The 235,353-nt window shown below is 41.5% G+C and overlaps 9 protein-coding genes across 17 annotated transcripts; 3 read left to right on the forward strand and 6 right to left on the reverse strand.

The window, feature by feature from the left end:
- Positions 1-4,882: 4,882 nt before the first annotated feature.
- On the forward strand, positions 4,883-26,847 carry adam28 (ADAM metallopeptidase domain 28). 3 transcript variants are annotated; one of them, XM_080765473.1, is made up of 23 exons: positions 4,883-5,012; positions 5,267-5,448; positions 8,898-8,986; positions 9,179-9,255; positions 9,542-9,620; positions 9,828-9,904; positions 10,342-10,525; positions 10,855-10,917; positions 11,302-11,373; positions 12,167-12,336; positions 13,376-13,457; positions 14,780-14,913; positions 15,207-15,384; positions 16,146-16,235; positions 17,054-17,249; positions 18,180-18,285; positions 19,304-19,463; positions 20,146-20,226; positions 20,489-20,576; positions 20,828-20,927; positions 24,081-24,168; positions 25,276-25,371; positions 26,252-26,847. In XM_080765473.1, the coding sequence occupies exons 2-23, from the start codon at positions 5,391-5,393 to the stop codon at positions 26,282-26,284; spliced, it is 2,301 nt and encodes a 766-aa protein (XP_080621599.1). In that variant the 5' UTR covers positions 4,883-5,012; positions 5,267-5,390; the 3' UTR covers positions 26,285-26,847. The 3 variants fall into 3 exon arrangements, with proteins under 3 accessions (XP_080621599.1, XP_080621601.1, XP_080621600.1); XM_080765475.1 differs by having other exon boundaries at positions 4,884-5,012; positions 8,898-9,062; XM_080765474.1 differs by having other exon boundaries at positions 4,903-5,012; positions 5,284-5,448.
- A 1,487-nt stretch (positions 26,848-28,334) lies between these two features.
- On the reverse strand, positions 28,335-66,720 carry ppp3cca (protein phosphatase 3, catalytic subunit, gamma isozyme, a). Of its 3 annotated transcripts, XM_080766552.1 has the most exons (14): positions 66,026-66,720; positions 60,843-61,040; positions 54,620-54,744; positions 47,069-47,180; positions 44,625-44,770; positions 43,045-43,184; positions 39,602-39,679; positions 39,398-39,492; positions 38,990-39,115; positions 38,605-38,682; positions 38,199-38,283; positions 36,437-36,534; positions 34,249-34,269; positions 28,335-32,125 (listed from the first exon to the last, which is right to left on the reverse strand). In XM_080766552.1, the coding sequence occupies exons 1-14, from the start codon at positions 66,084-66,086 to the stop codon at positions 31,965-31,967; spliced, it is 1,524 nt and encodes a 507-aa protein (XP_080622678.1). In that variant the 5' UTR covers positions 66,087-66,720; the 3' UTR covers positions 28,335-31,964. The 3 variants fall into 3 exon arrangements, with proteins under 3 accessions (XP_080622678.1, XP_080622680.1, XP_080622679.1); XM_080766554.1 differs by lacking the exon at positions 60,843-61,040; XM_080766553.1 differs by lacking the exon at positions 34,249-34,269.
- Positions 66,721-67,520: 800 nt separating this feature from the next.
- On the reverse strand, positions 67,521-86,499 carry vps37ba (VPS37B subunit of ESCRT-I a). Of its 2 annotated transcripts, none has more exons than XM_080766344.1 (4): positions 86,335-86,499; positions 79,463-79,634; positions 72,946-73,028; positions 67,521-70,561 (listed from the first exon to the last, which is right to left on the reverse strand). In XM_080766344.1, the coding sequence occupies exons 1-4, from the start codon at positions 86,437-86,439 to the stop codon at positions 70,058-70,060; spliced, it is 864 nt and encodes a 287-aa protein (XP_080622470.1). In that variant the 5' UTR covers positions 86,440-86,499; the 3' UTR covers positions 67,521-70,057. The 2 variants fall into 2 exon arrangements, with proteins under 2 accessions (XP_080622470.1, XP_080622471.1); XM_080766345.1 differs by lacking the exon at positions 86,335-86,499 and adding an exon at positions 82,612-82,696.
- Positions 86,500-87,704: 1,205 nt separating this feature from the next.
- Positions 87,705-99,911, reverse strand: abcb9 (ATP-binding cassette, sub-family B (MDR/TAP), member 9). 3 transcript variants are annotated; one of them, XM_080766069.1, is made up of 12 exons: positions 98,921-99,911; positions 98,098-98,212; positions 97,813-97,943; positions 96,914-96,951; positions 96,746-96,766; positions 96,234-96,431; positions 95,731-95,859; positions 95,373-95,561; positions 93,656-93,829; positions 92,337-92,496; positions 91,339-91,475; positions 87,705-88,943 (listed from the first exon to the last, which is right to left on the reverse strand). In XM_080766069.1, the coding sequence occupies exons 1-12, from the start codon at positions 99,609-99,611 to the stop codon at positions 88,623-88,625; spliced, it is 2,304 nt and encodes a 767-aa protein (XP_080622195.1). In that variant the 5' UTR covers positions 99,612-99,911; the 3' UTR covers positions 87,705-88,622. The 3 variants fall into 3 exon arrangements, with proteins under 3 accessions (XP_080622195.1, XP_080622196.1, XP_080622194.1); XM_080766070.1 differs by lacking the exon at positions 96,746-96,766; XM_080766068.1 differs by having other exon boundaries at positions 96,746-96,951.
- Positions 99,912-101,473: 1,562 nt separating this feature from the next.
- On the reverse strand, positions 101,474-107,723 carry LOC308316626 (gypsy retrotransposon integrase-like protein 1). The gene is made up of 8 exons (XM_080765321.1): positions 107,439-107,723; positions 105,841-106,034; positions 105,637-105,748; positions 105,231-105,369; positions 105,084-105,138; positions 104,423-104,683; positions 103,911-104,033; positions 101,474-103,807 (listed from the first exon to the last, which is right to left on the reverse strand). Exons 1-8 carry the CDS (start codon positions 107,605-107,607, stop codon positions 103,550-103,552), a joined length of 1,311 nt encoding a protein of 436 aa, XP_080621447.1. The 5' UTR covers positions 107,608-107,723; the 3' UTR covers positions 101,474-103,549.
- A 322-nt stretch (positions 107,724-108,045) lies between these two features.
- On the forward strand, positions 108,046-111,674 carry ogfod2 (2-oxoglutarate and iron-dependent oxygenase domain containing 2). Its single transcript, XM_080765268.1, has 7 exons — positions 108,046-108,179; positions 108,336-108,392; positions 108,647-108,757; positions 109,127-109,226; positions 109,337-109,461; positions 109,683-109,940; positions 110,359-111,674. The coding sequence occupies exons 1-7, from the start codon at positions 108,048-108,050 to the stop codon at positions 110,614-110,616; spliced, it is 1,041 nt and encodes a 346-aa protein (XP_080621394.1). The 5' UTR covers positions 108,046-108,047; the 3' UTR covers positions 110,617-111,674.
- A 3,699-nt stretch (positions 111,675-115,373) lies between these two features.
- Positions 115,374-138,213, reverse strand: slc4a5a (solute carrier family 4 member 5a). The gene is made up of 20 exons (XM_080765155.1): positions 138,146-138,213; positions 137,554-137,714; positions 136,480-136,629; positions 134,116-134,171; positions 129,264-129,421; positions 129,077-129,164; positions 127,991-128,145; positions 127,606-127,728; positions 126,002-126,176; positions 124,909-125,042; positions 122,289-122,604; positions 121,345-121,536; positions 120,739-120,852; positions 119,663-119,824; positions 118,412-118,590; positions 118,012-118,084; positions 117,329-117,426; positions 116,763-116,955; positions 115,588-115,752; positions 115,374-115,409 (listed from the first exon to the last, which is right to left on the reverse strand). Exons 1-20 carry the CDS (start codon positions 138,196-138,198, stop codon positions 115,401-115,403), a joined length of 2,754 nt encoding a protein of 917 aa, XP_080621281.1. The 5' UTR covers positions 138,199-138,213; the 3' UTR covers positions 115,374-115,400.
- A 16,393-nt stretch (positions 138,214-154,606) lies between these two features.
- Positions 154,607-171,772, reverse strand: LOC308316817 (tetraspanin-15). 2 transcript variants are annotated; one of them, XM_080765605.1, is made up of 8 exons: positions 171,482-171,772; positions 165,783-165,968; positions 164,681-164,755; positions 163,772-163,867; positions 160,727-160,843; positions 157,520-157,570; positions 156,450-156,575; positions 154,607-155,959 (listed from the first exon to the last, which is right to left on the reverse strand). In XM_080765605.1, exons 1-8 carry the CDS (start codon positions 171,566-171,568, stop codon positions 155,621-155,623), a joined length of 1,077 nt encoding a protein of 358 aa, XP_080621731.1. In that variant the 5' UTR covers positions 171,569-171,772; the 3' UTR covers positions 154,607-155,620. The 2 variants fall into 2 exon arrangements, with proteins under 2 accessions (XP_080621731.1, XP_080621730.1); XM_080765604.1 differs by having other exon boundaries at positions 157,517-157,570.
- A 5,016-nt stretch (positions 171,773-176,788) lies between these two features.
- tacr1a (tachykinin receptor 1a) lies at positions 176,789-203,841 on the forward strand. Its single transcript, XM_080766066.1, has 5 exons — positions 176,789-177,492; positions 187,921-188,106; positions 199,481-199,631; positions 200,039-200,235; positions 202,306-203,841. Exons 1-5 carry the CDS (start codon positions 177,089-177,091, stop codon positions 202,691-202,693), a joined length of 1,326 nt encoding a protein of 441 aa, XP_080622192.1. The 5' UTR covers positions 176,789-177,088; the 3' UTR covers positions 202,694-203,841.
- Positions 203,842-235,353: the final 31,512 nt, after the last annotated feature.

Below are 235,353 nucleotides of genomic sequence, written 5' to 3' on the forward strand. Positions count from 1 at the left end.
TTTTTATTTTTGTATTAGGTGCTATAGCACCTAATAAAAGGCTCAAAATGTCTGTGTTGCTACAGTGTCCTCTCCTCCAAGTGTCCTTGTTCCTGTGATGCACCGGACCAGCCGTTCCAGGCTTGAGGTGCGTTGGTATAGACTCCCTTTGTTCACATGTTTTAATACTTTCAATAAACAAATTAAAATCATGACTGCTTTTCCTTCCTTCCCTTTACAATATATATATAATTCAATCAAACACTGGTGCAATATGTGTGCAAAATAAGCATAAATGTGCAAAGTATAAGTAACGGAGGACCTCTTCGTTACAAAGACAAAAGATTCACTTGGCTTATCTTCAGTTGCTGTTGGAATACAGTAACTGACAATGACAACTAGAGAACTCGGCATATACTCAAGGTTGCCTGTGGCAGCGCTCAAACTCAATGGGGGCATCTATAAACAAACAGAATAATATAAATGTGTACAAATCTATGTGATTTACTAACCATAGAGCCAAACATCTTTGTTTAAACTGGCTTACGGGGTTTCAGATTTTTCTTTTACTGAATGTAATAACCAGCAGGTGTCCTATAACTCCACTCATCTTCTCCACGCTACATGTGTCAGTACTGTATATCAGTTAAGTCTGTGGACCATCGTTTGAGAAACAGTATAAGACATGGGATGCATTCCATAACAAGTGTTACGAAAGCACTAATCTTAGCCCATATCCCAAATAAGGTATCACTCCAGCTCTTAGTGAGGTCAGTTGGAATACAATGAATTTAGTTTAAATTATAATTTAATTATATTATAATTATGACATATATTTGTACCAATATATTAATTGGCCAATTAATAAGAAATAGGCCACAGTGGTCACATTCATAGACGACTTTCCCATAGCATTTTGGATGTACAATGCACAGTATGGGGCTTTGATGCTACATCAAGGGGTAAAATAACTGGGGATTATAAATATAATATACCCCAGGATACCTCCAAAAGGATCATTCAGAGGCTGTCTCAGCAATGTCTTTACCACAAGGGCCAAATTAGCCATTGGGCCGGTGGGGCCGCAGCCCAGGGACCCTTCAGGGAAACTGGACTACACGGTACTGGGTTTGAGACCCTAGCACGCTATGGGGCCCCCAAAAATATTGACCCTGTGGCCCTAGTGGGGATTAATCCGTCCCTGTTTGTTTACCACTGGCATATACATTGAAAGGCAGTCAGACGCCTACTGTATGTATAGGCCGTGTGTGTGTGTGTGTGTGTGTGTGTGTGTGTGTGTGTGTGTGTGTGTGTGTGTGTGTGCGTGTGTGTGTGTGTGTGTGTGTGTGTGTGTGCGTGCGTGCGTGTGTGTGACTGCCTGTCAGTGGGGAGTGTTGGCTGATGAATGAATAGCAACATCCTAATACATCCTAATTATGACAGGCAATTCCTGCTGTCAAAATAAGACACCCCCAGTCAAAAGACTGGGGGGACACTCATGCTTTCCAAGGTGTGATTTGGGGTCCTAAGGGGGCAGTGTTGGCTGGGAGGAGGACGACTAAGGCCCTATACGTCCTCTCTGGGGGGAGATTTGGGGTACACACACACACACACACACACACACACACACACACACACACACACACACACCTATGCTGATTGTCTCCACCAGGCCGAAGGCATGGGAGAGAGTATGTTTTGCACTCCGTCCGTCTGTGTGTGTCCGTGTGTCTGTCTGTCTGTCTGTCTGTCTGTCTGTCTGTCTGTCCGTCCGTTACCAGCTAATCTCTGGCACTGTTAAGTAGCATGTGACATGTCAAACTAGGGGGTTTTCATGATGCTGAATCCATTCCAAGCATTCATTTTGCATGGAAATACTCCTTGGGCTAAATTCGGCCATAGCACTTTCCCTAATGTGTCCAAATGTGCTGACCTCATCACATTTGTAATGACGGCTATGGGCATTTTTAGACAAAGGAGTGTTTTTTGTGCAAAACTAATGCTTGCAATGGATTCAGAATCATGAAAAACCCCTAGTTTGACAAGTCACATGCTACTTTTTTTTTCTTTCATTTTGTTTCATAAAAAAAGTATTTCATATCCTAATGTTTGTAATAATTTATCTGTTCAATAAAAACATATTTGACAAAAAAGAAAAGACATGTGTTTTGCCTAAATCGGCCTCATGGTGGCGCTATAAGACATAATATATTGGTTGTTAATGGTACCCCAACTTTCAGCAGCTGAAAGTTTCCCAAGGGAGTGGGGTTGGAACAAATTTATATGTTATAGTAGACACCTTTATGAACACATTTGTGAGCTAGTGGTAAGATTTTTTTGTTGCAGATTTGACACACATTTTGTTAATTAACTAACAAGCACATGATAGTGTCAGGCATCAGGCATAACTAAACAATCTATGCAAGCAAAGACTGAAGAACTAGGCAGTGCCAGTGGCTATATGGAAAGCCAAATAGGAAAAGGTGAATCATACACACCCAACTGCCATATTTTGCTAAATTGAATGCAGTGATTTATTCACATGTTATCGCTACTTAAAATCGGTTAATATTATTTAAAAATATATATCGGTGGGCAGGCCTACCTAGGCCCACCTGTGGATACGCCCATGCTCTGGCAGAGCCTGTGATTGAACTATGGGAACCGGCTGCTCTACCAGCCACTCTACCCTGGACCTGAGCCACTGCTGCCACTATCGCTTGAGACCTCACTTTGGTAAGTGCTACAAAAATTATGTGGAGTTTGGAGCATGCCGTGTAGGAGCTCTTTAAGTTTTAGTGTGTACATATTCCTATCTGATCCGATATGGGTGAGAAATAGCCTGATAAACCACCCCAGTCGTGGGAATCATGTGATTTCCACAGAGTTGGCTCTGTGAGACCAGAATGTACTGTCGCATCTTGAGGTGCAGTTCTACTTGACTGCTTAAACCCTCAATTCTTGAGGAGTGGCAGGACTGGCAGGCTCCAGCACCTGTCGGAGTGGCAGGCCACAGCACCTGCCGAAGTGGCAGGCCACAGCACCTGTCGGAGTGGCAGGCCACAGCACCTGGTGGAGTGGCAGGCCACAGCACCTGGTGGAGTGGCAGGCCACAGCACCTGGAGGAGTGGCAGGCCACAGCACCTGCCGAAGTGGCAGGCCACAGCACCTGGTGGAGTGGCAGGCCACAGCACCTGGTGGAGTGGCAGGCCACAGCACCTGGAGGAGTGGCAGGCCACAGCACCTGCCGAAGTGGCAGGCCACAGCACCTGGTGGAGTGGCAGGCCACAGCACCTGTCGGAGTGGCAGGCCACAGCACCTGGTGGAGTGGCAGGCCACAGCACCTGTCGGAGTGGCAGGCCACAGCACCTGGTGGAGTGGCAGGCCACAGCACCTGGTGGAGTGGCAGGCCACAGCACCTGGTGGAGTGGCAGGCCACAGCACCTGCCGAAGTGGCAGGCCACAGCACCTGGTGGAGTGGCAAGTGGCAAGTGACAATACTGCATGACCACAATCACAATAACCAGTAAGACACACTGAGGGCGAGGTCACGTGCACGCATCCGCCTGGGTGACGGCAGACTGCTGGGCGAGCGCTGGCACTTTGGCATGGGGGGTCAGATCAACATATGGAATGAATTATGTACTGGCCATATATGGAGTGTGACTTGAGTGTACCGGATTTGATGAGATCAGATCAACATATAGAATGCATAACAGGTCAGCTCCATATACAGTATGGAGATCTAAGGGTGGCAGCGGAGGCAGTGTCTTGAGTGTACAGGGTTTGATGAGGTCTGCCATTGTTATTTCTCAATCATGATAATCATAGGCTCTCATCATCATAGTTTAATAGCACAAGGGATAGTTACATCAGATAGCCTACTGTATATTGGTAAATCACGGTAAACAGCAATTTCAGAACATCACAAAACTGAAATAGGAACCTAAATTATTCAAAAGAAATGTTGCAATTTTCTAGTCTGCTAATATACCAAGATAGAATCTCAACAGTCATCTTTTTCTTGCGGTTTTTTTTCTTACATAACACGTGGATGATTTTACTGTGTGTGTGAGAGAGAAAGAGATACAGTACATAGATGTTGTCCAACACTTACCCATGAATAACACAACACAACAAACAGCTGTGATGCATTTAGTTTTTCCCATGTGTAATAAAGATATCTAATCTAGTTCTTTTAAGAACTTCAACTGCTGGTGCTACTCCATTGAAAAATGTATTGTGGGAGTCATTAATACCCCCACAGATAGCATGGCGGGAGCTCAGCGCCCACATCATTTGAACCCGCCTGCATGTAACTCTAGCCGTACATACAGTATAATGTAATGCATGGACACGCACGTGCACACACACACACACACACACACACACACACACACACACACACACACACACACACACACACACACACACACACACACACACACACACACACACACACACACACACACACACACACACACACACACACACACACACACACACACACACACACACACACACACACACACTCCTAGTACATTATTCCACCGAATAGCCACTGATCCACCCAGGACCAGAGAAAGCTACGACAGTACTGGATCGCTAGATGGGTCAAGACAGGACACAGCACACATTTCACCCCATGTCCTGAAATGTCCTGGCCCGGCCACTGACAGGGCCTGTACATTGGCCTGATTGTCTTCTGACTAGACTTTCTCTGTGCTTTGGGCTGTAGTCCAAGCATGCACTCAGTGGGTGAGTGAGGTAGGGAGGGGAGGATGAGAGAATGAGCAAGCATCAAAACTGCTGAGGATGAGGCCGAGTTCTTTTTGACATGGATCGGGAATTGTCAGAGCCCGTTCTAAATCTGTGCGACAATAGTGTGACCAGTGACCGAGGTGTTGTGTGAAACTCCTGAATGAGTAAAGAAACCGTGAGTCAAACTGCTGACTCATGGGTTTATTGCATAGCAGACAGGAAGAAGGAGAAGAAGGAGAAGTAAATACAAGACATTTCTTTTGAGTAACAAGGTAGGAACAGATTACTTGATATATTTAGCTGTAAAAATCCATAACTATCTGTTGCTTGCACTCTGTCCTCTTGCTACTCAAATTACACAATGTTTTAAACGGCTGTCTAAAAGTGCATTTTCTACAGTATAGCCACTGCCAAAGCTCTGGGCGGAAGCAAAATAAATACATAGCTGAATTAGCCTGTATCGGATAAATAGTGGGCGTGCTGCAGCCTGTCATGTGAAGTTGTATGCATACTCTTTGTCATTGAGGAAGTTGACTGTGACAGGCTGAGGACGACCAGCAAAGGTGTGGCCTTGCCCGGACGAAACTACAGGTAGACAGCCATACAGCCAAGGCTCAGACACTCTCTTACAGTCAGTCTGCACTCTGACAATGACACGTACGCTCCTATTGTGGATCCCAATGCTAGTAACCTTACTCAAGCCTTCAGGTAAGTCACTGGATACTCTTTGGCTACACTCAACACAATGACTAATTCATAACTAAACAGTTTACAGGTAGCCATGTTCTCTGCGGTTTCTTTAGTGCAACCATGTTCACATGCGTTTATGTTATTTTATATGGATTGGCTGGAAAGAGACATTTAGGGAGAAAAGGACCATGTTAAGCTATTATTATTATTATTATTATTATTATGATTATGTTATTATTATTATTTTTCTTAATTTAATCCAACCAATTACAATAATGACAACACAAACATATAACACATGACATGACAGGTCAAAATACAAATGAGAATAAATGTGACATACAGTACATTCATATTTCCATTATAGAGTATACCTCTAATATAAATTATACTGTGCTGGTGGTACGTGGTGATGATGATGATGATTATTATTTCCTGTCTGTGTAAAATATGACAAGAGGAGGAAATCAGTTAATGTGACTCAAGGGACTATTCACACTGCTAAAAACCAAAGTATGTGGAATTCTGTTGCAGGCAGACGTTAACACTAAATCTTTTTAAAGTTTTGTGATTGCCCAATGTGCCTGACATGAGACAAATGACGGTGATAAATGAAGGTGAGAGAAGGCAGATCATGTGCATGTTGAACATGGCATGTTCAACATGCACATGATCTGCCTTCTCTCACCTTGTCAGTGTCATTATAGTATACACAGCTGGTTGTCCCAATTAAGGAATCATAAAAATATTGTCAGTACACTGATTATTCCTTCCGTAATTGTGGTAACCCATGAAATTGTAAGTCATTCTTGGCAGGAAAGTCTCAAAGGTTAAAGTGAAATGCAGATAGGCCTATATATGCTTTGTTATGAGAGGGGTTCATGGGTAACATATAGCTCTTCCCTCTTAATTGCCCCTGTGGTTTGGGGGTTTCATTTACACTTTACATATTTAGTTAATGGTCTTATTCAGTCCAGTCCAAATATGCACTAATATGCAGTGAAACTACCGTAAGTGTGAACAGTAGCAGCTTAGGACTCAGACACTTTAACAGGACACATGACCGAACAAGGGATATTTCCACCATTCCTATTGGGCTGTAATAAAAAAAGAAACTTTGCTGCATTCCGAAGCACGCATGCATCTACTCTTGAAGCTGAACTTTGAAACATAACAAAGCCACACCTCCTCCTATTTGCAGTATAGTACAGTAGTAGGTTCCACCATGTACCAGGCAGAAAGGTGAGCTATAGGGGGCTAGCAAAACATCCAGTACATTTCCACGGCATTGCCACAGTCATTAATGTACACAGAGATGATTTTGCAAACGTTTAGGTTTCATAACATCATGTGAAGATGTCACAATTTCGAACCGATCCTAATGTGGTTTCTGAAGACATCCAAGCACACAGATTACCACCCACGGTTACAAAATGTAGAGGAATTCTAGCCCATAAACCTCCCCTGGAGGGAAATTCAGGCATAATAGCACCAAATGCAGAGTGAAACATATCGGAGGTACAGGAAGGTATGAGTAAAGCTGAACCAATCATTATGGTGCCCTTAATTGCATTACATCCTGAAATCAATGTGACAAAAAAGTGTGCAGGACAACTTGCAACAAGCAAGTCATCTCATGTACTACCTCCCCTCTAAATGTTTAAGATGCAAATGTCCCTGACACAACAAGGCATCCAACTGTGTTGCAAAAAGACAAAGAGCAGTTTGACTACATCAGCAGCGTGGAGTAACACTGAAGAATTATTTCAAAGGTTATTTCCTGTCACGCCAAAAAGAACTGTAGGCAGTTTTGGCACAGAAATGGATCGTGCATTACTTGTTAGTCTAGATATAATTATTCACTGATATGAATCCTGCTCATATTCAGAGACATGGAAATTTGCTACTTCCGTTTGTAGGGCAACATTTATAGCCTGTAACTGCTTATCTTGAAGCTGATAAAAAGCAGTCACAATGCAACACAAATCCCTGTGTTCCTTAAACTGTAGATAGATCATTTATTTCTAATAAAACATCAAATAAAAACTGTCCATAACTAAGCTTCATTCACATCTGTGTTGTTGGTGTACACACAGTGCACTGCAATGTGTTATGGATTGCTGGGCATGGACAATGGAAAAGGACGTAATTATAGGCGTGGTTGCCTCAGGGTTTGTGGGGCACCCAGGTGAAAAGCCCCAGAGGTACATAGTTTACCAGGATTTTTTTTGCCTAAAGAATGGTGTTAACATTATGGGAAAGGTTGAAGGTCAAATGTACATGAAGAGGAGATTTACAAAATAACATATCCATGAATGATTCCCACATTCATTTAGCCTGTTAAAAATCTATTGAATATGATGAATATGGATAAGATAAGGTACACAGGCTGACACAGTTAGAACATGCAAACTGTGGTAACTTCATAGAAAGAGTAATCGGCGTAGAGTTATTTACAATCAGTCCTGTACATACAATGTCTCTGTTAGGAGCTGTCAAGACCCCAGGGGGTCACGGGACAGTTCTAATCTTGATGAAATCTGCAATCCAACAGCTGTGTGTTCAGGGAGCTTCCTGCTCTGTTCTCTAGCCTACAATGTATTTGTGATTGAATCAGTTAGACCTGTTAATAATATATTACATTCTACCTTTGTGACATTATGTGTTAAATAAGGTTCTGCATACTTTATAATATAGTATTGATATTTAGTTAGTCCTATTGATATAAACCGTATAGTCACTGTGCCACATGAGCTACATGCCAGATGTCCCGCCTACCTCTTACAGGCAGATCCGGTGAAAGCAACAATCTGATTGGCTCCCATAGAGAGGAGGCAGTCTGTTTGAATCCGGAGGGGGGACTTTGTGAATATATGGCAATGTTTGGGACCACTGTTTGTGTTCACATAGATTGGCTACTATGATGTGACTCCATCTGGGGGCACGGGGCCTTCAGCCCGTGCCTCTGCCTTGTTGTACTGAGTGAATCCTGACAATAAAGCTGGATTCGTAAGACTGCAACCTGCCTGCCTACCTCCGTTCCTTCTCACTCATTCAACCATCGCTGCTACAAGACAAGGGTCATTTGACACAAAATATACATCAGGATACTGTCTATTAAAATTCTAAGGACTCCTGTAACATTGTCTAATTGCCTTGTCTTGTCTGTATATGTGTTAAAGGCAGTGCAACAAATAAAGTAATGCATAACAGTGTTCAATCTTGAATTGTGGAAATTAATCTTAAAATGTGGATATGACATCTTGTCTGTAGCCTAAACCTTATAATAACATAATAATAATAATAATAATAATAATAATAATAATAATAATAATAATAATAATAATAATAATAATAATAATATAAGACCACTATGGTCATGATGACTTTGTGGCTTCAGGTGATAGCATTCTTTCTTAACAAATTCCTCTCTTCTCTGCATATGTGTCTTCATTATCTCCCTACAGTTAGTATTGTTCCTGAGCTTGAGGGGGTTACAAACTATGAGTTGGTTCGTCCAATCAGACTGCACACAGTGCAAAGGAGAGATGCAGAGGTAAAATAAAAGATGTCACACAGTAAAGCAGTCATGCTTTGCCTCAATAATACCACTGTCCGCCTGTCTGGTTGAGGTTGGTTGCCTGGATTTCTGTCTAGCTTTCTAGACTAAACTTCCTGACCAATTTATTTTAATGCTGAATCAGCATTGCTGATCTTGTAATAGTTACTTGTTATGTTTCCCCCTCAGTCCTCCAGGCCAGAAAATATGAAATATGCCATGAACGTGGACGGCAAAGACATTGAGATGCATCTGGAGAAAAATAGGTAAATCACAACTCTACTGTAGTTTGTGTAATCCTTTCTACTGTGCATGTCTGTCTGTCTGTCTGTCTGTCTGGCACAAAAACCCACATCCTACACATTATGTCAGGCTAGTTCTTCTCACATATAACTGTTTCAAAGGAAAGGCGTCACACTCACAGCTCGTAGCCACAATTAAATAAATATAGGTTAAATCAAATGTCAACTTCTTAAGAATTTTCTTTAGAACTTAGATTACAGACTGGCATGACGTGACCATTCTGTCCATTTCTGTTTTTCTAATTCTCAGACAATTACTTGGTGAAGACTACAGTGAAACGTATTACCAGAAAGACAACATACCAGTCACCACAACTCCTACTGACATTGTAAGTGGCCTGGTACTTCCAAGGACATTAAAAAGCCACTATAGTCTTGCCATACAGTAAAACAAATCTAAAAGTTTACTCTCTATGAGATAGAATGGAACCTTAAATGTCCATGATGGTAGAAGTATGGATTGTTCCAAGTGAGAGACCTGTCCAATCAAATGAATCCATAAAAGGATATCATTCACTAATCATGTTCTCTTTTAGGATCACTGCTACTATCATGGCAAGATTGTGAACGATAGTGAATCAACAGTCAGCATCAGCACCTGTGATGGACTCAGGTGGGTCCCCACACATACAGCATATTTCTCTACAACGTGCAACATACACCTTATTTTAAATAATAGATAATACAATTCAGTTCAATTCATTATTGCTTATTATGTCTCATAGTCACATAGGTGAGGACGGACGGACATTGCTGTTCCACTCAAAAAAGGCACAAGCGCTACAACTTCACTTGTTAAGGACCCCGTGAACCTCCATCTGAAAATATGTTGTGTCAGGGACCCCCATACAAGATTTGTGTAGTTAAAATGCTTTAAAAAACATAACACAAAATAGGCCTACAAGCTCACAGCGTGTCATGATGGGACGTGTTGTAAGCTAGATGGTTACTAGGGTTAAATTGGTTAAAGTGATGTGGATAGCATATTATATTTTTTTGCTGAGGAACCCCTGGAATCCCCTCAATGCTATACAATATCTTATATTTCAGGGGCTACTTCAAAACAGCAGCGCAACGCTACCTGATTGAGCCGTTGTCTGGCGAGGACACGGGAGACCATGCGGTAATGAAATATGATGACCAAAGCTCCAAGCCCATGGTGTGTGGTGTCACCAACACCAGCTGGAGTGACGAGTTTGAGCCCCCGACAGGCCGCAGCCGCTCACGATTCGGGGTAAAAACTTCAGCGCTACTTTACATAATTACATCCTTATTTAAATGTATTTGTGTATTTATTTAATTGACTTTTATTTAATGAATTTATCTGTTTCTTGTTTATTTACATTTTTAACTAATTAGTGTATTTACTTACAGTAATATACAATATAGTCTAACTTTATAGGTATTGTTTTAATTCTTTACTTTGAATTGAATTGAATGAATCTCAAAATTGTATTATATTATTACTATAATTACTACTAGTACTATAGTAGTATCATTAATGCCTGATATCACAGGACTATTAAAACATGACTTTTCCTGTTGTATTTGTTCTTCTGCTAGGGTCCCTCTATGATCCAGAAGCAGAAATACATTGAGCTCTACCTAGTTGCTGATAACCGTGAGGTAAGAGAAGAAGCTTCATGTTACCAACCCACGCTATCAGCATGGGCCAGGCTGTATGGCATGATTGTTATCAGTCCTGAGTCAGACAGAGATGCAAATTATAATTTTTTATCCTGTTTGCCACACCAGATGGATGGGGTTTAGCAACACATTGTTTCATGTGCCAGTTTAAAAAACTGACTCTGATTGCATAATCTTGTAGAAACTCATTGCGCATCCTGTGGCAAACCACAGGATGCGCAACCTCCTAGCCTTAATAAGTAGACCAGCTATCAGCTAAATCATAAATGTCTAAAGAATCAAACAGTTGGCCGGTGACGGCGGTGAGTAAGACATATGAAACAGGACATGAGCTCACTCTAACATATTGACTTTATGTTGCAGTACAATAAGCTACAGCGAGATGAAGCAGAACTCCGAAAGAGGATATTTGAAATAGTCAACTTTGTCAATATGGTGAGTTCATAAATAAAAAAAACACTGGGAATTTTTTCACAGAGCACAATCATACCCTGTACAGTAGTAGGACACGTTGTAACCCGCAAACTAATGTACGTCACTCAGAATGCTTTTGAGGAACCAGCTTTTTAGATTCGATTTGATATGAATGTGACTACACATTTCCAACAAACCTTGTAGTGTTTTTCGCATTTAGTTTGATGTTGTAGTCAGTAAAAAGTCAAGGATAGTTTGAGTAATAATGAGTATTTTTGTGTTGCATCCATTTCATAGCCATAGTTCTACCAAAGGTTGTACTAATCTAGGTCTGAGAACTCACTGTATAAAAAGGTTTGCAAAGTTTGTGAGAGCACAGGTGAGGCAAAAGTAGTAAGGGTGCAGAATGTGTATTATTATTAACTTTCAAAGGTCAAAGTAAACATTGGGTCCTAGACAGTGTGAAATTACAGTAGACAAAATGCATTAATGTTATCTTATGTACAGAAATGATTTTTTTTAAAGAAAGAAAAAAATATATATAATTTGATCTATCTCTCTCTGATGAACTCTGACTGGGTGATGGCCAGCAGTGGTGGCAAATATTGTGCCTTTTACTCCTCTACAATTATTTGACAACTTTAGTTACTAGTTACTTTATGTTTAGATTATTATCACAAAACATACATTAACCAATTCAGCCCTATATATTTCGGCATTTACACAGTATGATTATCTGCATTGCCGTATTGATACCTTTACTGATGTAAAAGATGTGAGTACTTTTTTCTCCCACCACTGGTGATGGCTGCAGGTGTACAAACCTCTGAACACGTTCATCGCCCTGGTGGGCCTGGAGGTGTGGTCTAGCAGGGACCAGATCAACGTTGTGCCCCCTTCTGGAGCCACGCTGGATGCTTTCAACAACTGGAGGAACAGCGATCTGGTGAAGAGGAAGAAGCATGACAACGCACATCTCATCAGGTCGGCCTAGTTTGAATATGACATTTCTCATGGATCCCATAAATTGTGGATGTAGACGACTCTCAACCTGTGGGCCGGGGGCCACCAGAAATTCCTCTGGCCATATCAAATTATTGGCTTTGTAAATGCGACAAAAACAGAAACATCTCCATGAATTCAAGGATTCATGTTGTGTATAATTGATAGAAACAATTTAAACAAGTCATTTTTTAGGATGAAATACTCCTTAAAGTGATAGTTCCATTGATCCAAGCCCAGAAACAAATCGATTGATTGATCATTAAAATAAACTTGCTCTGAATGCAGTTCAGTTGAAGGATAATTCAATCGCATTACAATACATGGGAGGCGGTGGGCATACAGACATTGGCAGGAGGTTGAACCTGTGAGCTTTCAGCTTCAGAGCAGTCTTTGCAGCTGATTGATTGATATCTTTATTGATCATGTAACCTACATCTGACCCAGCATAGTCAAAAGGACAATGCGAAAAAGCTTACAGCTTGTTTCCATTGCAATCCTTATTGTGTTGCAGTGCAAAGTCTCAGTGCAACACAAGCAGGACATGAACAATCAGGACATAAAAGGACATATTATGGGTATATATAACACTTTTGTTACATGGTATAATTATGGTCAAATGTACATGAAAAGGTATTATATTAATATTTCATCAACCAATAGAGGGTATGCGCATGCATAAAGTGAATGGCAGATCGAGTGGCAAATCGAGTGGCAAAGTGAGTGACAAAGTGAATTTAATGTTGTTTAAAGTAATTGAATTCTGTTTGGATGTATGGGCTGTCAAGGCCAGAAAGTCGTTTTTTGTCACTCAGTAGGCATTCCCGCATAACTTCCGGTTATGATGATGATGTCACGTGCATACCCTCTATACCAATGAAATCTGTGTTGGATATTTTATATATTATATTATATAGTATTATGCAAATTACTCCCTTATAGCGTACAGACCCTTGAGGCATTGAGGTATTTAGTACTTTCTACCAACAGTGGATAATATGTGTTTTCCATGTTCTTCCAGTGGTATTGACTTTGATGGACCAACAGTTGGACTTGCTTTTATTGGAACGCTCTGCTCAGGTCACTCATCAGGGATAATACAGGTACGTAAGAAACTCTAGGAAAACAGCAACAATTGTTACCGATATTTGAGTGATGTTACTTTGTCAGATATTGTGATATATTGTTTATTGATTTAATTGTGATTAGCTGTTCAGAAACAAATTAGATTACCTACTTAGATAAACTGTATGCTCTCTATAAACATCTTGACCATATTTAACCACAGTGGCATTGTAAATGAATTAATCTTCTCGCTCCAATAGCAATTCACTTGCCCATTGTCAACCTTGCTGTACATGGAATGTGTTAACTTCTTGGTAAACCTAAAATTAGTGTTAAAAAGAAAATCTAATAATGATCACAGCGTCTAAAGAGTTTGTATGGTCGAGTGTACAAAGTAGAGAATTTATGTTGATAGACTGGGGTTTGTACAATGTCTTCAGTTGCAACATTTGAAGTTTTAGAAATATTGTATGGTTAATTTAAGCTAAATCAGCATGCATCCTCAATGTGTTGTAATAAGAAGTATATATTAGTGATGGTGAGAAAATTCAAGACAGAAATGCAAGTCTACAGAAGTTCTACAGATGACAGGACAGATATAGAGCGTCGCAGTCCTGCCCCTACCAGGGACCAGGGACCAGGAAATGATTCCCCGTTCATTTTAAAAAAGTATTTATTTAAAGACCTTTTAAGCCTCATACAAAGGCAACTCGAGTTGTGACAAATCATGACAACAATTTTTCGGACCGAACAAATAATTAGAAAGAAGAAGAAAACGGCAGGTTACAACACTTTTTTTGTTGTTTTTCTTCTTTGTAATTATTTGTTCGGCCCAAAATGTTGTGTTTGTTGTCATGATTTGTCACAACTCCAGTTGGCTTTTTCCGTGGCGTAATAGTCTTTAAATAAATACTTTTTGAAATGTCTATGGGAAAATTTTATGAGGAATTCACTTCTGATCCTAGCGTCGCCATGAAAGGGGGCAGGACTGCGACGCTCTATAACTGAGCTGCCATGGCCCATGTCCACGGTCCACCCAAGCCTCCACCTGGTTCAATGCTCAATGTATCATTGGTGCTGCTGGTTCTATTTTCAGTCTGAACCCACAGGGGGACATATGTATCACACAGGCCTAGTTTATGAAAAATAACATACCACCAAACATTAATATATTGTCTTTTATAAACTGCCAATGTATGTTAACTGTGATTCCAACTAAAAAGTCATTATCACCTTCTGTGTCAACAACAATACCATTTTGTGGGCATACAAGATGAATCACAGTTTGTTTCTAATATCAGTTAGTTAAACTAGTTTTTGGCATGTAAGTCATTGACTAATGATTGGTTACTTTTTTCAGGACCACAACTCCAGGGCCATCGCCATAGGGGCGACGCTGGCCCATGAGATGGGCCATAACTTGGGTATGAACCATGACGACTCCAGTGGCTGTGCTTGTTCCGGAGACACTTGCATTATGGCGGCAGCACTGAGGTACTGTAGTAGGGAGAAACAAGACAAACGGCTCCATTTACATGATCTATGGCGAAAGGAGGAGCAAGGACTTCATCTCAAATGTTGCTAGTTAAATGGCATGGCAGATAGTAGTTACTTTCTTTTTTAGCAAGCACTTGGACCTACGTTTTTGCATAAGTAGAACACTGGCTCTTCCATGGTGCAGGGAATCAGATGCACCAAAGATCAGATTTTCTAAGCATTTACGAGACATTATAAACATTGTGACAACTTTGACAAATAACAAGAGCAGGGTTTTATCTTTTTCTTAGCTATGACATTCCTAGGTCCTTCAGTAGTTGTAGCAGTGCCAACTATGAGAAGTTTCTGAATTCACGGACCCCTGAGTGTGTTCTGGACAAGCCGGACTACAAAGAAGTTGTGGCTCCTCCGCGATGTGGGAATGGATTTCTGGAGACGGGAGAGGAGTGTGACTGTGGCACTCTGGAGGTAAACAGCTAATCTGAGCATTTAGGCATTCATTACTGTAGCTCCCAGCATGTTGTTTAAGATGTCTGTCTGCTCAGTCTTAACCATTTCTCGTGCCCAGAGGCCTCCTGGAAACGGCTATAAAGAATTCCTGACATGCACAAACACATCTCCACTATAACAAGCCTCTATACTGTATCTACTCTACAACATCACACACTGCAACTCAAACCTCCTGGTGTGAAGTTTGCAGGGTTAAATCACAATTATTAATTTGAAAATAAAGTTAAATTCAATGTAATTTAATTATTGATGCTGAATAAGAGGGAACATTAAGAATACAAGGGCCCTCAGCTGGGGCTATTCCCAAATGTAATCAAATGTGATCAGATGCATGCATTCCAGCCAGTCTGCCAGATACTCGCTGCAGCTGTTCAGACCTGTTACTGGAGTGATGACATTCCATTACAGTACCACAAGGACTTGGAACATACAATATATTTCTCTACTTAGCATTTGGAATATAAAACTGCAGCATCAATTTGGAAAGTGCAGTAGTTTTCTCCTAAATCTGAACAGTATCAAGAAATATTACTGGAATTGTTCAAGTAATTGACTTCAAGTTAAAATTATAGTTCACTTACAGAGGAGCATATTAGACAAGGGCATTAATGACTTGGGGACATGGTTTGTTATAGGAGATAACAGACTTGGTTATGTTCCACATTGTAGCATTATGAAAATAGCAAACTAATTATTGTTTTGGTTGTTCGTTCACTCAGGAGTGCAGTGACCCATGCTGCAATGCCACCAGCTGCACACTGACTGCAGGTTCACAGTGCGCTGTGGGAGAGTGCTGTGAAGACTGCAAGGTGAGAAATGCATAATATCTCTCTACTGGCCATATTAACACGGTGGCTAATTTGCTTCTGCGTTAGGGTGGGCATCAACACCCTCAAGCATCATGGCATAAGATGGTCCTTGTCCACCATGACCTTTTTAACCCTTTTTTAACACTGCTTTGACAACACTGTCCTCTAGTGGCGCTATTGTGTATTACACACTCAGGCCCCTTTTCCACCGGTTGGTTCCCAGTGGGAACCGGTTCAGTTCTTTTTGGTTTTTAGTCCATGAGCCAGAGCTCCAAAATTGAAACATTAATTATGAATTCAGTGGGCAAAACCATACCTATATTAGATTGTTATCACCATTAAATGTCCCCAATTGAGTACTTACACGAAGACAATGATTTATTGTATTACAAATTTTACATTTTTAAATATGCAAATGAGGCATTATGTAGGAAAATATGCAAAATAATCAAAAATATGAAAAAGCTACTACTGTGGAAGGGTTATCATGTATTAATTTACTTGTATTGATCCTATAAACAATTTAATATAGGGTATAGTTTGCCCACCAATTTTGGAGCTCTGGCTCATGGACTAAAAACCAAAAAGAACTGAACCGGTTCCCATTGGGAACCAACCGGTGGAAAAGGGGTCATAGTGTATAGAGTGAAGTTCAGTGAACAAAACGCTGAACGCTCTTAATGGAATGTATTTTTTTAATGACCAGAGTAGGCCTAGAGTCAAATTCATCACGAGGTTTAGTGTGATTTCTTTGGGGCATCATTTATGTAAAGAAGAGTAAAGACTTATCCCCGGCGTGGCTCCCAAACTTTCCTCAGATCCTAACCACGAGCAGCGAGTGTCGTAAGAAGCAGGATGACTGTGACCTGGCGGAGTACTGTAATGGAAGAGATGCTGACTGCCCTGAGGATGTCTTCGCTGTGAACGGCCTACCATGCGACGGCGGAATAGGCTACTGCCACAATGGCCAATGTCCACAGAGAGCTGACCAGTGTACCAGGATGTATGGGCCAGGTACGTATTCTCCTAGAGCTGGATACCTGCACAGATGAGCTCCTCGAATGTCTTCAAAGATTGTATTTTTTAGTACTTCGCCCCGGAATTTCGAAAAGTGAAGACGGCTCGCCCCAAGCCGTGGATAGCTTGCCCCCAAAGCGTGGATATCTCACCACACAGCACGGATATCTCGCCCCATGTTTATTTCATGTTTAATCTTATTTCTCATATTAGAACATTTAGAATCAATGTTGTTTGTCAAAGGAGAACATTTAGAACCAGTTTGCTGTTGTTGTTGGTCTAATGAAAATTATGCATGGATAATGAATGGCTCATGCTCATCCCCCTCCATTGTTCTGGAAATTCCATTCTGGAAAGGTATTCCATTCCTCCATTGTTACTGAAATTAGTTGTTGTTGTTGTTGTTGTTGTACTATTCTGCTATGTCTGCCTAAAAGTACAGTACTTGAAATTCGGCTCGTATTCTAGTATTCGGCTAACCTATGGCCATGACACGTAATAAATCAGTTATTTTCTACAAGTGACATACAAAAATTAGGCTAAATACAGCTGAGACACTGCAGACTAGAGCACTGCGTTTCCCAAACTCACGAGTAGGCTATATCCCTTTATTTTTTGTTTTTTAATAAATAAATTCAAAATAAATAAATTCCGTAAATTTGAAAACTAATGTTTCACAAGAATTAAAATATGCAATCTACAACCTCACAACGCAGTGTGAAGCAACGTGTTGTGAGCTTGTAGATCTGCTATCTTCACTAGTTTGGGTCCCGGGCAAATGTCTAATTTCTCTTTTGGGTCTCGAGCTTAGGAACCACTTGAAAGACAGCTGCTGTGGTTGTTTAGGATGGCATTGCCCTCTACTTCTTGTCTCGGCACAGCACAGCACTAAAGTAATGTTCTTCTCCTTGTTCTTCCTGACCACAGCTGCTATAGAGGGCAGTCGTCAGACGTGCTACAACGCCAACACCAGAGGTACCTACTATGCCTACTGCAGACGGACCGCAGACACATATATCCCCTGTCAGCCACAGTGAGTACCACCAACATGGCATGCTGTTAGAAAAGGGTATATTGGCAGTGGTTCTCAAACTTTTCAGGCCTTGTGAGGCGTTGGGAAATTGTAGATTGTCTATTTTCTTTCTTTTGTTATATTTGACAATTTGTTTGGTATAATTTATTGATTTGACACAGTAATGGTCTATTATTCTTTTGTTTTATTTTAGAGGTATTAAAATGTCCTACAATTGTCACTTTAGACATTACATACTGTACACTTATGTTTATACCGTTTACTGTTTAATAAGTTTATACTGTTTACCGTTGAGTGAGAAAGCAATATTGCACAATGCACATTAAGCAAATCGGTCCAGAGTTGACCCAGTTTGAGAACCACTGATTCAGAGAACCTTCAGTAGCTCCTCAAAATCATCAAGACCAGTAACTGTGATTGATAATTACGATTACAGTACATAGAAATAACTTTCTTCATACATGGAGTAGAGTAGACCTCAAACCTTTTCAAAAGCGTTTGTGGTCCACCCATCTGACCACTTGCTGTGTTAAAGGGATAGTTCAGATTTCTTTAACTTAAGCTGTATGAAATACTTGGCATTAAGTTCTGCTCTGATTTTGGTCAATATTAAGTAGTTCCGGTCATTTTGTGGGGGGCACTGGGGCCACGCAGTAAAAGTAAATTAATTCACACAACTAACGTCATTTGTATTGTTGACCTATTTCTAAAATATTAGCGCAACGTGTGTGTGTGTGTGTGTGTGTGTGTGTGTGTGTGTGTGTGTGCGTGTGTTATATTACCATTAACATATGAGTGCTTTGACAATTATTTGGGGGCCCACCTGCAATATCGTCGCCCCGGCCCACTTCGTCACCCCGGCCCACAGGTTGAGAACCTTTGGTGTAGAGTCTACACCAGAGCTAGGTCTACACTGTAGACCTAGCTAAGTGTAGCCTCGGTCCCAGCCTTACTCATATGTGAAGAGAAAAGCTCAGTGTGAATGCACTGACAAACCCCCTCCCCTTTTTCTTTGTAGAGATGTAATGTGCGGGAAGCTCTTCTGCTCCAAGGGCAATGATAATCCAAACTACGGCCGCATGGTTCGATTTGGTGAATGCAAGGCAGCTTTCTTCAATGAATACTCCAGCACTGACATTGGACAAGTGGACACTGGGAGCAAATGTGGAGATGGAAAGGTAACAGGATCACTTAGTTTCTTTGAGAGAAAAGCATCCTGGACTGAGGTCACAGGATTACACTTTCCGGGTGTGTCCGGCTGTTTGTGTCGATTAAATTGTCAGTGGAAAATGTTAACCTTTTTCTCCATTCACCAATCACATCGGACATGTCAGGTGGGAATTTCTTTAACCGATCACACTGCATTGGGCAGGTCAGGTTTCAGTCAAATAAACGAGTCCAATCAACAATCACACCACAACTAAAGAATGGGGTCATTTATAAACTTGGAGGTTTGGCAATCAATTGGCATTTGGCCCCTTCCTGTCTTAAAGCCCCCTCCAACCCCACCCACACCACCATACACACCATATCTTCCTTACCAAACAATTCCTACCTGAAAGCTCTTTATAGTGTGCATTACATTCACCCATTCATGTGCACATTCACACACCGACAGGAGAGGAAATCATGCTGCAAGTAACTAATCTGTTCATCAGAAGCTGTTAGGGGTTCAGTGTCTTGCTCAAGGACACTTCGACAGAGCCAGGGATCGAACTGAGAACCTTCCGTTTCCCAAGCAGCACTTTTGCCTACTGAGTCACTGCTGCCGCAAATGCTGAAAATGTAACTGGCTTGCAGCAAAATACAAACACATACATAACTAACCAGTCCAATACGTCATTTTTTCATCACTTCAAGGTATGCAGCAGTAATGAGTGTGTGGACCTTCAGACAGCATACAGAGCTATCAATTGCTCCGCCAAATGCCCAGGCCATGCTGTAAGTATACCTACAGTCTGACGACAATAACATTCTCACTTTAAAGTATTTAAATTACACAGGAATTTGAGGTCACCGATGAGAAATACACTGAGCACTATATAACGATAACTATAGCTATATCATCCACTGTATTTGTTGTAGTTGTTATTTTATTTTTAAGTGGTTTAACGTCATTACCATGTACCCATCCTTGCTGATAGTGGAATTTTTACTTTGCTCTCACACACTTATAATACACTATACACTTTTTGTTGCTCAGGTGTGTAATCACAAGAACCAGTGTCAGTGTGAGGCTGGCTGGTTGTCTCCTAACTGTGATTCAAAGGGTGGAAGCTATGTGATCAGAAGTAAGACCTACTTTCTTCACTCAAAAAGAATAGATGCTTATCTAGTTCAACAACTACTCTTGAATATATCCCTGCTATCTCTTTGGGCACCAAGTCCTCAATTTGTTCAAGGAAAGCTGCATAGTGGCAATTAGTTGAAAACTGTTAAATACTCAGTACTGTATTGTAGCAGCCTCCAGGTGCTTAAGTATGAAAACATAAATTAATAATTGTATGTACCTGACTGTAATGCATGGTCCTTGTTTGTGCAGACAGCATCATCGGTGGTGTTGTTGCACTGTTGCTTCTGGGTGCCATTGGCACAGTTGCAGGGATCCTATTGAAACGAAGACAATGTCCAGTGTTACCAATGTAAGTGAAAGTATCAGCCAGTAGGCTCACTCACTCACTGTACTGTCTGAAAGATACTGTGTTAGGCTAAATGAGTTGACTAGTGGCACCATACCAAATTGTCCCAAAGTACTTTAGCAAATAACTAAACTAACCTATTGAAAGCTATTCTGGTACATCAAACTATACATTTTAAGATTTAGCTAGGCATACCCCTTTATCATTGGTGCCATGTCATTCCGACCTCCCAATATTCTGACCTCCCATAATTCCGAAAAATGCAAATAATTAAGAACTCCCATAGGTCCAACATCCAGTTTTCTCGACCATATTAAACCATAATCCCGAAATGCCATTGTTCCAGCCCTGTCCATATTAAACCCATAATCCCGAAATCCCATTGTTCCAACCGTGCCCATTATGAGCCTCGCGCACGTGGTCACCGTGGACAAACGCTCACTCACAGACCGCAGACGAATGCCGTTCCAACCATTATTCCGACTTCCCAATATTTCAGCCTCCCGTAATTCCGAAAAATGCAAATAATTAAAGGCCTATTCATAGTCTGGATTTTCGGTGGTGAGGTGACCACCGCTCCGGTGGTGAGCTGACCACCGGAGCTGAAATAACGTTGAGCGGTGGTGAGTAAAAACAGAGAGAAGGGCTGGAGTGGTGGCGGTGGTTTGCTCTTCACCGCGGCTCGTGACGTCATGTTGTAGTTCGGTGGTCACCTAACCACCGAAAATCCAGACTATGTATGAGCCTTAAGAACTCCCATAGGTCCGACATCCCGTTTTCTCGACCATAAACCCATAATCCCGAAATGCCATTGTTCCAGCCCTGTCCATGTTAAACCCATAATCCCGAAATCCCATTTTTCCGACCGTGTCCGTGTGCAACTATGAGCCTCGCACACGCGGTCACCGTGGACAAACGCTCACTCACAGACCGCAGACGAATGCCGTTTGGATAAGTGTTTGATTTGATTCTGCTGCTGTTTTAACATTTATGTCCAATACATAAATGCTATCCCTAGACTAAGTGTTTGACTTTATTATGCTGCATGTTTTTACATTTCTGTCCAGCAATAAATATCATGCGTTGGTGCCATAGACTGAGAGCGATGAGACGCACAGGGGCTGCTGCAGAGCAGAAATGCGCACGGAGTGGACCGAATACTATCCCTTTTAGACTAAATGTTTCACTGTATTCTATTCTGTTTTTCTGCAATAAATAAACTATTTATTCGTGCGTTGTTGCACGATCGCACGCCACCGAGGCACTTTCTTTTTCAATATGGGTTATAGCTTAAACATCATAACCTGTAGCCTATTAATTTAAACATGAACAGGTCGCTGTCGTGTCGACAGAAAATAGGCTACGAATCTACGATACTAGCCTACGTAGGCCTACTAATTGTGCTATCCTCGCATGGAGGGCACCATTCATGCTATCCCTTTTAGATTAAATGTTTCACTGCAGTGAGCATTTCTATTTGAACCAAACGTTGTTGTTTTGTTAAAATAAAGAGAAGACGGGGTCATGACTCATGGGGAGCAAACATATCGTGCACGGACATTCCCTTTTATTCTTCATTTGATAATCTTTAGGTCCAGCACCATATCTAAAAACTATTCCTTTATTTCCAATGGAAACAATTCTTGGGTTTTAAATGCTCTTAGCAGACCAACACATATACTTTTTTCGGCAAAATATTAATATAGTATTCTTCTAGACCAATCAGTGAACGGGGTGATAGCTCCAGAGTGAAAAGACTTGTCTGATAGTAAAAACAGAGAGATGGGTTTGTGTCCGCGGTGACAGCTGATCATCACCGCGACTGACGTAATGGTGTAGTTTTCCAACCCTTTAAAAACTACACCGCGGTGATAACCTATCACCAAAAACTGGAGTATGTATGAGCCTTTAGAGTCAACCCTCAACTACTACACTCTCCAGTTGGCGTGTCAGCAGTGATTGGCCAAGTCACTGCCCCTCCTCCAGGCTTCCAGCTCTTAGACTTAGAGTATATATGAATAGAGAAGGCACCCGGAGGAAACCCTGAGGCGAAATGGACATAGTGGCCAAATTTGTCATTGCAGCTTGATTGCAGGAAATCAGAGCTGGCCACACCACAGTGACCACCACGCCCAGGGCACCCCCCCGTGGACCCGCCCACTGTCCTTTCTCTCCTGCCAGAACTAACAGGAAGCTCTCTCTGCCTTGTGTGTTCTTGGGGGATAGCAGGCACTGAGAGGTCTCTAGGACTACTATAAATAATCCACCTCTTTGTTAAATAAAAACACACACACACCCCCCAACCATGCACCACACACGTGTTGGGTCAACGTTATACATTATATATACATACACACACACACATATATATATTATATATATATATATATATGTGTGTAAACTGCGGCTTTATACGTCTTACCTTTTACGAAGTTGTTCGTAGTTGGATCGTTTACGGCCGTTCTGTGACCGCGGAGAGCAAAGGTCCGTTTCTCAATGGATTGGGCGATTTTCTGGACGGAAATGTAAAAACATGCAGCATAATAAAGTCAAACACTTAGTCTAGGGATAGCATTTATGTATTGGACATAAATGTTAAAACAGCAGCAGAATAAAATCAAACACTTATCCAAACGGCATTCGTCTGCAGTCTGTGAGTGAGCGTTTGTCCACGGTGACCACGTGTGCGAGGCTCATAGTTGGACACGGACACGGTCGGAAAAATGGGATTTCGGGATTATGGGTTTAACATGGACAGGGCTGGAACAATGGCATTTCGGGATTATGGGTTTATGGTCGAGAAAACGGGATGTCGGACCTATGGGAGTTCTTAAGGCTCATACATAGTCTGGATTTTCGGTGGTTAGGTGACCACCGAACTACAACATGACGTCACGAGCCGCGGTGAAGAGCAAACCACCGCCACCACTCCAGCCCTTCTCTCTGTTTTTACTCACCACCGCTCAACGTTATTTCAGCTCCGGTGGTCAGCTCACCACCGGAGCGGTGGTCACCTCACCACCGAAAATCCAGACTATGAATAGGCCTTTAATTATTTGCATTTTTCGGAATTACGGGAGGTTGAAATATTGGGAAGTCGGAATAATGGTTGGACACCTTATCGTTAATGATAAATCCGTCTCTCACATCCAACAGTGTACACACAAAGCAACATGCGGTGGATAACCCAGGCTTTTACCAACACCAGAGGCCAGTCATCAGCCACAGCACTGCAGCAGCACAGGTAAGGTGACTTTCATAATCACACATCCTACTATAAATGCGCCACGTCTCCGTGTGTCTGCGTGCGTGTGTGTGTACGGTTGTAATGCACACAACTCGAAAACCGTTTTCCCCACCGACTTCACAATCGACACACGCGTTCCACACCCCCATAGGGAGTGCAGTGCCCGGTATCCACAGTTCTCCAGAACCACCACAAAAGGCTCTGCTCAGGCTCTGCCAGTGGGCCTAATCACCTGTGCAATTCCCAGCCTCTGCCTCAGCCAATTGATTGCCATGGCAACCCCACACCTGCAAATTGATTACTTAACCAGTACACTTTTCAGTCAGTTTGCACCCTTCAGGCACAGGCACACAGACAGAGGCAGACAGACAGATACAGAGATCTCCATATACAGTATGGGCACAAAAGGGACACAGACAGATAAAACAGGTTCTATGACAAGTTGACAACGGGTATTATTAGGTTCCCAAGTTGCATCGTTCTCAAGTAGGCCGGTGGCCGACGGGACGTACAGGTCTAGTCACAGTCTAATGTGAACTCAAGTTAAATGTGTTATTTGCTGTGGTTCTCAAACATTTTAGCTCAAAACCCAAAAGAGAAATTTTAGCCAAACTAGTGAAAATAACCGATCGATGTGTACTTAAATACAAAATAGCCAATCTACATGCTATTTTCACTACTTCTTGAGTTTTCTTATTTAATTTATGCACTTTATTAGATTTATTTCGTTTTTAAATGTACCGTACCAAATTCTTTTAAAAATGTTCTTCTTTTGCAATAGTAAAGAACATGTCAAACTAAATACCGATATTTACACAAAAAATGGTTCTCTAGTCTTCTGACCCTACTTCCTACAGCATCCTCAGTGCATGTGCATTCAGTGATGATATGTGGTATACAGCATCCTCAGTGCATGTGCATTCAGTGATATGTGGTATACAGCATCCTCAGTGCATGTGCATTCAGTGATGATATGTGGTATACAGCATCCTCAGTGCATGTGCATTCAGTGATATGTGGTATAGAGCATCCTCAGTGCATGTGCATTCAGTATCCTCAGTGCATGTGCATTTAGTGATGACATGGCCTGTTATGAAATTTCAGAGCAATCTACATAAACCTAAAGGGCCCCCGCCCCCACCCCCTCCAGCAGGGAACAGGCCCAAGCCTCCTGCCCAGAACTACATGGCTGCACGTCAGGTAAACAGTGACACAGATTTATCAGTGGTGGACAAAGTTCTCAGCTCCAGTACTTGAGTCAAAGTATACATAGATACTCCTGGTCAAATAATACTCGGCTACAAGTATAAGTTGCTCAGACAAATGTATACTTGAGTTAAAATACTGGAGTTTATGCTTTTAAAACCAAATACTTTTTTGTTTATTTTTTGTATCGATGCATTGCTGTTTTGAAATGTAGACATTTTCCCCCAAATTGCCTTAGATCGGCTATTTTCTCTTTGAAATACTAGAAATGTAGTGGATTCAAAAGTAGTATTCAAACATGCAGTACTCAAGTAAATGTGCCTCGTTACTGTTCACTACTGAGTAACAGATTTTAGACTGACATACAGTACCTTCATGGAATTTAGCCGATGTTCTTATCCATGGCAACAGCGACAGTAGAAGGGGCTTCTGCTCGTAGTTCAACATCACAAGCAATCGGCAGTAGGGAACAAGGGTTGGCGCCCAGGATGCCAATAAGCAAACTGTGATCTTTGGATGGAGTGCAATCAGAATAAATGAGACAAGTGCAGAGATTTAGGTTTAGATAAATTAAGAGTACTTAATCACTGTATTACACATTTTACACTCAGTATTTAGTAATATATAACCTGAGTTACTACACATACTGTACGTATTACGTATACACACAGTATATTTCCCCAGCAGTGTCAGAGTGTAGGGCAAAATGTTGTCATTCTCCTGTTGAAGGTAGGGGAAAAGATAATGAGTTATCTCACTCCATTGTCAGAAAGGTTTCGTTATTTTGTTTGACACAATGCAATCTAATTTAAGATGGAAGCTTCAATCAACGATCCGGTTGTCAGATAGTTTAAACGTTTTCTTTTCTCTATAGGCTCTGAGACCGGTACCTCCACCAAAAGTATGATATCCAGTGGGAAACGAAGGGTAAATAAAGCTCTCAGCCTTATCCAACAGAAGCCTGCAGGCTAGCCAGAGAATGAAAAAGTTGAAACTTTTAATCACAATCAAGATTCCTGGGACATTTTCTCTTCATTCATGTCTAAAGCCTAATTTATGCTACGAAGTATGAATTGGGCGTGAAGTTCTGAGGAGTGCTTGTTTGTACCAATGATATGCAGACTGCAGGATGGGCAAACTAGAAAGGCTGGGCTTTACATTGTTACATGTGAGCCATGCACAGAGTTCTGCTTATTATGGGGCATCAAAAATGCCCTTTTTGGTACTGTAAGGTCATGAGTTTTGCTGGAAAAACTCTAGTCCTGAATATGAGCCATTTTTTGTATACTTTTTTATGTATTTATATTGCCATGCTACAGAATATTGCACTTGGACGAAATTGCATTTGCAAATGATACTTTGTCACAAATAACATTTCAATACTTTCCTATGATATGCGCCTAATCCTACAGACTCCTGTAATGCAAGCAGCATCTATCTCACACTGCAAGGAATAAATGCTCCAAAGTCTTTGCAATCGTCTCTCGGTTGGAAACCTCCTATGACAAAAACTGTTACTTTTCAGGATTCAAATAAAGAAAATAGCAAAGTAGCAGATCTACAATTGTAGTAACAATACATACTGTACAAAGCAGCAATATAGGTTTCACTGTTGAAATGATGCCGTCTTTTTTGTATTTTATTTTTTATATTGTTGTCATTTGCTTGAATTGTGTAAAGAATGGCCATACGTTGTCAGCAGGGCCAGATTTATTATTTGGCTAAAGTGGGCTACTTTGAAATGATTGCAATCCAATTCAAGTGATATTTATGTTTAGTTATTGTATATTTAGTTTTATTATGGTTAAAACATTGAGATCTTCTGCTCTGCTACATACATGTCTGTGCACTGCAGACAGTGCCTGTGTTGTGGTAGCTGTGGAAAGCCTTATCCAGTCTAAAGCCCACCATGCAGAGCGAATATTCCGTCTGACTCTCTTTTGGGGGGCAGGGTACCTCAGAATTAAACCAAAATACCCTGATTAGCAACCTATATAAAAGTTCTCAACTCTCTCAACAAGTTTAACTGAGGACCCCTTAAACCAGGCAATTCATCCCCAACTACTCTAGTGGTCCTGGCCATTGCCTAAGTAGATGATTAGCAGTTATGAATTCATGAAATAAGGCAGGTTGCAAAACACACAGAACACTGAATCAAATGTCTCCCCAACAGCACAAATTTATCAAAAATCATACGAATGCGTTATTAAAGCAATAAAAGAAAGTTTGATGCTTTACTAAATTTGCTCAAAAATATCCTTCAAACTTGAGCGACAAGTGAAACCCCAAAAGAGGGAAAAACAACATTTTGTTTTGTTTTATTTTATTATTTTCAAGTGATACATCTACGAAGAGAAAGTTTTCATGGCCTTGCATGTCCCTTTTTACAGCTATTCAGAAGATTTAGTAAATGAAAGATGTTCTTTACATTCTGCAAGATATGTATAGAACCTGACAAGAAATCATTATAGTGTTTGCTCACCCAATCAAGCCTTAGTTTTTGACTTACTTTGAACATCATTTCTATTAAATGTAAACCCCAAAACTAAAGAAAATGTCCCATGTTACCCGTCAATAGTCAGTGAGCTTGGAAATGGTATAGCATAAGGATACAAAAAATATTTCATCATCCAAATCTCTCCATGTGCTTGAATGAGACGTTGGACTTGGCTTCATGTCATACCGCACACGCACGCGCACACACACACACACACACACACACACACACACACACACACACACACACACACACACACACACACACACACACACACACACACACACACACACACACACACACACACACACACACACACGTCTTGACAGGTGTGGCCAAGGTGACATGGCACATGAGCTCAAATGCCTTTATAAAAAAGGGTAAATTCACAAGTGAATAGCAAATCTTAAAGCTTTTTTGTGTTTGTTTTCCTTTCTCAAAAGACAGAAGCAGACTTACAGACAGGTGTATCAAAGCACCAATTAAAAGTTGGTTGTATTTCCAAGTGAAAAATAACAATCATGTCTTAAAGGGTGTGGGAGTGTGGTCATTCAGAGTGGATGTTGTTCAGAACAGAACAGAACAGAAAAGAAAGAAAGAGAAAAATACCAGTAATGTATACGCAGTGATTGCTTAATGTCTCCAGTCTCGGTTTGATCACCCGTGTTACTAAATGAGTCAGCTGTGCCGAAAATGATTACAGTACTGTTTGGGGTTTTAATAGACAGCTGCTTGTACCATTTCATAACACCTCCATGGTGAATGACTCAGTCCATCCATATCTGGGTAATAATCAGGGTTATCAAATTGGTATTGCTGCTTGACAGCACCCATTTTGCTGAATTTCTAATAAATTTAGAAGCAATCCCCCATATTTTCACGTATGTGCAGTCATTATCAGAATCAAGAAAATAAAAACCCACAGCGCAATAGATGGTAGATGGTGACACTGCTGTAACGAAAAAAGGAAGCAACCCCGAAGCACACCCCTTGTTTAGTGTTTGACAAGTGACAATCAACTTCAAATCTTTGCTTGGGTGGAAACCTTGTACTATGTCCAAAATTGCTGTAGTTTGTGTCTAAATAATGTAGTTATTTAGTCACAGGCTCTTAATTTCATTTATAAAACCCACAGAAAGACTTTAAAAAACGTTTTTTTTTACCTGGCGTTGCCATTTTGGGTAAATTTTAAATGTTTTTCAAAAATAGCAGATCAGTCAATTTTTGCTACAGTTGAGACACTGCCATACTCTGAGGTATAAAATAGGGCAATAATCTAAAAAACAGACAGAATAAGACGAAATATGGAGAAACAAGGTTTCTGCCCAACAGCAACGATATCAAACCAAGTGCCAAAACGTAATGTTAAATACAATGAAATTACAAATTATACCATAGTAATAATGCAAATATATTTCAGTCCAATAGCAGCAGTAGTTAATCTGCATTAAGGGGGGAAATGACAATTTTTGTCCAAGAGGACTGTTGGTTGGGATGTTAGGCCATAATGTCCATGTGCAGTACTCAACCCCAAGATCAAGCCGTTGAGAAAATCACAACCAAGTGATTTTTGACCAGAGTTCTTGGAATAGGACATAAAGTATATCTGGCTGCTGTGCCATCAAATTACCACAGATACTGTATTAACTAGGGCTGCACAATACATTTATCTCTAAGCCATTTAAGCCCATATATCTATACACCATGTCTCTGTACGTGTGTACATCTGTAATCCATGTAACTCGAGAACTGTTCTGGGCATGAAAGATGGGCTACTCTGACACAGGTACAACGGGTATTGCATAGCCGGGTGGGTCATGGATCTCCAACTTCAATCGTCTAGTAATTCATAATTACAGTACTGGATCATCAGCAATTTTATATATATATATATATATATATATATGAAAGAAATAAAGAAACGCTATAGACTATAGAGGAAAGATCTCTGTCAAGTCTAATCCAACGCTTCACCGCCGATGAAGGAGATCTCAGTGGTCTTTTCAGTGGTTTATAACACATTGCTCTCTTCGCAAACATATGAATGGTTCTAGGTTGCCAAGCAACGGATACAACTGGAAATGAACCGGAAGTGAAAATCTCACCTGCCGTCCGCCTCCACATTATCAGATTTAGAAAAGTGTCTTTTTCTTTAACATCCGGTCCGCGTCTCGGGTCCCAAGGGGCCTTCAAAATAAGGGTTTCACTGAAAAACACTGGTGGTTTTCGAAGAATTAATGAATGAATACCTGGCAGTGAATGTGTTTTTAAACATACTGTAAGATGCAAATGTGCAATAACCCACCATCACCCTCAGACGGACACATACGTTTTCCATTCTAAACAATAAATGTGCAGCCCTAGTATTAACAGCACACTACAGCTACTAAATAGCAAGTACCAATGATGTTATGTCCCATCATTACAGCAGTTCAAAAGTTGTCAATCTAAGAAATGACAATGGGTGCAAATGTAAATGGACATTTTGCTTACAATGTTCTATGGAAGAGGTTCCCAAACCTTTCATATCAAGGACCCCCAAAATGACTAATTAGTCTGCGGAACCCCATTTGAAAGGATATGCCAGGGACGCCCATAAGAGAAGACTTTTACAACTCTAAGAGATTATCAACCAGTTTCATTTGAAGGACGCCCAGTTTGACATGCATTGGTCTACGGACCCCCATTTAATGACATTACTCTCTCTGGGACCCCCAATTTCAAACTCATAAGGGTCCATTTGGTTACAAACTATTATTTAGCTGGGGACCCCCTGGAACTCCCTCAAGGACCCCACTTTGGGAACCACTGTTCTATGGGAATGAGGGGCGGGGGCACTGATCAAAAACAGCACTCAGTGACTTTTCCCCCGGACGAGTTATAAATAAAACGATGACATAAAATTATTTGTGAAACTTTCTTGGGAGGTATAAAATAATCATTTCCAATACTTTTCTGAAATAATCTACTTCCCTTATATGTTGTTCCCCATTCAAAACATTTACATACTGTATATCTTTCAAATGACACACACACACACACACACACACACACACACACACACACACACAGTATAACCTTCCAAAAATCATCAGATCTCCTGACAAAAAGCATGCAAGATCTGAATGCCCCTTGAGGCAATGTTATTGGTACTTCCTATATACTTAGTTGACCAGAGTCCCACAGGGGTCCAAACAAGGCCCTGTTTATTTCCCTCTACACCACATCTTAAGACAAAAATAGCCGATACACAAGCTTACAACGTGTCACATAGCAATATGTTGCAAGCTTGTATATCTGCTATTTTCCCAGAATGTTCAATCTAGAATAGAGACACTAGGATTCCTGTGGTCAAAGCCTATATCATAATGTTCATCCCAGAATAGAGACACTATACTCATGTAGTTCATATTTGGTCCCTTACCAAGCACATAGAAGACAATAGAAATCCTAAAGCGTGATTTATACTTTAACTTTATACGATGGCGTTGCGTGCCAAAGATAGCAGAACTACAAGGTCACGATGCTTCACGTTGTGAGATTATAGGACTGTTATTTTTGCCATGCGACATCATAAGTCGGAGAATAAATTGCTTAATTAAGGGTATGTCTAAAGCACTGTATGATTAAATCAACTAAAATTAACAAAATATTCTTCCTTTGTCTCAATCCTTGACATTTATCTATAATTTATAGCTTCAGTGTACATAATACATTTGAATGATTGTGAAATGTATTCATTGTTTTCATTCAATACTTTGTAGCTATCACATACAATATATCTAATATAATCCATTTAATAAATAAAACGTTTTTGTTTTGTTTTTCTCGTTTTTTTCCTCCCTGCTCTCCTGTAACACCTTTGTCATTTTCCAGCAGGAAACACAGTTTCCTTGTTTTGTGCTGTGTTTTCTTTTTGAGGGGTCCAGTTTCTTTGCCTTTCCGAATGTAGGCGAACAGAAGACAGACAAAGAGATAGAAGGATTGACGAGTGAAAAGATATTCAGAGCCTGGGTAGGATGGGGGTTGAGTAGAAGTGGGGTGTGTGCATGTGCGTGCGTACATGCTACTGTACGTGTGTTCAGCACGCTTATCCATTGGTGCCATTCTTGTTGGGAGTGTTGGCGTTGATTGTGTTGCCGTCAGGCTGCTTTCCGTCCTTGCGGGGAGGCATTCTCTCATTTATCCTATCCAGGCCGCGTGCCTCCTCAAAGTTACGGATCTTCCTTGTGGGAGAGAATCCTTGGATGGCTGCAAGGCAGAAGAAATGTGGTGATGAAATGAGGAGCAACTGACAACAGTGTTGCTTCGTCAACATGGCTATTCCTTTTCATTATTAATGCACTGGCAACAAACATACGTTTACAACGTAAAAGTCTCAGTGCTAATTTAACACAGGGAGTGCAAAGAGTTAACTGAACACTGAGCATTGTACTAACACATTTCTTTAGGTTTAGCTTTCGATTTATACATCACAACTTAAACATTTCCCTGGAGAAAGATCCAATGATCCATTCCATGTTACAGCTGCACCTAAAACACACAAGACAGTGTCTGCATAGTGCAGAGAAGACCAGTGAACACAACACATGCACACTAGTGACACCTAGTGTCCAGACTTCAGTGGGGCAAGCTACGTCACAACACCTCACACCAAAGAGCACTTACGGTAAGGTTCCCACAGCCAAGAAAACATGTGCAAATAAGAAATAGACTGTAAGTGACCATTCAACACAAAAAAGTCATCAACAGTAACACAAGATAAAATGGAATAACCTAGGGTGAAGGTTTTAGATGGTAGATTTACAGCTAACACCAACAAGGAATGATAGCCAAAGGGTACTCTTGCACTACCAGGTATATGTGACAAATACACACTACTAGTGTGCATTCTCAAATGCATTCTGTTTTGACCAGATGAACCTTAGCGTCCCTAGGGCATGTTATAATGGCAAAAATAGCAGTTTAGCCATTTTTGGCAAAGAGAGAGAAAATGAGGGGACCAAGTACAGATCCTTGGGGGACCCTGGTCAATAACGTATGTACGGTTGAAGTGGTTAACTGGCAATCTGGCTCTGGTTACTACTATTAATATTTGATATTCATATCAAAGTAAACACGCTGTGCAGTGTCTGAGAAAAAGTTGTGTTGAAAAGCACTAGGTGTAACATGTCAACATAGGAGGGATGGGCGGAGACCAGAGAAGAGAAGACAGTGTAGCAACAGCCAAGCAGCATAACAGGATTAACCTCTGAAAATATCCTTGAGCGGGGAGGTCCCCAGCCTTATCTGAGCCAGGTCTTAGAAGGCTTTTCTGTGGTACACTTGGCTACACATCTCGAGCCCATGTGACCTCTGCCTACTGCTGCTTGTAAATAAGTGACTGTCACTGGCCTAATTCCCATTATATTAGGGACTGTTCGATATTCATAGGAAGGGGTCACAGGAGGTGGGTTCTTAAAAAGGGGATATAAATTTGAATCGACCAAATGGAAATTATGAAATGGATGTGATACAGAGATGGGACATTTAAATGGTTAACCGTGTACATGCATGCACTGGTAAACACTTGTTCTGTTGTTCAAGTGACCGTCAGCAACGTATTCACTCTGGGACATAAGGCATCTCCAGACATTGCAATAAAGCTGTGTAGTGCCAGGGTTCCATATGCACCACAGACATTAACTTTCTCCTGTAGGATGTATCCAATGTGTATCAAATATCCAACGTTTCTGGCTGGCACAAAATGTACAATATTAGAATAATTTTAATAACACATTTGGTAGAGCCCCTGCCCAACTGATATTTCGGTCTGGCAGATATATCAGCATAACTTGACTATTATGACAAACAAACAGGCATGTCATAATAGGCGAAAAAATACTAACAAATTAAACTTCACTGCAATGTGATGCGCTTCTAAATCAGCTATATTTAAAAAAGTTTAATTTAGGTGTATTTTATATTTACTTGTTCACTGTATAATTAAAGTTATATATTGAGGGTTAAATACTTAATTTAAATAAATTAACAAATGCTATAATCAAATTGATTAGAACTTAAGACATTGGTAGGTCGGGCTTTAATATGATCTGTTTGGCAAGAGTAGGAAAAAAGTTTTCATGTTTTCTAATTGCATGTCTGTATACAGTGTATGTAGTCATACATTTATTATAAAATGAATGTATGTCACTGATGATGCAAGAGCAGCCAATGGTTTTGCAGCACACCAATCTGTGACATAATTTAACACACACAAAAGGGTGACGCAAATAAAAGTAATGCAACAGTACATGGATACGTTAAGTAGGGTTGTCTTTTTAAAGGTTGCACATCACACACACAAGGGTTGACCTACAGAGAGACATGCGTACCTTCAGGCGCCTCAATGATGGCTATAGTATAGTACGAGTAGATGTGAGAGGAGGGGGGAAAGAAGTCGTCAAACGAAACCAGATAACAAATCAAACATGTCACATTACACAAGTGGTTCTCAAACATTTTCATGTCAAGGACCCCCAAATTGAAGTGCATTTGGCCGTGGACCCCCATAAGGCCATATGAAGACACTTTGACAGAGAAGATCTGTCAATATTTGTCAAAACCTCTCAAAAATAGTAGTTCTACAAGCTCACAATATGTTGTGATGCGACGTGTTGTGAGCTTGTAGACCAGCTTTTTTTCCTTTTTTTTAATAGCTAGAAAAGTTAGTGGGGCTTTAGAATTCTGTTGCTCCATTTGCAGGAGACCCCTTGGAACTCCTTCAAGGACCCCTGGGAGTCCCTGGACCACACTTTGAGAACTAGAGCATTAACACATACAGCTGACAGTATGATCACTATCAGGGAAAACAAAGCACATAAAAAGGTCAACACCCACAGCAGCACTGTAATAATGGTTGCAAAATGACCAGCCACAAGTCAAACTGTAGTATCGTTTGGCAAAGATTAATTTTGTTCTCCATGTGTATACATAATTCCACAAATCAACTATGTACATGCATATAACATGTATTTTGTTTTCTTACATCAGAGTAGAGTACATATTTTAATCAGTGGAAGAACAGCATACATGATAATCTCAAAAGGAAATATTATGATTGATTTATATAAATGATATTCTTCAACATTAAATCATATCATGGAGAAGTCATTATACCGAGTTCCAACATTAACCAAAGCTAGGAGTCACTAGGAGTGCGAGTGAACAGGCTGGTGGGTGGGAGGGAGAAAAAAGATAGAAACCCCTGTTGAAATAAGATGGCGTTGGTTTTAAAGTGTCAGGAGAGATGAGAGGGGATGTGGTAGAAGCACTGTGAAAGACACAGTAATAAACCGCTGTCATGGCCACTAACAAATGCACATTTGGACACCCACGCACAGTCATACAGTACAGTGGCAATGACTCATAATTAACGCACAGGCATGATCACACAAACACACCAAGAGGCCTGATCTAAAATAAGAAATCCACCATTTGACCACCACCTATTCTGGCAGAATAATCAACACCGCAAGCTGGGAGAATAAAATAATAAGTGAGAGTGTGTGTGCCATCTCATTTGTCAGAAAAATGTGTATACAGGTATGTGATAAATTAGTCTCTGCTCTGATAACAGCCTGCAGGGCAGGAAGTGTAGCAGCAGCCATCTTTCTACCTCAGTAGCAATTAAGTACTCATTTTCCGTGACACTTGGAAAAACAAACTGGAATGGGGCAACTAATCTTCCCTGCATTTAGAAACAAGGTTTTGCATTTTTGATAGATTGACACACACACACACACACACACACACACACACACACACACACACACACACACACACACACACACACACACACACACACTCTCTCTCTCTACAGTCAAGACAAAAACTAGTCACGGAGGACAAGGACATTATGAAGCGGCTGATTTATTCCCACCCATATGATTTTCAACTTGACTAGGTAATTTCTCTAAGAAGGGAGTATGAGAGCTTTGGAATGGACACAGATGGCATTTCTAACAAAAGGTCACCACATCACTCTCTCTCATGCCTCACCACGGCAAATCTACACCCCCAGCATGGTGTGCTGACAGGGTCCTTCGGTGGGTCGAGGCCACATTCTGACCTTTAGATCAGGGAGTAAAAGGCCCACTTCAAGTGAGAGGCACACGTCCCCAGGCCAGCCCACCTACAGCCGAGCCCAAAGGCTTTGTGGTGCTGTGGAGGAAGGTGGTAGGGAGGGTGGGCGGACCGTGTTGATCCAAAAGCAGGCAAATTCTCCTGCTGTGAGCGTGAGACCATTAATTTAGCACCCTTCAAAAAGGAGACTGACTGGTTCATCGCAGAGCAAAAGTAGAGCCAATATATGCATAAGGCTAGTCTACTACCACTGATGAATGGCATTTATCAACATCAAGTAAATGGAATTTACTCGTTAATATTATTTAGGCTAACCAATTATTACAGCCCACTTTTAATTTGGCTGGGCGACCTGGTCGGGTTTGGTTAGTGAGGGCAGACAAAATCAAGGAGGCTTGAAGAAAATACAAAACGTAGAGGAATGAAATGTCAACTTACCACTCTCTATGGTCTGTTTGCCCCCTGACAACACCCCCATAGGCAGGGTACCAGTGGGAGTTAATCCTTTGAGTGTTAACACACTCTCACTCTCTTCCCTGGAATAGGCACACACATAATAGTACACACTTCAGGCCTGTCATTTAACAGGACAGCAGCAGAGTAGCTTAGCAGTTTAGATATCATCTTATCCCCAACCTGCTCTGGATAAGAATGTGAACTAGACAAATTGCTACCACATGACCATGTCCCCTTTACCAATTCCATTTAATTTGAGGCTATTTATTATCTTGAAAACATGTGCAGCAAAGTTACCAAAAATTAAGAGCTGTGTGGTGAAATGTTGCTAGGGGACAGTTTCATGTGACTAGAATGAATAACTCCAATCATTTGCGAGAATGTCAATTATGTCAGTTATTTTTTTAAATTCCCATTAACTATTTACAAAGTACAAGCATTTTTACCATTTAGACAAACTCTCCCAAATAATTATGACATTTCAGTAATTGTTCTAAATGTATATTCCTGCTGTTTTACATACAGACAACCATAGTAGATTGGCCATGGACACACAGTAAGACACAGACAGTCTTTTGGCAGCTCAATCCCTAGGAGCCATGCCATGAACATAAACAAAACTGACCGCTCTCTCAAAATCCAGCCCACTTTTGTACAGTCTGACAGACTAGGGACAGCAGCATTTATCTGGAATAACGACTAATGGCATTATGCTTCCGAGCGTGCATCGTGACTCATGAGCTGCCAGCTCATAATCCTTTCATGGAGGCGCCATGTTTTCAAACACAACTTCATTGTTCAGAATGTGCACTCAAACTGACTCCTTTCAATTTAATTAACACTCTCCCTTAGCATCTTCTTCAGCCCCACACACCGTGTGTGTGTGTGCGCGTGTGTTCCATTTGGCTATTCAGACTTTCCTTTTATTCTCCAACAAAATCCTTTTTTCCCCGCAGTAGCATGCCTTCATGTTATACAGCTTGGTGTTAGGGCTGGGTGATATTATTGACTAATTAAATATCGCAATATTCTAGGAATGGACCCAAATCTCAGAGAGTTCGGATACTCACTTATATAGTATTTGATTTCGAACAGCCCCACCGCCACCTCCCCCTCCCCCCTTCACAGCCACATTAAGTCTGCACACAGTTAATGAGGATAGTACACTTTCAAATTTCCATGTTAACCTGCTGCCTGCTAGTGTGGGGATGACTGTGAGATATACTCCTCTCACCTCCATAAATTAAACAGAACAATGATTACTTAGGTTCCTTACGTTTTTACACTATGCCAAACCATAACGTCACCAAAACTATGCCTAAACCCAGCCAGAACCTCACAAAAACTATGGCTAGACTGATATTTAGGGATTACTATTGGTACTTTCAGAACATATTTCACACAAATGCACATTTTGAGAAAAATGATGATTAGTAATGTGGATGTCCATGACCAGATAGAAAGGTTCATTGTTCATAAGATCATATCATTATAATTGCAGACTTACAGTTGAAGTAATGCTTTCAGAATGATGGGAGTGATATAATAAGGAGTGATTAAGGAGTAGTCTTTTCAAAATGATGGGGGAGTGATAAGGAGTGATTAAGCACTAAAATGTGGTCGAGTGGAGTCCCTCAGCACTCTATGCTAATGTAGAGCCCGGTTAATTTGATCTGTTATGTTCAGCAAAAGCTTTCCCTGCAATACAGAGTTATTAGGAGTAGGAGTAGAGGCGATTCCAGACCTGAGGACGGAGAAGACTCGGGCCATCTTTCCGACGGCGCGGATCTTGTTCCGGATGACCTCCTTGCGCATAGCCGAGGTGCCTCCTGTAACCATGTAGTAAACCGCATGAACACCAAGACACGGTACACAGTAATATTCACCTCTGCTCTCAACAGTGACATTAATGCCATTACCTTTGCATTTACTGTAAAGCATTTCTGTCAGTCAATAATCCCTAGTGCAAGGGAGACCACCACTGCAATACATGTAAACTCTCATCTAGTTCATGCTAGTTACAGTAGACGGCTTTAAATGCTCCTGTTTGAAGCCTTTGGCTGTGATGCAGACAGTAGCATGTCTGCTTAGTGTGGTCAAAGGATGAACTTTGAGCTCCAGGGTTCTCTCTGTTGTGTCCTCAGCCTCACCTTCACAAAGGTCATCTCCCTCCGACATGAGCTCATCATCAGAGCAGATGTTCAACACGTTCACTAGCATCTCCGTCACTGTGGGTGCAGAGGGAGGACGCTTTATTATGAAGCATAAATTACATGAAAACATACAACTCCACCTTAGCCGCGTCAAATAAAATCCATTGCACATTTGAGAAAGGACGAACAATATATTTTGTAGAAAAAGGCTGAATAACACACAACACATAACAAGTACTCCCCAGATCCCCAGACATTCCCTGTCTGGATATTGCAGAAATTCTATCATGGGAACTAGGAACCCCTTGTCCATCACATTGTCCACTGTATGGGGAGAGAACAACAATAGGAGTACATCTAGTGCAGAGAGAATGAAACAAACCTTTTTCCCCAACAAAAGGCAGAGACCACGTAAAGACGTCCATGAAGTTGGGAAGCCAGTAAGGATGGGGAGAGCAGTTGAACTGTCGGATGTTCATCACGTTGTTCTCATATTTTAATACAGCAGCTAATGAGAGAGAGAGAAAGTTTATCCCAAGCTAACTTTTCCTATGTGGATGTATAACCTTTTATGACAGCAAATGCACAATTTGGATGGTTTTGTGAAGATATTTGATTTGTAAGTTGCAATGAAACACAGCTCTGTTTACACTTTTCTCTATTCCCATTTCATTGCACATATGTTTTGATATGTTTTCTCATGCCAATGAAGCCCATTTGAATCGAGAGAGAGAGAAAGAGAGAGAGAGAGAGAGAGAGAGAGAGAGAGAGAGAGAGAGCTAGCTCAAACCTTTGTTGTTGTAGACGTCTAAGTAATTTGGAGCAGAAAAGATTGTGATTAGTGAAGGGAAGCCTGTAGTCTGGCTCTTTCTGTACATCCGATACCTGTGCCACAAAGAAAACAATGACAATTAATTAATTAGACAACACCTGAAGATAAACTACTGTGATACACAGAGGTGCATTGTTACTTGTTAAATCCCTGCTGACCTACCCGGCGTCCTGCGCTTCATGGGCCCTTATTACCGACAGCAGGTTATTATTTACCAAAAAGTCGCACACCGCTGAGTAACTGTGACAGAGATGGACAGAGAAGTACAAAGAGAGAGAGAGAGACATCAGAATAAATTATTAGTAGACACATGTTAATGTCTATGACAATGCTTTGTTTGATACACCACAGTGGTTTGGCAGCAAAGGTTTCCTGACAGGCACAGAGAATTTCCAGATGCTGCAAAAACACAAGTTTCCCCTGAGTCAGCTGGCCATCAGACATGCAGAACCTCACATACTAATAAACAGCCTCAGAATAGCATTGCTTTACAATAGCAATAGTGATTATGACCTATTCCACAGAAGATGACACACAAAGAGAAAAAGTAAAACTGTGAGGTAAAAGCCATAAGTCTGTCGTTTACTGCCGTTTACATATAGGTTTGACTGATTGAACAGCATGACAATATATTAGCCGGACAATATTGGTCTCAATGCTCCACCACATGATGGCGGAAAAGAGAACAATGACATGCCCATCCCCATGCCCATTGTTTTTTTTGGTCACAGATTGTCCACACCACAGCTGTCTTACATTCCATGTGATCATGTTGATTGTTCCAGTGGGTTGTATAAAGATGCGTTTCTCTGTTTTCACATTTAGTCTGAGGAACTGCCTTGTGCTCGAAACGTCACAGTCACTTATGGTACAATAAAAGCATATGTCGCATTGGAGCCCTCAGTGCGCGAGCGTTTTCTCCATTTTATTCCCCACATGATAGCCCAACACGGCTATTTCCACAATGTTTATCTGTGGAACAGAGTCAAACTAAATTGAATGTCTCAACTCCTACATTCCAAGTGCTTGTCAGGGAGGGGGGTCCACAGTTCAAATATGATTATTTTGGAGGGGTCACAGCATGAGGAAACAAATGTTTACATTGCCAAAGCAAGCATCTCTGATTTGCCTACCGAACTCCCCCTTGTTTGACGCATGCAGAAGCTTGCCTCCCCTGTAATGACGTCCGAGATGGGGTACATAGCGCCAAGAGCGCCTAGAACAGCAGTCTCTTCCTGGTTTCTGACGCTAGTGCACAGCTTCAACTTGTAGCATTGAAGTTGAAGCGCACAAGCATCATTTCAATCCACCAGCTGTTTAAAAACCTGTAAGAGACACCTGATCTAGGCGGTATTTGACGCGACAAGTGTGCCTGCACCCCTACAGAGGCCGCAGAGCCTGAGGAGGCGTCTACCTTTTTATGTCTATGGTACAGCCAACCAGACAAGAGACTGTGGGGGTACAGCCAACCAGACAAGAGACTGTGAGGGTACAGCCAACCAGAGACAAGACTGTGGGGGTACAGCCAACCAGAAAAGAGACTGTACAGCCAACCAGACAAGAGACTGAGTGGGTACAGCCAACCAGACAGAGACTGTGAGGGTACAGCCAACCAGACAGAGACTGTGAGGGTACAGCCAACCAGACAGAGACTGTGAGGGTACAGCCAACCAGACAAGAGACTGAGTGGGTACAGCCAACCAGACAGAGACTGTGTGGGTACAGCCAACCAGACAGAGACTGAGGGGGTACAGCCAACCAGACAGACTGTGAGGGGGTACAGCCAACCAGACAGAGACTGTGAGTGGGTACAGCCAACCAGACAAAGACTGTGAGTGGGTACAGCCAAACAGACAGAGACTGAGGGGGTACAGCCAACCAGACAGAGACTGTGAGGGGGTACAGCCAACCAGACAGAGACTGTGAGGGGGTACAGCCAACCAGACAGAGACTGAGTGGGTACAGCCAACCAGACAGAGACTGTGAGGGGGTACAGCCAAACAGACAGAGGCTGAAGGGGTACAGCCAACCAGACAGAGACTGTGAGGGGGTACAGCCAACCAGGCAGACTGTGAGGGGGTACAGCCAACCAGACAAAGACTGTGAGTGTGTACAGCCAACCAGACAGAGACTGAGGGGGTACAGCCAACCAGACAGAGACTGTGAGGGGGTACAGCCAACCAGACAGAGGCTGTGAGGGGGTACAGCCAACCAGACAGAGACTGTGAGGGGGTACAGCCAACCAGACAGAGACTGTGAGGGGGTACAGCCAACCAGACAAAGACTGTGAATGTGTACAGCCAACCAGACAGAGACTGAGGGGGTACAGCCAACCAGACAGAGACTGTGAGGGGGTACAGCCAACCAGACAGAGGCTGTGAGGGGGTACAGCCAACCAGACAGAGACTGTGAGGGGGTACAGCCAACCAGACAGAGACTTTGTGGGTACAGCCAACCAGTCTGACTATAGCCTGGGCAGCATTCCATTTCGAGTTCATGATCCGGTCGGGAGCGGATGGTAACTTTCATCATGTTGTAGTCAATGATTTGTGGTCATCTGGCAGGAAACCACAAGGCGGGATCAGTACTATGAATGGGTACTTCTTATTCCGTATTGTGGTTTCCTGCCTGATGACTACAAAATAGTGACTACAACATGACGTAAATTACCATCCGCTCCAGACCGGTTCACACGGCGATTTTGGAACACAGATCGAGGTTAGTCTGACTAAAAGAGCTCAGAGAGAGGTCGGCTGAACTTGACGAGGCAATGGCTGGGCTATTCCTTCTGGCCCAGCCACGCCTCCTCAACCAGCCCACTGCTGATAGACTGTTCAGGAAATTAGCTAGCCACCTGCAACTGATTAGATCAACAGTAGTCTGAGATGGAACAGTTTCCTGACAATTAGCACATCAATGCATTGCACTGGATATGAGACTCAGCTCAATGAGTGCTGATTTTATTTATTAGTTTAATTCATTTACCGTTCTAATGTGCAAAGAATTATGGTTGTACCATGGTGAGAAAACATATCCTAACTGTGATTTTCTTGTAGAATTTTATATGAATTATGTAATTTCATTTCAGTTCAATTTTGTTGACACTCTTATTCAGAACACCAGAAAACTACTTTATATATACATACAACAGGGTTTCTCACCAAAAACAATAGAATTAGCAGCATCAAATGGCAACTTTTCTATAAATATTTTCTATATATAAAATGTAAAAGCCAGAAGGGTGAGCCAGAAGTAAGCTTCAATTCATATACTGTGTTTGAGAAAAATCTAGCAGTATTGTTTAGTGTATTGCAAAGTGGCTCACAACCTCAGCCTGATGGCCTCAAATGTCTAATATCTCCCCTGAGCCATAGGCAATTGCCTTTTGCCAATTGCTTAGTGGTCAAGACGTCGGATTTCCTCGCGGGAGACACAGGCTTGATTCCCAGGTGTTACATTTTTGCAACATCATTTGTGTGACAACCTGTCACCACTGTCTCTCCATTGAAAGATTACAGCTTTGTGATGCCTACATATTGAATTAGCTCTTTTGTTTTCCTTCTTTTTTTGACTAGCCTTTCTTGGTAGAATAAAAGCTCTGATACCTGAAAAAGTACGAGCAGCCTCTGACAGAGTTGTGGTTAAAGTGTTCGGATGTCTTTTCACTGCCGTAGTCCTCACCGGGGTCAGCCCAGATGAGATCACACATGGGCCCAAAGGCTGGAGGCTCTTTAAACCTGTCTAACTACAGGGAACAAAACACACAACACACAAACTTAATATGGACGTGCCATAGACCAGTAGTTCTCAAACATTTTAATGTGAAGGTTGCAGTTAACTATGGAATCGCGCATTTCCTGTCAGTTTGTGTGTTGGTCGGGCACGTGACATCATCAGGGATGGAGCATATGACATCACATGACATCATCAGGGATGGAGCACATGACATCACGTGACATCACGGATGGAGATCTCTGATGTCATCAATAGTAAGCCCATATATGGAGATCCCTGATGTCATCAATATTGGCCAGCAACTCGACATCTGATCTCAAACCTCAAATTCTTAGATTTTGACCGATACCTGTCCATTCAAACTCTAGACGGGCCTGCCCCAAAGTTATTAGTGCTGCCGTTCTCAACAGGCCCGAAAATTAAGATCTTACCCCCCATGCCAAAGCACCAGCGCTCGCCCAGCAGCCTGCTGTCACTCAGGCGGATGCGTGCATCGGCCCTTTAGGGCGAGGTCGCTTCTCGTCCTCAGGCGTCTTACTGGTTAAATTATTCAAACTTTTTTATAATTCAATTCAAGATTTTTCTGATACAAGCTGCCAAAATGAGTTTTCTCAGACGGGTGGCTGGCATCTCCCTTAGAGATAGGGTGAGAGGTTCAGTCACGTGGGAGAGACTGAGTAGAGTCGCTGCTTCTTAGCTTGGAAAGGAGCCAGCATATTTGGTTTTGTCATCTGGTTAGGATGCCTCTCGGGCGTCTCCCCAGGGAGGTCCTCGATGCACGTCCCGCTGGGGAAGATCAAGGATGAGTTGGAGGGTTTATATCTCCAATATCAGTGCCGAGGAGCACTTCTTTGATTCATATTTAATTTGATCACAGTTAAACAGGGGAAATGTTATCCCCTAGTTCAGAGGGTCCCAACCACCAGTACGCGGCCCGAGACATATACCACCGGTACGCGAAGCGGCCAGGAATTCAGTTTCTCGTCCGTGAATATAACCTTACAGCGGAGAAAAGTTGACTCTGTCGCAATACCAAGGATTCGCCAGTGATTTCAGGTCACTGTAGTTCACGAGCAGGGAGCTAGCCCCTTGTTTATAAACAGCTTTGAGTCCTTTCTACTTCCGTGTTGCATAAGCATAACAGTGACATCACTGTTGAATCCTTGGCATCTTAATCGTAGTCTTAGTTTCACATGCGTTCATGATGCTTCACAACAAGCTGTCCTATTTTGTCACGTTCCGATTTTGCGCTAATGAAATGCTGATGTGTACCTTTAGTGCAGAAAAAATGTTATTCGATTATACTCATGAGTAAAAAGCTACAAATCAATTACCTGCATTAATTCATCTAAATATTGTGCAGTGGTTTAAAATAAATATTGCAATATTGAAAAATATCAACATGTTTACTAGATTCATATGGTTGTATCAGAGTGGTTGTATCACATACTTTCCTAATGTCGTCAAGGCAGTTGATTTCTGGTGAAAGTCCGCCATGTACACACAGGAACTGTTGGTTGAGGAGGGCAGCGAGGGGCAAGCAATCGAAGGCCTCCATGCAGGCATCATACACCCGCTCTGAGTATTTGATTTTACCTGACATTAAAACAAACAGACATGTGGTAAACTTTGCTACTGGAAAAAGAGTGAGAGGACAAGGGCCCCCTCGTAATTGTGATGCTGTATCTCAATGGGACTAAACTGTACTATAAATAAAGGTCAAATACAAAATATTGTTGTTCTATGTTCCATCAAAGTGTCCTTCAGTAAGGCTCTAAAGCCTAAACCTTGATCTACTAACTCACTTTTGGAAATATACCAACAGCAACAACAAATAAAAACGGACAGTTTTATCTGCTCTCAGGTGTTGTCTTACTTGATGTTTTGCAGGCAATGATCAGCAAAGCTCTTTTGTTTGGGGCACGGCTTGCAATACTTTCATGAGCTGCAGTGTGACTTGCACAACGCTACAGGTGAGATTAAGGAAGGCAGGAAGTAATTTCCTTTTAAGGAGAAGCGAATCTATTGGCTCAGTATTCCTGGTATACCCTGGTTCGATCGAGACCAGACAATACAGGCCTCTGGTGTTAAGGCAAGTATCTTGACCACTGAAAGGGATCATATGCCCCTAAATGTTCAAGATACCGGCAATATTATTATTAATATTAGAATAAATTCAGAATGCTGATGTGATATATTACTTAGAGCTAGCAAGAGATTCTGAAATATAAATTAAGCGATCTGCTTAATGCAAACCATCTTTTATTTACCCAATTAGTTTAAGCACATGCTAATGAGTACTCGTATTATAAAGTAATTATGTTTAAGTATCTCTGTCATGCAGTGTCCTCCGCCTCCACCCTGAAAGGGAGGAGACATTTAGGACTGAAAGCTATTTGCAACTGACAAATTACATTCTGCGGTCTGCCAAAGTGTTTTGGTTTCTAGTATTTGCATACTAATAATGGTACCACACCTGTGTAGCTGATTATCATGGCTCTGATCAAAGCCTAATTTATGCCTGGGTGAAAAGAGAGATTCACATTAAAACATTTCTTCCAGTTGAAAATATGCATTTTTTTTAATTGAGCAAAACTTTTTCACCCAAGCATAAATTAAGCTTCACACTGATTTCTTGTTCTCCCTCTCAAACAAAGGCTCACACCAGCACACCATTTAGTTGAGGTGTTGTGCTGGGTTAGAAAAGATCATGAAGAAAAATAAAACCTGCAAATGTTTCGAGTCAATCGTGTCAAACTCACTCAAGATGTGTGGACCCCAGTCACCCCACCCACAGGTCATGTTAATGAGTGGAACACCACAATAGGATAATGAGGTAAAAATGGAGTGTTCAACATTTATATCCATAACACAACAGTGAAAAAAGCAATGGACAGCATGATTATTAAAATCTAGAGATTTAAATAATCAGGAAACTTAATATTGAGTCTAAAATATAAGTTTAAAAAAAATGAAAAACATGATGAGACCAAGGCACCCTTGTAGAAAAGTGAAAATAAAGTGGCTACTGCATTGCAAGACTAAGAGAGTTAAAAATGGTTATAGTTATAGAAAATGGATGTTTGGAAACTCCTTGTTTATTCCTTTGAGAGACGGTGTAAATCCAAAAGGATTCACACTGTAGCAGCAACTCCTCTTTGAGCATTTAACATGTTCAATCCCCTGATATCTAGAGAGGCCACATTCTGTTTAGTGGACATGAAGTACATTGCACTACAGTGTATTTTGGATCTTTGAATGCTGTATCTGTGTTCAGAAATGCACATCTTCAGCGCTTGGTTGGTTTTACCAACATTGCCTAAGCCAGCAGCTAGATCAAATTTGTGGTTGTACAAATGCCCTTAATTTTTTAATATTTCCCAGTGAGTGTATGTGGAAAAGTGTGGCTTTTGGGATGAAATTGCGCTGTAATTTTCATCAGAGATTCAAGTCAGATATGAAGATTCTGGCGTTTTAGAGAGGATATGCCTGCCTTTCTGTTTGAGATGTGTGTAAAACACCAGAAATATGACTATCTGTGCCTTAATACCTCAATGAATTTATTATTATTCTCTGTCATCTACTTCTGACTGATAAAATAAATAAATACTTCTAACAATTCAAATACCAGTTCCATTTTTTTAACTAATAAATGCTTTACCCAAGGTATTGTTTTTGGCTAATCCAACACATCAGAGCCAAACGAGTAATTATTCCTTCGAAAGGGCCCAGTTTTCCCAAAATTGAAGGAACCCTGACTTTAGCCAAGAGCAGTAGTTCTCAACTCAAGAGTCAACAATGCTTTTTCAATGCCATGCAAATGCTCTTCGCATGCATTTTGTGATTGTGTCCAGACAAACAAGGTTATAATTATAAAAGCCAAACTTCACTTACATTCCTGTTTGAACGTGAAGTACTCGGTTAGGTGCCGGCACTCGTGGTTCCCTCGCAGGAGAAACAGTGTAGTGGGGTGGTTGATCTTAAGCGACCAGAGGTAGAGCACACACTAAGAGAGGGAGGGGTGGAGGGGGATATAGGCAGAGAGAAGCACAAAACGATAGAATTATACAGAAACTGCATAAATAACCTGTGTTCAATTCATAAATCTACATAAATATTCCTATGTGCACATTAGAGGCTCAAACATCGAGGGCACAGGAAGAAAACAGTAGATTCTATCATAAATGATGCATCCCTGGTGAAGCTTTGAAGCCAGACCTAAATGTAATCTGGAGCCGTATTTAATGTGTGACGACAAGAACAGTATAAAAAAGCAGAGGAGGCATTTATAATCCAAATGAGCCCTGCTTCCTCTTCAGTCTCAGACGACAAGGCACTGCTCATTAGTCGCCACTTGCCGCCCTCGGCCCACTCTTTTACATTAACATGCATAAACCACACAGCCCAACACTAAGCCTGGAGAGCAGGATGCCCAAGTAACCGAAGCCAGCAGGTGTGCATTCACGTAAAAAAATATATTTTCTATTGTGTTCTGACCTTTATTATGTATATACTGTATATTTGCTTTCGAAATAATTAAGAAACTCTCTGGTTACCATTTCTAGGATACCGTAGGCTATGCGTTTGAGAAAAAATTAAAATAAAATAGAAAATCTTCACCGTTGCAATGGCCCAATCTCGGCTTGGGCATAAATACAATAGATTTGTTGTATAATTGGTGAGGAATGGCTGAATATCCATGTTCCATCATGATAATTCACCATGGGTTCTTTAAGGGAAGTGTGCAGGGTTTTTGGGGGAACAAGGAAGAGGTGCATGTGTGTGTGTGTGTGTGTGTGTGTGAGAGAAATGTGTTGTCAGAGTGAATTTCTAAAAGGGTTGTCCCAATACTTGATTCCGATTGGCTGGTTACCGTCACGTGACCGGTGTAAATTCCACCGATAACCCACTCCTTCAATCACTGGGGCTACTTGCCGAGCAAAACAAGGAAGTGATGTGGCTCGCTCTGGTGGAGCAAAGCGTAGCTACTTTTGTGAATTCAATCGTTTTATTATTAGGTTAATATTGCTATATGTTTGTAACCGTTTTAGAAAAGCAATAAGCCACTCGAGGCCCCAGCTTACCGGGTATTTTACACTGGCTGCCTATGCCCCCAGCCAGTGTAAAATACCCGGTAACCTGAGACCTCTCGTGGCTTATTGCTTAAGTATACACTATACAATGTGCAAAAAAAATTACACATAGTTCCGCGTGCCCAACATGAAGTTGAAATATTAATTCTTGCAATTTGTACAACCACCCAAAAATGACAAATAGCTCTATTAGTATATTTGTTAAAGGATGACTTCACCCATTTTCAACCAATCGTCATATACAGTACAGTAACTGGTCCTCTCTGGTGGTCATTATAAAATCTGTCTGTCTCACAGGAGGGCTGTGGACACTTCAGAAACAACTCAAGCCTACCAGTGACAATCACTGTTCGGCAGTTTATTTTTTTTCCAAACTAAATAATATTTATTTTATTTTATTAATGCACGAACAATGTGGCTTCCATTATAGCATGCCAACTTTCCAGGAATAGAACGCCTGCAGTTTCTATTAGCTTGGGTTCCTCGTCGATGATGTCACTGGTAGGTGGGTTTCAGAACTGTCCACAGCTCTCCTCTGAGAAACAGACGAGTAGACAAAAATGGTACCATATTATAATGAGCATTAGTCCTTAACTATTAGTCGTCCTTAAATATTACTGTATAATACTCTGAAATTATATTTTAAATAACTATCATAAACATAACACCTAATTTGACTGGACTGAAATCAGACCTGGAAACTCATGAGGGGTGATAAGGGCGTTTCAAAATGTGGTACTTGTAAAACTGTAATGAGACAATAGATTAGGTCCCATTGGGAGGTCTGGGACATGGACTGTTAATCCACCCAGGTTGAAATTTTGTTCCCTGCACGTCTTACTGCTCTCTGTACTTTGTGGAATTGTTTGAGCTGTGAAGTGCAGTTGAATCTGTAGAGGGGCTGTCGGCATGAATGGATCTCTTATGTGCGTAGGTGGTGAAGGGAACAGGAGTGCAAAGTGCCTGAGAGAGATGACATGGATTTTAATGAGAGAGCTCTCTTCTATCAAGTAGGCAGTCTGCACAAAGCCTGGAACGGGGGAGGCAGACAATGGTGCTGGCTCACTTCACTCCACCTCACGAAGCACAAACACACACAGATGGAGACAGATAGACACACAGACACAGACACCCACCCACTCACACTCTGCAAAGCATGTGGTTAGAGAGGGGTTGGAGCCAGGATAGGGGGTCAGTTCAGTGGAATACTCTCTTGGATCGCAAAGGGGTAAAGTAGGCAGTGACGGCCAGCAGAATTAAATGGATTGCTACATGAACTCAATTTAGATTCTGAAAAATGTCTGGCCTGAAAAAAGGTAATAGGCTGCTTTCAGAGGCTAAAGTCGATCTTCATGTTGCCTTGGTAACCACATCCTGAGATCCATCTTCCTATAGCCATGCTTTTGCGCTATTCAAGCCACTATGGCCTTCACACGACACAAGAGGGTTTCCATGGCTTAATTTCTTTTCAAACTCCACCTGAGGAAAAGTGAAGCTTGTATGGATGGTAAAAGATTCTGCTCGCTGGGGCTGGGCATCTTAATGGCCTGGAGGGCTGAGTTGTGTGCATGTGACGTTATGAGTTTATGTTCTATGCTCTTTAGAATCCCCTGTCACTGCCATCTAGCAATTCCCCAGCTGCATTATATTACACTAAATTATACAATCACCCGAATAGGCATGATGACTTCCTGTCCAGCCAAAACTTGTAGTGACTAAATTAGCGGGTGGGGCAGATGTATATATATATATATATATATATATACCACACATTTGATTATTTGATTCCTAGAATAAATCACTAAGAAACTAATCTGCAGCTCTATCCACTTTAGAGGATATGTAGAGGCAGAAAGCCTAAATCAACAAAATCAACAATAAAACAGCCAATTTGATATTTCTGTGAATTTTCTAGATCAGTAAACACTGAATGAAACAGATCACCATTTGAACGGAATAAACAGGATTCTAATTACATACAAAAGGATTCATGACCAACTCGCATCACATTACAAATCAGAACACACATACAGTAAAACTGTCTCTGCAAGTCACAGGTCCAACTCTGTATCCAAAATCCCAATCAAATGCAACGCTTTCCATACACTGCCATAATTCCTCCAACACTTTACAGTAGAACACCCCCACCCCTCCTACCATGCCCTAAATAATAATCTCGCTAATACAACAGAAACCCCACTCCATGGACAGAGCCACAGCTTTGGTACTTCTCTCAGCCCAAGCACGTTCAAATGACTCCCCATCTTCCACAACTACAGCTTCTATAGGCTTCTCTACAGCTTCTTCTAGAGGTTCTAAGCTTCTCATCCTGCCCACAAAATCTTCACCTTCTGTATAGTGAGCATACATTGCCTTATTGCACAATCCAGGAAGTGGCCTACTTCCTGAAGTGGTGACCGTCATAATCATCACCACTTTAGGCCCCTCCCCCTTTTTCTCCCCAACACAGATTGGACTGATTCATGGTACATTACAGTATGGTACATTACTGTACAGAATGGTATAGTAATGGTAATGGTTCTCAACGTTTGGTTCTCAACACACACACACACACACACACTTTGGGGACCCCCCAAAATAATTTGGTGACCCCCTGAGGGGTCGCGACCCACGGGTTGAGAACACCTGCAGTAAAGCACAGTACCGTATGGTACCGTACAGCATGGTACATCACAGTACAGTACAGTATACTACTGCAGAGTACAGTCTGGTAAAGTAAAGTACAGTACGGTGCAGTACAGTATGGTACAGTTAAATACAGTATTCTGAAAAAAGTTTAGTCTAAAGCCCTTGCTGTGCACACTGTACAGGCCTTCAACTCCCTGATTTCTTGAAACAGCATTAAAACCTCACTCACTCATCAATTCCTATTCTCTCTCTCCCTTTTCATCTGTGACATTTTACCTATCTCCATATAGTGTTAGTACTCGCATGAAAAACTTTCACACAGAGAAGCATGTGTGTATACAAACACAAACAAATATATACCATCAATTTGAGTGTTGTAATATTGTTGATGGGGAGGGCACCAAAACCCAACAATGGTGGTTTTGTTATTCTATATCTATCTAACATATAATTAACTAGAACTGCACTCTGCCGAGTGCATACTTGCTTGTTGCACACTAGTAGGCCATAAATTGCCTACTAGTGCGCAAGCAGAGCGCGCAAGTACTTTCGACCGCTACAAACCGCTACAAACTGTCAAATCTCAGTTTCTGCCTCTATGTATATGTCATTTGTAAGTTGATTAGCGGTATACTGTGGTTACTTTGCGCCCTATGCACCGTCCCAGCCTTTCCGATGCGTATGCACCGTCCCAGCAATGACTAATGACTAGACATAAGTATACATATACATTATACTATATAGAGTATGTAGTTGTAATTTGATTAGCAGTATACTGTGGTTACTTGGTGCCAAAAAGTGACAGCCGTCTTTTTCAACCGTTTTTATGTGTATGCAAATCTGTGCCTGGTTTGCTGGGACCAGATTACACATTACGTCATCGTTGAGAGCTGGGACCAGAGTACATGGTGTGTATATGTATGACTAGATCTCAGTGATGACGTAAGAGAAATGGTCATCTGTGTAATCAGGTCCCAGCAGACCAGGCACAGATTTACAAATTACAAATCACATTACAACTACATACTCTGTATGTATGTATGCAAGTCTGTGCCTGGTTTGCTGGGACCAGATACCACATTACGTCATCGTTGAGAGCTGGGACCAGAGTACATGGTGTGTATATGTATGTGTCTGTGATGACGTAATGTGGTTTGAAGAGACCAAGCGAAATTATTACTTGCGCGCTCTGCTTGCGCAAGTAATAAGTAAGTAATTAAGTCTGTCTGTATGAAGCAATGTCGCTGCTCCTCACTTGCTGCACCAATGGCTCTGAATTTCCACACAGGCATTGACCATTACATTATGGAGGTCTTAACAAGGCCCTTTTTTCAATGTAACCAATTTAACGCTGTTTATTACCGTCTTTCGCCACTCCATTTAACTCTAGCACAGAAGTTTTCCCCGTCATTGTGCATGCACGCCGTTGATGACACACATCCGGGTACATCGCGTTAAAGCAGTTGGTTGCCTATCGAATTCAGTTACCTCCCGTCGCCTCCATCAGCTGTTGTAATACGCATAGCTGCAGTAGTGTGACTGTTGGCAGTCGTCAGACTGGATGTAACTTGAATTAGTTCTATTAGTATGAGGCTTCTTCTACCACATCAAGAATGCGCAATGCGGGATGCTGATGTGTGCCACTAGTAGGTGGAAGCCCCCTACACGACCAAGAGTATTTATTGCCCAGACACTGTAGCTGATAAAGGGGCAACTAGGAAATCACAAAGCAAAAGAAAAAAGAAAAATGTGTTTTATTTTATTTTATATAATGTATCTCCCCTCCCCCCACCCTCTCCCATCACATTTTTTATTTAACTACATTGGAAAGGAAGTAGCATTACTTCTGACAGTGCAGAAACATAATTGCCTTCCTTGATGTATTAATGAGCATCAACGACCATCATCACCTGGGCACAGTCACACACAGCTCCCCTATACAGTGCTCTACTGAAAGTGACTCAGTCTCATTTCTCTCCAAAAGCACTTGAATATGATGGAAAGCTCACATTTCACATCACACACCATAATTCCCTAGCCCCCCTAAAAAAAGTTACCGGTATATATATATTCGCCACTGTAGCCTCTGTTCATATTGCACTGTTGCTGTGACCAAGGCTTATGATATGCCACTGCAATGTTCATTTATATAAACATGACTTTACATTGCGGTTACATGCAGATAGATGAAAACAGTGTGTACACAGTACACTACACACAAAAACAAGGTTTTCCCGTCCTAAATGGGTTAAACACATCTGTTGTATTAGTACTTTACTTATGTAACATTTATATTGCATTATGATGTGTTGATGAATAACTGATTTGAAGGACCTGTGTCTCGGTCTGGTAAACGTCTACACACACAAAAAGCACACACCATTATGTTCCTTTACGCTTACAAGGCTTATCTGCATGAATTTCCGTGACCCCAAAACAATGTTTTATTGCCAGATTGACCTATAAAATATCTGAGCATGCTCACAACCTACACAGGATAGCATACCCATTAACATAGTATACACAAATTAAATTATTTATGACCATATGGGAGATCTGCTGTGCAGCGCTCCTGGTTGAAGCAATCAGACTAGTTTCAGCACAGAGAGGGTCAGAGAGGGTCCAACAACAAAGAGAATCACCATCCAGACAGTACTGATGACTGTTATTGCAAAACATCCGTCTCTAGAGAGGGGGCTGCTGTAGTCTCTGTAGGACTTGGTTTGAAAGTATTGCTTACTACAAAGATAGTATCAGCTAAAGGCTGGACATGAGTTTTAAAATGATACCAGCAAATGGCAGCAACTGCTTGATTAAAAACGTGTTAGAATTCTGTACTGTTTCCATAGCATGTGTACATTGTGTAGTGATTGACAAAAAAAAAGAAACGTTGCTTCAATTATAGTTCAAGCCAGAGCCTCAGCTACTGCAAATTACGACCCTCTTGATGTCCTCACCGAAGACAAATCCAGACTTCAAAGAACATTGTACTGAATGCATACAACACGTGGAATCACACACAACAACGCGACTTAAATTGACCCAATAAAATAATCTTCTATTCAGTGATCCGTTTGGTAATGATAGCATCTTCTATTCAGTGATCCGTTTGGTAATGATGGTGATGTAAAAGCCCTATTTGGAATTGTCCGCCAGGGTACATCTTCCTCAATTTATCGTGTGCCTTAATTCTATTGACACACTGAGCATAGACATGGTAACGCCCCGATTGGCCTACCAACACTGCCCGTATTGACTGTCCTCCGAGACGTGAGGTTACTCCATGGTGGGAAAATAATACAAGAGAATGAAGAGAAAGAGAATGCAGCCTTGTAACTAACTTGTAAGTTTTATTTTTGTAAAAGAGCCAAACTAATATTGTTTATGCCGTTTGCTTTGATTGAATAACGTTGTACTATGATTTGATTTGGGTGTGAACTTCTAAACAAAGTGTTAGTGTTGATAATGGATGCCGTTGGCATGCCGTTTGCTCTCCCATTGGCCAGAGGAGGCAGACGAGGCAGCCAATCAGGCTAGGCCATCAGTATGACTAGGTCGTCAATAGGTCGTCTACATTTCATGAGATTTCATTAGTCAGGTTTCACCTCACAAAAAGTGACCGTTGGAATTCTCCTGCAAGGAACCTTATTAGTACAGATCTGGGCACACTGAATGAAACTTAGTGAAGAGAACAGTCACTCACCTCGATACTGAAGTAGCCTCGATCTACATAGTCACCGAGGAAGAGATACCGTGTGTTACTGGGCGACCCACCAACTTCAAAGAGCTTCATAAGGTCAAAGAACTGTCCATGGACATCACCACAAACTGTGGAAAGAGAAATAGTAGGTTTAACAGTCAAATAACAATGATACTAGCTATGGGGCCATAAATCATGCAATACATTGGTAAAAAACAACCAACTGCCAAATACTGCATGAGTATCATCCAACTTTGGTCATGAAATTGAAAGTGCACACTGCAGTGTCTTTCCATGTATTGATTTGGCTATGTGTAGTTTTGCTGATAGAGCATGGATAACTGCATGGACAACTTTACAATGATATTCAAAGCAGGGTTACTGAAGAATGCTAGTGAAGAAATGTGATTGCCATCACCTGCATTTAAATATGAATTGCAGTAGTACTCAGTCTCTGCTCTGATCCTGGGGACCCAGACGACTACTGGCTTTCATTTTAAGCCTTTAATAAAGGGATTAATATAGCAGTTAACTGCATGGTAGAATAAGACAACGTGCAGTCATCTGGGTCCCCAGGACCTCAGCTGTCAATCAGACATTTAGGGGAACTGACATTTTCTCTTTTCATAGGCTCTTCAGCATTCAGCGGTGGGACTTTGATTGTTCCGTTTAATTAAAAAGCCATAATATCTCTACCATTAAAACGGGTGCAGGCTTTAGTTCCGACATACTATTGATCCGAAACCTCAATCCTAACCTAACCCTAACCGCAAGCACGGGAGCAGCGCATGTCGGACCATCGCTTTTTCGCATCGCATCGCATGTCCCCCCGCTTCGGATCTTCGGTGTGTCGGAAAAGCGTGCGCACCCCATTAAAACAGCACCCATTCATGTAATAGAAACCAAGCAGACAAGTGCGAAGATGCCACTGCACTTCGACAAGTACCTGGATGCATTCCTCGCTTTCATTGAGCTAAGGGACTTAAGCCCTTACCACACCATGCAACTCCTTGGGTGTAAACGGTTGCAAGAGTTAACACTAAAACCGTTTCAACCCTTTGGTGTGGTTTGGGCCATTGAATTCCATGCGTTGAATCACTAGGGTCAACGTGCAACAAGACATATCACACCACAGGGACAACGCTAAAACCAGCTTTGGCTTTGGGCTTACGAAAGCATAAAATGTATAGTCTATAAGCATATGCCACAAGTTTATCCTGTCTGTTACTGTAATTTGTATTGTCCAACTAAAGCATATGTGTTCAACAGGGGGTTCGGGACCCCTAGGGGGCCCTCAGAGTTACTACAGGGGTGCCAGTACATTACGTCAACTACTTGAATGCTAGCATCCTTATTCTGGGGTAACATTTGCCAAAAACAGCAGATCTAAAAGCTCCAAGAGTATTGCACTGCAATGTGTTGGGCCATGGAATGAGCTTTTAGATCTGCTATTTTCAGCAAACATATTAATTGAGAGATATACATCATTGGAAACAAGCAAACAAAAAACTTGAATTTACACAACCCCCTGATGATGGTGCTAAGCCTATGAAGCTACGGTATTTATGAACCCAGGCCCAGCCGGGTCATACCAAAGACAAAAAAAAAAAAGGGACGCAGTGCCTCCCTGCTTGGCACTCAGCATCAAGGGTTGGATTGGGGGTAAGTCCCTGCGACATACTAGCGTCATGTCCAGGGGGTGTACTTGTACATCAAGCTGCCTCACGCTACAGAAACAGGACATAGGCTCCTGCCCTATGGGCCTCATGGCTTCGCAAGGCTTACTTACTTAATTGGCAACAACATTTTATACAACACATGTATAGGGGTCTCTACTTCATCTCTCTCTCTCTCAGCTAAGGGCCTGAAAAATATTGAAGACCCCTGGTCTAGAGAATATAGTATATTGTTGCTGTCAGGAGGAAACCACTTAGGCATAGGCATGGTAACACCCCGCCTGCCTGTTATTGGCCTACCGACACTGCCCGTCTTGACTGTCCTCCGAGGTGGATATAGCTATGCTGGATAGAGTGATGCGAGGTTACTACGTGGTGGGAAATAATACCCACTACTACTTACTACATAAGTAGTACGGTATGATACAAGATAACTATAACCTGTAAGTTTTATTTTTGTAGAAGAGGCAAACTAATATTGTTTATGACGTTTGCTTTGATGGAATAATTGATTGAACAGGCACGCCGTAATATGATTTGGGTGTGTTCTAAAATAAAGTGTTGATTGTGTAATTTGTTTGTATGTAAACTTGAAACATTATTGTACTAAAAAAGGGTCTATTTTCCCTTCATCTTTATCCTTTTTAGTGTAATAGTATTAGTTTACTATAATTACGATAACTACACACTTTATTTAGAACACACGCAAATCAAATCATAGTACAATGTACAATCAAAGCAAACGGCATAAACAATATTAGTTTGCCTCTTCTACAAAAATAAAACATACAAGTTAGTTACAAGGCTGCATTCTGTTTCTGTCGCGCTTGCCAAGCTGTCATTCTCTTGTATTATATATTTCTCAATCTCACCGCGGAGTAACCTTGCGTCTCGGAGGACAGTCAAGACGGCCAGTGTCGATAGGCCAATCACAGGCAGGCGGGGCGTTACCATGCCCAATTATGCTTGGACGCAAACAAGATTCACGCCTATTGAACACCCTTTACGTCTGTTGATTGATTTGATTGATTTAATATTTATTAATTATTGTATATTTATTAATTATTGTATTGCCGGCTAGCAGTTAGCATTTATGAAGTTCCCAGTGCCACCATACAAGTTTACTTTAAGAGTCGGAGTTTACCGCCCCCCACACACACTTTAGTATCATTGGCACAAGCACATACCGTTTACCTCTCGTCAGAAGCGTTCACATGGCGGGAGCGACGCAGTACAAAGCTTTTCTCGTGTCAGCAGATTGTGTTAACTCCATTGGACCCTCAAACTGTCTGCTAAAGCAACCAACTCCACCACCTCTCTCCCTCTCATGCAAGTAATTGACAATATATATATAGTCACAACACCAACTTTGATGAGGCAGTATTGCTTTGTTTTCAAAATATAAGGTTTTCTTAATTTCCTGAAAGTTTTACATTTTGGAGTGGTTTCTTCCCAACAGCAAAGATATGCAGAAATGTACTGTATTTGAAATCCTGTCTGTAAAAAGAAGGCAGGCCCTCTGGAGGGCCAGGTGCATGGGGTGATGTTTGCAGGCGCAGCAAACATCACCCGCTCCACTTAAGAGTACTTTTGAGCTGAGGGTGTTAGGGGTAAAAACTCTGTGGTGGTTGGAGATGACCCAGTCCATTCTGCCACTCAAGTGGTTATACACCAAATGACCAGCTGTCAGAAGATGCAAACAGTGGTGCATTGGAAAAGTGCCCAGTGTTGGCACAGGGTTTACTCTCTACACTCTGTCTTGTCAGGCTTGTCCTTTTAACCATGTCCTCTGAGGCCCCTTTTCCACCGGGGTTGAACCGGTTCGGTTCTTTCTTCCCGCTAAATATTGAACCAGTTCAGAGTGTTTCCACTGAAAATGAGTTGGTTCCGAACCATAAACGTTCGTTCCCAATGTGAACCACAAAACGGTGGTTCAGCTTTGTAATTGCACGCAGCGCTTTGTGAACCGAGACGATATAAGTGGGTGTGTCAGTAGGTTGGAACTTGTCAGTGGGTTGGAACTTGGGAGGTTCCAGAATCCAGCTGAGACTTGCGGGGCGTTATAATAACTTGTAACCTTGACATCACAACCTCGTGGATACTGTTTACATCGGTTTGTGTTGAGCAACACCCTCGGGGCGTCTGCGGGCATGACGGATCCTTCTCCTTTTCAACATTTTGTGTTTAGGTATAATAGCGCCACCAAATGAACCGGCCGTCAATCTGGTGGAAATGCAGCTGGTTCGCGACTGGTTCGCAAAAAGCACCAAGGTTCGGAAGGGCACTGGTTCTGAACCGAAGTTCTTTTGGTGGAAAAGGGGCCTGAGAGAGAAGAACCATTACAGATGACATACGTATGAGAGAGAGAAAGTGAGAATCAAATAGTTAAGCCTTCTGCAGGTATAAATCGCAAAAGGAACGCTCTAGCTTTGAAAATCAAAGACCTTGATTTCATTATTGCAGCAAAATAGATTTCAGTGGACAATCAAATGCATGCCATAGTGAGGTAACAAGGTGGCTACCATTCAAGAGGGTTTATTTGTCACTCACTCATACTGGTTGAAGCAGCTAAATGTTGTGTGGCATGCAGACTGTGCCAACAATTACAATAAGTAGATAAAACTAAGAATTAGAAGAACATGAGAGCACTACCAAACAAATCTGAATATGTAGAGTAATGGTATGTACAGTATGTGCATTTTAACTTAACCGCCAGAAACGAGGAACACGATGGTTTAAATTAGTACCCTAGCCCACCAAACCCGAGATTCTCGGGTTTCTATTGTTTAATGCATTTTTTGATCCGATCGTAATGCTAGCTGATGTTGCTACCCGCATCAATACATATTGGGACACTGGCTGCGGCCATTTTGAACATGCACGCGCATCCACTTCCAGTCTAAGCCCACCATTCACAGCTCTGTATCTCAGAAACGACATTGAGGAGGTCCGTTTCTGATGAATACAAGGGTTTTCAATGGGCTGTAGCAGGCGGGGTGACACTCGCGGTCGTCTTTTTCCACCAACGACCGACATGAGACCACACATAGCAGTTTGTCATTGAAACATGCGATTACGGATATTTGGCTCTTCAAAGTAAGTGTTACGTGCAATAAAACCTTGGCAATACGCTATCGAGGGATTAATTAATGCTGGCGCGAATTTAGTTAATATCCGTTTCCATGCCCAGGAAATGAACCTTCCGCAAAACCCAAATATGTTCTATATTCAGCACAGCCCATTGGAACCACCTCAAACTCACGGGTCCGCGTCAATATGCCGACGGTCCATTGGTCCGATCGACAACCTACCTCAAACCCTCACCCTAACCCTAACTTCCCCCGGGGCAGACACCTAAACCTAACCCCAACCCTCTCCCGACCCCCAGCGCACCTCGGACCAATACTCCTTCGGAGCAATGGTCCGTCGGATCATAGGGTGCTTCCCCAAACTCACATGCTATTCTCTGGGCACGTTCTTTCAATTAGACACTTAAATGTAGGTACAAATCTCAAATCTCTCTGCCAAATCTCTATCTCGATATCGATACAATATTACGTGTAGTGTATATGTGTAGCAACAATGAGAACTAAGAATTCATTTTATTTTACATTTCTGACGGGAAGAAAGTGTAAAAAGAACGACCTCTCATCCGCTGAAAAAACTTAAGAGAGGTGCTGGAGCCACAAAGGGAACATGAGAAAGGTCAGTAGACCGAAAGCTTGCTAAATAAATACATTGATTGTGTGCAGATTTGAGTGTGCGGAGCTTCCCTTAAATTTTTTCTGACGGGAAGAAAGTAAAATGCTTACTTAAAACGAATGTCAAAACGACGAATGGACAAAATCAGTCAAGCTTTTCATACGGAAGGCTTTAGGCAGCTTGCTACATTAAGGACATGTCAGACAACACCCAATAATACATTTTCCATGAAAGAGAAATGTAGGGGTAATTTATTTTCCTAGGCACTGGCTAAAACAAAGTACAGTATGCTGCCGGCTTTAGCAGTGGGCGAGCAGGGGGAATTTATATCGGCCATAATGTTGCCTTTTGCGATATTGATAGACATGTTTATATCGTGACAAGCAACTATACAATAACAATATATGTGACCAAATTTGACTGAGAGACTGCCATTGGATTTTTTTGAATTTTTGTTTTTTCATGTTATATGAAAGCAGGGAATCATAGCTTCAAATTGACATATTGGTTGTTCAGTTTGACCCACCAGTTTTGGAGATATGGCATATAGAGTAATGTCTTGCAGAAAACAGCGAGTTGAGAAAACGGGCTTGAAAGATTCACTTCTGTGGTCTCTAACATTACACCTAGCTACACGTTTAAGCATTTATTTCATATTTACATGTCGATTTCAGCTCTGACACTTATTTCAGACATGCTCTAGTCTAGTATGTGAAGAGTCTGCCTGTGGTATTAACTCATTTTGAATAAAATAAAATAAAAAAAAGGTTTTCTCCTCAGTCAAATCTAGTCACATGTGGTTCAGTCCTAGCCCTTTGCCAAGCTATCCCCAAGCTGCTAAACCCTACCTGTGATGGGAGCGTCCACCTCCAGCATGCACTTTTCCTGGCGGAGGATGTTGGCCCCATCATTGATTATCTTGAGGGCAACGTCTTCCTCTAGCCTGCCCTCCTTGACCAGGTGGTTACGGAGCACCTCTGGATTGGGCTTGCCATCCTCAAACAGCTCCTTTAAGGTAAGTTTTTGCTGGGGAGGGTATGGCACAGCTATGGGAAAAGAGGACATACACACAAACAGCTCACATTATTACGGATAACAACTCAATCATAATTCTCTCATTTCAACCATTCCTTTTCCTCCATTATAATTGAATTGGCGTGTGGGGGGTTGTGGGGTTTTTATACTGTTTATGCATGCTTATTTAAGTGACAGTGGACATCACAATATATACATCCATGTACAGCATGTTGGGGGGGGGGGGGGTCTGTACAGAGATGAGCAAAGAAACTGATCAAAGTGGAGCAAGTGGGTCGTGCCACTCCTACGATAAGCATGCCTGGTCTCATAGTAAGACACGATGCATCATGTCTTGAACTCCTGAGTCTAAGATCCCACACTTAATTCTGAACTCATAGGCTGGCATTCAAATGTATCTGTAATCCGCAAAGTCTGGTTGTTAGTTCCCATTTCAGTTATGTTTATATCACTATTCACAAGTCAATCAAGGGGTACAATTTGATCTCATGGTCAAATCAAGGTGAGTGATGGAGTGGTTGCGAGTGGAGAAGCAGGGAATCTCTGAGTGGGGAACAGCCTCGTGAGTGCGGACTGCAGGGCAGCATTTCCTCCTGCTCACAAGCTCTGCTCTGCACAGAGAGTGACACCAAAATTAAGTCGACGGGAGAGATGGAAGTAAATGGTGCTATAATGATGCCATGAGAGATCTTGACAAAAAAAAAGTGTTCTCAGTGCTCACCTCAATTGAAAACCCCCTACCATTAATGTCCTTCCATGTTACCCGTACCTCAAGAATCCTTTTAGAGACAAGCTACAAGAGGCTGCCATCTTAAAAACAATGAAGGAGTGTGATCAAAACACATGGTGACAGAATTAAACCATGCAGTGCTTTTATAATTCACAAGTTATACCACAAGACGAAGAGGTGAAAATTATATATGATAGGGCTTCTCTTTCCATCTCGTTTGGATCCATCAGCCATCAGATACCAGAGTGAAGACTAGTGCACTGCAGAGTGGATGGGATTATGGAGTGGATGGGGCGGGTTGGGTGGATGGGGTGGGTCTAAGCATACATTAATTGCGTTAACATTTTTCATCAAATTAACTCAGTTAACTCAGTTATTTTGACAGCCCTAATTTTCTGTCTGAACTACGTAGTTCATTCGTGAACTTGATAAATAAGGTTTTTTCACTATGCCTACTAAGTAGAAAAATAAAGGGAGGTATTTTTTTACCCATTGTGACCACAGCAGCAGGTGCAGTAAGCGAATAATGATGCTAAAGCAGCACTATGTATATTTTGTGTAATGAATAAAAATGTAACTTACACAATTGTTGTGGATTTTTTGTCTCCCTGCTCTTCTCTTGTACATTTAGATCAAGTCAAATCTCGACACAGGATCTGACACAAACTTGGTCAAAAGATGGTCAAGATACAATTTATCCCCTGAGCAAGCAGGCAGGGCTCTATTAGCTCAATGGTAAAAATGTCCACACTTGGGCAGGAAACGAGATTTAAATTCAGGGTAGAAGGGGAAAGTTACAGCTTTAGAACTACAGAAAACCCTTTATAACCGGGGAGGAAGTGTCAGTGAATCCAAGATAGTCTGGCCAGGCCAGGCTACTCAGATGCCAATGTGCTGGCAAGGTGGGTGGGGTTGCACTGTAGGCTGTAGCCTCACAGCAAGAGGGAAGTTTGGGCCTTTCTGGACATCATGTTCTCCCATGCGAGTTTTGTCCCACACCAAACAACATGCATGTTAGAGATATACCATGCCAGTGACTGGCCTTAGGGCCAGGGCCATTCACACCAACAATAATAACTATAAAATGTATTATTTTAAATACATTTTACTGTTGCAGTCTACTGGCTCACCTGCCAGTGAGGATCCCCCACCAAGAGGGGGACAGGTGCTTGCCCAGCAGTGACAAGGATCACCGTCCACACCCTGATTCACTCACAATAGATGCTTGGCAAGCTTGCTGCAATTGGATTTCAAAATTATTCTAACTAAAGTGGATAGCGGAGTCCACTCTAGTCTACATCACAAGATAACAAAAATAATATAACAGCACAGCAGTAGCGAACAATATCACAATATTGTTGGGAATAACTCTTTGGTGCAACAATGCTTTCAGTGCAACAGGAGATAAATGTTAGCATACTTAGTCAGTTTCACTAGCTTACTGCTCCTTCATTTTGTAGGGCAGCACAGATTGAGGCCTGACTTGCAATGGGAACCCAAAGCAACAGTTCCAACTTCCTCTGTGATCAGGACAAGCTGTCATGCACCGACTAGTTGTGGTATAAATAAAACAGTAAGGCGCTCCTGGGGCCTACGAGGCGAGGCTAGAGAAGTAGTGCAGTAAGCTGAGGTACGAGCCTTAAGAACAGATTAGGCAAAGCCTCTATTAGCAGGTTCAGGGGCCATTTACTTAAAAGCCTTGACACACTGGAAGGCAAGCACCAGCGCAGTAGAGTATATGATAAAACAGGCCTACCTTCTTCCAAAAAGACAGATGAAACGGAGAGAGAGAAAACATTAGGACAGCACATGAGTCAGAATGGAAGGAAACTCACCTTTAACCACAATGCACAGTGTAAGCATGGTTAGAGAATAATTTTCTCAGAAACAGAAACTATAGTTGGCATTTGTGAACTGTGTGTTTGGTATATAACTGAACTGGCCAGAGCAGTTTCGAGTCAGCTTTCGCTTGCATGAGCAAAGGCAAGGGCCAAGGCAGCAGATGTCTGGTCAAGCACAACATACAAAAACTGTTGCCACAAGCCTTGCTCAAATTGCACCTCAAATTGCACCTTGAATGAATTAATGAATTTAGTGTTAAAGGAAAAGAACACATCAGCAATTCCATGACACAACACACAATATAACAGAGGATAAAAACATGTGATCCTGTAGACAGACCAACATACAAAAAGCGATCCAAAGTAATCAAATTAAAGAGTAAAATTGGCCACAGCGACCCTAAAGCTTGGTCCACCGTGTCTAATAAGCATTAATGTTTGATGACTGCTCCTTAATGACAGACAAGCATCAGGGGCCAAAGCTGTGTGGCTGCACTGACACCCACGTTGCCTGTCTGGCATGACAACAAACACCCACAGAAACAAAGACAGTATTATCCATCAGGCTCCACGTTCACAGTAGTGATCTCTGGATCATGATATGAGCCGTTGTCTAGGATGTGTTCTCTTTTGCATCAAAGTCGACACAATGGGATAAGATTGAATTACAAAGATACAGATGGTGGTGGGGGTCGCTAGATGAATCATGATGAATTCCAATTGAGATTGCTCTAATTATCTTTGAATGCAGCCAATCACTCACCAGAAATGAACATCCAGGACCAGGCCCCAGGCTCATGGGTTGTCTTGTCTACTTGTCTCATCTCTGTCAGTCAATCATATGTTTTGTGTGGCAGCACCACACCACACATTTACCTTCTTGGTACCTCTTTCTTTTTTGTTGTTGTTTCTTATAGACACATCAGGAACGGAATGGATAACCTGACAGCCACCAGGTTCAATTAAAATCAAAAGCCATTGTCCGACCTGATCCAAGTCATTGTGAAATGATGTATGGCCAATGAGAAACCCATATTCATTGGCCATACATCATTTCACAATAGTGTGGCCAGGCCTTGACTTTCAGTTTTACAGAGCTGGGAGAGGACTTCAGCTCAGACCTTACAACTTACATGTATCTTAGCCCATCAAGACCGATTCTCCAAATGTCTTCTAAAATCAGTAGTTCTCACACTTCCAAGATTTTTTTTTTTTTTTTGCAGATGTACAAGCTTGCAGGGCTGCAAGCTGTGACCTTATATCTGCTATTTTTGAATAGCCAAAACGAAAATCTAAAAAGACACGGATGCTTTCCCGGTTTTAATGGGTTAAACTTGGCTAGATGGCCAGCTAGGTGGCGTTGGATGAGATAAAACACTTTTTTTAAAAGAGCTGTCACTCCTGTTTTTCTCTCTCTCATTGCCAAAGCAATAATCTGTCTCTCTCTGCTGGGCCTTGGGCACATCGCTTGGGAGATTCTTTCCACAATTAACTCACCCACTCCCTACTGGCACACAGTTAAGCATTCCAATTCCGTTCCAGGGCACATCTCTCACTTGTTTAGTCCTTGCTCGATGCTACTGGCCTTCTACAGGGGAGGACGATGATACTGTGTTGGCAACGGCATGGACAGTGAGGGTCCCTAGGGAGCAGGGTCAACCTTGGCGTGGCTGGACTGCCCCATCTTATCCTGGACAGTGGACACACTCACAGGAGATCCCTGTCTGTCTGTGAGTGCCTGTCTTGACTTGAGAGTAACAATAGTGGTAACAATAACCACGAATCACAGCAAGCAGCAGCGATGCTGACCCAACACAATGTTAAAAATCTGAGTAGATGATAGGAATTCCAGTCAGTTTTAAGGAATACAGGTACTGTCCTACAGGTCCACAGAAGTGCAGATGGTGGGTCAAAACAGAACAATAATTTACTTTGGTCTGGATTATATTGACACATTGCTCCAATATCATCCACTGTGTGAGAGTTGACAATATTACACTTTTTGATTTCCCCCAGATTCATTCACCTTTGTTCTCAAACACGCAGCATTTTCTCCTAATGACAGCAGTTTTGTCATCACATAAGCATCCCTTAACAGGCTTGACTGAAAGACAAACCATTAGGGGAAGCCCCGAGGGTTTATCTCTGTTGGAGTAATAACAGCTCAACCGCAGATTTAATGGCTCACTCTTCATAAATGAGTCAAATGACCAACTGCCACATTTCCGTAAAACGAACAGAATAAGCCTATTAAATCAAACACTACTTAACTGCTTATTTTTTTCCCAAATAAACAAGTTTAGTTCATGTTATCTCAAACGCCACAGGTAGTTTTTAATTAATATGCAAATCTAGCTAGTGGGCATGCAGTGTCAAGTCAAACTGGATGCTACTTGCTAGTGTGCACAAAATGTTCATTACTCACCTTTTATCAACCGCTCTGTGGTCGACTGTTTTTCTTGTTTGTCTTTGTCTTTCCCTGACATGTTGGCTTCGTCGGAAGACTAGATTTATATCAGAATATTGTTCAATGAGCTTGCTCGCTGGCTAGTGGCTAGCACATCAATTTGGCCGTCTATCCCGTCGCGGTCACCTGTCTTTTGAAATAACCAACAGTAAGGTTGGCCAACCAACGAGCAGCCTGCCGTTGGCTGGATCAACTATCAGGTTATCAACCTTGTTGCAACATTTACGTCGGTAACAATTAAGAACAAGGGGCCTCAAATCAATGAGGTGAAATTAAAAACGCGTACAAAAGAAGTGAAAAGGAGAAAAAAGAAAAACATTCCATAAATAAGATCCACCAATTTGCAGTGAGGTGGTTGCCAGGTGCATCAACCTGGATATTGACGGTGAGCAGCTAACGGTATAGCAGCTAATCCGATTTCTTACTCTTTCTCAGCTAGTTAGCCAGCTAGCGAAGAGGCTAGCAGGCTAACATTAGCAGTCAAATTGGGAGACAACCGCAACCGAATTCTGGCGTCTCATTTTCTATCTGCTGCTCAGTTACATGAAAAAATAAGAAACGCATCCAATTCCCCGATACCACTTGGTTTGCATGAATCGACACCTTCTCCTCCACTGTTAACAGACAGAGCGTCTTGACCGCATCCCCTCGGATTAAACTCTAATCTGACAGGAGGGGAAGCGCAGAGGCGGATTTCCTACAACATGGTGGAGCCGATGTGACGTAGCTATGGAAACGTAACACGTGTAGATGATTTGGGGTGCATTCAACATAAGTTAACACTCGTTTGTATGGACTATGGTATGTACTCACGTTGCTTGCAATGCAAAGCCACCTTCTCATCAGATGTGATAGCAATTTGATGCAATTGCCTGCTTCTCCGCAAATGTCTGTACATGAAGGAAATAAATCCACTTGTTGCTTTTTGTGGCTGTACATAACCCCACGACCACTAGGTGCCTCTCTTGTTTCACTTTAAAAGGATCCCTGGCTATAAAAGACAAACATTACACTTGCCCTCTACAACTAAAATAAAATAATAAAAACAACTTAAATATTTGTACTTATTTCATAAATAGAGAATCTTTCACTCAATATGTTGCACCACTCAAACGTAATACCTACTAAGGTTAATATGAGCATCAAAGCAATATTAAAAATACTTTTTATTAGCACGTGCATTCCATATTTTCCATAGGGCTAGACCACACATGGACATATGACATCAATTTGCGACAGGAGCAGCTCCTATTGAGTGAAAGATTCTCCATTTATGAAAGAAATAAAATATTTAAGGTGATTTTATTTTAGTCATAGAGTGCAAGTATAATGTTTGAATGTATATTTGTCTTATCAGCCAGGGATCCTTTTAAGAAAGCTTGTCGCCATAGATGTAAACAGTCATACATCAGCCATCTGAAGGTGCCCTCAATAAAAGGAGGAAAAGAGAAAATAAAACTACAAAAACGTAGGTTTTATTTATTGAATTTTGAAAATAGCCTTAACTCCACTTAAACATTCATTATACGTAAATTCCTACATTACACTGAAAATGTCACCAACCACATATAAAACCAGGAATACAGAGGTTCGACCTAGGTTCAGCTCAAAACCTAAACAAGTGTTGAAGGGGTATCTCCAAATTTAACATCGAGAGCAAAGGCCATGCACACAATAAGTGTTGTTAGTTGTTAGAAATGCTGGTTTATTGACATGGATAATTTTTACTTATGCAGGCTTGTATATATTTATGTATTTACTTGCCAACAAAGCAGTCTTTGCTCAGTCTGTGGTTCTCTTACGACAAGAATGGAAGAAAACCACAAGCACCAGTAGGCATACATCCTGACATCTAACTGGCACATGTTCTACAGCAGCACTCAACTCTGGCTTCCAGCCAAATGCAAATCCAGGCTTTCAGGACATGAAAAAAGTCAAACTTCAAAAGCTTTTTATAACTTCTGGCATCTTGTCAAATCAACTGCAGTGGGAAGGGAAAAGACCTAATGTTGAGTTACTGCCAGGAGGGAATGGGGGTGTATGAGGGATTGGAGTGTCCTCAATCTGGGTGGTGTGGAGGGAAGGGCATTAGTTTGCGGGAGCTGGGGGGGTGGTCTCCAGAGCCATCAGATCAAGTCAGCGTGCTGTATACACATGAACAGAGAGACCTGGATTATAGTCAGGATTCCTGTCCTCGACAGTGTGATCAACTTCAGTTTCAAGTGTAGGCACTCATGGCTCTTCAACAGTGCAGACAGTAGTCACAGAATAGTGATCTTTTCCCCCATATCGCACCAGTCAAATTTAAACTAGAACCACCCAAGCTAAGAGACTATTTACTATTTTTGTGAGATTTGACTGGCATCATGTATAGTTTACAAACGCTATTGAATAGGAATACCAGCCTGTTCCACTTTTATGGTGGCTTAATATGAAGATTATTAGCTCCACATTACTAATGTGGGGCCCATCAATATGACAATATGTTACAAACAATATCTACTTCACAAGCCGATATGATGGGAAAATAAAGTCTAATCAAATGTCACACTTGTATTTTATAAAAGGGATTATGGCAGAAAATAAGTGACATTGGAAAGTCTTTGGTGCAGAGCCATTATGATAGGAAAGGTAAAAGCTTGTTCAAAGAGATTTGTTGGCATAAATACCGGTATATCCCAGTTCGACGTTCAAGACAATGGACATCATAAAAGGAGTGTTTGCATTACAACAGGAACCTGTGACAAAACACCACAGAATACATGTACTAGAGTATATGGCTATACATCAAAGATCCTTCATTTTTAGGCAAGGCTCTGACGGATGGAATATACTTAGTTATGCGCCAGTATCAAGCACTGAAAATAGAAGATCTACTATATCACACATCACACTATGACGCATTGTGGCCTTATAGATCTGGTATTTTCTGTGAGCGTCATGGTGCGCAAGCAAGTATAACTCAACCTTAAGGCCTGTTCTTCTGTTGCGTATTTATTGGAGTGCTTCTACACCACTCCCCCCTCCTTCAACACCCAAGCTGTGCTTTCTTCTTCCATATCTGCCTTGAGATAAGGACCAGGAGCAATGTTTGGTCCTCTTGAATGAGGCAAAACTGCACACTCTTTAACTCGTCCAATAGAGGAGATGCTCTTCCAAAAGCCTTCGTGTACACAGAACAATGTTAATCAGTCTATCCTGGAAAAGCATTAATATAACCCCATTAGTACACTATTGTAATTGAATTTAAAATATTTCTATGTACCTTTTGGACCCCCCCCCCCCGTCACTCCTTCCAAAACAAAACAAAGAAAAAACACCACAGATGCAGTTTTGCCACAACATAATCTGGGAGATGATATTTGTTTTATCAAAACTGCACAGTAATTTAGGTCTCTTTGTTTGCATATATTTTACCAGTCAGTTACTAAGCTCCAACTGGAAAAATAAAATTCAACTCTTTTGAAGGACTGAAGTCTTCATTTGACAGCATAGTCACAGGAGCATGTATTGTACTGGTGAAAAGAGGGAGATGATAGACTGATATTGAGGGGCATGCACAGCCAAGGGCGCTGCCCAATGACAAAAGAAAGTGCTAAGAAGTTAATCTAGTGTGAGATGCCAAGTCCCAGGCCAGTGTTCCATTGACGGACACCTGGTTCACTACAGCCTATTGTTAGCCCCTTCCACCAAAGGGATTCAGGCCAGCAGAGTCAGACTGGGTCGAAGTCAGGTCCTTATGTTAGAAGATGGAGTATTTTGTGGCAAGAAATAAGGAACAAGAATCCAGAGAGATCTGATCTGTTTCACTGAACATGACCAGACCAGCCGGTGTTAAACGTCGGGCTCTCTTGTGTATTGCGTGACGTGCCATATTCCTTTGAAAAGCTGACACGTGGATGATAGTATCCAGGAGTTCCAGAGGTGTTCTGGTGGGTCTCAAGAGTCCACGATACGCGCTGCCTCCTCTGAACAGCCACCCGTTTCTTTTTACTGCATGATAAAGCCAGGCTGTGGAGCTATGCGTGGCGGGGGCCTTTGTGGCAGAGCAGGGGGGTACTGAGACAGGAATGGATTGGGATAGCCAGAACTGACGTTGGGGAACTGCTGTCCTGCTCTGGGAGGGATTGGTGGGTAAGGAGTAGCCGCGTAAAAGATTGGAGGCTGGGGCTCCGACGCTGAAGTTGTAGTAAATGGAGGTGGGCTTGGGACAGGCTGCGATGGAGGAAGCGGGGGTTTCCTCCGGGGATGAGGGATGGGAGAATTGCCACCACCGGATATCTCCGGGAGGAGGGGTAAAGGCCGGGAGATTGCGTCCTGCGGGCGGGCACTGCTAGAGGGAGGGGCCTGGGGGAGCCGCTGGCCTTTTAGCACCATCTCCTGCAGCTTTTCAATCTTCACCCGCCGCAAGTGGGCCAGATTCCTATTGCTCTGGTAGGCATCAATGAACGTGTCCAGGGTCACATCACCATCAAGGAAGGAGTCTGCCATGTTCTGTGGACAGAGATAGGGTGGAAAAGGATTTAGAAACAAATAAAGGAAGCAATTGTTTAAATACATTTACAGAAGTACTGCTTCGCAGTTGTATGCTTCTGCCAAAGAGTTGATGTTTACATTGTTGTCTGTCCAGAATCATAATTTGTATATACATTGTGTAGAGAAGAATACAAATGTCAAATGTGACCTTGCCCACTTGTAATCAGTTCATCTCTGAGTCCAAGTGGACGATTGATATCACGTTAACAAGGTTAGGACGGACAGACAGACTTTGGAACGAATCTTAGATTCTTAGCCAGTCGGAATGGAATGAAAAATGAAAAATCTGAACAATACATGTTCATCAGATGACTCAGATATGTTTACTCAAAGTCAACATGGAAGGAACAACCAGGAAGCTCTAACACGCTGTGAATAATGCAGGCCTCTGTAATACATCTAATTTAACATTTGTGGAGTTGGTCACCTGACCAAAAGCGGTTAACAAAACTGGTCGACATGTTCTGTTGCCCCAACACGGGCAGAAACAAGGCCTTTTAACCAGGCTACTTACACACACTACAACTCGCTTACAATTCGCAAACCTGGCAACACTGTTCCGTGTTCTCATAGGCCCTCCAGGCCCGCCCCCACAGCTACTTTTCAGTCTCACAATCGGCCATCTTGCTTTTTACTTCGATGCGCGAGTGGACATTTAATGCAAATACATTAATTATAGCTCCAGCAAGCAAACACAAACACCTCAACTCCATCTCATTGTGAATAAGAATTCCGAGGGGAAAAATAATTTTTGGAACGCCACTTTCACCCAGTATGAAGCTAAATGTGGAAGCCGTGTGTGTCACACCAACACTGGTGACCCAGAGAATCCTGTGCCGATTCTCAGGCATCTGGCCTGAGGCACTGCCTGCGAGTTGGCTCTGCGTGCGCTTTTTCCAACTCTCACTGATTTATCCAGCTCACACGTCAATCACAGTCAGCAGCTCTCAGCCTGCACACACACGCACGTCTGTCTTGCGCACACGCGCACACACACACACATACACACACACACACACACACAGAGACACACAGAATAGGCATGCAGGCTAAGGCGAGTGGCAATTTAATGCAAATAAATTATTTATAGGTCCAGCAAGCAAATCATGATGGTCTGTAGGTCACAATCACATTCCGATTTGAGGGGTTGTGTTTTGTATGACATTTTGGCCAGTAGTTTTATATCTATCTCAGCTTTTGCCTGATAGCACACATGCTAACAGTGCTGACCACAACGTTAGCAGCATTTGATGACAGCTTGCCATAGCAACGTACAGTGTGCGCAGACCTAACGTGAGCTTCTGGGACAGAAACTTGCGTTTTCATGACAGCAGCAGCTGCTGCACCCTGTGATAGATACTGTGCTAAAGATGCTAAAGCAACACAAAACAACATCCACACGCAAAACAAACCAGGGACCAGGGTTGCCACATATCGTGGATGTGAGAGTGAAACAAGCAACCAGGTCTATAAAAATGTTAATAGGCCAGTTCAAAGTAGGTAAATCAGAAATGGTCCGGAAATTAGTCTTAAAATAATCAATTATAGTGTTGACTGTCACACTTTGTTGTCTAATGTTGTTTCAGAGCAGTGGAACTCAAACATTTCCATGTCAAGGACTACCAATAGATAAACAAGTCCAAAGTAGCTTATAATGATCAGACTTGGCAACACTGTCTCTAGGTTGAACGTTCGACTTTACAAGCTCACACATATGAAATATGTTTTTTTGAATCTTCAAACTGAGACATATTTGATGATAATACTGTTAGCACAGTCATCATACTCCAAGAGCATACAAATGGAACCAAATGGACCCTGATTTTCCCAGAGAGCAAATGGTATCAAATGGGGGTCTGTGGCCTAATGCATTTCAAACTGGGGCTTCTTGCTATTATATTCTCTGCATATCTTATCAACTTGGGGTGAATATTTCACCACAATACTTTACTGAATATTTCACAAGAATATAACACAAGAGTCAAATGTACGGTCAAATGTAATCACAATATAGGCTACAGATGTACATATTTATGACACAGTAAAATGTCGAAAATTAGTGCTATCCCCCCCCCCCCACACACACACACACACACGACAGGCAAGGCTGTTGTTTGCATCGTTAGCAGGCAGCAGCTACCTTGCCACTGCTCTCTGTGACTGTAGTTGTTTCACCATGTTTGCGTATTTATGAGAAATAAAAAACACTTTCTGTTATTGCAACGACACTGGGATGAGCCCGGCGAAGCCGGGCGAAATTCTAGTAAACCACATTTCAGTCAGGTATGGGCTTACTGATGCCACATGTGACGTGCCGTGGAAGATGGCAGAACAGTTCTTACCTCTGTCTCTTCCTCTATTTTGGCTCCCTCTGCCTGCAGTAGAGCCAGCAAAATATCCAGGGAAGTGTTTCCTGACTTGTGGTCTGTGAAGGGACAAGACAGAAAATGTATACACATTTTATAACGGCCTAAATTACGAAGTATCTAATCCTACTTTCAGGACCACAATGGAAACAAGCCCCTAGGCCTAGGTCTATTTTTCAAGTGTACAAGTGTTGGTATCTGTGCATTACTTGATGATGCAAAGCTAGTTTGTCTGTACAGTTGCCATTGCTGGCATAGTAGTTAAGGTATAGTATCTGCTCTCAGAACAGAATTAATTCATCTAAAAGAAAAAAGGTCACTACTCTTCAACAGTGCACAGACAGTAGTCACAGAAGTAGTAATGGAATAGAAATGAACTTGTTTTACTTTAAAGAAACAGACAGACTAACGTAAAATCGGTTTAAGTCAAACCTTTACTTTATAATCACTTGCCAAGTGATTAATTTCATTATAGTCGTAAAGGTGTGTTTACCGTGTGCTTGTGAGGCCCCATTGAGTCAACTAGACCTGTACGTGCCCGTCGGCCACCGGCCTACTTGAGAACAATGCAACTTGGGAACCTAATAATACCCGTTGTCAACTTGTCATAGCACCCGTTTTAACTATTTGTCTGCGTCCCTTTTGTACCGATACTGTATATGGAGATCTCTGTATCTGTTTGTCTGCATGTGCCCGAAGAGTGCAAACTGACTGTGAAAAGTGTAGTGGTTAAGTACTCAATTTGCAGGTGTGGGGTTGCCATGGCAATCAATTGGCAGAGGCTGGGAATTGCACAGGTGAGGGGCCTTAGGCTGATTAGGCCCACTGGCAGAGCCTGAGCAGAGCCTTTTGTGGCTTGATACCGGGCACTGCACTCCCTGTGGGGGCGTGGAACGCGTGTCTGTATTTGGTTTTGTATTCCTAAGCAGCAATGGGCACACGCAAAAAAGAGAGAGATGGGGGACGGGAGAGGCAGAGGACAGAGTTGAGAAGTGAGAACATCTTGGTAGGGAACGTGACTGATGTTGATTGGACCAAGGCCCGATTTAGACTGCAGTCATATCAAGTCAAATCTGATTCAAATCAGATTTTGTTTCTCAAATCCGTTTGCAAGTGACCAGATCCGATCTGTGCGTTCAAACGGAATTTAACAACTCAACCCAAAGCCGCCCTGTGTCGTGTTGGAGATAGCTCTTGATAACAAACAGTCAGAATCAGCTTTTGTTGTGTTCGCTTATGTGCCAAAAGAGTGACTTTGAGAGCTGTTTGGCAATGTTTGGCTGTTTGACAATGGAAGTCAATGAGAGCCTATTTTTATTTCTAATATTTACTATTAAACTGCACAACGGAGCGAAATAATTCATGGAATGGACTAGTTTGCTCACAACAAGGTAAGAAAACAAACAAACTCTTTCTGAGGTCCACACATGCTACAGCAAATATATGTATTAACGCTGCTTAACCATTTTGACCAGCATTGAAAGTGTGACCAGGATCCTTACCTAGTAACCAATAACCAATGGTCAATAACATAGTATTGGCCAAGAACGGGCTTGGTGGGACTTAGCGAACAGCTAATTGGTCCTAGTGTAGTGATGGCAACTATCATTCATTTCTTTCCTGTGCACTAAAATGAGAAGTTCCAAAGAATCTGTTCACAGTTCAGTGCTTCAAGTTCCGCCATCATGTAGTTCAGTCCAATGACGAACGTCTCTCTTCAGCCCGTCAAAACGTAGCATTTTGCAACTGACTGAACCTTGCGTCACCAGTCTTTCCACACAAATGAACTATGCGAAGAATGATAACTTTGAGGAGGGACCGAGTACGTTCCTGCTCACCAAAATAATCGAATCACTTCAAACTAATTACTTGCAAATGACCCAACACTAGTCCAGCAGTGTGACAAGATTAGCTGTCCACAAGACACGTTGGCCTGGCGAAGATCTATTGTAGGCTGTGGGCTCTTGGCAGATTACCAGCCACTACTGGAGCCTTGTTGTATATTCAAATCAATCATCAGGACGACATTAACCAGAGGTCTCAGACTCAGTGCTGGACTTTCATAGTGCCAAACATTACTGATTGTAAATTGAATGGACCTACAAATGGCCCGAGACTCTACTTTTGGCATAATGCCTCTTTCCAGGGTAAATTTCTCTGCAAGTCCATATTGTATATGTCTCTCTCACACACTCTCTTCCATAAGGCTGTAACAAATAACAAGACAAGCCTCTACAAGCAAATCAGCAGCCGCCCTTCTCCACACAGAGCAGTGATTCTGTGGCTCAAAGCAAAGAGAATAAAGTCCCAGACTCCCAGCCCATCATGAGATGGCCATTTAGTAAATTAATCTACGTCATGCTCCACTGAGGAGAGGGGAGATTTGGCCTCCAAAACGGCATTTCTCTCCAGCAATCTCTCCAATGTTCTGTCTCCGACTGCCTTTCACTCTTTGTCTGTGTGATGTCTTATTGCTCTCTCCATCTGTGTTGGATTTCCTTTGCCTTGTTTTCTCAATTATTTTCTCTCCCTCTTCTCTAGGCCAGTCACCCCCCTCTCCCTCCCACCGGACACCATTGTTTCGCCCTCGCCTGCCCTGGTAGTACAATGACCCAGTGTGGGTACAGTCTTTGGGGGCAGGATGGTTGATGGTTATGGTGGGGGGGTGGGGCACAGTCTGCCCTGCCACCCCCCACAACTTCGGACTGTGAGAGAAGTTACTATGATGCATGGACTATTCATTGCCGGGGACTGGCATACTGTACTGTATGGGAGTCTTTCAAAGAGCCTTTATTGGCTCATAACCAGCTTTCAGTACAGGATGTCTTTACAACTTGGCTATGCACATGAATGTAATATGAACACATTTTAACAGGCCACAAAACTGAATAGGCATCTACTGTGTTGTACTCCAAAAGAATAATGAATAATCTAAATAATAATTCTAACAATGTCTGAATGTCTGTCTGTCTGAATATCTGAATGTCACTGACAGCGCGTTCTCACATCATTAACTGCACGAATCACTCCCACTTTTCACACAGGCATGGACCATAATTATATGGAGGTCTTAACGGAGCCCTTTTTCCCATTTGACACATTAATGATTAATAATCAATTTATTAGTGAATTAACCTCGCACCTCCGTCCCTTAGCGACACCTGCATCACAGGCCACCGTTATCACCGTTACCCCACTGGCATGCTTCCTCTAGCTACCGCTGCAACACAACAAAATGTGCCCTATACAATTTGGCGCCGCGTGTGTGTGTGTGTGTCTCCTAATAGACAGCACAGCCGTTTACCCCCGTTTGTCCGTCTGTGGTCTATCTCCGACCGAGCCACGCTATTAGCACACATCTCTCCATGCAAAAAAAATCTGCACGCTCCCAGAATCCAGCTAGGCTACATTTTACCGATTTTACCGATGTATTTCACTGTACAAATATTGTTTTTACATCACTCCAACCCCCTCAGGCCAGGAGGCGGTGTGTGTGTGTGTGTGTGTGTGTGTGTGTGTGTGTGTGTGTGTGTGTGTGTGTGCGCACGCACGGTAAACACTCCGCAAAACGTTAAATTTCTACTTCTACTAAAGAAAGAGGCAGCGATGGAGCCATAAGTCCATATCCATACATTCGGGGACATAAATTGCGCAAAATACTTTTAAACATGATAGCAGGCTGCTACATCGTCCTAGCTGTTGTGTGCTAAGCTACATCATCAACAATGACCAGGGTTGCCACATTGACTGAGAGGGAAACAAGCAACCAGGTCTATGAAAATGTTAACAGGCCAGATAAAGTCAGAAAATCCGAAAATACATCTAGAATAAGCAACAATATTGCTGACTGTCAAACATCATTTTCATGTCATGGACCACTAATATTCTATATATATATATTTGCTGTTCATATATTCAGAACGGGTAAGGACTAGTATTAATAACATATGAATGTGAAGGAATCTAAGTTGAGTGGCCCAGGCTTTTCATACTGGTTCAAATGGTTGAGATGAAGTGAACAGTTGTGTCTGCCATCTGCCAGCCACACTCTGCTCACAGCAAATTCACAACTAGGACAGTGAGCAGGGTGTGTGTGTGTGTGTGTGTGTGTGTGTGTGTGTGTGTGTGTGTGTGTGTCAGTAAAACTGGGTAACCTATATTTGACAAAAGCCATCAACAACTTCATAAGTCCGGTAGCTGGAGCCATGACAAACAATGGCAGATTGTTTGAATGCTGTTTTGAATTGGCTGCTTGGCAACCACTGCGTCAACCAAACTCATAAGTGTCACCGGTGCTTCATCTTACTCATACATGCTAGGGAATGCTGTAGATAGAACACTACAGAGCTATGTAAGTAAATGGTAAAACAACAGCCTCTCTGGCCCTGCTTTTCTGTGGTCCAAGCTGAATAAATCACCAACATCACTACAACATGAGCATCCTAACTATATGAAGAATAGAGTATGGACAGTACCCTGCCCTTTCTACTTGTTTTGTTGCTCTGCCAGGCATTTCCAAAATAATAGGGGTTAAAGTGGGGTGTCTTAACTGCTACATTGTCTCTGAGGACATGGGCATTTCTTATTTCACTGTAACCTAGACCTCTCCGTTTTCTTATGAGCAGTACTGTACTTCAGAGGAAATCTAATTCTGGAACCTGTTTAACACAGACTATCAGAGATCAGTTCTAGGGACTGTCTTCCTGCAGAAACACGACCCAGCGCCTCCATCACTATGACTACAGCTTATAACGGGAAACCAGGGAACTGGAGAAACAGGTTGGATACGTGTGTCACACAGTGGAGGAGCAAACAAACGACAGAGGGAAATTATTGCATAACAGCAGTATCCCATGACAGAATGAAACATTTCAAAAGCACAGACAGTGTGTAAACGTTGGCCTTTTGATGTCTGGTGAACTACTGACAGATAATCCGAGTTGTATTCCACCAAATGGAAGAGGAATTTGCCTTGTAATAATAGTATCGTTATATTAGGTGACTAAGGTCGCATTGTAAGTAAGTAAGTAAGGTCGCATTCTCACCTAATACTTCGGTAGACTCGAATGCGTATGGGCGGAGAAATGGGATTCTTGCTTATTTAATTGGCTACGGTTTGCCTTCACACTGTCATGATCCGCAGCAATTGGAAACGCAGCAGGGGGGACCTTTATCAATGTGTTCCATTCATAAACTAGCCTACACAGTGAAATGATAAATCTATGGTGATAAAATTATACTCATAACGTGCATATGTGTCGTGCCGTCTGGGACTGCCCCCCCCTCTCTCTCGCTCTCTCACTATAAGCACGCAGCCACGCACTGTTCTTTTGGGCATGGAGGCACAGCGCTGAGCGCACTGATATAACAGACAGCAGCGCAAAATGTTTACAAGTTTATCGAGATGAAAGTTCCTACTCCCCACTAGTCCCCACACAGTGACAGCACTCCATGTTTACGGCACGCACAGACAGAATATTCTGTAGGCTACTATTACACTGCACTGCAGTGTTTGTGTTTTCTTAAGCAATTGATTAATGTACTCGTCCTCATTTCGATCAGGGCTTCAGTCTCCACTCTCCTCATTCGACCACGTCTATCCACGGTAACGGGACATCTTTGCGCTGTGTAAAATATGCCTTCTCCGTCTCCAACTGTGTTCAGCTCCTCACCCGCCACATTGTTTGCTTCATTTCCTTTATTTGCTGCGGATTGCATTCACACCTGCACCGAATCGTAGTCAAGCGCGATTGGAAGCGAAGCGAAACCCCCGTTTTTGCTCGAAGTAAAATGCGGTTCTTTGCTGCGCATTAGGATTTGAAAGAGCCTTCACACCTGCCAAACGAAGCGCACTTTCTGAAAATGCGCAGCAGGATTCGTTTTAATCGAAGCAAAGCTCTCTGGTGAGAATGCGACCTTAGAGTGCAGCGTTATGTGAACAGCTGTGGCTCTTTGAGATGAAAACAAAAGACACGACAAACTAAGTAAACTGTTCCAAGCACAACATACAACATAAAGATAATAGTGTTAATACTGGATGTAATAAAAAAATACAAATAAAGTTGCCAATAGCTACAAACACTTTATACAAAATAAAGTTAGCAATAAATAATACTTGTAAAACTCCTTTACCACAGGGGAATGTGCAGAATATAGGGAGGGGGGATATGTTCTGACCTTGTTCAATCGTTTAACAAAGACCTAGGAGGTTGAAAGAAATGTGTAAAGTTTTTATGTTTGTCCAATTATGTGTGTGTTTACATGGTGGTTTGTCCTTTTGACATTTTCCAAATATTGTTTTGTAAGGCATTTTCTATGGAGACACTGGTAATTAGTCTGATTGAAATGTATACAACATTACAATTAGCTTTGCATCTAGAATTCAATGGAAGAGCACCAAGACAACCTATTCATTTAATTATTTATTATCCACTCACTCCTGAATGTTTTGCCTGCATAATACTTCAAGTTGAAATGTTCATTGGGTACATACCTAGGGTGGACTTGCGGAGCTGGTAGGCCTCAAATCTCTCTTGCAGACAGCCGTAGCACTTGGTGAGTTTGTCCTTCTTATGTTCGAGTCTGGGCTGCAGGGCCAGGTTCTCTTCAGCCAGGTTCCGGTTGCTAGCCAGAGTCATTTCCTTGGTCTGCTGGACCTCTTCCATCTAAAAGCACAGTGTACAGGCTTGTGATTGACTCTTGAGACGTGTGAACAGAAGATGTATCCCAACTATTGTGTTGTGTTGCCACAGCCCTTGACCAAGTTGCTGTAGAACCGCTTACAGTTTTGCCATTTTGATTGTACTGTCTCATGACAATAAAACAGGGTCTTGATACTCCATACCATTCGCTGGTAATAAAAAACAGCATATCATCATGAATGCAAAATCCTTATTATACCCATATTGGAACTACATATTCATTATGGGGCCTCTATACCAGTGGTTTCAGTTCAAAACCCAAACTAGTGAAAATAGCAGATCTGAAAGCATTGTGAGCTCGTAGATATATATTTTATCGTGACCGAAGGTCGCAGTTAACTATGGAATCGTGCATTTCCTGGTGCCCGGGTCACGTGACATCAGGGATGGAGAAGTTGAGACCCTGATGTCATAGTAAATTATTGGCCAACAGCAACAACTCTACATCTGACCTCAAACCCTTAGATCTCCATATACAGTATGGATATACGTCAGAACCTGACCCTTCTCCATCCATCCTTCCTCTTCGATGTCTCCCTTTTGACTTAGTCCATTGTAATTTCAAACTCTAGACGGGCCTGCCGAAAATTAATGCCTCTTTTAGACGGAGACCATCTCCAGATAAAACGTCCCGTTGCGTTCTAATTTTTATTTTTTATTGACCCTTTACACGAGAACGCACACTTTATGAAAACGCTATAATGTCGCTAGGTGGCGGTAACGAGCTGTCAAATGGACCAGTCACCCACGTACAAGAAGAAGAACCCCTTCTGCAACCCAGAGCCACCAGCAGGATGGTTATATATTTTATAATACATTAGGCTACAAAAACGCTGCCGTTTTCTATGAACACCATTCTCGTGTAAAGACCACCTAAGGAAAATTAAGGCCCGGCCTCACCTGGGCCCTCATCAAACCCTGTACCCTCAAGAGAATGTCCCCACTACCACTCTTACCACACGCCATATACTGTATGGAGATGACCTGTTCTGACATTCCAAATGTTGATCTGACCTCATCAAACCCTGTACACTCAAGAAAGACATGCTCCTTATGTGGCCAGTACAGAATTCATTCCATGTTGATCTGACCCCCCATGCCACAACGCCAGCGTTCGCCCAGCAGTCTGCCGTCAACAAGGCAGATGCTTGGGGCAAGGTTGCGTGCTTCTCGCCCTCAGGCGTCTTACTGGTTTATGGTCATTACATTTTTTCTTATTATTTATGAAATACCTTTGAAAAATGTTAGATTTGTTTTAATTGATGATTTTTTTAATATTTTGAAATAATACTTTTGGGGGATATTTACTCGCGACCCATAGAAATCGATCTGCGACCCAAACATGGGTCCCGACACACTGTTTGGGAAAGTCTTTGGGAAGCGGTTTTCACTTAGGGGCTGTTACACACCATTTCCCCCAGGAGCTTCCTCGTGTCAGCTGCAACCCAACTTCTGGCCGCTTGACGGCGACGATCTTATAATAAAAGAAATAGGCCAATATGTGTTTTAGGCCTCCGATATGGAGGAGGCCTGAAACACATTACAGAACCAGACAAAAGGAATAAAATCATAGAATCTACTATAATCACATCACAGCAGCATCCATTTGGAGTGGCTCTAAAGTTTTATTCCCCATTACTGCCATTCTTCAAATCTCACCTTCAGCAGCATCTGAGTGTAACTGGCCTTTCTTTGCGAATTATGCAAAAAAGGGTTATGCAACAGACTCAGAAATTCATGGAAGAAGTTTGTGGTAACTCACTGCAACCCTAAACTGCCCGAGCCAGAGTGATGTAGGCTCAGAGGAAGCTGTACCTCGCCAGGATGTTTCCTCATCTAAAAGTATATTAATTAACAATACTGGCCAACCCAAAGACAGCTGCCTGTGAGAGTATAGAAAGCTGGGGCCCTTTATCTGAGATATGATCCTTGTTTAAGTGGCTAAAGTTATAGAAGGAAAAACGCATAGTGCTTTGAAACGTCATGTTAAGATTCTCCTTTAAAATGTGTTTGTGCTCCATCTGTTATATTGTTGCCGTTCGGTAGAAACATTGTATGTTCAATCAAAACCGTTACTTTTCAGGATATGGAAAAAATAATATTATTATTAAATATTATTTAGCAACAAGCTTTGTTAAACTTTTAATTTGTAAATATTTGTAAAACCCACATAGACTTAACCATTTTCACTTTGCAAAATGTTCAGAAATAGCCAAAATAACAGACACAAGCTAGTAAATCTGCTATTTTCATCACTTTTGTGCAACAAGGCTATTCATTTACAAGAACAAAAACTGTTGAAAAATGGATAGAAGGGTTCTGCCCGACAGCAACAATATAATATGAATGGAATATGATTCCCTGATGTTTCCCCAGACCTCCCTAGTTTCTGGAACATCTGAACACTGTAATGTAGGTTTTTTTTCATGCATGTAGCACTAAGCAGCCAATGTGTGCATTCATAAGCCTTTTAACAAGACAACTAATGCCCTAACTGTTGACATTGTGTTAATTAATACAAATTAACACAATATACCTAATCTAATGTAGGCATACTGTATCGTACTGGGAAAATGAGGGGAGTCACTGGAAAAACAGTACAGCAATCTATTCTAAAGGCACTGAAAAAAGAATATAAACATATCTGCTGTGACTTCATTTATACGTTAAATTAAATATTCTGAATGGAATAGGTGGAAAAGGTCTAAAAATACCACTGTGTGATGTGGGTCTCTGTGATGATAGAATAGGCTTAGTCTAAAATAGAATAAAGAGGCCCTTGTGGGTTGGATTAAGTGGCCGTTGTTTGTGGGTTGGATTAAAAACAAGAAAACAACATTTGTGCAAGAGAGGCAGCTAAGTAGGTCTAATATCACTGTGTATAGCACCATCATATCCTGAAGTGTCCAGCTGTTGTACAACAAAAGCGGTTGATAATTACCCATCTTTACTGACTCCAGTCCACCGTTTGCATCCCCTGCCATAATGGAACTTAAACATGATGTTCCTTATCTGCTGGGGGCCCCGCTGTGAAGTGTTGCAACTGTAGGGTTAAAGTGTTGTGTATGTTTACTCAAAGTGTCTTGTCTCACTTTAACTTTGTCTAGCATATATGTACAGTTTAGCTTTATTTTTGTTTTGTGTGTGTGTTTTTTATATTTTAGTCATGACACCATGTTCATGACCAAAAACCTGTCAAGACAACAAGTCACACTTCCACGCAGCCTTCCCCTCTCCACAAGGAGGGGAAGTGCACTAAAGCATTATGGGCATTGTAGGAATTCAGCAATCTATTCAAACACAGACTTCATAATCTTTCTGGCCATAGGGTGCAAATTTCAAAATCTGCTACTGTTATCTATTACAAATAAAAATTAACATTGAGTGACTGCAGTTTCTTCTAGGGGTGGAAATGTTCAAAAACTAGGTCACCTTTGCATCATTACTTACTGTACCTTCTGCTCAATGGAAACTCTCTTGTCACATAGCTGGGTGTGTATACTGTAGGTAGGAGATAATGGCATACCACCACAGAATCGTTGTGTTCATCAAACTAAGACCTGTTTAGCCACCCACACTTGCCTCATGCACACAGTACACACAGACAACAAGCCACAACATCAACAACCTAAAATTATACAATAGTGTCAACAGTGACTGTAGTGTACAGCACTAAGTTATGACATCCATTTGAATGAAAACACTGGTGTTGTTCAGATTCATCACCCACACTATGGCTATGACGTCCGGTCTTAGACAAAACTACTAGTTTAATGAGTGCTACTGTATTGTATGGGCCTTCCTGGGGTCTACGAGTCCCACGTAACAGTTTCAGCGAGTATACCACAGGGAGCTCCCCCATGTTCCTGCTGTACAGTTAAGACGGCAGGTGCTTAAGTAGAGCAAAAAAAGATTGCAAAATACAGCGCAGGCAGTGGCACCACCCAATAAACGTACGGTTTCTCTTTGTGACGATGTAGTCTGGAAAGTCCTGGTTTCCTGGGTGCATGTAAACGTACTGCCTGCTGTATGTGCATGTGGTCAGAGTCCAATCAGTTATGAAACAACTTAAGACCTTGGGACAGCAGGCGATACAGAAGCAGAACTCCCTGATAAAATAGAAAATGACCAGTAGTCTTAGTTCCCAGTGCTGGAGCTGAAAATGCTGGTGGCCAAAGACAAATGGCACGTGTGCACGTTTTAATCCATCAGAACCAGGAAAGAATCTGGTAGATTTTAGTGTTGGCTATTCAAAAATAGCATATTTACAAGCTCATCTGCTATTTTCCCAACATTTAAAAAAAATCTTTAATGTGTTTGGGGAGCCCTTGGTACAAAAATGTTTGAGAACTACTTATTTTCGCGCATTTATTTTGTAGAACTAGTCTCAGGTCTTAATGGGTTAATACACTCCAGCTGCAAATGCATTCTCTCATGTCACTTGCTGTGAGTTACAAAACCAACTACCTTTGTTCCTGTGCAGTACTTTATGATAAAGCTTTCCCAGCTCCACCTCAAATTGAGGCGTTGCTCGGTCAATCTTCCACAGTGTGTCTTTGCTATAAACTTATGACTAACTTGAGTCAACAAGTACAGAGATTCAGCTATCAGGCCTGCAGGTCTTTGCACAAGGAAAATAAAACCGTGAACTTCGTGAACGTGAAGAGACACCAACAGGGACATGGACAAAAAACAAAGCTGATGATTCACTGATGGAACCAGCGGATTCATGCAAATCATTACCACAACATGTCTGTCGTACTTCTATTGATGTTTAAGTGTGTACCTGCCGCATTCCCTTGGGATCATCTTGTCAGGTACAACCATACAGAACAAGGTGAGGTGACTGAGGTCCCATATTTTAAGCATGTTTCGGAAATTCGGATGCTCTCATAACGAGTGAGTCACTGTAGATTGATTTAAACAGTAACAACTTAAGTAAATGTCTCTAGACCACCAGCACTACAACAGGACAGGTAATGAAGAATGCTACGGTAAAACAGCAATCTCAAACAAAACATACATGGTGATGGTTATTGTCCTGTTCCTTAAGGCCAGACTGCACCAATGCAACTAGTTGCAACTAAACCATTGCATGCAACTACTTGCAACCCTTACCCCCAATGGTAGTAGCCGCAATTTGCAACTCTAGATTTTGTTTTACAATGGGCTGAATCTAGAGTTGCAACACCCTCCATCCACTTCCTATTCATCTTTTTTGGTTTGTGATCTGCTTGTCTTAAATGACGTTAAACTCACCAACATTGAAGCTGCAGTCCAAGCTTGAATTATCCTCTTTCAATCTGCCGAGCTTGTTTTTCATAAAAATCCCCCGTAGTTATGAGATACTTTCTGCCCAAAATATTCCAAGAGTGACATTCCGAGCCGCCATTTTGTATTTTTTCAACATGCCGTAAAACAAGACGTGAGGGGGAGCGCTTGTTTAATAGAATCTTACCTGCGCAGGTAAGACACCCAAAGAAGAGGCCGACGCAGTGCGACGCCCCATCACGCACAGCCTTCTAGGAAGTGGATGGAAGGTGTTGCAACTCTAAATTCAGCCCATTGTAAAAAAAATCTAGAGTTTCAAATTGCGGCTACAATGGCAGTTGCAAGGAGTTGTATTGGTGTGGAGTCGACTGTCCTTAAAATTGTAGCGACGAGTTGGCAGTTGCATTGTTTGTGTGGCCTGGCCTTTAAATCAAGCAGAAGTGATAGGTTAAAAGAAATAGAAGCTCATGACAACATATGATATGAACACGGTCAGGTGCAGTGAAACAGAAAGTTTAGGGACAAGGATATCTGAATGAATGAATGCAATAATGTTATTTGCTACTTTGAGATCTGGATTTCCAGTTAATATTGATGGCAGAAATTTAAGGGAATGACTTTGCTTTCCTGGCAGAGTAGTACAGTCACTCCACCACTTGAGATCAGAAGGGCTGATAAGTGACAATTAAGCAACATTCGGTATTTTTAACTGAAGGGATGGAGAAGCTGGTGCATCTCAGGGAACAAACAGAAGAACAAATTCACCATGAAAGCTTTTTTGGATATGCGAGTATATACTCTTAACATGCCAAATATAAGACACAGCAAAGGCATTCTAATGACCTTAGGTAGTAATCTCCTCATGTGTGTGAATAACTGGCATTTATCAGGTGCAATAGTCTGTCGTCTGATAGTAGGCTAAAAAAAATAACCACCTGCAGTTCAGCGTTTTAAAGGTTTATAAAGTTCCAGACCTACCGCACAGAGCAGGACCTGTACCGATAACCTTTGCTAGAGTTTAAATAGTTTAAACAAAAAGCTGCAGACCAACAGTATGCAACACACTTCTATTTTATTAAGGATCTGTTCTGTACTCGCCTGTGAACTTGGGACACAACAATGTCGCAGCCGTACTGTCTGAATCTGTTATAACTTAAAAACAACGTTGCTGTGCGCTCCGTTCCAATTGAATTAAGTATAGTTTACAATTTCCCCGTTATAGCTTCCCCGCATTTTCTTTTAATTATTGTTATCACTTATACTTGGGTGGCGGATGACATAATTTCCCGGGAGCATGTTAGCAAAGCATAACAAAGGGTTCGGGAGGGGAGAGAAAGAAAAAACAGTGACCGAGAAGTCAGAGCTAGCCCACCAAAGCGTCGTCCTTGCTTACCTCTTCCAATTCCTGGACGATTTTGTTGAGTTTGTCGTCGTCCTCTAACAATTCGTTGAGCTGCGTCATCGTGTACGCGCTAAACTTGTCCGAAAAATTTGACATTTTTTAGCGATGTATGCTGTGTTTCTGTTTCGCCTCGACCCTGCTCCTCTTCTCACGCCTTCTTCCGTCTGACAGCTGACTTAGCTTCCTCTAACGGCCGGAAGCTGATTACAGGTCTACATTGGAGGAGGAGGGGACTCGCGACGCGTCACCAGCAGCTTTCTGCTGCAGCACCTGTGGAAAGCCTGGTCTTGGAACACGCGCGCGCGCGCACACACACACACACACACACACACACACACACACACACACACGCACACACAATTCTGTACTGGCCATATATGGAGCGTCTCTTGAGTGTACAGGGTTTGATGAGGTCAGATCAACATGGAATGTCAGAACAGGTCAGCTTAATATATGGAGATCTAACGCCAGGGCTCCACTGGGCGCGTCTGCGTCGCGTCAGCGTCACAGAATGTTCCCTTTTTAATCAATGAAGGGTGGCTCCACTGCCCGCGTTGTGCGTGCGTGCCGCGTGCGTGCGTCACCATTAAAATTGAACCGGTTCGTTTTTTGACGCACGCGTCGGAAGACGCAACGCGCCCAGTGGAGCCCTGGCGTAAGGGTAGCAGCAGGGGCAGTGTCTTGAGTATACAGGGTTTGATGAGGGCCCAGCTAGAGCCGGGCCTTAATTTTCGGGCCTGTTGAATGGACAGGTATCCGTCAAAAGGGAGACATCAAAGAGGAAGGACGGGTGGGGGTGGATCAACATATGAAATGTCAGAACAGGTGAGCTCCATACTGTATATGGAGATCTAAAGGCTTGAGGTTTGAGGTCAGATGTAGAGTTGCTGGCCGGCTCCATATATGCAGATCTAGGTGATGATCCAGTCTTCTCGATGTATGGCAATCCAGGGTTTGATGAGTGCCGTGATCTTACATGGAGAGTGGAGACGGCCATATATGGAGCGAGACATGTCATGAGGCATAACGGGCTGATGGCCATATATGGTGGCCGTGACCTGACGGATGGACAGACGGACAGGTTTTGCAGGTTTTCATATAGTAATCTTATAGTAAAGTTTTCAAATAAATGTAGTGGAGTAAAAGAACAATAATTGCCTCTGAGATGTAGTGGAGTAGAAGTAAAAGTATTGGAAATTGGAAATACTCCAGTAAAGTACAAATAGGCCTACCTCGAAATTATATACACTTATTATATAAAATACACTTGTATACACTTATTATATAAACATAATATATACACTTATTAAATGATAAACACTTTTATTCTTCAATATGTGTATGCAGCACCCCCCAAACCACAACCAAACAAAAGTCCTCCTTGACTAAGGCAAGATACCACAACCATGCTTACCAGAAAAGGCACAATTCCAGTTCTTACATGGCAAGAAATTATACATTTCAGGACCCTTAACTATTAAAAGTACATTTCTGTAAATCAGGTTTGACTTTGGTTTGAGCATCATCGTTACTACTGTAAAATTAAAGTGTCTTGTACAACAATGGCAACACCCAGTAGGCTGTACTGTACACCATATAGCATTTTCTTCTACCATTGAAAACAATGCTGAGGAACACCATTATGTTGAAACGCGTCCGTTGCTCTGTCTGGAGAGATAAATAAAACTACTTGTGAAAAGGACTTTTATTGTGTGCTGGCTGTTTTCTTAGTTTCATGATATTGTTGAGCCGTGCACATTGAGACGTTTGTTTAATCTGGAGTGTTGCAGGCATTCTGCTTTGCAGTGGTTTTCTACCATTGAAAATGCCACATACGTTTAGATTTTCTACATTGCGCAGAAGCCCATTACTAAAGGCCAGACCGCACTAAATAATGCAAGTAGTCGCCAACTCCTTGCAACAAAACCGTTTTAAGGCCATTGGGGATAATGGTTGCAAGTAGTTGTATGTTGCAAGGAGTTGCAGGGAGTTGGTGCATTGGTGTGGACTGGCCGCAACAGTCAACGCAATAATACAATTCCCTCAAGATTCTCTAAACGCAAAGAATAACAAATAGCAGCGCATATTGGTAATATTTTCTACAGTGCTAAGGTTTGTTCTGTTCCCATTGTTTGCCAAGCAGAGCACGTACTGCATTAACATCTTCTCAAGCATACAAGAAGAGAAAGACAGGATAGGCCTGGACTACTGCAGTTCATCAATGCATCATGCTTTTCATTCAGGGTCAGCAACCACAGGATATCTATCTTGTTTTTTCCTCAATAGCAAGCATTGCAATCAGACTCGCTGGCACTACTGCTGCTTTGTCTGCCCCGCTGCCTTCTATCCTCAAACATTTTAGGAGGGGGCTTTTCAACAGGATTGAGGACCTCAGCACCCGTCTCGATGCCCAGGACCTGCCTCTGCACCAGCTTGGAGTAAAGGCCTCCACTGGCCATGAGGTGACTGTGTGTCCCTTGCTCCACTATGTGTCCTCGGTCAATCACAATAATGTTGTCAGCCTTCTCCACGGTGCTCAATCGATGGGCAATCACTAGCACTGTATGTTTTCCAATTATGTTATTAAGAGCCTGTTGAACCTGGGAGAGGAAATGGGGGAGAAAAAAAACATGTTACAATTCAAATTGATGCAAAAACAAAAGCTAGTTTGTTTATTGGGAAACAACATTTCTGAACTTAGACCTTCATCAGGTTATCATGTAAAACAAGAGAGTGAGACCAAGGCTGCCCAGTGTCCAACCTATGGTCCAACCATACAGATTCAGATACAAACATCCTGAGAGTAATTGTAAAGAGATTGTACTTCATTTCCATCCTTTAAGTTCAATAAAAAAGGTTACTTGACAACCAAACCTGTGACCATGTAATGTATAGTCTAGTAGTCTAGTCTAGTGCACCTTGACAGTGTATCCTGGCTGTATTACTTGAAAGCAATACTGCACTAAATGCACAAGTTACTTTAGTTACAATTGCCCTATAAACCGCTGCTAAGATTCTATAGATTTGTTTTTGTATGTTTTATGCTTTGTTTCGTAGTGTAATCTTTGCTAAATATGGTGTATTTAAGTTGCATTCATATACATGTCCATTAATATGCAATGTCCCGTCCAAATAAACAAATGAAGAAATACATAATAGGCGTAATAATCAGGGCAAAATGCCGTAAACAAATACAACAATTCAACATTGTCTGGTAGGGGCTTCACAAAAATCTGTCCCTGAGGGAGGAGAAAAAAGGACAGGATCAAAATAAAGAAACACTATGTACTGTATAATCAATGAAAGCACAGTCTTCAAAGAAAAAAAGTTTAGGAATCCAAATACTGTTTTGTTTCTAACATGGCAGAGCTAATATTATCCACAGAACTGTTGATGGGAACAAAATGAAAACATTTGATGCTGATGATGATGATTGTGAACCATTTCTAAAAGGTAAGACTTTTCATGGAAATGAATCCCATTTTCTTCCTATGATATCTGTGTATTATTACATTATACAATGAAGCAAAAAAGTTTACAAGTTTTACAATTTACAAGTTTTGTCCAGGACTGTTTACCTAATGGGCTAACCAGGGCTTGAATTACCAGGCCCAAAGCGATAATAACAGAAAAAGGGAACTTGCGATGGAGATTGACAGAAAATTCTCGTCGGTTCGGTGTGTGCCTGCAAGCCAGATAAACAGCTTAGGCTGTTGTAATAATAATATCGGGATGAATTACTGTCAGGTTGGTACCAGTTTTCTGAATATGTCTTTGTCTTTTCTACTTAATTTATCCAACCAGATGAACTGTCTATCTATATCGAAACAGAAAAACATATATTCCAGGCAATAGCAGGCACTCAAAAACAGCATTCAGGAAGATCAGGAATACCGGTAGATATATATATATATTAAGCCTTTATTGTCTCTGCCTAAATCTATAACAATAATTTAAAAAAAGCTTGTGTATGTAGTAAAAGGGAAAGTTTTATTGTCTTCCACCTTCCATACAGTTATCTATTTAATTATGATTACTTATTTTTGTTTCTGGAATTGTATACCGTTATTTAATCATCTGACAGGCAGCATTCTCAGTCTACTTCTGAACCTAATTCCACTCTACTATTGCACCTACTGTATTATAGATCCATTACTTATAGTATACAGTAATATAAATATAGATTTCTATTGTGGCTAAAGGTTGGCAGGAAGTATTACTTCCATCTTGTGGACAAACAGTGCAACTGTAGGGACCATAGCTAAGCTATAGTATAACGCAAACCACAAAATAACTTTTAATGCAGCAAAAAAAAGGTTGTTAAAAGGTTCCAGCTCTACATTGTGATAGTAACAATTGCGGTAACACTTTATATTAAGGTCGTCTTTATAATGCATTATAGCACATTTATAATGCATAAGTCATTATAACACTCATTATAAATGTTTATAATCATGTATAACAACTTATAACCACCTTTATAACATATCATAATGCATTATTATGCTCAGTGGAACAGCACATTATAACTTAGGTGGTTATAAAGGCACATAGAGAAGTGCTGTAATGTCTGTCATAATGCATTATAACCATTGTGTTTATGAATTGGAAAAATGTATTACATAATGTAAACATCAATAATATGCTATAGCAGGACCTTGAGACCTTTAAGTAAAGTGGCAACATTCTTTAATGGTTATTAGCAGTTGTATCATTTTATAATACCCTATAGCTTGACTTTGAGACCTTTAAGTAAAGTGACAAAACTTTGTATAATATGCTATAGCAACAGAACAGAAAGCATTTTTGTTCAGCATAGAACCAGAAATGAATACTGTAGTGTACTAGTGTAGTGTATACTATGCATTATGTATAATGATTTATATGATATGAATCATTATTCAGTATCCTAAGGGAAAGTACAGTACAATAAAATACATACAATACAATATGCAGCTAATGTGTTTTCTTCAGTTACTGATGTAGTTCACTTACAATGTGTTCACTTTCTGCATCCAGGGCACTGGTGGCTTCATCCAGAATGAGAACACGTGGATTACGGATGAGCGCTCGTGCAATGGCTACCCTTTGCCTTTGGCCCCCTGAGAGCTGAGTTCCCTTCTCTCCCACACCTGACAGAAAGGTATACAGGAATAATGTGTTATTATGTTGATGAGGAAATAAATAAAATAATACACGTGTGAACTTTGAAGTGAGGGGCGCTAATATATTAAAGTCTAACTCATGTTGATTAGGTGATTCAATGGCTATGTAAAACAAACGGTGCCAACACAAACATTAAATGTAATGTTTGTGTTAGGTACAAGATTACGTACATTTTCCCTTCATTGTCAATGAAGGGGGGAAAAATATAAATAAATATATATACATTTGGTCTACTGCACAGCAAAACATAGTCTCCATGGCAACACCTAACTCAATTCCAGTCACTTCACTTTGACATGTTTTAAGAGAGGTGAATTCCTGTGAAATAATGAAAAAAAGCGGCTTGGACTCCTCATGCATAGAAGTATGCGGTCAGTCCGTTGCTCTCACCAGGTTGGCAGAGGGAGCCCATGATTACGTTATATAAATGACACTGGGTGAGAATATGCGCTGCAAAATCGTGGGATAAAAAAAGAAATAATAATAATAATAATAATGGACAGGAGGAAATAACCAGCCTTGATGCATCATATCCATAGCTGACTCTCATTGGCAGGTTTCTACCCCACAGTCCACCTGTGTTTTCGTTTAAACAGTACATTGATATTTACAATTAAAAATCCAGGAGACCCAGTGTCCCAGTGACCCATGTCTGTGAACCCCCTTACAATACAGAATGATTTGGGCCTCAAAATCAGGAAGGCCCCGCGATTGTCGGGAAAGGTGAGTCAAATCCAGAATTTGATCAATTATCATCTATTGTGGGCCCAGCTTAAATATACATTTTGTATAGAGACCCAATAAAAAATAATAAAGTTTTAAATTACCTGTCTCGTAACCTTTAGTGAGGTTTGTGATGAAGTCATGAGCATTTGCCTTTGTAGCAGCCTGTACCACAGTGTCCAAGGCAATGTTACTCAGGCCATACCTGATGTTCTGTTCAACTGTCCGTGCAAACAATACAGGCTCCTGACCCACCAAAGACACCTGCAACAACAGACACAGGGAATGATGGCTGGTGGCAGTATAAACAAGAAAGTAGTGCAAGTTAACTTCCAAAGGGATCACAGTGATGCAAATAGCCTGACCACACCAAAGGGTCGAGACGGTTTTAGCGTTGTCCCAGCGGCGTGATATGTCCTGTTGCACGTTCACGCACGTCGTCCCAAGTTGTCTCAAGTGATTCAACGCATGGAATTCAATGGCCCAAACCACACCAAAGGGTCACCATGCAACTCCTTGCAACCGTTTGGACCCAAGGAGTTGCGTGGTGACCCTTTGGTGTGGTTAGGGCTTTAGACTCACTAAATTGAGAAAGGACGCAATCATCTATCTCACCCTCCGGGGGTCCTAGGATGCAATAGTGTACTCAGTACTGTACTCTAATGTTTTTTTAGGACTCTGGGACCCATCTAAAAGACCACCCCTGGGTCCCAGGACCTATCCTAGTAAAACCACTCCCCCTGCTGGACAACATTTGCATTTTGCAATTAGGGAGAGTCTGGTGTCTCTCAGGTGTCTCCCAGTCCTAAACCTAACCCTAACCTTAACCCCAGTAAACGTAACTTGCCCGGGGGCGTGGTTATAAACACAACCCGTGTAGGAATTAGTATGTAGCCTCTCACGCAGAGACAATGTACTCCGGACCAAATCAGACCGGAGCGATATGCAGCTGTATGCGGCCGCTAGAGGCGGGATCAACGCGAGACTGATGACATATTGAAGCTGTGCCACAGTACAAATGTAAACACAACCTAACAAGACTACAACTCAAAAGCATTATGGAGATATCAGATTGTTGTCCGGTTCATCGTTTCTGCTTGAGAGAGCCCAGATGCCCATTACATTGAAAACCTATTTTCATCACTGGGATGATGGGATCACACCTATTATGTATTCTCTGAAATAAAGTGATGACTACCCTGCATGCTGTGGTCTTCATGGTTAACATTGTTAAGTCTGCACACGATGCTCAGTGTTTGTGACCGTATCCAAGTACCCTGATAACTGCCCTAACAGCTAACCTACAGGTACTACCCTACAGGTACTACACTAGTGTAAACTTGCCACAAGTTCACAGTGTGTTTGTACGTGCAGTATACAAAATAAATAATTGGGTACTTTTTACGATAGCATTTGTACTAACCATGGAGTGGAGGTAATCATGCTGGTATATTTGTACAGGCCTTCCATCCAGTAGCACCTGCCCTTGCTGGGGGGGGTAGAAGTTCTCAAGGAGGGCCACACATGAGCTCTTTCCACTGCCTGAGGGCCCGACCAGGGCTGTCACCTCTCCAGGACGCAATGTGAACGATACACCCTGCATCACATCATAAGTTAGTTAAAAATCACACCCGTGTTTGTGAAATGAGTGGCGCTCTTGTCATCGTACATTAATTTATGTTAGCGGACATTTGACATTGCTACATAAGGTACATAAGGTGTTTTATATATGACGTCATTTCTCCGTTCATTGTCAATGGCAAATCTTGAGACGTGTGGGGACAAAAGCTGTTTATAGGAGGGGCGCGGCCCTTAAAAATAAAAAAATCACACCTGTGTGAAGTGTGGGGCGCTCTTATCATCAGATTCATACATACATCATCTCATTCCGGCCAATGAGAATTTGCGTCCTCATCTTCAATGTTTGTGTTTAACACACACAAAAACTTTCCATTCATTGTCAATGGCATTTAATGTTTGTGTTAGAACAAAGTTTGTGTTTACACACACAGTAAAAGCTGGACATAGGAGGGGATAGCGCCCCTCAAAAATAAATTGTTTGTTCATGGTTAAAAGTCAATGTTAGGGTAATTCACCTTTTAGATTCACAATTTAATTAGTTCAAAATGTTTATGTGAGACTAAAGACTATAATTAGGTACATACAGTAGGTTTAAGGTTACGCAGTTAGGTACTCTATTACAGGCATAATATTGCATTGTTACAGTACCCAGAAAGTATACCAAATGAAAACTATAGGAAATTACTATTTAAACTTCAATTTAGATTTTAGCATCCTTGCTTCCTTCAGATTACTAACTCACATTTAGGGAAGTTGTATTTATACAACGTAGTTTCGGGAGAAGAGACCTCCTTCCGCTTGACCTTAACCACTCCTTCATTATCAACAACTCCTCCCTCCTCATCAACTCACCTGCCTTTCATTATCACCCAGCCAATCCCTGGTGCAATCACCACAGCATAAATACACCTGCAATCTCTCAACCAAGTTGTTTGTTCTGCTCCACGACAGACCAAACATGGGTTGTGAGTACTGCACTTGTAGATCGGCTATTTTCACTACTCTTCAAAATCGCCATCCACCACAACCTCCTCCTTCCGCCTCGATTCTCTAGGAATCCAGGGGGGGCAGTGACGGAGCAGAGACGACCAGCCGCTCATTCCGAGTATAGAGCAAAGATGACCGTCAGCTCCAGAGACTACGCCCCCACCCTGAGTCTCGCCCTACCTTGGGTTCCTCACTCCACTCCATGCATTCATCTCATTCTGTTTCAATAAACTGTTAATCTTGAGCGAAGGTGTGGTCTCTTACTAAGTGAATAGGGTTTAAATGGCTTTACCTGTGTGGAAACGCTGTAATTAACCATGGGCTAATTCCAACTATATATACCGGTAGTTGGAATATATGCCAGCTCAGTGGCCTTGAGGTTAGGGTGTTCCATCCCCCAGCCAGGTCATACCAAAGACTATAAAAATGGGACCCAGTGAATTGGGGGTAAATCCCTGTGACATACTAGTGTCATGTCCAGGGGGTGTACTTGTAGATCACAGCTGGAGGATGTACACAATTAATTCCAACTCAACAATTGAGCTCTAAAAAAGACCTCTCCAGCAACAAACCTTCAATATTTCAGTCTCAGGGCGTGTCGGATAGGCAAATGTCACGTCCTTGAACTCCACCAGGCCTTTACACGTGTCCGGAGCCTCTTGACCATCAAGTGGGTGTTTGGGATTTCTATCCAAATATTCAAAAACCTTCTCGGCTGCACCCACTCCCTGCATGAGGCCCGTGTAGACAGATGATATGCTCTGGAAGATATGTCAAGCAATATAGGGGACAAGAGGATCAGTTTAATTCATACAACTATTATTCATAAGTAAGTAAGTCAAAGAGGCTTAACTGCTCATCGTAAAGACCCTAAAGTAAGAAAGAAAGAAAGAAATTAAAGGGGACATGGACCTATAGCAAAAGGAATACCTCTAGACATTCTCCCATCTCCAGCTCATAGATGACAAAGGCTATCAAGGTCCCACCGCTCATCTGACCAGTCACCACTAGATGGCCACCATAATAGAGTATGGCAATTTGAAGAGCAAGTTCTGAGATCTGTTAAAACACAGGCACATATTATGAATATTCAAAATGTTACCTAAATCACATATAAATCAAATAACCAAATATTATTATAACTCTTAGATGTTTAAAAAATAATAAGAATTTTGCCATTAGAGAAAACTCTATCATGGCATGGGGCCCTTTTCCAGGCCCTAATATACTCCTAAAATAGGAGTTCCGGGCACAGAGCCATAGTTGCATGCAATGTTGGTAATCTAGGATTCATAGCTTATTCTACTGTTACAATGACTGCAAGCCACTCTGTAAAAGTATTACCTACGTGACAATGTAAAATGTACCTACACAACTAGACCACACATAGCAGGCATAGGCCAGGGCTAAGTGACAATGTAAAATGTACCTACACAACTAGACCACACATAGCAGGCATAGGCCAGGGCTTGCTTCTTGTTGAGCTGGAACATAACCATGAGCCTGTCATAGTAAGAATCTGCCTCCTCCTCTTCACTGGCAAAGCTCCGTACTGTTCTAATGCCTGAGATAGTCTCCTCAGCCACCTTGTTGGCCTCAGCCAGGGCTGTCTGTACTTCTTTAGTGAGCCCCTGGAAGAAAACATTTTTTGTTTAATGTAGGATCATTAAATGAGAGAAACTTACACTGACTTGGAGATTTGGAGGTTTTGGAAAGCAAAGATAATCCAACCCATTTAAAAACAAGCTATCTCCTAAAAAAACACACAATTTCCACTAGTTGTGTTGCTTCTTTCTTATTTGTTAAATTTTCATGACACTTTTAAACTCTGATCAGAAATGTTGTAAACTTCATTGTCTTTCATTATCTTTTGACCCTGTGCAGTGTGTGTCATATGTCATAAGTTCCCTGCAAAGTCCTAAGTGGTTCTGTTTCAGACACCTACCTTGTAGTATTCCCCATAGACCTTGGAGACAATGGCAATGAAAGGGAAGCCCATTACGGTGACCAGCGTGAGCCTCCAGGACAAGCCAAACATAAAAATAAAGAAGCCAACTCCCTTCACGACGCTTCTTAGGAAGATGTTGACGTTCTGGGAGATGAGGTCACTCACCTGGGTGGTGTCAGCAGTTAGACGAGATGTGATGTCACCTGTGGGAGATAGGAGGAGAAATAAAAGTGTTATTATGGCGTGGCAACCGACAATGAAAGCAAGGCACAGGATGAGGCTTCTTTTTTTTCACTTCATTTTTATTGAAGAAAAAACAGACAAGAAAAACAACAAACAAGACTATACGGGAAAGAAAAAAAGAAGACACAGACAAAAAGCAAAAAGACAAGGCTGCATTTTTCATATTACAAAATACATTCAATGAAATCCTATTGCAATATCGCTAGGCTGAGAGAAGAGATCCCACTTTTCCCATTTAGTAGTCTAAGTATGAATGTTAGTTTTTCCATAGCATACAGTTCCTCAATAATGTCCATCCATTGATCTTTCGTTGGTGGGTCCTGTTGGCACCAGCGTCGTGTGATCGCTTTTTTACTTGTTGCTAAGAAGATCTTGATTAAATATTTATCATGTATTAGAAACTCTTCAGGGATATATCCCAACAGTAGAAAAGAAACAGGTATCTTAAAACACAGAATGGTCTCTAAGGTGGAGTGGATATCCTGCCAGTATTTCTGAATGTTAGGACAAGTCCAGAATATATGAGCGTGGCCCGCCTCCTTGTGGCCACAGTCCAGCATGGCTGTTCTGTTTTCAATTGTCTTGACTTAGGATGAGGCTTCTTATAGTATCAAGTTGTCTATCAGTAAAGGAAATCAGGGAGATACAGTGATGAGAATTGTACTATGGATGGTCACACAAACATATAGAAGGATGGATAAATGAATGTACATATGAACAGAAGACAAATGGGTGGAAAGATTAAATCAATTGATTTGTGAATAAGTGAATAAAATGAGGGACAGACAGATAGTGATTAATGCCTACCATCACCTCATTACCTGTATGGTTAGCATCAAAGAACCCAATCTCCTGCTTCATCAGACATCTGAATAAATCGTTCCGGAGTTTCAGATTTAGTCTGGCAAACGTCAAAGAGAAGACTCCTCCACGCACCCCCATTGCAAGAGAACTAATAAGAGGCAAAATTATGTTGTAAAACATTCATACACAGTCAAAGCTCAAATATTAATTTAACGTTAAAAGTGTAAAAATTGACCTGGATTAGGACTGTTGCCAAATCAGATACGGATGAGATTTATGAAAGAAAATCCCCATATACTTACCTACATAAGGCTAGTACTGACAGTGTCACTAAGGGCTTGATGAAGTACTCCATTTTCTGGTGAACCACTATGCCATCTATGGCCTTGCCTGTGTAATAAGGTATGAAGGCCTCACCTATGATGTGATGAGAGACCATAACATTATAGCCAGATCATACAAATATTTTGGAAAAACTAACCATGAGTAGAACGCTATAGACTAAACACATTTGTGTTCATTTAGCTTTTAAGTGTAAAGAATCACACCTGTGTGAAGTGAGGGGCGCTCTCATCATAATACATCATCTCATGAACAACTGAATTGGTAATTGGTAGCTCCGATTTGCTCAATCTGGTAAGATGTATCATATTTTCCCTTCATTGTCAATGGCATTTAATGTTTGTGTTGCCACACATTTACGTCATATTTGAAGGACATATGACCTAATTTCTCCTTTCATTGTCAATGGCAAATGTGAGGACAAAAGCTGTAAAAATACACCCAAATGTATACCCTTTTATGCTTTTAACCACACATAGTGTGGTTAAAATCAATAAACACATTGATTAAGAAATCGTCAATTTAAGTGCTTGATTAATTGCTTTTCTAATTGAGATAAAATTATGTTTGATCTGAGGCATTGCAACCACATGTGCAATACTACAGTAATTACTGTATGACTTATTAGTAATGAGTCTTATACACACAGGTTAGTTCAAAACTAACTAACATGGTGACCTATTGCATATTTCTCATTCAACCCAGTGTTGTAAAGCTGTCTAATGAGTTACATCTATTGGCCCATTCAGTGGTCACACTCACACGTGAATGAATGATACTCACAAACAGCAGAGATCAGGAGGAAGAGGAAGGCCACAAACAGGAGGCCTTTATCATGGCTGCAATATTTCAGCAAGCGACCCAATGTGGCTCCTGAGTTAGTCTTCTCCTGCTTCCTTATCCTTCCTGACTTCCTCCTCCTCCCCCCACCACCCCCTCGTGTTTCTACCTCCACCTCTTCTTCAGTATCCTCGTGCTTGGTGGTCTCCACCAGACTCTCTGTGTCACTGCAGCACCCTCTTCCTTCCCCACCACTGTCAATGCCAGAGCTATCCTCCTTCCCCAAGAGCCACCAGGGCAACATCGTGCCCAGGGACGACCCACAGGTCCAGAAGAACAGGCAGAGAAACCAGGGCTGTTGGACCAAATCCTCCTGCTCAGTCAGCATCAGCAGCTTGACCATAGCGTAGGTGACGATGACCAGACAGATGAGGAGAATGACAGTAGATAGGTTGGACACCCTCCGTGGACCATCCTCCGTGTTCCACCCGACCCCAATGACAGCACCCAGGAGCAGGGAGGCTCGAACCAACACAGTCCCCCATATGTCCAACAACGATTTGAGAATGTTAAAGTTCTGGACATCCTCGGTGAATATGGTGACATTTGATACACGTGTATACAGGATTGTGGTAACAATAACATCCATGAGGATATACAGTAACGCGCAGCTTAAACCTAACTTGATACCCATTTTAAATTGTATATTTGTGGGGTAGCTGTTGTGGCTTTAATAACTTAAATAGGCTATACCGCTATAGCTTTAAACGAAGTAACCTAAATGTACAAGGTCTCGTTGTTGCACTCCTCCTACCGTATACAGACGTGTACGCTACTTGTCACTTGAAGTTGTCTCTCAGTCTCAGATCTCAAGAGTATCCAGAGATGGTCAAGTGACGTCGGGGCCGAGCGCATGAATGCCCTCTAAAAATAAACTTGATTCTAGTCGAGTGGATGTCATCCTTTATCCAGTTTAGTTCAGCAGTTCAGGTGCTGTAGTTACAGTAGAGGAGGTAGACGGAAGCGGCACAGTCGTCAGTGGCTCCTCCCACACTCAAAGCATGCATTGGGGGTGTGTTCAAAAGATACAGTGTTACCTACAGTAACAGTAACAACAGTCCTCCTCTACTGTGCGCGCGCGGTCAGTGCACTGCTATTCATTAAATAAAATATGTCACAAAAAGTAAAAAAGGCTATAATTAAAATAGCCTACTACTCACTGAAGTTATCATCTTACATGGTGAAAAGATGAGTTTAAAAAAAACCATTGTGTCATGGTTAAAAGATAATAACATACAGTAAGTTGACAAATGAATTCATCTGCTTTTCTAAACAGTTTTTTGATTGATTGATTGATATGTTTATTGACAGCGTTTACGTGTACAGAAAAATGCACATAGTTATACATCACTATCAAAAGGATAAGTCATAAATGCAAGAAAGCCAACGGCTTATTTACATTGCAGTCCCTTAGTTGAAAATGAAACACAACAATGAATGAGTATAATTATAATTATGTTATTATTATTATGTTGTTATTATTTATTATAATTTTGTTATTTTGTGCGTGTGTTTTTCTCGTGAGTGCGTATGTGTGCAACTGTTTTAAATCAACTCTGGGCTTGTATAGGCCTCTCACATAAATTCAGTTGTCATCTTACATGGTGAAAGGTTACATGATTAAATATAACAACATAACATAAGTTGACAAATTAATTCATGAAGTACCGGTACCGGTATATACATTTTTTATTGGATGATGTACGACGGCAAGAGCGCCCCTCACTTCACACAGGTGTGATTTCTGGCCATAGAGTGGAAATTTCAAAGTGTGTACGAGATAATTATTATCACAGAATAGCAAAGAGCACCAATTTGAAAACCTATTAACTGGAATGAGTTAATTAAATTTACATTTAGATTCCTGGTAATATAGTAATTAAGTATTACTTTTATACTGTATGACTAGATTCTGAATTGTTGCAATTATAACTACACATATCTCATATATGTCTGAATGGAGTATCCTAGCAGGGAATGTAAACAAGGACGATAAGGAGCCATCTGCATGAGTGTTTACTGGGAAAGGAGAACTGCTTAGCCAAAATACTGCATCTGGGTCATCTGATTATATTTGAATCCTTGGGGTAAACTCTTGGAACTCTGTATGTAGGTTTTACAAACACTGAGTTCCGTGTCAGACTTCCAGGACCATTACCTTCCAAGGCAACCGGACGCTGTCCATTTTCTTTCACTTTGGATATTTTCATTTTAATCGATTACTCTCTATACATTTCATACATTATTGTGATCTGCTGTATCAAATAAAGTTAGTTATTGTCCACTGAAGTGTCCACTGACTTTTGCATGCTGCATGCTATTGAATGCCTATCATAAAGGTTTTAAATGTTACACAAGAACAGTCATAAGTTAACTTTATAAACTGTGATAGAATAACAACATTCAAACATTAGTAAGTAGTATCTTATTAAACAACAAGTGATACAATGAATTCAACCTTTTTATTCAAAAGTATATACACCAGATGGAGTAAAATGCAGCAATTTTGCACTCCATATCAAACTTGTTAAACAATAAAAATTAAATAAAAGGTCTCCCCCAAGAGGTCATGCATTTGCCCGGCTCTCTTCCTCACATACTACTAGGCTGATCCTTGTCATATTCCTTGTGCTTGTTGACAGACCAGCTCAGTGGTCATGTGGTTAACTAGTGTCCACCCTGGATGCCAGGTTTCAATCCCAAATTGATTCATACCAAAGACTATAAGAATGGTACCCAACACTACCCAGGTAAACCATCCTGACAGGTCGCTTGAATTCACATTATCATGCATCTTCTACAGACCGGTCTGGCCCTAAGCGCTGGGCCAAAATGTGGCTGTTGAATACATACAGTAGGACTACAATAGAAACAGACCATTCCCCAGGACTTTGTCATCCTTTTTGCCCTAACCTTGTGCCATTTACATTTCCGACTAATAAAGTATTAAAATCAATCAATGTCAATCACAGTGGCCTGAGCGCAGACGCCGATTGGCTCTTCCACTTATTGGTTCCTACAAAACGCCCACCCAGTCTGCAGAAGACACATGATAATGTGAATCACGTGACCGGGATGGTTTACCAGGCTAACCCAAAGCCTCACTACTTGGCACACAGCATCAAGGGCTGGATTCAGGGTAAGTTCCTGCAGCATACTAGCATCATGTCCAAGGGCTGAATAACTTGTACATCAAGCTGCCTCACGTTACGGAAACAAGAGACAGGCTCCTGACCTATGGGCCAAACAGCTCAGTTGGTTCCCACGGTTACTTACTTAATGCTGAAACTGACAAAATTCTCAATATTTGTTAATTGTTGTGAATTAGTCATTGCAGAGCACACGTCTCTCGAGGCTATGTCCCACATGTCCCACAAGGCTATAAACCAGAAGCAGCCAATTCAAATTGCCTGTCCAGTGGTTGATTGGATCTATAGCACCAATTACAACTCCCCTGTCACTTTGGTTTAAAAAATGTACCAATACTGGCCAATCGCAGAAATGCAAATACGCTGGCACAAGCCGAATATTAATACCACCATTCAGTTATAGCTGTGTACATCCCATCAACCTACATGCCATTAAGTTTCATGTAAAATGTTTAACTTGTAAATGTCATGTCAATGACATTACAGAGCTTACTTTCTCTCGTTAAGTACTCACAAAACGAATGTGGGGCAGCGACAATCCGACACTTTCCAGCCTTTGATTTACTGGTGATGATATACAAATTATCAAATGATATACAAATTATCAAAGTATCAGATTTTGTGGATTACAGAGAAGTATGAATGACATAAATCAGAGAAAATTGAAGGTAGGTAGGTAGACAATGTGTGACAGGGAGGTAGACACTCTAGACAGTAGAGATGATGCCCTGTATGTCTGGTAATAAGATCCTGTGCTAGTATGTAGAGATTTCACTGGAAGCATACATTCCTGTTACTATACTGCCTCCTGGCTGTGGGAGGGGGACGACGACTAGTACAAATATTCCCTTTGCAAGGAAAAAAAAAACAGTCAACAACTCCAGTCAAAAAGCCAGCCTCTATTATAAACCATCTACTCGGACCATTCCCCCCAACAATTGCTATATTTTGATATACAGTATGTTAAACGTGAATGACTGTTCAGTTAAATAACATTAGTTAAATGTTTTCCTTTCAATCTGGATGCTACCTCTGTCTCATTAGTTGTTGCCATGTGATACATGTAGCAACATAGTTATTATTCTTTATTGTTTGAATAAAAATGTGCAGGTTTTCAGAAACCTAGGTTACCGTAGGTTTTAGTCGGCCTAAGGTCTAAATGGGTTAGCTAAATTAGCAGCACTTTTTTACTAGGAGTATAACAATTAGACTAGCATGGTCCTCTAAAAGATGAAATGCCAACATGACCAGGTTCTTGCATATTGTTAAGAAGATGGTAATAATCAAGCTCTTCCAGTATTAGGATGTCCATCATTCCACCTGGATTTCAGGCAGCTCATGAAGACATGTAGTGAGTAGTCATGTTCCATCAATGTAATTATAAATTGCTTTCCAACTCCCCGATTATTGATAGAATCAACCATCAATGGACATCAGACACTGGGAGAGGATATTCTAAGTCAGTATTTTTGTCATCTGAGCTCCTTGCCTTTGTAGCCAACACTGTCTCCACAGGAAAAGACAAGTAAAGACTCTCCTCCTTCAATTTTTTGGGGGAGGGTGACTCCCCAGATCCGAACATGGGATCTGCAATCTTAAAGGTCATGGAAGGCATGTTCCGTAACCTGCGCTTTGCATTTTTCTTCTCTTGCTTGTAGGCTGTGTTCATGTTGGCTAACACCTGTCAGTATGATACAAAATGAATACAAATTCAGTCTTACCATGTCACACACAAACCAACAGGGAAATACATTATGTAACACACTGTAGAACATATGATTTACCAGCTGCTTGACTGAGTTCTGTTGCTCCTGCATGACAGTCATATAAGGAGCAGCCTCTTCCTTTTCAGAGTATACACGTGTATCCTGCTCCTGGTCATCATAAATAAGGAGGCTAAGTTTTGGCTGTATTAGGGGGGGGGGGGGGAGAGAGAGTCTTGAAAAGTAATGTCACCATCAAACAAAAATTTAAAACTGCAATTACCAGTTTTCAAGAGCATAGACAGCCAACCCTATTTGCATGTTTAAAGAAAGGAACTATATATCATGCAACATGTATCACTTGTTGTTACAGCAGATATCAGATATCAAAGATGCATTAACATTGTGCTGTTATGTTATCGATTTTAAGTGGTACTCCCTACTATTGTCATATTATGAATTATTTTAAACTATATATTGTGTCTGAAACACTTGATGAATGTTACATAGAAACACTAAATATAAAGTTTGTATTGTTGTTATTATAAGAAGTGGTAGTATATGTAGCAGGAGTAGTGGCATACTGGAATTACCTCATCATGGAGTAAATTAGCCTGCCTGTTGAACATCAGGGAATAAGGGGTGAACTTGGTGGTGGGGTTGGTGGACGTTCTGAACAGAAACAACAAGGGTTCCAGGAAATCATCCCACTCTGCCTGTTTTTCTGTCACCATCTGGACTATGGCCTCCTTCAGTAGTACACTGGTACAGTCGTGGAGTGGGTTGAGCTGTGGCTGCTCCAAAGGAGACACTCTCTGCACCAGGCTCCACCTTTCACTCAGCAGCTTTGTCACCTGGAACGCACCCACAACAAGTCACAACACAAATTGTTGTAAATTATCAGTAGAATTGAAAACCAACAGTAGCGCGAGTTCCCAGGACTGTAGCTGAGAAGCACTGTACTAGACTATAACATTGGAAGGATCAGACCCTTCATTCTTTAGCCAGTTATCTCAAAGCTTGACCACTGTAACTTCCACCTTATTGGCCTCCTGTAGTCATGATCACTCCTGGTCTACAACCAATCAAAATGTTCACATCTCCCCCTTTCCTGCTCCTCTTCAGACTACCTCGCTGTCTAGATATCAATATCATTGTATCTTCTTGATGCTAGTTTACAAGCTTTCTATGGAGATATATCTTGGATTATTTGATTTTTATTCTCATGTTTTTGGAAATGCTACAAAATCTCACCTCATCACAGAAATCAATATTCTGTGTGCAAACTAGGGTTTTAGGTGCTCCGAACCTGGTTAAAGAGAAGAAAAAGCATTCCATTCAGCAGGGGTCAAAATTGTCGGTTTTGTACATCTGTTTAAGTTCTTGCATAGTATTTAATACCTGAATATGGACTTAGAAATGCATCTAGCAACAGAGAGAGCATCTGTCTTTGGAATAGGGAAGGCCTCCAGCCATTTACTAAAATAATCGATGATGATTACCACACTGGTGTTTTGTTGTTCGGTCTCCAGGAAGGGTCCTGGTGAAGACAAGACATAAAAGGGAAAAATGAAAACCAACAACAAACAAGTGCATCATCAAAAACAAGTTTTAATTAATTGTCAGCATTACAAGCCAGTATCATCAAAGCCATAGTTCATGAACAATACTCCCGTATGTGATGCTGAACGTATCAGGTAAAAAAAAAGTGGCAAAATGTGTGAAACTAGGAACTAATTAGAGAGCGCCTTAATCTAGGGAAGAAATTACAGGGTAGTCATCTATTGTAAACTCTTGAGGCACACACCTATTATGTCAACCCCAACAATATCCCAGGGTGCATTCACTTTAATAGGCCGAACAGTCCTTGCCAAGTTTTTGGTCCGCTCTGCGTGTTGACAGGTATCGCACACTTTAATCTGAAACAAGAATACGGTTCACATTATTGTTCACAATGGTTTCAACCTGCCAATCTCCCCCCACCCCCCCCCACATGGGAAGCCTCACAAACCCAGTCTACCACATCCTTGACGATGCCCAGCCAGTAGAACTTGCTCTGGATCCTGTGAACAGTCTTCTTCTGGCCTAGGTGATGGCCAATGTCATTGAAGTGGCTGTCGAGGAATATCTGCCTCTTCCTCTCAGACTCAATCACGACCTCTCGCTTCTCTTCTTTCTTCGGCCCCACATAGTACAACCTACCATCTTGGGTGAAAATGTATCATTAAGAATTGTATTGGCATAACAGTGTACACTGACTGTTTAAAATTGTTTCATAAAAAATCCACTGTAGACATGTTATGACTCTGAGTCACCAGTAAGACGCGCAAACGCGGGAAGCGAACGCAGCTCGTACATATTTAAGTTAAGTTATTTTTAAGTTAAGTTTTTAACTTAGCCATAACCATATAAGGAGTCCCCAAAGCAGCTATACGTCCAAATATGGAGTGTGTTGCATCAATCACAAACAAATCACTCAGCTCCATATATGGGCACAAAAGCGTGACACACAGACACACGGACACACAGACATGAGCTGCAAGGTCTCATTGCGAACGCAGTGAGCACTTACTATGAGACCTAGCAGATCATGTTCTACTTTCTGCTAAGAAATGCCGTTTATGAAAAACACTTGGATAGAAAGAGGATCATTGCTTTCCTTACAGCTGCAATGTTGGTGAGTTTAAGGTCGTTTAATACAAGCAGATCGGACTTTTCTGTCTGGATGAATGGTATTGTCAATGGCTGGTATCGCAAGTAACTCTAGATCATTCAACCCATTATAAAAAACCTAGTGCTGCAAATTAGGGATAGTTACCCTGGGTGATAATTAGCCCTGGAACATGACTGCCATGATGATTATCATGACAGTCATGACGTAACTTCACCCTATTTTTGGCACTCGCTGCATTTACAAGTTTTCCGTATATATAAACATTCAGATTTCAAATATAAAGTACTCACATTTTGTCCCACGGGTGTTAGCTAGTAGCAGCCCAAACGCTAGCACTGCTGCATTCCGCGTTCTTTAATAAAAAGCATTTTTGTCCGAGCGCCCCGGCTACTTTTTTCAAACGGGGTTCGTTTGGGAAATCCACAGTTGCACACCGGGAGCGCACTCGCCTATTAGTCTGTATTGGCAGGGCGGTCAGAGTACCTATATCGAACACACCGAGTGCCACCCTCCTCCCGACCGATAGGGGCGCGTAGTTGAAAGCCAATGGGAAAATAACAGCTCGGATAAAAATGCTTTTTATTAAACAACGCGGGATGCAGAAATTCTAATCGCTGGATCTGCTACTAACTAACACCCGTGAGACAAAATGTGAGTACTTTATATTTGAAATCTGAATGTTTATATATACGGAAAACTTGTAAATGCAGCAAGTGCCAAAAATAGGGTGAAGTTTCTGGCTAGGTGATAATTAGCTCTGGTCCATAGCTCTCTATAAATGCCGTCACATTTAGATGCAAGGGCAGCAAGAGCAGTATGGCTATTGGCTATATGGACCAAAGCTAGGTGATAATAATGAGTTTGATTTAATTTACACTTATCAGGATCTGGCGTGAGGACGTATACTAACACACTACTTGCCACTTCATACGCACCATCAATGACAAATTTTTGAGCATATCTTTTGAGGTTCTTCTTTCTTATAGGATTCATTGTCTGGGGATAGCATCCTTCTGCCACAAACGTGTAGATATCGCCCAGTCTATTTGAGCTGGACTCCACCACCTCCTCCTCTGCCACTTGCAACGATTCCGCACTCAACATCTCCGCTCTGAAAATGTGAATCCGATCTTCACAACTAAGCAATCTTATCAACTGCGATTAAAACATAACATTACTAAACTCGAACTCGTTTGAATGCAACGCAAGTTACGCAACACTAATAATACCGCTACTCTACAGCGAATTTGAGCGACAGTACGTCTTCTAAATGCTGAACCCGAAAACACTCCACGCATCTTATAGTTCCGCCATTACTTATTCTACTATCATAAATAATACCAATACATACATTGGAAAACATGTATTAGTTACCTGTAAATTCAGATGATGGATATATATCTAATATGTCTACAAAGGGTGGGGGTGGGGGGGCAGAAGAAGAAAGAAAACAGGATGGGGTTCCCGTCGGACACAAAACATTGTTGGATCATAATAAACCACTTGATTTCCGGTGTTCCGAGCTGACTAGTTTTCCTGTAGTTATGGAAGACGAGGAGGATAAACCTAGATTTTACACTTGTAGTTGTTTTACTACCGAAAATATTTTTCTCGAGGACTACAAGCTCCATGTTCGATTTGTATCTGAGCAACAGTTCAGGTCTGATTATGAAGAAGTGGGTAAACTATTTAACTTAACTGATATTAAATGAATGCATAATGATTTATTGTGTATTTGCATATACATCATAATACAACATATACATTTATTTTCTGCACAACTGAGTGATAGATAGGCTATATCTATTATGTTTATCACCTTCTCATTGCAGGTACTTATAAGGCTTGGCTGTTCAATAGATGCACAATTTGATGATGTCCTCAAAAAGGCAAGTTTTTTTATACGTATCAACAAATCTATTAACCATGTATGTGTTATTTTGTACTTCGTAGTAAAAATAACCAATCTACAAGCTCATAACACGTCACAGTCTATTTTTACTATTTTAGAATTTTGGGGGATCCTTTTGAAACTTTTTGACAATTATTATTACAAAAGCCCAAAATAGGGATTATTAATTTATTAGATAATTTATCATTGATATTTATTTATAATCGACTAAATCGATTTGATTTAACCCAGATTTCACAAGAAGTGGACAGGCGGAGGTTCCTTGGTGTGAAGTCTGCTGAGAGAGCTGCAGCTATAAGGAACATTTACCAGCCCCTCCATCCTCACATCTACCAGTTACAGGTAGATTTCAGACAAAGCAAAGTTATTTGTTTACCCAGGGAAGTGGACTAAGCTCGAGATTTTGTTTTGTTTTGTTTTGTTTAGTTTTTTAGTTTTAGTTTTTTCATAAATTAATGCACTTCATCATTTGACAGTGTCACAAAAAAGTAGTAAAAATAATAAAGGTTTAAAATCTCACAAAGCGTCCGGAATATTTAACCAATGATAAGTGTTAACAAAAGTATGTGACCAAATAACAACTACATTCAATCCATTGGAACACTGGTAAATGTGCGTACGTTTTTGATTATACAAGACAAGGTTTCTGTCCAAAAGCAACCATATCCATTGCTAGCAAGAAAAAACATCTAAATAATCACCTGTTTCCAGGAATCCTATCTCTCCCCGGAATTCAAACAGATTGTTGACTATTGTAGGAGAAATGAAGCCAGCAGAGATGGACTTCTTAGTCTGTTACAAATAGAGAAAGGTGAGTTGAGTTTTTTTCTTTCTTTCTTTTTCTTAATTGAAAAATATTGTTATCTTTATAATCATTTCAGTCACATAAAAAAAAAAGTAAATGTACCTATCTCTTTATAGCTCCAAGGGTGTATCGCTTCACTGTTTTCAAGAAAAGCTTCTGTGATGCACTGATAGAGGAGCTGGAGCACTTTGAGCATTCTTCAGCCCCTAAAGGAAGACCCAACACCATGAACAACTATGGGGTACATACGGGTAGTATATTCCACTGTAATTTGTCTTAACACTATTCTGAACAGTATAAGAAATGAAGGCATCACAGAACATTTTGTCTTAACGACTTAAACCTTATATATATATATTGTGAAATGTTCTGTTGTGACTTGCCCAGAATAGGGATGCTAGGGTTCATGTGGTTAATAGAGTGCCGTTGTAAGCTGTAATGTTTTTCTCGTCCTATATCTAGATCCTTCTCAATGAACTTGGGTTTGACCATGGCTTCATCAGCCCTCTCCGTGTGCATTATCTCCGTCCGATTACGTCCTTGCTCTTCCCAGACTGTGGAGGGGGTTTTCTGGACAGCCACAAGGCCTTTGTGGTGAAGTATGATATGCACGAAGACCTGGACCTTAGCTACCACTATGACAATGCAGAGGTCACACTCAATGCGTCTCTAGGGAAGGACTTCAGTGATGGCAACCTTTACTTTGGTGATATGAGAGAGGTGATAATTTCAATCCATTTATGTTTTGTAATAAATGTGCAGTGTTTCATTAACCTACACCTGGTCCTGCACAATTAAACCTTTCTTTTTATTATTATTTTATTTATACGTTTATTTAACAGGGACAATACATGTATGATACATGTAAACCCATGTATCGAGTTATAAAAACATTGTAGCAGCAAGTTATAAAAAGCATTGTATATGGCGGGTTTATAGCCGAAGCTAATTTGCGACCCCAGTCCCTGGTGGTTAGGCCATATATCTATCTACCTATACTAAAAACAATCGTTTACAAAAAATACATGCAGGTAACTCTAATCTAAAGTACAAAAGTACATAACATTCCTCAATTACACTACCTACGGTCCTGTAATATCACTGTAATACATCAGATGTTTGTTATTGCCTCCTGTAGGTGCCTCTGAGTGAGACTGAGTGCTCAGAGGTTGAACACAGGGTGACAGAGGGGCTCCTTCACAGGGGCCAGCACATGCATGGGGCCCTGCCAATCTCTTCTGGCCAGCGCTGGAACCTCATCATCTGGATGAGAGCCTCGCAGGAACGCAACAAACTCTGCCCAATGTGTAACAAACGGCCCATTCTGTTGGAAGGAGAGGGCTTTGCAGACGGTTTTACTAATGACTCAGGAACACCATCATGTGTCTTAACATGATGGTGTCACAGGTGTTTATGAGAGGCACCAACAATGAATGGATATTTGTACTTTGTTACTTTGTAACTGTTTTGGTCATGGATTAAGCAGCACCAGTTGTCATCCCAATGTGCTTATATAATGTTTGCACCAGTGCTGTACTGGTAAATGTACAGTATAATGTCAAAAGTTAATTTGAAAAATTGTATTTCATTTTTGTAAAATGCTTTATATATATATAAGAAGATTGGAAAATAATGCACAGCTGTGATTATTATTACAACCATACAGTCTTATGGTGAAATCAGGACATAACACAATTAATACAATACTCTCAGTAATGGTAGAATGAATATTATTTTAAGGATGAACAATCATGAAGACAAAATCATGTACACAACCTTTATATTATTCATAATTACAAAATTAACATGGCAATACAAGAATGTCCGAAGAATGTGCTTTTACGTGTGAAATTGTTAATTTAAATGTATTTGTAACACTCAGTTAAATAAACACTGAGGATAGTACAGTGTGTAGTATTCTGTAATAATGAGGGCTGTTTTGTGTATCTTTTTTCAAATGTATTCTTGAGTTCAACTTGTATAAGCCGGTCTGCTACATTCAATCCCAAAGTGATCCTTTTCAGCAACATCACAAAATCTTTGGTTGTTTCTTTTTCCCCAGCTGACTTGTTGACAGTTGGCCTGTCACAATTATTACATTATCGCCTAATCACAATTCTTTTTGAGATAATCACATTAAATGTATGTTTCCATGTTGAAAATGTTTCATATATAAAAATAAATAAATTGTGGAAATTGCAGCTCTACAAGCTCACAACAGATAATTACACTGTTGAAAGTATTAAGTTATTATATATGTCAGTTATTTCATATCTGACCTGTTGAATATTTGTTTACGAAGGCTAAAAGCTAAACAAAAATGTAATGTGTATTCATATGTTCCGATTTTTTTATGCCAAAAATGTAATTAAATAATTAATCTCTATTTGTACAAATTCGTCAACTAAAATGTCATGATTGTGACAGCCCTGGCTGAGAGTGCAAGCATGTAGAGTTACTACTACTATAGTCACAAAGCAAGAAGACCAGGGACCCACACTACAGTATAGTTCTCCTAACCAGGCTATATTTCTCCCACACACGCCATCACAGATTTAGCTTGTATTATTTTTTTACAATCTTCTTTTACACTAATGATTAACACTTCTGAAATCTGAATCTCATCTCAAATGATTCTGTACCCCCAACAATTCTATGGCCCTGAATCAGAACTGGAGGTTCGAGGACATACTCTCATTTAGTTTGATTTGGGAATTGCGTTCTAACTTGAGGTCAGCTGACACTGATTTCAAGTTTGATTCAGATTCAGAACTATTGCATTTCTGCAACATAATTAAATATGTAGTTACAATGTATACTGTATATATTATTAAATATATATGAATATATTACTCATATTCTTCCCCATACCTAATATCCTAGCCATTTCTGCTAAATCATACAAGTAAGTGTGTTACTTTTGTACAAGATTAATAGCAAGATAATGCTGATTTAATTTCAAGTAGGCCTACGTGTAATTCCCAACTCAATGAGGTGTCATTACACTTACTGCTGTCAGTCTAAACAGTGGCCTACTGTTTTTCTTTTTTCCAATTTTTTTGTAGGCTACAGTGATTGATTGCAGTCCCAGACAGTATAGTATATACACTATGTACTTGTGCGCGAGATCCAGCACCTCTCATACAGTACTTCCTTTACAGTGTCGTCTCGCTGCCATGACGTCGGCGATCGTCATGGTGATCGGTGTCCGAGTATGAATCCGAATCCATCTCAATCTTGACCTGGGGGATGGGGCAGGCCATCCCTGGGCCCATGGGCACTGCTGCAGTCGGAGAGGACGGGCAGGAGATCTTCAGGTGCAGAGTGATGCTGAGGAACGGGCAAGTCCAGTTATCATACACTACCATACTACATACGTACAGACCCACAGCCAAAATACACAGTCCACATCAACCACTTAAACCTTGGACTTGGTTGACCGTTGAGTCCCTCAGGGCTCTATGCCAGTCACTCGTGTATCTGTTAGTTCCAAACCATGCCTCTTTCAAAGCAATGCAGACATGATGGGCAGGTTTGAAGTCCTCTAAAAAAAATGACAGGCACATGAACAGTACAAACAATAGTAGAATAATTTCATAACATGGGGGCATAATTATGCTTTCAATATGATTATTCACGTTGATGTGCTAAAAGCTGGTCTTGGTGATGTCCATTATTCAACTGGAAAAATACAATAGAGCACGAACATCCACTAACTAAATACAAGATGCCAGGCCGAGTTTAATAATAGAAAAAATATAGGGTCCGCACACTGAAATAAGCTTCAAAGCTAAAAATAATTTATTAATTACAGTGGGCCATTATTCAACTTGTCCATGAAAATCATGGACTGAATGCTAAGCAGATATATTTACCTTAATCACATAATTTTGTGTCAAGTATCTTATGTCATACTTAGGCAGACATAAAGTGAATTTGCTGTGTGAATAAATGACACATGGAGAAAAGAAACAACCAAACCAGGACTTACACAGACTAAAACAATATAGTTCTAATAATATTGAACAAACACCCTAAAGTTCTGACCAAATACATATTACCGGTAAATACAAAATAGACTTGACTAGATCAATGCAGACAACACGTTTTATTAATCTATTTGAATTCCAGACATTTCTTCTAAACAAAAAGCCCCCACCATTGGTCTTGAAACAATAAGAAAATATACATCAAATTAATTTGAAATCACCACAGTTTAAAACCTTTTTCAAGCAGCCACTGCCTATCTTAATATTAAAACACATCATTAACTAATTGTATTGTAACTATGGTGACTTGATAACTCACAGATGACAGTAAAATTAGAAGCAAGGATAGCGAATTTACAGCACATCAGGTCACAGACATCTGCATTGCCTTAAAGTGCATGGAGAGGAGGGTAGAATATTATGGGATACAATACCTCAGCCCTAACATTACATCGGAGACATAATTGCCGTATGAGGTGTGTGTGTGTGTGTGTGGGGGGGGGGGGGGGGGCGTGTGTGCGTTAGTGTGGTTTGACAGTGACCAAACAAACAAAATGGGAATAGTCCAATTAAATAACACACAAATAAATGAACAAATTACATCAAACCGGAAGAATAACAATAAAAGCTCTCGTAGCCTGTAGCTTTTATTGAGAAAAATCGGTTTGAGGGAAAAGGAAGTCCCACCCTGTTGTTCCTGCCTGTCGACTACAAAACAATACTACAACATGACGTAACGATATCATCCGCTCCCGACAGGATCATATACCCTAAATGAAATGGTGCCCAGGCTACCTCATACTGGATTCTTCCTGTGTTCCTTCCTCTGCGTTCCTGGTGGTGTTATGCACTGTTTGCTCCCACCGCCACCCGCCACCCCAGCACCACCGGTGGGGTCTGCTATTCCTGTTCCCCATGGGGGGGTTGTTATTGTATATCTATCTCCCTGCTCTTAATGGTTAATGATGGTTGTAGAATTGTGCCGGGAGCAAAATGTAGCAGAGCCGAACGCCAAGATAAAATATTATATGCACACTTGTATTCTCATTCTATAATAAATATTTGTTCAATCTATTTATGAGTTATCTGACTGAACTGTGCATATTTTAACTGCTTGCTAGCATCTAATAAGTCTATAGCCAGCTGCCATTGCAATGCATATTGCCCCAGGCAGATTAAGTCTGGCCCCTCTCAATTTGGGAGGACTTCACGGACAAAATGGTGACGGCCAACCAGATTCGTCTGGAACGAGGACCCAGTATTCAAATATGGGGCGGGACATTGCGAAATAAATTCGAACACTGAGAGGGACAAGACTAATAATATCCACGTAGTGATATTAGTATCGCTACGTGAGGCCACAGTAGATCAGCCAGAGATGTAACTGTGGCAGGTGTCAATCAGACAGCTTTACCAATGTAGCAGAACTGTTTGTATTCATTGTAAAAAATAATACATTATTCAAAATTGAGCCAAACAGAGTAGTGTAACAAGTAATGTTCAAGTGGGTAGACCTGTGAGTGGTTTATATCATTGCTGTCGGGCAGAAACCTCGTATATCAATATTTCAATTTTCTCGCTGTACAACTGCAAAGTAAAAAATTAAAAAGTAGTGAAAATAGCAGATCTACAAACTCCCAAGCTTGTGGCGCTTGTAGATCGGCTATTTTCACTATTTATGTTATTTTTTAAATAGTAATACCATTTTAACGGTTTAGGACATTACTGACTCAATTGTTAACATGAAGGTGGAATGTATCTGAATCTGATGCATTCGTACGGTTTATATTCAATAATTGATGAATGGAATACATAGGACCACAATGGAAACAATCCCTTTTGTGTTACCCTTTTAGCATCATTGAATAATGATCGTACCGCTGTACTATTTTCAAACTGTTAATAAAGTATTCAATGTGTGTACCGTACTCAATCAATGAGACTACTACTACTTAGTGATGTACTGTATCGAGTGATGTTTGAGTGCAAGTGGCATTGTGTATAATTGAGTGCTTTAGTATACTGTGTATATCAAGGTGCATGTCTCAGCCCAGGCCGGCATTGAGCGGCCCATTCCGACTGGGCTGCATCGGGTTGGACCAGGTCTTTGTAGGGGATGTGTAGTTTGAGGACACAGTACCTGCGATCCGCTTCTGACTCTGAGGTGGGAGAACATGGCTTGGAGTAGGGATCATGGCACCTGTCCTACAGGATAAACACACACACACACACACACACACACACACACACACACACACACACACACACACACACACACACACACATACACACACACGCAAAAGACCAGATGTTATAAACATGTCATGATCCTTTACCACCAGCAGGAGGCAGCAGAAGCCTGCATTGTATTCCCTCACCTCATCATCGCTGTCATCATGCTTAGATTTCTTCTTGTCTTTCCCCTTCTTGTCATCATCTGTCTTCTTCTTATCCTTGTCTGGTAGGATGTCATCCAGCCAAGCCAAGTCATGCTGGGAGAAGACCATGTCGAGTGCCAGACGCACGCCCATCAGGCCCAGGATCTAAAAACAACACACAGCAGTTTCAGTGGCGGCTCTACAGGGGGCATTGAACCCCCCCCCAGATTGGACTTTGTGCCCCTACGGTCCAGATTAGTCAGTAGTACCCTACCCTATACCAATATTTTATAATCTTTTACAAATGTTAAATATATAAGTTCTTCATGATTATTATAAATATATACATTTTCAATTGAATAGTTAATATAAATAAAAGGTAATATGAAGAAGACATTATAATGCTGAACATAATTGTATTTGTTTGTTTGTTGTTAGTGTTGCTGCTGCCTACAGTAATTGTATAGCCTATACTTGTAGCCCTTTTCAATGCATCACTGTTTATAGGCGAGTATTTGTTATACATAGAGGGGTTTGAAAAACATAGTGCCCCCTTTGGAAAAAAAGTATGCCCACCTGCTGATTTGTGCCTGGTGCCGGCACTGAGCAGCTTGTTCTGATTAAATTGTGTGTGTGTGTGTGTGTGTGTGTGTGTGTGTGTGTGTGTGTGTGTGTGTGTGTGTGTGTGTGTGTGTGTGCTCGTGCGTGTGTGCTCGTGCGTGTGCTCGTGCGTGTGCTCGTGACTGTGTGTGTGTGTGTGTGTGTGTGTGTGTGTGTGTGTGTGCCTTCTCTAAATGTAATTGAGGCATGCCACAAGACCACTAAAACCCAAATGATAAAGAGCCCTTCAATTATGCATGGCTCACTGCGCTTTGGGGCATCAATAAAAGGTATACACAATAGACCTCAGAGAAATCGACCAAAGCATTACCAATTACCAATTTCTGGAAAGTACGATTGTTTATTTTGTATTTTTGTACATTAGATGTAGATGGTGTACATTGCATACAGTATTACTGTACATACAACATGTTGTACAACATTCAGTACATACAGTATACTGCATATTTTATGTATATATACACCATGTAAAACATCCAACTGTCTGCACTGTCATGCAACGGTGTCACTCGACAAAAATGACTGTTTTTCAAGCTTAACAACGCATTACGTACCATGACAGGGAAGAGGATGGCCAGAAATGTGGACTTGAGGATCCAGAGTACTGCCAGGCATATGATCTGGACCAGGGTGAAGAGATGAACCTTCCTAAGGGGGACGTGGCGCAGGTAGGAGAAGTCTGGCTGGTGTTTGGATGGCATCCAGAACAACTTCAACCTGTCCCAGAACTTTGGGATCGGAAAGGGACCAGGCAACCATTGGTGTTGGGAGAGAATACATCAGAAGAAGTTAGACCAAGTTAGAGCTGAATTGAATTTAGACCGGTTACCTACTTCAGCTACTTGATAATATGTAAATCTTCTTAAATGTAAATGCAAAACATGTGACTGGTGAAATGCAGAATGGCGCTAAACGCCTAAACTCCTGTTTCATCTACCTCAAAGGCCTCTCTGCATCAGCCGGTTTGACAAAGCGAGAAAGAGACTTGCTCACTGTCCCTATCACCTCACATCTCTCTTGCATTTTAAAAAAACACTGAACTACACCAATGACGTTAATTGTGCCTCCACAGCAGCTGTGTCTCTGAGAAAAGCTTTTGCAAGCAAAACAGCCAATGTACTACTTTGCTGATGATAAAGCATACCATACCTGGATGCCATTGAGTGAAGCCACGCCCATATAGAGAAAGACACCATACAGCACTGGCATTGGGATGTACTACAACACAACAAAGGAATGGAAATCAAATCAAATGATTTTACAGTTTGGATTTAGCATATTTGCATTTAGCATTAAAATCATATTTTATCTGAATTAGTTTTGTACAGTCGCATAGTACTATGGGCTCCTGTAGGGGTTCACATTTTCATGAAAAAACAGTGGTAGCCTACTACTCTATATGCAAGATAATTACAGCCGTATTTTCAGCTGACTCAGTAAGGGACAGACTAAGTGTATTTTGGCTGATGAAGTGATACCTTAACTTCTTATACCACAATTGTAATATAAGGACAAGTAACTTGTAATTTGGTATCTTGACAAAATATAACTGTCTGCTATTAGACTGGGTCCGCCCAGACATGTCAAAGTGTCCCTGAACAAGACACTTAATTGCTCCCTGGGTGTGAGGGGCTGTATTAAAGTGTCCACTGCTGATAGTTATGATGGGTAAATAAATGTAGAGAACATATCTCATATGTGCTATTGTACAGTGATGAAAATACCACAAATGAGTGGGGACTAAATAATAATAAGTATTATTAGAGATAGTGAATGCGGTATGTGATTTATATGTGTCCCTACCTGGAGTATGGGTGCCATGAAGATGGAGACTCCAGTCAGAACAAAAACCAAAATGCCTGTCATCCTCTGCTCTCTATGTATTGAAGAGAGAAAGAGAGAGTGTGTGTGTGTGTGTGTGTGTGTGTGTGTGTGTGTGTGTGTGTGTGTGTGTGTGTGCGTGCGTGCGTGCGTGCGTGCGTGCGTGCGTGCGTGCGTGCGTGCGTGCGTGCGTGCGTGCATACGTGTGAGAGAGTGAGAGAGAGAGAGAGAAACTCAGCATATAGACAGAGAAGGAGCATGTATTAAAACATTATTCGATTTAGAAAAGCTATCATTTAAACATTTTTCAAGTGCATCAAATATAGAGTTTAATTGTTGTCACATGAAAATGTCTACTTCTTGTTGTGTTCTGTTGACCGACCTGACCCCCAGGAACTGGGGCGCCTCTCCAGGGGCACTGGACTCGCTCTCCATCTTCAGAGAGTCAATGTGAGCGATGGAGATAACGGTGGCTGCTACGTACCAGGGCAAACCCATGAAGGAACAGGCTGCCATCAGAACCCCCACCCAGAGCAGATCCAAGTGGTAACCACAGCCTTTCTGCTCAGTGAAAGATTCATATCAAACAGTTTGATTGGTAATTTTCAACATCACTAGTTTACATTAAACAATGCACCATTTTAAAGAAAACCCCTACATCTTATGAGCTTCATGCAGTACTACTTTTCAACTAATAGGCGTCCACGTCCTACTTCACACCAGGGTCCACATTTCTCAATGGAAGGGGAGGCAGTGGCTCAGGGGTAGAGTGACTAGTTGGACCGTGAGGTTCCCAGTTCGATACTGGGATCCCCCAGAGTTAGTGTCAAAGTGTCCTCGAGCAAGACTCTGAAGTCTGAACCCCTAATTGCTCCCAATGTGCAGGTTGGTGCCTTGCATGGTTTCCTCTGCCATGGGTGTATGAATGTGTGTGTGAATGGCATGGGTGAATCTATGAAAAGCTTTGGATGAAAGCGCTATATAAATGCACCATTTACCATTTCCAACCACTGCAGATGCGATAATTATATTGTATTAATGTACTCAACCATGCAGATTGGTTAAAACAACATGCAATGAATTAAAACAAGTTCCAGATTGCAGCTTTAACATTCATTAGCAGTGGAAGCCCATGCAGAAACCGAGGACCACTTTCATCACTGGCATCATTTCACATGAGTAGTCACTGCCTGTCACCTGAGGGTGATGATCTCCTCTCTGCTATTATTACCCGATTATTACAAATAATTCTCCAGCAGCTATCTATTTGTATAGCTTGTTACTAGTGCTTCTTGGCATCCGGCACTGTGTTGTGCATAATTGCAGTCTTTGCGAAGGTTTTGTTTAAGTCCATGCACCAGTAGCATGACGTTGAAACAATACTAACAATGTGCCACAGTTACATAAACTCTCCATTGGGGATTTGCTGAACACATACTGTTAACTCCAAATGGTAATTTCTGGTGTTTTGTTTATCTTTTTGGCCAGTTTCAATAGGGATGCTTGTCATGAAGACTTAAATGCTCAGGTTTGTGGGCAAAGAAGTACACACCAGCTCATATAAAACGTTAATCTTAGATCACCTTGGGACACAAGTTGTCGTTATGTCATCAACACAGTACTACATCCTTACCTTGAGTTTGTTCTCTTTTCGGTTGACAATGACAGCACTGATCTGCTGGTCCATGAAGATGAGGATGGTGACTAGGAGGGCAGGGACAAAACTAGCCACATATACCCACCATGGGTTCTTACCAAACGGCATCACCAGCCAGCCACGGCCCGGCCGAGTCGGCTAGAGGGCATACAATAATAATGTTTTTTTGGGTTAGTCAAATCACTCATATGACTCTCATGTAATAACCATACCATGGCTATAAAGTCTCAATATTGATTAATTTCACATTTACAATGAGCTTTCATGCATTTACAGGAGGTAGCAACTGAATTGTTTGAGCAATAGCCGTGGACTATTTTCTTTTGAAATGTATTTTTGTATAGCTAGAGCATGTCCCTCCAAAAACAAGATCAATACTGTTTCTATGACACTATTGTGAAACTGTTTTGCAGTAAACAGACAAGCAGTTCAATCAAAACAGTTACATTTTCCCCTCCCCTTCCCATCCCCCCGTCCTAATACATTTCTGTATTAATTGGAATAATTTCTTTGATTTAAATTGTCGTTTTATAAAATCAATATAACTCTTGAGATTATTCAATATGGTCATTAACGGTCATAATGACCAGCTCAACCAGATCTACCCAACAAAAGATAAATATTATGCCATTGCTGAAAATAGTTACATATTACACAAACACACTTTGAATGGGAAATAGAGGGGGAGGATCGAATTGGTATAGGGTTTTTTTGTATATAACTTTGGAATACTGACAATGGTGCAAAACACTGTTGAAAACAAAGTATTAAATTGTGGGTTTGAGCTGCCCTTTTTAAATCAATCAAGTGAAGTCACCTTAATTCAAGTGCATGGCAGATCTACCTGCACAGCCTGTGTGATCTACTGGTAGATCATGATCTACCTTTTGGGCAGCCCTGGCTTAGATAAACCTTTATAGATTACCTTTAACTTAAAACTAAAAACAAGACATGATGGAAATATAGAAGTAAAACAGTAAATATATAAAGCAGTAAGTAAAAGACACAAATCTTACACTCACAAACATTGAAAAAATTAAACTAAAGTGTACCTTAAATTCTGTGGGAACGATTAGTTTGGGAGTTTTTAGACCAACCAACATATCCAGTCCCACAAATGTCATGATGGACATGAAGATAGAGAAGTCACTTATGAGTTTCCTGATCTGATGATAGAGAGAGAGAGAGAGAGAGAGAGAGAGAGAGAGAGAGAGAGAGAGGGAGGGGGGGGGATTAAAATGACAACCACCAAATCTCATTCAATTTCCTCCTCAGAATCAAAAGTGGGACCATGCAGAGTGTGTCAAATAGCCTTGGTGTGGAGTGATAGAGGGCTTATTTTCTCCGTGTCAGATCAAGTGACGAGGCAGGACTGTGGTTATGTGAGCAGCATGTAGTGTCAGATATTTGAGGAGACCTAAACAGTTATTACTGAAGATCTGAGGAGGAACACTGTTCTGGACACTCCACTGTTACAGAATCTGGATGTGGCTACAGAGGTGTTAACAACATCACCACACATTTTATTACTTTATTTATTGCAATATTTACGCAACAATATTCATAACAAATTTGCAAAGTGCTGTACATTGAAAAGATCAGTCGTATTAGAAATTATTCAAAAGCCATATCGGACCGTATTTGATTGATCAGCTCACCTTGGTGGGGAAGTAAGGGCTGAATTTAAACTTCTTGAGGGAGACAGTCATGGAGTAGGTGCCAAAGAACAGGATGAAGGACATGAGAGCCAAGTCAGGGACATATTTGCAGGTCTTTCCCACCAGGGAGCCTCCATACTTCAAACACTCCTTCTTACTGAGTTGGCTCCAGTCCAGTGCTGTAAAATCCAACTGGCAAGAGAGAGGATGAGGAGATAGTACATAGAAGGGGAGGAGAGAGAGGTACAAATACAGGAGGTTTATATTCAAGCAGAAGACTTATAAGAAAGTGAAAGAGAAATACATAAAAGTGAACAAAGAATACTGTAATGTATCTCCACTAGCTATAGCTATAAACAGTCTGCAGTGTCAGTGACAAATGTTTGGTGAACTAAAAGCCAGCAAAATGTATTGTACACATTACAAATAAAATATTAATCTTTCATCACAACCTCTTTGGAGCATAATGGTAGCAAAGAATAAAAACAAGCACTTACCCCAAAGAGACTAGAGCTGTTATCTGGAACTGGAACTAAACCATTGAAGATCATTGAAGCCACTGTTTATAAATTGGGAGGTTGAAGGCAGAGACAGGAATAAAACAGAAAATTATGGGATAGAAATGGGTAGTGAAAAAAATCGAAACATTAATTACATAATGAGAATTAAACAGCTGGACTCTGACACTGGAAAGAGCACACTGAATCCCATGCATACAAACAGAGTAAGATATACTCACTCGAAAAAATAAAACAGCAGCAGCCAGTGGTTGTTGTGTGGTGGAAGCAAAAACAGAAGACAAATCAGTTACAGAACTCAATGTCATCATTTTTATTCTGTTGAAATCAAAACATGAAATTTGAATAAACAGCACCTACAATTGACCTACAGTCTATCTAACTACTGTAACTATCTGTCTGTCTGCTGGCTCTCTAGCTAGCCACCCACCCATCCACCAATCCATCCGTCAGACAAGGGTTGAACTCACGTGGGTTTGGGGCCAGGCATTCACACTTGTAGGCCGTGACATAGTCAGGCTTAAAGTCAGTGTTGATGGGGTAATACTTGAAGGAGCCCACCATCTTTTTGATGGCGTCGGAGATGAAGATGAAGGAGATGAGGCTGGAGAAACCCTCCTCTGTGAATCGCGTCATGTATTTGATGACATAGCTGGCATCGCATGCCACCAAAACAAAGCACTGCAAGCAGGAGTGCATGCCGATCCACAATCGCAGTTCCATGTAGTCGATGCCATTGTTCCTGAGTTAGAGGTCAGAAAGAGACTCAAGATAAGATAAGATCATCACACACATCGGAGGAACATTGATGATTAGTGCGATGACCACATCATTCCAACATCCCCTGGTTAATTCTGGTTGGAGATCTATGTTTCAGTTTCATCTCTCACTAAACTATTCTATCTAATTAAAAAAGCAAAAAATATATATAATTTTCAAATGTAATGATTACATCAAATGTATCGGGTTAGGGTCCTCAGCAGTACAGTAACTGATTGACTGTCCTCTCCATGGCTTCACTACATGGTAATTTTCGAGATTTATTCATGTATAAATTATAACATATTCAGTGTGTTCATAATACAATTTTAATGAGACCATTTAATATGTTCTAAAAATACACATACATTCTGGATGGCATTAGTGGATTAAATTAATGGCACAAAACCGGCATGTTTCTTTTTCTAATGCTCATTCATCAGAGTATAAACTATACTGAGGCAAGAGTCTTGCCGCAAGACAGACATAAACAAGTGTAAATGTTATATGTTCTGTTTAGTTTGTCAGTTTTCATTGTGCTTCATGTCATGGCAGCAGACCAGACTTCACAACTTGAATACTTTCAAAAGATAGTCGTGAAGAAATAAAATAAAAAATAGCCCATGCCGCACCTACAAGCTCACAAAATGTCACAGGTTAAAGCGGATGTGTGCCATCTTTAGGTGTGTGTGTGCGTGTGTTCTTGGGTGTGCGGCTGCGCTTGCGTACATGCGTGCATGCGCACGTGCTTGCATGCGAGTGTGGTAGGTGGAACATGAATCGCTATCCTCAGCTTTACCCGAGCCTGTAAAATGAAATCATGGCCAGGCCAACTATATTGTGTAGTAAGAAAGGTCATATAGGCTTTCAGCAGACCTCTCGGTAATGTCTGTGAAATAAAGCCCAGAGCAGACAAACACGGATTGCCCAGGTCAGACTGTGGCTGAAATATAAGCCAATCTCTCCAGGTCACAGGTTGAGGCAGCCACAGAGTCAATCAAACACACTACAAAATCCAGAGTGTTAATTTAACTCTGAAAGTATCTAATTGGATCCATAGATTGTGGACCATTGTTTTGTCTTCAGCTTGTCACTTCATGCCCAGGGGTCATTAATGACATTTCCTGTTTTGTTTATTATTTAGTTGTTTGTGTTATATGTGACTCTATGTACTCATTCTGTCTACATATGATTTTTGTTCTATGTTTGTTGTTTCAGGACGGGGGGATGGGAAGGGGAGGGGAATTAGAAAATGTAACTGTTTTGATTGAACTGCTTGTCTGTTTACTGCAAAACAGTTTCACAATAGTGTCATAGAAACAGTATTGATCTTGTTTTTGGAGGGACATGCTCTAGCTGTTTGGTAGGAGGTATGGTAAGAGAGAGAGGGGTTACAGTAGCTAACATTAAAGAGAATGTTTTTTAGACAAATTGAAATTCAAGTTCAAGTGTCAACTCTGATAATGACTTTATCGGTGCAATACCACCCACCTGGTGCACAAAGTATATTAAAACTTTGCAAAGCCTGCGTGACACAGGTGTGATGTGTGCACAAATGTAATTTGTAATTCATAATGCATACCATACATAGCAATATTAAATATGCTGGCAGCATGCATTCTAAGAATATCTGATCAGCACAACCATTCCAAAAAATGGCAGGGTTTTTTGCCATTATTAATCAAATAGTTTGACTGGATATCATATTTATAACATAATTTGTATTTTGTTTATTTCCCCCCAATTAAATATGTAGCAATTTTACTGGTGCCTGATAGCTCAGTCAGTGACCATCTTATTATTACACCATATGAGTCATAAGGACCCAAGTCAAAAAATCTGACACATGTCTTAGGTGTCTTAGATGTATCCCCTCCCCTATAGGTTTCCCCTGTCTCTCTACACTCTCCTATCTAAATAAAGCATAGAAAATGTCTAAAAAAAATATTGCAGCATTGCAGCATTTTTAAACAATGACTTCCCTACAACAGCAGTTATTAGTTTCCGCCACATTAAAGGAATTGGATATCAGCATCAGCAAATGCAGCTCCCAATACTTCATTGACTAGCAACATTCAACCCGACAGCATGTTCATCAGCCAAGATGCCTCTTGGGTTGAAATGTTGCTATATAAATAAAGTATTGACAGCTGCATGTGGATATCTGTTTAATCTATAATTCCCACAAGACACCATTCCTCTTGTTCACAACAAACAGAGCATCCACCGGCTGTTATCTGCCATTCCATCTGTAGGTTATTGTGTCTCAGGGGCTCATGAGGCTCACTTGCTGAATTCGTAGAGGAGCTTTTCAAAGATGAGGATGGGTCCTGTGGAGCTGAGGATGATGAGGGGCTGACCGCCGAACACGCAGAACACTGTCCCTGCCAGAGCAGTACCCAGGAAACTCTCCATCACACCCTGAGGGGGGAAGGGGGGGAGGCATGAAGAAACATACATGAACTGTTATGGAAAAGGATTCAGTTGAATGGACAGGCAAACAGATGATGATAGAATGTGAATGCATTAACGGAAGTGCAGTATTGAAGTTGACGATGTGATCAATTACAGACCTCACCAGTGTCACCACTTATCTTAAGTGATTCCCGTCTATGTTTGTCTGTGTGTGTGTCTGTGTGTGTCTGTGTGTCCGTGTGTCTGTGTGTGTGTGCGTGCGTGCGTGCGTTCTTGCGTGCGTGCGTGCGTGCGTGCGTGCGTGCGTGCGTGCGTGCATGCTTGAGTGAGCGAGCGAGTGATGGCTGCCTGATCATACAGTAACTGAGTAACATGAACCAAAGTGCAGTGTGCTGGTTCAGGAAGCCAGTTGTAGTTGAAAATTTGCTCCTTGTCTTTTCTTTTCTTTTTTTTCTATAATCTTTTATCCCACAATTTTGTAACCCATTTTCCACCCCTGTGTCAATTATCTAATGTGATCCTGGGCTCTACACACCCTCCGCCAACCTAGTCCCCATATATGGGGGACATGGGGAGAGCAACGGACTTGAACTCATGCTTCCTTCATGCCTAAGTTGCTCCTTTACACCTGACAGGGGGGAGTTTCCCTGGTTGGACGTAGCGCGTGGAAGGAACACGTTATTCCAACCAGTTCCTTTCCCCTCCATCAGGCGCCCCGGCTGGCCAGGGGGAGGCAGTTTAGAGACCAGGATTACTGCATGTTTTTTGTGAGGGTACCTACCCTAGGGGACACAGGGAGAACATGCAAACTCCACACAGAAAGTCCCTTTCGCCAACCCCGCCTCAGGTATGGGCACTGATGACGCAGATGAGGAAACACGCCGCCAGCACCCACAGCGCCCCGAGCGGGAATCGAACACAGGACCTTCTAGCTGTGAGGCGACAGCAGCTCCTTGTCTTTTCACCTGATAGTTGTCAGTAGCGTCTCCCAGCAGGCCTCCAAAGGTGATGGCATTGGTGATGCAGCCAAGGTAGATGAATAGAACAGCAGAGATGGACTGGATGTGAAAACCTTCATAGATATCACTGGGAAACCATGGCAGCTTCCTCTTAATGTCCAGCCACAGACCACCACAGAACCTGTTTTGCACGCACGCACGCACGCACACACACACACACACACACACACACACACACACACACACACACACACACACACACACACACAAACACAACACACACACACACACACACACACACACACACACACACACACACACACACACACACACACACACACACACACACACACACACACACACACACACACACACACACACTGTGTGAGGATCACTGATCCTCAACTCTTCTTCGAACCCTTGTGGCACAGTTAAAAGAAAATCTTTCAATCAAAAAGTTACTTTGTTGTAACAATGTATGCAGAATCAATACAGCCAACTACGAACTCAGAGAATCTAGCCAAAAATTATTCAGTTCATATGTAAGTGTAATAAGTAGTAATAGTGTGTTCTTAGTGCCCGAATTGTTTCTCCACTTCAAACCAAGGTGAAATAAATGAGCATTGCGCCTGTCACAGACATGTTCTTTTTATATATTTCCGTCGAGTCTCCCTGCAAGGCCAGATAAAGAGAGACAACACATTTGGTGGTGTTCCATTGATTGCACTGTACGTGCATGCCAAAGCAATTAATCAAACACAAATGAAACGGCTTCATAGGATTGGCAATTAGGCTACATTTAAAAAGACTCTTTGACTTTCACAGCAAAGATTTACAGGAATCTGCTGGGTGAGTTTCGGAGTTTGGCCAACTGCAGGTTAGGTCAGACCCAAATCTCACCGTTTGGTAATAAACATCAAAGCAAATTTCCTATTTTACAAGCTTAACCCATTAAAACCAAGAAAGCATCTGCCATTTTAGATTTCAGTATTGGCCATTCACAAATAAAGCTCAGCGCTTGTACATCTGCTATTGTTTTATATTTTTGAAATATGTTGAAAGAAAAATGTTGACATTTTTTGAATCATGAAAAGGTTTGAGAACTACTGATTTAGAAGGCATTTGTTGAATCAGCCTCAGGTCCTCTCCACTGCCAAGTACAGATGGGTTCAGAGCCTAAATGAGCGTCTACCTCCCAGTGAATGCCAGCTCCTCTCCCAGTTCATCTACCTCCCAGTCAATGCCAGCTCCTCTCCCAGTTCATCTACCTCCCAGTCAATGCCAGCTCCTCTCCCAGTTCATCTACCTCCCAGTGAATGCCAGCTCCTCTCCCAGTTCATCTACCTCCCAGTGAATGCCAGCTCCTCTCCCAGTTCATCTACCTCCCAGTGAATGCCAGCTCCTCTCCCAGTTCATCTACCTCCCAGTGAATGCCAGCTCCTCTCCCAGTTCATCTACCTCCCAGTGAATGCCAGCTCCTCTCCCAGTTCATCTACCTCCCAGTGAATGCCAGCTCCTCTCCCAGTTCATCTACCTCCCAGTGAATGCCAGCTCCTCTCCCAGTTCATCTACCTCCCAGTGAATGCCAGCTCCTCTCCCAGTTCATCTACCTTCCAGTGAATGCCAGCTCCTCTCCCAGTTCATGAGGATGAGGCGTCTCCTCGTCTCCATCTTCAGCTCCTCCAGCTGCACCGTTCAGTAGGCCCTGCTCATTTACAGAGAACACAGACTTCCTGTGGAGAGAAATACAGTGTTATACAGTATGAAGAATGCAGTTTAGTGGGAAGATATTTTTCCCTTTACCAGTACTAGACACTATAGTAGACAGCACCAATTTAGGTACACTACAGCTTTAAAAAAAAAAATCTATAAACTAAAATTATGAAGTAAAAAGAATAAAATGTACTGTATGAACTGAACTTGAACACACTACATATTAGAAAAAGAAGGCTTTCTACCTGGGGTGAATTACAATTAGCTGAAGATTTTTCAAACCTTTTGTCAGCCGAGGTGACCTTCTTTGGAGGCTCGATGCGGATTTTGGGATCCCATTCTCCTGGTGGAAGCACGATCACCTCATCCAAAAACTCATCAATTCCTGCGATCAGATCCTCACGATCTCTGGCCTTATATGCTACATCGCTGAAGAGCTGGAGATTGATAGATAGTGTTTGTATGCGAGAAAGGGAGAGCAGCCAAGAGAGAAGCATTATTGGAGGGTGATGTGTTTGTGAGGGGTGTGAGAGAATGTTGGTGTTTCTAAGAGAGCCTGCAGCAATAGATGAAAGAAATGCTTCTCCCTACCTGCACTGTTTTGAAACTATATCCTTTACTAGTCGATGGGTTATGGGTGTACTACGTAATACCAGATATGTGTCTACTGTGTATAGTGACTGGGAGTTATGAAAGTTATGGAAGATCTTAAACATACAAAATGTAGTAGAATATTATTTGTATGCTGCGGTTCATCCCTCTATGCAACGGTTGTGTGGCAACATTGAGATGTAACCGTTCCCGTTGTGGTCTATATTTAATGTAAAATCTCTGCGAGAGATAAGCAGCAGCAATTGTGACTGTGACAGGAACAAGATGCAGCGAAACAAGATGCAGGTCAATGTCATGAATCAGGAACAAGATAATCTGCCAGTTTTGCTGTGATATGTGTCTAGAAGCCCCATGGGGCTTATTATCTCATTTTCACACAAGAGGAGCTGTGTGGAATTCTCTCCCCTATGAAAAGATCTTACCCCGGGCGGATCCCCAATATTCTTCCATCTTAAACTTTGTTGTAGCCTACGTCAAATCACCTACCTAAAAATCATCTGTTTTTGCAGAGCGTTCATCGATATTATGACATGCACAGAATACGGTCATACGGCTAAGCCCTGAGCCCTATGTGGCATGATGGCCGATTGATTGATTGATTGATTGATTGATTGATTGATTGATTGATTGATTGATTGATTGATTGATTGATTTATTGATTGATTGATTACTTACCCTACCTTCTTCTTTTATTTCTTTTTTTAAAGAAGAAGAAAAGAAGAAGAAGAAAAAGAAGATATAAGGATGGGCACTTACATCATCAACCATCAGGGTTGCGATGGCTCGTCCAATCTCATTATAGGACTTAGCTTTTCCCTGGGGGCCCAGTAGGACAAACAGGAACCTGGCACATCAGAGAAGAAAACAAAGGTCAAGTACGTGTGTCTGTGAAAATGATCTCATTAGACAGATAATAGTCAGGGTAGTAATAACAAGGCCATACCTTGTGGGCACAGCGACCTCGGTCAGGCCTCCTAGCGTAGTGGCTTGAGCGAGGCGCACAAATGCTACAAAGGGCTTGTCCAGGAAGTCCACTTCGCCCACCAGCACATTTGAGGCCTCGGCATCTCTGGGTATCTTTTTCATGAACTTGTTCTTAAGCTGCAACGAGAGAGCGGAGGAACACAATGTGATGTCATTGTGTCATGTTCAAATGCATCTCACCTTTCTCCCAGACTTAAGTAAATGATCATGGCAAGGTGAGTTAGCTAAAATATGATTGAACAATGAGCTTGAGCAGTCTACGACTGTCCTGGCCTATGGTCTGTGAGAATCCAAATACAAAAATCCTCAGTTTCAGACAAACTGCAAAAACAGAATCATGAAAAATAACTCACAATGCTCCAATTTTATTCACAGCTGTGACGGCCCCCTGGGCCTTTAAATCATGGGCTCTGTTCATTCTGCTGTGAATGAGTCATGCCTGCTTTGTTCCCTGCCCCCTGTTTAAGTTGCATATTTTGATTCTATTTTGATAATGTATTAAATAAAACTTTTTGCTGATTTACCTCTGTTTGGTCTCCCCTCATTAGAGCCAAGCCATAACACAGCACAGCAGCAATATATGAACCGTCATTTTCAAGCCTTGAAGCCTTGAAACCATCTGGTCTGTGTGAATAGCATTATATTCTCCATCACCAACGTATAATAAGTTCTGCTCTATAGTAAGCTAGCATAGTTCCCAGACCATCAAAACGTAAACAGTCAAAGCAAGGTGTAAACTGTAACTAAACAGCCAGGACTACACTCTCAGCTAAGCCCATGTTTATAGAACACAAGCAAAAAGTGCGGCAGCTTTGTGAAGTATGTCATGAAGCAACGCATTGATCACCGTGCTCAGGTTTCAAAACCCAGCATTAACATGGTTATTGCATGGGTGAAATAGTCTCTCTCCATTCCCCTATCCCTCTCTCCCTCTCTTGACGATCAAGCTCTCCCCCTCCCTCCCCTTCTCACTACCGCCCCTCTCCCCCCAACTAACCTGACCTGTGTGTGACACAAGGATGTGCTGTAAATTGGACAGCGGTACAATATCGCTCAATATCAATGAACGTTCAGTTCAGTCGATATCCACAGCCTGTCAGCTGCTACATGTGAGGTGGCAGGCACGCGGACGGGACAGTGACACGTTTCCCTGATGCCAGTTTCATATTGATCCAGACAAAGTGTCATGTACAGGAAGTGGAACCCCACAAAATCCTTAACCCATCCCTGAGAGTGTGCAAATGTGATTAATGAACACTGAGGATTTTACTTTTCAAAGCAGACAGGTAACACAGAAAGACACAAAAAATAGTCAAGACATCCGGTGCAATCACACACATCATGCATGCAGCCACGCAGGCACGAACACATGAATGTATGCGCGCGCACACACACACACACACACACACACACACACACACACGCACGCACACAGACACACACACACATGCACGTACGCACGCACGCACGCACACACACACACGCACGCATGCATGCAAGCACACACGCACGCGCATATGCATGCAGGTACAGTATGCACGCATGTGAAGACAAATGCAAAACAAACTAATCCACATGGTTCCACTTTATAAAATTGCACATACATAAACACAAAGAAATGGCACACAAATAAATTAAACCAGAAAAGCAAACACATTTTAAAGCCATGTGCAGGCCAGAAGCGAACAACAGTGAAAGAATAGAGTCTGCTCATTGGAATATGTAAAAGATAATGCCTTATTACGCCACAACAGTGATAATAAATCATTTTGAGCATATTCCAGTGTGCAGACTATATTCTTTTACACACAGAAAGGCACACGTACAGCATAAAGTATACACATGCACATACATACACAGACAAAATTAATCATACACACACACACTTCAAAATAATTGCCTGCCAATAAGTGACCTTGAGAAGGCATGTAAACTACAGTACATCCTTACAATCCCCAGCCTCTGAACCAATCACAGGTATTTTCTAGGGATGCTTGTTCTGGCAGACAATACCTTTCACTTAATTGAACCATTTACACAGCGTCCTCCAAATCAAATCCCCATTCACGGTAAACCCGCTTATTTTTGCACGCTGCCGCTCACAATTATTCCGGCAATAAAGTTAAGCCTGACCTGTTCAACACAAACCCGATCCGTCTCGTTTTATGGCTTTGTAATCCCAGATAATAATGGACATGTACTTACATTGCCATAGTTCCTAATGGCACTGTATTTAACCTCCCTACAGATGAGAAGAGAGCTACATGCTGCTTCCATCACTGTCTGTAACCTTTTCTACAATGAGATATTGATGAGTGCTGGGGGGGAAAAATATAGCTTCTCGCTGCTTCATTGGACAACAAATACAATACAGCACAGTCCCTTAGTGAGAGAGGTTATCTTGTCAATAACACAAGGCGACAAATGGAAAACAAGGGCAAGGGCTTGAACCTCCCGGGAGACATGAATATACAGATAGCCTAAAGACAAAGACAATTTGTTCCATAGAATTGTTGCAAATACTGGGGACAATTTAATCAAACTAAACAAAACGTAATCAAATCCACATTAGATAATGGTTATCTCTTTCTATAAATGCATGATTTTCTAATGTTTTTAGAAAAGGTGGCACAAATTCTGGTTAATCCTTGATTGAGCTTGTCCAATACGTGAGGCCACTGGGTTGGGTTGGCCAATCAGCAAAGACCGGGACAGACATACACACACGGATGTCAAAAATGTATATATAGATTATTACTTGCGCAAGCAGAGCGCGCAAGTAAGGTGGTCGTGTCGGCTTTTTTATGCGTATGCTTGTGGTATATATATACTGATTTTGAGTGTGACGTAATGAAGATATGTATCAATGCCGGGGTATAACTGACTTTCGATGGTGACTAATAAAGATATGTTTCAGTGTCGGGTGGATTAAAGTATAATGTCTCTATAATCTGAAACCTATCTTTATTACGTCACCATCGAAAGCCAGTTATACCCCGGTAGGCCATTTATGGCCTACTAGTGCGCATTCTGCGCAACGTGCAAGTAGGCACTCGACAGAGTGCAGTTCTAGTTATTATTATTGTTACATAATTATGTGTACATATATGTACATATATATATGTGTATATATATATATATATAATTATATAATTATATATAATTATATATATATATATATATATATATATATATATATATATATATATATATATATATATATATATATATATATCTAGTCACCCCTCTGTTTTGATACCCCCCTAAACAATGATATTGACTGTGTAAATCTTGAGTCTTAGAGCAGGCTTGGGCTTCTGTTTATTTGATTCATCTAGACTGATTCCAGCCACCAGCACCAGCTTTGTGTAAGCGAAACCTCTTTGATATTGATTAGATTAGAGTAGTTAGATTAGGTTTGATTTCTGTACGTTTGATTTGATGTAGGTAAGGATACCGTATAGTTAGTTAGATTGTTTTGTTTATTTATTGCTTTGCGCCTGGGGTTGTTCTGTTTGTAAAAAATCAATTCCATTTAAAGTAAATCTGTATTGAAAGTCTTTTGTAAAACTACTTTCCAAACTAAAATAAAGCAGAAAAATGTCAATAATAACATTGCACTTGCCAACTGTACAGTATGTCTCAATTCTTTCCTTTCCCTGGGCGTTGATTTAAAGCATGCTATTCTGAACAGACAGGCCATAACTTCTTGCACTTACCATGTAATGGACCAAACATCCCATTTATGTTACGGTCCTGTCTAGGGGAATGAAAGAATCGTGATATACATAGCTTATAGCCAATACTTAAGTAGTGGGAGGCCTTCTTCCAGGATTGGTTGATGCTTAAAGGTAGGGTAAGTGATATATTTTGGTTAAAACAAAAAGTTTTGTTAAAAGGTTAAATCACTATATTCTGATAGTAATCATTGCTATAGAGTTCAATAACAGGGGTCTCCCTGTCTCTCCAGCTCTTTAATAAACAGAAAATACATTTCCAGGTAGGTGATAAAAGTTCAGCTATTCAAGAGAGAGTATAGCCATTTATTAGCTTAATTTTTGTACTGTTCCAGTTCCAATTTTGACTGCTCATTTATTTATGTCATCACTTAAATTCCACGTGTCTAGGAGCTAGGTCGGGAGGTAACAGGGGTGCGTCATCTAGGTCTGGAGGTAACAGGGGGTGCGTCAGTTAGGTCTGGAGGTAACAGGGGTGCGTCAGCTAGGTCTGGAGGTAACAGGGGTGCGTCAGCTAGGTCTGGAGGTAACAGGGGGTGCGTCAGCTAGGTCTGGAGGTAACAGGGGTGCGTCAGCTAGGTCTGGAGGTAACAGGGGGTGAGTCAGATAGGTCTGTAGGTAACAGGGGGTGCGTCAGATAGGTCGGGAGGTAACAGGGGGTGAGTCAGATAGGTCTGTAGTTAACAGGGGGTGAGTCAGATAGGTCGGGAGGTAACAGGGGGTGCGTCAGATAGGTCGGGAGGTAATAGGGGGTGCGTCAGCTAGATCGGGAGGTACTGTAACAGGGGGTGCATGGCCAAAAAGGTTTGGGAACCGCTTCTCTACAGCAATGTGAAGCCCACTATCACAATATAGAGCTTTTTAACACTTATTTTAAGAAAATCACTTACCCTACCTTTAATGGAAGGTCTCCTCCCATGCAGGGCTATATACCAAGCAATGCAACATTGCTTGGTATATTATTAATTCATAATAATGATAATATGAATGTGTGTGGAGAAGTATGGTTGTTATAGAAGCAAACTGAAGGAATAGTGTACGACATGCACTAAACTATTTAATGATGTCAGTCACCTGGTCAGGGCCGGGAGTATCAGCAATGTCATTCATACTTCTGCTATGGGCATGACCTGGAAGGAAATACAGCACAGAAATACTTGAATTTGCATTGCATTTACATAATCACAGCTTCAAAATGATATAACCGCTGTTCCATATCAACAAAAGTCAGACACTCACGCAGGCGACCGTAGCTAGCAGACTGCTGCTGTTTCATGCGGAGGTCTTCAGTGGAGCGGTTGAAGTTGGCCCCTGCTCCACCTCGGGACGGTGCAGGACTTCGTGCTGTTGGGGGCAGAGAAATTGCAGCATATATAACATTAATCAGAGCGACAGGGCAGAGATGGAGTTTTTGCTTTACTTTTTCTTCCCAAAATCAGAAATCAGAAGTAGTTTTAACAACCTGAAGTTTGGCATCAATGGTATTTAACTGACAACAGAGAGCTTCAATGGCCATCTGTGCGGTCAAATCAGAAAACAGCCATATTTGATCTATAAGGCCGAACAACGTTGGAAATTGTCACGATGTGAAATGTTGAAGTTATGTGACCAGAACTGAATGTGGCACATGGCCTGTTATTTCCAGCCATAAAAGCATTCAAAGAACAATTGTTGAAATGTCCTTTAATCATTAAAGTTAATGATTTGACTTTGTTGTTATTGATTTGTCCCCAGTAAAAAAAGAATAACTATATATGTTTTTATTGTAGTTATTATATAACTGTATGGTAGTTGCTATGGCAATAAAGGGCAACACAAGATTAAGTATGTGGGCCTCATGTTGAGTAGCTTTTAGTAGATGCAGTTCTATAACTAGAACTGCACTCTGTCGAGTGCATACTTGCTTGTTGCACACTAGTAGTAGTAGTACACAGTAGTAGTAGTAGTACACACATGCAGTAGTAGGCCATAAATGGCCTACTACTGTAGTGCGGATAACTATATGTTTCTTTTTTTTTAATATATTTTTTATCCCACGATTTTGTAACCCATTTTTCACCCCTGTGTCAATCATCTAATGTGATCCTGGGCTCTACACACCCTCCACCAACCTAGTCCCCCAAGGGGAGAGAAACGGACTTGAACTCATGCTTCCTTCATGCCTGAGTGTCCAAGTTGCTCCTTTACACCTGACAAGGGGGAGTTTCCCTGGTTGGACGTAGCGCGTGGAAGGAACACGTTATTCCAACCAGTTCCTTTCCCCTCCATCAGGCGCCCCGGCTGGCCAGGGGGAGGCAGTTTAGTGACCAGGATTACTGCATGTTTTTTGTGAGGGTACCTACCCTAGGGGACACAGGGAGAACATGAAAACTCCACACAGTAAGGCCCTTTCGCCAACCCCGCCTTCGGGTATGGGCACTGATGACGCGGAGGAGGAAACACGCCGCCAGCGCCCACAGCGTCCCGAGCGGGAATCGAACCCAGGACCTTCTAGCTGTGAGGCTATCAACTGTGCCACCGTGCCCCCAACTATATGTTTCTATTGGGGTCCTAGTCTGATAATTCTGTCCCCAGAACCAAAAGATGTATGTGTCCCCGGGACTCAAGCGTACAAATATATATATGAATCAACCTTTTTGGAGATCCATGCCCCACCTGGCTATATGCAATACCCATTGTACCCATGTCAGAGTACCTGTTCCATCCATCTGTCTGTGTCCCTTTTATGCCCATATTTGGAGATTTCTGTATCTGTCTCTCTGTGTCCCTTTATTCCTATGGAGTTCTGTGTCAGGCATGCCCAAATATGAAGTGTGGCGATGTCAGAACAGGCCAGCTCCATATATGGAGATATAGGGGTGATCAGGTCCAGAACCCGAGCAGAGGCTTTTATGCTGGTTCTGGACAACCGGCTCTCCGATGGACTCGACACCGGGCACTGCACTCCCTGTGGTGGAACACCCATGTCAAATTTGAAGTCGGTGGGGTGAACGGTTCTTGAGTTACGTGGATTACAGATTACAGACATAGAGAGTCATGGTGCATTTATAGATACTAAAGAGGTGCCTCTTGGACACTGGCCTACTTGGAACGATGCAAGTTGGAAATGCATACCCCACCCAGTTATTATGTATGTGTCCCTTTTATTCCCATATATGGAGTTCTTTGTCTCGACAACTTTGTCTTTGCACTCCCTGTGTTGGTGTGGAACGTGTGTGTTGAATTTGAAGTCTGTGGGGCGAGTTACAGAGCGAGTCAGTCTGGATCCCATGCAGGCTAATAGTGTACAACTATTGTGGGAGTCCTAAGTCTTAATTCATACCAAACATGGGGGTTCTTGAAATTACCGGTAACATTTTTGAGTATCACTGAACTAAACACAAACATTTTAAAAACATGACACATAGTCAAAGTTTATTGTTCAAGTTTGAAACTCACTGGGGGTGGTAGAAGAGCTAGGTTTCCCACCCTTTGACTTCATTGACTTCTTGTTCTGGTGTCTGTGTTTCCGTAGCAGTACAAAGCTGATCTGCTCTCTCAGGTCTGGAGATATCAAGCCCTCAGCAATCTGCCGCTCGATGATCTCATCTGGAAAATACAAAATTGTATTGATTGTTCTGTGATTGACTGTCAAAAGGACAAACAAAAAAAAGCGTGAGAGCTTATTACCATTGTAGTGTATAGAGTGTTTTTTCTTACAGTACAATAGCAAAGAATAACAAGCCTAACCTCCTGTAGATTAGATTAGATGTTCCATCAAAAGTTGGCTTTGTCACAAAGGATCTGTGTTTTTAAATCATTGGATTATCATTGCTCCCTGAAGTCTGAATCTGGTGATGCAAATGAACCCAGACACTGTCAAAGAGCAACTTGAAACCAACTTCCATCTAAATACCCGTTCTTAAAACATTGGAAAGGTAGTGGTTCATGAATCTTCAAACTGTAGATCTACAAATCAAGAAAACTCAATGACGTCCATGAGTTGCATTGCCTGTAGTGACTCAATGAGCAGCCATACACTGCCTGCAGTGACTCTATGAGCAGCCATACACTTGAGTTTGTATTACAAAAGTAAAACTTTACTTTACAGAGACCATGTAATAAAAGACGTGACCAACCAATAAAGTTTGCTGAGTGAGCCATCTCATCTGGGATGTCCTGGTGGCCTAGCCACATACCGTACCATATGCCCATTACAGGCAGTCACAGGCCTAGTTCATAGTATATTCTATAATATTGAATCTTACTCCCTAGTTTTACATGTACAGAAAGATTCTCAGGAAAGGACCATCAGCTATGTGAATTTAATTTATATGTACTGTATGTCATGGCTTGGAACCAGGTTAATGACTGGTCATTCGCTCCACTTTATCTTTCCTAATTAGCACTGCTCGAATTCAATGAAAATGTCTTTAAGTGGCCTTATAAATAAAACAGCCATAAAGACAGTAGCCTAGTATGAGCATATATTACTTCTTCAATAAGATCACATTAAAGTGAATGTTGGCTCACCAACGATCTGAGGTAGTGAGTATCCGTCCAGGTCTAGTAGCACCGTGCCTGTCTGGAGACATGTCCTGAGTTCGAACAGACTGTGCAGGGATAGAGTGGACACGTGGGGCTTGCTCCATCTTTCTCCCCCAGACTCTACCTTCTCCTCAAACTTCACCCACCTGAAGCAAAGAGTTCGTCATGACGTCATTTTGTCTAACCTAGCAGGCTTTTCTGAAATAAAATCAAAAGTGCATGCGTGTGTGCGTGTGTGTGTGTGTGCCTGCGTGCATGCATGCGTGCGTGCGTGCACACACTGTATGATAACAGAGATAAAGGACCTTGTGCACCATTAGACCATGGTGGTCAATGAAGCTCTAAATGGCAGAATAATTACCCTTGATGAAAACACACACACACACACACACGCACGCACACGCACACACGCACACACGCACACACACACACACACACACACACACACACACACACACACACACACACACACACACACACACACACACACACACACACACACACACACACACACACACACACTAGTGAGGGCCATATCCATATGTAGCCACAAGTATAGTAGAATTTGGCCAGTCACCTGGCCGACTCCTTCCACTCCAGCTCATCTCCTTCGCGCTGCAGAGTGTCCATCTCTGTGAAGAGTGTTGGGTTGGGCAGGTCATCCTCCTCGCCCAGGATGTAACGAAGCCGCTCCGCAGCTGGAGAGACTACAACACAAATGTGTAACATTATTTGCAACTTATAGATAGATAGAAATCCACACACATGTCTTCAGCCATGCCACACAGGGAAAGCATTGCATAACAGAAAGTGTACTGTATGTGATGATGTTCTGGAAGTTGAAACCTAACTAATTAATCTGGAACACACACGTGCATGTGAGCAAGATCAGCTTTTTTCATTATTTTCTTTCTTTCTTTTTTCTTTACGAAAATACAGTTTTGGACATCCAGTACAAGGTTTCCACAGACAGCGACAAAATAACAGTAGATTGGGTTTTTTTTGTGTCCAAATAAGGTCATTACACCTTAATACCAGAAGCAAGGCAAACTTGACAGATTCTTTAACCAAATTTAATTATACTTGAATTATAATTATACTGTATATGATGTGGGGAAAAAATACCCGATGTCTTATACCCTAACCCTATAAAAGTTTTTCTTTCACGCATCCTCATGGCAACCAGTGCCATCAACTCAAATGTGCCACTTTAACGAGGATATAATCTCTCAAGAACAGATTCCGAGCTGCGCTATTGAATCTGTCAGCAGGGGCATTCAGAACGTGTAGGGATTAGTGGACTGAAAACATAAGCGCTCCATGAGTAGAGGAGGGCTGAGGGTGGACCAAACAGGCCAACATCCTTTATGTTGTTTATCTCTAAGCCAAAGTGAAAGCGATCAGTGGATGAACATCACTCTCTCCAAATTAAACAATGACAAAAGTGAGATAACTTTCAACAAATGTGATATTTTGTTGTTTTATAGGGTATAGGGTTGAACACAGTCAGGAATCTTTCCTAGCTAGTCTAAGACAGTATGGCCATTTCTATTATACAACAAGTAAATTGGGCGATTAGCCGATTACCATGCTCCCTTTATTTGCCAAAAAGTAAATTAGTGATATATAATGATTCAGAATGGTAGGCCTATACCTTTCCCAAAGATAATAAAGGTAGAGCACAATTGATTTCAACATCCTCTTATACATTAAAGTGTTGAATGGTCTAGAAGTTGTTTCCAGCATTGGATCATTCCTGTTATGATGGTCTCTATCCATTTGGTTCATAAAGATATAGCCTGACGAAGGTCTTACTGTAGACCAAAATGTTCTGATTTCCGATTAAAACATTTTAACTGCAATTGAAGACAGGATGTTTTCCCAGTCTAACTGTGTATAATGTATATGATTCCCCTGAATATTTAAGAGTGCTGCCTTTATATACCCTATGGTACAGTGTTATGCAAAAAACATTACGCTGACTCAGACTGAGTAGGCATATCTAACTTAACCTTTGGTTATCAGAACTTAAATAATTCCTCTACTTTCTATTTACTTAATTGACCTCTTCTTCTTCTTTTCCTTTCTTTCCTTCAGGGGTCGCCACAGCTAATCATCTGCCTCCTCTTCTCTTACAGACTTACACCAACTAACTTCATATCCTAACTAATAAAGGTGGAAAAAGCGGCATTCCAAAATAAAAGATGCAAGACTGGCTCAGATGCAATTTCTCATGTTTATTTGAGAACGCTGACGTGTTTCGGCAGTAGCCTTCTTCAGAGCAGATCAATACATTTCCATCTCTATCTCTATATTTACTTAATTGACCATTTACCCTCATTTGTTGACTATAGGGTTCATGCCATTTAAATAAATCTTGGACTTTGTAAGTCACTATGTCTGTCTGCTATAATATTGCTATATGAAAATGCAGTGATAAATAAAAACATTTAAGTGCTCAGGGCGATTGTTCTAGAGCCGAAGGACCCTGACAGTAAACACAACCTTTGTTACCTATGTACTTTTGACCTATGTACTATTACCTTTTGTCTGCAGACTCAGGAAATAAATCAATAATCAATGAAACGTCTAAATTGAAAATGGGATTCAACTCTACAATACTGTATGAACATGAAGCTGTAGGAAACAGCTTTCCTATACAATATTTTGTCCACTGATTTATAGGAACATTCTTAGTCCTGGGGCTATGCTGAGAGGTCTGTGGTCACTGACACATGGGATAATTCTGCCTGTCACAAAGTAATTTGTGACAAAGCTACATAAGTGAGGTTATAACCTACTGTATTTCTGGACCAGTCAATAAATAGAATCAATCTATAACATCGGATGGCAGTGTGGCTTAGTGGTTTTGTTAATATGATTTGGATGGTGAAACACTTTTGTTAATATGATTTGGATGGTGAAACACTAATTAAATATGAACTACAGCTGAGAGCTGTAAGCAGTACAGTGGTGTCTAATCACAGAAATGTCCTCAAGGATATTACTTATTCATTAGGATGTATTTCCTGATGTATTTCCTGAACTGATCATGTTGTTACTGCCAGGGTCCGTGGGCTCTGGAACAGCCTCATGGCTTCATAACATTTTACATAATTTAAATTTGATGATTAATGTTTTTATTTCACACTCCACTGTTTTATGTAAATGCTTTAACTCTTGTTTTCAGAAGTGCTTTGGGAATATTATTATTAACATACAATACCAATGCGTGTTTTTAAAAGTAGTTTACATACTGTGTACGCGACAGTACGCCGGTATACCAAAAGACTGGTATATACTGCAAAAGTGCTTCATTAGTATAGGCATAGACATCAATAAAACACAGTTACCCATACTGTAGATTATGGAAAGCATTGGCATGATCGGAACGTGTCTTTGATCGATCAGAATGCCTGACTGAAACCGCTCACTGCATAATATAGAAATGATTTATCTATTTCTGCTGCTCTATAATCAGTACTGCCACAAAGGAACCTGCAGGTTCCTGATTACTTGCACTGTAGAAATAGCCAATTCTTTAGCTTAATTTACCTGCAATTCATCTGAATCTGGTTCTTTTGCATGTAGGTTAACAATATCGTTAACCTCCATGCAGTTATTGTGATCGGCCCTGCAGGGTTTGACCCATCGGTTGGTGACAATATTCTAAACCAATAAAGACAGCTATAGGGTGGGTACTGTACAGAGAGCATGCTGTTAAAGGCAAACAGGGATCAATGATATTGACTAGAATTGTACAATTGACTCCGGCAGTGAAGTAACCCTTTTGTTGCATATTATGCTCAATGTTTGAATGTTTTCAATGTTTGAAAATACAATGGGAGACATTTTTTCATGAGAAAATAGCATTAGAATACACATGGAGTTTTAATTAACACCTATTTCGCCAGAATTTATTGATAACTTTGATATAATTCACGCAAGCGTTTCCCCACAAAAACCCAGACCGGATGTTATGATCTTATGTTAGTGTGTGACGATCCATCACTTCCTGTTTACCGTCCGGGCTGCTAAAACATGATGGAGGGGGATCACAGCATCGGCTCTGGGCCACGGAATAAACCTTGTTTTGACCAGAAATGCCATCTGGGACAAGGAATAGGAGATACAGGCGATTGAAAGAAACAGATAGAATGGTCACGGACTCACGGCCCCTTGGCCTGGCCTGCAGGGCCTATGCTGGTGTACTGCCCTGTGTGTATTTCTTCCACAGATCATGTGGGAGTCGGCCCACTTGAGTCTCCTCTTACAGTAGGTGCATTAGGAGCACCTGACCAGTGCTCCTGGCTGGAACCCTATAAAAGAGAGCTTGCCAGCCATTCTCAGTGTCCCTCTCCAGATGACAGTTTGTTTCCCCTTACTGTTTGATTTGCACACTACAACACCCCTTCACCATACTAACCACACATCCACACTGACACCACTGATCTTACTGACTTCCACATCTCATACATTCTGTAACCATTATTTAATATTAGTTACCTTTTGTTAATAAATTATTGTTATTTTGAACACTGCTAGTGTCCTCCTCAATTTGTCATGGCCCAACAGGCCAGGTTATGACAATGCGCACAGCGATCAAGATGGCACGATCCACTGTTAATGAAAAAATTACAACAACCCAAAGCTAACGTGAGTAGCATTACGACTTGACCAATCAGAAGCACTATAAAAATCAATTGCAGTGCACCTACGGCATTGGCGTTAAGTGTAACATGTATTAATTGACGTAGATCAATGGCATTTTATGTGTTTGTTAAGGTTCATTAACCCACAATCCATGTGAGAGTATGTTTTGCACTCCGTCCGTCCGTCCGTCCGTGTGTGTGTGAGTCTGTGTGTGAGTCCGTCCTTCTGTTACCAGCTAATCTCCAGCACCGTTAAACCGGTCGGTGCAAAATTTTGCACGCACACTCCCTGGATGCCAACGATGAACCTCTGCGCTACCAGGAGGCCGACTTTTGAAAAACACATTTTTTATATTAGCCTACTCATCCAGATTCTGTCCAAAAATCCCGCAAATCGTTACACACTATCTCTATAGTCATGTGTTCAAGACGGATCTGTCCGATATTTCATATTCCATCCTAATTGGCTAACATTGGCTTTCAAAGTTTGCAGGATTAGCCTGTTTCGAACAAAAAGCCTAAAATCATGAATGCAGTGTGCAATTTACGTGAAATCTTTCACAGACTTTCACAGACCTGTGCCCCCCGAGGGCTCCCAAAGGAATCATGCTGTCATCCTTCCTGTTCACCATATACAACTCTGACTTCCACTCCAATTTGGGTACATCTACAGAACTTCTCCAACAACACCTCCTTTGTCAGCCTTATCATGGATGACAATGAGGAGGCGTACAGAGCTTGCGTGACAACACTCCATCTCCAACATCGGAAAGGCCAAGGAGCTGGACTACTGGCAAAGCACAAAGAGGACAGGTCCATCACATGTGAATATGGTCATTGGAATCCCAGCATCAGACTTACTTGTGCGGTTGATGTCGGGGACATTATGGTCTTGGGGGTCCATGAGTCCTTCCTCCATGTCCACATCTCTGTAGCGATCATGCTCATGCTCGTGGTGTCTGTGGTGAGCGTAGCGTCTGTCGCTCTCCATGTCTGACGTCTCGCGGCTGGGCCGCCTTCGTCTGCGCTTCCGTCTGTATCCACTTGGCACCGGGACACCGATGTAGACGGCCTGGCGGTCTGTTGACAGAATGAACAATAGTAAGTACAATTACTCTTAGGTTGAACAGCATATTCAACTTACAAGGAGGTTCATTGGAAACCTTGCATGTGTGCCAGACTTTTTAGCTAACAAGGGAAGGACATTTAATGAAGTGCAGAATGAAGTGCCCACTGTGGCTGCCACATAACGTCACAACACGAGTGGGTTCCTGCTTAAAGACAAGAAAGTCCATAGACCACTTCTTAATTTGAATCCTAATTTTAACTTTATATAGACAAAATGTTTTTGGGCATACTTTCAAAACAATTTTTCATATTAATTTCAAGTGATTTGACTAAAATATTGTTGTGGGTTATAGCATTATGTGGTACTTAGTTTCACATTTAGGTTAAAGGACCACTTCACCACTTTTCAACCTATCTTAATATAATAGGTCCTCACTAATAATCATGAAAAAAATGGCGAACACACACACTTACTCGGTCTGTGTCTCATAGGGGGGCTGTGGGCAGTTTAGAAACCGTCTTCCAGTGACATCATCGATGGGGAATACAAGCTAATAGAAACTGCAGGCTTTCTAGTCCTGAAAAGTTGCAATGCGAAAATGGAAGCCATCGTTCTCACGATAATACAAATCTAAACATTTTTGTAAAAAAAATCTTGTTTCAAAAATAATCTGCCTAATGATGATGTCACTGGAAGACGGTTTCTAAACTGTCCACAGCCCTCCTATGAGACACAGACTGAGTAGAAATAAATCGTGCCATTTTATCATGATTATTATTATTATCAATTATTATTGAGGACCTATTATATGAAGATAGGTTGAAAAGTGGTGAAGTGGTCCTTTAATCCATGTCAAACTGTGTTCATTAAAGGGCCATGGCTGACTTCTGGACAAAATACATGGATACAATGGAAACTATGTGCCTCTGAACATGTCGTCCAGGGGCCAAGCCAGATTTTGGTACCACCTGGTGACTGTAAAATGTTTGTATTTTTGTATTCCTAGTTTCCTACATGTCTTTAGTTTATATTTTGGTATGATAAGTCTTCCAATTCAGTAGCTTAATGCCAGTTATCGCCAGTTATATGTGACCATACCATTAACAACTGCAGCATTTTCCAAATTTCATTATGCTATAAGTAGCATGTGACATGTCAAACTAGAGGGTTTTCATGATTCTGAATCCATTCAAATCATTAGTTTTGCATGAAAAACACTCATTGGGCTAAAAACGGCCATAGCTGTAACACATTTGGGCAAGTGGCTATGGCCGAATTTAGGCCCAAAAGTGTTTTACCAAAATATAAACTAGAGACATGTAGGAATATCTATAATGATAGATACATATGGTAATAGTTACCACTTCATACTGTATAACACACACTGTGACACACTGGCACACACACACACACACACACACACACACACACACACACACACACACACACACACACACACACACACACACACGCATGTGCACACACATGCTGACCTTCCTCCTCCTCATAGCGAAGGTGAGAAATGCCATGTCCTCGGTCTCCATGGTCCATCCTGCATTTAAAAGGGAGATGAAGATCAAACAGTGTAATAATAACCCGGGCCAAACCTATATTAAGACCTGTGAGGCAGATTCTCAAGTGCCTTCTAAATCAGTAGTTCTCTAATGTTTTTCGTGCCAATATATTTGGCCGCGGACCCCCATCTGAAAAAAGTTTTTTGCTTCGGACCCTCAGAAGACAAAATATGTGTCTAAAATCCAAAATGACACAGATGCTTTCCCGGTTTTAATGGGTTAAAGAACAATTCTGATTACAAATATATGTGTATGGGCATCTACAGAGAAACACTTACTTTACTTACATTACACACTGTAATGTACACAGTAAAATCCCAGGTGAAAATACCTGACCTACTGTACAAGCGCGTACAGTAGGTCAGGTTGCATCTGCACATGTTGTTGAGCTCTTAGATTGTCATACGACACGTGTCGTATATGTCAAAGTATAAATCAGGCTTCAGTCAGTCAGTATCGTTGTTCCATTTTGTGCTTTGAGAGGGCATTGAGGCCTAGAGCCAGTTCTATCATGGTTACCCCACGGCTCCTGTTCACTGACCTCCTTGTTAGGTTACAGTGTACCACTGGTACCAGATCAATGGGGAAATAATTAAAAGGACGCCCACGTCGATTGAAATGCGCATAATTAAAGCACACAGGCTGGTAACTTACAGGCTAGCACGTGTACCAATTTACCAATGTCCTGTTCCTGTGGTAGCTAACGCCGGGCTATGTGGAGAACAGTGGCGTTACATGTAATCAGATTACAATTACTCAAAGCAATACTGTGTATTTGAAATATATTTCAAGTGTTGGTTGTGTATCGTGTTGAGTTTCCATGTGTATAAAATGGGGCAGTACGAAGCATTCATTACATGACATGGGCTGTCATTTAGAAATGGCATTTATTTTTATGGTTGAAAATAAGGCAGTTCTCACATTTGACTTTTGAAATGTGCCCTCGAGGATTAAAAAAAATGTGTGATGGAAAATTGGACCGTGTGATTGTCAAAAAGTAATTTCAAATGTAAGAAAAACGCAGCAATTTCAAATAGATATTTTGAAATAAATTCGCCATGGCATTTAGAGGAGATTTAATTAGAAACTAACTGAGTACAATCGATTAATCTGTAATGAGATCAAGGAGACCAAAACAGAAGAAAACTAAAAGAAAAAGGTCATCTGCTTACATCAGATGCAAAGTGTCCAATAGCCTGACAAGTCTAGAACAAACATATCCATGCCCAGTAACTTGTTATCCTGTATTAGCCTCGCGTTGTCTGGCTGCGCCAGGCTAATCCTGTATGGCTAGGCCTACTTGGCATTAATGAAGACAGATTATATTTGTTTTAGTGCTGCTGCTATAATAGTAGTAGGCATACTTTTTTGTTGTTATGACCATTATTATTTCATTTCCAAAGTTATTTGACAAACTTTAACTTTTCAGAGCTAAATGTTTAGTGCAAAACAGTATCAGATCTATTCAACGGCTAATAACACCTGGATTTCTTTTGAAATACTGAGAACATTTCTAAGTAGGCTATACTCAATGATGCCTGGATAAAAAGATGAAAAAAGGAGAATATATTTAGGAAAAAAAAACACACACACACACACACACACACACACACACACACACACACACGCACACACACACACACACACACACACACACACACACACACACACACACACACACACACACACACACACACACACACACACACACACACACACACACACACCTTGCTACTTTTAAGAGCACAACCTCAACAATGACCCAGATTGAATGTCATGCCTCAGGGATCACTCTCACTGGCATTGAAACTATATTTTATTGCTGTCGGGTGGAAACCTTGTATGTATGTCTACAACCGGTTTTCATATCATTTTAAAAACATTTGAATATAGTGAAAATAGCAGATCTACAAGCGCCAATGCGCCACATCGCTTGCATATCTGCTACTTCTAATCTTCTAAACCACTACTTTTGTGCAACACTCTTGCATGAATGTGATGTAGAGCATTATAATTTAAAAATATGAAATCTGGAGCTACAAGGTTTCTGCCTGACAGCAATAATTTAATTGGTGCATGACGTAGACAATAGACACATTTTAATTGCGTCAAAAAAGGACAGCGCTTTATGACAGCTGCCAGCATTTGCTTCCTGTCTGTGTAATTTATGCTGTCACATCAGTGCCCTTCACACCCACTGGGCAGCATGCATGCAGCAGTCTTTCCCCTCGGTCACAGCTCAGATCAATAGGCTTGACACACTTGGCCATTTACGAAAAAACACAAATTTCAAATATGGACATAAGAGGTTTCTACCCGCCATCAACGATATGCACACACACTCACGGACACACACGGACACACACACGGACACACACACACACACACACACACACACACACACACACACACACACACACACACACACACACACGTACGCGCTCATGTTCAATGCATGCAGGAAAACACCTGCATTAGGCACACAGTTAATGCCAGTGCATCAGTGCATGCACACATTATCATAAGCCTGCGGTGCACATTCTCTTATCATAATATCATTCATGAATTTACACACACACACACACACACACACACACACACACACACACACACACACACACACACACACACACACACACACACGCACACACGCGCACACACACAGTGTGTACACTAAAGTTTCATATCTGAACTTATTGTGTCATACATCATGCATTCTCACAAAATGACTTTGTGTGCATGATGGATACACATAATGACACAACAATAATGTCTCCCTCTTCAGGCAGCTTTCTTGCATTCCGAAACAGCATTTGAACTTTTCCCAAACTAAACGAGTGTGTGTGTGTGTGTGTGTGTGTGTGTGTGTGTGTGTGTGTGTGTGTGTGTGTGTGTGTGTGTGTGTGTGTGTGTGTGTGTGTGTGCGTGTGCGTGCACATGGTAGTACAGCTATTTTGTTAACTTTAAATACATTTGAGAATTCACTTTCTCTGAGAAGTGCCACACAATCACTGAAAATTCAGTGAGTTCATCATGAAGGAAACTTCACGCAACATCTGTGTTGAACAAGCGGCATCAGGTCAAATCAGAATTCTAAAGATTTTAAATAATAGTTACTTAGGGTTAGGATTAGTTAATTTTACTCATGCATTTTCATTCTAATAGTTATTAAGATGGAATCCAAATAATTAATCATTTGTGTTTTTTTGTGAAATTATTCTGTTCTTACATGACGATTAAATTCCTCATGCCACACAATATATTGAACTGTTATTCCTTCCTACCACAGATAAGAAAACATTATAGTGAATACGTTTAGCTTTAGCTGACAAACAAATTGAAGAAACTTTCATGCATGCTGAAACACTGGGATTTGCTTCAAAGCTATAAGAACTAAACCTTTTAAACTGAGGCCCATGAGTTCCATGACACATCTATTTCTAAAGCTTAAACCATTTAGACCTGAGGACGGGTCTGTGTCTCCTTATAGCGTTTAACCACTTGACCATTATTTTAAACTTTAGCTGTTGAAAAATAGTAAGATTGTGAAACAGTGTGTAGATCTTTGAATATATATTCTTTCACAGCAAATGTTTTTAATTCAAATATTTGTTTCTCGGAGGTCCCTGGAACTAAATATTTTCAGATGGGGGTCCACGGGCCAAATACAGATAATTATGGGGGTCCTTGAAATGAAAGCTGTCAGGATTTTGAGGACATTCTGTAGAATCTGGGCTCAGGCCTCAATGGGTTTAAATTACTTTACCTGAGACCACCATGACACATTTTTAGAAGCATGAGTTCCCAACAAGCACAGCAAAGCAAAACAGCAGAAACAAAGAATGGAACGATATGCAAGCAAACAGCATCATTGAAAACAAAATGTACAGCAAGAGGAACGTACCTGAATGAGATTCCTGTTGAAATAAGTAAAAGGAGAAAGGCCCTGCATGTGCTACTCGCTGGACAGCATCAATGAAGACATACCAGTGTAGTTCTAATGAACTATCGACTGAACCCACTTCAGCATATAGTAATCTCTCTCTCTCTCTCTCTCTCTCTCTCTCTCTCTCTCTCTCTCTCTCTCTCTCTCTCTCTCTCCCTACTGTCTCTGTGTGTCTCTCACTCTCTCTAACTGGTTCAATAATGGGCAAACTAGGACTCACCAGTGAGCTCCGGGCAGGAAGTGGTTTGAGAATAGGTTGAGTACAGCCAATAGAGAAGCTCTCAATATGCCCACAGGTCGATAGAGTTATGGAAAAAGTAATAAAGCATAGGAAGTGTAAACATACAGTAGCCTATGCCATGGACGATTGCCCTAGAATGTGGACGAAAAATAGATTTTTAAGTGAAACGCTGAAGGGTTATGGATTTATTTTCCCCAGATCTCTGAATCTGCATCAACTTTAGCCACAAATTCTATTTATATTGTTTATATTAAATAACATGCCATACAACACCAGGTTATCATTTATATTAAATAACATGCCATACAACACCAGGTTATCTATCTGAATGTGATAGGATGATTACTTTCAGTTGGATATGGTCCTGTAATCGAGAAAAACATAATGGAAAATATTATGAATATAGAGCCATTTTGTTGTGAATTAACCCAGCATGCATGATGTGGAACTGCGACATTCATGTAAGGAATTACTCACAAGATTTGAAATTGGTGCCAAGGTGTTGTCTATTCCTCCTTTCAAAGAGCCTGTCTTAAAGGGAAAACAAGGTGTTGTGTTGTCTATTCCTCCTTTCAAAGAGCCTGTCTTAAAGGGAAAACAAAAAAATGACTCTCGCCCACTTATGCTTAGTTGCATATAATAGTAGATATATGTGATTCATTCCTTGGTTGATAAAGGAAAAATGTTAAACACAAACTGGATAACAGACTTGGAAGAACCGAATAACAAATAATAACAAAAAATCACACCTGTGTGAAGTGAGTGGTGCAACTCCGTGTGTGGGTCCCCAGGGGGTCCCCCGAACTTCCAGACCCACAGGAACGAGCCCAGGGCGTTGGCCCGGTTCTGGCGGGCCGCCCGCGTCCGAAACAGTTGAGAAACAGAGTTACCGTGTGGGGGTCCCCAGGGGTTCACTGTACTGTACTGTACTGTACTGTACTGTACTGTACTGTACTGTACTGTACTGTACTGTCCCACCCGAAATCATCATATATACAGTAAATGTGTGTGTGTGTGTGTGTGTGTGTGTGTGTGTGTGTGTGTGTGTGTGTGTGTGTGTGTGTGTTAGGCTGCACAACAGCGAGACGTGGTGGTGAAAACCAACCAAGCTAGTTTCATGGACGGACGGACGGACGGACGGAGACAGACAGACAGACCGACCCACCCACCCACCCACCACTCAAAAATGCAGTGTTTCAGTAATAATAAACTATGCAGGGTTTTACCTAATTATAGCGACAAGAAAAGTACATAAAATGTTTTGAGAGGCTGACAAGGCCCTTCAAGATGCCATGGTTCATAAAGTACATAAAATGTTAGGAGAGGCTGACAAGGCCCTTCACGATGCCATGGTTCATGGATTTCACTGTTTAAGGATTGTCCATTGTATTTTGCTACAGGGCTATGATTAAAGCCATATCCACTTTTACCATAATTAAAAGTGACCAATGCTTTGGCACGCATATGATGTAATCTGTCCAGTCTCTTATCGTGCCTCTCGGATATTAAAGACTGGATGTCAAATAACTTTATACAACTGAACGAAAGCCAAATCAGAAAGCATACTCTTTGGTCATACTCCCCAGTATGTCTCTGACATGCTGGCTACTTATAAACCTACACGTACACTCAGGTCCTCAGACAAATAAGCCCTCCTTGAGACCCCCACAGCCAAGCTCATTACAAATGACGGTCACCGCCGTAGAGGCCCCACGGACACCTCTCTAGTATAGATTAATGTGTCACTCCTCACCCATCCACATGGTGTCCTTAATGGCCACTCAATGACCACTGTCATCCACTCCCATCATTCGCTGTGTATTCGCTGTACAGTAGGACAACACAATTTTTCAACAGACGACTTGAACGGCCCAGAATTATCGCCAGTGACTTACTCCTTACAACTTATTTGCTTATACTTTCGCGATTATGAAACACGTCGTGTCGATTGGCTATTTGAACTATTTAAAAAGATAGTAAAACAAAAAAGACAAAAACGTTTAATAATAATAATAATAATAATAATAATAATAAAACTTTATTTGTATGGCACCTTTCATGACATAAAATGCAGCTCAAAGTGCTTTACAGAGCAATGGAGAAAAAAAAATAAAAGCAAGACAACGACATTATAAAACAAGCAGTAATGCAATACAGTGAACAAAAAAATAAAAGATAAATTAAAAGCAATGTTGTAGAAGTGGGTCTTGAGCTGTGCTTTAAAAATTTCTACAGAGGCTGCCTGACGAAGGTACAGTGGGAGCTTGTTCCATGCCGACGGCCCGTAGAAGCAAAAAGCTGCTTCCCCGTATTTTTTAGTTGCCATTTTTTTAGGCAAAGCGAGCAGGCCAGCAGTGGAAGACCTTAGGGGGCGGTTTGGGACATATTTAGGCAGGCAGTCATGTAGGTAGTAAGGTGCGAGACCATTGAGAGCTTTATACACAAGTAAAATAATTTTAAAATCAATCCTAAAAACAACCGGAAGCCAGTGCAGTGAAGCCAAAACTGGAGTAATATGTTCTCTCATCTTAGTTCTAGTTAAAACTCTGGCTGCTGCATTTTGGACAAGTTGTAATCTGTCAGTTGTTTTCTTAGGCAGTCCTGAAAAAAGTGCATTGCAGTAATCAAGCCGAGAAAAAACAAATGCGTGGATTAGCGTTTTTGCATCGTCCAAAGACAAATAGGCTCTTATTCGTGCAATATTTCTAAGGTGAAAAAAGGCAATCTTGGTAACATGATTAATGTGTGAATTAAAATTCAATTCAGAATCAATAATGACCCCCAGGTTCTTTACTGTACTGTTACTTTCTACAGTCAGGAGTCAGTTTAGGGATAAGGGACCGATCTTGTGCACCACCTTACCCCTTATCCCTTTGTTTCACTAATTTTTGAGTGGTGCAACCACTCCTATAGACAGCTATGTGTGTCTCTGGGTCCCTGGGTCTGTCCCTGGCTGGCTGGGTCTGTCTAAGCACGAGCCCTTGACTGGCTGGGTCTATCCGAGCACGAAAATTGCTTTTGGTTGGTTTTCACAACCAAGTTGACACTGTTGCACAGTATAACACACACACACACACACACACACACACACACACACACACACACACACACACACACACACGCACACACACACACACACACACACACACACACACACTCTCGAGTAAAAGTAAAAGAATTTGCCTTGGAAATGTACTCAAGTAAGAATAATAAGTATCAAAAAAATTGGAAAAAGTAAAGTACAAATCCTCAGAATCTGTACTTAAGTACAGTATTACTGTCCACCTCTGGGTAAACCACACAGGCTTCCTCATATTGCCCCAATTAAATGTACATCTCACCTCAATCTATGCACTCCAGCATCGGCTATTGGTTTTGTGCCTCCAAATCCCTGAGCCTATTCATCAAGAGATGAGTGGCTGCCTGGAATACTTGGGAGATGATTTGGTGTAGTGGATGTGCTGGGAGTGGGAGGGGGTACACTGGGCTGCAGAGTGGTAGCTACAGGCTGCTCCTTTGATCATAATCAAACCATTCATGTCATTCATTTTTAATATAATCCATCCAATCAAGCCGTGTGAGGCTTGATTGGATGGATCTGCATACATCATGCACTCAATCCTTTGGGTGTCATATTGGCAGCGGAATTCCATCTACTCAGAATTATTCCACCTGCTGCCTCTTGATTAAGGTCATAACATGGTGAGAGAAACTGAGGTGAGAGTGCTGGTAAGTGGTAAAAGGCATTGTGTGTGTGAAAGAGTGGAGGAGAGATGTCTAAGACTCAGGGAAATGGAGTGAAGGGAAGAACTTAAGAACAATTTAATGTATTGGTCACACTTCAACAAGCACTTTCATAAAAACACTATAATTTTAAAAACAATACCCTACCCTATAGTCCTTTTACAGTGACTAAGCATGTGCAAATTTGTCCATTGGCTTTACTAAGCCATATTAAATAATCATCTGTTCTCACACCAAGAAATGTGTATACTTTAAATTAGGGATGTCCCGATGAGACATTTTGGCCGTTATCGATATCCGATATAATTAATTGCTGTTATGGCCGATAACCGATATTACCGGTCGATATGATCTCATTCTATATTGAAAAATTATAATAATTTTGTCCATTCTGAAAAATACATGTAACAGGGTGTCTGCACTGCAGGCTTAGGCAAGTCAGTTTTAACTTAAATACCTTTTATATTTAATATTGTGAGCTTGTAGATCTGTTCAAGCTGTTACTTTAGGCTTGTTTATCTGTAAAGACAGACCGATTAATTAATCGGTCTGATTGATTAATCGAACCGATGCCGATGAATCTAAAAACAACTAAAATCGTCCAATACCATTATTACATTGAATGTAAGAATAGTAGTACAGTATTGAGAATGATAGCAATGATGGCAGTGATGGTGGTATCAGGGGTAATAGTTTTAGTAATTGTTAATTCAATTTGACCTATGATGATTATGGTATTAGATATAGGGGCCTATAAGTGATGATGATGATAATGAGTAATAATGATGACAATGATAATGATAATAATGATGGTGAATAGGTTAATTATAATAATGAATGATGGCGATAATGATTATTTTTCAAACTAACTTATATGGATCCTGGTATATCTATACAGTATATGGTGACATGGCTGTGGTATTGTTTCTTGTCTATTGATTTGTGTATTTTGACTATGGTAATTATTTGTTTGGATTGTTTATTGCAATTCCTTCTATTTTTGAAACTATTTGAGGAATTTTGCTTTTGTTGTTCGTAGGATAGGCATTTATTTTATACGCTTTCAGCTTCAGCCTATTCCTTTTGACCACCTCCAACTACAGTATGTTATTGTGTTGATAAATAATTTGTATTGTTACGGTTAAGATGATCAAATTAACTAAACAAAAAAACCTACTGTTTCAAAATATAAATGTATTATCTATCTACAGTATGACATTAACACAGTACAGTCCTGTTCTTTCAGCTATTAATGCACTTACCTTTCAAATACGCTTCTACACCTTTCAAAGAATATTTTAAAACCAACTCTCAAGTCCATGACTAGACCATCCTCCCTTTAGCCGTACCACTCATAGCCAGCTCTCCATTAAATACAGAGGTTCTATACTCTGTCTGGAATACACACATACTGTACTTAATAATTCCTCATCTTCACTCAGTAACTTTAAACATACATTGATGAATCAAGCCTCACTTGCATCTACCATATAGTTTAGTCTTACATCTGCATACACATGATATGAATGTGCTGCAGACATGCATACAGACTTACAGATCCACAAATTCAAATGCACACATCACTGTTTTTTTCATTGGCACGTTTGACTGTCAAGGTTTTAGCCTCCAGGAAGACACCCTAAATACAAAGCTAATGGAAGACATCACTGCACATGACAACCACACCAAGGGGTATAATGAAAGTCACCTCATAGACTGGAGGGAAGAAAATACAAAAATCACAGCACGTCGGCACTCCATCTTTAAAACTATAATATAAAACTTAATAATTGTGCGAATAAATAAACTAAGTAGACAAAGTCAGCTTTATTTACGAGGACAGTAGTGTCAATACAAGGCAAAAGGAGCTAGGGGAAAGCTCAAACAGTGCATGAACTCACATACAAAAAAAAAGAGAGATCCCATTGTAGCGTTTTGATTCAATTGGTACTGTTGGATTTTTCCCTTTCATTCTTTGAAAGCTGTAAATAATATAAAGTTTCAGGAAAAAAACAACCCACTTTCATGAGGGCTTAATTTCTTTTGTCTCCATCATATTAATTAATATATAGTACAAAACATGCATCCCATGTTATTCCAGAAGAGCCAGTCTTACAATGTACACCGATTGTACAAAATCTAACTGCAGATCATAGTTTAAAAGAAAAAAAAAACATTTTACATACACATCCTTCACAGACGCTGCACGCTAAGACGTATTTGGCTATTCCTATTATCTCAGACATGGAAAAACCTAATTTCAAGCTACAACATGTTTAATACACCAAATATTACCGTCTGATTACAGGGCCATTTTCACAACAGCCTGAGGTAAGCTTTCAGCAATTGAGACATAGCTCAGATTCATATGCTAAAAAATAATAATGATATCTAGAATGTTATGAAATAACAAAAAATATGAAAATTCCTCTCGATTTAACGGTCAAACAAGAGACACATTACTGTACTTAAAAAATATGTTTTTAAAGCCACTGTTGCTTGTTCTCCACAATTGTTGTAAACAAGAGAAAATGACCAATAATGCCTCAATCAAAAGTGCCAGAAAATTACTTGAAATGTTTTTTCAAAGCCACTGTTGCATCATCTTCTTCACAATTGTGTTGTAAACAAGAGAGGATCACCGATAATGCCTCAATCAAAAGTGCCAAATTACTTGTGATCCCTTTAAATTAGAATGAATTTATCTGATCCCATGATTGACAGGCTCAGTCATTATTAAGTAGTAGTGCAACCTGACTCCTTCCACAAATGCAACAATTAACAACAATAAAACCAAACTAAAACCAAGGAAAATTAAAAGAACATTCAATGTTCCCTTTTCTGCTTCCGGCCAATGTCTATCTCGTCAAGGCCTGTGGCTGATCTGGATTCCTGCAGCTCTCGCAGCTGGGCATGTGTTTTTGGCTGCTTCTTTTTCAGTTTCCGCAGGTGGATATCAATTGGATCCAGCTCAGGTTCTGTGGCGGGGAGAGGCAGGTAGCCTCCGTCCCGAGGCAGGCATAGGCACCAGCCAGCACCAGCCAGGTCCAACTCGCTGTACTCAAAGCCAGCCCTCTTGAGCACCTTGAAGTCCACCATGTCCTTCGATTGGCTCATGTCAACAAGGAGGTTCCAGAAAACACAGCTCAGAATGATGCCCAGCAGCTGGAGAAGAGGAGAGCTCTCATTTTAAACTTTGTAAATGTTCTATTTGTTGTTTTTATAGAACTAGCCTAACAAATAATGATGAAAAAGAACATACTCAAGAACAGAATTGCAGCAACGCATGGACTTTGTTGTCAGCAAATACAACCAAGCCATTCGAGTCTCAAATAAACTACAAAATGTGGTAATTGGATAGACCTCTTCAAACAAATACAATTATTAAAAACTGGATTCAAAGAAACATGTTTTGGGGAAATTAGAAAAGATACAACTTAGATTGTATGTCCTTCCTGCTACAATATTAAAAAGAAACTTCCAGTAATGCTGCCAAAACACCCCAGCCCAGGAGATGCCCATACGTACATAAATTAACAATTTTGGCAGACATATTGTTTCTGGGAGGCTGTCAAATGCAAATTCACTTTCAGAGAGAACTTTCTAATGTTTAACAAGTTCAATTATCAAGGGTGTTTGATTGGACAGACATTACCTGTGGCAACCCTATTGCACAGCAGAGTGCAACAGTGATTCCAATATTATCACCCATCCAGAGGTTGACAGCATGGATGCAGCCACGCACATGAATTAGTTCGTCTAGGGTCTCTCGCTGATGCTCCTGCAAAGCCACAGCAGAGAACAAAATGTCTTTAATTTCATACTCGAATTCAACAATGCCCCATCTCCTGAAAATCTAAGTGGTTGAGGTTGAACTCTGAAAAGATCAATTACTCCAGCACAGCTGGTAGATGATGAATGGAACAGACTCTTTTGAGAGTTTAATAAAACATGACTCATATAGTCATTATTAAGTGTACAAAATGGAACTCTACAGATATCGAATAAGACAGACATATTTTAAGCTTGTTGAAGTGATGCAGAACTTTGGTAGAACCATGTGTTGTATATTGTAAAGCATTCTGTGATATTCTGTGGCATCATCTAAGATTAAATAAAATCAAACATGACAGTAGCATCAATACTACTGTACATGTTTGGCAAAAGAATATTTGCAAGTATACTGTACATCAATGCAAGTCAACATTTTATCCTTTCAGTGTGAGTATTGTACAGGAAAGCTTCTCATGAAATCAACCTCAACTCTTGTACTACTCTAAACCTGTTTCACCAGGTACAGTAAATGCAATGAACTACCTGATAGAAAAGAAAAGAGTTTCAGTGTTATTGTTTCAAATGTATTTCCTGCTGTTCCATAGTACTTACAGCCAAACAGAAGAGTAAAGTAGAAAGAGAACATTACAGATTTTCTGTGAAATATGAGTCCATTGGGGTTTTATGGAAAATGACAGAAGCATGTATACTAACTGCTAGTTTGACCAATTGAAATTCTCTAAACATATTTTTCATTTAATCGTGTCTAAGCAGGTCTCTGCCCTTGGCCTTAAATTGTCCTGTAATATATTTGCAAAAACAAATTGACTTCTAGTTATGAAAAAGTTAATAGAAAAAGAGAAGAAAAAGTTGTCAGTCACCGCTTGGTGACTGACAGGTAGTTTCGCAACAAATACAAACAATAATCGTATATAAATTGAGTCTTACTACCGTTTCATCAAGTGTCTTGTGGCCACACAGAGTGTTGATAACTTCTCCCACCTGCACAAAGGACAGAGAAACAAGATTATAATTTGCACATTTAAACATACACACATATAAAGAGGACCATGAGTAAGACAGTGGGATCAGGTGTACCTGACTACTGCCATCCAGAGCATGAAGATTGAGATCCCATATCCGTTGCCCGTTATGCCCAGTTCTATATTGCTTCATAGGCTTACGGTCTATAGCCCATGGAAGAGAGATGTGTTGCTGCCTTGAAGTCTTGATGCCGTTAAGGGACAGAGGAAGCTCCTATATTCGTAATTTTCGGGCATCGTCCCGGGTAAAGGCAGCAACGAAATTGGAGCCCCTAGAGTCCTAGACAATGTTCAGTCTCTCTAAACTATTTGCATATCTCCAGGGTATGCGTTGAGGTATTATGCGCGCGCACACGTAGGCATGCGTGTCTTCAGCTCTTATTAATTATCTAGCAGAGCTCCAATGCTCTCATTGGAGTATGATTTGTGAAGGGTGGAACAGCAGAGATAAGAAGCGGCATGGGTGCTGCTGGCAGCGAGGGACCATACATTTAATTTACCCCACATGAAGACATTCTCCAAAGCCCACGCCAATACCTGTGAATCAGGTACTGGCATGGGCTCATCTCACATATACAGTAAGTCCCTGTTGGCTGTAGATAATGAAAGGTGCAGACAACACATACACACATGTAGTAGATAGCTTCTGTGTTTGGTTTTCAGATAGTAACTTGCGGTCAGTAGTGAGGTCTATTGGAACAAAGCTCAATGAAATACGTAAGCAGAGATATTGGTTGTCTTACTTGAAAAGGACCTTACCACCATTGTCAGAAATAAAAATCTAGATATATTTCCCCCCTCTCTTTAGATTGCTTTTTATCAGGGTTTCCCACAGTTATCTATTATCCCAAGCACTTCATCGAACCAACAGCAGAAACTTTAATATAAATACATTAAATAAAATGGCACATTCAGAAATCCTGAAAACAGGTTGTAGGTAGCTACAGTAAGTAACCTGCAAACACAGTATTTCAGGCCACATCTGCTGTTGCACTTGCTGTTACAAGGCAATATAAGTATTTTGTTGGGTAAAACAAAGGATTAAAGCTCTATATTCTGATAGTAATCATTTCTACAGTATTGCTACATACATAAGTGTTCAATCATGAGTCTCACTGTCTCCCCAGCGCTTTCAAAATCTGACAATACATCTTCAATCAGGAGTACCCAGCTTTATAATGTTCCAGTTCCAATTGTGTGTGCTCACGTCTGAGTCATCACTTCCAAATCCAATCACTAGTTTATCCTGTATCCTGTATACGTAAGTTCTCTTTTCTGATTGAATAAAAGTGGTATCACTATCTGAAGAAACACTATACTGTACGTATGTCAATGATTGCCATCAGAATATAGAGCTATTTAACACTTATTTTAATGTAAAAATATTACTTATTGCACCTTTAAGTTGGGAAAAAAGTAGTACAAGCTAAGAAACAAAATTGGAACTGTATAATGTCTTCTGTATTCTAGTCTGTGCAGCCCGACTGCCTCTCATCCTGCCTTGGCCCATGTGGTTCCATTGCTGGCTAATTAACGCTTGCTAAATTGGTTACAGTGAAATGTACAGAGCTCAGTCACAGGAGGGGAATCTGGAGACATGCGTACCCAAAGAGAAATGAAGGAAGCAAAACGAATCGATATGCTGACCAAGTTCACCCATCTACTTCTCTCTCTTTACTTTTTGTAAACTTGCATCAGGGAGTGTATAGCTACTGTGTACTCTATGAATCCTGGAATATAATTTCTGCTAAATTAAGCTTAATCCCTTGTCTAGTCATGTTAATGATATACATATATCTGTCTAAGTATACGAAACCGTATGTACACAGAACAATATTCGTTGTCCTCCTCTAAAGGGGCCCTGAATTTCCGGTGATTCCGGTGGACAATTGAATGGTAGTCTGTGCCCCAGCTGTTCTTGAACCAAACCACAGACCTTCTTGCACATCGTATGTGCAATATCTGTTATGAGCACCCCATTGTGCTGTGTTAAAAAAAAGAAATAGCACAATATGTACAATGATGATGTTTCGCATTATCATTCTAAACCTACTATGTTCTTGCATACAGCTGAAGAAAGTTGAACAAATTGCAGATTGAGGCTTTAACTTTAGCTTTTATGAAATATCCGAAGCAATTAGGGTTTTATGGAAGAGGTTTCTGAACATCAATCTACAATTTAATTAAGGAACAGAACATTCTTTCTATTCGGTTTTCTATGGTTAAGGTTCCTGCCCAATCAGAGGCCCATTGACTTTAATTGTAAAATGTACCGGTATATTATTTTTATAAAACACATAAATTAAAATTAGCGGAGGTACTTCTGTGACCTACCGATTGGTCCAGAGATGAGCTCAGGACAGACATACACACAGACTGATCCTCTTATAAGATGGTTAGACGCTCTGCAGGAGGCTAGCTGTCTATAAGAAGGTAGGTCTGTGTGTTGGTATGTATCCTTGTGTGTATGTCTCGCAAACCACTGGACCGATCAGCAACACATTTTTTGTGTGTTGCCAGTATACCTTTTTCCCTTAAAAGGGATCGTGACATAAAAAAAGTTTTTATAATTTTTCTTCTAAGCTCAATTGCACAAAAACAAATCAGAAGATTTTCTGTGGTCTGGAGTTTTCTGGCTCCCTATCCCCTATCCCTAATGATGCATCTTTAAAAAAATATTGCTGCAAGGTTAATATTAATGGGACAATACAAAGCATCATATTTGAAAACAAAGTTAACTAAGTTACTTGAAGTGTACTTGAAAGTGTGCTCTGATTTTCCTGTGGACTGTGATGTCCACAAATCTCATATCCACTGAATGTTCAAAATTCAGGTTGTGTGGGTGTGATTAAAATACAAATAAATTAAAATGAATGTCATGAAAGCTTATTTCATCACTGTCGCTGCTGCTTGTGTTACATACATATTGGTGACTTCTGTGGCACTGGTGAACCTCTGTCAAGGAAAATTCACTTTCCCCAAACTAAAAACCAGGTTTCAATTTCTATAAATTGATATTTAGCCTTGTTCGTATTTGTTCATGTGCTACAAGGTTCTACTAAATGTAAACATTGCTTGTTTGTTGTACATGTCATGGGTTTGGTTTAGAACTCACCTTGCGGCGAAGGCAGCAGGTATATGGAACCCCACAGGCCAGAGGCCCGGTACCATTGCAGAAGTGGTACTGGTTTACCCCCCAGTCCTTATACTCATCCCCTCCACAACATGAAAACTGGGGGAGGTAAAATACAAACAAATAGACATTTAATATTTCAAGTGTATGCACCATCACCAAATTTACCTGGCATAAGTTGTGAGGTATCGCTCAAATACCAATTTCTGTCACGTCTGCCACACCTACCCGGTCTTCCTCCCCTTCTTTCTAATTCTATCCTCTATTATAGGAGTGGAGACAGAGATGCAGGAGAGGAGGCGGAGGCAACCACAACCTATCAGCACTACTATAAAGCCTGGTTCAACCCTTCACACCCTGCCAGATCATCCGTCTCTGTTGGACCATAGTCAGTCTTGTTCCACCACCCGGGCTAGCAGTATCTTTCCACCTCAGTGTGCTATTCAAGTTACTTACCTCTACCCTCCTGTTTTCACAGTGACCTTCTACCATACCTGGATCCGGACTCTTGCCTAGTTGCCTGCCTCTCCTGCCTCTGCTCTACTCCTCATGTTTGGAAGGATAATTATAAATAAATCTATATTCTATACTGCAACTCCATCTTGTCTGTCTCCTGTCTGTACCTGGGTTCAAGCAATCATATGACAATTTCAGTCAATAAAACATCTACTGGTGCACAAACTTGGGCACATCATCCGTGTTATTTCCTGGAGTCATTGATTGTTTTGGTTCTTGCAACAGACACCCTCCTCCAGGTGACCAGACCCCGGCCTGTGTCCAAGTGGCATGCTACTGCCCCCACTGTCTCTTAGTTGGGGCTTAAGGTGGCAGGCTCTGGGCACTGTGTTTTGCCTTCGGGCCTGGCTCCTGACCCGAGTCTGGCCAGATAAGTGTCTTATGTGTGTTGCGTCGTCGTTGCCTTTGGGCATCAAACCCCTCATTAACTATATCATAATAAGTTTGTGATCATGAAAAGACATACGCACACTTTAAGTTTAAAAACTGAAATAAACTGTGTTAAAAGCTTCAGAAAATTACCCAGAAAGCAATGTATGCAATGTTATGGTAGAACACATCTGAAGCTTGCTTCAATGGCAGCTAACACCTTGGAGATTTAAAGAAGCACTTCAGAGCTGGTTATCATATTCAGGCAAGGACATAACAGATCTGCGCCATTTGATGGGTAGACATCACTAGCCTGGTTAATAAACCAGACTAATATCGCACGGACCGCGGGATATTAGTCTGGGGAGGCTCAGCTTGGATTTCATTTCCAGGGCGGCGGGTTGAAACATTTTCTCTTTGACGCAATTGGTCAGAGCTACTGTCAGTCAAAGGTCTCAAGCATTGAAAGTCACTGTACCAAAGCCCGCCCATATTGCATACCGTGTCCCGATTGGCCGCCCCATTTCTCTGGTGTAGGAAATGGGCGTACAATTGAGCCTCTCCAGACCGTAATCCGCCGATTCGGTCTAGTTTATTAACCAGGCTAAGACATCACATCCTATCAACACCTTCATGATGCTCCTTTTTAATCAAACAGCTGGATTCCCCTGGTCTCCACAGTCAGCTGCCAACGAAAGCTTGAGCGGCACCAGCCAAGCTTCCGTTGGCACCAGAGCCCAAGCCAGCAACTACCACTGCTCACCCATCTCTGCCTCCAAAATGTTTTACAGTATTGGGAAACCCGACCCCATCCTTGACCCCAATATTTGTGTGATTCTATCTGTATAATAAAATTATTTCTCTGTTCTCTGACTGACTGACTGACTGACTGACTGACTTTTGAATGCACAAAAGGTAAAAGACGTGGGGTCCAGGGAATGAACAGTGGCAACACTCAATTAAACAGCATCTTCTAAAACCTAGGTGCCGAAAATCCAATCAATTGCCTACTTTGTCAAACTGACCCCAGAATAATAGACAACTATCTCGATCACTACCACTGTGTTGCCCTTCTATTCCTCTTTTTTTTATTGGATTCCTCTTTGTGGAAACCCTAAGCGGCATACCCCTGTGAAGCTGAAAAGACAGAAACATGACTGGTTGCACCAATAAGTGTTGGATGATGTGACATGGAGGGATATTCTTGTTTTGTTTAGTTTTTTGGCATATTGAGTTTATTTTAACTTCTGGGGAAATGTATACAATATAAACAGATTTCAGAGTGTTATATGAAGAAGTAAATCTAACAACTCTAAACGTACTTGTTTGTTCAAAATATGCAATTCAAACTCAAAGGTCTGGTCGTGTCACGAGCATGCTGCTGGAATTGCATAGTGTGAAGTTGTGTGCTGTCAACTTCACATAGGAGTTCGATGTGGGATATTTAGTATTTAGTAGATGAAATATGCAGTGTAAAATGTGTATATCACGTCTACGTCCATCACACACGGTGTGCTTAATCTGTTCTTTTCGGCGAGTGACACAGCTAGGCTTTATGGATTTGGTGATACCTATGACGATGTCAAAGCTTGATGGAAAAAATGCTGACTGTGTAAGCACTGTGCAACACCTTATGGATTTGAACATGATGGCGGTAGTTAATTGAAAAAGTGACCAATTTAGGTAGAATACTGCTGACAAGTTATAACAATGTTCTTCAATATGGCACAGTGCTAGCCTAGCCTCGCATAGCCAGCCTTCACCTGCCTTTGCAATGCATATTGCCCCAGGCAGATTAAGTCTGGCCCCTCTCAATTGTGCAAGGACTTCACAGCTGAAGTGGTGACGAGCCAACCAGATATAAACAACCTGGAACCAGGCTATAACAAACCAGGGCCCAGTATGCAAATATGGGGTGGGACACTGAGAGGGACGAGACTAATATCCATGTAGTGATATTAGTATCGCTGCGGGAGGCTAGTGCAGTGCCACAGCTCACTGGCCAGACCTTCTTGCTATTTGATAACAGTCACCTGCTGGTTGCCACCGAGATGTATGCAATTGAATATTATGAAAAGGCATAACAAACCTCATTAGAGCTCAGCAAAAAAGTCATGTGTATTAGAGAGAATAACATCATACTTTCTGTTGTATGTAATCCAAGATGTTTTTGAAGTCCAGGTCATCGTAGTAGTGCTTGATTCCCTCTCGTATGCTGTTCTGAAACATGGCAGATGTCTACACACAGAGAGACAAGGAAGACAAACCAAGAAAGATATATAAAAGAGATGTAGTGAGTAGTACTAATCATTTATCAGACTAACATACTGTACTGACAGTTTTGTCAGAGTTGGAGACTATGCGCAGTTGGAGGGATTACATCGTCTCACTGGCCTTGGAGCAGCTACAGTGCATTGTAAGTGTCTGGAATTTTCTTTAAGTTTGTAACTAAATGAATCATTATGCTGCGTTTATTTCCATCACTGCACGTCTATCACTCATAGCAAGGGCACATCTTTCTAATTTCCTAGTATTAGTGAAGAAAAACCTCAATTGTTGAACGAGTGTTGTTACCACTTCACTTGAGATCAGATGGATTTTACCTGCAATTAATGTGCGCATGTGCATTGTTAACCTACCTAGGCGCCTAATCCAAACAATGTGCCCCCTAAATAACAAGGTATCACCTGCGCCTCACCGTGCCAGCAATAAGACCAACTTGGAGCAGGTGTTATTATTATGGTCACATAAAGTGCTAAATCTGTGCGGAAAATCGCGTTGTATCATGATCACACCAGACCACACCTCAATTTAAGACTAATTCACTCCCGTACTGAATCAGGGCGAGTACACGGAATGTGCCCTGCGAACTGCGATAAGCGGTACTGCGCCACATTGCAGATGGCACCAGGCGGACAATAGGGCCCCATGTGTCATAGATGTATCGGTGTGTTTGAGCATGGGTGTGAGAAAGAAATGTAAAGTCTGTGTCAGTGTGGCTGCATTAATAATCAAATTGTCTGCATACACAAGTTAAGAAGATACACTGACCTTCTTCTCAAAGATGAGAGCGATAATCAGGGCCACCGCCTGAAGAAGCAGCAGCACACACAGAACACACAGGAACTGTGGACAGAGATAAACTATAGTCAACACTAATACATGATGACCATAAGTAGCAGATTTTACACACCACACACACACACACACACACACACACACACACACACACACACACACACACACACACACACACACACACACACACACACACACACACACACACACACACACACACACACACACACACACACACACACACACACACACACACACACACACACACACACACACACACACACACACACACACACACACACACACACAGTTTTCTTTGACGGGTGGCTGGCATCTCCCTTAGAGATAGGGTGAGAAGTTCAGTCACACGAGAGACTAACCGCTGCTCCTTCGCCTGGAAAGGAGCCAGCATAGGTGATTCGGGGTGACCGCATGTAATTCAGACAGGGCATTAGTCCGACATGCGTCCGCACGCCATTTGCTCCCGTGCTTGCGGTTATGGTTAGGTTAGGAGATGAGGTTGGTTGTCGGACCAATGACTAGTCTGAACAACGTACTGCACCCGTGATTCGGGCATCTGGTTAGGATGCCTCTCGGGCGTCTCCCTAGGGAGGTCCTTGACGCACATCCCACTGGGAAGAGACCCCGGGGCAGACCAAGGCGCAGTTGGAGGAAACACATCGACTCACTGGCCTTGGAACGTCTCGGAATCCCCCAGGAGGAAGTCACTAATGTTGCTCTGGAGAGTGAAGTCTAGAGTGCTCTGGTGGAGCTGTTGCCCCCACGACGCGACTGCAGATAAGCGGTTGAAGATGGAAGGATGGATGGACACAATAGTGTGGAAACAACCATAATATGCAACTAGTGTTTTGTTATTAGTGTCATTTATTCTGCACCTGGCTTTTGTTGTAAACAGCACCTTGTGTAGGTACAGTATGTGCAAAGAAATATACTGTAATAAATGTAGTATAAGTAGTTGGCAGCACCCGTGACCCCCCTACTCCACCCCACTGAAAATCACTTCAAGCACACCTGCATACAGTCCCTCCACCCTTCCTCCTCGTCCATCTCTCACCATGTGTAGCAGGGTCTTGTTGTCTCTGAGGGAGCCCACCATACCGACGAGCGACACGGTGAACATGACGAGGCCCAACAGAATCAGAACCACAGCTGGTGCCAAGAACACCCCCTCCAGGGTGCGGTTCTTCTGACGCTCCACCTCTGCATACACCCCCACACACAGCACGCACAGCCCCACCAGCTGAGAGAGGGAGAGAGAGAGAAGAGTTCACTTACATTTACAGTATTTAAAAAAGGGGGATTCATCCATCCATCCACCCATCCCTAGTACTGTATGTCAAGGAACTCATTTAGGATAATAAAATCGATCTGCCTCTGACTATCCACAATGTCTAACATCATTGTGTATATATTGTAAACACTAAACAACATAGAAATATTGTTCCGTGTTTGACAAGCCAAGGCATATGCTAATTTAAGAGAGTGAGAGACGGGGAAGAGGAGACAAAATAAGTGAGCAGATAGCATTTCACTCACACCTTTTCCATTTTTCTTTTTTAAAAGAGTGGGGGGACCAATCCCTTCATCTATATTGAAACAGACACCAAGAGGATAAATAAAACACAGCACGCGGAGTCAGTTCAGTCAGTCAACCTCAACGGGGGTTCTTGCCATGCTCAAAGGCTCATTCTATACTCAAGGGGTTAACATGCTGCATTAATATGTGGGCGTGTAAGTGTGTGCAAGTCTCACACGTCATTCGCCGATGCGGCAGTCAGCTGACCAATTGGGCAGGCTACTTAAGCTCACTAGACTCCATGCTCTTCCTGCCTTCCTCTGCTCATGGTTCCCGGTTGTATGTGATGTTTTCTCCCACCACCACCACAGGACCACCGGTGGGCTCTGCTATTTATGCTCCCCATGAGGGGGTTATTGTATATCTATCTCCCTGCTCTTATGTTTTCTGTTGTTGCTTAATCGTGCCGAGCAGGGAGAAATCCAGCAGAGCCGAACGCCAAGTCAAATATCATATGCACACTCGTTACTCATTCTGCAATAAATATTGGTTAATCTATTCGTGAGTTGTCTGACTGGAACTGAGAAATAGTGAAAAAAGACAAGAGAATAGACTCTTGCAGGAACCCTAAACCAATCCCAAACCAGCATTAGGGTTGCAAAATTGAACCAATCAACATTGACATTGACCTAAGTCTTGCACACGCACGCAATCACGCACGCACGCACAAGGGCGAGAAGCGACCCCGCCTGTACTGGCCATATAATAAGGAGCATGTCTCGAGTGTACATGGTTTAATGAGGTGAGATCAACATATGGAATGTCAGAACAGGTCAGCTCCATATATGGAGATCTAAGGGTGGTAGCGTGAACATTCTCTTGAGTGTACAGGGTTTGATGAGCCGGGCCTTCATTTTCAGGCCTGGTGAGAACTCTAGTTTCCGGGCGCAGCTGCACTAATAACTTTGGGGCAGGCCCATCTAGAGTTTGAATGGACAGGTATCAGTCAAAAGGGAGTCATCGCCCAGGCGGTGGCGTAACCGTCTGGGCACCCGACTGGTAATCCAGTCGCAGTGTGCCGCGGGTTCGACTCCCGAGCCCGACACGGCCTTTACTGCATGTCTTCCCCCATCTCTCTCCCGTTTCCTGTCATCCCTTCAAAAAACCAATAAAAGGCGTAACCCGCAAAAAAAATATCTTAAAAAAAAAGAAAAGGGAGAAATCGAAGATGAAGTTGCTGCCCAATATTGACGACATCAGGGATCTCCATATATGGGCTTAATTGCGACAGCAGATCACGATTTACTATGACATCAGATGTCATAGTGATGTCACGAGACCTGGACACCATATATGGGGGCTTTCCCATGTATGAGGATTTTGAGTGATACACAGACAGGAATTACACGGGAATTACACGTTATCATAGTAGATGCGACCTTTGTTGCAACAAAGGCTTTTGTGGGACTGAAATCACCAACACTGACCAGTACTGTAAAAAGAGCACTCAACCACTCCATGCATCACTATCAAGAACAGGTATTGGAAATTAACTCACATTAGCAGAAAATATTATCACACAAAGCAACAGGGAGTGTTTTAATTTGCACTTGTGTAAAGGCATACATATAATTTATTAAGGTAGGCTTTCCCCGTTGACCATCCCTATAAAGCCTAGCAACTTATTCTTATCATAGTTCCTGTTAACCGCGTTAACTAAATTCAACAGCCAACAGTAAACCTTAATTAAATATACACAGCTGGCTCACAGCCAAATGGACGGAGCTTCTGTCTGTTCATCTTAACAAGACTATCTTGTAGTAAATCACCACACAATTAGGTATGACGATGGAGTGGATCAGAGACAGAGAGAGAGAGAGAGAGAGAGAGAGAGAGAGAGAGAGAGAGAGAGAGAGAGAGAGAGAGAGAGAGAGAGGCAAGGGGACCCAGCTGGGATTGATAATCTTTGGATGTTCTGGAGTCATACTTGATAACTGCTTCAGGCTCAGGGTACTACATCCCTTCCATGATCTATGGCTTGGAAACGGGTGCCACTGACAGAGGAAGCAGAGCAGGAGGTGGCAGAATTGAAGATGCTATGATTCTCATTAGGAGGGACAAGATAAGAAATAGTGCCTATGATAGAACAATGACTACATTAAAGCAAGAGAGGCAAGGTTTAGGTTTAGGACCTGTGCAGAGCAGGGGTAACACTGAAGATGGAGCTGCCAGGCAAGAGAAGAGGGAGGCCAAAGAGGTTTATTGATGCGGTGAGAGAGGATCAAGGAAGATGCATAAAACAGAAACAGTCAGATATTCAGTCTTTCTATGCCAAAGAGTGAGAGGGAAGTAAAATATTTTCAACCGAAAGAAGAAGAAGAAGAATATTTCTATGGCAAGAGAATGAAAAGTGAAACCTGGTGGCTCAGTTACTGTATACCATTTGGTCCTTGTTGTGAGTGTGAGGACTCATTTTCAAATCGTGCTAAAAATAAATATTTTTGGCATAATATAAGGGTGTCTATTGTGCTATAGGGGAGAACGGTAAGATGAGCCAGAGGGTAAGTTGAACCATCCCCTTTATCTAGAAAACTGTGTTGTCATGTGACCTTAAATCTAGTAAGCATTTATCATTTACACCTGGCTGTAAACTTGTGAAGTTGGGAAGCACATGGGGAAAGTAGAAAACATTATTTTACACAAAAAACTGTTTTTTGTGTAAATTTACCCAGGTCTAAAATGTAATATGTTCCTACATGGTGGTGTGTTCCTACATTTGCCAATGGATAGAACCATGTGATTAATTTAGCAAAGAAATTGTCTGAAGTGTTATTCTATAGTCATTTTTTTCTAAAATGGTGGCTGTGCGTTAAATTAACCAAATGTTCAGGGGTAAATTGAGCCAATTTCTTTAATATGAATCACTATTCATATACAAGTTTGCAATATTGTATTAACAACTGCAAATATTAAAAGGTTCTGAATAACAAACTTTTTTTTTAATTGTCTATTTAAAGAAACAAATAAATAAGACTATTTTCCTCTTAAAAAAAATGTATCCCACGATTTTGTAACCCAGTTTTTCTTTTTCACCCAGTGCCAATTGTCTAATGTAATCCTGGGCGCTACACTTCCTCTGCCAACCTGGGGGGGCAGCGGACTGACCTCATGCCTCCTTCTATGCATGAGAAGTCCAAGCTGCTTCTTTTCACCTGACAGAGGGGAATTTCCCCGGCCGGACGTAGCGCGTGGAAGGGACACGTTATTCCGACCAGTTCCTTTCCCCTCCATCAGGCGCCCCGGCTGGCCAGGGGGAGGTAGTTTTAGAGACCAGGATTACGGCATGTTTTTGTGAGGGTATCTACCCTAGGGGACACGGGGAGAACATGCAAACTCCACACAGAAAGGCCCTTTCGCCAACCCCCGCCTCGGGTATGGGCACTGATGACACGGAGGAGGGAACACGCCGCCAGTGCCCACAGCGTCCCCAGCGGGAATCGAACCCAGGACCTTCTAGCTGTGAGGCGACAGCACTACCAACTGTGCCACCGTGCCCCAAATAAGACTATTTTCAAAAGGGAAAAGTGTTATTAAATTATTTTCGATAAGTGAATACATTATCTATTCAAGTTTAAACTTTTATCATAAATATATCATGTGGTTCAATCTACCCCTTACCTGGGGCAAATTGAGCCACATGACCACTTTTTTAATAAGTCATAATTTCATGGCCCTTTGTCATAGATGCTTACTCATCATTTCAATTGATAGAAGTTATCCTGAAATAAGGGTATAGATCTTTAGATTTTTACTGCCAACTCATTTTGCCTTGCTTCCAGGACAACTTAAGCAAAAAATGGCTCATCTCACTCTGTTCTCCCTTACTTTTAGTCTGGGACTCCACAAGAGTATGTGTATGATTAAATACCGGTAGATAGAGAAAGGAGGAGTGAGAGATTCAAAGACAGAATATCATCATTGGGGCTAGTAGTAGTAGTTGGGGAGCCACAGGCCCAAAAGCTCAACTAAACGGTTAAGGATTCAACTGTGATGTCATGACATACTTATTATTTGTGTTTTTTCTATTCACTTGGTCATAAGGTCCACAGAATGAGAGGTCTGCTCAGTCTACAGTATATGGGATGACTCACTCATCTCCTTGATAGCCAGAACCCTGAACCCAAGCGGAAGAAAAACATTTTCATCCACATCATAGCGACTCTCTATACTGGGTACCAAATAGCTGCTTTTAGGACAGACCATGAATGTTATGTACAGTAGGCCTACCTACCAAAGAAAATAAAAAATGTGTTCTGAAAAGGAAGGTTTGAAGGACTGAAAGGTCCTGAAAAACGTGATCTCAAAGTGTGTTGCTGGATATGATCTTTTTCAGAGCCACAGACGACCTCAGCTGACATTGGCAGGCAGATGGTATCAATTTCCCACGCTACCTTAAATCAACCCTTGGGTCAATTATAGCCTTAGATTAGATGATGCCGAGGATAACTCCAACTCGAAAACCACCTGCATGCAGATTTGACAAACAATAAACCCTTAAAATTAGGCCAAGTCAGGTTGTTAGGCCAATCAGATAGCATCATGATCACACCGCTCGCCGCCTTTCCATGTTGACATTATTCAGCAGTATAATTAATCTTGGGGCTGCTGTCAAATAACATTCAATATGAGGCATCATGTCTATTGTGCATTTGTGTTCCGTCTCTATATAAGTGAAGACAACACATCGATTCAACAATCGTCACCAATTTGTACCACGCTGGGTTTTTATTCGCGCTATTGTATAAATAATAACATCACGACATGAAATGCTTTGATTTGAATGTCCAACAATGGCAATTTCAGACCTTTTTTGGTCGACAGAAAAAACCTCCCCTGTAATCATCCCTTTTAGATGCAACGCCCTGGCTGGCTGTCTGCACCACCATAGAGAGCCCTTTGTCAGCATGCCGTTTACCGGCTTAATACACAATGAAATAGATCCATTACTGTCCGATTCATTTGTGTTTCCAAAGAGATCCACCACTGTCCGTTTGTCTAAAATGAGATAATATATTATTTGATAGATAAATAAATAAATGGCAACACTATAGCCGATATTCGCTAGCACGGCCAGGCTACCACGGGAGGATGCTAATGATAAATGCAGTTCATGGCTGTTGGAATAATAATAGTGTTGAAAGTTAGTACTCGTAACAATATAGGTTAAACAGACTTACCGAGAACAGCATGGAGTAAATATTTAAAGTGAATTTGATGAAATAATAGAAATGGTTCGTTTTCCTCATGTCTGAATAGGAAGGCATGTCTGCTAAGATTAGCTAGGCTATAGCTAGCTACCTATTTTGCGTGCTCTACGTAGAAAAACAAATTAGACAAATTAATCCAGCTTTGTAAGAGCCAATTGGTATGTAACATATATCTGTCCTTATTCCTCACATTCTATTGGGTTCTTATGTCCATGTTACGAGCCCATACACTTCCGTGCGGCTGGGCTATCCACGCACGCTTTGTTTTGACTACATTCTTAAAGGGACAGTTACCTATGGTGACGCTTGACAGGTCCGTTCTACACACGAAGAACCCAACCCGAACCAGAAGCAGAGCGCATAACTCCGCCAGGCTGGGCTACTAGTCAGAGCTAAGTAAAAGGCTTCTTCAAATGAGGAGCAACACAATCAGCGGGTTTCTCATGTGAACACACAGATGGCAGGCAATCTACACCTGCTTCAGCTGTGTGGTTGGTTCAATGGTTGGTTGGTTGGTTCATATAACTAACCAAGTTAGCTCTCATCAATCCGTTTAGCATACTTTAACTAACTAAAGAAGGTGAATGGGGCCAAGAGAAGTCACTAGATAGTTTATTTTGTTATTCTTTTTCATCATCTGGTCTAAACCACGCCTAGACTGGATCACACAGGCGATTTAGGAACACAGACCCTTTTCTCCTATGTGGAAAGTCTGGTGACACGAGGTTACTTATAGCTCAGTTCATGTGCTTCAGTACCATGGACACACTGGACAACTCACCTGTCCACTGTACCTCTCTGGACAGCTCAAAGTTCATGTGGTCCAGTGCCATGGACAGCTCTGTCCATGCCACCTGTCCACTGTACTATGTGGTCCAGCACCATGGAGCTCACCTGTCCACTGTACTATGTGGTCCAGCACCATGGAGCTCACCTGTCCACTGTACTATGTGGTCCAGCACCATGGAGCTCACCTGTCCACTGTACTATGTGGTCCAGCACCATGGATAGAGCTCACCTGTCCACTGTACTATGTGGTCCAGCACCATGGACAGAGCTCACCTGTCCACTGTACTATGTGGTTCAGCACCATGGACAGAGCTCACCTGTCCACTGTACTATGTGGTCCAGCACCATGGATAGAGCTCACCTGTCCACTGTACTATGTGGTCCAGCACCATGGACAGAGCTTACCTGTCCACTGTACTATGTGGTCCAGCACCATGGATAGAGCTCACCTGTCCACTGTACTATGTGGTCCAGCACCATGGACAGAGCTCACCTGTCCACTGTACTACTCTGGACAGCTCAAAGTTCCTGTCATTCAGTACCATGCACAGAGCACACCTGTCCACTGTACTACTCTGGACAGCTCAAAGTTCCTGTGGTCCAGTGCCATGGACAGAGCTCACCTGCATGTCCAGCACTGCTCAGCACCATGGACAGGTCCACTTTGATCTTAGAATTATATAAAAATCACACTTGTGTGAAGTGAGGGGTGCCTCACTCCTTTAAAACCTCTTAAACCCCAGGGGGTCCAGCAGGGAAAATCTAAAATATCGGAGTTGGAACCTGAGACCTTGACCAGCCCCATTTACCCGCTGAGAGCGGTTCATGAGGTGGACAGCCGCTGATTGGGGCTTGGGGCTTAAGAAACAAACATCAAAAGTCCATAGACTTGGCTACCACATGACGTCAATTGTAATTCACTTAAAAAACATGCTGCCACTCTCTGTTTGCTTAAAGTGTTTTAAACAAAGTTTATATGAATAAATTAATAAAATCGGGCACTTACTACAGTCTGGTTGCCTCAACCCATCCTGTCAACTGCACCCTTCCAAACATTCCACATGTTTATGTAATTTATCTGTACATTTATTTGATCACTGCTGATGGTATTAAACCAGTCAAGCCAATGTAGTGTGACAATGTAAGTGAAGGAAATCAATTGCAAAAAGGTCGCAGCTGTTAAGGGCTGGCAGGTGGGCCCAAGTGCAGAGCCCCGGGATGAGTCAGGGGGTGTTTAGACAAGCAGGCAGACTGACAGAGAGTCTGACGGGCAGGTCTGGTGGGCAGGCATGGGCAGACAAGCAGGTCGATTGGTAGATTGGAGGAGTACAGATGTAGTCAATGTAGTTAGTACTAAGTACTCATTAATGACAAGTTGGCAACTCGTCACAAGATGTAACAATAAAGTCCAACCTTGAACCTTGAAACCTAAATAAAACCCTGTACACTCAAGACCCGCCAGTATATAGGATTCATTACATATGTTGATCTGACCCCCCATGCCAAAGTGCCAGCGCTCGTTCAGCAGTCTGCCATCTGCCGTCACCCAGGCGGATGCGTGCACCTCGCCGAGGTCGCTTCTCGCCCTCAGGGCGTCTTACTGGTGTAGCCTGTAGTAGGTTATGTGATGCTTACATCACACGCTCCATTTTTGAGGGGCGCTTGTTTGTTTTTAGTTCAATGTTTGTTTTAAAAACTCCATTGACAATGAAGGGAAAATTTACGTTATCTTGTCCCTAACACAAACATTAAATACCATTAACAATAAATAGAATTTAATGTTTGTGTTGGCACCGTTTAATTTACATCATTATTACCTAATCAACATGAGTTATAGACTTTAATATATTAGAGCCCCTCACTTCACACGGGTGTGATTTTTCATTTTAAAGGAGTGGGGGGCCAAATCCCTTTATCTCTCTATATTGAAACAGACAGAAGTGTGTTGGGGGGGCGTGAGGATTAACTGAGGAGGATTTATGTGATGTGATACAAAAGCCCCAAACATAATTTTCTCTCTTCTATTCATACTCAGTCAACTCAGAGATATGATATGGCAAGGGCAAACTACAGTGTAAATAAATAATGAGATAATATATTAAGAGTATGTCCATGCATAATGATGTGTATAAATCACTTCACCCTGTCACCTATCTTGTTCACAGCATTGAAAGTACTGTTGAACCTATTATGACATTTCAATAAACCTTTCCACTTTTCGGACAAGAGGATGAAACATTCAGTATTTTATGAAAGGGAAAAAGGTCCTAATTACTTTAAGTGTAAATAAAGTCAAAGCACTTAATATAGTAAGTGTTAAGTCACAAATCATTGCTACTTGAGTTGCAGCAATGGCTGAGGATCTTTGGACAATGTGTGCTTAATGCAGACGAGGAAGCAAGTCTATATCTGTGCTTTGAATTCAATATAACATTTTTTACAACCTGGTGACCCCTTTCTTTCCTTCTTTCTTTTTTCTTCTTTTTTTTTTTTACAACCTGACATTTATTCAGTGTCGTGCACAGATAGACTGATACACTGCCCTTTTTTTTTTTTACAGTGTACAGTACTGTACAGTATGTGGACCATGGTGACTGAAAGAAGTAGAGGTATTGTGGTCTGGACAAATATATTCAGACATCAGTATACCGGACCAGATGGGTAGTAGGCTACAGCTAGAGTTCATATTTATTTGTGGCATTAATGGCATTGAAGATGTGCTGGTGATGATTGACATGGTGATGATTCATGAATGATGATGATGGTGACACAAATGTTTGCTCCCTGAGCATTCGGCTGCCTATATAGGCCCACGCCAGGTTCGCCAATTTGGGAAAATTACTAAACCCCGCCCACGCCCAAGTACACTGGTCTTCTCTACACTTTTCCCTACTCACCGTGTGAGGGGACTTTCTACAGTAACATTGACCAATTCTTTATAAAAAAGCTTCTAATATATTATTTAGGGCCCAAAATCTATAAATCTCACACTATTAAGGCAACCGGCCTTGGTGAGAAGCAGAACTCACCTCAGCATGTCAAACAGATGATGAAAGATTTTGATAGCAGGTTATAGGTTCATTGTTTACCTGGTATTAGTTTAAATGTATTATTTTGATAGTAATTGTTTAGACTGGATATCCTCTTTATCCTTTGTGGCTTACTGGCTTATCATTGCTTTCAATGAACCCGAACCTGTATTAGTTATGTATTTACTGTTCCCAATGAGCAGGTTGGTTCCATGGATGTAGTTGGTTCCTGGTATGCATGACTCTGTCATTGCTGTGTGAATGTGTGAATGTAATCACTGGAGATAAAGGATGTGTACTGTAGTAAATGCAGACAATTGACCATTTAAAACTTAAGAAGCCAACAAGACAATTATCAGGACAAATAAACCCAAAATAAAAGCACTAAAGCGATAAAATGGGTTGGCACTATAGAAAACGTTGTCTTCTTGTACAGTGTGATCAACCAAACATTGCATACTGTATATACATCATGTTGAATGTTACCACCAGTATAAATATAGATAGTATTATCTTCTCCATGCCCTTGCTTGTTTGTGACTAACAATTGCCGGATAGAATATTTTTCCGAGCCTAGAACCCCCTGGGCGTCGAGACAAACATTAACATTGCCCATGGGCCGCACAGCAAATACCTAACAGAACAGAATGTGGACAGTCACAGATTGTTTTTGCAGATGGTAAGAGCTGGTGGTCATTGCCTACCACAAGAGGGGAGTAGCGAGTAAGACTGCGATGTTAATTAGACGCACACCCATCTGACTGACGAACCAAGATGTTTGTTTGTTACTATATGTGGGCCTTGTGGGGTGAATCTGATTGACATAAATCAAAATCACAATTTATCCCCAATCTTTCGCCAGCACGCACGCCACGCAGCGCGCCCATTTCTGCTCAAGAGTTTGTGTTTTGCATATTGTAGCGGCCAGCTACTGTTCCTGGGATCGTTACAATATTATACTGTTTAGGCCAAAATGTGGTCAGTCAGTCAGTCAAACTGAATATCTGCATCCCACCAAAATATAATAATAATAATGCTTTTTATTTATAAAGTGCTACAGAGATTAAAAGCATGGCAAAAAAGAATGAAATACAGTACAAGAAAAGAAACGTAACGTATAAGCAACATCATTAGCAGCAAACAAGTTTAGGGAAAAGCTTTCTTATGTCTCTTAGGTGCTATCGTTTGATATAAATTAAACACATTTAGGGATAATTAATTTAATTTGGATTAGATATTAAGACACGTTTCTTTGTGCATGATAAACAATTTGGTGGAATAACTTTTCCGTTAAGTCCGGGCTCGTGAGTCGTGAAATATTTTATTAAATGAAACCCGTTGCGCGTACGCTCGCTCGCGTCATGCTATGGCACGCTGCATAAGGTGGTGTAGAGAACAGCTCAGTAGAGAGTTATAGTATAGGAGCCGCAGGAGGGAGTCGGGACAGCACAAGGTTCGCTCAGAGATTTGTATGAAAGGCTTTTTGTAGATGGGTATCTTCTGCAACAAGAAAGGGGACTGCGCGCAAAGGACAACCCTAATTTTACGCACAATGGAAAGTTTGATAGATAGACTTTGCAATGACATTTAAATGACAAAGCTGAATTCTTAGATTCACAATTTAAAGGTCGACACCGTCATATCGGATATTCCATGTCAGTTATGTAGCCTACAATTTCAAATGAGAAGCTCGTAAATAAACACTTTTTTTAATCGACTAGCCGTGTTCTCAGCTTGAACTCCGTGTCAAACAGCAAACATGGATCCTTTATTCAATTCCACTGGTATACCAAGTAACTGGACCAACGGCTCTGTCACCTATAACGAGACTGAACATTGGAACCCGTATGTGCAACCAGCCTGGAAAATTGCACTCTGGGCAATAGCCTATAGTTCTATAGTTCTTGTGTCTGTGGTAGGGAACATTGTGGTGATTTGGATCATTATTGCGCACAAAAGAATGCGAACAGTCACTAACTATTTTCTGTTGAACTTGGCGTTCGCCGAAGCGTCTATGGCTGCTTTCAACGCGGTCATCAACTTTATCTACGCCGTGCACAACGACTGGTACTTTGGACAACTGTATTGTCGCTTTCACAACTTCTTTCCCATCGCTGCTGTCTTCGCCAGTATCTACTCAATGACAGCGATAGCGTTGGACAGGTGCGTACAGCAATATTGTTTTTGCCCACTTATTGACCAGATCATTGAGCTGTGTGTGTGTGTGTGTGTGTGTGTGTGTGTGTGTAGTGTAACTCAATTGGTGTAGGAGCAGCATTGGACCACCACTGGCATTCCCCATGTGCAGGCCAGTATAGCACTGTAGCACAGGATTAAATACAGCAACCTATAGCTTCCTTTCTCTCATGTACTTCAATGGGTAGAGAATGGCATTGGCAGTAAAAGGTATAGCTGCATATTGAGAGCTCCCAGAACCGAAAAATAATAAAATAAAACAGTGAGCTTAGTACTGTATACGTAAGTGGTTTGCCCTGAACACACACAGCACCCGTGATATTATTACCATCCTCAGTGGGGGGGCGGGCTGGGTGTACCGAATGTGTCATGATATATATCAGCATGAGCATCACATCTATTGAGCATGCTGAATAATGATGATAGGGATGTTAGGGAGCTGGCTATAGATCTTCCCTGTTCCTCAATTTGAGGAGACGCAAGGTCCCTTTAGCCACAGCCCCACTTCCTTGGATTCAAAAGGAAACCCAGTGGGAAACTATAGACACTCGCTCCCCAGGCTTTGGAGTTTCATCAGATTGGCCGGATTTGAACGACCTCTGCATCTAAGGGCCGATTCATACTCCTATTTTACGGCTGTTTGATTTCGGCTCGTCAGAAATTTTCAGTAGCAACGAAGAGACGACTTTAGGACGGTATCCGCCCCCCGAACCTCAAATGACGTCACATTGTAGGCACTACAGAGCCGAACCGACTTTTATTCGGCTCTAAAATAGGAGTAAGGGCCGATTCATACTCCTGTTTCGGCGCTGTAGTGCCGAAATGATTTCGGCTCCGAAGAGCCGACTTTAGGACGGTATACCCGCCCCCCTGAACCTCAAATGACGTCAAATTGTAGGCTCTACAGCGCCGAACCGACTTTTATTCGGCTCTAAAATAGGAGTATGAATCGACCCTATGAATCGGCCCTTAGCCGATGTGTCACTGGAGTGGGCGCGGCCTGACTCTGAGACTGTGGAGGTCTCTGAGGACATAATAACTGACCCTCTCACCTCTGTTAGAGCAACAGTTACCTACAGCGGACAGCCGGACACACTAACGGTGACTAACCTGTTGACACCTAACAGTATGTTTTAACAGCGGGAGACCAACGGCGAGCGTTGCTTGAATTTCATTGGTTATCGCCCAATCGCCCACTATCGCTATCCAGTATTTTTGCCCTCGTTCTTCCGCCCACTTTTCGACCATCGCCTGTTCGCCTGCTATCGCCTCTAGTTGCCGGGTCCCATTGATAAATAATGCACTTCCGGACCCTGTTGGATATGTTCCAACATCTGGAATGGACTCAAACTTCAGGGATAACTGGCTTGCCTTCCCCATGCTGACCATTCTGTTTCCATTCATTTCTAAGGAACACTGCTCTCAATGAGGACATTATCACCTTTACAGTAAAAGCCAGGTTACAGATCCTTCCCACCAAACTCAACCTTTCCCTCTGGTTTCCCTCCACCCATGCACCTCATTGCTTGCATCACACCACAGGGCTTATTACAGAAACTATATGTCACACATTCTGAATGGCTGTTGTGCCTATAAAGGGCTTTACATAGCACGCCACAACAGAATTGATCTCAGTCATAACAAAGGACATATCTAAATATTTTGCACCGTCTGTGAGAATGTACAAACATTCCTGTGTCAAACCTTCCATGTTTCAACTCCTGACATGTTTGCACATCTCTCTGCTAACACACCAGATGTTGTTGTGGTCAATGAAGAGAACAGATCAGTTTTCATTCTTGAAGTGTCCTGCACCTTTGATTCTAGCTTAGAGGAAGCCTTTATGACCAAAGTCATTAAATACCAGCCGCTCCTCCAGAAATCATAGAGCTAGGCTATTGCAATACTTGTGTTTATCTTCGTCAGCCTAGGACGTGTACACAGTTTGGTTGTAAGAGGCTTCCAAAAACTTGGGATGCCAAAACAAGCAGCTAAACGGCTTGCGAAATTCTGTGCAATCTCTTCCACTATCGGTAGCCGCCAAATATGGCGAAGACACTGTTACTTACCTGAAGGGTGTGTGGGTATTTGTCCGGGATTTGCTGATTGCATTCTGTACAGCACCATGTACATGTTTGTGTCCTTGTATTGTATCTCTTATGTATACATAAATAAATTATTATTAAAAACCGTATTGGCAATGTGTCTATACATTTCCATGCTAAAGTCACTGAAGTCTGTCTGTCTGCATCCCTTTAATTGTGAAAAGTAATCTGTCAATGCAGCTGCATTAATCATTCTGATGGCTTCATTTCACCATGCTGCTGAATTGAAAGCAGGTATATAATAAGTACTGCACACTGTGTGTGTGTGTGTGTGTGTGTGTGTGTGTGTGTGTGTGTGTGTGTGTGTGTGTGTGTGTGTGTGTGTGTGTGTGTGTGTGTGTGTGTCTGTCTGTCTGTCTGTGTGTGTGTGTGTGTGTGTGTGTGTCTGTCTGTCTGTCTGTCTGTCTGTCTGTCTGTCTGTCTGTCTGTCTGTCTGTCTGTCTGTGTGTGTGTGTGTGTGTGTGTGTGTGTGTGTGTGTGTGTGTGTGTGTGTGTGTGTGTGTGTGTGTGTGTCTGTGTGCAGCATGTGCAGTGTGCGTGCGTGTGTGCGTGCGTGCATGCTTTTGTTTTTAGCAGCTGAAACCCTCTGAGTCAAGTGTTAAAAGCCTGTAATAACCTGTAATAAGCCTCTCTTCCATTTAGTGTTTTAATTTCAATTAAGCTACCCATGAGAGCTATAGGGGAAGAGAAAAATCATGAAAGAAAAAGAAACAGGTAAAAACATGTGCCAAAATGCCTAAGTCCTTGTTTCTGAATTCAGATTTAAATGACAAATTGTCGGCGTAATTTATGGTATGGCCATGTACTCCACACAAGCAAGCCTTAAACATCATGTTGGGGGAGGGGGTACATGTCAGAAGCAATGGATCACCCTATAGTCTATATAGTGACTGTTCTCTCTGCATTTGGAGAAGATGTACGTCTTGTAACAACACTATGGCTAATAGGCTACTGTACTCATGATCCAGGGCTGACTCACTGGACTCATTTTAAATGGGGATGGAGGGGGGTTAAGCAATCCAGGCATACTTAATGAACTGGTGGGCGTGTCCACATAAAAGCATGATTTTATCAAATACTGTACACTTTTTGGAAAAAGTTCTTCCCCCTTATATTGTAATAATACCTGATGATCATGTTTTAGGGTGGAAAAAAATGGTGGCACTCAAGGATATTTTACTTTCAAATATTTTTGTAACTTGTAACCATTCATTGAAAACACTCTTTGTTCTAGTGACTGATATTGTCCTTCTAATTTGTGAGTCTGTGATTGTTCCATTACTTTTATAAAAAACAATTTATTATGTTTTATGTTTATTTTATTTGAATGTAAAATATCACTTTAATATCTTTTTTAGTAAAGTCATTCCAAAGTAGACCTCCAGTGTTATTAGTGCAACACTCACGGAATGATAAACAAAGCAAATGGGTGTTTTGCAATGTGTGTTAATGTCTTCAGAACAGAAAGGGTGATTAATCGATGGTGATTCTTGCCAGTTCCAGCTAGCCTGGGAAATGTCCACTCGATGTTCTGAGCTGCCGGTGCCACTGACATCAAGCTGGGGTCCAGCTGTGTGTGTGTTTTTATTTGGCCTCTTCCCATAGTTTGTGTACTGTTGTAAGTGTACTGTACATGTAAATTCAGAAAGAACCAGCATAATGCTGTTAACATGAGTTAATTATACAACTTATTGTTGTGTCCCTTTTGACTGATACCTGTCCATTCAAACTCTGGATCGGCCTGCCCCAAAGTAATTAGCGCAGCCACGCCCGGCTGCCGGCAAAAACTAGAGTTCTCAACAGGACCCTACCTGGGCCCTAACTGGGCCCTAACTGAGCTGCCCCTAGGCCCCACCTAGTCTTACTAATTAGCACACATTTTACACCCTACCCGGCCTAAAAACGTCAATTAAAAACAAATCCATACATGGGCATGACCTGTTGTTTCAGCACGACCTCCCTTGCCCTTGAGGGCGAGGTCGCTTCTTCCCCTCAGTGCGTCTTACTGCCACTGTATAGGGTGTATACATCTGTATACTTTATTAATATTTGTTTGAGAGTGTCCTTATTGTGAAGGTAGGAAGGAATTTACCCCACGGGATCTATCTAGCTCTAGACCCGAGTCTAGATTCTAGACTAATGAAGTGAGCTGGGATTAGGTGAGTCCTGGGGTGCAAGTTGAGTAGCAGTCTCACATTTATTTTGGGAGGTCTGCTTTTTGTGGAACATCTTTGCAGAAGATGCTTGTAAACTAATAATAAAACCATTGAATCAATATTCTTGGTCAAATTATTGATTTTCGTCATAAGCAGCTGTGAAATAAGTGGATTACTCTTTACTAACATGGAGTGGTCACACTGGTCAGGGCTGATCAACACAACTCTAGGCTTAAAATACTAGTGTTTAAAATACTAATGTTTTGAAGTTGCAAAGATTTCTCTGACACAATCAAAATTGACACATTTGCAGTACGAGTGGGTTGGGGTTCAGAGCAATGCATCCCCCGCAACAGGCACACAACATGACGTTCATCCACGAATACGGCTCTCCATCTGGCTCGCTTGTCTCTGCTGCTCTTTGGATCAGTCCAGTGTGACCCACTGTTGGCAGAAAATGGCTCTGTGCAGTGTGGAGCATATTAATGAGAGCTGATGGGAGCTTCCTCCCCAACTCCCTCACCTGCATCACTCACTTTTCACCTAATCTCTGTACAATATCCATTAATTCATGAACCATTAGTTAAGAAGAAGATTATTCATCCCCCTCAATGGACAAAGTCCACTCAGAACTCAAACGTAGCTACAAATGGATGGATATGGAGAATTCTATCTTTGATGTGATGGATGAACTGCACTCAAAATTATGTGTGCTATCTTTTCTTTGTGTTGTAATTTATTATTTCTATGGACAATCCTTGAATATTGTACAGAATAAGCCATTATTATATTATCAGCTTCTCTTCAAGTTTGTAAATAAATTGAGCAAGCAAGTAATGAAAAGAGGAACTTTAATTGCATCAGTACACCAGGAGTGTACGTGTGCACACCTTTTTCTACACATTTCTTAGCTTGTCTCTGGAATGAATGACAATGATTGAGCAGGTTATCTTTCTCAAGGACAGTTAAACAGACGAGGTGAATGAACCTTTGACCTTCTGTGGTATGAGATGGCCACTCTAAACTAGCCTAATTGTGATCATTCAGGGTCGTGGCACATTAATCACAGACACATGCACTCACGAACGCATGCACACAGAGAGAGAACATTAATTAAGGACACCAGGAGAGTACTCCATGCTAATTTCTCATACAGCATTGTAAGTGTTTAAGATGTTTTATTGTGAGAAATTAACACAGTTCTGTAATCACTTCCAGTAAAGTACAGGGGATGATACTACTACACAGAAAAACAATGTATTCAGTGGTTATTCAGTGGTTCTTTGGGATGGTTGAGGTGCTACAGAGCACCAATTTCCTACTAAGAACCTGTATGGTTCTTAGTAGGAAAGTAGGAAAGTAGGAAAGTATTGCGTCTACTGGTTCTTCAACTTAGTTTAGTCACCTCGATTTGTACACTTTCAGAATTATATTAACCCTGCACGTGCAAAGCCCACACACAACCTTGGGCCTGTCACATTCCTCTTCTCCACACCATGCCATCCCCTTCCATCTGTTGATGGCCTATGTTATGCATTCGCCTGCAAACACAACAGTTATGGCCCCCATGAGAGACCGGTAAACCAGCGGAAACACACTGGTGATCAAATTACTGAGTCTTTGCTTTCAAACACAATTAACTTCACAGTGAGCCTTGAAGGTTGGCGCTCTCAAATGCAGTGGCACCAAGACCCCAACCCACTGCCTCCCCTCAACCCTAATCACTATTATGTCTTTGGGGAAAGAAAAATAACTCCCCCCTGCAGTGCCTGCATGCCTTTTATGCTGTTTATATCGAATTGTTCTTAATTACATTCACGACACCAGTTACGGTGCTGTTTGTAGAATTATTGGAGCTGTATGTCACTTGTCCAATCATATGTCGTGGCTGCTGCTACAAAAAGAGAAGCTGCCATACTGAGATATTGAGCCACATATAGAACCATTTCTTACACAAAGACCCATTGGGGAGAGGAAAGCAGTGAGTGTGTATGTGTGTATGCATGCGTGCATGCGTGCATGCGTTTTGTGCTCTGTGAAGCCTGTGGTAGATCTGCTATCTGCAATGAAGCTATTTAGTGTAGAGCGAAAACAGGAGGGGGCTAGTATAGAGTCCTTGGGAATCTGGTCAACTAAGTATAGGATTTAAGGTTAAAAAGATATGAGTGCTACTTGTAGCGCAGATCTCCACCTGGGTTGCACCCAGGGCTGTGTCAGCCGTGGGGTGCAGCCACCAGATCATGAGGAAGCTATACAGACAGTGTAACTTTTCTCGTTTGTGGTGCTCTCTAAGGGCAGAACTTTTGGTGGTCTCTCTATAGAGCGCCGCAGTCCCCGCCCCCTTTCAGAAAGCGAGTGGCCCAGGAAGTGAAAGCCCCATGCATTCTGCCATCGGCACTTTTAATATAATTTATTTAAAGACGGTTACGCCGCGGACAAAGCCAATTCGGATCGTGACGAATCATGACAATGAACACAATATTTTGGGCCGATCAAATAATTTATAAGACGAAAAATAAAACAAATAGTGTTGTCTCCTGACTTTCTTTTGTTCTTTCTAATGATTTGATCGTCCCAAAATATTGTGTTCATTGTCATGATTCGTCACGATCCGAATTGGCTTTGTCCGCGGCGTAACCGTCTTTAAATAAATTATATTAAAAGTGCCGATGGCAGAATGCATGGGGCTTTCACTTCCTGGGCCACTCGCTTTTCTGAAAGGGGGGCGGGGACTGCGGCGCTCTATAGAGGCCCCATGTGATTCCAATGGTGATGACTGGATATATGCTTGATAGGCTGAAATATGAAATAGGCTGCCACGCCCACCCATTCTGTGAATCTAATATAACAGCCTAGGCAATTTATGGAAACGCTGTTTAATGGTCATTGTCACATGACGCACGAGAGCATTAGCCTACATTGTGTGCCTAATTTGGTGAAAACAAAATGACGTCTCTGACTGCAACAGTGACATTAGTAGTATTCGAAGCATCCCATACAGAGGGTATGCCGTATGCACATGCAATGGCAAATTGAATGGCAAAGTGAGTTTAACATCGTTTAATGCAATCAGATCAAGTCGTTTTTGCCACTAAGTAGGCGTTCCCGCATAATTTATGGGTATGATGATGATGTCACGCGCATACCCTATGGGTGGTGCTGTATGCACTTCTATGCAGGTGGAAGTGGTTGCACTTTGTCAAGCAACCTGATGAGTGCAGCAGGCTGCAGGTGTTTCATTGGTTTGATCTGCCAGAAAATACAGTGAGTGACTCTGACTGACCTACAGCAAGGTACTTCTAGAAAAAGCCCCGGGTTGACAGTGCCTTTCGCAAGAGATGCTCAGCTTTGATGTTTCTCTCTGGCCACATCTGCGTTTGGCTGAGTGCTCAATTTCAAAGCCTCCCTCTTCTAACCACTCCCACCCTGTATACAGTAATTACCGTATTGAATGTGTCGAATTAACACATTAATTAAGGTTATTAGAGGGATTAGGTTTTAATTTGAACAGACTTGATGAGGACAGCATTTGTCCAGGGAAACTGCTTGAAACACACAGCTGATGTACTGTCAATACAGTATTTCACTAATATCTACAAACTGGACAAAATCTTGCACAGCTGTCATCCACATGTTGAGATGCTAAACTTTGAAACTTGAAAAATGTTAAATGATTGAGATGAGAATAACTGTTTTAAAAAACAGTATTTTGCTCACTCGATGTAACGTAGATGAAAAATAAGGTGTCACAGGATTGTAATTAAATCCAAAGTACTTGATTAAAGTTTAAGATATGATCAAAGCAAAAATAATTTCCGTACAGATTAGTATTTAGTCAAAACACTGGTGAAATAACTCCCACCTTGATATAGGCCTATTACATTTTAACTGATGGCCTATCAAACCTTATGGCAGACATGTTTCACAACCACATTGTCAGTAGAAAGCATGCCTTGGTGATGGATGAGGTTTTTTAGCTATATGCAGTGATATTATACAGCAATGCCATCCTGATTATGTGCATGATTATGACCATATAAATTGATTACTGATAAACACTGACGGCAATCTGACTTGAATGTTGCAGTAGAAATTGTCCTCATAACTTGATATTTTATAGCTTATTTCTTCTTTCCTTTTTTTTTTCCTTTATTCTTTACTCCAAGAGCCCACATTTAAAATGATCCTCGCCCCTAGCTGTTCATGGAATTTAGAGCAATGTTTTGCTCCAGCTGTCGAGTACAGAGTACAACTTGCAACACATTGGGGTGGATCATTTTTTTCAAAAGCCTATGTTATCTTTTGTGTTCACCCCCTCTATGAAAACGCTTCACAGGCCTCTTTATAGCATAAGTTAAGTTAAGGCACAATAAGTTATATTGTGTTGTTTATTTTTATACTAATCATGGCTATGGACTGTTTGTCACATTCTCTCCAGCTCTAAAAAGAAAATAAATGTTATGGCCAGGACACCAATTTCATCCAATCAGGAGAGAGAACTCATACAGGATAAACAAGTGAAATTGCAAGTGATGAGATAAAGAAATGAGCAGACAAAATTGGCACAATATAAAATTTATGTTGACAAAGTGGGTACTCTCTTGATTGGATGAAATTGGCAACGCCCTTGAAAACATGGTTTCTGTTTATAAATAGCTGGAGGGATGGAGAGAACCCTATTACTGAACATGAACACTATACAGTAGCAATATACAATCAGAATATATAGCTAAGTGACCTCTTCACTCAGGCTTCTCTACATGTGAACTATAGGCTGATATATGTGTACAATTATGACATATGTTGAGGCATAAGCTATCAAAATATGCCGGTACATCGAACCTTTTAATGAAAACGCTTTTGTCTTACGTTAACCATGTCACTTACACTACCAAAGTCAAGTGTAATTACATAGCAAATTTCATACAGCAGGTGTAGACTCATATGGGCCTCTTTCACAAAGCTCACCTTAAATTAGTACTACTACTAGACCTTACCCGTTCTGAATATATGAACACCAAATGATGTACAGTGTGGGTAATGCGATGTAATAGATTACATTACTGATTGGGAGGGAATTGGCCAGAGATCATGTGTACCGTTTTTTGTGAGATTTGCACAAAAGCTGTAGGTGGAAGAGCAGAATTTTTTAGATTTTACGATAGGTTCAAGAGTTATAAGGCGAAATGTAAAGTGGGCTGTTATAGCACCACCATGAGGCAGACTGATTTCGCGGATGGGTAATTTTAATGCATTAATAAATTAATTATTAATCTATAATTTGTTAAAGTGAAAAAAGGGCTTCGTTAAGATTGGTGCAGGCAGTGAGGAGCTACGACATTGTGCGACAGTGTGTGTGCGTTCATGCTTGTGTCAGAATCAACTTTAATGTGACGTACATTATTGCAGGTGTAAAATAGTGGGTAAAATATTTCTTTGTGCCCTCAACATTGCATGTACAGGGAAGGAACAGTCAAATCAAATATACAAAGTCCAGTATGCAAGTTTCAGCCTAATCCAACAAATATTTACTCGTTTGTCAAACATGTTTTGTAATACGTTTTTACAGTAGCCTAAGTAAATTATCTGTTCTGTTTATGTAACAAAATTCCTCAAACTCTTTCCTAATGCATAATAGGCAGAGAAAGAAAATAGAGAAAATGAATAGTAAATGGTCCATTTATGTAGCACTTTTATCCAAAGCGCTTTACATAGATTGTGCATTACCATTACATTCACCGATTCACATTTCTCACACACACATTCATAGACCGTTGGCAGTGGAAACCATACAAGGCACCAACCTGCACATCGGGAGCGTTCATAGTCTTGCTCAAGGACACTTCAACACTAACTTTGGGGGAGCCCGCAGGCATATACTGGCCACTCTACCCCTGAGCAACTGCTGCCCCAGAGAAGAAAGGAACTATAAATATTTGCTTATTTGTAATGTTTGTTTTACATGTTTTGTCATATTATGTAATGTGATGTATTCACATGTGTTTAGGTAAAAATATTCCTGAAACCTCTTTCCTAATCCTTTATACTTTATGACAGAAGCACTTGCTGCTTGCTGGACAGAAGCAGCAGCCACATGAATAATGCATAGAACAATCTCCCCTCATGCCTTGCAGGTACATGGCGATCATCCACCCGCTGCAGCAGCGCATGTCGTCCACAGAGACCAAGGTGGTAGTGGGTGTAATCTGGGTGCTAGCACTGCTCCTGGCTTTCCCTCAGTTCTACTACTCCACCACCGACCTGTTCCCCCCCCGGCAGCTCTGCTACATCGAATGGCCCAACCACCTCTTCCAAAAGATGTGAGTTCCTTTATCTGCCTTGATTCACTGTCTCTCAGAATTTCTTCTCTGTCGTAGAGAGGGAGGTACTGACTTCCTACACAGTAAAACCCTGGTGTGAATTAATCCGTTTGTGATAAGTGGAGCCTTATGGTGCTATATCCAACTGACTCAAGCACTCTCTCCATGATCCCTCTTCCTCTCTGTCTCTCCCATCTCTCGCTACCTGTTTCTCTCCATCTTTCTTCCATTAAGATGTGAGAACTATATCCCTGTGAATGTGTATTTGTGGTTGAAAAATTCAACAGCTATTTTGCAGAATACTTCAACAAGAGCTGTTTATTACTGCTAAATTGAGAGTAAAAATGCTGGTGGGTGGGGGGCACTGGTATTCAGTGTAAATGAGAGACACACTGTGAAAAGGAGGGAGGGTGTTTTGCTTTGTTTGTTGAATACATTTAAGTAACATTCAGGGATAAGCCCCAGAAAGTTGCTGAAAGAGGTTTCATTCACTCCTCTATGTGCTGTTTTCATTTTATGTTGTTTACCTGATTTGGTAATTATTTTCATAATAGATTCACACTGACTGGCTTTTTGCAGTAATTAATGTATCTGCCATTAAGGGGTATTAAGGTTTAAGGCTATAGGTTAAGTTTCCTGCACACAGCAAAAATTAATAGCATTTCTGTGAGCACATTTATCAATGTAATGGTAATTAACCGGAGCCCATTAATTACCAGCAAACACTGTGCTTCCTTAATCCTTAATTTAGTGGTACACAAAAGGTCGAAACAGAAAGTCAAATGCATTTTCTTCTTTTTTTAACTTGTGTACGTGAGTTTTTTTCGGACCACTTTCTTAATTACTTCTTCAAATCTGTAAATACAAAAAGTCCCATATAGTCTCGATGGTTGTACTGCACATTCAAGATACAGTTCTTGGGGGCACGGTGGCACAGTTGGTAGTGCTGTCGCCTCACAGCTGGTCCTGGGTTCGATTCCCGCTCGGGACGCTGTGGATGCTGGCGGCGTGTTTCCTCCTCCACGTCATCAGTGCCCATACCCGAGGCGGGGTTGGGTATGTACCCTCACAAAAACATGTAGTAATCCTGGTCACTAAACTGCCTCCCCCTGGCCAGCCAGGGCGCCTGATGGAGGGGAAAGGAACTGGTCGGAATAACGTGTTACTTCCACGCGCTACATCCAACCAGGGAAACTCCACCCTGTCAGGTGTAAAGGAGCAACTTGGACACTCAGGCATGAAGGAAGCATGAGCATGAGTCCGTTGCTCTCCCCAGGTTGGCAGAGGGTGTGTAGAGCCCAGGATCATATTAGATAATTGACACAGGGGTGAAAAATGGGTTACAAAATTGTGGGTTAAAAATGTAAGATAAAAAAGAGACACTGCACATCCAGTTTGTATCCGGGTCCGGCTCAAATAGAAGGTCTACTTTCTACCTAACCTATAAATGCACATCATCTGTGTGTCCCTCTTATATGTGGAGAATTAATTGTCTGCCCCATCGACTTCAAACTTGGGGTGTTTATCATAGATAGTGGACCCGAGGCAGTCGGTCACACTATGGACCACTTAATAATAATAATAATAATGGATTTTATTTATAACGCACTTTATATTCAACAGAATCTCAAAGTGCTACAGCAAATTAATAAAAACAAAAGAAACACACCATAAAAAACATCTAATAGAACAGGAACATTTAAAACATAAGGGCAAGGCTATAAAAATGCTTTGGTAAAAAGGAAAGTTTTTAGTCCTCTCTTACAATAAACAATTTACAATTTAGGCATTTAGCAGACGCTCTTAATCCAGAGCGACTTACATTAAGCAAGAACAAAAAAGCATGGGAATACATCGCATAAAAACATTTATCAAGAAACATGCGTAAGCTAAGAAAGTAACAGTGTAATATCTATATAATGAAGCTAGTCATATAAACTATACATACTACTATGCTATACATATGTACTATGACGTGCTATGACTACATACAATGCAATTATAGTGCTGTCTACATAACATGTGTACTCTGAGCCATCTGTGGGTGCATGCACTTGTTTATCTGCCATGCTCGCACTATTACTCAAACAGATAAACAGAAACATTACAGTGTGCCGGGGTGGCCTGCACTCCTGAATACCGATATGTGACCAGACCCACATTCACACTACATTTAATGGGTGTTTTTCTGACCCAGAGGCATTACTGCTCCAGAGGCACATCTGGCATGGCATCGAGACCTCAGTGTGTGACCCCAGAGAAGATTACACCAACACTCACTCACAGCATATTTTCCCACTTTCTTTTTGTAAAGGATATTCTTTTGGCTTTTTCTGCCTTTATTGATAGGTTGAAAGAAATCTGACAGGAAATGGGGAGAGTGATGGGGGGGGAATTAAGACACGCGGTAAAGGCCATTGGGAGGCACCATTTGAAATGTTGTGTGTGTGTGTGTGTGTGTGTGTGTGTGTGTGTGTGTGTGTGTGTGTGTGTGTGTGTGTGTGTGTGTGTGTGTGTGTGTGTGTGTGTGTGTGTGTGTGTGTGTGTGTGTGTGTGTGTGTTTGTGTGTGTGTGTGTGTGTGTGATGTTGGCCGAGCGGCCAAGGCTCCAAAAAGACAAGGAGAGAGTCCAAGAATTCCCTTTTAGGGTTTTTATTCCCCTTTCCAGTCCAGTGAAGATTATAATACAGTGTAGCCTTGGCAAAGACAAAGACAAAAAACAAGACTTTGCCAAAATAACATTTATACAAACACACTTGAAGTCGAAGACAACACTAAGGATTAGGAACAACACCTAAACCCACAAGAAGCTGTAACAGGCCATATACCCTTACTTTCCAAAGGGCCCTCACAGCTCTCACAGGCTGTTACCACCTGTGTGTCAACCAAGGTCTTATACTAACACTCACCTGCAGGCTCCCTTTTTTAGGGAGTGAGACATACAGTACCAAACCACATCACAGCAATTGGCAATTCAATTAACTCACAATAAGCGAACCAAAGGCCAATAATGAGTTAACACACCATTACTGAAGGTTTTACCATTAACATAAACATGAATGTCCGGACGCCCATTCATACACCAACTATAGTTTATTTTTAACCCATTTTGGCCTGACGTCAACATTTAAAAAAATGTCTTCTAAATCCTGACAGTTTTCTGAAATACCTATGTTTCTATCAGTGGTGCTCAATATTTCAAGTCAAGGACCCCAAAAATGATACGTAATTGGCCACCGACCCCCATGTGAAAATATGTTATTCCAGGAACCCCTCAGAAGCAAAGAGTTGAGTTAAAACGTTCGCTGTGAAAGAATATAAATTCAAAGACCGTGATCACAAACATGACATCTGGACCTGCAAAGCGCAACGTTGCTCCGATCTGCACCGAACTTGGCATAAACACTGTTCAGGTATGTCTGCCAGGGACCCCATGTGGCCCCCAGCCATAGGCACACTGTTGCTCAGATCTGCATCAAACATCAAACATTGTTCAGGGGTCTGCCAGACTGCCACATAGACTGTAAAAAATATGGACAAAGCGTTCTCCGGGTCTAACATGAACGTAAAATGAAGCCTGTCAGTCCTTGTATTGTAAGTCGCCATCTTTCTAGATCCGTTTTGGCCCAGCTGGCCATTGGCTGGCCCAGACAACGAGGCGGGACTTCCCCCCTTCTTCTCCGTTGGTTTTTATTTTGACTCGAGTGGGAGGGGAATCCCGATCATAGACTGTAACGGTAGCCACGCCCCTCAGAACATACGCAACTTTATGGTATTTTTTTAAATAAATGGGACCATCATTTTCCAAAAAGAATATTATGACATTAGAAATGAGACTTTAAACTAGTGACTGGAAGCAGAAAGTATTCATGACCATGTTTATTAAGGTAATACAGTCTAGGTGAAGTTGGACCCAAATACATGGACTTCTATGGGGCTATGGGTTTTTCTGGGTCCAATGACAGCGCCACAACAGGCCATTATATGAACTTTCAGGAAATCCCGATTTCCTCAGTGGCTTCACAAAATATCTGTCTGACTGCCCCCCTGGTCTACCATCAAAATAGTCAAGCACGCACGCACATGCACAATGCACATGCACTCATATTATGGAAAATCACAGTCAGGGTAGACAAGTGAGCACACCCTGTCCCTTGTGATGATCCTTGTACTCTAAATTGGGCTCTATGTGCGCAGTCAGTGCCAGTAGCACAGTGTGTGGCAGGGTGTCATGTTACCTCCTACTACTGGTGCTGACTGATCAGCTGCAAAGGGGAATAAAACAAAACAGGTCCAACTTACGTCCCCACCAAAGAGGTCCATGTGTTTTCTGTGTGCAAAAACTCCTTATTGGCTATTTCCCCTACCATAAGCCCTCAATGAATTGCATTGAATTGAATGGGGCTATGGGGTGTTGTGCTAATTCGCTTATTTCCATCAAAATACTGTAAGTAGTAAAGTGTGCCGCTTGGGATATTATTTACATTATGAAGAGAGGATATATACAAAAAATATATAATTTTGAGCGATGTAAATAAGCGAACACATGTTGAGCAAATACACAAAACATACTGAAAACAGTGAAATGACAGAAATACATAACAAAGTCCAATATCAAATTAAGGACAGTCAAAGTTCACGGTCCGAGGAGCGGACCATGACATAAACTTAACATAGGCAACAATTAAACTGGAAGAGGTTCCAATTTAACAGAGCTAGATACTGAGAAGATACTACTAGACATGATACTGAGATGATACTAGACAAGATACTACTGACATGATTCTGCTGACAAAGCCTGACATGATACTGACATGTTACTAGACATGATACTATACAATGATACTGACATTATACTGACCATGATATTGACATGATACTGACCATGATACTGACATGATATTGACAAGATGCTCAAAGTTCACGGTCCGAGGAGCGGACCGTGACATTTACACATAATCACAGCATACATACATATGGAAACAAGTATTAGAATCAATAGTTTCAATAATGTTTTATTTGTCATTCACTCGGGTGGGTAACAAGCTGCAAAATATTGGTGCAGCAAACAAAACTCACAATAAAATATTCTGTAAAAGTAGCTTTAGCATAAATATCCCTTAGCAGCAGTGGGGGATGTGCAATGGGAATGTTTATAATTACGCGTTGATAACATTATGGTCAATTAAACGTAAAATGTACACACAGTCATTAATTATCAAGGAACAAAAACTCCACATGGAGCTTTTGTCTTTGTAATGGACTGGCAAGTGGGTGGCACGTGGCAGCCTTTTAGCTGAGCTAATGAGCCTGAACTAAACTATATGACTCAGACTCTTCTAAATCAGAGCATACAATAAATAGTGCATGCAATAAATACATAAACAAACATATACCTAAATACTTAAACCAACATCAACAAAACTAACAATACCAACTGCACTATATATTGAAGCTTCAGTGATGTATCCTGGGGTCTTCGGATGTTTTGGGTCTTTCAACATCAGACACCCTCGTCCAGCCCAGGCGACCCAGCCAGGACTGATCAGGTCCTGGCTAGGTCCTGGCTTGTGTCTAAGTAGCTGTGCAGTCGTTTCACTCCCAATATGCTGTGCAAATAATCAATATTTCAATCAGGTTACAATGTGCAAAAAATGGATAACAGAGGACTTCTTTGTTACAGTCACACATTCACAGAAACGATGACAGAGTGAGTAAGGTGACCCTGGCAGGCAAGAAGAGACATGCCCAAAACAGGGACATCGGGTTGAATACATTTTTATCCATTTAGAATTTAGAATTTTTCTCTCCTTTAAATTGACCCCCTTCTGTACTGTGTATTTTTTTTAACAGGGCCAGGGGACCATCAGGTCAGGCCCTGCTAGTGACCCTGGGGATGCCTGGAGAGCAGTGCTTTATTGTTTATTGTTTATATGGATCCCCATTAGTCACCACCACAGTGAAAACTATTCTTCACAAAAGAAGACATAAAAACAAAGGAAAAATAAAGAATAAAGATTAAATCAAATGGAAATATAGCCACATAACGGGGGCCATACAATATGCAAAATGCAATATGCGCTATAAGGAACAGAAACATAAAAGACAGAATTTGAGTAAGTAAGGCCATGCAATTAAAACATGAGCATTGGAAGCAGCTGAGCAAAGTGCTGAGGGATTGTGGATATTGTAGTCTATCTCTTTAACTTTTTCTCTATCTACGATTATAATCGTAGCCCTATAGGCTAAGGTACTAAAGGTGCTAACTAGGTACATGTTCGTAGACAACCTCCATATATGAAAGCGGCGACCGTCAATTTACCTTTTAGCATTGCTCCGGTTCAGCTCCATTGAGCCTCCATTATAACAGGATTTTCAAAGCGTTGTATCTCTAAAGCTTCGAGCGCTGTCCATGGTAAGCTGTCGCGCATCCCGACGATCGTAAACTGAATAACCCGGAAATGAAACAAGGATCGTAGAGTGATAGCGGACGGGTGGCACAGGTTAGGTGTGCTTATGCTACCACCTATATGTTCAATAATGGAGTTAATGTTGCCAATGTTGCCAGTTTTTGCTTCATCTAGACCACTGTTTCGCTTGTGGATCACGGATCAGTTTTTATGGGTCATGACCCTAAAAATCCCATTTTCTTTTTCTACATATATTTAAAATGTTTTTGTTTTTCTATAATAAAAAATACATACAATAAATTCAAACAAACCTAAGATATTCCATAAATACAAAATAATTCAAAAGTAATTAAAATAGCTGATATACAAGCTCGCAACGTGTCACGAAGTGTTGCGTTGTGCGCTTGTAGATCTGCTATTTTCGCTAGTTTTTGGTCCCGGGCAAACCTCTAATCTCGCTTTTAGGTCTCAACCTGAAAAGTTTAGGAACAACTGGTCTAACAACATACATAGTATTCTAATTAGGCTCATGCAATTCATCACTTAGCGATAGAATGTGGTCAGTACGACTGATGCTCCATGCTGCTCAATGTTTTGCCACTCAGTCTCGATGAGGGGGATGTGTTAGAAGCAGGACTGCCTTCAATGCAAGCTTTGGTGAGAGAAAAGCAAGCCAGGTTCTTCACCAACATACAGCAGCGGAATGGCATGCTTGATGACCCCTTGTGGTATGTTCTTCAATTGCTGAAAAATGAGAACCAAGTCATGTATTCTCATTTATCTGAGATAATGGAAAAACGAGATCATATTGAGAGTGACCGAAGGGACATGATTCATAAATTACAATCCAAAGAGGGAACAAGATATAAGACATACTAAGCCATCAACCCAGATCTATCTGTTCACCCACTCTATACCAGCACCAGCAGTACACCTTACATTGAGGACTATTTGAGGATAACCTTTACACGGTTTCGGTTGTCCGCTCATAGACTGCGTGTGGAAATGGGAAGATGGAGCCGCATACCACCTGAACAGCGGTTTTGCCAATGTGAGACTGGTATACAAAACGAACAGCACATACTGGTTTGTCCCCTCACACAAGATATCAGAGAGAAATATGGACATGAGGGTATTGATTTGAGCTCACTCTTTGTGGGCACTAACAGAGAGACTTTGCATATGCTACATGCCTGCCTGTCACTTGTGGAGCAATAGAAAGCTCCTGTTGTAAAGGGTTTCTGTATTGTGTATTGTATATTTTAATGTATTGTACCTTTTTAAAGTTTTTGATTAATGGGTTTTTTATTATTGTTTGGACCCAATGTTTTATACATTTGTGACAATAAAGTAACTAACTAACTGTCCCGGTGGAAAGGTGATGCATGTCCATACTCTATACATTTTCCGACAGTGGATGTGAGAGACACACACACACACACAATTGCGCACTCACGTTTGTACGTTCGCAAGCATGCATGCACACACACACACACACACACACACACACACACACACACACACACACACACACACACACACACACACACAGACACGTATTGTTAAATTCGCAGACAACACAGCTATTGTTGGTCTGATTGAGGATGATGAGATAAGCTATCGAAGAACAGTGGACGAGTTTGCCGGTTGGTGCAGGAGTAACTTCCTTCAGCTGAATATCAAAAAAATTAAGGAGGTCATATTTGACCTTAGGACTGGTGCTCATGCACACCAGGAAATTGGTGGGGATGGGGTAGTGATTGTGGAGGAATACAAGTACTTGGGTACAACGATTGATTCCAAGCTGACATGGAATTCCAACACTCTATAAGAAAGGTCAGCAGAGGCTGCATTTTATGTGCAGACTGAGACAGTATAAAGTGGAAAAAAATGTTATGGCACTTTTTCATCGATCCTTTGTGGAGAGTGCATTGACATTTTGTTTTGTTTCATGGTATGGCTCATTATCATTGGTTAATAAAAACAAACTCCATAAGACCTGGGTACTCAGGAAGAGGAAAGCTATTACTAGGGACAATACACACCCGTTACACAGCCAATACCATCTTTTACCATCAGGCCCATAAGGACTTATGAACAAGCAGGCCCCATCTCAGTTCCGTGTATAAAGTGTGATGTGATGCCTCTTGGAACTATGACTGGTGGCCTTCTGTTGTTTCTTTATTGTCTATGTACTGTGTGATCTGTTTGTTTGCATATGTTTTATGTATATCCTGATGACTGCTGTGCACAAAACAAATTTCCGAAAGGACAAATAAAGTATCTATCTATCATGCGCACACACACCACGGACAGGGGGGGGGGCAAAAACATAGACTTTGCCTCCCGGCCTGGTGAAAACAAGGAAATATATGGATATACAAGCTTTCTGCATGTTTCCAATCAAACACTGGCACACTTCACACTCTGGAAGCTGTGCCAGTTAATGAAATGACTTGGTAGATTGCAACCATTTCATATGGTTGGACACAGCTGTTTGGGAGGAAATGGAATCTGTTGCAGTCTTTGAATCAAGTGGTAAACTAAGGTTTCGTATACATTTTGCGCAAAATATGCAGACTACTGTATCTTTCTCTTCTCTACTCTCTGTTATCCCGAGTCCCTTGGTCTAGATTGGACCAATAATGTGTTGACTAAATGTCTGAGCCTGAGAAGAACTTCATTAGACAAAGATATGTTTATGGATGTGCAGTTTTACTGTCATCTGTTAATTTGAAATTCCCCAAGGACAGTGAGTTTGCATACCAAGTGTGTTCATCTATTTGTCTGTGTGTGGTGGGGTTAACAGAACCAGGGACATTCATTTTATATTCTGGGGGATCGAGTGCTTTCAACCGAATTGAAATGCTTTTTCCAAGCCAGAATGTAATATAAAATCTAGCCACAGAACCCTCACCAGATTGTGTGTGTATTGTCTTCTGTGCATGCGTAGTGTGCATGCATGCAGTGCTTTCTATAGTATAGCATGTGCATTCTCTCACAGCATGCATGCACGCACTCACGCAGGCACGCAGGCACACACACACACACACACACACACAAACACACACACACACACACACACACACACACACACGCATGCATGCACGCATGCACAAAATATCTCTGGCAGTTCACATCACAGACAACGCTGTCTCGCTCTGTCTGGACCCTGAGAAAAATGTTACCAATAGCCTCATCCCTGTACACACAAACCCCGTTTTGCTTATGACAGGGGCTTTAGAAAAGATGTCTGGAAAATATCACAGATGTTTTAAGCTCAGAAAGGAGTCGCAGAGAACTTGGAATGGAAAGAGTGACCTATTTTTCATGTGGCCCTCTTGTTTGGAGAGCTGTTGCATTTGTTTCATCTCGAGAAAGGTATCAGAGGTTGAACAAACCAAGCCATGCAACCCATTTTGTTCCACATCTCATATGCTTCAACATAGGTTGTTTTTTGTGATGTATAAAATACATTATCTCAGGAATAGGTATCAACTACAATGTCAGCTACCTCTTCTGCTTTGATTTAGCTGTTTCACACATCATGTTAACCTTTGACATATATATATGATGTCAATGCGACAAGCAATTTCACATGCGTTTCCCACCCTCCCATGAGGAAGTTCGGTGAGAAGTGAAGAGAGGCAGAGGGGCCAAGAGAAGACAAGAGAGAGGGGATTTAGGGAGAACCAAACACAGACCGACAAGGGAAAGAGAAGCTCCTAAATTCCCTTATAACCCTAAAACCTATTAACAGAAGCCAAAAAGCCATTTGAATTCTTCCTGCAGAAGACGAGTGCCACAAATTCAAAGTTGTCTATAAACATGAGTTTAGGCAATTGGGCATAAGATTATACATGTATGGAACAAACATGAATATCCTTCTGCTGGGCGGCAGACTGGTTAATCTAACTTTGAGTTAGACTATTTGATTCACCAGAATCTCTCTCTCTCTCTCTCTCTCTCTCTCTCTCTCTCTCTCTCTCTCTCTCTCTCTCTCTCTCTCTCTCCCTCTCTCTCTCTCTCTCTCTCTCTCTTGGTACCACAGCATACTGAAAAGAGTTTTCTACTTGTATAACTCACATTATACATGTAGTTCGACGCCCAATCTCTATTCATGTTAAAAAAATAAAAAAGTTATCTTACTGTACACCGAACCGGAGTACAGTACAACGAACCGAATAATTAAATATATTTTTTATCCCACGATTTTGTAACCCATTTTCACCTCTGTGTCAATCATCTAATGTGATCCTGGGCTCTATACACACCCTCCACCAACCTAGTCCCCATATATGGGGCGTTTTGAAGCACCCGGAAGACTGCCGGAAGTACAATTATAACTCAATGGCTCGAGCGAGCGGAAGTTTAGCCTAGCCCAGAGTGTGTAGAGTATAGGAGAGTAGCGACACGCTTTGATCTCGCCACAAAGCGGGTGCCTATGGGCTATAGTTCCAAACATTGCTCCTATGGCTGGAACTATCCCATTGAGATAGAATGAGCACATCCGCATTCCATTGTTAAAATATGAGTCAATGCAAGTTGCCACACTCTCTTACTAGATTACTCTGGCCTAGCCCGGACCTCAAATCTGAGGTCTGGGGCTGATTAAAAAGGGGCTGAATGCATGAAAGGGTTTTTGGTTCCAGGGTTTTTGGTTTTATAGTTATAGGCCTACTTGGCATCAATTGACCAATACTATTCTTTAGCCCATGCATGAATTTAATAATCCAGTCAAATTACTCTTAAACATACACATTTTAACACATTTTAACACAGGGCAAGGCAGGGCAGGGCAGGGCAGGGCTGGGCAGGGCAGGGCAGCAGAATAGGAATTTGATTCCAGAGGGTATATTTGGCCATTTCAGTAGCCAATAATAATAGTCCATTGATTATGCAATGGAAAAATTCAGATTAAGAATGAGACAATTAACATGATCCTGACGCTCCTGGTTGTTGCAGATACTGTGTGTGCGTGGCCGTCCTCATCTACTTCCTACCCCTAACTGTGATGGGCTGTGCGTACCTGGTAGTGGGGAAGACCCTCTGGGCCAGCGAGATACCTGGAGACTCCTCTGATCGCTACAAGGAACAGCTGACTGCCAAACGCAAGGTACTATATTTTATTAGGACAAATCTCCCACTGGATCAAAAGGTGCAGATTCTTGAAGATACATAGAAAAAGGATTATCCTCACTCTCTTAAGTAGTTTATTATGCATTTGTTTATTGTCAGCAGCAAACACACAGCAGCGGTCTATCTAGAGAAACGGACGCGTTTTGGCTCAGCGTTTCAAACTAGAGTTCCAAGATAGACCGCTGCTGTGTGTTTGTTGCTGAAAATAAACAAATTCATAAAAAACTCAAGAGAGTGCGGATATTCCTTTATCAGTTTTTCTACGTAACTCATTTTATTATCCATCAGAGACAACAGCAAGCTTCCTGCAAACTCCTTTTCAGGAAATAAAGTCTAACATTGAATGAAATCGTTTTATATTTGTTTGTTTTGTTTTTTGTCTAGGTGGTGAAAATGATGATTGTAGTGGTGTGTACATTTGCAACCTGCTGGCTGCCATTCCACGTCTACTTCCTGCTGTACAATTTTTCTCCGGAACTGTTTGAACAGCCCTTCATCCAGCAGATATACCTGGGTGTCATGTGGCTGGCCATGAGTTCCACTATGTACAACCCCCTCATCTACTGCTGCCTCAATGACAGGTCACTGCCCCTCACCCCCAACACACACACGTACACGCATGCACACACGCAGGCACGCACGCAAGCACACATGCACACACGCACGCACGCACGCGAGCACGCACACGCACACACACACACACACACACACACACACACACACACACACACACACACACACACACACACACACACACACACACACGTCATGTGCACATAATCAGAGTTATGGAATTGATCTAGGAGCTGATGGGTTGGTGGTTAACAGCACTCAATTAATCACTGAGGACTAATCTTTACCGTATGTTGGCACTTCATTGCCCGAGGCCAAACAGATAAACAGAAGGGGACCTAGCCTCACATAGCCTACTGCTTCCTTCCTATCAGGAAGTTGGTGATCCATTTGACAGCTTGCTGAGTTCCACTATGTACAACCCCATCATCTACTGCTGCCTCAATGACAGGTCACTGCCACTCACCCCCAACACACACAGTGCAACCAAGAATAAACAAAAACCTATATACAGTCGATCAGTGCGTCATAATAAAGTGAATTACTGCGTCTCATCAAGGAAAAACAAGACAAATAAGGTCAACAGTGCAAAGCCAAACAAACAGTATGTGTATCAAATATTGTTTTATACAAATGCATTCAAAAGGCTACAGCTTAGCTTATAATGAAATGAAAACATGTGTATTCAAAATGGTCATTAACATGGTGCACCGTTGTTCCAATCCACACCAAAAGCACTGTCCATTAGTGTTACATGAGAATAGTCTGTGTGCAATCTAAATTGCACACATATGGGACACTGCTGAATAGAGGCATTGCGCATGCATAAAGTGAATGGCAGATCGAGTGGCAAATCGAGTGGCAAAGTGAGTGACAAAGTGAATTTAATGTTTTTTAAAGTAATTTAATGCGATCAAATAGGACTTTTCTGTGTGGATGTATGTGATGTCAAGGCCAGAAAGTAGTTTTGTGCCACTCAGTAGGTGTTCCAGCATAACTTTCCGGGTATGATGATGATGTCACACGGATCCCCTCTATAGTGTTAGTGTCCCAGAGAAAAAAATCTGAGAGCTGGATTGCAAAGTGCTGAAGTGAGGTTTAGTCAGCCTACAGTACAATAGATCAAGGAGAGCTCCTCTCTGTCTGTGTCTGGCTAATGGAATTCTAATGTATGAGTTGCTCTCGGCTACTGAAGGGTGATTCATACTTGCACACCAGTGTTGTGAAACGAAAAAAGCTTGTAGATCTCTAACGTTTTGGTGCACGACCTCTGCACATTTAACAGGGCTTTGCAGTTTCCCTTTTCACCAAGTGACGATTCCTCTTGTCTCATAACTCCACATATAGGCCACACTTGTTTACAGCATAACAATTCACCCTGTTGTGAAAGGTGACCAGCCCTCATGCAAAAAAAAAAGAAACATTCACAGTGAATGCTTTTATTATTTTATAGATGGTTATTTTTGCCTCTAAATTGTGCATATAATAATCCTTTAAAACACACTAGTCCTGGATTATCCCTTACTTGGCAGGTATGAGGTGCAAAAAATGCATTTGCTTTGGCCTGTGTGGCGTGGTGCAATGACAGCTCATTGAGATGTGCAGGAAAAAAATAAATCTAAGCTTAGAGCTCAGCTCATGTTTTACCTGAATCCATACTATTGTGTGAAAATCTGACATAGCACTTATCTGTTCTGTGCGTAGAGCGCTCTCTCTAAAGGGTGCTATGAATTCTCCACTAGCTTGCCTAACATGCTTGGATATGCATTGTTTTACTTGGATAGACCCTTTATTCATTCTGTGAGGATGTTCAGATGTCATCATGGCAGTACCACCATTATGAAACACAGGACACATACAGAAAAAGACATGCCTACAGATAGGAGTAGGATATTTTTTATTGAAAAAGAAATAATAATAAATTAAATTAACTACTGTAACATTAATTTAACAGTATATTAACACAGTGGTATTAACGGGTTGTTATGTGAGATGTCCCGCTCACAATAGAATTCAGGGCAAAGTTTATCTTTAAACTAAACCAAACTAAACAGAATTCCATCCATGTCACTCTGCAGGTTCCGTGCAGGCTTCAAGCAAGCCTTTCGCTGCTTCCCTTGTGTCCCTGAAGGTTCATACGAGGGCCTGGAGATGAAGTCCACACGCTACATGCACACGCAGACCAGCGTGTACAAGGCTAGCCGCATGGAGACCACCGTCTCCACAGTGCTCCAGGACGATACGAATGAGGGCAAGCCGAGGGCAACAGCTGCATCTGAGGGTGCAAAGGTGGTCAAGGCTGGGGGAGGAGGAGGAGGAGGAGTCACCACCAGAGGAGGAGGAGCAGCCGCTGTCCAGTGCCACTCCTCCCTTGACCTCACCTCCAATGGGTCGTCGTCGCGGAGCGTCTCCAAGACTGTGTCAGAGACGTCCAGTTTCTATTCCAACAACAACCTGCAGGAATAGACCTCACCCACTGAGCAACCAGCAGGGGAGTGTGCGTACAGCGATCTGGTCAGGGGCCCTCCAGGATTACAAATGGACCCTCGTACGGGCCTGTAACTCTGAGAGTATACAAATGGAAATATTTATAACCTTTGGGACCCCAATCTAATCTGTAAAATATTTGTTTTATGGGTCCATATGGTTCCATTTGTACACTCACATTTCACATTCATATGGGTCCTGTACCACTGTATTACAATACTGTATGTGCTGCTTTCTATGTGTGTGCATACAGATACAGTTCTGTGCAGTGTGTATGTGTCCAGTTTCTCAATGTGGCGTGTGTTTCAATGGATCCATGCCCGTCCCTCCTTCTGTGTCTTCGCAGGGATGTGATGTTATGTGAGGTCTATGTGACTGTGCAGGCATGGTTCATGCCATGGAGAACCACACACTCACAACACATCTTCATCTGGACCACACATCCTGCTGTTGTTTGTTATTTGACCCAGCACTAATCACATCATGATGATCCGAGATTTATCATCGCGATTCGGAGACGTGGACTGGCTCTATGCCAAGAGACAGAAAGTATGATGATTCATCTCCACCTTATATCCAAACTTCTGTAGGAAATCTCCAGCTTGAATGCAAATTCTGAGCTGATATTCACAGATGTCATCACAGCTGACACCTGACAGAAATCCTCACATCACTTTTGTGACGAATGACGTGTGAGTTCACACAGTTTATTTTGGAATAGCTGATGAGTGATGACGTTTATTTCGGATCACAGAAAAATAGGAAGGTTTTCAGTGCTCTTTCAGCTAGATTTTTTTGCTTGGACGACTCTAGTTGCTGCTTGAAGACTGGCTGAACGCTCTTCAAATCAAACCAACATCTTGCTGGATAGCTCTATGAGGGCTGTAAATGCTATATGCCACAGTTCACCTCCATCAAGACGTGGCAGGGTGTCCTTTTTGGTAGCAGAGATTTGTACCAGTATTAATGTTCTTATGATTGTTGAGCAAGAGGCACTGAAGTCCCAAACCAGTTCCAAGGGAATTGTTCCATGCGGCGATAACAATATGACATCACAGAAATAGATTGTGATATGTAAGGAGTGTGATTACCTGGAAGTATCTCTTAGTTGCGACACTATTCCTCCCAATTGAGAGGATTGGTGCATCAGATGTTATTACAATAGGTGGCCTGAGAGCACAAGGGTCTACTATACCGGAACAAGCTCAAAGAAGCCTATTGCTCTTCTGCCTGCAGAGACCATTAGAAAGGTGCCCCTTACTCTGGAACAAGGCACTGCATGCTTCCTTATCAATCCTTCTACAGTATAAGCCGGTGTCCCCGATTTATATTGTTTGAATTGTTATTAATTGGCAATGCAGCCTGGAAAAATGTTCTGCTTTCCAATCAGCCATGAGGTGTAGCTCTTCCTGCTACTTAGAACACATATTGGGGGTGTCTGAATTTGCAACACTTAGTCATTGTGCAGGGATGTGACTGACCTGATGTACAATTAGCATGGAGTTCACCCTGTTGTCTTTGTCTAGTGTAAGGAGACAGCTAAAGGCCACTAGGGCAATCCGTAAGACTGCCGCACCCCATAACAGCACACATGCCTCTCATGTAGAAATGTGCGCACGCACGCACGCACGCACGCACGCACGCACGCACGCACGCACGCACGCACGCACTCACGCACACACACACACACACACACACACACACACACACACACACACACACACACACACTGTGTGTATAATAATATGAATATCAATCATTGTTTATGTGGATACATGTGCGTGCGTGCGTTCGGGGAGGTGGACACCTGTTGGTACCCATCACCCAGCCTACTGCCTTGCAGTCTATTCTTAGTGCACAAAGGCTCTTGTTTGAAATTCCAATGTTGATGTGAGAACCAACGAATGAAATACTGTATATATGTATATATGTTTATATATAAAAAATACTTTACGTACAATTTTACACAGTGTTATACCATACCCTTAACATGAATCACAAACGCGAGCGCGCACACACACACGCACACGCACATGCACACACACACACACACACACACACACACACACACACACACACACACACACACACACCACACACCACACACAAATAGAGAATCTAGAAATAGTCTGGCATGTCGTCACATGGTCTGATTGCAGAGTGCGTTTCTTCCCTGAAATGGAGGCAGTGAATGGGATGTATGTGGGGTTTAATGAACGTGTAATCAACTTTGTGCAATGAGTGCTTCTAAATCGGAACGAGTGCGTGCGTGTGTGCGTTTTTGCTGGAGAAAAGATGGTGAGTGGAGCAGGAGTGGCACCACAATGGTTTCCGTATGGTTTCCGGGTGAATAGGCTCATCAATAAGATCGTCCCCTTTGCTCTCTATATCACTCTCCTCAAGCATGCAGGCTCATTACACCAGGGAAATGTAAAAAGTGAGGGGTTGGTTGTGAAACAGAACAGCACCGCACCCGTGTGCAAGCAGGCGGAATATTCACTCATAAATCACACACCAAGAGGGAAGACGTACTCGTACAAATATTGGTTGCTGTCAGTTTTGCCAGTCAAACTGATGAAACGGTGCAGAGGATCTGACATAGTGACTTCAGCAGTTCCCCACATGCTCACTGCTGGACAGCAAGTCACCCACTCACATTCCCTTTATCTCCATCAGCTACCTTTTAATCATGTAACTAATCCTATTATACAGAAGGATTTACGTACAAATGAGTGCATAAAAAGAATACATTTCCTGTAAATAACTTGATTTCCAGCATTATAGAAACGAGTGCAAGGATTTGAAGGATTGAGAGAGTGACTGTCACCTCAATGGTCTGGATCTAGATATGAATCTCTTGTACAGTAGACATGGCAAATGTTAGTCAATGTTGTTCTTTAACAGGAGTGATTCTGCCCCAATTCTCTACCCATGGCATGTACATGTGATCACATTTCGACTGTCTAGCTTTTGAATGTGGTATACAAGCTGAGAATGACTATCAACAACAACAAAAATCACACCCGTGGGAAGTGAGTGGTGCAACTCTGTGTGGGGGTCCCGGGGGTGGGGGACGCATCCAGGGTGCCGGCCCGGTTCCGGCGAGCTGCCCCGCGTCCGAAACAGTAGAGAAATGACAGAGTTACCATGTGGGGGTCCCCGGGGAGTCCTGAGTCCTGGATCATCCAGACCCCAGGAACGCGGGTTACCTTGTGGGGGTCCCTCTACTGTATACCCTCTACTGTACTGCACTGTACTGTCACTGTACTGTACTGGCACACCCAAAATCATCATATATACAGTTAATATGTGCGTGTGTGTTTGTGTGTGTTAGGTTGCGCACAGGTGGTGGAAAAACAACCTTGCTATTTTTGTGCTCATACCCATGCAGGCACACAGCCAGACACCCACCCAGCCAGCCACACACACACACACACACACACACACACACACACACACACACACACACACACACACACACACACACACACACACACACACACACACACACACACACACACACACACACACACACACACACACACACACACACACACACACACACATACCTCCGTAAGGGAGTGGTTGCACCACTCAAAAAATACATTTAGCTTAATCATAGCAAAGGCATAATATATCAGCCCAATCAAGGTCTTTGTAGATATTATCATCCTCAGAGAGAGAATACATTGCCATTTTTGATGGGTGATTAACGTCAGTGGGAATGATCAGTGATGCTGTGTGAACACTGGCAGCTACACAGATTCAGGCTACCATCCTTTTTCAACAAGAAGCCAGAGACTCAAAGATACATTTGTAGCTGCTACAAAGGCTACAACAGCTACTAAGTTACAAAAAAAGTTTCAAATTCAGCTGCAGATATGCTGTGTATCTTTTAGGCCTTTGCATCCCAAAGTGCATTTTAACTTTTTGACCTAAAGTAGTGGCTTTAACTGTTGAGGCAGGCCATTTTGCAATCGCATGTCTGTAGAATGGAAGCACAACCTCACTTTTTAGGTGTACAGTAAATGTGCCTCAAAAACAAATGTGATATATATAATGTGCAACATCACAAATGTGTGCAGGTGTACTGTACAAATGTGTTTATGAACGTTTAGAAATGCATATACCAGCTATTAGTGGGCAATTGATACTTTCAGACACAGCCATGTCCTGGATGGTCTTGGTTGTAGATTTAACAATGGGATTTATATTAAATCATATTGATGTTTTCATGAAATGTGTGCTTATTTATACCATGCATATCTATTCCATTATGAAGCTCAGTGTTAATACTGCAATGACGGTTCTGTGTGCGTGCATGCGTGCGTGCGTGCGTACGTGCGTTCGTGTGTGTAAAATACTACCGGTAATACAATTTAAAAATCAATCAATGAATATTGTACTTGTTTATTGTTATTTTGCAAGTTTCATGCTGCTGCTTTACTACCACTGATGCCATGAATATTGTGATGTTTAAGTGTTTGTGTTTCATGTGTTTGTGTGACGAAATTTCAATGTTGTCTGGAAATCATGAATTAAACTTTGCCCAATGGGCTTTGTGTTTATTTCAGTCAATAAAAAGTGTTTGTTTTATTTATCTCAGTCTTTGTCTGAAGCCTTCATGATCAATGGGAGAATGCTCAACAGACCTGAGTGCACTGATACATCTTTAGCTCAGATGTGTTGTGTGAGAATACTAAAACAACTGTTGTGGATAGCGTTCACTCTCCATCTTCTCCTGGTCTTCAGTGAGGGAGGAAACAGAGGGATAGATAGATAAAGGGATAAAGGGAGAGAGCTAAAGATGATAACAGGTCAAAATTAACCATGTAATCAATCCGATTAGTTCAACTCAGCATTATTTGCTTAGCATAATATAATTAGACAGGCATGTAGACAAAGCTTTATTAGTGGATTTATTAATAGCATTTTATTTTTGTGAGGAGGTAAATCTTGATGATGTGTATAAATAATATAACTATATTTATAAATATGAAGTGTACTGACTGACCCTCAGCTCTGAGCTGAGTGAGCTGTCACTTCTACACCCTGCATGTACACACAGCTGTCAAACAGATGTTATTACAGTAGCTGGCTGTTTGGAAATGGAAGGTTCAAGTTCCAGTTTAAAAAGGACAACTTTAGTTTTTCTCAACCACGGTTCATGTTTTAGGTTGTTATTAGAGAAAGTAAAAGATGAGTGTTCATTTCTTTTCATTTGCTGCTTTCTTTCATTTTAGCAATTTTAGCATTTTTTTACAGGGGGGCGGGGCTATTTGAAACAGAGGGATAGATAGATAAAGGGATAAAGGGAGAGAGGCTCAGTGAGAAAGGAAAAGGTTCACACTCACAGACCTGTGCAGATAAGAGGCGGAGAGAAGAGAACATCCAGGAAGATTAGTGGAAGGGGAAGATGTGGAACAGAGATAACAGGACAAGAGAAAGAGGAAAGATGAACTGGGAGATGCAGGAATTGATTTGTTGGGGGTAATTTTGAGGGGTAATTTTAGTGTGTGTGCAAACACAACCATCATCATTTTTGACCACGGTCGAGATCATGGATTTCACAATGCCACACCAGACTTTCCGGTCCTCCATTGCCATCCCCAGTTCCTGCTTACTGATGCTATAGCGATGACATCAGGGAACGACAGTTTTCTACCTCTGGTCTGCTTTGAGGCAGGACTCCAGAGAAGGACAGATATAACCAGCTCTGTAGCAGTGGCCGGCAAACTGTGCTCTTCTGGATCTGACTAACAACACGGGGAAGGTTGGTAGATTAGTGGCTCTTCCAAACACAAACGTAAAATGCCATTGACAATGAATGGACAATTTTGAGTGTTTGTGTAAACACAAACATTGCGTAACAAAAACATTGAAGACGAAGGTGAGGATGAAAATTCTGTATGATGATGTACAATGATAAGAGCGACAGGCCTCACTTCACATGGGTGTGATTTTTTTGAAAATGTTTTAATTTATTTTTTAGTCTGGGGTCATATTTAGACGGCAGTAACTGCCTGTCATAATTTCACCCCCCTCCGTATCGAAGTATTGGACAGTATTAAGATGTTGATATTAATTTTGTATTCATCTTTAGGGCCCCAAATCATACCCTAGAAAGCACATGTGTCTATTTCAAACACAAAGTGTTTTTTGACATGGGGGGGTCATATTTTGACAGCAGAAACTGCCTGTCATAATTTCACCCCCTCCCTATCTAATTACAGTATTAGGATGTTGATATTCATTTAGTCATATTTTGACAACTCATAATTTCACCCCCTCCCTATCTAATTACAGTATTAGGATGTTGATATTAATTTTTGTATTCATCCTATAGGGCCCCAAATCACTCCTTAGAAAGCACGAGTGTCTATTTCAAACACAAAGTGTTTTTTTGACTGGGGGGTCATATCTGAACCGGCCCCTTTACATGTCAACAGGAGGGGTAGGCCTCCTATGCATAGAAAACAGCTGCATAGCTCAGGGGCATCATTCCTGTTCCAATTTTAACATCAAGGCCAACCCTGAACCCACCCAACAATGCATGTTGAGGAGAACAGAGAATGAAACAAAATCGAATCTCACCCAATTTCCTCTCATTAGCCAATTTCCCCTCAGGGATCAATAAAGTTAAATGTATCTGATCTTAAACCATTAAAGCTAAAGATGATAACAGGTCAAAATTAACCATGTAATCAATCCGATTAGTTCAACTCAGCATTGCTTAGCATAATATAATTAGACAGGCATGTAGACAAAGCTTTATTAGTGGATTTATTAATAGCATTTTATTTTTGTGAGGAGGTAAATCTTGATGATGTGTATAAATAATATAACTATATTTATAAATATGAAGTGTACTGACTGACCCTCAGCTCTGAGCTGAGTGAGCTGTCACTTCTACACCCTGCATGTACACACAGCTGTCAAACAGATGTTATTACAGTAGCTGGCTGTTTGGAAATGGAAGGTTCAAGTTCCAGTTTAAAAAGGACAACTTTAGTTTTTCTCAACCACGTTTCATGTTTTAGGTTGTTATTAGAGAAAGTAAAAGATGAGTGTTCATTTCTTTTCATTTGCTGCTTTCTTTCATTTTAGCGATTTTAGCATTTTTTTTTACAGGGGGGCGGGGCTATTTGAAACAGAGGGCAATTTTTTTTTTTTTTTTACACAATTGTTTTGCAATTTAATTTGTATTTATTTATATAGTCCTATACTAGACCCCAGGAAATTACATCTGGCCACAAAAAATCACAGGATTTGGGTCGCTAACCCATACTGCTCACCCGGGTGCAATCTACATTCTGGCTGTCACCCGTCTCTCCAGTGGTCACCAGACTATACCTGGTTCAGTCAGACAACTCAAGGAGGATGTAATATATATATTTATTGAATATAGGATAATCAATGCAATATATTTATTATGGTTTGGCGATGTATTGGATCTGCTTTTTAGGTACTCAGGTCAAGCGCATCAGTCCCGACCATAGGGACTCTGAATCCCCCGTACCTAAACAGTAGATCCAAAACGACAGGTGGTAGCTGGGGTGGAGGTGGGTCAGCAGCAGAATTGAGCGCAGGTTGTATGACAGCGGCACACTGATACAGCAGCAGTGGGCAAGCAAGAAGGCAGAGGAATGCAAGAAGGCAGAGGAATGCAAACTTCTGGTTCAAGTAGCCGGTATGAGATGGGGTGAGCGTGTGATTGGCTGAGTGAATCATGTGGATGAGAGCCTGATGCTGCGGTGGCCCAATTAACGGCCGGTGCGCTGACTGAGGTTCCCTGACTGAACTTGCTCTGCGCATGTCTACGACAGGCGCAAATGCTCATTTGTCACATAGTCTATTAGAACATATCATTGAATAAAAATATGAATTAGGATTACAATTCAAGGGGAGTTAAAAGAGTTAAACTAAAAACTAATAAATCAAACATCAAAACACATCAAACTAATTAAAAAGTATGTCTATTACTTAAGATTGTATGTTCTTGGGAGGAACTACATATGGGGAGGCCTTTGTGTGTAACTCACATTTTGTGTGAGTGTCCTTACTGTCCTCTCATTTAAGTAATACATTCTGGTTTGATCCCTGGCTCGAGTTAGAGTCAAAGTGTGAGCAAGACACTAATCTTTGAGAATTCCACCCACTCCTTCATGGTGTAAGCTTGATGTGACAATAAAGTGCAGTTGAGGTCGAAATCATTTTAATATAAAATGTATTATACAGTATGATTACTCTATCCTAATTTTATCGTATTACCCTTCAAAATATGCCTTTGCGGAACTAGGATCTGGGAGAGATCTGAGGTCTCTACTAACAGGCAAATACTTACAGCCCATAAATCTGGTATAGGCCTAATACATGGCACTGGTCCGACCCCCTAACCGCACACGAAGCCAAGTAATCGGAATAATGGGATGTTGGAATTATGCGCATGCAGGCCCCATGAATCTTAGCTGTGTGAAAGAGACTCTGCCCTGCTGACAGAAGAATCTGTGTTTTCATTGTATTTTTTCATTTCTGCCCTGACACTGCCATTGATGGTGGGCGGTGGCAGGGTTTAAAGCCAAGCACACCAAGAGGAGTACAGCTCTAACATGAATAGGAAAATAATGTTGATGTATCTTCAGAAATGCATATGAATGCAATTTGTTCAAGCCACAGTATACATCATACCTGTATACCGGTAGCCTATACATTTAACAAACATCAACAATACCGAAACAAAACCATACAAAATGAGAACACAATACCAAAAAAACAACAACAAAGTACATCGTTCAACACAATTCATATTGACAACAAAGTATTCAACCTGAAAGTGTCCACTACATGTATGAGTGGTTACCACAGCTTTACAAAACCTTTGTAATTGTCATGTATGATGTACTGTATGTAAGAGTTTTTAAGGGCAGTATATCCTTAATATACGGTTTCATACCAGTCTGCTAGGGTGGATCCTTAGCAAACCACACCTTAAGAATGCTCTTAATTTCTTACAATTATACAGAATTATTCTAAGCAACTTAACATTGTATTTGTTTTGTATATTCCCCACATCAGCAGCCAGTATACAATGTAGGGATGAAAACTCTTTATGATAACCCATAATTTTACTGACTTCCTCCTTCACCTCCCCCCAAAAAAAACGTATTGCTGGGCGGCTCCAGAACAAAAAGGAGTTGTGACCCTGGTCAAGAGGATATGGGATGGATGTAAGCAAGCAAGCTACCACACCATTAGTGTGCTCGCCTTATAGGGAGCCAGAATGTATTCTCCAATTATCAATAAACAAACAACAAATTATCTTACTAAACACTACCAAGACTAGTAAACTAGTAAACTATACCAAGACAAACCCACAAAGACCAACCTACGCACCATGGGTGACCGGGCTTTCTGCTGTAGCACTTTGAGATTCTTGCGAATGTAAAGTGCGTTATAAATAAAGTCCACTATTATTATTATTATTATTATTATTATATAATTAACACTTATCTCTGATCAATGTGAAAATGAACCAGCCTAAATTGCGAATGTCTTCTATGATTGGGCTAATACATCAAAGTGGATGGAGAGAATAGTGATGGAGGAGAGAGAGACAATAAGTGAAGCAAACAGATATGATGAGATCCAAACTGATATTGACAGCGTGGAAGCATCCGCAAAAAAACAAGAAGATTAAAATGACAAAGAGAGGATGAGAAGAGAGGTGGGTGGGTGGGGGGAAGGAGAAAATTAGTAGAAGCTAACCCTGTTCCCAATCCCATAGCTTTTCTCATCTCACAATAAGGATAAAAGCTTGGATCTGTGCTCATAGGGCGGGAGTTCCCTTGAATGTACTTTCCTGGAAGCTGTCTTTTCTTTTCTTTTTTTTAACTAACTAGAGCATGCCCAAATCTGGGGCTAAACTGAACTAAACTGGGGCTGAACTAAACTATAATGAAAAATCCCAAACTATTATAACCTTGCCTTACGGACACATTCATTTTACAATCCATAGATGTTATTGCATTTTCCACTCTTGTGGCAATTTAAAATGAAACTTCTACGGCCCTGGTCCAGGGGATGAGTGAGTGACATCAGGACTTCGGTAGAGATTTCACCGTCTGTCCACTTCGCTGTATAGTGTGGAAAATTAAGGCGTCTTACTGGTATTAATATACTTTTATTTGATTATTTCTGCATGTATGCTATGTTTTCCTTTTTTGTATTTGCTCTTTTTCTTTTTACCTCCCCCAGGACCCATGGGTGATCAGTTGCCCAGCCCACACTCCCATGGGTCCTGGGGAGGTTAAAAAAAAAAAAGAAAAAAAAGAGCAAATACAAATAAAGTGTCTGTCATGATTTGTGGACCCAGGTGAGTGACAAATTAATGAAAATGGCATTGCAAACTCCAAGCAACCCCAAAGACACAATGCCAGCACTATTTGGCCCCACTTTTTCCGAAAACAGAAAAGAAATAGACTGCAATTGGCAATACAGATTTGCTTGCCAGGAAGTTTCTCAGACGAGGTGACCAGATGAACGAAACAGCCCAAAATACACTGCACCAGCACTATTTGACCACACTGATTCCAAAAAAAGAGTATGTAAAATGTGTGTGGAGAGATCGGTACATTCAGCAACTTTTTGACACCTTTCAACGGACTCATCTCCCGACTTCATTCGGCTGCCAGTCTGTAGTAATCTGTAGTCTGTTTGCTGTGGGGACACCTTAAGATGTTACTGATAGTGCTCTAGCTGCAGACTTTCTGCCTGGAGGCTACAGACATTCATGTTTTTAAATACAATGTTAGCAGCTTACTAACTGGACTTCGACCCCTCCTATATTATTTGTCTCCCCTATAACCAAAAGCCAAGTAGGCCTTGCACATACTCAGTTGCAATAAAATGCTTGGAAAACCTGGTTCTTCAGTCCTTAAACTCGATGATGCTGTGGATATCTGGCATTCCACTCTACACTGGAACACGTAACACTAGTAGGCTACAGTATATGCATGCTGTTTTTTTATTACAGCTGACTAGAACCTTGATATGTTAGGTGTGCGATATGTTACCATAGGTGACACCATGTCAACCCTATTTGATTCTGGTAGTGGGATGGAATGAAACTGATTGTGAAAACTGGCAAACCTTGGAGTAACAATACAAACAACATGTATTTAGATCAGAGTTTTTCATGTATCATTTGGTGCATCAGATCAGACCTGTCTGAAGTGAGTGGTGCAACAGTGACACTTGGTGTTCAACAAATGCTATTACCGGTACTGTCTGGTAGTCTGTTCTGTAATGTTACGCTAAAACTCAGCTTCCCATCATGCACCTGTGCACAGTGTGAAGCTCAACAGCGCCACTTTGTCACCTGTTGGTACCCTAAACATACATAAAGACATTCAGACAGACAGACATAGATAGGGACAGACATTGCTGGTCATTGGAGTGGCTGCACCACTCAAACTCCAGCAGTGAAGCCCATACGATAAAAAATAATTGGCGCTGTATGTGTTAAGCACACAGATCCTTGGTGAGATTTTTCAAATCATTCTTGTTTAAGACAATACACATCACTCTCATTGTACACTTCCCCACCCTCCCAACCACCCACACCAACCCACACAACCACAAAACTATTGGTCATTTTAACAGTTGTTAACTGTTAATGTTATGTCTTAGTACACATGACGTCGCCAGCCACTTCTTTTCATGCAGAGGAGCACACTATTTTCTACTGTTCCACACCCTGCTGAACAGACAGATCTTAATAACATTTTATAGCAGTACCATTATCATTGACCATCCTTCACTCTCAAATGCATTTCCCCTCTAATGCTATCCATAATGAATTACTGCAATATAAATTCAATTTGAAGAGATTATCAGAATCTCTGCATACCATCTGTGCCTAGTAAAGACCCCTGTTACTGCACCCCCGTGTGCTACTGCTGGAATAACCCACCAGAGCCTTACCCTTTACTGTCTCACTTTCGGAGGAAAAAAAGTGTCAGATGGAACGTTAACTCCGTCTATGAATACAGATAGGGTTTGACCTTGCCATTTACTGTTCTCCGGTCAGAAGGCTAGAATGATATATCTTTTCAGTAGGCTACTGGGGAACTGGATTAAGGTGAACCAAGGCTGTGCCCCTCTTTTCACTGGATTGTTATTTGGTTTGGATTATGCTGCGAAAGGAGATCATTTGTCAGCCATGCTACATTGTCAAACAAAGATAAAATAGGCTTTAATTCCTGTTATAAACATTTTATAGTTGATCTTTGCTTTGGCAAGTAAAACACTTTATTACACATCAAAGAGACTACCCCACTGTTACAACAGCATTCACTGGGTCACTTTGTTTTAACATGCTTTGGTACTGAGTTTGTAGTGGTTAACGTGAGTACATTTAGACAATCACAGGAAAAGTAATTTGCAACTCATCCTAAGAGCTAATTCATACTCCATCAAATCGTTTTCAGATAGTTGACCATTTCCCATTTGCACTAAACCTCACCCATCTGGGGCTAGACCCTGGTTAAAAGAAACACAATTTACAATTTAGGCATTTAGCAGACGCTCTTAATCCAGAGCGATTTACATTAAGCAAGAACAAAAAGCATGGCAATACAATCACATACATACAAAGTAGTTATCATGAAACATGCGTAAGCTAAGAACGTTTTTTTTGATTGATTGAAATATTTATTAACAGTTTGTAGAATTACAGTACATTTCAAGCACAAACTCAATACAGAGACTGTTAACTGTGAGTGGACGACCCAATTAAGCATTACACTTGTTTACAACAGGGTCCACATTGTTCAATTCATCAAAACATATAGAGACATACAAATAGACACTTCTATGTAGTTAAAGAACAGAACAGGAATTCATCATATATAAGCAAAAAGGGAAAAGATACATATACAGTGAGGGAAAAGGGGGGGGGGGGGAGGAATCAGATTTTACAGAGGCCAGTTTCGAATTGCAGCCATCCGTAGGTGCCCTTTGAGAGTTTTGAAGGAGTCAAGGGATTCACATGTCTTAATGACTGTTGGTAGGGCGTTCCACATTTTGGTGGCATAGGAGCGAAAATAATTTAGTCCCTTGTTTGTGCCGAATCTGGGTTGTACATGGTTTGTTGCACTACCTCTGGTGTTGTGGGTGTGGACTTCGTTTACATTAAGGAAGTATTTAGACAGGTACATGGGTATCTTAGTGGTGTATCGAATCTTGTGGACCAGACCCATTGCAAGATGCTGTACTCTGTCGTCGACCCTAAGCCATCCCAGCCTGTCAAAGTGGGCAGGGGTGAGACGGGTTCGGGGGGTGAGGCCAAGTAGGACCAGTTTGTTTTGGGAGGTCTGGAGCCTTGTTTTAAGGGCCTTTGAGGTGCTGTGGTACCAAGAGGTGGATGCATAGTCAAAGAAACCTTGTACGAGGGCTCCTGTTACGTAACAGTGGAATATCTATATGACACACTATTAAGAATCCTTTTCAAATGCAATCCGAACAATGTTTGTAAATATGACAATTGAACAGTGGGCTAAATCAACAGAGCTGAGGAAGTATGTGTTGTCGTGGAGATTGTAGTTGGAGGAGGAAGAGGGGGTGTGAAGACCAAGTAGGAAGAGATAGTAAAATAGAGGCACAAAGATGAACAGAGGGAGGGAGAGAGAAGAGACAGACAGGGAGAGAGGGGAAGGAAACAGAAAGAGAACACGGGAAGAGACACAGGGAGAATGAAGCCGCACAGCTGCTGACTTCCACACATCTCACACCCTCCTGGCGACCCCCTTCCGCTCCCCCCGTTTCTGTCCCTTTCTGTCTCAACACTTTTCACCTTTTTCGCAGATAAACCGCTTCAACCCTATTTTATACTTTGTCGTACGACAAAAAAAAAAGCAATCTAAAAGAAGACACTGATGTCAAAAAATGTTTTAGACCCATCTGCCCAAGTAAGGCTTGGATCAGGAATTTCACTTCTCTCCTCTACATTTGAATTCCGAGAGCATTTCATTGTGAGTCATGGCTGACTTGCTGCAGAGCTGGTCAAAGGTCCCACGAGAGACTTGTCAACACAGGACTGTATTGCTTTCTGTGATAATAATCTCCTGTAGCAGTCCTCATGATATAAAAAGACCCTATGGCTGTGCCATTTGTAATATGTAAATTATCAAAGAGAAACCCTACGAGTGTGCTATGTGTGTGTGTGTGTGTGTGTGTGTGTGTGTGTGTGTGTGTGTGTGTGTGTGTGTGTGTGTGTGTGTGTGTGTGTGTGTGTGTGTGTGTGTGGAACGAGCTTCATTATATTTATTTATTTATTATTTCTTGGAAAAATGACACAATAGGAACTATTATGCACAAAAACGAATTTCACCCACTTACTTGTGACAAAAAATTCTATCTACCACCTGGATGAGCACCTGGCTCCAATGTAAAGGTTTTATGGCAATGCTTTCGTATACCACCCACCCACACACACGCACACGCACGGGCACGCACACCCACGCACGGGCACACACACCCGCGCACGGGCACACACACACACACACACACACGGGTGTGCGCCGAAAAGGCCAATGGGTCGTCTCGCCCAGCCTAATGACTCTGCCCTGCTGTCCTTCACATGGAGACAAACAAAATCTTTACAGAGAGAGGGGGGACTGTTTCCCAGGAATGAACAAATGAATGCTGGGTTTATGTGGTTGTTTTAAAAATATATATAATATCAAGGGCAGTTTCATCAGGTTTCAAGGGTTCCTGTTTTTGTATGTAGGTGTCTGCCAAAACACACTTGAACAATGAAATGCATGCGTCACATTATCCAAACATGCATTTCCATGCCCTTTTGGTTTAATACAACACATGATTTGCCAATTTTCAAGGAATTTGCAGGGGATGAATCCCAGCACGAGCAGAAATGATTGTATCAAACTCCAATCGTGTAAGCAAATAAATGAAAAGCTTTATGGAAGAATTCTGAAAATGTGCAATCATCACGTTGCTTAGCTCCAAATAACTTTAGGCAGAGAGAAACGCACCATGCTGATCCAAGCTGCTCAGATATGTCAGTGGTCTATACCTAGAATCTTTCATAAGGTGCTGGAGAGATTAAAGTGATCCACACAAAATGAAAAACAAAATGAAAATACCACACACGTAGCTCTGTAAAGCTCTGTCTGTCGTTGAATTGTCCGTATATGTCCGTATATGATCGCTAATGTCATTGAGACTGTAGGTGGCAGTTTACTATGAAAACCTGCATTTTCAGTCAGTCAGTCACACTCGTGACACGCTCCATTCATGGCCGTGTCTCCGATCACGACACTGACCTCATCAAACCCTGGATACATGGACAAGACTGGATCACCACCTAGATCTGCCTATATGCAGCCGGCCAGCAACTCTACATCTGACTTCACGGACCATGTCGATTTGACCTCATCAAACCCTTAGATCTCCATATGGAGCTGACATTGTTCTGACATTCCATATGTTGATCCTTCCCCACCCGCCCTTTGGGGCGAGGTCGCTTCTCGCCCTCAGTGTGTGAATAGGTGAATGTGGCATATACTAGCCTACATTGTAAAGCGCTTTGGAGAAAAGTGCTGCACACTAAATGCAGCACATTTACCTTTATCATCAGCAAATTCACCTCTGAGCATTGCATTGTTATTTGTGCGGCTTTGTCCTCAAACTACACATACTTTACTTAGTATTGATCGCTAAACAGAGAGGACAGAAAAGACACATTTTGAGCAGCTTCATATTGGAGAAGAGAGGTATTCACTCACTCACAGGTGCAAGCATGCTTTATAGACCGCATTAGGCAGAAGGTATATCAATTGCACTTGTCTATTTCACTCTACAATTCAATTCAATTCAATTCAATCTTTATTTCAGACTCAGAGGAATCCATATCACAATAAAAAACACAACAATATAATACATAAAAAAGAATATAGAAAGAAATATACAATAAAAATAGTTCCACCATGTTCAGTTTCGAACATACAGACCAAGTGCGCCAATAGTTCCACAGTCTAGAGTAGAACCTGACCGAACTACAGGCCTATAGGATAGTAGGCTATGTACAATGCATACTGTACATACTACAGAATGTACATTATAGGGCCTATACATTAGTGCACTCTGAATTATTGATTGAATGCAAATTTAGTTTTACTTTGTTTTTGTTTGTTTTGTCCATATCTTTATTCAGGGATGAAACCTTGAGCTCCAGGCTAAGACAGCGCTTTCCAGTCGGCATAATCACAGTCTGTTTCTGTGGTGGTGTTTATTTTTCATATAAATCCTTCTTGCCCAACTCAAAGGAAGCTTCACACTCAGTTCAGGATCAGTTGTGTTTCATTGCCTTGGGCAAGTGCTTGTCGACAGGAGACACTGGCATAAGGGACTAAAGAGAGAGGGCTTCATTTATTTTCGCAATCCAAAATATCCCTTGGTTACAAGTGTGGTTCTCTAACAATCTCACTATATCGCTGCGTGTCAGGTTGTGTGATCAGCTCATTTCGGTGTGCGATACCAACAGGCAGTATATACCCAACCACTGACCTGCAACCATGTTTTCCTCATCAGCAAAGAGAAACCACGATTCTTGTGTGTTTTCTTAAAAAAATATTTTTTGTCTTTTATTTTCTCCATGAAAACATGACAGAAAGACAAACTTCCAAAATAATGAAGACAAACAGAACTGAACTTGAAATCAAGACTGAGTAACGAAAATGAGACAGTGGGTGATCAAACCACTATTGACACACAGGGGATGACAAATAATTTAAACATACTACAAATTACTACATCATAATCCACTACAACACATCACTAAATCATATTAACAAAAGAAAATACAATGAAACTGAAATGTAAAATGCAATTTTTCAAAATACTAATAAATTCAGACATAAACCTCTGCCATCCCCAATGCAAAGGGGACATGGTTCAGTCCAATTACCCAGCTCCTTATAAGCCAATCTGTAGCAGCTGGTCTTTATTTCTATGGCCAACCATTTAAACTTCAGTATACTCATTTGAACTTATATACTCAAAACAAACAAATAAAAATGTAATATCTGATAAAAACAACTAACAAGCAATGACCAAATTAAACTTGTGGATGTACCTCCAGTCCGTAACTTTATCACCAAACTTGAAATAGTGTGTCATTGTGTGTAGTCCATTATATATTATAGAATGTAGTAGTGCTGAAAATAAATATAAACTAAATTAAACCAAAAAAGACAAGTTTCCACCATGTTTTACCAACTTTGTGTGGACTCACATGTGGACCTCATAGTAGACCAAATCATCATCCAGTTCTCTGAAGTTGCAAGCACCTAGCTGGATTTCTGAAATGTTCTATACTAGGGGACATTTGGCCCTCACAAGTCATTATTATATTATGTGTATTGAAATGAATTGCCCTGGCACGGCGAGCCTATAATGACTTACCGGTACGATTCTATCGGGCAAAATGGAGAGCCTGGTAAACTTGTGGGGGTGAAGGTAGCTGCTGTGTACAGATTACGCTCATAGAAATTACGTCCTGGTGGTTTGGAAGGAAGGGTGAAGTTGATTGTTAGGTATTTTCTGTGGTTTTGTGGGTGATGGTCATGAGTCCTTTGCCCTTTTAATCTTATGACCCGGTGTCTCCTATGGTCTTGCCAAATTATGGATTATGCATTGCCCTGTGACTGACATTTGATGTCACGCTGTCCCACTGACTGTAAAATAGTATGGTTCTGGCCCCGCCAGAGTTTAGATAGTAACACTGCTCTCCTAGCTAGCGTTGGTAGATAAGAATTGTTTTGTTTCCGTTTGCCATAACACCCAGCTTCTGTGTTTTTGCCCTTGAAGTTAGTATTCTCTCTAACAGACTGGTAAACTGCACTCAATGACGTTATGCCCTGTCCCCCGGTTCCACTAACTGATATTGCATGTCCGGACTATCTCTGCCCCGTGAGATAGTTCCTGTATGCAATATTCGTGACGTCTTGCATTATCTGTCCATTTGTAAACAAATATGTTTATTGACCTTGTTGTTCAACACATTTTCCGGTGTATTGATTACGGTATGCTATATTAACCATGTTCAATTTGGACATGGTCAGAGATCCTTGTGGAAACGCTGTCCGGATTACATGCCTTCTTCTCTCCCAATACAATGGTGAATATGAATATATCTGATTGAACCCCCTCCTAGCTCTGCTTGTCTGAAATTGTCTTCCTTGTGTCTGTCAAATTCATTCTAAGGTATTTTGGTTAACTCTGTAATACTCTGACTTTTACTCATTATAGTTCAAAAGGTTTTTATAACCATTTCTGTAAAGTTACCAGCCTTCTGCTTCTATTCCAGTGAAGAGTATTTATTGTAATTAGATTACTTCCAAAAGTATTTATACAGTTCCGGTGTTCCGGAGCTTCTAGCTCTCTGCTATCGAAGCCTTTCCTTATTTATCATAGTCTTTATTTTAATACAGTCCTTTCAAGTATAATGGTGGAATTATTCCCATCATTGATCTACCGGTATTTCAACCTCACTCTGACCGTCACTACGGTCATAACAACGAAGGATGCTCTCATCTTCCTATTCTCGAGACCTAAATATCAAAATAGTCATGCCCACATGACCCAGGAAGGCGGTCTCACCATATAAGTTATAATCGCCTCATGAGACCTGAACGGTAGGTAATGGTATCGTACTGTATCTGTTCTGTTGAGATAGAACTATATACTGTATATTGTTTAATTTAAACTGCTTCCTTTTCGCTAGTAGTCTCCACACTCACTGCTTGGGTAACCCGTACACTTTGGTGCAGGCGCCTTGTGTCCCTGTAGGTTGCAATGTTGTGTGACTTTATAGCCTACTGTGTTTGTTTGCTAAAGCTAAACACGTTGTTGTTGTGTATATTTGTGTTGTTTTGCCTACAGGGTTTTTTCCCTTTTCAGTTAGGCTACATTTCTGAGTTCCGTTTGTTGCGGAACGGCTGGGATACAGCCTACTCATTTTCTGTTATTGTCATTGTACCCGTTATTGCGCTGTCTGCAATCTTGGAACAGGCATGTGAAGCTGGTGGTGAGCTTGTGGTGACAAAGTCTTGCCTTCATGCTCTATGGCCGTGGAAGGACTGCACGATGCTGGCCCGAGGGGTCCCTCTTCGGGACCTTCCGTTCAGGAGGACTGTGGTGACGACGGATGCCTCCCAGACCGGTTGGGGAGCCGTATGGGAAGGCAGGACAGCGAGAGGTCAATGCGGGCGCTTCCCTGGACGTCCGAACACATCAATGTGTTGGAGCTGAGGGCTGTTCACCTTGGCCTCAGGGCTCTCCTCCCCTTTATCCGCGACAAGCATGTCCTGTTGAGGACAGACAACACTTCAGCGGTCTATCATCTCCAGGGGGGCACGAAGTCACTTCGTTGCCTACAGGTGGCTCAGGAGCCGTTGTGGTGGGCCGCGCCTCGCTTGGCCTACCTCAGGGCATTTTTTTTTGCTGGGAGTGGACCTTCTGTCCAGGTTCAGAATTGGCACCTCAAGACGATGACTCTGCAGCTCTGGGCCTGGCCTCTTCTGAGCCCCTCTCTCAGAGGCTAGATGAGGCCGTGCTTGACACAATGAGAAATGCCAGGGCGCCTTCCACTGTGCCAATTGCGACCACAAGTGGAAGTGCTTTTCTTCCTGGTGTGCTGCCCAGCAGGCGAATCCTATTTAGTCCCTTGTTTGTGCCAAATCTGGGTTGCACATGGTTTGTTGCACTCCCTCTGGTGTTGTGGGTGTGGACTTAAGGAAGTATTTAGACAGGTACATGGGTATCTTTTTTTTCAACAATGTATTTATTTTACTTTTTTCACACAAATTACATACAAATACAAATGAAAAAACAATGAACATTAAAAGACAATTACTGATATAAAGAAAGCAAAACAACAATAACAAAAAAAAAGAAAAACAACAACAGCACTACTCAGGTACATAGGTATCTTGGTGGTGTAAAGAATCTTGTGGACCAGACCCATTGCAAGATGCTGTACTCTGTCATCGACCCTAAGCCATTCCAGCCTGTCAAAGTGGGCAGGGGTGAGGTGGGTTTGAGGGGTGAGGCCAAGTAGGAGCCTGACCAGTTTGTTTTGGGAAGTCTGGAGCCTTGTTTTAAGGGCCTTTGAGGTGCTGTGGTACCAGGAGGTGCATGCATAGTCAAATAAACCTTGTACGAGGGCTCCTGTTAGGGTCTTCAAGGTGTTTTTGTTGACCAGTGAGGAGATCCTGTAAAGGAATCTTGTTCTTTGGTTGACTTTTTTGATTACGTTGGTGGCCATCTTATCTCCGGAAAGATTAGCCTCCAGGATGGAACCTATAGGTAGGTCATTTCATCTTTTCGTGTGATAATATTGTCACCAACTCTAACCAAGAAAGCCATCTGCCTTGCTGAGGTTACTATTTGATCCAAAGAGAATGGATTCAGTTTTTCCCAGGTGAAAAGATAGTTTGTTAGCCAGGTGCAGATTCTACCGAGTTCAGAGCTGAGGGGCTTGCGTGCGTGCGTGCGTGCGTGTGTGTGTTGATTTGTCGCTCACTAATTCAGGTACAAGTATGGCATTAACTATACATAGGCTTGGTTTGATTCTTTTCGTGCGTGCGTGCGTGCGTGCGTGCGTGCGTGCGTGCGTGCGTGCGTGCGTGTGTGCATGGTGTATGCTGTATGGTGTGGTGTCGTGGTGTTCTGTCTTTTCACTGTTTAGGGAAAATTAATAAATAAACTATGTGTACAAAACAAATATCACCTGCAGTGCAACATCATGGCAAGATAACCAGTAAAGCCTTGTGCCCTTATCTACAAATCATGCAAACAGTTATTCTTCAGTATTTTAAATCATTTTCATCACTATTGGTTACTTCTGGTAGTGTCTCGAGCAGGAGGGACGAACCGACTGTTGACTCACAGAAAAGGGGCACTGTTTTCCCTTTGTTTTGCAGATGGGTTCCCATGTTGCCTCTCTGGTAAACATAATGTATATTGTAAAGAATTGATACCTGGGCTTCTCTATATATTTTTGGACAATCCTTCAGTAACTTTTTCTTTTACAATGATTTTGACATCATGATTGCATCTGAGCAACCGACAAACTGCCTTATCTGGTGAATTAACATCTTTGTTAATAGAAAACTAAATAATTTGTGAGTGATAATCCTCGTCATCAGAAGGTCACAGATGTGCTCAAGTGAGCTGCTATCCAATTAGATCTGTAACTGACCCAAGGCTATATACGACCACTTCAAAGCATTCACAAAAAAGTCAATGCAATTGACCTGATGGGTCGAGTGATTTAGAGTGGGGTCCACACACGGCTCGGCTCATTCAGCTATCCCAACTACACAATAGCACATACTGTAGGAACATACGCAACTCTCCACACACGCACACATGCGTGTACATGCACATTTTCAGGGGGTAATTACATTGTATAAATCTGTGGACTGACAGTTTTGCAATGCAGCTGAAGGACTAATAAGGGGAGAGAGGAAAGCTTTAGCTTAGTTGCGCACCGAAAAAAATAAGATCCAAGTTTGTAGATCTGCTATTTTCAGTGTGCAGCTAAAGAGATGTCTGTAATGTATTTGTACAAATATTGATAGGACCATAAGTGAGAAAACTGTTTAAATATGCTGATGTTTCATTTGCATTGACTGCAATTAAGGCAATAATTCACCACACTGCATCTTCCATGATATGAACATTTTAAGATTTTTTTAATTTACCAATAATTTGTGATGATTTTGCTGTAGGTGGTTACAGTGCCGTTTACAGTAAACAATACAGTTGATGCCTTGTGGGCTAAATCTTTGATATTTCACAAATCTGGCTATAATCACCTTGTGTTCTGAAGATGTTATAGCCAGTTTGGTGTTAAATGAGCAAAGATATGGCAGGAGTGTATCTCTGCTACTTGGCCCTTTGGTGAAAGATGCAAAGTGATAGCAGCACACACAACTGATTACATTTTAAACGGTTGCTGTAGCACCATTAGACGATTGGCCCACAGTGGCAGTTGAAAATAGGCTATACTGTATAGGACTGCACCGTGCCACATTTTGTTTCTGAAATAGAATCATAAATACGAGAGGGACTGGCTGCATGCATACTGCTTGGCCAGTTGCCTGACCCCACACAATGAACAATGAGGAACCAATTCAAATTTCAAAATAGAACTGCAGGTAAAATGCCCATTGCACTGTGGTCAGACTGGAGTTCCCAGTGTACAAGATTAAAATGCTTTGCTCCATGAGATATTTTATAAACAATAACATATTTTGGGTTCTTAAGTTTCATCCTCCCTTTTTCATCTTCAGGGTAGCCAAACCAAAACTAAATTCCTCAAACAAATGCGGATGCACTCATAAAACTAATGCAAACTGAAAGACTAAATCAAAATATAAACAACAAATTGTATTCTTTACAGTGACGATTGCCCAGTTGCAGTGCATTATACCTGCACATTTGGATGATACAGGGACAAAACATATTTATTTTGTTGGCTGCCTTGACCTGGCTGGATATAATGGCGTGGAATGGGGGAGAGATAATTGGAGGAAAACACTGACCTGCCACAGATCCTCATCATCCGTTTCCATTATATGCGCTTCCATTTCCATCTACTGCCTGTCAGTTATATTGTAGGGGAGATAGGCCCTGCTATCTGGTAACAAGCTGTACTGTTGTCTGGATAATGCAATTTTGCTTCAGCATCATATATACAGTATACATACATCACATAAAATGTTTGGGATATAACCAACGAAAATGTGACAGAATTAGTTCTCTATATGAACGCATTTTAGAACTGCCTCACACCAAGCGTACATACAATATGTCTCTGAAAATCTTAACAATATTTGTCGAAATATATTGTCAATATAAAGAAAAATTCTAATAATAAAAATGTGAGTACGAATTAAAAGCTTCTACTGTAATTCATATCCTTGACCATCCCCAATCGCTTTTTCTCTCATATCGACCACTGTGAAGGCCAAGACAGGTTCATTCACTTCTCCATCTACCTGACCTGCAACAGCAACCTCCATACCATGTCCTCTGCACATGGCTAGGAATTAAGAATGGTCTGGGATCTGGATTCTTAGTTCATGATTCATGGAGCCGGCGGTAAATTTGCCGTTTCATTTTATCTGTGCACAAAATAACATAACTATGCACATGAGTGAATGAGGCCGATAGTAAAGGTTTCGTGCTGAATGAATATCGTTGCTGTCAGACAGAAACCATTCTCCACATTTCAACGTTTTGTTTTTTCATAAATGCCTTACTCACAAGAGTGTTGCACTGAAGTCGTGAAAAATAGCAGATCTAAAAGCTCACGATGTGTCTGTAAGCTTGTAGATCAGCTATTTTCACTGTTTTAAAATTATTTAACAAGAATGACTCGCGTCATACTGCCAGGTGCCCTGATGACAGAGAAGAAGAGGTGCTATACATCTACTTCGATTCGATAGCGGTTACCTTTGAATAACTCACCCCAAGAGTTAATATTGGGTTGAACGGCATTGACCAAAGACACAGATCTTTGGACGAAACCCATTGTCCAAACTTAATTGTTTGCCCTCATGTCATATTAATTACGTATATTCACAGGTACAGCTTTTAGTCACTTGCATCATATTATGTAAATTCCAAACAGCTCGGCCCATATATCTTCTTCACCCTGCCCTTCAGTGAACAAGACTGCAAACCAATAAACAATTCCTCCTCATCATCATGCACGAGAGAGAAAACAACCTTTAGTTATCTGATTTAAGGCAGGGAACATATAACTCAGACTTTGAAGAAGTGGATGCTATGCTTGGGCTTCAAGCATTAAATAGTATAACACTGAAATTAGAAGATGGGCCGGTGACAGATGAAGGAAATGTATCAGCAAAAAAGTGAGAGCAGAGGCATGGGCTTGGTGACATGGAGTGAGGGATAGAGAAACGGGACGGTGGGTATAGGGTTAGGGACTCTGATGGATTAAAAAGAGCAATTGGTTTCAGAGAGCCTCCACTCTCAAATATCAAGGCAACACGCTTGCAATAGCACCAATACTCCAGCGATTAATAACCTGCAGTGGAATGCTTGGTGTTGCTTTGACTCCCCAGTGTCTAAATAGACAATATATGCTTTCTAGGCCTCTATCGGTATATAATTTGGGGCCCTAAAGATGAATACAAAAATCAATATCAACATCTTAATACTATCCAATACTTAGATAGGGAGGGGGTGAAATTATGACAGGCAGCTGCTGCTGTCAAAATATGACTCCCCATGCAGTCAAAAAACACTGTTTGAAATAGACACTCATGCTTTCTAAGGTGTGATTTGGGGCTTTAAGCAACTAGTCGACTATTCAACTAGTCGACTATAAGATAAGATCTTTATTGTCACAGTATGAGACATACAACGAAATTCCGTTTAGTGCACCATAACATATTGAGTGCTAATATGTCTAACACAACTGCTGTTCTAAATCCTTTAGACCCGTTATTGGCCTTATACCAACCTTGAAACGTACCTTAGTAACGTCACCATACATACATACATAGGTATGCGGTCTAGCCTAACTTGGACTCAGGGGGGTGGACGCCTCTGCCTTGCATAGTCCCCAGTGAATAGGCATTGCCCTTCACTGGTAACCCTATTTTGGAGTAGTTTTAAATAAATTAAGACAAAAAAGCCCCCCTTTTAAATACTACACACATACATATCTACATGCATACATTTCAGAAGTTTTAGCAGTTTTTAAGGACCCACTTTTAGGCCAGTGCACCAGAGCAAACTCTTGCCTTTTTTTAAACCCTACCCATTTTAACCAAATACATACATACACGTACATACATACATACGTATGCGGTCTAGCTTAACTTGGACTCAGGGGGGTGGACGCCTCTGCCTTGCATAGTCCCCAGTGAATAGGCATTTTGCCCTTCACTGGTAACCTTATTTTGGATTTGTTTTAAATATATGAAGGTTTTGTGGGCTGGGCTTTTTACTAAAAAGCCCCCCCTTTTTAAATACTACACACATACATACATACATACATACATTTCAGACGTTTTAGCAGTTTTTAAGGACCCACTTTTAGGCCAGTGCACCAGAGCAAGCTCTTGCCTTTTTTTAAACCCCACCCATTTTAACCAAATACATACATACATATCTACATGCATACATTTCAGAAGTTTTAGCAGTTTTTAAGGACCCACTTTTAGGCCAGTGCACCAGAGCAAACTCTTGCCTTTTTTTAAACCCTACCCATTTTAACCAAATACACACACGCACGCACGCACGCACACTCACTCACATAACTCATACACAACACATGATCTCCTGACAGAGACAATTAACCCTGGAAAAAGTATGTAATGCAATTATCAACATTTCAGCCTTTCAAACATTGGAGATTACAAATTCAGTCTGATATATGGGACCCATATTTCATTAGAAGATAGATAGCTTGTACTTGCATCTGGAACACACTGTGCTTTCAGCTCACATAATAAACACAGAAGGTAATTTTTGAAACATTCAACAAGTAACAAGTAAAGCACATCTAGCCTGCTCTGAATATGAGTATTTTCAATGATTTAATAGAGTGTGGAGAGTGGGTTGCTAGCTCATTCATACTGAAAGAGATGAAAAACACTGCAGCTGCCATTTTTGTTGGTTTCCATTCTTTAGCAAACAGCTTGGAAGGTGAACAGACAAATTCTTGGACTGTCTGTCTGTCTGTCTGTCTGTCTGTGCATGGTAATCAGCCTGATGCTGACTGTGGTGCTGGATGACGGTTATCTTATTTGTTCAGGGACAGTGACAACAGCTGGAATAATGAATCACCTAATGCAGACTTATCTGAGCATGGTTATATTCTATGGAAAGTATTGTGTTGACATTTAGGGTTATTGTATTTTTTTAAAGTCCCTATCTGGATTGGATTATTTTAACATGACTGTTTGTCCATTGGAGAAGCACATGATCCGCCCGGATGCTCAACGTGTCTGAAATACAAAACTAAAGTTAGTTTGTAAAGTTTATTCATATTTTTACTATGCTTTTCCCATGTCATCTGACAGAACAATTTCCAGTCCACTACAGGATCACTAACTAAAAATGGATATCCTAACCCTGTTGAATAGAGTTGAATGTCTAATATTTCACTGTGAGAGAAGAGGCATGTAGAGTCACCCTGCGAACGTGAGAAAGGGAGGGAGAGACGCATAGAAGAAGCAACAAAGTGTGCCGCGCGCACGCGCGCACACACACACACACACACACACACACACGACGTCGAGTCTGTGGGGGCTATGGGACTGTAGCCCCCATGAAGAATTAAATAGCCCCTTTTAGCCCCCATGAAGATTTTCGTGGACATTTTATATTAACATTACAGATTTTCTGGGAATTATTGACCCTCTGTGACTCTGTCGCAAAATTCCGAAAATGTGAACCTCTCCGCCGGCTGTTCAGAGGTGTTAAAAGTACTCAAATGCTAATCAGGTTTCTTTTGTTTTCACCTAGCCAGGTATTATATGCCTACAGTACAGTGCCCATAGGAGGTGTGTATAAGGCTAGGGAAGGCTTAGCCTTCCCAAAAATTATGCTGGGTATTTTTTTTAAATATATATAATATATGTGCGCAGCATTATATAGAAGGCTATTGTGTGTGTGTGTGTGTGTGTGTGTTGTTGGTCCCTGGTGATCGGGTAGGTAGGCTATACAGCAACTGGCCTAATCAGCATATGATTGGCTACTATTGGTATGTCTGTAAAGCTCGTCCGCTTCCAGTCGCTTTGTAGCAAACAGTAGCGCGCGCTGGTTTGTTTTGGGAGACAGCAAAACGCAAAATGTATTTTCCAAGGCAAAGATAAAGTAATTCAGAAGAAGAAGCTGTGACTCGGCTGTCAGAACTCAGCACCACCACCAGTGCCCGCACGGTTCACAGTTCACGCCACTGCAGCAACACTGACACGTTCAGCGGAGTGACTGCTGTCTCTGTGCCGTCTGTGAAGAGCCATGAGCCGCGACTCCCGGGAGGGGCAGCAACACCGCCGGGTAATCTACACAGACTATAGTGAGACTACACACTGACTTGAGAGAAAAGACCCATATCGTCCAAAATAGGCTAATCAGTCGTTGTCTGTGTATAGGCAAATTCATTGGTAAAAGTGCTAAATAACTCATTTTTAGACCATTTGGGAAATAAATAAATCCACAGCGGCGCGATCTAAGGGTAATGGACACATAACGGACACCCGGGTATAAATGCAATAATTTATTAACAAGAAAATAATGAATATTTACAGATGGCATCATGCATAAATCAACATCAACATCAAGCATCAACATAAAACATATTACTTTTATTACATTTTTTTTTGACTATGGCGTCTTCTCTCGTGTATCATCAGATGTCCGGCTCCATGCTCGCCTCTCCTTGGAGGCCAGTTGGGTCAAAACAAAGTATATCACATTGTGACAGCTGTAGTGAGTCTACAGTCCACCTGCCTGCTGGCAATATAGCCTGGTTGTGATATGTAGATGTGATTGATATTTTTGTTTGTTTGTTTTTTTAAGTCATTCTATAACACAAAGTAATTGAATTTATTTTATGTATTAATTGTATTTTATATATTACTATGTTATTACTAATTTTACTTCATGCATTACAAATTGTATTTGTTTTATGTATTACTGTTATTACTAATTTTATTTTTTATGCATTTATTTATTTTATGTATTACTGTTATTACTAATTTTATGCATTACTATATTGATAATTTAATTTATTTTATGTATTATTGTCTATATTACTAATTATATTTATTTTATCCATTACTATGCTATTACTAATTTTATTTTATGTATTACTAATTTTATTTACTATTTTAATTTACATTTATTTTACCATTTTAATTTACTATAATCTATTTTTTTATCGTTCGTTTTATCCATTTATTTACATTATGATCTAGTTATTTATATTGGTTTATTATTTTATTGTTTATTATTTTCAAAGAGCCCTGATTGATCACATCTACATATCACCACTACCAGTCAGGATCTGAGTGACTCAGAACCCTGGTGACCTCCAGATGGAGCCACACAGGAGACCAGCAACGTCCTAAAGAAAAGAAAGAAATGCTCATTACTACTTTGTTCATAAAACAATATTGATTGAAATATTTATTAACAGTTTGCAGAATTACAGTACATGTCAAGCACAAACTCAATACAAAGACTGTTAACTGCAAGTGGACGACCCAATTAAGCATTACACTTGTTTACAAGAGGGTCCACCATGTTCAATTCTTCAAAACATTTAGAGACGTACAAATAAGACACTTCTATATAGTCAAAGAACAGAACAGGAATTCATCATAAAGGAGGTAAAAAGGGAAAATAAACGTATACAGTGAGGGGAAAAAGGGAGTCACATGTCTTAATGACTGTTGGTAGGGCGTTCCACATTTTGGTGGCATAGGAGTGAAAATAATTTAGTCCCTTGTTTGTGCCGAATCTGGGTTGTATATGGTTCGTTGCACTCCCTCTGGTGTTGTGGGTGTGGACTTCGTTAACATAAAGGAAGTATCTAGACAGGTACATGGGTATCTTGGTGGTGTATCGAATCTTGTGGACCAGACCCATTGCAAGATGCTGTACTCTGTCGTCGACCCTAAGCCATTCCAGCCTGTCAAAGTGGGCAGGAGTGAGGTAGGTTCGGGGGGTGAGGCCAAGTAGGAGCCTGACCAGTTTGTTTTGGGAGGTCTGGAGCCTAGTTTTAAGGGCCTTTGAGGTGCTGTGGTACATGCATAGTCAAAGAAACCTTGTACGAGGGCTCCTGTTAAGGTCTTCAAGGTGTTTTTGTTGACCAGTGAGGAGATCCTGTAAAGGAATCTTGTTCTTTGGTTGACTTTTTTGATTACGTTGGTGGCCATTTTATCACCGGAAAGATTAGCCTCCAGGATGGAACCTAGGTAGGTAATTTCATCTTTACGTGTGATAACGTTGTCATCAACTCTAACCAAGAAGCCATTTGCCTTGCTGAGATTACTATTAGATCCAAAGAGAATGGATTCAGTTTTTCCCAGGTGTAAAGATAGTTTGTTATCAGCGAGCCAGGTGCAGATTCTACCGAGTTCAGAGCTGAGGACCTTTTCAACCTGCAGTTTGTTCCTGTCCGAGACTAGCAGTGCCGAGTCATCTGCGAACAGGAACAAGTTGCAGTCACAAGCTGATGTCATGTCATGATCATAGTGTGTGCGTGTTGTATAGTTACCTTGCTGTGATGTAACTCCAAAGGTGATCAGAAATAGTTGCTCCATCGGCTAGAAACGTGCTCTTCACCGGCATGATGATCTTGTTCCTAAAAAAAGTCTATAGTCAACCCTAACTGATTACAGAACATGATATAAAAAAAACACAACTAGAAGGATTTAGGCCTGTCACAATTACCTAATCGCCAAGTATTTGAGATACTTTTTTAGAGATTAGTCATAATCGTCTCCATGTTGAAAATGTTCATATATTGTCAAACATTTTAAAGAAATAATGGAAGCAACCGATCTACAAGCTCTAAACGTGTCACTTTGTAATTTTCTTCTCTTTTAGTGTATAAAGTTGTTGAATTATGCCATGTGCAGCTTTTTGTTTACAAAGCCTACAAAAGCCAAAGTTTTATTTAGAATGTTATGTTATGACGCAATTAAATTGTTACTAGTAATTTATTTGAGAAACAATTAAATCGGCCATTATAAAACCTCAAATTCCGACAGGCCTAAACAGGTTCCAGTGATGTCTACCGAACCTTCCAGCTCCATCCGAGCCTCCCAGAAGTCCTCAGCGGAAACAGGAAAGCTTCGGATCTCGGGCATCGGCTGAGATCTCCATTCTAACAAAGAACGAAAGACAGACAGACAGACAGACAGACACACACACGCACCCCAAATTAGCTTTGCTGTGTGTGTGGGTGTGTGTCCTGTCACAACATACACATGCACTTACAGTAACGTTTAAGAATAGGGATTGACCGATTATCGGCAACGGACGATTGGCTTTTTACTATAAAGCCTATAAAAAAGCCCCAACCCTAAAGCGGTTCGTACTGTCGAGTTCCTCACCGAAGCGGTTCGTATATGTTGAGTTCCTCTCCGAAGTCCTCCAGCGTCTACCCAGATCTCCGTCCTCTGTCCTCCCATCCATCCAGGCCCAGGTCAGAAGTCCTCCAGCGTCTACACAGATCTCCGTCCTCTGTCCTCCCATCCATCCAGGCCCAGGTGGGAAGTCCTCCAGCATCTACCCAGATCTCCGTCCTCTGTCCTCCCATCCATCCAGGCCCAGGTCCGAAGTCCTCCAGCGTCTACCCAGATCTCCGTCCTCTGTCCTCCCATCCATCCAGGCCCAGGTCCGAAGTCCTCCAGCGTCTACCCAGATCTCCGTACTCCCATCCATCCATGGACAGACCTGCAGATCTCTAGAGGCTCCAGCTGCGTCTGCCATTTCCATCCTGAGAGAGAAAGAAGAAAGCATTAGCTCTACAAGCTCACAACACGTTGCAACGCGGTGTGAGCTTGTAGATCTGCTATTTTTGCTGAACGCTCCCTCAGAATAGGGATGCTGGGGTTGAAGTGGTAGTGTCATTAAGACTTTGATTAGCTTGGAAGGCTGACAGACATTCAACCACAGTGCCACTAGGAGGCATCAACACATGTACAGTCCTCAACATCTTTTGTCATTTTTTATTCAAGTGCTTCTAAAAGCAGATGAGATATTGACTCTCAAACTATTGTGCAGAGTAATTTAGATTTATCATAAAATATTTAAAACATTTGGATGACTGTAGTAAATGATGCCATTCTTCGTGCCATAACAGTACAAAAGCAGTTATCCATCCTCAGAAACAAGCCATAACTATTCCTACTCACAGCTCATCAGAGTCCTCTGAGGAAGCCCCCGGGGGGGGGGGGGGGAGCTTTGGAACGGATCTCTGTCCGGGAACATCAGCTCGTCTATCGATATCTCCATTCTAACAAAGAAAGAAAAGAAAAAAAACACACCAAATTAGCTTTGCTCTGTGTGTGCATGCGTGTGTGTGTGTGTGCGTGTACCCTGTCCAGCAGTGGCGTTCCAGCGACGTCTACCCAGATCTCCGTCCTCCCATCCATCCATGGACAGACCTGCAGATCGCTAGAGGCTTCAGCTGCGTCTGCCATTTCCATCCTGAGAGAGAAAGAAGAAAGCATTAGCTCTACAAGCTCACAACACGTTGCAACGCGGTGTGAGCTTGTAGATCTGCTATTTTTTGCTGAACGCTCCCCCCAGAATAGGGATGCTGGGGTTTTAAGACTTTGATTAGCTTGGAAGGCTGACAGACATTCAACCACAGTGCCACTAGGAGGCATCAACACATGTACAGTCCTCAACATCTTTTGTCATTTTTTATTCAAGTGCTTCTAAAAGCAGATGAGATATTGACTCTCAAACTATTGTGCAGAGTCATTTAGATTTATCATAAAATATTTAAAACATTTGGATGACTGTAGTAAATAGTGCCACTAGGAGGAATCATACTGCCATGCTATACTTCGTACCATAACAGTACAACAGATATCCATCCCAACAAGAAATATTCCTACTCACAGCTCATCAGAAGTCCTCAGAGGAACGGATCTCTGTCCTTCCACGACGTCTACCACGACCCATCCACCCTAAGAAAGAAAGAAAGATTAATTTAAGTGACCAAGAGCCAGATATACATACATTGTGTCCTTTCACATCATACACAAAATGTATAGAGAACATTTAAAACAGAAGCCGACCATACCACTCGCAGTAATAGAAAAGTCTAAGTGGTTTCTTACTTTGAGCCGCCTTCAGATGTCAGAACTGCAGATGTCCACCTGTAGGGGCTCCGGTTGAGCCTCGCAGCATCTGGAATGAAGACATGGTGGTTATATTCTATGAATAGCTTTGCACATCACTCACTTGTTGCTGCTGCCAATAGGAATTTGTGATGTCTGTGTGGCGACAATTGCTGTGTGTCTGTTTTTTTTATAATACATACAATTTATATAGCACTTTTCAAGGTACCCAAAGTTGCTTCACAAAACAGTAAAAACAAATTTATTTGAAAATAAACTAGATTAAAAAGGTTCAAAACTAGAAATTTTTGGCATGTTTATGAAGCTTTTCGGTTCCACACCAGTAACTGCTGTTCAACACTAACAGCTACATCCATGACCTCCCTGCAACAACATCAATGAAGTCTGGCTATGCAGACGACCCGAGTACTGTGTCCCAGTCTGGAGCCGTAGCTCTCATGTCAAGAAGCTGGATGCTGCCCTCAACACCGGATGGGCCACCCCAAACAAACTGCCTGCCTGTTCTCGCTGCATGGAATCACTCCAACAGAGGTCAGACGAGAAGCAGCCACGCTGGCCCTCACTGAGAAGGCACAGCTGAGTGAATCCCAGCCATCTCCTCCACAAGGTCGTCAGAGACACCACAGCACACGTGCCTCAAGTCACGGTGCCCTTTGCCACAACACACACACACACACACACCAAGTC

Source organism: Protomyctophum bolini (genome assembly GCF_963924005.1).
Source record: "Protomyctophum bolini genome assembly, chromosome: 6".
NCBI lineage: Eukaryota > Metazoa > Chordata > Actinopteri > Myctophiformes > Myctophidae > Protomyctophum > Protomyctophum bolini.

What these genes read in the sequence shown, in the direction of transcription:
- ogfod2 (XM_080765268.1), top strand. Translation starts at nt 108,048, where the DNA reads ATGGAAGACGAGGAGGATAAACCTAGATTTTACACTTGTAGTTGTTTT. An exon ending in TTGATGATGTCCTCAAAAAG is followed by an intron (nt 108,393 to 108,646) that starts GCAAGTTTTTTT and finishes GATTTAACCCAG; the next exon opens with ATTTCACAAGAAGTGGACAG. An exon ending in TCTGTTACAAATAGAGAAAG is followed by an intron (nt 109,227 to 109,336) that starts GTGAGTTGAGTT and finishes ATCTCTTTATAG; the next exon opens with CTCCAAGGGTGTATCGCTTC.
- slc4a5a (XM_080765155.1), bottom strand. Translation starts at nt 138,198, where the DNA reads ATGGACACTCTGCAGCGCGAAGGAGATGAGCTGGAGTGGAAGGAGTCG. An exon ending in CTCACTACCTCAGATCGTTG is followed by an intron (nt 136,630 to 137,553) that starts GTGAGCCAACAT and finishes TGTATTTTCCAG; the next exon opens with ATGAGATCATCGAGCGGCAG. An exon ending in CCATCCTCTTCCCTGTCATG is followed by an intron (nt 115,753 to 116,762) that starts GTACGTAATGCG and finishes TGTTGTTTTTAG; the next exon opens with ATCCTGGGCCTGATGGGCGT.
- ppp3cca (XM_080766552.1), bottom strand. Translation starts at nt 66,086, where the DNA reads ATGTCAGGGAAAGACAAAGACAAACAAGAAAAACAGTCGACCACAGAG. An exon ending in GCCTTTTGTTGGGGAAAAAG is followed by an intron (nt 38,683 to 38,989) that starts GTTTGTTTCATT and finishes CTGCACCCACAG; the next exon opens with TGACGGAGATGCTAGTGAAC. An exon ending in GGGAGATGACCTTTGTGAAG is followed by an intron (nt 38,284 to 38,604) that starts GTGAGGCTGAGG and finishes ACATGGTTACAG; the next exon opens with GAGGCACCTCGGCTATGCGC.
- adam28 (XM_080765473.1), top strand. Translation starts at nt 5,391, where the DNA reads ATGACACGTACGCTCCTATTGTGGATCCCAATGCTAGTAACCTTACTC. An exon ending in AGCACCTGTGATGGACTCAG is followed by an intron (nt 9,905 to 10,341) that starts GTGGGTCCCCAC and finishes CTTATATTTCAG; the next exon opens with GGGCTACTTCAAAACAGCAG. An exon ending in TGGAAGCTATGTGATCAGAA is followed by an intron (nt 20,577 to 20,827) that starts GTAAGACCTACT and finishes TTGTTTGTGCAG; the next exon opens with ACAGCATCATCGGTGGTGTT.
- LOC308316626 (XM_080765321.1), bottom strand. Translation starts at nt 107,607, where the DNA reads ATGTTGAGTGCGGAATCGTTGCAAGTGGCAGAGGAGGAGGTGGTGGAG. An exon ending in TCAAGGATGTGGTAGACTGG is followed by an intron (nt 105,749 to 105,840) that starts GTTTGTGAGGCT and finishes TTCTTGTTTCAG; the next exon opens with ATTAAAGTGTGCGATACCTG. An exon ending in CTAATTTACTCCATGATGAG is followed by an intron (nt 104,034 to 104,422) that starts GTAATTCCAGTA and finishes CCCCTAATACAG; the next exon opens with CCAAAACTTAGCCTCCTTAT.
- tacr1a (XM_080766066.1), top strand. Translation starts at nt 177,089, where the DNA reads ATGGATCCTTTATTCAATTCCACTGGTATACCAAGTAACTGGACCAAC. An exon ending in AGCTGACTGCCAAACGCAAG is followed by an intron (nt 199,632 to 200,038) that starts GTACTATATTTT and finishes TTTTTTGTCTAG; the next exon opens with GTGGTGAAAATGATGATTGT. An exon ending in TACTGCTGCCTCAATGACAG is followed by an intron (nt 200,236 to 202,305) that starts GTCACTGCCCCT and finishes GTCACTCTGCAG; the next exon opens with GTTCCGTGCAGGCTTCAAGC.
- LOC308316817 (XM_080765604.1), bottom strand. Translation starts at nt 171,568, where the DNA reads ATGCCTTCCTATTCAGACATGAGGAAAACGAACCATTTCTATTATTTC. An exon ending in AGACACTTGATGAAACGGTA is followed by an intron (nt 156,576 to 157,516) that starts GTAAGACTCAAT and finishes GTGGCTTTGCAG; the next exon opens with GAGCATCAGCGAGAGACCCT. An exon ending in GTGCAATAGGGTTGCCACAG is followed by an intron (nt 155,960 to 156,449) that starts GTAATGTCTGTC and finishes CCTCTTCTCCAG; the next exon opens with CTGCTGGGCATCATTCTGAG.
- abcb9 (XM_080766068.1), bottom strand. Translation starts at nt 99,611, where the DNA reads ATGGGTATCAAGTTAGGTTTAAGCTGCGCGTTACTGTATATCCTCATG. An exon ending in CCTCCTGATCTCTGCTGTTT is followed by an intron (nt 98,213 to 98,920) that starts GTGAGTATCATT and finishes ATCACATCATAG; the next exon opens with GTGAGGCCTTCATACCTTAT. An exon ending in ATGCAGAAAGTGAACACATT is followed by an intron (nt 88,944 to 91,338) that starts GTAAGTGAACTA and finishes TTCCTCTCCCAG; the next exon opens with GTTCAACAGGCTCTTAATAA.
- vps37ba (XM_080766344.1), bottom strand. Translation starts at nt 86,439, where the DNA reads ATGTCAAATTTTTCGGACAAGTTTAGCGCGTACACGATGACGCAGCTC. An exon ending in TCGTCCAGGAATTGGAAGAG is followed by an intron (nt 79,635 to 86,334) that starts GTAAGCAAGGAC and finishes CTGTGCTTTTAG; the next exon opens with ATGGAAGAGGTCCAGCAGAC. An exon ending in GCTCCGCAAGTCCACCCTAG is followed by an intron (nt 73,029 to 79,462) that starts GTATGTACCCAA and finishes GTCCCTTCACAG; the next exon opens with ACCACAAGTCAGGAAACACT.